The 279722-nt window shown below is 34.1% G+C and overlaps 2 protein-coding genes and 4 pseudogenes across 5 annotated transcripts in view; 3 read left to right on the forward strand and 3 right to left on the reverse strand.

The window, feature by feature from the left end:
* Nucleotides 1-101382: 101382 nt before the first annotated feature.
* Nucleotides 101383-101501, reverse strand: LOC120583582 (uncharacterized; annotated as a pseudogene).
* A 7562-nt stretch (nucleotides 101502-109063) lies between these two features.
* OTOGL (otogelin like) lies at nucleotides 109064-235859 on the forward strand. Of its 2 annotated transcripts, XM_039838918.1 has the most exons (59): nucleotides 109064-109081; nucleotides 109222-109319; nucleotides 110378-110417; nucleotides 111329-111377; nucleotides 114569-114635; nucleotides 116495-116593; nucleotides 118130-118284; nucleotides 122881-123002; nucleotides 126062-126267; nucleotides 131034-131161; nucleotides 131522-131628; nucleotides 136020-136126; nucleotides 136320-136445; nucleotides 137679-137787; nucleotides 138843-138889; nucleotides 139347-139492; nucleotides 140609-140732; nucleotides 142421-142598; nucleotides 145753-145877; nucleotides 148532-148741; nucleotides 150607-150772; nucleotides 151607-151681; nucleotides 153923-153975; nucleotides 155611-155773; nucleotides 159689-159796; nucleotides 160560-160698; nucleotides 171334-171468; nucleotides 176680-176829; nucleotides 178798-178917; nucleotides 184279-184395; nucleotides 185187-185343; nucleotides 185884-185910; nucleotides 190428-190595; nucleotides 192361-192639; nucleotides 194577-194694; nucleotides 198793-198872; nucleotides 199178-199219; nucleotides 201104-201177; nucleotides 203561-203738; nucleotides 204010-204152; nucleotides 204402-204425; nucleotides 204518-204610; nucleotides 206566-206755; nucleotides 209231-209445; nucleotides 212982-213123; nucleotides 214669-214854; nucleotides 216225-216437; nucleotides 216904-217008; nucleotides 217483-217590; nucleotides 218951-219052; nucleotides 219565-219669; nucleotides 219755-219795; nucleotides 224716-224779; nucleotides 225834-226012; nucleotides 226483-226587; nucleotides 228793-228912; nucleotides 230266-230311; nucleotides 233123-233202; nucleotides 233938-235859. In XM_039838918.1, exons 1-59 carry the CDS (start codon nucleotides 109077-109079, stop codon nucleotides 234136-234138), a joined length of 7059 nt encoding a protein of 2352 aa, XP_039694852.1. In that variant the 5' UTR covers nucleotides 109064-109076; the 3' UTR covers nucleotides 234139-235859. The 2 variants fall into 2 exon arrangements, with proteins under 2 accessions (XP_039694852.1, XP_039694853.1); XM_039838919.1 differs by lacking the exons at nucleotides 109064-109081; nucleotides 109222-109319; nucleotides 110378-110417; ... (1 more) ...; nucleotides 114569-114635; nucleotides 116495-116593 and adding an exon at nucleotides 117683-117776.
* LOC120583525 (uncharacterized) lies at nucleotides 212673-212789 on the forward strand (annotated as a pseudogene).
* Nucleotides 231056-231174, reverse strand: LOC120583517 (uncharacterized; annotated as a pseudogene).
* A 2999-nt stretch (nucleotides 235860-238858) lies between the features above and the next one.
* On the reverse strand, nucleotides 238859-238977 carry LOC120583599 (uncharacterized; annotated as a pseudogene).
* A 6221-nt stretch (nucleotides 238978-245198) lies between these two features.
* LOC120583380 (fibronectin-like) overlaps nucleotides 245199-279722 on the forward strand; it is a 44550-nt gene continuing 10026 nt past the window's right edge. Inside the window, exons 1-17 of one of the 3 annotated variants that reach the window (XM_039838922.1) lie at nucleotides 245201-245532; nucleotides 246278-246325; nucleotides 247158-247292; nucleotides 247707-247842; nucleotides 248309-248566; nucleotides 249943-250157; nucleotides 257544-257733; nucleotides 257836-258138; nucleotides 259657-259932; nucleotides 264386-264655; nucleotides 269968-270228; nucleotides 271840-271970; nucleotides 272159-272288; nucleotides 273359-273509; nucleotides 273955-274061; nucleotides 276401-276498; nucleotides 277420-278652. In XM_039838922.1, the coding sequence (XP_039694856.1) occupies nucleotides 246278-246325; nucleotides 247158-247292; nucleotides 247707-247842; nucleotides 248309-248566; nucleotides 249943-250157; nucleotides 257544-257733; nucleotides 257836-258138; nucleotides 259657-259932; nucleotides 264386-264655; nucleotides 269968-270228; nucleotides 271840-271970; nucleotides 272159-272288; nucleotides 273359-273509; nucleotides 273955-274061; nucleotides 276401-276498; nucleotides 277420-277434 (2724 nt within the window). In that variant the 5' untranslated portion in view covers nucleotides 245201-245532 and the 3' untranslated portion in view covers nucleotides 277435-278652. Of the gene's footprint in view, nucleotides 245533-246277; nucleotides 246326-247157; nucleotides 247293-247706; nucleotides 247843-248308; nucleotides 248567-249942; nucleotides 250158-257543; nucleotides 257734-257835; nucleotides 258139-259656; nucleotides 259933-264385; nucleotides 264656-269967; nucleotides 270229-271839; nucleotides 271971-272158; nucleotides 272289-273358; nucleotides 273510-273954; nucleotides 274062-276400; nucleotides 276499-277419; nucleotides 278653-279722 lie in introns of those variants that run through there. The other 2 variants (XM_039838920.1, XM_039838921.1) reach the window with 2 other exon arrangements.

Genomic DNA, 279722 nt, shown 5'->3' on the forward strand with positions numbered 1-279722 from the left:
TTTGTTTTTCTGAGTTGTTCTAACTGTTCTTTCATGTTTATTTTGTATTTAAACTTTGGAATTGGCTTGCCCAGTTAAGAAAACCTACAGTTATTTTAATGAGTATGTTAATTTTTACGTTAAAGTAGAGAAAATTGGTATTCTCATTATACTGCTGTGTGCTCTTATCTAAGACCATGATACGTCTTTCCAACTGTCCAAGTCTTCTTTGATGCCTTTTCTCAGCATTAAAAAAATTTCTTCATATAAAGTTTGCAATTTTTTGTTATGTTTATTCTTTAGAATTTTATCTTCTATTGTTGCTATTATAAATGCTATTATAATGATTTCTTTCATTGTATTTCCTAATGTTTTGTTGTGTGGATACATGAATCATTCTTTTAAAGAATGGCTTACACACATACATCCCAAACCCAAAATCATACATAAAACAAATAAGTTCTCTCCTTCCAAAAAACATAAAGTTGTTATTAAAGTTATTAGAGTATATATGTTTGAACACAGCATACGGACAACATATTATTCTGTGAACTTGCATATTCAGATAAACAAAAGTACGTAGGGATTCAATATGAACATTATGACAGTATATTACTGTTTGTACATTTCTTTAAGCTCTCACAGGGCTTTCCTTCCATTATAGCTAGACTGTGAATTATCTCCAATTTATTAGGAAGAATATTTTTTCAAGAGAATGCCAACTTAAATTGATTTCCTTGTCTTTTGTTTCTATCTTCTCTCCCTCAGGAGTATCAAGTTATGTCAGTGACATCAGCTAATACATTCCAGCTTCTTTCAGTAAAGAAATTCCTTGAGTCTCTGTAGTCCCAGAGGAAAATTTAGGGAATCGTTTCTTTCTGTGATATAATCTTGGATTCAGACATTGTTTACCCAATTTATTCTATAATTAAGAAAGAAGAAACACCTTCTCTTTTATTAACAATGTTTTTTTGCCTTACTGATTCTGTCGTTGCAGTGAAATAAAAACCTAATTTGTGATAAACCACAACAGCTCCTTACCCAAAGTTATCATGTTCACTGACACTGCTTTACGATTCTCTTCAGTCATCCAGGCTGGGCTCACATAGTTGAGATTTTCTTCTTTTGCCTTTCTTGGTGACTGAACCAACATTGCTACCAGAAAGAGAGGTGTTGACACATAAGTGAAGTGCTTAAGGCCGTCAGTCGAATATCGTTCATATGTCTTTTTCTTTTCTTTCTTTACTCCCTCCCTCCCTCCTTCCTGCCTTCTTTCTTTCTCTCCTTCCTTCTTTCCTTTCTTCTTTCCTTCTTTCCTTTTATTTTCTGGATGAGATTGGCTTTGGTTTGATTTCTTCCCCAAATGAAGTTTTTAGAATATGTGAGGGAAATCTCTTTAGTACAAGAAAACCAACAAAATAAATACAAAAGGCTTTTTCCCTGCGCCATCCAAAATCTTTATTATGATTTTATTCCTGAAGATAATTTTAGAAAATCATCTCTGTACCATGAGAGCAGAAATTTGTTCTTGTTCTTGATAGCCCAAAGTGTTCAAAATGAGGACTTCTCTAAATAAGTAGCTTAAAGTGAAGATGATTATGAATGTTTGGAAATTCCATGTTGGGTGTGTGGAGGGGAAAGTGTCACTATGTTAGGAGGTGAATGTTTCTGCTTGGCCTAAATGTACGATAAGGTCTTACAAAGGAAACATTAACTGTGCAGTAATTAGAGATGCAATTAGAATTTAATTTTCTAGCCAAATAGTGCTTTAAGGGAGCGTTAGAAATCCAAAGTCAGACAGACCTGGTTGGGAACTCTGGCTACACAACAAACAAAGGCCACTAGCTTGGATACATCTTTAATCACTCTAGACTACACTTTCTTCAATTATCTTAACTGTATTGCGTGTGTGTGTGTGTTTGTGTATAAATGCTAACTTTTTGTTTAATTAGCTAAGGTATACAAAACACCAAATCAAATGCTTAAAGAATAGTAGATGTTATTTTAAGTTTAAAAACTGGCTGTGATAAGACTGTAACATAAACATTAAAAATCTTGGAACATGTCAAGTAGCATGACAGAGTCAGAAATCAATGGGCATTTAATTCAACTACATTGAGCTATTAGTGACAGTGAGCTGTTAGTGCTATAAAGACAAAATGATGTGGGGATCAGCTCCTTGGGAACAAAAGCTTTGTGCCAGTTGTCAATCAAAGAGGAAGAATTTTGAATTTTAAACAACGACAGTATCCCTAAAACTGTTGCTACCGTAAACCAAAGACAGGTTTCCACATTTAGAGCATAGTAACAAAGGTTGGCTGGACATAATTTCAACAGGAATTTACTAAGTGTATGAAAATACCCAATATGAATTCAGTCCCCTTCCCCCAGGAGATTATTGTTTCATTAGGGAAGTCAAGGTATCTATGAATAAAGCAATGAAACCCAGCCTTGTGCTTAATTGAATTATGTACTGAATTCCAAAATGCGCTTCAAATGTAAGAGATGCCAAAGACAAATAGAAAGAGTCCCTGTTCAGATATTGTGAAGATCAATTGCTCCTGGTTGCCTGAGACCACTCACTGTCTCTGCTCTCTGCCTACTTCTTTTGGGAAATAGCTCTTCAACTACAATGACATAGTAGTAAAAGGGACTATCAATCAGTTTTCTGACTTGCTCTTTACCCACTTCCCAACCCTGCCCACTTCCAGGGATGAATAAGTGACTGGGTTTATTTTAGCATAGTACCCTATTGCTCACAAAGTGAGGGGATGACTCAAGTCAGATTAAACGAAGACCTTTCCTGTGTATTTTTTGAACTGAAATTGGGGAAAGTTTTTCTTTTTTTTTTTTCCTGTTTTTGGTGGTGAAGCTAGTCAGATGTGAGCCAGAAGATGATAATAGACATGGTTCTAGCTTCACAAAGAAAATCCGACTGTGAAAGTGAAGTCAATTGTCAGAAGCAGAGACACCAAAGAGAGAGAGAGAGAAAGAGAGAGAGTGAGGCCCTGGTTCCAGTTGTTGCTGACATTGAATTTTGAATTGTGTTCCTGTCACTCTCAGTCAGAGTCCTAAATTAGGTGATGCTGTTCTGCAAGAAGTTACTTGCCTCATTTACTTATTTTGGTCACCAGTACAATGACTGCAGTTCTCCTTTAAGTCTAAGTTAGGCCCCTCTCCATAACAATCTCCAAAGGAATCCTTTCAATTTGAACCACAAAAGGATTAGTTGAAAAGAACCAAAGTCTACAAATCGAATTTATATAATTGACTATGTAGCCTCCCTCTTTTTAAATTTAGCAGATTGCTTCTGGTTTTACCCTGTACTGGCTTTATGACTTTGGGCAGGAAACTTAATTTTGCTGCACTTTTTTAAGTAGTTGTAAAATGAGTATAATGATTGTATATGCCCTACCTAAGGGTAGTATAGGATAATGAATAAGAACATAATCTATGGCGGGACCTTGGGCAAGTTACCTAATCTTTAGATGCCTTTTTTTCCTTATTTGTAAAATGGTTGTATTAATAGTATCTACTATGTAAAGTTGTTATGTACTTTTAGTGAGTTCATGTATTTAAAGCTGTTCACATAGCAAGTATTATGTGTTAATATTTAGTATAATGACCCTATTCAGTTGTAACAGGGATTAAATAGAATTTGTATCACAATGCCTTCTTCATGATAAGTACTCAATAAATGTAACTGCTGTGGCTATTGATATTTGGGTTTAATTTCAGCTCTTCATTAGCAGTTTGCATACCACTGTCAGATTAATTTTATTAAAGTAACACTTTTGTCATGTTTTACTCACGTCAAAGACTTTCAGTGGTGGCCTTTTATGTGTAGATGGAGGCTTTTTAGACCATCTTTATTCTAATCATTTTAATCTATTCCCCGGGATTGCCTCACATGGTCACTTAGATTTTCTCATCACTCATTGTATGTCTAGGACTGTGAGGAATCTGAGATTTTACCTCACTTACAAGCTAACAAATTAGCCTGCCACAGTTTCATGGATGTTGGCAGAAGACATGAAATTCCTGGGTCATTACTCACAACACAGTGAGCAGCATGAGCCTCATATTTGCATTGGTTATCTTTGCTTCCTAGGTCTCCTGGATTTTTTTGGGAGGAGGGCAAGGAGAGGGGCCCAGGTGAATGCTGAGAGTGTGCACAGCATAGTGGCTTAGGGTATGGTCACTTTGGTTCAAATTCTAGTTTTGCCACTTTCTTAACCAGTCTGTGCCTTGGTATCTTCATCTGGAAAATGGGTAAAAGAATAGTGTCTACCTCAAGTGGTTGTTATGAGGAATACATGAATTAATATTTACAAAATGCTTAGAACAGAACTTGTCGTGTAGTAATATGCACACATATTAATTCATATATTTTAATCTATTTATATATAATCCATATGTGCACAGTCATTCATATATTATACAGTAATCCATATATATGATCGTGTTAAATAAATGAATCGGAGAAATGAAAGTATATTGAGATTGCTTTGGAAGAATATCGGGAGAGAAGAGGGCTGAGGATTGAGGGCAACCAATAAGAGAAAGAGCAAAAACAAAAGAGCCAGCAAAGGAAACAGAGTGATGAGGGAGGCAGAGGATAACTCTGAGAGTGGTGTCCTGAATGCCCAGGAAGAGTGTGAGACAATGTGAGCATAAGCCGGCAGGTGCTGCTTCTGCTTTGTTTCAGCTCAGTTCTCTGGGCGTAGCACAGTGCCTGAAATATAGGAGGTGCCCAATAAAGACGTGGTGAATGAAAATGTTATAAAGAAGTCAGAAAAAATAAGGGCTTGAAAATATTCATTTATGTTCAACCAAAAAGGGTCAGTTGGGGACTTAATTTCCTTTGTAAAATGCCAAACTAAGACCAGAATTTGATGTTAAAATCTTCTTAATTTGTGGTTTATCCTTAGAGCTATTGCCTTGTATTACCATGGTTTCATTACAATTTTATGAAACCAGCCCGAAGTCCCAGTTTTGTTTTTTTTAAATAAATGAATTCTGCTGATGATCACAGTTATATTTTTAGTCTTTTTTCTAGATGCCAAAATTAGTCATTAGATAGAAGACCTGGTGATCAACCAGGCCACTGAATGACTTAAGATTCTGTCATTTGACCTCATATTAAAAATATGAGGGCCAAACAGAGTTTGTCTAACATCCAGCACTGCAGCAGTGTTTTCTGCTTTTTAGTTTTACTGTATACAAAAACCTAGTCAGAGCTAAAATACTGCTTTTTCTTTTATTTGGGCCAGTGGCAGTACATTGCTCTTCACTGAGAACAGTCTGGTTGTGAAAAATCTCCACATGAGAAGGTGGTCATGACTAAATATCAGCACCACATTTTCAGGGCTGCTTAGACCAATAGATTCCATTTAGCTGGTGTCAGATTAAATTTCCCTAATTATTACTTTAATTTTGCCACTTCCTCAAAAACTTTATGTGGAATGTATATTCAAGCCTCTTTAATTTGACCAACTTCCCTTTTCTGAGCTCCCCCTGTAGAAACCTCATACTATAGTGACTCTAGTCTATTTTCTTTCCTCAAACATTTCATTTCCCCTACTCTTTTATCTTTTGTTAGATCTACTCCTAGATATCTTATAGTATTTGTTTTGAATGGAATTCTCTTGTTGTGTTATCTAATGAATTATTACTAGTGCTTAAGAATATGCTATTAATTTTTGTATGTAGCTCTTTTATCCATAAATCGGCTCTTTTTAAATTGTCATGGCTGAATATAGAGGCCTTTCAAATTTCTGTGTAGACAACCATATTTTCCACAAATAATGAGGTAAGTCTCTTTCTTTCCAATTATTATGCCAAAAAATTTTATTGGCTTCCATTTACTGAACCTACACTAAAATGTTCAGTAGAAGTAGTGATGCTGGCATCCTTGCCTTTTTCCTGACATTTATAAGAATGCTTCTCAAATTTCATCATTAAGCTACTTGCTGAATGACTATATATGTGAGTCAGCATTCCGAATGATTAAGAGCTAGGACTCTGAACAAATCTGCCTGGGGTTAAATTCCATGTCTGTCACTTACTGCTGTGTTATATTGGACAAATTAACTCTGGCTTGATTTCCTCATGTGTAATATTAAGGATGACAGCACCTAATCTTAGCATTGCTTTAAAGATCCAATGAGTTAATACATATAAAGTGCTTAAAACTATCTGGCATGAAGCAGTCATGATATAAATGTTCTTTACATAAATATATTGAGATGATCTTTGGAAACTTCTCATTCAGTATATTACTTTATGTTATTATATTAAATAGCCTTTAAGTTCCTGAGATGAGTCATATTTGATTAAAAAATGTATGGTTTACTTCAATTCAATATTGTATTACAGGTTTTAGCTAGAACAATTAAGCAAGAAAAAGAAATAAAAGACATCCAGCTTGGAAAGAAAGGTAAAACTATATTTGTAGATGACACAACATTGTATGCAGAAATCCTGAAGGATTCATGCACACACATGCACAAACAACAATTAGAGTTAATAAGCAAATTCAGCAAGGTTGCAAGTTACAAGATCAACACACAAAAATCAATTGTATTTTCTATATGCCAGCAATGAACAATTGAAAAGAAAATTAAAAAAAATAATTTCACTTATAATAGCATCAAAAAGAATAAAATATTTAGGAATAAATTTAGCAAAAAAAAAGTGCAATACTTATACACTGAAAAGTATAAAACATTTTTGAAAGAAACTAAGGAAGATCTAAAAGAAATGGAAAGATGTATCTTGCTCATGAATTAGAAGACTTATTATTCCGATGGAAATACTCCCTAAACTGATCCACAGATTCAATACAATCCCTATCAAAATTCCAGTTGCTTAAAAAAAAAAAATCGACAAACGAATCCTAAATTTTGTAAGTAAATGCAATAGTCCCAGACTAGTCAAAGTAATCTTCAAAAAGAACAAAGTTGGAGGACACACACTTCCTGATTTCAAAATTGACTACAAAGCTATTTGTAGCTAGAACCAGTCACCCTGCCTGAAGATGCAACTGGGTTAGGACTACCATAAACATGTAGGAGACTTAGGAAACATTTCGCTTGCTGCTAATCGAGGCAGTGTAGTACAGGCATAAGGATAGATATATAGATCAATGGAATAAAATATAATCTAGAAATAAACCTTTCCATTTAAGATCAATTGATTTTTTACAAAGGTGTCAAGTCGACTGAATAAAGAAAAAGTAGTCTTTTCAACACACACATACCACCTATTTGACCTCTAAAATTGGAATCCCCATGCTCCTTTCTTGGGTCTCTTTTCTTCTTTTATCTATTGTACTGAAGCTCTTGCATCTGCCTCTCCACGTTGCTTTCTTCCCTCTCTTTTTTGATTTGTCCCCTAAGAGGTGACAGTTTTCCTTACTCTTGACTTCTAGTTGGAGGTTGGGAAGAGAGTGGGTGTTAGGGAGTATTTATTCCGTTAGCCTCCCTTAACTAATGGGTACAGCTCTTGTCATAAGGTGATTTCCATTCAGCCACTTTGTCTGGGTTCCTAGTAACTTCTCCTTCTTCCCCCTTGAAGCTTCCAGCTGTTGAGATATCCCATATTCTTTACCCTAAACTCTGCCACACCATTTAAGTAGACCTTTTGTTAAACTCTCCTCTAGACTGTATGATTAGAATGTGTTATTTGGACTGACTAATAAATCTACATGCTTTTCTTTGCTGATCTCATCTAGTCTTAGGGATTTAAATTTCATGATTCCTCTGGTGGTGACTCCTAAATTTTTATCCATAGCCTAGACCTCTCGCTTGAGATTCTTGCTTAAAATTTCCACTTGGACATCTTCTATATACCACAAACTTAACATCCACACCTCCAGCTCTGATTCTCACCCAGCTTCCAACCTCAAACCTGACCTGTCTACATACTTCCCATTCTCAGTAAACGGCAATATCATTCCTTTAGCTATGGAGGCCAAAATGTCTGGAGTCATTTTTGACTTTTCTCTTTCTTTCACACATCCCATTTGTTTAACAGCAATCTCTTATCTCTGTTTTCAACATATATTCAGATTTTAACTACTTCTGATCACCTCCACTGCTTCTACCTTGGTTCAGGCCATCATCATATCTGGCCTGGATTATTATGCAGGTCTGTAGTTTGTTTCCTTGCCTCTTTTCATGCTCTTTGCATTTCACTCCAGTCTTCTCAACAAGGTTGACATGATGATCTTTTTAATATATAAGTCTCATCATGTCTTTCATCTCCTCAAAATCCCCCAGTGTCCTCTCATCCCTTTGGGAGTAAAACCCAAAGACCTTAAAATGACATAGAAGGATCTATATTATCTAGCCTTCTGCTACAATTCTGACTTTCGCTTTTACCACTTTTCTTGTTCACTCTACTGTCAAACTAGTCTCTTGCTGTTCCTTGGAAATATCATTTGTGCTCTTGCCTTAAAGCATTTCTATTTCCCATATTATCTGCCTGGGAGAGTTGTCCCCTACATATCTATGTACCTGGCTTCCTCAAATATCAATTTCTTTCTGGCACAGTCTATAAAATAACATCCTTCCTTCCACTCTGGTGCTCTTCTTCCCCCTTACATTAATTTATGTTTTTCTCTAGTACTTCGATCCCCCAGACATATATTCTCTTATTTATTTGTACTCTTTTCCCCATACTGCCCCTCTCCATGACTAGAATGTAACCTTAATATACAGGGACATTTTTTGTTCACTCATTTTTTTTTTCCAGAGCCTAGAATACTGTCTGGCATGTCATGCTTCACAATAATAGTTGTTAAATAAATAATTGAGTAGATTAATGAAAAAGTTTAGATGATTAAGGTATTATCATACTGGTTTGGTAGAAAACATAAAATCTCTAGAGTTGTTTTGTTTTGGGGCTCCTGATCATGGTAATATTGGGGATAGTGTAGCTATATTGGTTGAGGTAGGGTCTCTTTGGATCAGTTTTTTGTCTTAAGACTCTGTCTTTTTTCTCTTACTTTCTCAGGTCCAACACTGCCTTATATAAACCACAGTCCCTAGCAGCAAGCGAAATGTTTCTTAAGTCTTCTACATGTTTATGGTAGTCCTAACCCAGTTGCATCTTCAGGCAGGGTGACTGGTTCTAGCTACTCATCTGCCTGAGCCTTGCTCACTGCATTGACTTTATGATCTATTTCTGATCCACAGGGATATTTATCTTGATTTTGTACCCAGCTAATGTCATAATGCTTTTATCTTTTTATATATTTATAATCATGGTTGAAGGTTTGGAATGGACCATAGTAATTTATGAACTTACTAAGTAGTCTTGATTAGAAATCTCCACATATTTCCAGTCTTCAAATTGTTGACAAATAAGAAATCCAGGAGACAGCACAGAAAAATTCAGATTTACAGTTTATGTTGAAAATTCGTAACATCTGGCGACCGTCGGCCTTCATTTCTGCATGTAACAACTGATGGAGGTAAGTAAATAGTGAGACCCTTCAATGAGTCATGTACTCTACATATTCCTAAGTTCTCACCACTGCATATTTTCTTAAACTTGACAGAAATGACTTCACTCCTTTGCTTTATCTGTTTAACCCCTGTAGGTATTTTAAGTTGCGATCCCTCTTTTGGGTACATTATGAGCTAAAGCATTAGGTAATTCATTAAGAAGTTGAAAAATAAAAGCCTTCAAACAAAAGCAGTCCTTATTTTGAATAGTATGTAAGAAATGGGGTGGGGGGCGGAGAGAGAGAGAGCGAGAGTGAGAGAACGAGCTTTCTATGTTTTTTCTCTCTAGTGCAAGATTTTCCTCCTATCTCCTTGGGTCCCAAATTTCTAAACTTATTAAACTTTTAACTTTTCCCTTTAGGCCAGATTTTCAACCTTAAAATATATATATATATATATAATGATGCCATTACACAGTGAGAAACAGAGCATTGAGAATGTTACGTGTCTACTCTCCTGTTGAGGTAAGATTTCTCTAATTCATGAACTAACTCATTTGATGATACTAAAAAGCTTTTCTTCTTAAATTGAACTGAGTAGTTATAAGAATCAGATTTTTCATATCTGTAAGAATCGAGGTAATCAGCTCCTTTCCCCAACTACCACAAATAACTCTTCCCAGAAACTGTGGCCAGTTTCAAGCTAGCTTGAAGTATAAATTCCTGGTTTATATTAAATCGTGACTGTTAAAAAATGTACAGGTTTGGACAAGAGTAACCGTGGAATGAACATTTGCCTAGTTTAGTGATTTGTGGAATATCAGAAAAACCTGTTGCTCCGTCCCCATGTTTGCCCTGCTAGTGGATAAAGGTGTCAGAAATGACTATATTTCCTGTTTGTTCAGGTTGACACAATGAAGCTATTGTTAAATAGCAAATAAATCCTCTTATGTTTATGCCATTTGTCATCTCATTACAGATTTCAGATTTGCAAGGGCAGTTTACATAATGCTGCTTGCTATTTCCTGAGCACTCTGCCAGAAAACTTATGACATTATTATTTATTACTCATATACACTTATAACTTACCTGTGCCTAGGTAACAGGAATTGTTTATGGTCCTGAGAGTTTAATTTTTGAGTGATTTTGAAGTTATAGATGTAGCTTATTTTTCTGTTCAATTGTTTCTTTTTCATAAAAGTTAGAATTCCTTCTTCAAAACAAATGTTTACTAATATTTCATCACTGATTTCCAAGAAAGAGTTGTTATACAAGACAAATTTAAAGAAAATCAGGCATGAAGAACAATTAAAATTTAACAAAAAATTAGATATTTTTAATATTTGTTTTATCTGACCTTGTTTTGTCTCCTAAATTTGAGCTCGATCAATTTATTTTGAATCACAAACATTGTTTTCACTTATCATTTTTATTATTTTGTTGTTGTTTAAATACAAGTCATAATGGTTGATTCCCTTCAGCATTTGAAGAAATCTTTAGCTGCTTACTCAGGAACTAGAAGGCAAATTACAGTTTCGTGTGAAGGTTTGGTTCATGGAAAGGGATAGAAAAGTGGATTTTGTGGGCTCATGTGTACCACCTGAGCATAAGACTAGATAACCCCGTTTGAACCATCTCTTAAGTCAGAGTAGACTCTTTCTTTCTAGAAGTTCTAAAACTTTCCTTTCCCCTTCCCTACCATTCACATATGTTTAAAGCTTAAAACATTCCAATTTTTAAAAAAATCACCTTGTAGATTGGCCTACCTTGTTTTTTGGGGCTCCGGGATATGTTGGAAGTTAATCTTAAAATTCCAGTTGCAATAGAGTTATTCTTAAAAACTAGTCCTTCGTTTTCTACCTGCCTCATAATAGTGTGGGTGTCCCCTCACTACACTAAACTCTAACCTTGCTGACCAGGATCAGCAAGGTATCTTCTTTAGTTAGACTCACTCAGATGGCCAGGACAGAGTCACTCAGGTAACTTCACATGAATGGGGATATTTTGTAAAGGTGTGAAGGGATGAACAGCAACAAGGTGAACCTCTTTAGCAGCTGTACAGAGTGTCTTTCATGGAATTCCATTCATCAATTGTTCAGTGGTCAGCCTCTGAAGCCCTAGTAATATAATAACATTGTTGGTGACCTGGTTATTTGTCTGCCCTCAGAAGTGGGGATCCACTGCTCCTCTCAAATTTTAATGCCTCTGCTTTTCTTCATTTCTGCTTCTCTATTTTTCTGATTCTTTGTCTACTGCTTTTCTCTTATTGCTTCTGTCTTCTTCTTGTGATTTCTCTTTCTCTCTTTCACTTTCATTCTCAAATTCAAAACCACTTTTGATTTTATTTGAACTTCTAATTCCTTGCTACTCAAAGTCCAGTCCTCAGACCAGCAGATTCAGCATTAACTGGAAACTTGTTAGAAATGCAGAATTTCTAATGCCTTCCAGAACTGAATTATATTCTGCATATTAACAAGTACCCCAGGTCTGGAGAAGCATTGCTCTACTGTGCTAACCCCTTTACTTTTTCCAAGTCCATCAGCTCTCACCTTAATCATCTTTTTTCTTGTTTTCATTATCATCATTTAGTTTATATCTCACAGTCCATTATTTGAATAACACTTTCAGAAATACCCTTAACTCCCTTGTGTCTCTGTCTCTTAAACATTTTTTTCCCCTTTATCTGACAAAACCCCGACTCTGGATGAATGCATCTATTTGCCTTCTTTATGCTTACAACTAAACAGCCTGGCATTTCCACAAAGTTACCCATCAGGAAAGACTGGTGTCAATACATTGGGCCCTTTGAGTCTGCCAATTCTTCCATGTTTCCCTGGTAAATTCTCTCCTTCTATTTTCAACATTTGTTTTAAACATTCTATACTCTAAAACCTCAAATATTCTTAACTCCTCCTCATTCTCAACAGATGACTTCACCTCCTACTTCCTGAAGAAAATAGAAGGCATCAGATGGGAACTCCCTCAGCTTCCTGCTACCTAATTCATACATTTCCATCTGTATCCATGTTCTTCTCTTTTTTTTCTATTTTAGTATAGGATGTAGTCTTCTGATCATTTAAGGCCAATCTCTCCACCTGTGTTTTGGATCTCATCACTTCATGTCTTATCAGGAATCTTACATTATCAATTCCTCCTCTCCTCTTTCACTCTGCTATTTATTCAACATATCTTCTTAATTTGATTATTTTCTGTTTCTTCCATCTTAAAAGCAATAATGTTTTCTTGACTCTTGTGTCCCCTTCCAACTTCTTTCAATATTTCCCATTATTCAAATCTAAATTTTCTAAAGAGCTTTTGTTATTTGGTGAGTGAATTTTCTCACCTGTAACTCACTCCTTGACTCTTTTCATTATGATAGTTTTTTTTTCTAGCACTGCACCAAAACAACCATGTCTAAAGTTACCAATGACCTCCATGATTTAAATCCAATGAACATTTTCCAGTAATTTTTCTGATCTCCCAGTACTCTTGCCTGCTCTTTGTTAAAACATGTGTATATTTTGGCTCCCAGGACTCCATTCTATCCATATTTTCCTTCTTACTTTCTAGTATATTTTTCTCTGTTACTTTGCAGATTAACCCTTCTCCGATTGTTTGGTTGGTTCTAAGCACTTTCTCGTTTCCATTTTATACTCTTATAGGTTGATTTCTTTAGGTGTGTTGATAGCGTTTGGGGTACAAAATGTTCATTATGAATCAACACCTCTTGGAAGGAAAGCAAAGATGTAAGAAATAAGTTGAACTGGGATGCAGTCCCAGCAAAGCTTTGGCCAACCTAAAAGGGCTGGGGGTACATTTTAAATCATGAACTCATCCACCATGGGTTGATTAGGATTGAAGTGGTTAAACCTTTCTACTACCACTACTGCCTTACTCATTCAGCAGATGTGGGATGCCCAGAAAATGCATGAAGTCTTGCGAGGAGTTTCTCTCAGCTGAGGTAGAAGCTGAAGGAGCTGAGAGCCAGAGGATGTCTGTTGGGAGATGTGAGTGGTGCATCTTTGTGTCTGTCTATCACATATTCTCTCTCTAGATAGTGTGACTCAATTTTCATCAATTGGCTAATGAGTCCCAATTTATACCTCCGGACTAGACCTCTAATTCCTGACCCAAACTGCCTATTCAATATCTTTACTTGAAAGTCTCAAAGAGTTCTCGAGTTCAATGTGTCTAAACTCCATAAGAAATCTTGTCAAATTTATCTCCTAAGTATTCTGTAACTTCATTTATGTTTCTCCTTTTCTACTGCCACTACTTTAGCTCACGATACCATTTCCTTTGGCTTGAACTCCTGCAAAGTCTTTCAACTTGGTCTCCCCATATAAATTTCAACTCTCGTCAGTTTATTACATTGCAGCCAGAACAATATTTTCATCCAAAATTCCATCATGCAAAATTTTTATTCCATACTACCCAAGAGGCCCTTGGTTGAGCCTATCAATTGCTGCTGAGGAAGGAATTTGTTGAGGTCTGCATAGTCTAATCACATGCAACAAACCTCAGACAATCTTGCTTTAGGAGTTACATAAGGTTGCTTTCATAGAGAGTGCATATAGGTATAGCAGGTCTTGGAGAATGAGAGGCACTTCTCCAGTTCAGGCTTCTAGTTTATTTACACTAGAGATTAGATGACGTTAGATCAGAATCTTTGGTGGATATAAGAGGAGTAAAACCTACCCATACTTCCATTCCCTGACCTGCGTAGTGCCACTATAAGCAGAATCCTCAGTAGACAAGCCCTATTGAATGTGCTATTAACTCTGATTGAGTAGAGTTACCTTAAGAGATTGAGTAGGAAAGTAACCTTAGGAATGTTCATTGCAGCTAATTGACATTGCACAAAATCTAAACATTTGCTCATATAAGCACACAAATACTAATGGCTTTCCTTTGATTAGAAAATTCTCAGTATGATTTGCCAACACACAGGAAGTTCACCAACACCAGCCAGGTCTGAGACTGTGGCTGACAGCAGCTGTTTAACGCAGCACAATTAAGCCTTTTCAAAATGCAAATGCAAAAGAACACCTTATTCAACTGAAGCTACAGGGAAAATTTAGAAAAGTAAATGCAATTATGCAAATTGGACAGCTGCCAAAGAGGGAGTTGGCCAACATCTTTAATTTTGCAGAGAGCCATTATAAATTTTTATATATAATCTCTTTCTTCCTATGGAGAGATAATGAGTCCTCTAGGGTACAAAGCGAAGAGATGTTTTTCATGGAGAATCAGTAATATGTAGAGTCATTGTAAGAATAGCTCAGAGATGCAAAGTACTGCTGGAGATCCCATGAGCTTGTATGTTGGTGCCATGAAACTGTCAATGTAAGAAACGTCCAAACCTATAGAGAATCTTTATAAGAGTTTATTTGAGGCAAACTGATGACATATTCTGGGCAGCAAGATCTCAATTGCTCCCAGAGAATAACAGTTTTGCAGCTTCTTTTATGCATTTGAAATTAAGAAAGGAAATAAGGAAAATTACAAAGAGGTGGGAAAAAAACAACTCGGGGATTGGATTATGGGATATTTATGATTCTGTGCTCTCTTGGGGGTGGTTATAGCTTATTTCAAAGGTGTATTAACCTAGATATACAGAAACAATGAATGGAGCTTGCTTAAGGCAAAGATAAACCTTTTTTTTTTCTTCCTAATGCTTTTTTCTTTAAATATAGCTAACATACAATATTATATTAGTTTCAAGTATACACCATAGTTATTCAACATTTATATACCTAAAGAAGTGACACATGATAAATTAAGCAACCTTCTGACACTGTACTTTGCAATCACAATATTATTGACTATATTTACTATGCTGTACCTTACATCCCCATGACTTATTTGTTTAACACCTAGAAATTTGAACCTCTTATTCCCTTCCCCTTTCCTTAAAATTTTTTTCAATTATGGTTAACATTCAATATTATTTCCCTTTCCTTAAAATTTTTTTCAATTATGGTTGACATTCAATATTATTTTATATTAGTTTCAGGTTTACGACATAGGAATTAGATATTTATATAACTTACGAAGTAATCCCCCTGACTAGTTTAGTACTCACCTGGCACTGTACATAGTTATTGCCTTATTATTGACTATATTCCCTATGCTGTACTTTACATCCCCATGACTATTTCGTAATTACCAATTTGTACCTCTTAATCCTTTCACCTTTTTCACCCATCCCCTCAACTCTGCTCCTATCTGGCAACCATAAGCTTCTTCCCTGCATCTATGAGTCTGTTTCTGTTTTGTTTGTTCATTTATTTTGTTCTTTATTTTCTGTATATAAGTGAGATTACATGGTAATCTATGAGTCTGTTTCTGTTTTGTTTGTTCATTTATTTTGTTCTTTATTTTCTGTATATAAGTGAGATTACATGGTACTGTTTTCCTCTGTTTGACTTATTTCACTTAGCATAATATCCTCCAGGTCCATCCATGTTGTCACAAATGGTGAAATTTTATTTTATTTTTTTAATGACGAACTAATATTTCATTATATATATGTACCACAATTTCTTTATCCAATTGTCTTCTCATGGGCACTGAGGTTGCTTCCATATCTTGGCTATTGTAAATGATGCTGCAATAAATATAAACAGGGGTGCATATATCTTTTCGAATTAATGTTTTGGATTTCTTCAGATAAAAACCTAGAAGTGGAATTGCTTCGTCAAGGGTAGTTCTATTTTAAATTTTCTGGGGAACCTCTATATTGTTTTTTATCGTGATTGCACCAATTTGCAATCCCACTAAGAGTGCATGAAGGTTCTCATTTCTCCACATCATCACCAACTCTTGTCGTTTGTTGATTTATTGATTATGGTTATTCTGACAGGTGTGAGGAGATATCTCATTGTGGTTTTAATTTGCATTTCTCTAATTGGTGACGTTGAGCATCTTTTCATATGTCTATTGGCCATCCATATGTCCTCCTAAAGAAGTCTCTTTAGCATTTTTTGTAATACTGGTTTAGTGGTGATAAATTCCTTTATGTTTTTCTTGTCTGGGAAGCTTTTTATCTCTCCTTTAATTTTAAATGGTAGCCTTGCTGGGTTGAGTAGTCTTAGTTGCAGCTCCTTGCTTTTCATCATTTTGAATATTTCATGCCAATCCCTTCTGGCCTGCAAAGTTTCTGTTGAGAAATCAGTCGAAATTCTTATGGGAGCTCCCTTGTAGGTAACTAATTGCTTTTCTCTTGCTGCTTTTAAGAGTCTCTCTTTGTCATTAACTTTTGGCATTTTAATTATAATGTATCTTTGTGTGGGTCTATTTGAATTCATCCTCTCTGGGATTCTCTTCGCTTCCTTGACTTGCATACCTATTTCCTTCAGCAGGCTAGGGAAGTTTTCTGTCAAATAGGAGTACATAGGTACTCAATCCCTTGTTCTCGCTCTTCTCCTTCTGGTGCTCCTATCATGTATATGTTGGTACACTTGATGTTGTCCCAGAGGACCCTTAAATTGTCCTTATATTTTTGGAGTTTTTGTTCTTTTTGATGTTCTAATGGGGTGTTTTCTGCTACGTTACCTTCTAAAATCACTGATTCAATCCTCTACTTTATCTAATCTGTTGTTGATTCTTTCTAGAGTTATTTTTCATTTCAGTTATTACATTTTTCATTTCTGACTGGTTCTTTTTTATAGTTTCTATGTTTTTTATTATTTTTTTATGCTTACTATCTCTTTGTTGATGTCGTCACTAAGTTCCTTAAGCATCATTATAACCAGTGTTTTAAGTTCTGTATCTGGTAGATGGCCTGCCTTCATTTCATTTAGTTCTTTTTCTAGAGTTTTCTCTTGTTCTTTCATTTAGGACTTTTTTCGTTTCTTCATTTTGGCTGCCTCTCTGTGTTTGTTTCTATGTGTTAGGTAGGGCTGCTATGTCTCCTGTCTTAGTACAGTAGGTGTCCTGTGGGGCCCAGTGGTGCAGTTGTCCCTGATTATCTGAGCCAAGCGCTCCAGATGTGTCACTTATATGGGTTGTGTGTGCCCTTCTGTTATAGTTGATCATCCTGGGAGGGGCCTCACCATAGGCCAAGTTCAGCTGCAGCCTGGGCACTGCCTGGGGCCACCTGACGAGATTCACCAAGCAATTCACAGATGGCTGCCACCCATGCTGAGCTTAGAGGTGTCTCAAGAGGCAAAGCCAGAGGCTGGCTGATACTAGTGCCAGACTTGGGGTTGCTCAGAAAGAGGGATGGGGCACACCAAGGCTAGAGGCTGCTTGTTTGGGTTTTGTGAACATTTGAGGTATTGTAGAAAACTGCACAGCATGAGCCAAGATATGTCATTTGTATGGAAAAGGCACTGGAGGCAGCTTGGGCGGCCTACAAGTGTGAACGGACAGGGTCTCAGGGAATCACCTGGGCAGGGTGACCTGTGTTAGCCACATTGATGGATATGGTGGCCACCTGCATCTACAGGCTGGGAGGAGGGAGGGCTCAACAAAGGAACAATGGATTCTGCCAGTGCTTCTGTCTAGGAGAAAGCTGTCCCTTCAGCCCTTGACCTGAAACCAGACAACTCAGTTCCTCCTTGTATGTCCCTGGAGCCTTTCAAACATCTGCCTCAGTGCTGCAGTTCAGAGTGAATCTTTTGGGCAATAAGTCTGTGCACGGGTTCCTTTAAGAGGAATGTCTGTTCCTCCTGCAGCACAATCTCTGCTTGTTTACACAGTCAGAAGTTGTGAGTACTTCTCTTCCTGGCACTACAACCCTAAGCTGGGAAGCCCAGTGTAGGGATGGGACATCTCACTCCTCTGGAGGCACTTCTGCAGCCTCCAGATACAGTTGTGGTACCAGCCCGTTCCATGTGTCTGCCCCTCCTACCAGTTTTGAGGTGGCTTGTTACGTATGCCCCTGGTTGTAGGACTTCTGTTCAGCTAGACCTCAGGTGCCTGCCAATGATGATTATTCCGTAGTTTGGTTGTAATTTTGATGTGATTTTGAGAGGAGGCAAGCACAGCATCTACCTACTATGCTATCTTTACCAGAAGTTCCTGAAATGATTTTGTCTTAATAATTGATCAATTTAGATCCTATATGCCCCAAATTATCCCATTTTATTCCTAGTAGAATAGAAATATTTTCTGGTTTATTGATCATCTACTCTATGTGTACTCTTCACCTTGAATTTATTTTGTATTATAGAAGATATTTTTATTCATTCCAGGCTCAACATTTATTAGAATATTGATTAAATTCTTTATCTCCTTCATTCACCCCAAAAGTGGAATCTTGGTCTCAGTAAAAATTTTTTCAAATGTGCTTTGTTCTCTTTTCTCTTTATCCAAATGCCATGGGCACATCGGCTAGAAGTCAATACACTGTTGCTTGAAATGTGGCTACCTTTTATTTGACCATATTTAAACACTGTTAATGGAAATGGTACTCAAAGATATCATAGTTCCATCTTTTTTCTGAAAATTTTTTCCTGGGATGGGATGTAGGGTGGATTTTGCTTCAACTAGTGCCATAGCAAATGATTAGTGCCATAGCAAGCGATTATTGTTGTACAGTGCTCTAATTGTTATTCCTACTTGGACTGGCTGAATCAAACCCTAGAGAATCATGTGTGATGGAATACATACTGCCAGCCCAGTGATTTTCTGTAAAGGAAGCCCATTGTGAGGACTAATTTTCCACTGTACACTTTTGAATAGTCTCTCTTCATTCTTTGAGAGATTCCTCTAACCCACAGATATGCATAAGTTAAAGCCTAGCATTACCCAGCTAAAATGTTATGTGAACATATGCAAGCAAAAATGCCCCAAATAATGTCCTCATGTGTTTGGCTGACTTGTATTTACTTTTTGTTTGCATCACTCATACGTTCCAGCTGTTTTTTCTACCCATTGTATCAGGACTACACTTGACAGGGCATCTATTCTCACTATTGTGTTCATCAAGGCAGGGGGAAAAATATCTATATTTTGATCTCCTTCCATGGGATTCCCTATAAGTAAATAGATATATATGTAATCTTTAAATTAAAATGTATTAAACATATAACATGTGTAAGTTTAAAGTGTACAACATGTTGATTTGATACATTTATATATTATAATATATAATTATAATGATTGTTAGCACCTCTATCACATCATAAAATCATCGTTTTTTTCTGTGTGTGTGTGTGTGTGTGTGTGTGTGGTGGAAATAATTAGTATCTAGTCTCTTAGCAAGTTTGGTGATTATAAAATAATTTATCGCCTATATCCACTGTACCAGGTCCCCAAACCCCAGGCTGCAGACAAGTACTGGTCCCTGGCCTGTTAGGAACTGGGCCGCACAGCAGGAGGTGAGCTGCAGGCTAGCGAGCAAAGCTTCATCTGTATTTGCAGCCACTCCCCAGTGCTAGCATCACTGCCTCAGCTCCACCTCAGATCATGAGGCATTAGATTCTCATAGGAGCACTGGTCCCTGGTGCCAAAATGTTGGGGACCACTGCATTATACTGTACATTACATTTCCAGGACTTACTTAATAGATATGTACTATTAAGCAGTTTCTAAATCAGTACTCTAGAAATACATAGTTTATAATCTTCAAGCCCTTAGAAAAAAATAATCCTTTGTTGAGAATGAATGCTTTAACTTAATATAAAGGCATTGTGATGTAGCACGGTGGCAGCCAACATTCAGAGTTCCATGAATTATTTTTTATATGTAAATAATGTGGAAAAATATGTTTCTAGAAGTGAAGTCACTTTTCACCTTTAAAAACTAAGCTTAACATTCACATTTTCTGTGATTCCATAAACTTGTAAGAAGTAAGGAATTTCACAAATGGATTTAATATGTGACTGATTAGTTTTCTTTAAATGCTAAAATACTGGTTTCAGGCAGCCATACTGGTTACGCTTTGACTATGTTTGTTTTAGTCTAGATTAAATTACTTGTGTCTGATGATCAGTCCCATAAAGTTTGCTCTTTTCCTTTTTACATTATTGTGACAGATATCTAATATGACCTGTGTTTTGAGGAGTGAGAAAATGGCAAATAAAAGGAATTTCTTGCCACTATATTGTTCACTTCTGTTATAACTCTAAACGTTCTATTATTTTTATTTCCTCTCTGCCTTTCTATAAGTTATTCGAAAATCTTTAAAATCTCCCTCCACTATTGTACTTGAAAAAAAACTAAACTTTTTAGAAGAGCTTCTTTATATTATAATTCTCTTGAGAGGGCAAAATCTGTTGTAAATTGTTAGTTGGTATAGGTAAAACCTCACTTGGATATCCATGGAGTCAGGCCAGGGATTAGAGATCCTAGCTCAGTCTCTTGATTATGTTCAGGTAACTGAAATCTGTCAGATTCTTTATTGATAAAACAGTAACTATAATAATGGCTTGCATTTATTGAGCCAGGCACTATTCTATGCACTTTACATTATGTTAACTAATTTGATATTCACAAGAATTCCTTGTGCTAGGTACTATTATGATTTTGTATTTACAGATAAAGGGAAGGTACTATTATCATCCAAATTTTATCCCCCCTTCTCCTCCAAAATATTGAGACCTAGGTAAGTTGAGGTTAAGTTACTTGCCCAAGAAACATAGATTGTAAATGGCATAGCCAGAAGTTGGACTGAAATATGCTATACTGTGTCTTACCTACTAGGTCAGGTTGTGAGAATTAAATAGATAATTCTGTTAAAAATACATCACTTTGAACTTTACCTAAGAAGCACTCAGTAAGTGGGATTATTATTTTCATTGAGACATCAGGGAAGGAAGAAAGCATGATAGTGTTAATGGGGATAAAGTGTCTGCGTCTTCATTGTGGATACCTCATATCTAGAACAGTGCTTTGCAATGAATGAATGAATGCATAATGAGTGATTTTAAGGAAGGATTAAATAGATAATTGATAGAAACCCTATATAAGGGTACAAAGTGTTCTAAGTGTGTCATAAATGTTCCAATTCAATTAATGGTTCTTATAGTTTATTTATATAATGATAATAAAATTGAGAAAGGGTTCTAGGAATAGGAGAAATAAAAAGAAACTATATGAAAAAGTCCTTAAAAATGCTAATGTTATAATAATTTTATCAATTAGTTTTATTAATTGTAATTGTACTTAATTAGGTGTGTGTGTATATGAGAGAGAGAGAGAGAGAGAGAGAGAGAGAGAGAGAGAGAGAGAATCCATAATAAAATATCAGTTTATTGTAAAATTCTCATGGCCAAAGGAAAGAAAGAACATTCTGTGATTTACTGGAATTAAAAAGCAATGATTATTCAGTCTTTGGGAAATTTCGTGAATGCGTAACTACTTCAAATTACTTTTTTGAGTGAATACCAGAAATATATTAATGTAAAATTTTTGTTAATTCATCTCTCTATGAGGAGAAGGAACATATTTACTCTATTGAACTGTATATATTTACACAAATATTTCTAAGAACAATGGTGGTTTTTTTGTTAGCCTAGGCTGATAATACTCAAATATCTTATTTAATTTAAGAATGAATTTTATTTTCAATGAGTAGGAATAACAATTCAGCTTTTATAGATATATGTAATTTAGCACAAATAATTGACTCATTGAAAATAAGATAATTTGTGCTTTTCTTGTGTCATATGTGTTATTCAACTGTCATTCTTACTAAAGATAAAAAGGTAAGACCTTAGCATTAACATAAACATAGTCTCCATGTTAAATTTCTTATAACCCTTTGGTGGTTAAAATTTTAAATTCTTGAACATTAGACATACTGTATTAAGTTTGGTTAACATTAGTTTTGGCTGAGAAAACAGGCCATTAATTTTTTGCAAAACTGTACCTTTTTGAGTAGCATTCAGATTTTTATAGCTAGGTTTAATTCTAACAAGAATAAATTAAGAAAAATATATAACTGTATGGTCTTTATCCTTTATTTTTAAATGATGTGAGAGAACACAGTGAAAAGTCAAATTTGCTTCAATAAGATTGCTAGGGACAGATTCTACTTGGCAAATTTCTGCTTTCATTATACCTGTAGAAAAAAGAAGAAAGGAAGCATTCTCTCGTTTGCTTTATTTATTGGTTTCCTTCATGGCTAATAAAATACAAACTTGTATGCATATGGAAAAATGCAAGTTGAACACTCAGATTGATATACATGTTATGAATGCATCATTCATGTATTTTAACTTTAGATTCAACTAAAACATCAGGATGAAAATATTAGAGTTGATAAAATTTGTTTTTATTTTTTTGAGACAAATTAGGCTCTAGTACTTTTAAATATCCTAAAACATAAATAAAACATTTTAACTTAGTAGTTTTCCATAAAATAGTTGCTAACATTCATATGTTCATTATATGCCAGTCACTGTTCTACGCATTTCCCATATTTTAATTCATTTGATTCTAATCACAAACATAGGGGTAGTTATTTATTATCCTCTTTGTAAGATGAGAAAATTGATGCACAGAGAAGTTAGGCATTTTATTTAGGGTGGCACAGCTAGTAAACAATTACCTAATATGACATTTTAGGAAATTCTTTTGTTACAGGCACTACCTTAAGCACTAGGGATACAGAAGTGGATAAAATAGAAGGGAGTAAAAAATTTCGAGGTTTCGTAATTTTACATAGGGTGGCCTGAAAACCTTTTACTGAAAGGTTGACTTGAAGGAATTAATAAAAAAAAAATCTTTTTCTGCCGTATGAAATTAAGGAAAATTTTAAAGCCCTTTAGAGGAAAACTATTTAGAGATAAATCAACTTTAGTTAATGATAAAATATAAAATATTAACATCAACTGCAGTGTAGGTACTGGATATTTTCTGTTTGCCTCTCTAGAGCTGCCATCTACTATTTTCCAACCTCCTTTGTACCCTAGGAGCTGAGATTATGTACGTGCTCTTCAGGGTCCTCATCCTTCAGCATTTAGTTTGGTTTGGCCAGTGGGAGCCCCAGCAAGAGCTGAAGGGAGGGAAGAGAAAGAGAGGTCAGGTGATAATTCTCTTGCAGCCTCCCTGAGGTATTTGCATGGGCTGGGTGCTTTCCTCTATCAAAGGCTGTGATTCCTTCAGGTGTTTACTTCCACAAGACTCTATCCTTTTGGGTCTGGTAACTGCTACCTCCCCAAACCTTCAGGCTTAAGATGGTAAAGATGTTCTACTGTTACTAGCTGTAGGTACTGCACTGTAACTTGTGCTTTCCCTGGACCCCATCCACTCCTTTGGAAAAATTCACTTCATTAAACTCTCTAAAAATTGCTTAATTTGAGTGTGCTTTCTTCCTCCTGATGTGATCCTGACTGATAGTCACCATATTAGCTGCATTTATGGCACTCCAAATCTTCTTTGTAATGGTTCTGAATTTACTTCTCACCATAAATCACTCCATACCAATGAACATGTGTAAAAGTGTGTATTTATTGGGTATCTAATACACTCAGTGCTTGCACTTTTCCTCTATTCAATCCTACCTTTTAATTTAAGTATTATAATTGACTCTGAATTCCCTTCAACTTTAACCCTCTTTGTCTTCAGAATGTTTTGGGCTCAGCATCCCAGGACACTGAATGGACATTGTTGAAGCAAGGAAGTGCTGAAATAAGAGGTCATTTAAAAATAAGCAGTACTTTCACTTTCTAAAGAACAATTTTAGAAAATGCTAGAAAAATAGAGATAAATTATTCCTGAAAAGTAAGACTAATGGAATTTTTATAGAAATGATTAAACGTGTTGGTCCTACCTTAAATACTATTAAATGATACATTTGTGAGAACATAGTATTTAATATTTGAATAACTTCAGAGGAATCATATATTATAAATGATATATAAATATCCAATGCAGTAGAATTTAGTGGCTGAGCATATGAACCCTGTAGGCAGACTACCTGGGTTTGAATCCTCATTCTACCATTTAGTTTTCTTAACTTAACTCTACCCTAGTCTCTTCATCTAAGCAATGGAGTTAACCAATATCAATAATTGTGATAAATAAACAAGTTAATACATGAAAAGCAATTAGAACAGTGTTTAGCATATAATGAATAATGTGCATGTTAGTTATTATAAATAATGCTGGATATTTTCAGCATTTTATAAAAAAGTGTAAGTAGGAAAAACAAGTTTTTAAAAGAAATTTCAAAGATCAATACAAATGAAATTATGACAACATAAAAAGCTACAAATATTATTAAGTTTTATAATAGCATTCAAAATATATTCTAAGGACTGCCCAGTGTTGAAAATTTATTTTTATTGCGTTATTTAAATATGTATAAACATTAAGCTATGTTTAAACTCCCAATGTTTATGGATCTTAAATGACAACAAAACTAACATACATGTTCAAAACTACAAAACCAATAAAATACAAATTAGTGACATTAATTTAATATGATGAATGAGGTTTTACTGAAAGGAAATTGTCACTTGTTATGTGGATACTGACTATTGAAGATAGGATCTTTTGAGCTTGGTATGCCTATAATATAACACATTTTATGATGACTCAATTTTGCCACCGTTTTTTACAAGTTAAACTATAAAGAAATCTTTGTACAGCCTACCATGATGTCATTTGATCTTCACTTGACACGGATTCATCATTTAGGTATTAAGTCAATCTGTTCTTTTCTCATTAACTAGTGACAATTAAAGCAGTGCTTCTTGTTGACAATGTAGTTATAAATACAAGCATAAACATAGGCACTGAAATAGACTGACAGCATTCAGTTATAAGATCATTTGAATGCTCCACAATCTCTTTTTAATTGCACTATATTAACATCAAGCTTAACATATGACATTAAAGAAAAAATCCACAGAGCATTCTCAGATCCTTGAAAACACTAGCAAGGGTCAGTTTGAGAAACAATAATTTATAGAATTTTCCCCTCAGATACTGTAGATGTCCTTTAAACTCATTTTATTAAAATTTATGAAAACATATTTCAACATCATTAAGGTTTGATAGAGCAGGGAAAGAACGTATATTTTGAGGAGAAAATGTATAAAAATGTATTTCTTGGAAAGAATTCTACTTATTATGGACACCTTACAATTAATGTGATTTTCTAAATGACCACAAATTTATTAATGTAATTTATAGTAGCTTAAAAAGAGATGCTGGATATAAAAGAGTAAAGTCAAATTTACTAAGTAAAATGAATCTTTAGTACTATCTCTCAAACATTTAACAAGATATTAAAGTCTTGATTTTCTATTAGGATCATTGTAGATTTTATTTATCTAAGTGGAAAACCAAAAAATAAAAAATTAGATCAAAAATTAGATTTTTAAATGACATTTGAGTTTATTGCTAGATAAACACTACCACCAAGAGAAATGTTTCTGATAAGATCCAATTAAAAAAACCAACATATAAGAAAATAAAGTAGTAACAATTTTAATATCAATGTCATTATCAACCATACTAATTAACAGCACCAGCAGGTAACATTTATTGAGTTGTTGCCAAATAACAAGGCACTATGCTAACTACTTTATCTAGATTTTCTCATTTAATCTACACAGTAACCCTGGGATTAGGTACTATTAGTATTCCTGCTTCACAGATAAAGAGATAGAGTAGCTTGCCTGAGGTAACATGGTCAGTGGACAGCACAAATAAGAATTTGAATCCAGGCTGTCTGTTTATTGAGCCCGTTCTTGTGACTCTAAGCTGAGAAGCTTCCTGAAGTAGTTGACTGGTTGGATCAATATGGACAAGAAAATTTTTCTGTCCCATTTATGACCCCTTCTCAATTTGCATTTTTACATCTTCTGTAGCTTAAATAAGATTAGATTGAAGTACTGAAATATTGCTATCAATAAAGTACATAAAATGCCATTTATTCTTTTAGTAAATTTACAGTAATTGAGAATACTAATTCTTTCCATTTCTCTCTTTAGGCCCATTAATATTTGCTTTACATATATTTTGGTGCTCCTATGTTGGGTGCATGTACATTTATGTGTTATATCTTCTTGCTGGATTTAACCTTTTATGATTATGTAGAGTACTTCTTTGTCTTTTATTACAGTCTCTGTTTTAAAGTCTATTTGGTCTGATATGAGTATAGCTAATCCAACTATTTTTTCTTCATTTCCATTTACATTGAGTATCTTTTTCCATCCCTTCACTTTCAGTCTGTATGTGTCCTTAGTTCTGAAGGGAGTCTTTTGCAGGCTGCATATGTATGGGTCTTGTTTTTAATCCATTCGACTACTCTATGTCTTTTGTTGACGAATTTAGTATTTACATTTAAAGTAATTATTGATAAATATGTTCTTATTGACATTTTGTTAATTGTTTTCTGGATGTTTTTGTAGTTTTTTTTCTGTTTCTTCTTTTCTTTCTTCCCTTGTGGTTTGATAGTTTTCTTTAGTGTTATGTTTAGATTTCTCTCTTGTTATCTTTTGTGTATTTAAGTTTTTTCCTTATGGTTACCATGGGGTTTACACATAACATTCTATGTAAATAGCAGTCTGTTTTAAGTTGGTAGCAATTTAATTTCGAACACATTCCAAAGATTTACTTTTTACTCCCCTCTCCCCATATTATATTTTTGATGATACACTTTCTACCTTTTTACTTTATGTACTACTTAACTAATTGTTGTAATTTTAGTTAATTTTATTATTTTTATTTTTTAATCTTCTTGCTTGTTTTATATGTGATTGATCCACTATCTTTATTATATATTTACCTCTTTCAGTGAGGTTTTTATTTTTGTATGTTTTCTTCCTATTAATTAGTGCCATTTATTTTCATTTCAAAGAAGATCCTTTAACATTTCTTGTAGGGCTGGTTTAGTGGTGATGAATTCCTATAGCTTTTGCTTCTCTGGAAAAATGTTAATCTCTCCTTCAATTCTGTGTGATAACCTTTCTGGTATAGAATTCTGGTATAGAATTCTTGGTTGAAAGTTTTTTCCTTTCAGCACTTTAATATATCATGTCACTCTCTTTTGGCATGTAAAGTTTCTGCTGAAAAATCTGCTCATAGCCTTATGGGATTTCTCCTGTATGTAACAAGTTGTTTCTCTCTTGCTTCTTTTAGGATTCTATCTTTATTCTTAAATTTTACCATACTAATTATAAAGTGCCTTGGCGTGGGTCTCTGAGTTCAATTTATTTGGAACTGTCTGGGTTTCCTGGACCTGGATTTCTGCTTCCTTCCCAGATTTAGGAATTTTTCAGCCACTATTTCTTCAAATAATTTTATGGCCCTTTCTCTCTCTCTTCTCCTCCTGGAAACCCTATAATGTGAATGTTATTCTGTTCAATGTTGTTCCTAAGGTTTATTAAGTTATCCTCATTAAAAAATTAAAAAAAAAATTTTTGCTGCTCTGTCTGTGTGAGTTCCAATGCTTTGCCTTTCAGCTTATTAATTCATTCTTCTACTTCAGCCAGCTGATGTTGAATCCTTCCAGAGTATTTTATCCAGTTCTGTTATAACTTATGTTTGGTGCTTTCTTATATTTTCTATTTCTTTGTTGATGTTTTCACTATTCATCATTCTTCTCTTGAGTTTAGTAAGCATCTTTATGACTATTCCTTTGAATTCTTTTTCAGGTAGGTTGCTCATCTCCCTTTCATTTAGTTCTTTTCCTGAGGTTTTGTTTTATTCTTTTGTTTGGAACATATTCCTTTGTCTCCTCCCTTTGCCTAATTCTCTGTGCTTGTTTCTATGTATTAGGTAAATTAACTACTTCTCTAACTTGAAGAAGTGGATTTCTGTAGTATATAGATGATGGCCCATGGAGCCCAAAAGTGCATTATCCCCTGACCACCAGAGCCAGGTGCTCAAGGAATGTCTTCTATGTGGACTGCATGTGCCATCCTGTTGTGGCTAAGCCATGGCCATAGGGTGAGGATGAGCAAGGCTCTCATGTGGCTTGATTGTGATACATGACTTTGACTGCTGTGGTGTATTTGTGGAGGGGCTGGTGCCCGGCCTGGTGAAAATACTAATTCTTAATAAATTTGGCAAATCAAAGTTGCACAGGAAATTTAATGAAGCAATTGTTCTTTAATAAATCTGTTCTAATATTTTTTTAAAATTTTACATTTTGAACATGAACTTTGGACACAACAAACTATTCTTCCTCTGCCTGAAGTTATTGCCTACTTAAAATATTAACTAGAAGCATTGCAATGTTGGACGACAAAAGCACACATGGAATGTGTATATTTCATATAGTCTAGCAAAGAATTCTCAAGAAGACCAACCAAACAACTAAATAAGGTGGAATTGAAAGCACTGAATATAATATATCAACTAAGTAATTTTGAATTGTCTCATAGAATTCAGGGATGGAAATAAACAAGTAGAACAGCATGTTTGTTCTCTGCTGCTGCATATTTATTTTAAAACAAGTGGAACAAAAAGAAAAAAAAAACTAAACCAAAACATCATATGTTCTTATTTAGGTTTTTTTCTAAACCTTTGTGAAATGTGTTAATCCAATCTTGAAGGTGGTGAGATAAAAAGGAGGGCAAGACATAAACGTCATATTAAAAACATTATTTTTTTCTGTTTATAAAAGCAAACTAATTCTTACAAAAATTCCAACAATACAGAAACATATTAAAGAGCAAAAATGTCCTGTAATTCTATTTAGTTTGTAAAGTATTCTTACAGATTTTCCACTGCAAATAGAAATATGAATATAATATATTAATATCCATACTTACATAAACATTATATTTATATCTATATATGTATATACATTTTCTTTTTACAGAAATGCAATCACCTATATATGCTGCTTTGCAACTGACTTTTTTTATCTTAATAGTATATCTTGGATATTTTTCAATGTCATTTCCTGTTTCCTCCCAGTGACTAGTCAGTATTCCATCATATAATAATCTGTTTAACTAGTTATTTATTGATGATGCTGGAGTTGTCTCTAGTTTTTCATCATCATTAACACATGCAATAAATATATTTATGTATATTCAGTTAGATGGAACTTGGTGACTATTTCGGTTAAGGTAGACCAAGTTATGCTTTATGTTTGAATCACTTTTTTGGGGTTTAATGCAAAGAGAAGATGTATAATACATTTATTGGTTTAGAAATGTAAGGTCTTTGATTAATAAATTAATTATCCTTTAAAATTAATTAATCAATTTTGTTGAGATGATTTACATAATATAAAATTCACTCTTTCAAAGTGTAAAATTCAGTGGTTTTTAGTATTTTCAGTATTATGCAATCATTATCACAATCAATTTTAGAATATTTTCATGACCTCAAATAGAAACTCTGTATTGATTAGGTGTCACTCCCCATTTCCCTCTCCTACTAATACACTTCCTGTCTATAAATTTGCTGATTCTGAACATATTATGTAAATGGAAGCATAGTATACTTTTATGTCTGAGTTCTTTCATGTAAATTAATATTTTCAAGGTTCATCCATATTGTTGTATGTATTAGTACTTTATTCCTTTTTTTGGCTGGATAGTATTCCATTGTATGGATATATCACATGTTGTTTGTCCATTTTATCAGTTGATGAACATTTGAGTTGTTTTTAGTTATTGTGAATAATGTTTCTAAGAACAGACATGTACAAGTTTTTACATGAACATATGTGTTCATTTCTCTTGGTGTATACTTAGGAGTAGAATTGCTGGGTCATATGGTAACTCCATATTTAACATTTTTAGGAACTAACTGCCAACCTATTTTCCTAAGTGTCAGTGCCATTATGCAATCCTATTAGCAATACATAAGGGTTCTAATTTCTCTGCATCCTTGCCAACACATATAATTTTTTAATATTAGCCATCCCAGTGGGTATGAAGCAGCATCTCATTATGGCTTATATTAAGTATACGTATGAATAATAGGAACCCTAAAAGAACATATGCATACTTGTGTGAAGAACTTACGAATGAATAGAGGCTTTACTCATTTTCTACTCAGCTCTCCTTACCTTGATACTGTTCCTTTTTTTATGATTTCTATTTCAGTTAAGCTTATTAGTATCCACCAAATGCATTGTATATGTAGTCATATACCAAAAAATCTCAAGATAAAAGTTTTCATTATGTTTGACCTTTTCTGTGTGCTCATTCTAATGGTCTTCACAGAGTTCCCACCCCCCCCAAAAAAAAACTAGGAATTGGACTTCCTTTTTAGTGATAGGAAGTTCAGTTGTAATCATTTGTCCTTCACGTTGAAGGAGTTATCCCAGCATGACCCTGACTGCTAGATCTCTAAAAATTTAATTGATGTGGGAGCCCCCTGAATCTTTATAAATTGTACCTCTCAACCTCTGAAATTCATGAGTAGTATTACTAAGGCAACGAGTATCTTTATCACTTCTTGCCAATCCAGTCTACTTAGTTTGCTATATAACAAAGAGCTAAAGGGCGTCATACCAGCCGTTAGAGTCTAAAGCCATGTATAATAAGAGGCTAATAGGGAGGTAGAGATACATTTAAAATGAAAGCAGAATGAGTTTAAATTACAGTGAATTCTCATTATTTGTGGTAGTTCTATAAAGTTGCTGTGAATAATGAATTAGGGAATACTGAAGCTAATTGCTTCAGTAATTAAGTGTTGCTCCTAGGGGAATTACGGGGTTAGGTTTCTGTAAGCCTCTGGTCACGTCTCCATCAACCGATCAATACATAATCTTGTTCTATGTGTGTTTCTGTTTAAAGACACCTTATTTAGTATATATTGTTGACTCATTAACATGGACCTCACAGCCAAAAGCACTATAACTCATATCTGAATAAAGATTATCTAACGTGTATTTTCTCTGTAAGACATCACAGCTTTCTTATGTTTAGGAATAGTAGACAGCACTCAGCACTGTGTTTAGGGGCCATTTTAACAGTGAAATCACCAAGAAACACACAAACACTCACACACACACACACACACACACACACACACAAATTGGCATTAAAAAGATGATAAAAAGGACACTTGTTTATAGTGGGACAGCTGAAACAGAAGGTAAAGCATTGCTTTTTGTGATCTCAGCTGAGAATGTGCTACTCTGCACATGCTTAGGAATGAATGTGAAAGCATTGTAAGTATTGATTTTGGGGTTACAAATAACTCTTAGCAAGTAGACAAATTTGCAAATACTGAATCTGTGAATAATGTGTATTGTAAACCTGGAAGACTGGCTTCTTAGAAGTGAGTTGAGGTGGGCTTTGCAGGATGAATAAATAAAGATGCGAGAGTCTGGTGGGGTGAGATGCCAGTCCCTTTCAGGCTGTAGTTTTGGTCACACTCTTATCCTCCTGACCATAGATCATTTGCTTACTCTAGGATACCATAATGCCTCCAAAGCTGAATCTTTGAGCTTTACAATGTCTTTAATGTTTATTAAACTAGTAGGGAGGCATCTAATTTTCAAAATAAAGTATTGTTAGACATCTCTTCATATCTTTTGTCTGTGAATGAAAATAGTCTGGAGATTTCATACTTGGGGATAGATATCAATAAAAAACTCTGGGTTCAACATACAACTAAATCTGCGTCAGGACAGGTTATTATTATCTTGTTGTCATATACCTACATTAGGCAAAACAGAGATAAAAAATTGGGGGAATGACCAAAGAGAGCCTTTTAAATCTTATAATGTTTCCCAACTCCTACATTAGTTTATATTGTTTTTGATTGTCTTTAAGTGGAAAAAGGTGATTTCCCTTTAATCTATAATTCAAACATTACTTCTCAAAAGTGACAAAAATAGCATATAGGTATTGGTCAAAAATTCGCATATTCGAGATTTGGCTGAAAACCAAACTAAAACTTCCATGTGCTCCAATAAACCCAGTGTTTCTCATAGGTTGCTATTTCTAATTCCTGTTTCCATGGAAATGGATTTTACATCAGCAAAAAGGGGATAAGGTACTGAGTGATTTATACCCACTGTTTGATATTTTAAGTGATTCACCATTGCTCTTTTCCTTTTCTGTAGAAAGGATATTTTCTCTTGTAGGGCTCTAAGACCTTCTGATAAAGTAGCTCCAGAAATATAACCCTTAAGAGATAAAGCCAGCGCCCCATCATAAGACACAAGGGACAGAGGCTGAAGTGATTATAAGAGAACACACCTAGTTGGCTGCTCTACTTAAAATGGTTTAATAAAAACAGGAGATTTATGAAGCATTTATAATATATCCTTCAACACTAGCTAAGGAGTAGAAAACATTTAAAATTATTATTAAAATCAATAACTCAGGAATTATCTTTATTTTTCCGTCTGTAGGATAATTCAACTGTTGAAAAATCCAAGAACCCCTGGCTGCTCACTTAATCAGAAGGGTCAGTGATTTGGTTCCAATCACCTTCCAGAAAGGAAAATGGCAATTCTGATGGGTTTACTCATAAACCTGTGTGCTCTGTGGTCATTGCTGCTGTTGCTTCTACATTAATAGGAATAATCCACAAATTAAAAGTCAGTTCTGAAAGGGTCATTTACACACATGGCTCCTACCAACTTCCTTTTTCTCTTGAGCTAAGTTCCCCTGCTTCCCCAGATCCTGGAAAGTAGGGATCCCTTGCATCTATAATTGACAGGTTGACACGCTCAGAATTTATACAAGAACTCAGGACTTTTAGCTGCCCTATTGGGAGCAAGTATTATTTTAAAAATATAGTTTATAGGGAGTGGCTTCATAGTGTAGTGGTTAGCACGTCTGCTTTACATGCAGAAGGTCCTGGGTTTGCACCCCAGGTGGAGCCATGGACTATACCCGGGGGGGGGGGGGATACCAGGCTCCAGGTGCACCCTTTGAGTGTGTGGGAGGAGACGCCCCGCCTTCAGAGATCCAGTTCTTAAGGGGAAACTGCAACATTCATAGGTCAGGGGTGGAAGTGGGGGAGGGGGAAATAAAGAGGGGAAAAATATATATACATATAGTTTATACTAAGCTTATTTGTAGTGAAGGCCCCTATAGTCTCATATAGTTGATTTCAACTTTTAAAAACACATTGTTTTTCCAACTGTGAGAAAGTATTTGACTGAATTCATTATGTTAACCTGTGTTCAGGTGCTATGGAAAACTAGTAACCAGCTCATTATTTTACACAGGCTAACCCCTTTTCTTTTTTAAGCCAGGGTTGGGGGTGTGAGCCATTCTTACAACTCTAGATTGTTTATGCAAAGGAAGAATGATTCAGTCTGGCTGTAGTCATTGTGCTAAGATGAAAAAATCCTTTCCTACTTTTGTTTTTCCAGTTCCTCTGCTTTCACTTTTTTCCCTCTGTGGCTGTTTCCCATTTCAAATGGAGAAAATAATAATACATTAAATTTTTTTTTTTCAGTTACCAAGGCAATTTTTAAAAAACTCCCCTCTCTAGCATGAAAGCTTCTTGACATTCAGAAATTATTTGATTTTCTTTACATTTATATAACTATAGAAGTAGATTCACAGTTGGCACTGATCAAGAATTAAATAAGAGCTTGAAGAAAATTTTATATTTCCTGCATGCTTATGAATAAACATTCAATGAACAGTGAAATGGAAAGCCCCAATTTTAAAAAGTGAGTGTCTGTTGCTGTGATTCAAATGTTTGCTTTAAAAGCACTTAAGAAATTCCTGCAGAATCTCTTGCTCTCTCTTGTTAACAAATCCGACTTGCCCCTCCTACATGAAAGGTTGATGTTACCACAAGAGTTCAAATAGAATGGTGTGGTACAAGTCAGTGCAGGCCGAATGCCTGTAAGTTCTTTTTGTGGTGCTAAGTAGGTGGAATACATATTCAGTTTTCTTAACACAAAGAATTATAAGTACTTTGAATATTTTAGTGTACGAATCAAGGTAGTCACACACCTCCTCATTTGGAAACTTTTTTTCCTCACCACTCCTTTCTGACAATGTCTTTTTTCCTGAAGTTAAGGCTCTTGGATGCTTGCCAAAAATACAAGGCTGAGTGAAGACTGTTTTCACGCCTTTTTTTTTGTTTATGCTATCTTAAAATTGCATTATAATTCAATTAATGTAAAATAAGAAAAATTATTACATTATAGCCTAGCTGAAACATATTTACCAGGAAGCAGTGTAGAGAGTGAGTATAAGAGGAACAGTTATAAAAAATAATGCTGGTTCTGAATAAATGTTATGTCATTTAACTATTATAAGTGTGAAGGCAGATTTCAAAAAGATTAGATGAAGAAACTGAGTCTCATACGCATAAAACAGCTTTTCCAAGGGCACAGAATAAGTTATAAAGGACACCTGAGGTTGGGATCCATTTTTTATCTGAGTCCCACACCATGCATGTAAAGGGGGAAACTATTATAGGTAAAGTGGTATGGTATCGATGTCCTCAGTGTAATTAAATAGAAACTCCCTTGGAAAGGAATCCAAAATTAATCTGTTCCATTTCGAATTTTTTATTCTGGAGAAAGGGTATTTGGTCTGCAAAGATCAACTGAAATCAATGTTCTTAATTCTGCAGCACAGCATTATGTTCTCTTATATAGTAATGTATCCAATCCAGACTTGGATTAATTCCAGACCTATGAATCTGCTTGCTGGTTTGAAAACTGGTCCCCATGCACAGAGGGCAAGGAGAGACTGAATACAGAGGCAAGACCACTCCAGATTGGTAGGTGGCAGTTTTAATAAGCAAGAGAAGTTACACACAAGGTTTGTTTTGGGTGCTGCAAGACAGTAGATCTCTGCCTATGCCCTCTGGAATCTTAAAAGTTTATATAGTCATGCAACGCATAATGAGATTTTGATCAATGATGAACTGCATATATAATGGTGGTTCCATAGGATTGTAATGGATTATAACCAAAAAGTTTGTTTGCGATGTTGAAAGAAAAGGGTAGACCCTACTGTGATGTTGAATTACTGCTAGCTCTGGGTGGTTTAAATAGATGAGGAGGCTCAGCAAACTGTCTACCTGCCATGCAATGGTTCCAGCTGGGGTCTGGGGTTGGCGAGGTAGCAACCGGAGAGGGCTGGGGAGATGAGGCACCCAAGAGCCCACCTCTGCTCCTGCTGGTCCCTGCATGGACACGCATATGGGTATGCACGTGAACTCCTGTGCACAAACTTGCTTCCTCTTCCTCAGTTTCTCTTTATCTCTCCTTTTAGTCTCAGTCCCTCTTGCTCTCTTCACCCTCTCCCTTTTATTATTTCTTGTCTCAAGCTTTATCTTTCTGGGCATCTTTTGATCTCTGCTCTCCCTTTCTCTTCCCTTCCTCCTTCCCTGATGGTTACTCTCCCTCTCACAACACCTCCCTCCACAGCCAAGCACCCCTCACCCCGCCACCCCAATGCACAAGCACACCCACACACTTTATCTTTTACATGGTATTTTGACTGTACCTTTTCTATGTTTAGATACGCAAATATTTACCATTGTGTTATAATTGCCTATAGTATTTAGTACAGTAACATATGGGTTTGTAGGCTAGGAGCAATAGGCTGCACCACATAGCCTAGGTGTGTAGTAGGCTATACCATCTAGGTTTGTATGAGTGCACTCTATGATATTTGCACAATGACACATTTCTCAGAATGTATCCCCATCATTAAGTGACATGACCGTATAGAGGTCTTAGCTAGGTTTGGTCATGTTTTTAGTCCGGGTGATCTCAACAACACCTTACTCTCTCAAGGCTGCATCATTGAAATGGGAATGGTGAGCAGAAGTTACTTTCCAAGGACAGGTTTGGCTGTAAGTAGCCTCCAATTGCCCAGGTCCAGTTCATGAGTTAACCTGTGATTATATCATCTTTAGGATCTCCTCTAGTACTACTGGTTGATAAATCCATTCAGATGCCTCCCAGACACCTCAAACTCAAGACAAATAAGTTGCTGCATTAATAGTTGAAGGACTTGGCCACTTACTAATCGTGTGACTCAGCAGTTTAACTAGTCATCTGGTACCTCCGTTTCCTCATTGGTAAACAGGATTGTATAGAACCTAACTCATAGCCTTGCTAAGAGGCTTTGGAAAAATAATATAGGTACAGCACCTAGAATAGTGCCAGGTATAGAGCTATTGCTATATAATTGCTTGCTTTATTATTAACTGAATGGCCTTATTACAGCTTCTCCAAGGCCAGATCTCTTCTTCTATTCCTTGTGTGAACTGCTCTGGCATGTGGTTGCCCCGTGGTCTAAGCTAGGAGATTGAGGTCAGCTTTTATTCCTTCCCCTCATTCACCCTCATGTTTAATTAGTCACCAAGTCCTGTTGATTTTATCTTTCTTTCTTAAATCGACCTTCATCTTTTCACCTCTATTGTCACCTCTCTAGTTGGAGATATAATCTCTTTTACCTTGACTACTTAAATATCCTTCTTGATTTCCCTTTTCATTTCCCTCCATTCCTAATTGTACCCATTCTCCTCACTGCAGTTAGAGTGGTTTGAAAAATGCCAATACGACTGTGTGATTCCTCAACTTCAATCTTTTTATGGTTTCCTATTGTTCTTGAGGCAAATACTAAAATTTTTATTTTAATAGGGTTCAACTGACTCACTTCCTCACCAGAGCCATCTCTTACCACTCTCTCCTTGCTCTCTGAAATTCGGACACAAATGCTTTCTTCTGTTTTCTTGTTGGTTTCTAACTCCTTATGGCTGTACAGTCTTCTCATTTGCTTTTCCCCATGTCAGAATGTTTTCTTTTCTCTTTCCCTAGTTAAATTCTATTAATTCTTCAAAATCTTGTTTAAATGTTATTTCCTTGGCCATAAAACTGAATCAAGCCTACCTGTTAAATGTTCAAACTATTTCATATTTCTCTTTCATAGCATTCATTTAGAATGTAATCAAATAATTATCTTGTGTGCCAGAACATAGGCTGCATGAAAGTTGTCCAGTCACTGCAGAATATCTACTACCCAGCAGAATGCCTCGCATATATTTGGCATTCAATAAATATTTATTGAATCACTTTCTTTATTTAGAACTCAATAATGATTTAATAATACAGGAATACTGTTAGTATTTTTAAAATTCCCATACCTTTGCAAACTATCATATAATTCTTTGAAAAAAATGGGCCTATAGTTATATAATTGGTTTTAATATAATATAATATTCTGGGCACATGATAACTGATAACTTTGTTTTGCTTCTAAAGATTTCTTAGTATTCAAATGATTGACTCTTTCTGGTTAGAGGTTTTGAATTTGAATTTAGTTCATATATGAAATAATTTGATTCTTTCCATATCGATTTGCTCTAATCACCTACTAAAGTTGGGCTATAGAGGTAAGAATTCCCAGTATTCATATCTACTTTAATCTGAAAATTACTAATCACTATTAGGTATGAAGCATCGTGCTAGGTGCTGTGAAGGATATAGTGCTGCCTGTGTAAGACAATGAACCTACAGTGAAAGCACCTTACAAACTAGTAGAAGAGATAAAAGAAGCACTTGAATATCCAAATTCTGCAGATTTGTGGTGAAGCCAGGGTTTTGACTTTCTAAAAACCTCCCCACGAGACTTGCATAGTTACCCAGATGGTTTGGGGATCAGTGTCGTGTGGCTGACATTAATAATATTCTGAATCCTGCATACAATGTTCTGGCTGAAAGGGCACAATAAAATTATTATATAAGCAAAGCAGTTCCTATGTTAAGTGTGCATGCGATAAATACTTGTATGTTTATAATTCTATCCCTCTGATACCGTGATAACTAACTTCCTTTAAATGGGATGCAGCATCCATATATCATGTGGAAGCTCAAGGTGAACCCCTGCCCACCAAGAAATGTCCCTCCATCAGGACTCTGTAGAAGGTGCTTAGAAATGCCACAGTCTCAAGCTCTTCCATTTTTCAGTGCTTGCTGCTCATTAGAACCTACCTGGGAGCTCCAATGAATTGAGATTTGGGCCCCAGTTAAGACTGAATAAATCAGAAATGCCAAGAGGGGTGTTTTCTGTGCTTTCTGTGGCATTGGGCTCTTAACTAACTTGAGGAAAAATGTAACTCAGTTGGATAGTTAAGGCCAAGGATCATCTAATAATAAAGTGGACACAGCGTCTTAGTTCTTCTTCGCCTTTCTTATTCCTCAAGAAGGATTAGGGGCTTGAGAGTAGGGTTGTGTGTGGGGTGGTGGGAGGAGCTGCCTGGTTAAGCATGTCTAAAGTGCAAAGCATTGTTTTAGGTGTCTATAGATGTCACACGAAAGCTTTAGCCATGATTGTGCATTGTCAGTCTTTTAAAAAATCTGGTGAATTCATGAAACTTAAAATTATGAACCAAAAAATGTTAGAAAATAAAAACTAAAATTAAAAAAAATATGCCGAGAAAAAATTTTTGACTAAATTAGAAATTTCCTTTATTGGGTAAAATTTATTTAGAACTATTCTAAGAATATATGCAATAGAGGTAACCATGGGCTGAAAACATGTGGAGAGAGTCGCATCAAAATAAATTTAATTATCATTCAGTCATAAAATGCTAGAGGTAAAAGACGTCCTGGGTGTCAGCCTTAATTTTAAAGAGGAGTTAGGTTACTTGTCTAAGGTCACACAGCTAGCTATTTGAGGAAGGTTTTTCATATACTGGCTAAATTTCTAAAGGAAATAGAAATTGTGATATCAATTCAGAAGATGTTATTTCAACATATCCCATAGATTTTATCTTTGCATTACCTGTTATCATTGTTCTTAGTATCCAAATTGTTCTAATTAAGACTTTTGCCTTTGGAAAGTAAAAATATTAATGTTTTCAGTCCAGCCTGCATAACTATTTGAATATATATTAAGAATTGTATCATGAACCTCAATATTAATACAAAAAGTGAAAATTGATAATAATTTTCCTTCCTATTCCCTAAATCTTGTTTTTCCTTATCATGGCCCCTCTTTCCTACCCAGATTTTATAATTCTGAATAAGAGTAGTAAATTGATATTCCCAGCATGACTGTATTTAAATAACTATTTCTGTTGGTGGCATATGGAAAAGTTTTCAAAGCACTGGAACTTTGCTGTTGATACATGAGGGTGCACCCAATGGAAACCATGCATGGCTTGGTTCCAAATGGGACTGGGAAAAATAACACTAACTATTTGCAGATAAAAACATTTCCATCAAAACATGAGCAGACTATTCTTTTGGGTTTGTTCAGAGTTAATTATAAGATGAAATATCTTATCATATCATTAAAAAACAAGGGAATCATTCCAAGATCCACAAGGATGAGTGGATGCAAATTGTAACTGCTGGGGCGTATTGATGAAAACATTTGCTGGCTCCAAGGCCATGGTGCCTTGTCAGCTGTTATATTCAGATGTCATTAGTCAGTGTCTGTATGTGGCAAAATTTATGCATGAGACAATGAAGGAAGATTCTTCAGCTTATGAAAGCTTCGTCTCATGAAATCATCATTTGTCTTCATTTGGGACAAAATGGCCTTAACATTACCAAGAACCACCTCTTGCTGATGCCATTGCACCTTTATGCTCTTTGTAAACTATGTCCAGGGTCCCATGTCACTAAACTGGTAATCTGGTTTAGGTTTATTTTCCAATAGATGGGCATCCAAATTTGTGTTTGTTTTATCTCTCCAGAGATTTAGTGTTCACCTTCTCTATTTCCCTTTTATTTTTCCTTTTTTCTCCATATATTTTTTAGTAATTTTCCCCCTCTTTTTCTCCATATATTTCCTAAGCTGATTCACACTGTGAAATTTTTCAGGCAACTGGCACATATTCTACTGGACACGAAGATTTTTGCAGCCATCTTGTGATTACATACATGCACATGCATATGCGCCCGTGTGCATGTGCTCGCACACGCGTGCGCGCGCACACACGCGCACAAAACCCTATACTTGGTGACTCACTAGTACTCATGTATGACACTTTGGTTTGAATTATTCCACATTTTATAACTGCTTTGACTATATTTGATTATTACTGTACAGTAAAATGGGCATTAAATTCTTTTTATTTGCAGCATCTATCTTTCTACTTAGTTTGATTCCACAGTTAAGTGTATGACAATGTTTATTAGCACTATCATGAAAATAACTTGTTTTGAAGCATTTTGCCTTACTTCAGCGAATTCGCTAAAAATTGTGTTGAATTATCAAGTGTTTCAATTTATCAAAAATATGTCTTTTAATTGTTTACAAATTTTATAGCAATTTTTAATTGGCAGAATTTTTTATCATCTGGCTGATGTTGGCTGGGCTTGCTCAAGTGTTTGAGATCAGAGGCAGCTTGATACAGACTGTACAATATAGACTGTAGTATAGCTGTATTAGTTTTCTATTGTTGCTAAAAAATTACCTCAAATTCAGTGAAATATTATTCAAAAGAAGAACCAAAACTTTTGTAAATTGAGAATATTGGGAAGTTGCAGAATTGACTTTTTAAATTTAGTCTAATTGACTTTCAGTGAACTGGCTTTAGATAATTCATTTTTTGACATATTGACTTACTTTCCTTTCAGATACATAACATCATTTGAGCTTTACAGAAATTCTGATTTATTATTCTGCAATAATTCTGAGTAATTGTTCTTTTTGTAGTGGCAAATAGTGGGGCCATATCCAGTTTATTTAAACACATTTTTCTAAGCACAATGAATCATATCAAGATACATACATATTGTCAGTTTGACCCATAATTGGTGATCAAATTTGATCACTTGGCTAAAGTGGCATTGCTAGATTTTCCCATTTGTTAAATTATTTTTCTCTTTTTGTAATCCATAGCAATTTATGTCAGCAATACTATGAGAATACATAAATATACTGTATCAACAAAATTTTTCACCCAACGGTTTTAGCATATCTTGATGATTCTTGCTTAAATCATTTTTACCTTGATGGTTGCACAAAGATGGTTTTCTAACTCTAACATTTATTCTACATTTATTAGCTGGCACTTCCTTATAAAGTTCTCTCCCATCAGCTTTCCTTAGAATCGCTTTGAACACATTTTTTTTATACTGTTATTATTTCTGATGATGAAATTATGCCAAATTATGCCAGCTCTAGAATAGCTCTTGTATCCTTCTGACTTGTCTCTATCGGTTTTTGATCCCTCCTCTGCTTTATGACATAGTAAAATGCTCCAGGATCATCTTGTACTTGCTCTGCCCCAGATCTGGAACCATTAATTAATTGAAGACTGAGTGTGAAATGGTGTTGAGAAACAAAAATTTAACACTAAGTGTTTTTATTGTTTCTAGGCTGTTGTTGCTTCTAGATCCTCTACATTTGCATCTTCTTTCTTCATTAGTGAGAGTTCTGGTTCTCAAAACATTAATACATTTATTCATTTACTTTATCATGCAATTTTAAGTTCATAGTATTTTAATTTTTGTTCTAAGTTATACTGTAAATCTGCATTGTGCCATCCTTGTTGATCCATATAATTTTTTTAAAGGATGTTTAGACAAATTTGGATTTAAGAAGACTTCATTACTGTATCAGGACACAGAAAACTACATACTGCGTTTCCAAGCTCGAGTTGACCGACATCCTTTTAATTCATATTTCATTATTGACCAGAGAAACACTTGCTTGATCACACCTAATTTCAAGGGATGAGAGAAGTGCAAATCTACCACATTCCTAGAAGGATACCTAGAATATCACTGATGACCGCCACATCAATCTCAGTGATCAAAAATTCTTATAAAATATACAAGCAATAAATCTTTGTTAGGTCTTTAGTTATTCTCTTAAACTAGGTTGCCCAGAAAACAAAGCCTAAGGCAAAACTTTTTATTAAGGAATACAGGGAAGTTGATGTGAGTGAAAAGGAGAATGACACAAAGAAAAAGTGAGCGCCAAATGATATATTCTGAGCTGGCCTTGGGACTATCAGGTATTAAATACAACTGATTACTCACTCTTGAAGGGCTTCCTTCCAATACACCATACTAAATGACTGCATCTCTATATGGTCCATCTTGGGAAGAAGAAATTAACCATCGCCTCTTTTCTCCTATTGCAGAAAGGATTGCTCCATAAAGTGTTAGCTTTCCTGCACTTTGGTTGTGTATGTGTCTGTTCTGAACAAGTGAATCAGGGTCTTACACCTTGGTGCTAATAAGGAAGCCCTGGGATAGCAGATGAAAGATGTATCCATTGGTATGAAGGGTCAGGTACTACTGGGTAAACCTGTTGGAGCCCATATAAAGTTGGTCATCAAAGTGAAAGCTCAGGTGGACTATTTGGACAAGGACCCCAGAGACAAATGGGGCTGAGAGTATCTGGAGTGGCACATAAGAGATATCTGACATAATCACTTTACCTCTGTATCTTGGTTACCATCTTAGTTGCCATCTATAAAATCAAGGTAATAATAATCCTCCATGGGTGGCGTAAAAAAAAAAATATATATATGTAATAGAACTAATCATTTCTTCTCCGAAACAAGTCCCTTTTCTGACTCTGCTTTTTACATTAATGACATTTGAATTATTTAATTAATTTAGGTTTGAGACTTGGTGTTATCAATATTATAACTCCTGCTTATTCTCACTCTGTAATCACATTTAGAAACCTAGTCATGTAAAACCTAACTCCACAATGTCTCTTGAATCTGTTATGTCATTTCCATTACCAATGCGATCACTTTAACTCAGGCTTTGAGTAAATTTTGCCTGAAATAGCCACCTGATATTTTTCATACTTCCTGCCTCTTCTTTTTCTTATTCACTCTGAAAACTGCTTGCCAGGATAATCTTCCTAAAGCATCTGATAATGTTTTTTCTTCTTCATTAAATCAACTGTTTCTAAGGGTCTACTAAATTAAAATTAACCTTCTTTCCATAGCATCAAGAACAATCCACAAATTAATTAAACCTACCTTATCTGCCTGGTTCTGTTTTACTAGGATCCATGTACCAAAATGTAGCCAAATTGAATTTCACAGGTTTTCTTGGACAATTGTGCTTTCTTGATTTTATTTCTTGCTCATATTTCTCTCAATGTTAAATGCCCTTTCTACCACGTTTGTTTTTCAAAATATTCCCCTTCCTTCAAAGCACATGTTTAAAATAATCTTTTTCAGGAAGCCTGGGCAATCAAGCCTGTTATTTTTAATCACCGCCAGTAGCTGATCTCTTGCCTGGGTGTTCTTTACTTCTTATTCAGGCTATTTTTTATCTTCCTTTAAAGAGGGATATGTGTGTGGCGGTGGGGGGCGGGGGAGGCATTTGGCTGCTCTATTATCGGAGCCACTGAAAACCCTGAATTGCTGTCTAGTTTAAGTGCTTAGCCCAAGGAAGGAAAGAGGTGAACTTGGCAGGCCCAGATGAGAGAAATCGGAGATAATTACACTACAAAGATACCATGTTCTGTACTCCTAGATTAAGTTCCTTGATCATACAAATCTGTAGAAAGGTCTTTCTCAGCTGCCATCAGACTGTGAAGCATGACTGAGACAGATAGATGCTGACCAATTTTGCAAAAGCTGTAAACGATAGTATCTGCTGATTTGGACAATCTGACAGGACTGGGAGGGGGTCAGAAGGAATGAATGTTTTCTTCCTTCCCCTGATGGTTAAGGAAGGTGAAGGGGACATTGATTCTCATGTGCCAAAAGTGTTTATAATTAAAAACAAACTCTAAATTCAATTACATTCCCAAAATATAGTAAACAATAGTTCAACCAGTAAGTCTCTACCACGGCCATTTAAAGTAATATGAAATATTGTTTAATTGACACCATTTCAAACACTCAGATATCATGTGCTTTATTTGGGTGGAGTTATTAGTAACAAAATTGGGGAGAAATGACTCTTATTACATATAAGCTGACATTTTGTACTAGCGAGAACATATTTCTGGTAGGAAAAAAATGAAAGCTAAAAATAGTAACCTGGAAAAGTCATTTTTTTTCAGGCAGATTCTGACTGAGAGAGGTCCTAAAACTCTTGTTTTAAGAAATGTTTAATATTAGATTTGTTTTTTCGGTCGTCTTAAGAAAAGGAACAAGATTGCCTTTTGATATTGATATTGGATATTAAACAAGGTCTCTGGTTTCAAAGTAAATAGGATTTTATATATTAAGAAGAGGCCTGCTTATAAGGAGGAAGCTGGCTAATTTTGGCTCATTTCCCTGGAATCACAATTTCCTATCTGATGGGAATGTGAGAAGCAGGATTGTTTATACTCCAGAAAAGACAGTGGGAAGAAGAGAGGAAACAGCATTAAGGACCTAACCTTCTGACCCAGCTGACAGTCACAGAATCTAAGATTTTAGAATTAGGATCACAGGGCATCAGAAGTGCATCTTCCTAAAGCAAATGAAATATGATTCCGAGTTCTGTGAAGAATGCAGTACTCTCAACTGCCTCTTGACTGTATTCTCTTCTCTTCATCATTTCTCCTCAGGATAAATGCAACAGCTTCTTAGTTGGTCTCTGCCACCAGATTACCTGGCTTCAGTTCAACCTGCAGTCTGATACTAAATGTTAGAAACAGAATGACAGAGATGTCTATTTTGCTCACCAAGACAGTACCTTGTAATAACAGATTAATACAAACATTTAAAAATTAGTAAATGATTTTATTTCCCAAAATAATAAATTCAAATAATGCCACCTCTTTGCTTATAAACTTGTTTTGTTTTACTATTGATTATAGGAAAATGTCAAAACCCCTTAACTTGACGCTTCTCATCAGAGTTAGTGACCCTTCCCTGTACTCATGGTATTGTACTAATTTGTTGATATGTCACTCTTACACCTAAACAGTGAGCTCTGTGAAGATGGAAATTATAACTTACTTACCTTTATATATTCAAATCTTTAATATATTTTTTTGGTACATAGTAAATATTCATTAAAATTTTCCATTTAAAATGATATTTAGTAAGCAAGGTCATGTTCACTCTAATTACTTGATCCAATTTAATTCAAGGAATATGTATTGAATGCCTATTATGTGGCTAAAGTTCCCTGATTCATGATTTTTTTAGACTTAATATTTCTTTCTACCAGTTATCTTAGAGACTGAGGTTGATTTTGGTTTGTTGTCCTTTTAAAATACTTCAATTCTTTTAATCTTGTTAAATGAGGCCCTTCAGATTTTTACTTGCTCACTTTTTTTTTTTTTTTTTTGAGCAGCAGAGTTTGAAAATGCTGGGTATTTTTTTGAATTTGTGTCTTTGGTTTGATTACGTCACCACCACCTTTGGCCAGTCATAGGAAGAAATAGATACCTATGGCAATAAATTCTTAATTATCTTCTTCTTAACACCTATTTTTTTAGGTAGTGAAAAAAAATGTGTCAAGTTATATCAGAGTGACTAAGATTTAGTGACATAAATGACTATATATACCATTTATTTAGTGTTTCTAAGTATGGCAGGCACTATACTGAATCCTTGTTGGATTATTTTATTTAATTTCCACAGCAAACTTATGAGTAGGTACATTTTATAAATGAGAGCATAAAGGATTCAAAAAATTAAATTACTTCCCTAATGCCACACAGTTAGTAAGCAGCAGTATCTAAGGGGTTTGAACCGCACTCTCTCTGATTCTTGAGCCCAGAAAGTCCCACTACTTTCAGTGTTCTTTATACTTGAATAATGTACAAACTCCAGGCAAAAAACAACCTAAGGACACTCTCTCCTCTAAAGATCTCTTCAAAAATCCTAGTTTGAGAAATATGGATTTAAGAAACTAAGGTTTAGTCTATGTAAGTGTCCTTCAATATTAATTATTGCTGAAAAAGTTTTGGATTTTTATCGGGGTAAGGTGAATTGTTAAAAGATTTCCATCAACATAAAGACACAAACTAAAACTCTTTCATCTTCACAAATTTGTACTTAAACTCTGGAGTCTTTGGGCAGTGGTAGAACAAAAGATTTTTCAGGGTTAAGGAAAGGGGATGGCTTTGCACTCCCATACCCTCCCTTGTCCACCCCTGTAGTGGAGGCTGTGGTGTGTTCTTCAGCTCCTGCATTCAGCACCAAGACTCTTATTTCCCCAGGGACCAGAAATGTTGGCTGCTAAGGGTTCACAGCTGATTCCTTCCCTAGGAAATTCTTTCCGCTGCACAAGGCCACATCTCATCCCTGAGGCCAGTATATTTCCTACAACCAGTTGATGGGGGTAGGAAGGGTAAGAGGAGGTGTGTGGTGGGAGGGGCACAAAGGCCTAGCTCTTCATTTCAATTCATGTCAAATTTGAGGGGCCGTTCTAGCTCCAGAAAACTATGTGGGCTGGACTGAGGCCTCCACTGAAATAGCACTGAAGTTCATCTTTTCCCTCTACTGTGTCCTGCTTTCCTTACTCCTTTATAAGTGTTGAGAATACTCCACAATAAACCACTTCTATGCAAATCTTTGGCTTAGGAACCTATTCATGACAATTTCTAAAGCCACTTCAAGTAAACACTTAATCCAAACCAAACAGAATGATTTCTATGTGTATTCAGCTTTAAGATGAGATTCCTAGGTCTACCTTAAAATCAGACTGTTAAGTTCCTGCATCAGATATTCTGGAAGATAAACACTTGACTCTAACACACTACAGTTGTGGATATTAAGTATCTGCATCAACCTCCTTATATTTAGAAACCGTCTTATGGAAGAAGTCTCTAATTCCTCCCTAAAGTGGAGAATCTATACAACGTAAAGTGAATTCAACCGGTTAAAAAAATATATCATTGTAGCTGTTTGAATGATTTTGTTTTGTTCTCTACATTGACCAAGTAAATAGAATAATTGACATAAAAACTCTTTACTTTGTATTATGTAGATGGTCTAATACTGTAATACAATATTTAAGCTAAGAGAATTTAGCTGACATTATGAGGATGATAGGATAGTATATATCCATAGTAAAAGGTTCTCTATGGGTTTGTGTGGTACTAGTAACCAGTCCTTCTATCCCTCAGTAATCTTAAACAGGAATAATTTATATTGAATTCCAGTAGTTGGAGGTACGCCTGAGTTGCTGAGGAGTAAGAATGCAAGAATGCACAGGGAGTCTACGGGATGACACACACTTATAATTTGTACTTAGTTTCAGAACGTGATTTTATAAACATAAGAAAAAGATTAATGCAAAATTGTCATATAGTTTATGCAAATGAAATGAAACAGTTCATTTCAAATGAAAAAGTTCAGAACAAATGAAAAACTTCAAGCCAAAAATTCATCTGAGGTTCAAATAATCTTATTTGAATAATTTTAGGTTGATTAAAACAAACAAACAAACAAACAAATGAACAATTGTCAAAATAATTCTTTTCCTTTGAGTTGTGTAGGTAACTAAAAAGAAAAACAGTATTTGAGATCACATTTAAGACTGATATACAGACTCACTTCTAACTTATGAATATAGTTCTAAGGTAACAGGCCAGTGTATAAACAAAAGAAGAAATAAATGCACTGTCACCTAACACCAAAATAATTTTAAGTGTTTCTATGTTTCCTTTGTTTGTCCATCATAACATATCTTGGTAATCAATAAAAGGCAAAAATAATTGTCTTCATTCATTTTGCAGGGCTATGGCGAAGCTAAAGTGAGACTAGGAGGCAATGAGGAAGTTAGAAGTAAGGTACATTGCATTGCTAATTATTAACATTAATATTGAATGGAAGAGGGGAAAACTCTCCTAACTGGTCAAAACGTGACAGTGGAGAAAAAATCCAGATGAAGATTCAGAAGATAATTTCTTTGCATAGTCTTTGCTCACTATGTTTACAGAAGTAAATGTCAAGGTAAGCTTGGCAAGAAACAAAAGAGATGAGTCACATTTCTCCAGTCTCATTCTTGAGATGCTATCTTTTTCCTCTCTGAGTATGCACAAGTCTGACACTGGGTTTCTGCTCCTTTATGGGAAACAGTATGCAAACACTCAAATAAGAGCAGGATGGTCATTTCTCATACATACTTTGTTTTCATTTCTATGACTTAGCAAAACCAAGTTCCCAAATGCAGAAATCCATGTAGCTGCTCTGCAACTGGAGTCCTTGTTTGCACTCTGGACTTTAAAAAGCAATTCGTTTTAAACATGTTCTTGGAAGAGAAAATGTAAGCTTTAAATTAAAAACTCTTTTCTCTGTGTCTTGCTTTCACATCAGACAAAACCAAGTTCATTTATAGAGTAGAAAGGTGTGAATAAGATTTGTTAGTACCTTGGTCTTTTTGTGTTTTCAGTGTATTTTTCTCTGTTTCTGAGACAATGTCCAGGTAAGCAACTATTATGATGTAACCTGCCAAGCCAACAGGTGTTAACAGAAAGAAACTGTGACAATCTCTTTTAGAATACATTGACTTAAAAGGTTCAAAATCTTGACTCATAATATTAGTAGAAAAGACCATTTTACAGTTTCCTTATAGCTTCATAATGAGAGTGGTATGACTCTTCATCAACTTTGACCTCTTGAATCATTCTAATTTTTTTTTTTTTTTTTGCTTTTCTTTCACTTCCAAATTTCCCTAAAATATTTTATCCACCTAGTTATTTATTTCCTTGTGGTCTGAATTCAGCCTTACCACTCTCCTGAAATTTTATTCATATTCACCAGCCACTTTTTAGGAAACATAAAGACTTTTTAAAACTATTTATTTTTTTGATCTTCCATTTGCCTAGATGATTGACCTCACTGCCTTGAAACTCTTCCTTTGTTCTCTTAACTTCTGTGACACTATATAAAACTAATTCTCAAAACTAGCAAATACTCTCAATTTCTCTATTTTGGTCATGGCTTACAACCATAAAGTTATTTTTGATTTATCTCCAACCCTTTCCCATTAAGTCTTATCTATTTTTCCTTTGTACTATTATCTCTCTCTCTTTTTTTCCTTCCAAATCCCACTGTTATCACCCTTGTGCAAGTTCTATGTCATGCTTGTTCTTCTTAACTGGTCTCTTTGTATTTAGTTTTTTTTCTTATTCCAACTGTTATTAAGTTACTGCCAGATTTTATCCTCAAACATTTTTTTTTAACAAGTCACTCTGTCATCCTCTGTGCTTGGAAGTGGCTGGATTCAAGCCAGTTGGGAATGCATCTGTTCTGATGATATGTTTCCCTTAAGTAGACAAATATGTCCAGTGAAGATGCAGAGAAAACACATCAGCAGTTGTCTTGGATGTAGGTAGGCCAATTTAGTCTGAAGCTTGAACTTAGATTGCATGAGCTAGAGGTCAAGGCTCTCTAATCAAAGGCAATTTGAAGGGTTGGAAGTTGAAATTGAGCCAATGTAGCTACGTGTCGAAGAATACTAGGAGCTCTAAACAAGAAAGAAAAGGCCAGTATGAGAATAGATGAAGGTAGATGTTTTGGCAGGTAATTAAAGGAAATAGCCAATCAATGGACTAGGATTAGCAAATTTAGATTGTTATACTACTAGAGACAATGTGGGGATAAGGGTGGAATGGGCAAGCTGAACTCTATGGTTTCTGTTGTGATTTTTGCCTAAGGAGTTAAGTTGTGCTAAATGGGCGTAGGAAGAGTCTAAAGAGAGAGGTTAGGATTTCGTAGGCTGATGTGTTGAAGGATGAGTCTTCCATGAATTCCTTTTCATGTACCTATTGTTTTAACCTGGCACATTCCCTGTCTATCATTTCACAACTTCTCTGCTTTCATGAACTCTACCTTTCCTTGAAAATCTATGTTTTATCTGCTATCGGTTAGTTCTTGGTTCAAAGCAATAAAAGTGGACACCGGCTGACTTAAGCTCTATTTTTCCCTCCTCTCCAAAAAGGATGGGGAGTCAGAATTTAACAAAAGTACTCACAGAATCCATAGGAGGCTAGAAGATAAGAATTCAGACAGGTGGAACAAAGGAAGCTTTAGCAGGTCAACAAACAGTACATGAAGGGAGCGCTTCATGGCAAAAAGAGCCTGATAAGGACTCTGTCTTTGCCGCTGCTGCTGCCATAACCTTGATCTCCAACTATTTCTTATCTTTGTATCCTGCCACCATCCCCACTCCCACCCCCATTCCCCACCACCAGAATCCAAAGACCTGGCTTAGAGGATCCAGTTGGCCCAGACTAAGTCATATATCCATTTGTTTGGTTCAGTTTGAGGAAGGGATCTCTGTTTCCATAGAGTGTGGAGAACCAAGAGTATGCATATTGGAGGCTTTCCCAAAAAAGAGAGTTGAATATTGTTAGGAAAAAGAGGGTCAGGTGATGGAGAGTCCCTGATTGATGAATTCCCACTTTCTACCTTCTCCATGAATCATTTTTATGTACCCCAGCTCCTAAAGACTGTTTTTTCCCCTCAGCTACCAATTTGGAGAATAGTCCCTAATAGTTAATGCCTTTTCTATGTGCTTTTTTTCCCTCAAGAAGATGGAAAGATATTGAGAGCAGGAACCTTATCTTTCTATCCTAGAACTCAAAAAAAAAAAAGGAATTTGCACACAGCATGTATTAAACAATTTTTTTGAAGGATGATATTGATCAATTGTATCATTTCCAGTGGATGGTGTCATATGAGAGTTTTATGTTTTATTTAGTTTAATGCAGGGTGAACCAGGAGAGGGCAACTGGCATTTACTGCACACTTACTGTGTGTTAGGTACCATGCAAAGTATTTTCTCTTGGAATAATAATGATAACAATAACAGCTGCCATTTATTTAGCTTTATTATGTGCTATGCATGAGATGAGTGATTCACCTATATTATTTTATTTGATCCTCATTAATGACAGTGTGACATGGCTTATTATTTTTTGTCATTTTACAGATGATAATACTATTGGTTAGAGAAATTATGTAATTTTCTCAAAGTTTCACAGCAGATAAGTATAGAGTTGGAACTTGAAACTATTTCATTCTGATTCTAAAGACCTTTTAATATATTGCATTGTTTAAATAACAAGAATAAAGTTTGTAAGAACATACAATTTTAATATATATTTCATTTTCTTCATTATTAACTACTCCAGTTTCTCAATATCACCTGGGAACTTGTTTGAAATGTAAAATCTCAGCCCCTTCCATAGACCCGCTGAATCAGAAACTCTGGAGGTGGGACCCACAAATTTCTTTTAGCAAAAGAGATTCTGATAATTCTGATATACATTAAGCTTTGAGAACTGCTAACCTATATTCTCTCTCACTGTCTATATCTTTATGTGGCTCTGCACCTATGTAAGTCATGTTGAACCCCTACAGTCTGCTGCTTGTATTCTATTACATGCCATCATTTGTATTTTCTCTTATATTTTCTATTTTCTCTTTTTAATTTATTAATCTGGTGTATTCTTATAGGCTGCTCTTGCTGAATGAGGTCTCTCACAAATAAAAAAATAGAAAAAAAAATATATGGAGCACATCTCAGAATAGGCCTCATATCTACTTTCCCAGTGTTTTGGACATATTTTATCTACTGGGAAGGAAAAAGAATGAGAAACAAAACTTAGTTCACACAAGCAAGATTCATCTCCACCATTTCTTACTCTTCACCAGAGCAGCTAAATGTTTTAAGTCAGTGATTTTAATTACCTTTTCTTCCAGCTTTTGCCAGAGTATAAATAAGGATGTCACAATATCATTTATGATTCTACACCTCTCAGACTTACCTTGGATTTATTAAAAATCTACCCAGATGCTCAAGATTTGACTATGTACAAGTTAAATGTTCATCATCTCTGCTTTAAAACTTAAAGATTATCTACTGATCATTTCAGCCATCGTGCTTCCAGGACCAGGCATGTATTCCAGATGAATGAAGATTCCTTGCTCTGCTCCTTTACCCGCATATCAAGCAGATTGAATGCTATGGAGGTGGTTTTGAAGATAATATTAGGATTTATGAATGTTTTCTCCCATTTTCAGCAGGGAAATGAGTCAGAAAGGACGAGATGAATAGTTAATTTCCTTCTCTTTATGCATCTCTCCTGTTAGATTTATAATAAAAGTGCATTTTGCTTGACTCTTTAATCAGCTCATTTATTCTGATTTGTGAGTTTAAAATACAAATAAAGTTACTAAATTTATTTAAATTGCCAAGATTAGGTTTTACTTACTTCTATTACTTCTATCTTTGAGGAAAACAACCCTAAGGTTTATCATTAGGATCTTGCTTCTGTATTAAAAATTTGCTTGATGAAAAATGTTTCTTTCTTTCTTCTTTCTTCTTTCATCTCAACTTCTTTCTCTCTTTCTCCCCCTCATCTTTGATTCTCTCATCTCTTCCTTCTCTTCCACCTCCTTCTCTTCCACCTCCTTCTCTTCCTCCTCCTTTCCTTCTTCCCTCTCCGTCAACTCTCCCCGCAACCCCTCTCCATTTTGATCATAAAAAAAGACAAGAAAGGCCAACAGACATTTGTTAATATCTGGGCACTTACTATGTCCCAAGAACTGTACTAAGTCCTTTGGATATTTTTTCTCAATTTACTTTCTTCTCGATAATCTTTCCTATTCCCACTGATACAAGCATCATCTTTATAATGAAGTTTTGACCCCTTTTTCTCCATAATTTGTTACCTAGTTCTATTGGTTTAATTTCATAAACATCTCTTGAATCTATGCTTACTACCTCTAAGATCACTGACCTACTCATCTTTCAGCCTATCTAAATGACCTCTTAACTGGTTTCCCTGACCTATTTTTTTCTAGCCTCTAGTGCACATATATTTTTATTACTTTCGAAATAATCTTTCCAACATGCAAATCTAGACAATGATTTATTTATTCAATGAACATTTATTGAGTGCCTACGATTTTTCAGAAAATTTGTGCTGTGAATACTTATATGAATATGACAAGGTTTACAGACTCAAATGTTTCCTATTCAGCAAAAGAGACAGATGTATAATTGGAATAATTACAGAATCTGATATGTAAAATGATAAATATATATATATGTAGATAAATGCACAATATTAAGGAAGGACTAAAGAAAAGTGTAAGAGTCAGGGTAGGAGTTGGAAAAATTCAGAAAATACTTGCTGGGCAAAATAACTCCTGAAATGAATCTTGAAAGATTAGTAGAAGATAATTTAAGGAGGAAGATGAAAGATGGGCTGGGCACAGGTGTTAGAGGAAATGGACATTTCGAACAAATGGATAATCTTAAATAGAGGCAGCAAAGAGATAAATACCTTGATGTTTCCTGAACTAAAGACATTCTGTTTATTTCTCTTTTAAGCTTTTAAGTTTGGGGATAATTTATTATGCAACAATTGATAGCTAATGCAGCAACTGAAGGCCTATTTATAGAAATAGTACAGAGAATTTGAATTTGATAGTACAGAGTGTAAACTTAAGAAAACTATAGGAATTAAAATCTTTAGATTATGGTGATTGGATTGCCATGAGAATGAAGGAGAAGAGAGAATCAAGGATGACTTTCCGGATGACTTCCAACTTGAGCACGACATAGATATTACTCCCCTGCTTAAAACCCATTAATAATTCTTCATTATTTCCAGGATAAAAATCAAATATCAACAGAGGCTGCTCTGACCTCTACAAGCTGGCTCGCCTATCCTATCACCTTGATCACCTGTTACTTCACCCTTCAAGCTATTGATTTGCAAACATACTCTCTCATGTTTTTTTTTACTTTGCTTATGACAATTCCTCTTCTAGGAATGTCTTTGCTCTTCAACCCAACCTCAATCACATACCTAAATCACACAAAACACTTTTCTAAGAATTTCATGTCCCTCTCACCTCCACTCCTCTGCCCCAGTCAAAGTTAATATTCTGTCTTTCTTCTGTGTTACAGCAGTATTTTCTACTTATCTATACTGTCGCATTGCATTGTAATTGTTTATTTACATGTCTGCTTTTTCTTCTGGACTATGGACTCAAAAAAGGTCTATTATCTTACTTATTTTTGAGTAACTGCCTAGGCTAGCACCTGATACATAGGAAGGATTTAATACATGTTTATTAAGTATGCGAATAAAAGAATGTCTTCTAAATCAATGAAATATCATTATATCTCTCCTGAATGTTTAAATTCTTTATTTGGAGATTCTTACACATGAGTTTATTTGAAAATTAATGTAGCTTCACGGAATCTGTGATCACCTGTCCCTGGACTTTCTATAGCCTTATTAATCAATCAATTTTAACTGGTTTATTATTTTTCTTTATTTTCTGTTATTCAACATAAAATATTTTGCATTTCTGTCATTTCTTCACATCCCACTAATCCAAGGAAGATGAGAAACACATGGGACAGCACTGGATCCAGCTTACAGTTTGGATTTTAGTTCAGTTAAGCCCAGACTAGATCGGCCAATCTCTAACAAGGCACAGATGTGTTATCAAGAAAAAATATTGTTTTTTAGAGCCACTGAATTTCAACATTTTTTTTTTTTTGCTGTTAAATAGGATCATTACAACAACAGCTGACGCACTCAGGTTTCTATTTTTTTTTCTTTTCCATCCATTTTCCATGTTTTGCTACTATAGACCACTGAGAATCTGTAGTTTCTTCCAACCTTTTAGTTTCTCTTCCTTTCAACTCATTAAATGTACTACACCAGATTAATTTTCCTGCTCTAAAATGTTCAATAATTTCATATTATATCCCAAATAAAGTTCAGATAAATAAACTTATCTCCATTTATTGACATTTTATCCACACTTCAGTGTTCGACTCAAACGTGACCTTCTTTACAGACCTGCTATCATCCTCCCAACTGAAGAGCTCTTTTTCCTATGGACTTTAACATCTTTCCAATTCCCTCACCCTCAGCCCCTGGTAACCACCACTCCACCTTCTTTATCTATGAGTCTGGCTCTTTTAGATTTCACATATAAGTGATGTCATGCAATATTTGTCTGTCTCTGTCTGGCTAATCTCACTAAGCATAATACCCTCAAGGTCCATCCATGTTGCAAATAACAGAATTCCCTCTTTCTCCTGGCTAAATAATGCTCCATTATATATATAAACGACATCTCCTTTATCCATTCATCTCCTGATATCACCATCTTCTAAAAATTGATCTGCAGGGTTTATACAATAAAAATATTCTCTCTTTTTTTTTTTTTATTTTTCTGTTTAGAACTTATTGGTCATTTTGAATCTATGGATAGATATATTTTATTAGTTTTAGAAAATTATTAGTTATCTCTTCAAATATTGCTTCTGTCCCCTTGTTTTTGGAAATCTAATTATATATGTTAGACTTCACAGTATCCTCTGGCACTGTCACCACATACTTTGATTTTTGCTTTCTAGATTATTTTTTCCATCTTTTTCCAGTTTGCTACTTCTCTCTTAGCCAGATACAATTTGTTTTTAAATCCTTTCATGATTTCCTAATTTTGGTAATTATACTTTTAGCTCTTTTCAAATTTCCTGTGATTTCCTTTACAGCTTCCAGTTATTTTTTTCCATGAATAAAGTAAACATGGTTGTTTTAAAATCTAATCTTGGAAATTACAATATCCAGAGCCCCTGTGGATCTCCTCTTTTGTCTGCTGTTTCTGCTATATCTTCTTAATGGGTCTTGTTAACTTTTGTGTCAGATATTACATTTAGAAAATGATTGCAAAAAACTTTGAGACCTGTATATATATATTATACTCCTCAATAAAGAACTCTGATGGTTTTTACCAAGTTCCTGGAGTGACACTAGCCATCTATTGTCACTTGAATTCAGTATCAGCTTTGAGATTTTCTGGACAACTCAGGTGATTTGAAGCCTGAATGATTTTGATGCTTTTCAGAAGATATGTTTTTATATTTAGATAAGCACTAACTTTTTAGCAAAATAATTGTTCTGGGTTATCTTTTCTCCTTTTTCTTTCTTTTTTTTCTTCCTATTCTCATGCTCAGGCAATTTCATAGAGGCTCATGGCTTTAAACATTCTGTGTATATTGATGAGGCTTGAATCTGGTACTTTAACTTGGACTTCTCCCTTGGATTCTAATCTTGTATATCCAGTATCTATCCTATATCTCAATTTGGATGTTTAATAACATTTTCAAATTAAACCTGCCTGAAAATAAATTTTGTTCCCCCTCCGCGCCCCCCAGCCCCGCCCTCCGCCCCTGCCAAAGCAGCTCTTCTCGAAGTGTTCCCCATCTCTGTTAATGGCAATTCTATCCTGGACACTCAGTCTAAAAGTGTTAACACCATCCTTGATGTTTTCTTTTGCATTCTACATCAATGACTTTTTGGTAAATTCTTTTAGCTTTATAGTAAAAATATGTTGAGAATCTAATCACCTTCATCATAATTACTCTGGTTTCAGCCATCCTCTCCTTCATCTGGATTAGCATAATAGCCTTATAGCAGGTTTTCCTGCCAGGTAACCTACCAGGTTACCACTTTTGTCCTCATGCAATTTATTTTCCACATAGAGTATAATAATATACTTTTTGACTTTGTGGATCCCAGGCCTGGCTTGTCCCAGGTCTGGCTGTGATCCAGGCTTGCGGCTAGGAATAGAATCCGGATTTAGAATGTTACATTAGTGTAGTAGGTCACCTGTGCCTAAAATATGTAAACATAATTCAGCTTATTATATCATGCACGTGTGGCTAAATGTCATTATTGTACTCTGATGTATGTGGAACCATGTGATCCCCTGGGGAGCAGAAGGGTAGCAGAAGGGGAGCACAAGAAGTGTGCACAGTACCGTGCTCCCTGAAATAGAACTGCACTTCCTGCAACAGAAGTACGCTTCCTACAACAGAAGTATGCCTGCTGTTTCATTCTCATGTCGGCCTCTTGTGCATTCTTCCAATGGGGCATCTCATCACCAAAATCCTCTCTTCTCAATCAGCTCGGCGCTGACAGATCTCATGAAGTGTACCTCATGATACAATTTGGCCCTCTTCTACTACTCTGTTCCTAATTGTCTCTGCTTCTTCCATCCTAACTGCTTTATTTGTTTTCAAACATTTCAGGATGTCTCAGTCTTTTAGACTTGTTCTTCCCTCTACCTGGAATGTATTTTGTCCAGATGGTCACAGACAAACAAGGCTGTGGGTCTTTTTTCAAATATTCCCTGCCAGGGAGGCCTTGTCTTACCTCCCTGTTTGCATTTGCTGTTTTTATCTTACTCTAACTCTTCCAGATAGCTCATCATTTCCTGAAACTTTTCTCTTGTTTTATTTTTTAAATAGCATTTATCAGCATCTGACATATTAAGTATTTTGTTCATTTATGTTTATTTCTTATTTTTTCGTTCTCTCCTCCCATTCTACTAGAATGTAAGCTTCATGAGGCTAGGGATTTTGATCTGTTTTCTTTAATATTGTACTCCCAATAGCAGGAATATTGTTTAGCACGTGATGATGTTAAATAAATATTTGTTGTCTGGATTAAGTCTTCTGCTTAGAAAGAAAGTGCACATTTTGGTGGTTTCAGAATGAGATCTTATTACTACAAAAGGCTGTTTTTGTTTGCTTTTCTGTTTGGGGTTAGAAGACAGAATTGTCTAAAATGTAATCAACAGGAAATATTTAACCTCTCAAATTTTATTCTATTAAGTAAACTATTGTCAGCTATCTAAAACTCTGTGTGATATTTGTAATGAAATGTCAGTGGTTACTATAATTTTATGTTATAAAGAAATAAATTGCTAGACAGCAAAGAAAAAATGTCACTGAATAGATATTTCACTGAAAGTTCAGTTATCATCTATCTAGTTCTATATGTTTCTGGCACAATCAATTTGAATACTTATTTTTGTGTTTAAACAGTGAAAGACATTGATATGGTCTTTCAAATAGATGACTTTAACCTGTTTAGACAGTACTTTGATGAACTTGTGAGAAATGGAATTGACCAAAATCTCTCGCCAAATTAGATATTTGACCTAGGACACATCAGGGCACTGATTTGGATATTTTAACATTATTCTACTCTCCGCTCAGAGCTTAACATGCTTTCAAAACCCTAATTAATGCTGACCAAGTTCTGAGAATTTATTTTTAATCCTGATTTTACAGATGAAGAAGCAAATGGAGAAGAAGTTAAACAGCTTATTTAAAGCCACAATCACAAATTAACAGCAAGCTGAGGCTCTGTACCAGGCACTCTTTCTCATGTATTTAAGTTTATTAATGTCACGATCTGATGCCAGGTTAATCACTGGAATCTAAGCCTAAAGAACATAGTTTATCTTCTGGGGGTACTGCTGTGATGACTGTAGGCTTTCCCATTAAAATTTAGGGTCTAGAATGAAACCTGCTTCACGTTGATTAAATATGGAGCTCTGATCTGTGTTTCTGTTCTTTGGGAAGATTATGTTGTTTTGTTGTCTTCCACCTTTTAAATAGAGGGGCTAAAATAATAGGCTCAATGAAAAAAAGTTCCACAAGTTCTGATGTTAGTACAATGGTGTATTATGGTGTATAAATCAATTTAGAGTTCAAATTTTCTTCTTAAAAAGGGTAGAATTAAGTTAGATATCACTTTTTTAGACAACCGCATAGTCCATTATACAGATGTGGGGTAGCTTGTTGTGAATCAACATATAAGGTATAAGGGATTCTTACTGAATCTTGCCTTTGGGCAGGAGCTCATTTACGTTGAAAGAAGAGCTAAGTATAATCATACTTGATTAAAATTGCCAATTGGTCAATAAGATTATTTCTTATTCTTTCATATAAGTATTCTCATTTGTAAAATAGTGACCACCATAGAATCTCTCTAATAAAGTTATTATAAAAATTAAATGAAATCATCTAGGTTGAGTGTTTGGCATGGTGTTTGGCACATGTCAAGCACTGCATAATTGTTAATGTTATTCTTCTTCTCTTCCTCCTCCTTCTCATTATTATCATTATTAAATGATGATAATTATTAAATGAAGATGAGAACATATGTTCTCCAGATGAACATGGGGATAGTGAGGGATTTTTTTCATCTCTTGTATTTCAAAGACTAGCAATGAGAGCCTTTGCTACCAGATGTAAGAACATCAACTACTTTAATACTCAAATGATTCCAACATGAAGCTAGCAGCAAAATTCGCATTTTCAATCAGTAAAAGCAAATGTCAAGAAAATATAAAGACATTTTTTTTTAGATTAAAGAATGGCAAGAGTATAATAGCCGACTGTAGTCGAATGGTTAATTGATGGTTCTCAGAGAATAGAAGTTAGATGATGGTAGAAATGTGAAATTAATATTGATTATTGGCATATCAGTAACACCAAACCATTTTTGAGGGAGTGAATGAATGAATTTGTAGATGGATGGTTGGTTCATAGCCTAATTGCAAGTTTCTAAGTGTGTCCAGTGTGGCAGATATGTAGATTGTCTTATCGTCTTTTTAAACTTCCTTTTAGTATGTCTTTTTGTACCATTTGGACTATAAAGATAAGAACCACATCACCCAGACTCTCTTATAGCGAGGGTGCCAGATGTGGTTTAGGTTTGGTCAGTCAGGTAAACTCACATGACACTTGAATTTGGACATGAATTATGCAGTCAATGGAGGAAGGACAAGAAGTATCCATTTTGCTGTTGCAGATTGCTGTAGAGGTAGCTGGCACTGAGACTGGCGTTGAAAGTGACAGCTCCTTGATCGTGGCAGGTGAAGTTGTCTTGGAAGCCCATTTCTGTAGTGAGAGCTAGGGAGTTGTTCCCAGACACTCTGCCCAGAATTTATTTATTTAGTTCTCTCATTTGCTTTGTAAACCTTTTAATACCTGGGAATTATAGCAACACTTTTCTGTTAAAGAAACCTTTACTACTCAATTAAGTCTTTAACTAACACACTAGTTCCTCCTACCTCCATGCCACAACTTCATCCTTCTAATCTTCTTTTCTCTTGCTGTGGTCAAATGATACTTCCCTTCTTAAATATTCTCCAATCTCCCCAACTAATGTGCTTTATGTGATCCACTGGAGGGTTTTGTGTTTCTATTACGGTTTTTGTCATTATTCTGCTTTGGTTTTCAAATGCAAGTTCTTTGACAGAGTGTAAAATTAAAATATACTTAAAGGCCTTTTTGAATTCCCACAGCACTTTTCACAGAGCCATAGGTATAGTAGGCATAGGCACTTAATGAATGTTAAAAGAATTTAAATATATATCATTTTAAGAAGGTTGCCTTTTGAAACACTATGCCTAGGGGCAGTGTGCCTACAGTTTATAATGTTCACACTGATGGTCACTCGATCTTCAACTTAGACCTCTCACTCGATCTTCAACTTAGACAACTCAGACGCATCCTTCCAACCATTTCCAGGATATTTCTATCTGATGTTCCACTCACATTTTAAGCCAAACATTTCCCAAGCAGAATTCATTACTTCCACCCTCAAACCAGCCTTTCCTTCCCTGTCCCTTATGCTAATGAATGACAGGCATCATTTTACCATCATTCAGGCCAGGTCCCTGAGCAATAATGGAATGAGAGAATCAGTAACCAAGTCACATCCACACAAGTTCCATCTACCTCTTTTTTTCATTCTCCCTACTACTGATCTTTTGGGTCTGCATCATTTCTTACGTGGAACATAGCACTAATCTCCTTCATATCACCACAGACTAGTCTTTGTGTAGCAACTCTATCACATTTTTGAGTTTGTTTTTCAGCTTTACCAACTCTATTTTTTTCTACTCGAGGATCGATGTAGCTGCATATCATGTCCAGAGGTAAATTACTGGCTTATATGGATCATTTTGAGTGACTGCAACTGGAGTTTAGTTTGAGGCAAATTGATCTTGATGCCTGCTTTGTTGATCATTTGTGATCAGTTTTGTCAGAAGATGAATATTCAGGCAGTCTTACCATCATTAATTAAACAAATAACCACATTAAATGTTAATTATTATTGTTGTTATTTTATAAGGAAGTAGAGCACAGTGTCGAAAAGTGAGGACTCTGGAGTCCTACTAACTGGGTTGAGATCACCCAGGCTCTGCCATTAAAACTGATGAACTTGGGCAAGTTCCTTAATCTCTCTTTGCTTTAGTTTCGTTATTCGTAATATGTGGATAGTAATACTATTTACTTCTGAATGTTGTTGGGTAGATTGAATAACTCAATATATGTAAAGGGCTTTGAATTGTGCCTACTCACAGTAAATATATGGTGTCAGTTATTATTTTTACTATTTATTAAATGTGAATTTGGGCTTTTAAAGAATGTAAATGATGTGAAATTCCAACTAATTAGGAGAGAAGAACTGATATCTCTGAGAATATATATAGACTTCAGTGATTTTAGTAATTGAATGATTTTTCCACATTTATGAAATAAATATACATAAAATAACTTCTTAAAGTTCACCTAACTTACTAAATTTAACTTCAGAAAAATAGTATACAAAATTGTATTGCTCTGCTAATTGTTAATAAAAAAGTAGCTTGTTCCACAAGAGTCATTAAAAACCAGTGATATTTCTATCGCTCTTACAGATGTTTATTGGAACTTGATGATCTTTTTATTCTTGTACCTTCTTTTAAAAGGAAGAAGTAGATAATTATACTCTGTCACATTTCCTGAAATCTTAAATTGTATAAAGAAGAGTAGTGATTTCAAGGAAAAAAAGGCAAGATAATTTTTATTAGCTATAAAAAAAATAGACTGTGGAATGCTCTTTCTTTTTTCTTGTCTTTTAGCCTAATTAGTCTTTTAGACCAACTTAAGATCTGTAGTATCTCATCTTTTCTCCTCTAATGAAAAGGTGAATATTAGTGACTTCTTTTATTTTATTATTAGTTTCAAGTATACAGTACATTCGTTAGACATTTACATAGTTTATAAAATGATCCCTCTAATTGCTCTTTCTCTCCTCTGGCTCTCCACCTAGCTATTACATTAATGCTAACCGCATTCCCTATGCCATGCTCCCCATCCCTGTGACCATCTATCAACTCCTAATTTGTACCTCTTTAACCCTTCACCCCATTCTCCCAGCCCCTCAATCCCCCTTCTGTCTGTCCATCACCAGATTGTCTTCTATATTTGTGAGTCTGTTTTTGACTAGTTTGTTCTTTTTGTTTCTTAGATTCTTCATATAACTGAAGTCATATGATATCTTTGTCTGGCTTATTTCACTCAGCATAATAACCTCTAGGTGCATCCACGTCATTGCAAATGGTAAGGTTTTATTATTTTTTTAATAGCTGAATAATATTCCACTGTATATATGAACCATAACTTCTTTATCTGATTGTCTGTTGATGGGCATTTAGATTGTTTCCATATCTTGGCTATTGTAAATTGTGCTGCCATAAACATAGGGGTACATAGATCTTTACGAATTATTGTTTTGGTTTTCTTTGGATAAATACCCAGAAGTGCAATTGCTGGGTCAAAAGGTATATCCATTTTTAAATTTTTGAGAAACCTCCAGACTGTTTTCTGTAGTAGCTGAACCAATTTGCATTCTTACCAACAGTGTATGAGAGTTCGTTTTCTCTGCATCCTCACCAACACATGTTATTCTTTGATTTATTGATGATAGCATTCTAACAAGTGTGAGGTGATATCTCATTATGGTTTTAATTTGTATTTCTCTGATGATTAGTGACCTTGAGTATTGTTTCTATTGGCCATCTGTATTTCTCCTTTGGAGAAATATCTGTTCAGGTCTTCTGCCCATTTTTAATTGGCTTGTTTGATTTTTTTGTTGTTGAGTTGTATGAAGTCTTTATATATTTTGGATATTAACCTCTTATCAGATGTATCATAAGCAAATATCTTCTCTCATTCAGTCTATTGCCTTTTTGTTTTGTTGATAGTTTCCTTTGCTGTACAAAACCTTTTTAGTTTGATGTAATCTCATTTGTTTTTTTTTTCTTTTGTTTCTCTTGTCCAAAGAGATATATCTGAAAAGAAATTACTGTTAGCAATATCAGAGAGTTTACTGCCTATGTTTTCTTCTAGAAGTGTTATGGTTTCAAGTCTTACATTTAAGTCTTTAATCCATAATGACTCATTTTAATCATCAAGATGTATCATCAAAAGCTGACAATGTTCAGGTATGGAAATATGGCAATGATGCACTTATTTATTGGTACTTGGTGTCCCTGGGAGAACACTGCCTCCAGGGAACTTGAGTATTCTGAGCACTTACTGCTCAGCACTCACACACTCACACTGCTCAACCCCAGTAAAAGTTCAATGCATATTCTTTGAGTAAATAAAGAGTTGTTCTCTAAGAGCAGAAAGATTTGTTTCATCAAGTCTTGCTATGCCATAGATCAAATCTCCCTAAAGGGTGTTAATCTCCTTTTGCTTTTCTTCTCAATCCTATTCCTGAGATTTCTGAGACTCAAATAAAGAATCAGCCACTATTCAAGATTTTTTGTCAACATAGGGACATAAAGTCAAGAATTTCATGTCACTCGTATTCTACATATAGTCTTTAAAGTTGATGTCTGATATATATATGTATATATATTTATTATATTTATTATATATATGTATATATGTATATATATTTCTATGTATGTTTGTAGTAGAAAAAAAAGTTGTATTTTAGAGTCAGCAGAAGAATTATTTTTGGACCAGGATAGACTACATTTAATTACCCTAATAGCTACTCTGAGAATGAAATGGAAACTGCCCCCCATACTCCCTTCTTGCCTTCTCCTCCCTCAAACTCGTGTGGGCTTGGCCAAGATTCCATAGACAAATCAGGAGGGAGTGGTATTGCTTGCTTAATATAGTGAATGGGAGAAATTTTGAGTTTCTGAAAAAAGACTGAGGGAGGGAGAGAGAGACTCCTGAATGAGAGGAAGATACAAGAAAACTTAGATCAGTACTGTTCAATAAAAAACACAATGAGTCATATATATAATTTAAAATTTTCTAGTAGCTAGGTTAAAAAAGAAACAGGTGGAAATTAACGTTAGTAATATATTTTAAATTGACACATGTCCCAATTTGGACTAGCCAAATTTCAAGAGCTCAGTGACCCCAGGTGGTTAGTGATTACTGTATTAGGCATCACAGATAGAGTGAAAGGAACTCCAGCATCATGGCAGGAGTCTGGAATCTTGCAAAGAGACAGGCAGTTAAAGTTCTGAGTGGTGGGAATAGATGAAGATTCTTAAAATAAAAGTTTTAATTCATATACTATATTTTGCCAGAATATAACCTCCTCTCCATTATCCCTATATCTTCAATAAAATTCTGTTATTGACTGTAAGATAGTTTTAGTGAAACTTCTTTGTATCTATATTGGCAGGAAGCACTATTCCTTAAGCCTTCACCCAAGACAGTAACGTAATGTCTCTCCCTCATTTCTAGTAGTCTAGTAAAGCCAAGTCTCATCCACTCTGCAATCTTAACACCTTCTGTACCTGTCTCCTCCTCTCTATCTCCATTTTGCTGTGGTTTCATTGGACACTCAAAGGAAGAGAGACTGTATTCTGCAGTTGGGTCACAAAAAGAAGAGAAAATAAAACAGCCATCAAAATCCAGATGTGAGTGAGATGGGACTCCAGCAGAAAGGACAAATCAGAGAAATCTTGAAAATATGAGGAGTGGTGACAGAATAAGAGGTTTCCCACTTTATATTCGATGTGAACTTGACTAATTTTTATTCAAGTATTAAAATTAATATTGGAGAACTTGGGACCACTCAAACAATTGGTGATTCTCATGGGCAGGCACAAGTGTAAGAAGTGGGAAAGACTGTCTGGGATGAATTAACCTAACAATATTTCACCTTGAGAAAATAACTTGAGGACAAAGGCTGACCTGACCAAGTTGGGTATAAACCTGACTTGAATTGACATAAGGCTATTTATAGTCTTTGTTGTACATATATGAATATTCACACATTTTTCAGTAAAGTATTAACGTATTTGATGAGGAGGTGCTATCCCAGACCCCACTATAGGGTGTTACATAATATAAAGAATATACACTCTATTTACTTTCTGAATCCAAAATATTTGAATTGCAAATTCCATCTGGCTCCATGTATTTCAGTAAGAGAGAGTGGACCTGAATTTAGATAAGAGGTAGGTAGGGATGGGGTGAGGATGAATGGGAAAAGCTTTTATAACACACTTTAAATTACAGCCTAATTACAGCTTTATTTGTCTGTATTTAAAGTGGCCTTTGCTGATAGACAAACCCCTTTTCTCCCATTAATTGCATGAATATTTTTTCTCTCCTTCCCTTACTTATCTTTATTTCTTCCATTCTTCACTGTTGGTCCCATTTGGGGTCCTGTAGTGTTGTATAGAATTCACCACATAAAATTCTAACATTGTTGAGCAGGTGGGAGAAACTCTCAAGTCTCAAGATAAGGGTTCTTTTCATCAGAAGTTTACCTTAGAGTTTTGTTTTGTTTTGTTTTGTTTTGTTTTTGAGCAGAAGAGATTTATTTGACTTAGGTGATCATGTTTAATTGAGTGTGTTGCTTGCTCTTGAGAATGTGAAGAAGGCAGAACATGGACGGTAAATATGTGCTCTAAGTTACACATCAGTCACTATTTTATTTATAGCATAATGATTCTGATCTTATTGGAAGGGTAAGCTGCTCATGTAGTATGCTATTCGGCTGTATTATATCTATCTAGAGATTCTTTCATTTAAAATAATTAATGGTACTGTTGATGAAGCTAATTTACACTCAGAGAATAACTTAAGTGGCCAGAGAGAAGTGTATATTTCTTCTGTGTATTCAGAGGCATTCACAATGCTTTCGTATCTCTCAATATACGTCCATTAAAAAAAAAAAAAAAAAGTCAATAACTATAGAAAGAAATTTCTCTCTCAAATAGAAAGTCCTACATGACCCAAGGTTTTGTTCCCCTTAAGTATCTCCAGGATCATTTTTTTTTCTGTTTATTTTACTGAGCCAAACTTCTTTCAAGAATTATATTTCTCTTCTATGTGATATTCATTTTGAAAATGCTTCTCTTTCTATGCAGCTATGACAGAATAATGTGTTCCTGGCTGAACAGAATGCAGAGTAATTTCTAATGCAATAAAAATGAAAAAATGAAGCTGTTCAAAAGAAACTTCTAAATTGCCCTGTAAAGGAAACTCCAGAGAGATACCCCAGAAAGCTGGGAGATCAAAGGGTAACAACATTCAGAACTCATCCATTTGGAATTATCTTTCATCTGGGCAGTGAGTGATGTGCCAGTCATTGGTTTCTTGCTGTTTATAAGGCAACAAACAAATACTACAATTACTGGAGAAAAGACCTGCAGCCTGGTAGTAGATAAAAGAAAACTCCAAAGTAAGTATTAAGTTCACGGACACCCATAGTGATTGGGTTTTGGTCAGGGGCCATATAGAGCAGTCATTATTCACCTTGATTGATCACCAGTGAAGAGTGAGGACACTTTCTGCCAGAAATATGTGTGCACACACAACATTTTATGTTAAGGAAGTATGTAGATTCTCTGAAGTCCCTGACTGTACTTGAGGATAAGTCTAGAAAGAGAAATGTACAGAAAGCAAGTATAAATAAATGCTCTTTATTTTTTTACTTTTAAAAACTGTTTCTGGAATATTATGCTTTGTTTTGTACCTATACTTTTTAAAAGTTACAAAGAAAAAAAAGACAAAACAATGTTCAATTATTTAATTCTGGAATTGTACATGGCTAAAATAATAGGTGATAGGTATCACAACAAGATTAATTTTAAGATTCTGGTGAGAAAGGGTAGGCCAAAAAAAAAAAAAATCCTTCTTGAGATTTCTCTAAGGTCTAAAATGCCAGTTTATCTGGAGACATTAAAAGAAGGATTCTATTCCTCAAAAAATCTGTGGGAATAGGACCATCTTATTTGAACTTGATTTAGTTTTTTTCCAGAGCATGAACTTGTACCTTTAGATATTCATTATATCCTTTAAATGGACTTTTTGTGGATAATAAATGAGTGGAGGGAATAATGGGGGCCAGTAGTGGTGAACCAATTAACTAGTCACTAATATCATTGTGAATGGCTCTTCAACTTAAAAGACATCTAAAAATTATTGTTAACCTAAAGAGCATCTCGATTTCCATGTCTTATAGAATCCAATAATAGCTAAACAACAACTTTCTAGTGCCTTGAAATTAGCTTTATAGGCATTTTCACGGATATTATCATGTATATCTCTCTTTATAACCATATATAGTAGTTATTACCATTCTTATTTTTTAAATGAGGAAATTAAGGTCAGAGAGGTCAAATACTTTTACACCCCCCCCCCCCAAATCCCAGTTCTGATAGATGTGGGGCTTCCATCAAGGTTTCTGATTTTTCTCCTTTTTACTTAATTAAGAACAATGTAGTTCATATCAGAGTCACCTGGTACTTCAGAATCTTGATCTAGTTGCCACTATCAGTGAGCATTTGTAAAACTAAACTGGCTTCTTTTAGGGTAGGAGGGACTGGAGTCACCTGAGCTCCTTGTAAAAGAGGAGCATTGACAGTTGGAATGTGATAAAAGGTAGTGCCTCTTGAGAGTGTCAGGTAAAACGATAACAAAAAAAAGAAAAAGAAAAAGAAATAGATTTCCTTGCTTCTCAAAATCCAAATCCAACACATAAATAGTTTAATGTAGTGAAAGAAGTCTTTAGGAATGAGAGAAAAAAAAAAAAACAAAATAAAATACAACAACGAAACAAAACAAAAAACCGGAGGCCCAATCAACTTTGTGCTTCATTCTTTTCTAAGAAGATGCTAAGAATTTTGATCCCCAAATTCCAGCTTGAAGCTGAAAGGTCAGAGGTACTAGAACAAATAGTGACGAAGGCACAGTATGTTCTAAACCTAATGACAAAGTAGATGCAAATAAATGGCTGGAACCGAAGGGCACTCATCCAAAAGACCTGAAAGAATCCAAGAGAAAAATAGCCTGTGAGTCTAAGGCAATTTATTGTCACAGATGACTCTAGAATTTGAGGATAGGTAACAAATCCAATCCCCTGTTACAAAATGTCAATATTTTTCATTAATTCATTTTCATTTTTATTAAAGAAAATAACTCACAAATGTTAATTGAGTATCAAGTGTAAGACATTATGAGACTATGTTTTTGACTTCTCGAAATGTTTTTACTGGATTTCCAGAAAGCTCGACCAATATCCGGAGTCTCCACAGGAATCCTTAGAGGCCTAGCAGTCCGCCTATTCAGGATTTTCATATATTATAAGTTAACAACACTAGTTTAAGAAAATAAAGTCACAGACTAATACCCAAAACTCACAAAATGATTGACAAAAAATACAACTTAAAAAAATTAGTCAAACTTGAAAGCAAAAAAGCAGAAACACACGCTAGATTCCTAGCCCAACTGAGCCTACAACAAAAGGCTCTCGACAGGCTGAGATGGAGCTGCCAGAGGGCAGGCAAAGAAGTAATTTCTCATGCTACACTCCAAATTAGTCTAGTTTCTTCTTCCAGGTAGTTTAAGAGATAATGTTTTATTGACTTATTCTAAATAGGAATGATAGTTTTTGAATGAAGATTACAGGAAAGTATATGTTTATTTCTTTTCTTCCCTGCTAGACCAGAAATAGTTCCCTGGAATTTCTATAGAAGGATAGAATAGCTTTGAATTGAAAATCTAAAGTACACAGATTTAAGTTCTTTCATTTTATACTTTTCAGTCAACCTGAAAAACTACCAGAATTAGAAAAGAATTTTGAGAAAAAATTTTTAACAATAGGGACATTCCCTAAAAGAAAAGCAGTATGTAGATGAAAAGGAATTTTTTTTTTTTTGGCTGATAGTTTTTAAAATGCAACAATTAAGGTAATGTATTTTCACAAGTAAAGAAGTTACAAACTTTTTTTTTCTCTTTGAATAACATTGACTTGAAAAGGAAAGCTGGATTTCTGCTCCTGGCTTGACCTTTTCCATAAACATCAAGGGAAGACAAAAGACCTGTGGGGAAGAAGGAAGAACATAGATATTCTTACTATTAGTTGAATTAAGGCCCCCAACTGTTCCCGGCACCAGGATAACAGTCATAACAGACTTTCCACATATTTGTATATCTTTTAACTTTAGGACCATATGGTATGACTATACATTCTAGAAAACTCCATGTAATGGTGGGTCATGTAGAAATAAGGTTTATCTTTTCCATTATAGGTATTATCTAGTTCAAGAGGTGATTTTGCCTATTTTACTCTCAGCTCTTTTTTTGTCATTGGCATTCTTCCCCCGCCCCACCCAAACTTTTATTGTAAAACAAAGGAAATTCGACCTCAAGGGATTAGAGGAGGGCTTGTCTGACCCTCCTACATCCACCTATAAACTAATGCTGGCCTTTGAGTGAGAATTAATATTCTCCTTGGCAGTTGCTGCTACTTATCTGGCAGTTTTTCTCACATAGAATAAAGAATCGGCATTATGTCTAAAAGCAGTGTGAAGAGTTAATGAATGTGCTATTAATTGGAACTGCTGTCAAAATTATGGAGGGTCATCAGTTGTTCTTTTCTGCTCTCTGAAATATTGCTTTAGATGAATGGTGTTGAGGTGACTAGTGTCTTAATTTCTTCAGGTTTTCATTCATACTTGTATCTCCGGACTTTACTTAGCAAAGTGCTCAAAAGCAAACATCTACTAAGTTCCAGGACATCGTGATGTTTCAGAGGATACTCTCTGGACATAGAACTGAGTTGGCATTGTCTTTCCATGGCTAACTAGCTGTGCAAGCTGTTAACTTCTTTGTATCTCAGTTCCTTCATTTGTAAAAGATAATTATAGTGCCTTCCTCGTGGAGATGTAAGAGTTAAGGAAGATAATGTATCAGGCTATTCTTGGGATTGTTTGTGTTCGGATCCATTTCTTGCTCTTCCTCAGCTCAACTTTGTATCACAGAGGGGGCTGACCCCTCCAAACTTCATTCTCTAGGCTCCTGTGTCAACAGACTTGTAGAGGCTGAAGAAAGACTGAAGGGGTGGAAAGATGGAAGAAATCTGGGCCTTGTCCCCTCCCTCTTTGCTTCAGAGATATTCTCGTTAGCAGTTGCATCTCCCCCATGGCACCAACTCCTGCTGAGCAGACCCACCTTGCTTCCTACTTTCTTAAGGTGTCTCTAGCCCCTGGGTTTCTGCAACATCACCTCCTCCTGCAATATCAGCTCCTCCTTTCTTTTCTCCATCCTAGTGTGTTCTAGCTATTACTGCTCTCTGGCTTATCTCACTCTTCCCTGTTCGGCTCTCAGTTCCTCCAGTCAGCAGTATGACCAATTCTCTAAATTAATTTTTCTATTGTACATTCTTGTAGTGATTTTCTGTTTTCCTGGTAGGTTTCTTATCGATGCATGTATTTAAAATATTTAATATGGTACTTGGCCAATAATAAGTTCTCCTTATATGATTAATATAAACAAATATAAACCAAGTGGAAATTAGTATATCTGTAAGGATTTTAAGTATAAGAAAAAAAACCAAAGGCTCACAGAAACTTATCCACAATTCCAAAATCTATAAAGCTCTGAAAATTTGAGTTCTTCAGAAATAAATTTGCAGCAAACTCATTCGATTGCAAATCTAACTTGAACTGACATGAAGCTATTTAGAGTATTTATTTATCCACCTATTGTGATTTTATTTGTCTTATTGCATGAAAATTGATATGTTTGATCCTAAGAGACTGGTCAGGATCCACTGGGGATGTTAAGTAATAAATGGAATATGAACATATTTCCTGCATAAACTCCAAGAGATTCTGAATTCAGAAATCTATTAGATTCAAGGGTTTGGAACGGAGGGGGTTATGTGGCTGTATCAAGTTTCAGAAAAAGAAAAAAACGTCTCTGAAATGGGCCTTGAAAAATTGGTAAAATGGCAGAGACAGGAGGTAGAGGCATTCTGAGTAAAAAGGAAGTTACGAAGGAAAATATGGAAAAAGTGAAAAATGAGGTGAATGTGGAGAATAGTAAGTAGGAATAGGAGGGAGAAAGAAGAGAGAATGAGTAGGATTTAAATAATAAAAAGTCTTCAAATATGGCATTTTATTGTTAAGAAATGGAAAACCCTTGGATAATTTTGAGCAGAAGGGTAACTTACATAACGTTGTGCTTAAAGGAGCATTCAACTCAGTAGGCTGACGCAAAGAAAAAACTTTTGGAGACAGAGATACATTTAACAGGCTGCTTTAATAGGATAAGTAAGTGCAACTGAAGTGAGGTAATGGTGTGCCAAACTAAACACAAATATAAAAAAAGAGAAAGTGTAATGGTTAATTTTATATGTCAACTTGACTGGTGTAAGGGATGACTGGTAACACATTTTTGTATGTGCCCGTGAGGATGTTTCCAGAAGAGATTAGTATTTGAATCAATAGACTGAGTATAAAAGATTGTCCTCTGGGTGGGCTTCATCCAATCTATTGAGAGCTTGAATGTCGTCAAAAAGAAAAGCAAATTTGTTCTCTGCTTGGCCTGGAACATTCATCTTCTCCTGCCCTTGGACATTTGTGCTCGTGGTCCTAGGGTCTTCGAACTTGGGCTAAGATTCACCGCTCCATTGGTTCTCAGACCTTCAGGTTTGGATTAGAACTACATTACTGACTTTCCTGGGCTTCCACTTAGCAGACAGCAGACTGTGGAGTTTTTCAGTTTCTATAATTGCATGAGATAATCCCTCATAATAAATGTCTTGCTAAATATCTCTGTATATTCCATTTGTTGGTTTTCCCTGGCAAACCCTAATACAGAAGGATATCTAGAATAAATAAGTTCTTGCCTGGGCAATTGAAAGAATAGTGTTACCATTATCATAAATATGCAAGGCAGGAGGAGGAGCAAGTTTGAGGCTGAAGATGGTACATTTAAGCTATAACATCCTAAGAGACTCAAATATTAAAGCCATTTGCAAATGATGGAATGTTTATGAAGGTGATAAGTAAATATCAATTTTGCTGTAGTCATTTATACATTTATGAGGTTATGAGAAAAGAAATTTTAAGTATGTTCTTTATCTGAAATTAATATATAGAAATCTAACTTCAAAAATAATGGATTTGCTTTGGTAAAGCTCTTCAAACAGAAGCCTTGCCAATGCTAGATTTTAAATAAGCATTCTTTAACTAAAACCAGAAATTCCTATTTTCATGTTAACAATTCATTTCCCCAGCACATATACCACATTTCCAGAATTACAAATTCAATGAGTACATAATCACACACACACACACACAAAATACAGTGATTTTTCTGGTTTTGACTTCTTGTGAATTTTCAATTGCCATTTTAAGATGATACAAAAATTCTTATTCTTCACAAGTAGTTTATTAATAGACGTTTATCCCCTTCCCTTGTGAAATGTCAATCACAAAACCACAGTCATATTTTTGTCATTGCTCAAGTACCACTGAAACTGCAGTATCATAGAAACAGATGTACTTCTCTAATTATAAGGAAAGCCCTGTCCTTAAAGGCAAATGCATTTACAACTAGTTCCTTTTTATTAAGTGGGTCTCCTTGTGGTTAGAGTGGGATTGACTGTGGTCGGTGTATACGAAGACACCTGTATTAGTTTGCTAGAATTGCCATAACCAAATACCACAAACTGAGTGGCCTAAACAACAGAAATTTGTTTTCTCACGGTTTTGGAGGTTAGTGGTCCAAAATCAAAGTGTCAGCAGGGTTGGTTCATTTTGAATTTGCAAAAGATGTGATGGACCTCCTGGCTAGATGGCTGGCATAGACAGCTCTTTCAATGAGGAAATTAGTTGAAAGATTTGTCCACTGAGTCCTCTTTATTTTTAGAATAAAGATATTCTTTCCAAAAAATTCGAGCCTGGATATATCATAATCATCCACCTATAAGTAAAAGCAATAACTTTGTTATGGACAAATTTTCAAGAGAGGTGTTTTTACTTTGTTTAAGTATTTATTCTAATTAACTTTTATTTACTTTATTATGTTTTTTTGGACAGGGCTTTGTCTTATGCCCAACATCGTAAGCTTTTCAAATGAATGAATAAGCTAATGAACAAATGACTTTGTTATTGTTACATAACATTGCATTATCATTTGTGGAGAAGAATAAGAAGAGAAACAAACAATAGGATAATAGAATCTCCTATAAATAAAAGTAAAATAAAATATAGAACATTATAACTTAGAGACTTTGAAGACCCTTGTAAGAGAAGTTTAGTTCCTCCTTTCACACTGAAGAATTGAGATTCAAAGACATCAATGTTTCTGAGATCATCGGGTCAGTTTAGTATTAGGCCTATGAATAATGTGGTATAGTGGAAGAGAAAACATTTTGAAATCAGAGTTTTTGTTGTTTTTGCTGTTTTTTAAAACGGTTATTATTTATTCTTCAGATCTGCAAGTCAGGTGAGGATTGCTTGCTTTCAGCTCGTCTTGGCAGGTGGTTTTGTTGAGATTGTTTGGGCTCAATTCACATGTCTGGAAGTCAGGTGAGCTGGGTGGGGCTTTGATTTGACTTTTCTGTCTGTTTCTCATTCTCCTGGCACCAGTGGGCAAATTTCGGTATATTCTCATGGCAATGACAGAGGAGTAAGAGGGCTAGCCCAATTGTGCATGCTCTTTACAAGCTGTTGGTTATGTCATGTTGCTAATATTCTGCTAGTTAAGTCAAAAGGCTGAGCCTCAGGTAAAGGGTGGGCTATATTCTTACTCTTCAAGAAAAAGAGCAGTGAAGTTACATGGTAAAGTAACTTCACTGGGTATGGGGGCCGGGATTATGAAGATTTGAGGCAGTTAATCTACCACGGGTGAGGAATGCTGGGTTGTAAGGAACAGAGGGTGGGAATTTATGACTTTTTTTTTTCTTTTTGCCAAGAATATGATACATGACATCTTGATTAACTGCATAGCTTTGAGATATTGGCTGTCTTCAGTTTCTTCATCTATGAGCAGAGATTAATGATATCTGTATTGTTAGATATTTGTAAAGAATAGATGGCACTTATAAAACATTTGTCATATTGTATATTTCGAATATATGTTCAATTGCTTTCTTCTTAACCTTCAGAGCACTATTGCAGGGTGTATGTACCTAAAAAACAAGAAAATTCTTATAAAGCAAGAAACAAATAAATACATGATCATATGCACTAACGTAAGAGGAACAAAATAAGGGAAAATTTTCTTGCCTGAAGAGGTCCTTCAATAAAGATTAATGGAGAGAAATGAAGAGGGCATTCCAAGAGTAGAGTGGAATAAAATAAAATGTAAGGGGGAAGTCAAAATGAATAAATTTATAAGATCATTTCATAATACTGCTTTCCCCTTGTGTGGGAGACTAGAGAAAGAGTCCTGTACCAGGTGGGTCCTTAAAAATTACCCACCTTTTTATTGGTGATATTATTAAGACATATCTTTTCCCTCACTTCTACCTGTTACTTTTTCTTCTCCTAGGATTTTTTAGAGAGTTTCGATGATGGAGGGAAGGACCCAAGGAAACTGAGCTTAGAGGTGCTTTGTTTTTCTCCTGTCTTCTGATCTCTTCTCACTGCTTATTCTAATCTTGCTAAGAATGGATATGCCATTATTTTCTATTTATTAAGCATTTATTAAAGGCCAACTATGTGTACAGCACTATATCTGTTGCTGAATAGAGGTGATAGGTAGTGGTGCTGGGATGTGTGTACAGAGATGTATGACAAAGGGTTTCTGCCATTAAGGAGCTGGGTATTCTTCATTTGCCTCCATCTCCAATAATCTCCACTCTTTCCCCCTGCACTTTGTCTCAGGTTGGCCTCTATGACAATGTCAGCTGAGCTCTATTGCCTTCTGACTTCCAGTTGAGTTCACTCAGTGGGCCATACCAACAGGATGTGAGAGACTAGGAAGTGAGAAAGTTTGGTTCTTGCCCTGCAGGCTTGACAATAAACGATGACTACATTCCTAAAAGCATGCTCTTGTAGGCAGCCTTTTCCTAGAGCTACAGCTAAGCTTTTCCCAAGTTCTGATAACTGTTGCCTCTTTTGCCCCTTTAGTTCCAGAGCTGGTAATAACTTATCAGTGTTGCTAGTCCTGGGGTACTTCATCAATACTTGCTGGTTTCTCTTAGTCCACCCATACCTTTGTAGATAGCCGTTTCACTAAAACTTCTTCAGTTATTCCTTTCAATTATGCCATCTGTGTCTGTCAGGACCCTGACTGATACACCTTCCTATTATAAAGTCAATATGTAAATTGAGAGACAGGTGATCCTAATGTGCTTTCTTTCTAAATGTAAGCTTTGCTGGATTAGTGATATTCTGTTTTTTAAATATATGTTTTAGTACATTTGACTTTTTCGTTTAAAATGTTTTTATTAGAGCTATTTGTCTTCTCAGATACTGAAGACAGAATGTACTGTGTAAAAGAGCGGTTTTTTTCCTTCTCTCTCAATCCTGCTCTCTTTCTCTTTCCCTCCCTCTCTTTCTCTTTTTCCTTTATATTTATTTACTTGCTATGTGCAGGAAGACAAGAAAGACAACACCTGAAAGCTAAGCAATGTTTGGACAATATTATAGAACTGGTGTTTTAAGGAAAGACACTAGCACTAAGGCCAGATAATTTCGTGTTCATTTTCTATTAAAAAAATTTTAAATGCTAGTGTTTTTATTTATGCATTATACTTTCTCATGACTTATACTTCTAATCTAAATACCTCACTTTCAATAATTTCTCTGCTCCCTTTCAGTATGTTGACAAATCTTATATATTTTACTTCCCCAATATCTCAAGAATTTTTTTCTTTCCATCCCTATTACATATTCCTTTTAACATCTTATTCAATGATGCCTTTGAAATAGGCAAATAGTTCAAAAACTTCAATGTGTTATGACTTAATTTTTTCTTCATAGCCAGGCTCACTTTGTGAACCCTATTTACAATTTTGGCAGAAACTCATTCTTGTTAATTTAAGGCTAACTCAGTTATGACAAATATTCCCAGATGGACTATCAGACAAGAGCCTCACCCAGGATCTGAGCTCTGCCTACATTGTTTCCTGTCTCATCCTCTGATGTTCAGTCACTGTTTACATGAAGCCATGCTGAACTACTTGCAGTTCCCTAGACAGTGTACCTGATGCTTTTCCTGCCTCTGTTTTCAAACATGTAGTTCCTTCAGCTGAGTGAACCACATTCCCTTTTCTCTCTCTTAGTCATCTTCACTTAAAATATATGAGCAAATATCTATTCTCTTTATATGGCTTCTCTTTCAAAATATTTGATAAGTACTTAGTCCTATGGAAATAAGGTCATTCTCATTCCAATATAAGGAAACTAATGCTTAGAGATATACCAGCATCATCAAATTGATAAATATATGGAGGTAGAATTGAAATTTCTGTTTTTGATTCCAAATTTTGTGTCTTACTGTCCACTTACCTGCAAGCTATCTATTTATTCATACAACATACATTTGTGGAATTCCTCACATGTATTAATCACCGAGATACAGAGATGATTTAAAAGTTCTCACAGTTTACTTGAAAAGGTGTGTAAATGGAGAGATGAGTACAAGACCAATTGGAAAAGAGTTAAATGGAAATAGAGTTAGAGGCAGAGAAAATTGTTATCCTGGGGATAGCAATCTTCTCAGAGAGATAACATTTAAGTTAGTCTTTGAATATAAGTAAGACTTTTCCTAAGCAAAATGAAATTCAGGCAGGGATAACTGATACTATATTTAAAATTTTGATATGTTTATTATGAAATTTTTGCATTGATTTAGATTTTTAAAATATTGCATTAAAATATTTGTCTTGATTCCTGAGTTTTTTTGGTGCCTCTTTAAACTTTGTGCTTGAAGTGAGTGGCTTGCTCTCCTCATTCTAGTCTTTTTCCTGTAACAGTCATGAGTTGGAAAAGGTATAACTTTCCCATTGAAAGGTAACAATTTAGCCTTGATAGAGTGACGGTTATGAGTTTACGGCAGTAGTGGGGAGGTGGAGACTATCCAGAGAGAGGGCTAAAGCTAGATTGTGAAGTAGCTAATGTCAGGCTAGATATATTGGTTTTGATTTTTCAAAAGAGTCATTGGAATTATTTATTAAAAATCAAGAATAATAGAATCATATTTGATTTTTTAGAAGATCTCTTTACAGAGAACTGAGTGGAGGGGGCAAGACTTACCGCAGCAAGAAACTAAGAGTTGATTTTAACAAGCAAGATAAAAAATTTTGAAAATCTAAATAAAAGAAATAAAGATAGATATTGTTTTATATAAATTGATTTTATATACAATTTTTATATAAAAGTTTCTCTTGCTAATTGTAGAATTAATTTTCTTTTTCAAGGAATACTCGTTGGGACAAGATTTAAAAAATATCATCATCTGATCTCCTATTTTTTTAATATTTTACTTGTGTCTAGTTAAGCTATAAAAGATGGTAAAGTGCAACTTTAAATTTCCACCATATAATGCTTTATCTGACGAACATTGCTTTCCAGGAAACCTTAGCTGATTTTGTTAAATATGCCACCACCAAAAAAAAAAAAAAAAAAAAAAAAAATGCAAGTAAATGCAAAAAGCCTGAGTAATTGAAAGTATCTTCCAGTCACTTGAGAATTGCCTCTCATAATACTTTGCAAACTCTTTTCAACCCTAATAAGGAGAAAGCTTCTCCACTAAATAAATGTTCAACTCATTCTACTGTAGTTTTTTTATTTGTTGACTTAGCAACAGCCTTTTACTCTGAAAGTTTTTTTTAAAAAAATTATAGCCTATAAGGACTAAACATTAATTTACCTAGTGAAGTAAGCATCCTTGGAAGGCAATTTGTCCAAATATAGGTGGACCAGGGTTATGTCATGTTTCATCAATTAAATTGTGCTAATTTTTTTTTTTTGAGAAGGGTCTCAGAGGAACTGTACTGAGGAATTAAAATATGAAAATGATAAAGTTCAGCTGCTGATGGCATTTAATGTTCCTGATTACCAGTATGTACCATGTCATCAGCAAGAGTCATAGCTATAAAAGTGTGAAGTTAAAAGGCAGAGAGCAAAGGCTATAGTAAATTTGTCGTGGAAAAATGAGTTACTTTGGTAGGTAATAAATAACTTTATTTTGGTAATGATGCCTGGCTGACTTGGAGAATATCATTTAATAGATTTTTTTGAGTGTGTTCCTAATAAGGTATCTTGGTCATGAACCTTAATGTCAAGTGCCTTATCTTGGAAGTTATTATCTCTTCTTTCAGTGGACAGAAAGAGTCGTTGAGAAGCTCCTCTCAGTTTGGTGAATAGATACTTTTCCAAGCAATTAGGAAAATGAATATGTATCTGCAGCAGATGTTAATTAAGTTTCCGTCATAATTTTTCCTACCCCTCCTCCTCCCTCTTTTGTTTTCTTTTACAATTTTATAGTTTTATGTTTTACATTTAAGTCTATGATCTATTTTGAGTTATTTTTTTGTATAAAGTGTTAAGTATAGGTTAAGATTCTCTCTCTCTCTCTCTTTTTCTTTCTTCTTTTGCATGTGGATATCCAATTGTTCTTGCAGCATTTGTTGAAAAGAAATCCTTTCTCCATTGAATTGTTTTGCACCATTGTCAAATATCAACTACCTATATTTGTGTCTACATCCTCTTGGATTTTTTATTCTGTTCCACTGATATTTGTCTTTTCACTAATATCGACCTTTTTTTTTTTTTTTATCATTGTAGCTTTATACTAAGTCTGAAAATATCAAGTACTGTGAGTTCTCCAACTTTGGTCTTCCTTTGACTTTGAATTGTTTTGATTATTCTAGTTCTTTTACTTTTCCATATAAATTTTAGAATCAGTTTGTTTATATCTTTTGAAAAGAAGAATCATGTTTCTTCTGAGTTTTGATTTGGACTTCATTAAATTTGCAGATCAATTAGGGGAGAGTTCAGTTTTTCCTTTTATATTCATAGTATATAGAAACATGGATAACAAAGGATATTGTATCTTTTGACCCTGCTAAACTCAATTATTAGTTTCAGGAGCTTTTTTTTTTTAATATACCATGGGATTTTCTACATAGAAAATCATGTTGTCTGTGAATAGAGATGGTTTTATTCCTTCCTTTGCAAACGGAATGCATGCCTTTTACTTTTCATTCTCTTGCTTTATTGCTATGGCTATAATCTATAGGAATATTGAAAAGAAATGGTGAGAGCAGACATTCTTATCTCAATGATAACACATTCATATTTTCCGAATAAGTATTATATTATTTATTGGTAATTTGTAGACTCTCTTTATCAGGTAAAAGAAGTTTATATTTCTACTTTTTAAAGATTTTTTTATCATAAATTTTGAGTTTTATAGAAGACTATAATGACAGCCTCTCATTTATTATTTATATTAATTTATGTTTCTTTTATCTCAGTCACTTTAGCAAGTAGTTTATCAATTTTATTGATCTTCTCAAAAAAAGTCATTTGGTTCTATAAATGTCCTCTATCGTTTTTCTCTTTTCAATTTTATTACTTTCTGCTCATATCTTTATTAATTTTTTTATTGTTTGCTTTGGATTTAGTTTGCTTTTCTAGTCTCTTAAGGTAGAAATTAAACCTTTCCTTTTTTTCAACATAGATGTTTAATACTCTAGATTTTTCTCTAAGAATTGCTTTGATTGCATCTCATACACTTTAATGTTTTATTTTCATTTTTATTTAGTTCAAAATAATTTCTAATCCAACCTCCCTTTTCAGCCTCATCTTCTAAGACCTCTCATGTACCTTGTGTTCTAGCCATACTTGTATAATTATCTGCTTTTGCTTTTTTGCTTTTATTATTTCCTTTACTGGGAATGCCTTTTTTTCTTCATTCAAACTATCAATCTTCTCCTCAACTGTTGTATTCTCTATGAAGTTTTTCTTGATCCATGAAAAAAGCTGAAAGAAAAAGATATCACTTCCTATCTTCCATGATAGGAAGTGATATCTTTTTCTTTCAGCTTTTAAAATAGATTATGCTTCTCTCATGTCATTTAATAACTACTGCCTTATAGTTCTTTCCAACTGTAACCTCTTTTCCTTGGCCCCAAAGAAGCATTGGTAGCTTTACTCTAGAAAAGGCAAACCATGGTCAGAGGAGACAAATTTTCCAGATTCTTTGATTATGATATTTCTCTGAATGGTTTCTTTCTGTGCTCTGTTACAGGTACCCGATATACCTAGGTCAGTGGAAGTGGTGGAGGCGGCATCTACTGACTGTTCTTTTTCAGGTAACATACACACGGAATCCTGAAGAATGTTTGAACAGTTTTTCTCCTCAATGCTTCTAGTGATAAAAATCTAGAGCATACACACTGAGCATATTTGTGAAAAGTTATGTGTTACACCCTATAGACTAGCTCAACCCCATGTACCAAATAAGAATCTCTCTATATATTTTTCAATTCTCTTCCTTTTTCTTCCACTATCACTACCTTTCTCTCCAAGACATCATGCTTTGGTCCTTTTAATCCTTCCTTTGTCCAGTTTCAAGTCTTTGCCTTCCTTTCTATTCTGAGTCATAGTTGTTCTCTCAGCAATTAACAAGGTCCTTGCCTTATCTAATGTTTTTCAAATAATATGGATGAAGACTTGGCAATCTGAGTCACTGGTATTCTCATGGTCTGGCTCAAGTCAGGAGGTGAGGAGGGAAGGGCATTGGGACTGCCTTCTACATAGGCTTGCTTTCTTTTCCCTATCTTATTTTTCTGCCTTCCTTGAGTATTTAAAAAAAGTCAGTCATCTTTCAGTCAGATTATTAAGTTCTTATCAACATCTACCTTATAAAATTCATATGCTCTCTTTTATCTATCTCCCAACTCTATTAATTTAATCTTATCTAATTACCTTTGCCAAATTTCTGTTTCTTTTTCTCTCCCCACTGACTACCGTGAGCAGAGGAAAGGTACTTTATTATATATGATGTATACATATATGCACTAAATTAGAATATTCCTTGAGAGTGTGAGTTAATCGATTTATCATTACTTCCCATGATGCTGGACATTTAGTTTATCTTCAATTAATGCCCAAAATGAATAAAATTAAGACATGGTTAAAATAAGCAAGTAGAATACCTGGAAAAGTTTCAAAATGAAGAAAATGTGATTAGTATTTGCCAATCTGTTGAGGAAAAGAATGCAGGAAGACATCTTATTAAAAATGCAAATTTGGCTCCAAATGCAGAGAATGCATAAAAGAACAATGATATGGTTTTCCATAAAGTTGGTAAGTCTATTTCTATTCACCAAATACATTCTCAATGTAAATAAAAAGTGAGAAAACATCTGAGTCACCCACGTAGATCTATGTCATAGAATTGATATAGTGCTTAATTTATTACCCATTTATAAAAATTAAGGCTTCCAAAAAGACACCTATGATCAAAGTGTTAGATACAAATTTCTTATTCTTAGGTGTAATGCTCTTAGATGAATACAAGTTGAAAATAGTATTGACATATTAAAATGACTTGGAAAATATTACATAAAATAAAAGCTTCTTATGTAGGAAAATGTGCTGAACTATGTTTTTAAGGGTGAATCAGTGTTGGTCCAAGAGGACTTACTAAAGTCACCTTGAGCATTGCCTTGTTTTTTTTTTAGAAGCCTCTCAGATTAAGACTCTTTAGAGAGATTACAGAGCTGAAAGATATAAATATAATTCACATTTTTATACAAGGGAACTTGTATTCCTTCATCGAGGAAAGCAAATCCTTCTCTCCACGCATCCTTGGGTTCTGCCTCTAAGTTTTTTCCATACTGACTTTTTCTTTTGTAAGCTGTGTCAGATTGGGTGGCTTGGCAACTTCACTTTAGGTGTAGTCCTTGTCTGGGGGCTAGTGATGGAATCGATATCAGGTGACTGGTGTCCTGATATCGATTCCGCTCAGTTAGGAATAGCTATTGTGTATACCAAGATGAAGACTGAAGTTTCATTGGAACTACCCAGATATAGGTATCTGTTTTAATGATAACTGAATAGAATTCTTTAAAATAAGGCTCTGGAAGAATTGAAGTTGGTTTTAAAGGTGCAAAATAAAGGTATCAATGATGGATATTTGGGTTATTTTCAGTTTATGGCTATTATAAATAACATTGTATAGACATTCATGTATAAATTTTTGTGTAGATAGATACTTTCATATCTCTTAGGTAAAAACCTAAATGGAAGTGGAATTTTGGGGTGGAATCATAGGTGTATTTACCTTTTGAAGAAATTGTCAGACTGTTTTACAAAGTTACTACACTATTTTACATTTTGTATTTTTGAATTCATACATTTGTTATTTTGAAAGCTACTTTTCTGGACCTAGTATGGAGATCGTGACTCTTTTTACTTTCACTAGTCCTTTTGAAGTGGAAGTTTCAGGTAAGAGTACAATCTCAGTAGAAAACTGAGATATAACATAGAAACGGTTGTGGGTTTGAAAAAGTTTATTACTAACACAAATAGACTTTCCAAGGAAAGCAAGGCAGGCTCCCAAGCAGGTCTGAAAATAGCTTGAGAGAGCAGGGAAAAAGAGACTGGCTTGGCTTTTATTGTGATTAGGGGATGGGACTTGGGCAAAGTAACAACTCATTGGAGCAGGCTTACATGGCTTGAACTTCCTGCTGAGGCCAAAGGAGAAAGCTTCTTATCAGCTTGCCCACATGTGGGACTGAAGAGGAAGTGAGAGTGGTGAGGTTTGAAAGCTGTTAGCCGTCAGACATCATAATGAAGTCAGACTCTAATTACTACTCACCCCTGACATTTGATAATTGAATTAGGCCATGTTTCATTTAATAGAACTTGAGCTTAAATAAGTCATTATGGTACTCTATATGAAGTCTTATTTCCTGAGGTCAGTAAGAAAGGTGAAATCTCTATTAAATCATTTTTACAAGAGTTCAGCATTGTGTATTTTGAGTAAAATTCACTTTCAGTAAAATTTGAAACTCTGAGACGGATAGTATTGTCTTAGTGAGGCCTTATATTGTGGCTTTAGTATGTGAAGAGATGTATAAAATCTTCACCTTTATTTTGAGTATCTATGAAGCAAATGATTCCTAGAGTTCTTCACCCTAAAGAGATAACCTTGAATAAGGAATTGTTGCTGGACTAAATGGACAGACCAGTAACATTGGCTCAAGAGTCTCTAAAAATGTGCAAATGATGCCAGTTTTTGGTGAGGGCAACCAGTGTGTGGAGTTTGGCCAATTGTGCTGACCCTTGAGTCTCATCCATGATTTTGGATATCCTAATAAAAGCAACACATCTCTTGTGAGCATCCATCATATGTTAGTGGTGCTGCTGTCCATCAGATATATAAAATACCTTTGCTGTTCACTCGGTTGTTCTCAAGGGGCTCCCTAAGTAGCCAAGGAGTCAGTGAGAGGATTCCTCCAGAACTGTGGCATCTGGCAAAGGACTGAAGATAGGGGAGACCACCCCCTCCTTTAGGTGAGATATGCTAGAAGGTCCAGGTTTGGCTGCATCCTGTGTATATCGTTTCTGTTTAGCAAGGGGGGCTTGGTTGCATTGATGATCTTTCAGAGTACTGTTTTCATAACCCAAGGAACATTAGACAACTGGTACAGTTACACTCAAGGCATGCAGGAACCTTTGTTTCCAAGAGAACCCAGTATGCAGTCAGCAATTGCCCCTCTAATGGCATATAGTGTGTAGCTGAAAAGGGCAAATTTTTTCATCAAATGTCTATGGGCAAGTTATGGCCATCACAGATGGTCCACAGACTCGAACAAGCAGTAGAAGAGGTTGTTAAAGCCTCTACAATAAAGGAATTTCTGGGGAAACACTAAGAAAAATGCTATTGTATTGCAATTCGCCTTTTGTTGTGGGGAGTCCCATTCAAGGTAGGTCAATATGTGAGAAACAGCACAAATGAGCTTAAGAAAATTTAAAAATGAGGAATATGTTGTCTTCAGAATCCAAAAATGTCTAAAAGATGTTGAGCCTCTTTTAATGTTGTGAGTGCTTAGAGGGTCAATAGCTATTTCTTTATAGCATTGGAGATAGAATGGCCCTAGGCTTACTAACAAATTCTCAGGAATTTAACCAAGGTGCCATGACTTTCTACAATGTATGGGTCAATGACAAATCCTTTTTCGTGAGTGTCTTTGTTAGTATTTCTATGTCCTGATGAGTTCGTCAAGTGAATCTCCTTGGTGGACGATGTTATCAGTCTGTCATGACTATTGGGAGTTTAGACAAGGCAATTTTTCTGACGGTTAAAGTGAGTCATATGAATTTGCCTTTTATTTTATGTTCAGTATCTCTCCTGAGAGTATAGAGGGTACTTTGTTCAAATTTGGTGCTCTCCCCTGGTATAATTTATTTAAGCTCCAATAGTGATTACGATCACAAAAGTTTTCCAGTTGGTACATTTCAGCAGATGTTAAAGGTAATTTAGATCCTCTGTTGTAGAGATCAAAGCCAATTAACATCCTTTTATATTTTTGTTGTATAAATTCTTTTAGTTTTGGGTATTTTGGATTTCTAATTGGGCCAAATCATGGACCCCTGTTTCACTTTTTGTTTCCTCTCCTTCTGTATCTAAGGTTTGTGTGTGTATCTCTCTCTCTCTCTCTCTCTCTCTCTCTTTCTCTGTGTGTGTGCATATATTTGTTGCATATACTTCAGTGGGAGTAGAAAATTTTTTCTCTTTGCTACCCAGTTCATATTTAAAGTTTCTTCCTCTAGACAATGTCCAATCAGGCCATCAGGATTAGGAGCTCCCCTGTGATAATAATGGTTGCTTTATAGGGTTTAAGGACTCCAGGTATAAGTCTAGTTTGAATTAACACCCTCATCGTGTCATGGGGTGTCATGGGTGTTTCCTCTAAGACCCTGGGGATTGGGAATTTTTGACAATAGAGAAATAGGCAATAGCATCAGCAATGGCATTTTTAGGGTCCTAATGATCCATTTACTTAAGAGTATGACAGCAGTATGCCTCATGGTGATTACTCTTCCTTACATGAGTGACCAACCACAGATGATCTGTACACAATGTAAGTGGGCCTGTGTATTCCATGAGGTTTCTATAGAATTAGGGCCAATGCATTTTTGAGACATAAGACCAACGGTCACAGGGTAAGAGTAATTCTCCTGAGCTTAGAGTCAGCCAAAGCTTATACTAGAATTAGACACACGATTTAATCTGAAATACACAGCTAGGTCTGGTCCAAGACTCATGACCCAGGGCCACTTTATGTAGGGCTCCAATCCCATAATGTTAGTTATCAAGACTTCTTACCTTGGTCAGTTAAATCTATGACAGAAGCTCAGTAGGACTCAGCAAATGTACGATAAAGCAGCGCAGCTCAATGTGGAAGCTTGCCACATATGGAAGCAGGCAGCACCATTGCATGCTAGACAGCAGGCAATAGAAACAGTCAGTTGTTTGACCCAGAAAATTCTCTTTATGCCAGTTTGCATCACCACAGGAAAAGAAAAGCTAAATAGTAGTAAATCAAGAGCTCCTTGATTTAGTATGAGATCAGTAAAAATATAAATAATCGTATTACAGTGTGATCAGTCGACTTAGAAGTAGGTTGAAGGCACAAGTGAGTAGGTTCATCTTTTCTAGGAAATAGAAAAAGAGAGAAGAGGCTTCAAAGAGAAGGAAACACTTGAACTAGTTTGGAATGAAGATTAGAAGTTTTCCAAGTAAAATGGAATGGGTGAATTGGTATAACTGAAAGAATCGCATGTGTAAAGATGTGCAACAATGCATTTGAGTAATTCTAATAAAGCTCAGGATAGTTGAAACATAAGGATTACAGTGGCAGGTAGGTAGAAGCAGATGATGAAGACTTTGCATTCCACTGAAAGAAAATCATGGTAAAGTTTGCATTTAGAAAGAACACTATGCAGCAGTGCATGAATGGCTTGGAGGAAACATTAGAAGCAGGGAGACCCAAGCCTACTGTTAGCCCATGTGATACTTTTATGCAAATTAGAAAAAGGTACACTTTCTCAAGTATTTTATTTGTTGGAAAATATATTATTGGTTACCTTATAACACATTTTACTGTAAGAAAATTTTTCTAAAAAATATATGCATCTATAATGTTTATAATATACATGGTACTTTTATCAACAATCTCAAGTGTGGTGACTGTGCAAAGCACAAACTGTACAAACATGCAATGGTGGTCTTGGAGAGACCAATTAAATAATAAGCTCAAAGATTCGGATTGGAGATGACAGTCCTACTCAGGTAATAGCAAATACGTATATATGTATGCATCCCTCTGTCTCTCTCTCTCTTTGTCCTCTGTCCCTCTCCTCCATGTATATATATTTACTATTTGCCTCTTGCAACAATCTAAGATGGCATAATCTAAGGGCTTGGTGATCTATGGCTTTATGGTTGCTCAGACTTGAAATTCTAGATGTAAGATTTGAAGACATGGTAGGACCCTTAAGATGGCTCCAATTATTTTTTGGTCTTAGGAAACTGGGTGGATAATTATGTCATTCATTAACATGGGTAACAGAAAAAGAAACAGGATGGTGGTTGGAAGGGCATATTAAGAAATAATGAGTTTAGTTTTAGACATGAGAAACTTGTAGTGTTTGTGGACTTAACTATAGGCAATTAGGTATATTGATCTTTAAGTCAAGAAAAGTGAGTTGAAGCTGTAGATGTGGCAGTCACCGGCAGTTGTAAAAGACATGGGCATGTGTAATGCTTAATTACAGGTAAATTGGATGGCTGAAAGAGCCAAAAGTAAAGATGGCTCCTGGGCCTCCTCCTCTTATTTCTTCTGATATCTTGTAAATCCAAGATTCTTGTATGATTTCGTGGAGGGAGGAATTGAGCCTCCTGAATGACTGATATTGGACTGTCACTCATCTATTCCGATGTGTGGGGACTCAGAGGCAGATTATATTCAATTTTAGATTGAAATTTAGGAAAATTAAGTAATGTGCCTTTTCTTAAACCTGCTAATTCATGTTCTATACATGGAGGCAACAAAGCTTCCTGTTTGAAGACACTGGCTCTGGAGACCAATGTCCCTGCAACATGAGAAAGTGGCACCCTAAAGTGGGACACGTGACATATAGAGAAGAATCAGGAGAATGAGGATGGCATAATGATAAGGGCACTCCTGATGGGGAGCAGTAGGCGAAGTGATGAGGTACATTAACTCTGAGGTCAGACTGCCTGGATTGGAATGCAGCCTCTGCCTCTTCTTTGCTATGTCACAATTAACCTCATTATGTCAATTTCTTAGTGTAGTGTCTAGCACATTAGTTTTCAGTAAATGTGAGTGATATACATTTTACATTAGGAACCTATGTGCTTGCTCCAGATGGCTTTGTCTTTAGCCTGTCCTTAAAAATGTAATAATTAGGATTGATTAATTAACGTTTATCTCAATTTATTCACACAAGGATTTGAGGGAGCACAACCATACAGTACACATTTAAAGAGATTAGGGTGAAGAGACAAATAAGCTGGGTCATATAAAGCCAAGAAGACTTAGAAACACAAGCTTTAACATCCAACACTATATCTGCAAGTTGGCCATATATTCAGGTGAACAAAGCTAATGGGTGGAGTATACATTTTGGGCTCCTTCTTTCCAGGATAGTTCCTAGGGTCATGCCATTTCTGTACTTCCACCCTGCTGCCTTTGCATCTTGGTAACATAGCAGTTTCACTCTTCCTGAAGGAAAATGTTTTTAAAAAGTTCCTTTCCCCTGCCTTCCAGTTTTGGGTGCAGCTCCTACCATAGGTCCATTCTTACCACCATCCTCTGATTTAGATCTTCATCACTTCTTGGATGTCTCGTGTATTATTTTCCTACCTATTTTTTTCCTATGCTGCTGGGCCTCACCCTATTTCAATCTCTCCAGTACATCTTATTAGATATATCTTCTCCAAACAAAGTTCTAATCATAAGTTCTAATCAAAACCTTGGAGTTGCTCCACATTGCATTTCAAATAAAGGATAAATATCTGATATTCAAGCGACCCTCACAATCTAACCTCATTCTTTATTTCCAGGTTTATCTTTCACCACATCCCAATGCCTAGCTTTGTTCTGCTTTCTCCAATGCTTTATTCTTTCCTGGTACCTGCATGTCGAGAGGCGAGTCTTACTCATTGCTGCATGCTGTGCAACACAGGGTGCAGTGCTTTGCTTAAGGGAAAGAGTTCAATTAAAAACTGAAGAGTTTTGCTTCCTGTGAATTCAAAGTCCATGGAGTGCTGCCCTCTTTTGGTTACAACAGCCCCAAATCCAAACCACCAAATAGGGAATGATGCTGAATGACTCATCTTTTCCTTTCAGTTAGAACCCTCATAGAAACAAACAAGGCAGGGTGAAATAATTCCACCCTCTTTTCTCATTTTATCTAGCTTCAAAGATTGTTTGTTTAGAGAGATAGAAAGAAGATAAAATTCTGTATAGAAAACAGAACTCTACTGATTCAAATCATATATTATATATAAATTCAGAGCTGGAGTAAAGCCAATGATTACTTTGAACACTTCCAGAGCTCCAAGAATCTTCAGGTCTCAAAACAGAATTTTATGTAAAAGCTAGGGGATGAGCAAAGAGCAAGTATTCACTAAAAACCCTGGGATACTGAGGCAAGCAGCAAGGTTGTTTTTTTCACACTGATACTTGGTATTTGGTCAGGCAAAAAATAATGGGCCTGGCATAGAAGATAAAGTGTACTTCCGTAGACCTTACTGGGTTCCCAGGTTGTGACTCCACCTGAGCCAGTCTCGAAGATCCAGCAGAAGTTAGAGGAGAAGGGAGCCCAGGAAGGTTAACGGTCACATTTTTAAAAAAGGATGACAGGATGAGAAATGCACAGGAAAAGGATTCCAAGCTAATGAATGTCTAGGGGTGTTCATTTTAGAGCTATATAGCCAGTCTTTGTTATGAATCACATCGAACCTCACTAGGTATAAAGACGATGAATAGTAAATAGGTATGCAATGTTAATAACAGGAAACCTCAATTAAGTCAGGCCTGAGTTTTATCTCAAATGTCAGTAAAACCAAAGTTCCTTGGATCTAAAAAGGAAAGACATTCCAAAACTGAAACTCAGTGGGTGACAGGATGCTCCACACCTCTTGGAGGAGGTCCGAAAGGTTTGTGGGCTGGTGTCTGATGCAATCTTGGCACATCTTTGATTAGGAGCTAATGTTAGCAGAAAGATCAGGTGTCAGTCACGACCAGAGCTGTACTCTACTATCTTGAGAAGGTCACCGGATTTCTGCCCCGTCTTTTTTGAAACCTGATCTGGGGACCACAAACAACCACAATGAGTTGGATCACTGCCATGTGCTCTAAATTGGGCTGACAAGGCTGACTCAGTGCCAGGAGTTGACACAGGATGCAGCTTGAAATATTCAGATGGGGAGAGAGGGTCGGGGTTTCTTTTTCATTTTCAATAATGCTGTTTGAGGAGATACTATTGTACATAGACATCAAAGAGTAAATTAAATGAGATTTGTCCTGCATTTGGACAGAGGAAATCCACGAAACTCTGCAACTTTCCTGTGTTAAATTTCAGGTTCATGGAGTACTTCGCTATTTATGCTGGGAGACTGCTGTTCCTTTTCATTGTGGTGGGCCTTCTCTTTCATATTATAAATATAAAATTTATTCAAAGGTCCATAAGAAACAACGGAAAACCTTTCTCAAATGTCAGTAAAACCTAAGTGAGCAAGGATACATACACGTCCATAAATATGATTTCTTTAATTTGTGTGTGAATTTTTCGGCAGCACCTCACTAGAGCTGAACTTTTGCTATATAAATAAAACCATCTGGTGTATCCAGAGAATTCCAGTCTCTAGAGAACAGGATCATAAGCAATCGACCCTCCACAGACCTTTCAGTATTTTAGTTTGAGTAAAGCTTTCCCACAGTACTGCTTTAATTATTTTTTCTGTTTTTAATCTTCTAAGGATTTTATAATTTGGTCTCTCTAATTTAATGTCTTTATGTGACTACATAAAGCAAGAGTCTACTTTTTTTTGGTTTAAATTTATCTTTGTGCTTTTTAAAATTTTTATTTATCAAAGTAACATCAGTTAATAACATTAAATAAATTCACCACATTTTACAGTGTGAAGAACAATGCATCCTTTAAGGTATTTTGATGAATGAATCACAAATAGATACTCAGATTAATAGAGAGTTTGGAAGTAGGAAGTATATTATTCCATTTTTCTGGTGGGAAAATGAGACATACAGTGGTAAGTTCAAGGTCCCACATCCCACAACTATTAACTGCTAAACATGGTCCAGATTATGTGAATCCCAGTTGAATACTCATTTTAGTCAACACTGTCTTCAACTTAATGTTTATTTTCTTTGAAGCATGGATAGCAGGCGAGTTTCTTAGTAAAACAAAGAGAATCTAATCTTTGAGCAATTGACCAAACAAGACCCAGCAGCTGGGAAATTGGTTAAGTCTTGTAAGAATGAAATAGGCTTTCTCCTGATTTTCTTTTTTCTTTAACCTCTCCTGCCCCCTTTAGCAAAAATTGTTTAGTGTTAATTCATTTCTTGGAAGAAGCAAATTTCTAGGAGGCTTCTGAAACTACAATATGTTTGTCTGGAAAACCAAAAGGATTGATTGCAAAAGTTGTATCATTCTATGTTGGCCAGAGATTATCTCCATCCACAGAGCTGTGGTAGAATCATATGGAGAGCTTAAAAAACAAAATACTAATGCCTGGGTCCCACACACTGATGGTAGCATTTCATTGGTCTGGATGGGGCTCTCCAAGATAATTCTAAAATGTGCAGGCTGGGTTTGAGAGTCACTATTTGATGCACCTGGACCACATTATTCCACCAGGACAGTAAGCCTATGGATTCCCATCTTTCTCCTAGGGTGGTCTTCTTTGCTTAGAAATAATTTTAAGTGAAGCTAAGAAATTGGATAGCAATATGGGAGAAGACTTGGGAGGGATAGAAAACAGCTGAATGTAATGGAAAGAATCACTAAAAACTGACTCTACTTCTTCCTGAGGTTTGACTAGACCTCCAGTACAGCTTAGGTGATTGGATGTAGGAAACACAGGTCTACAGGGCCTCTTACCTGTGGCTTCTACCAGAGCTTGCTGCGGTTCCTCTGGCATCATTTTTATAGCAGGCTGAAATATTGTAGACCTTGCCTTTTAAATTTGGATGTATATCAATGCTGTTGTTTTTATGATTTATTTTGGCACATAATGGCATTCATAGCAACTATCTTCGTTGAAATTATTTTTGGATGTGACTTATTAGGCTGCTCTATGCATGCACTGATATTTGCCGAGCTATTTTGTTTGAGAACAGGATGTGCCCTGCATCTTAAGTGCCCACAAAAGAGCCTTCCCTGTCCGGTAAAATATATACTTCAACTAGTACAATTTTAAAATATTTTAATGCTTACAAGTAATAAAAAGAAATTCAAAGAAGCATAAAAATAATTAAAGCTGATGTCTATTTTTTCTTTTGAAATCAAGGTATCACGGGCATAAAATGAATCTTTGCAGTTTGAAAAGAATCTATTCACGAGATTATCTTTTTCCAAAATCATGGGCAAAGTGAACCCCTTCAGCCCAGTTTGTGAATTAATCCAAGTTTTATTTACTGTTAGTATTCTTAGTGGTTTCTTTTTAGAAATAGGTTGTTTTTGGTTTTTTTTTGTTTGTTTGTTTTGTTTTGTTTTTTACTGTGTAGTTCATGCTTTTCCCAGGCAAGTACCTTGGAGGAGCTTTGGTAAGGCTGCAGGGAACAGGGAAAGGCTAGCCTGCCACCAACTTCCATTAGCTCAAGGGGGTGGGTTGGGAAGAAACAGGAATAGTTTTATCTGTAAGCCCGAGGCCACTCTTTACCTTCTAGGATAGTCCCATCCTGGCTGTAAGACATATCTCAAGGTTTTTTTTATATTATAGCTTTAAAATTATTGGTTACTGTCCAGATACTGTTTTGGAACATGACAGGGAAGTGCTAAGTGAATTTTAAAAAAACCATTTAATGTTTCTTAATATATTCAAATTTACTCAAAAAAATGAAATATAACAGTTTATAAAATTTGGTTCCGTTTGTTATTTCTCCTTCAAAATACCACATCTAAACATCTAAATAGAAAGAGCTGACCTCTTTCTAATGTGAGATGTGAAGATTTTAATGACATCTGGTTCTGTAGAGGCTTTGGTGTTAAACTAGTTTTCTAACGATTAAGTTGTGATAAAAAGAGTAATGGCTCAGGATCAGCCATGTGAATGAATTCTAGTCTCAGCTCTGCCTCTCACTAGCTCTGTGACATGGAACAAATTATCTTGCTCTCTATTCACATGGCAAAAGAAGGTACAGGGACTGCTGTGCCAGTTTTAAATACTGTGGCGAACTTAAATAAGATTTACATTTCAATGAAGGAATTCTAAAATAAAATTTCATCCACATTTGTTTTCAAGAACTTATCTCTGTGTACAAATGATTTCATTAAACATCTCGTAGAAGAACCACAATTTATTCTCAGGAGTATGTAGGAAACTGTGAAAGAGGTATCAAGGCTGACCCATGGCAACTGCCTCTCTCCCCCAACTCCTTCTTTTTCCTTTTATGAGAAGAATCTACTCCCCTGGCCTGTATATCTTAGAAGTTCAGATACATTATTTTGTCATTCTTAGATACCCTCTGGACATGTGGTTAATTTTTGGATGAGACCTCACACCTCAGAGCAAAATTTTGTACTCAGTGATTACTTCTGTTTTCACAGGCCTTGCCGTGCAGTTAGTTTTTTATCTCCAACAAAACCAGTGCAGTAACATGAGGGCCCCAGCCTGTTTGTCCAGCCATCGTTGGCTGCACAGACCTCGCTGAGATGGCCACAGCTCAAGATCAACCAATCAACCCCCAACAGAATTCTCTCCCAGATCCTTATTTCTAGTCCTTCCTTTTTTGCTCCACCATATGACCTTTCTTTCTTACTAAATTTTATGGGAAAATAAGGGTTATGTATGGGCTCTATGTAGTTAAAAATAAATTTCTATGTTGGAAACATTGCTTTTGCTAAAATAAGGTCCTGGATTTTACATGAAAAGGGAGTTTCTCCAAGATTCTGTGAAGCATCACCTGACTGAAACTCTTGTCACTAGAAATAGAAATAGCATGTTCTCCTAACAGGCAGGTCTTTTTGAAGGAATGTGGTGCGCAATTCTGAATGAAGAAGAATGTGTATGTTTTTGTCCAATGTATTATTATATTTTAAATTCGAGGAAATAACTGTCAAACAAACAAAAAAAAACTTCTGATAATTGATGAAAATGACAAGAAACTATCAAGTGGTTGTTAGAAATTATATTTAAATTTTTTTAAAAACCCCAAAACTCCGCAAAGTAAGCACAGTGAGTACATAGTACATATCCAAATATTTCAGAAAAAGAAAATTATTACTTAGACAGTCAAAAGTTGAAATTGGAAGATGAGAAAATTGCCCTTTTTACTCTTACACAGTATGAGCTTATTCAAATGTTTCAAAAACACATTATGGAGTTTTAGAAAATTGGTAGAGGCATCACAGAAAGATCTGGAGGATTGGACATCTCTATTAGACCCTTTAACTCCTTTTATCTGGAAAAAAACACACAAACTGTCCTCTAGATGGAGCACCAGGCCTTTTCTTTGTAAAGATGCCTTACTTTTGTGAATTTAAGAACTTCATTTGAAACAGAAAATAATGTAAATAACCTTATTGTTAACCTTAACATATATTATCGGGACATCTATTATTTTATGAAGGAACTGTTATATTTCAGACTACATAACTTATCCTCATGTGTGCTGGAGTAAAATGTGTTTAATATTTAAGTTCTCCAAATGATATCCACTGAGTTCTGGAGACTTGGAAATATGCAAGAGCCAGAAAAGTTATAGATATTCTCTAAAGCAGGGGTCCTCAACCCCAGTACCAGTCTGTGGCCTTGGCCTATGAGAAACTGGGCTGCACAGCAGGAGGTGAGCAGCGTAGGGCTAGAGAGTGAAACTTCATCTATGTTTGCAGCCTCTCCCAATGCTAGCATCACTGCCTCAGCTCCACCTCACATCAGCAGGCGTTAGATTCTCATAGGAGCACGAACCTTACTGTGAATTACACATGCAAGGGATTTAGGTTGCACGCTCCTGATAAGAATCTAATGCCTGATGATCTGAGATGGAGCTGAGGTGGTGATGCTAGTGCTAGGATGAGGCTGCAAATACAAATTAACATTAGCAGAGAGGTTTGACTGCACAGAGACCACAATAAATCAATTGAAGACTCATATCGAAACCCTTTCAGTGAGTAGGAAGTGACAAGCTGCATCTAGTGGCAGGCTTTATAGTGGCAAGTGAGTTGATGTACTTCAACTGTACAGCTGCATCTGGTGGCAGGCTTTAGGTCAGAATCTGACACTTATTTTTATCTATACGTGGCCTGCCCATTATTTTATTTACCACTTCTGTCTGTACCTCTTTCCTGCACTGCACACTTGTCTCAGTCACAGTTCTGATAAGCCCACAAGCTAATCCCAGCCAAAATGAGTAGAAAACAAATGCCCCTGGAGAGCTTCTTTTAAAAGGGGAGAAGACCCAATGATGAGACAACAAAAAGAAAGCTGCATTTAAAATAAAATACCAAGAATCCTGCTTAAATTATGGGTTCATTGCAACAGGTGATTCACATTCTCCAAGGCTGCTTTGTATAATACGTGGTGACTGGCTGTCCAACGAAGCCATTCAAAACTGCTTCGTTATATGGAGACCAAGCACCCTGCATTAAAAGACAAGCCTTTGGAGTTTTTCAAAAGAGAAAAGCGTAAACACGAAGAACAGAAGCGATTATTGAAGGCCATCACTTCATCAAATATATCTGCACTGACAGCAACATGCTTAGCGGCTAATCGCATTTTTCTTTTTAATGTAATTTCTTTTGGTGCTCCCTGGAAGTAGACACTCCCTCCCTGTATCTCCTATATCTCAAAGTATAATTTTTAAAAAGGAGTTTGATGTTTATAAAAGTTGCTTTAGGCTATTACAACTAATCTTTGCGATAATGTAGTATATTAGTTATAAGCTGACAAGTCTCATGTTTTAACAATAAAATCTACTAGAAACAGTTAGGCCATTCTTACCTTAATGACATTTTAGGCAGAATTTGCAGCTTGATTCAGCTCAGCAAAGCAGGGGAAAAGAATGCTCCAAAGCCTGGGAGCATGCATATTGACTTTCAAAAGTGAACCAGCAGAGGGCTTTTCTGTGCCTTCTACAAGTATCTTATTATTGACAAACTTATAGCGTGATTGAAAAAAAATTACCTTATAAAATAAAAGCTTAAATTAAAGAGAAATCAATTTCTTAGATATGAGCTAGCTTAAGTAAAAGTAAAAGAGAAAGATTGGTTAGTAGAATAAAATTTTTATGATTTAATTCAATCTAATATTTGACTTGTTAATGTAACATCCTTTTGAAGGTCACCATGTATATTAATCAGGTAGAAGTGCAGGTAAAAATCCCCAGTTTGTGGGATCCACTCAAATTAGATTTTGATATAGACAATGCCAAATCATGGCTCTTTAACTGGGTCACAGTGGTACGGTAGAGCCTTTGCCCAGTATAACCACTACTGTCTCATGAAAGCCAATGATTAAATTTGCAGGAATTTTATGAGTCAGTTGAAATCGCATTGGTAGCTCAAAATTGACCATAGTGGGAGTATTTACACCACGAAATCTGCGAAGACTGTATATCTGGGCCCTCCCCTTTCCTCTGAGATGGTCTTAAACCATTTATCAGCACATCAGTGTATATAACAAAAAGGGGTTTTCTTGAGAATTGTGCCACCTCACACCATTTCATGATTATTTATGCCTGTTCTGTCCAGCCCAGCTAGGTGCACGAAGTCGTTCTTAAAGGTTTGGTTCCAGTCTCTTAAATATTGAAAGCTCAGTAGGGCTCTTTTTTCACTAAGAAGCAAGCTGCCCCTGCTGTTTGGTGTGCAGCAACGTGTGTGTGGATGAGATGGGAGTAGAGGCCTCGGCGTGACTGTGAGCATTGGGCTGCAATTCCTCTCCCCTTACTCACTGCTTATTTTCTCTCTTTTGGTCTTTCACAGGATATAGTATAGTAGTCTCCCTTATCTGTGGTTTCTTTTTTCTTTTTTAAATTAAATTTATTGGAGTGACATTGGTTAATAAAATTATATAGATTTCAAGTGTACAATTCAATAATACATCATGTATATTACATCGTGTATTCACACCCAAAGTCGAATTTCCTTCCATCACCATGTATTTGACCCTCTTTACTCGTATCTACTTCCCTACTCTCCCTTTTTCCTCTGGTAACCACTAAACTGCTGTCCATGTCTATGAGTTTTTGTTTGTCTTGTTCGTTTGTTGCTTTCAATGGTATGTAAATGAAATCATATGGTTCTCAACTTTTTCTGTCTGACTTATTTGCTTAGCATTCACAGTTTCATTTATCCACGGTCAACCAAGGTCTGAAAAATTACAAAAATAAACAATTCATAAATTTTAAATTGAGTCCCATTCTGCATAGCGTGATGAAATCTCTGCCTTCCTGAACTCTCCCACTGAAAAGGTGAATCATTCTTTTGTCCAGATATCCACTCTGTATATGCTTTCTGCCTGTTAGGCACTTTGGGCTATCAGATCAACTGTCACAGTATTGCAGTGCTTGTGTTCAAGTAACCCTTATTTTACTTAATAATGACCCCAGAGTGTAGGACTAGTGGTGCTGGCAATTCAGATATGCCATAAAGGAGCTGTAAAGTGATTCTTTATAAGCGAAAGGTGGGTACAGTACAATAAGATATTTTGAGAGAGACCACATGCACATCTTTTATTACAGTATATTGTTATATTTGTTCTATTAGTTATTGTTGTCACTCTCTTACTGTGCCTAATTTATAAATTAAACTTTATCATAGGTATGTATATATAGGAAAAAACACAGGATTTGGTATTGTTGGCAGTTTCAGGCTCCACTGGGGGTCTTGGAATGTATCCCCCTTGGATAAATGAAGACTATTGTAACAGTTGTCCCAGGCATGGCAAACTTGTGTCTCAGTTCTGTGTTCTAAAATGCTATCATCTTTCAACTCCACACCTCTCATGGCATCTATCATTGTCAATGTCATAATATTGTTATATATAAATGTAGTGGGGCCTCAGATTTACTAGCATCATGCTCTGATGTGCAATGAACCATTAGGTTCTTATTTTTTTTTTCTGTAGCTATCCTTATGACCACCATCCACTGCTCTATTTGGATGGCTTAGGTAAATGTCTTTCAGCATTTCGGTCCCTTTCGCGCTGACCTCTAGATGTGTGGGTGGAGAGTGGCTCACTCATCCTTGTCTGTTTTTGAGAGACTGGCTTTTAGTTCTGTACAGTGTTCTTGGAGGAGTACCGGTCTCTAGCCAGTGGCTGGTCCGGGCTTCTTCTCGACCTTGGCTATATGAATTGTCTTATCCCTAGTGTCTGCTGCTGCCTGCAACTGCTGATGGAAGCCTCTGTAACCCCTCTTTGTTCTTCTGGTTATTTTCTCTGATGATTCCGGGCTCTACTTTAGCATTCACTGGCTTTGTGTAACTGAAATCTGTCTGTGAATCCCTTGCCACATAGTCCAACCTGCAGACTTCTGCTACCAAGATGGTTCTTTCTTAAGACAGCAGCCCTCTTGTAAACTTGAAGCCAGACTCAACTTCCTTCTCTAGCAGTCCCATGGAGACATGTGGTTTCATCTGTCAACTGGCATCTGAAGGCTGCCCCAGAGAGCTGAACAAGGTCCCTGCCTGTGCTATTCCACACTTTGCTCCTACCTTTAGCATACCCTTTGTGGAGCCACCTTTTTCCTACTTCTGATTCCTTCTCTTTCCCACAGTCACTCTTGCTGGGAATGACAGACGTTAACTCCTTCTTCCTCTTATTTCATTGGGAATGCCATCATATAAAACTCCAAGATCCAGTCCTTCAGTCCTGCCTCTTATTGTGTAAATAGGGGGAAAAAATCACCTTTCTTGGAAAAAAACTTCACTTTTAAATTTATTGTCTTTTTGCAGACAAAAATCTTACTTTATATGTTTGAAGTCGAATATTATATTTTTCTTTTTCTTCTTTTTTTCTGGCTGAAATAGTCTGAATCCTCAAGGCAGATGCTAACCTCATTCTGACTTGAGGGAAGGTCAAGGGAAATTGCAAAAGAATAAAACATATTAATATATTTAAAACATTATCTTCGTTACATATACTTAACTTCTCTCATCTTCTGAGTTATAAGCTCCTCAAAAGAAGGATCTCCTACTGCTCAAGAACTATTCTCCTTTGGGCGTCCTCTTATGTCTGTGTTTTCGATATCCTCCTCTTCATAGTATCCTTCCTATTAGCTTTTAAGGAAGTACCTGTGTCCCTTTAAATAAACAAAACAACTCTCCATAGACTTTAGACGTGTGCAAACGCGCTCTTTCTCCAGTGTTTCTTCTCTCAATAAGTAACATCACCATCCACTTAATCATGCCAGGTAACATTATCCTTTATGTCTTCTTTGCTCACATGCCCCATGTCTGATTAACTAGTAAATTCTGTTACTCTTTTTACAAAACGTTTCTTGAATTTGTTTCTTTTCTCAACTCCCTCATCTTCCATCATAGTCCAAATTATTATATCTCTTAACTGGACTATCATGGTCTCCTTTGGCTGTTTTCCTGCCTCTACCTTTGTTCTCCTTGAACATAGAGTGATCTTAAAATAAACAAACAAATAGATAAGTAAAATACATATACTTTATAATATGCATACATTATATATATATATATAAGTTAATATATGTATACATTTATGTATACACATAATATGTACGTATTTAAACATACACACATATAAAATCCTGTTTATGGTACTACTTTGCTTCAAACTCTCCACTAGCTTTTATTTTTCTTTGGGTGAAGTCTAAAATTCTTACGATAGCCTAAAGCACTTAAATGACCTCACTTTGCTGCTCTCTCATCCCAGCCTTGTGCCATTCCCTTCTTAGCTCACTCTGCTCTATTACTAAGCCCTTTATTTCTTCAAATTTACCAAGCTCCGTCCTTTTTAAAGCATGTACATAACCTGTTTTCTCTGCTTGGTAAAATCTCAGTTCTCTCTGGCTAACTCTAGTTATCATATAAAAGCAAGTTTCTCTTAGAAGTCCTCCCTGACACTTCCCTCTCCTATGAGACTCTCTCAGGGCATCTTGTACTTTCTTTAAGGGCATATATCATAATTGTAATTAAATAATTAGTTTTATAAGTATTTTTAATGCCGTTTACCTTACTAGATTGTAATCTTTGAGGAGAGAAGCTAATATATTCATTTTTTCTATTTCTTCTTTATATGTTTTACCTTCATACTACCTAATATAGTGTTTTACCCACAGTAAGTGTCCTAGAACTTATATTAATAATTATTTAGAATTTTAATTATCCCTTAATTTTTTTCCCTTTCTCTGCTTCTGGAGATTTTTGTCTTGGCTATATCCAATATGAAGGAGGTGTGTGTGTGTGTGTGTGTGTGTGTGTGTGTGTGTGTGTGTGTGTGTGTGATAGAGAGAGAGAGAGGGGGAGAGAAAGAGAGAGAGAGATTTGTGTGAGGATAAAAGCAATCAAACTCAAACCAGGAGTAAGCCAGATATTAATTCTGCATTTAACTTCCTGTAGCATATTGCTATCAGGGAGCTTTTAAAAAACGGCAACTAGAACTTCTAAAGGAGCTCAGTTGCCTCCAGGAGCAAGTCCATACTATTTAGTAGAGAACATAAAGCTTTCCTTGATTGGAACTTTGTCTCCTTTCCAGCCTCATTTCTCATCACATGGCACTTGCCCTCCAATCCTGGCTGCTAAGCTCTATAAACATATCAGGAGAAGGAGATGATCATCTACATCATTATTACCATTACCACTAACAATATTTATTAAGCATTAGTCTCTATCCAGTGCTGCTTGAAGGCCTGTGGGGACATAAAAAGGCATATAAGTTAGGATCACAGCTCTCAATCACCTATTAATCTAGTAGAAGTGAAAGGTATACTCATAAAAGATGAATAGCAATATAAAGTAAATAATAAGTGCCAAATAATAGTTGAGAGCGGGAGTGCAATTCCCTGAGATGTGAGTAAGTGCTCTGCTTTAGTTTTATATTTTCACAGATAGATGTCACTCTTGGGAAACAAGGAAGAATAGGGAGGAGATACTTAATGTTCCACCTTTCTCTATGAAGGCATGTCTTGTGATTTATCCATTGCTTTGTGTAGTCCTTCTCTATCATCTTCAAAACTATGGTAATTGCAGCCTAAATCCAGAATACAAAAGAATGGACATTTGTCAATGACCAAGAGCCCTCATCCAAGTCTCCTTTGGCCCTTGACTCACTAACTCTACGAACAAACATATTAGCTTGATCTATGGAGGGCAAAACTTGGATTTGTCTACACTGAAGGGGTAGCCTGGTCCACTGGATGAGACCATGCAGCAAAATATCAAACAAGAAGAGGCTTTGAAAACTCTATTTCCCTTGTGGTCTTATAGCAGAGGCATATATTAATTTATTCAATTTACGAATATTTTTGAGACAATGAGGAAATGAAGAGATTAAAATGCATCCCATGCCCTCAAGAATCCACAGCAGATGAGAAAGACCCATAAAGAAATAAATACATAATACATTGTGCTGAGAGCAATGGCAATGGTATGAATGATACATCACATAGAAGGCTGAGCACCTTGATACAGGAGAAAAGGCTATAGAGCAGGGGTGATGTTTAAATTTAATCTTAGAAGATGCACAAGAATTTGCTTTGCTTACCAGAAAAGAGTGAGTATTAGTTCTCCTCTGTCTATAGAGATGCTATACTCCTGTGACTTTTCCCATCTATTTTCCAAGAAATAGTAGTCTTTGGCATAATTTGTGAGAGGAAGTTGAACTAGATGCTTTCCTCTAGGCCTGGTGAGAGATTGCCCTGAAGAGAAAGCCCACTCAAGTGTCAGCCAGGAAAGGGTCACACCACCACCCCTAACTGCTCCATCTGCTGAAGCGCTGAGCTTACGGACTCTTTAAGTGGTTAATGCTACAATAATGTTGTGTATAACTACCAACCCCAATTATTTATTTATTTATTTATTAGGCAAGGCAACCCTTGATTGACCTCACAGATTGCAAGGACCTTGTCTGCTTACAATCTCTTATTTTTTATTTTTTACGCCTATAGCACCTGGTCTTCCTAGGTGGTCTCCCATCCAAGTACTAACCAGGCCCAACCCTGCTTAGCTTCCGAGATCAGATGGGATTGGGCTTGTTCGGGGTGGCGTGACCGTAGACAACAACTCCAATTCTCAATGGTATACCACACATCTATTTTTCTGGCCCATGTGAGTCAGGTCTTTGAGGTTGTTTTAGGCTGGAGTTTTCTCCATATGTTTTCTCATCCTCCTTGGACTAGCAGCTACCCAGGATATATTATTCTTCAGGTGGTTAGCAGAAGTTCAAAAGAACAACCTAAAGCTCTGAAGCACATTTAAAGCCTCTTCTAGAGTTGTATTTCTTAACAATACATTGGAAAGAAAAAGTTATGTGACTAATTCAAACATCAATGGGAAGGTGAAATATCCTTGTACTTCCGTGAGAGACACTACAAAAGCACACAGAAAAGAGAAGACATATAATTCTATAACTAGGAGAATATGAATGAAGAACTGGGAACAATAATCTAATCCAGTGGTCCCCAACCTTTTTGGTAACAGGGACCAGTGCTCCTATGAGAATCTAATGCCTGATGATCTGAGGTGGAGCTGAGGCAGTGATGCTAGTGCTGGCGAGCAGCTGCAAATAAAGATGAAGTTTCACTCACTTGCCCGCCTCTCACATCCTTCTGTGCGGCCTAGTTCCCAACAGGCCACGGACCAGTACCAGTCTGCAGCTCAGGGGTTGGGAACCCTGATCTAATCCACCTAAGAGTGTACCTGCCTGCTGTTGTCTGCCTACTATCACCTGATTCTTAAATGAAAGTCTTCAACCTCAAGCACTCAGTGCCAAAAAGGTCTCTCAAATCCCCAGTTGTGTCACAACTTCCCTGTGTCATTGAAGTTGTCTTACTCCCACTAATGGAGAACTGTAATAGAAGTCTAACTTACAGGTTCTCCTGGATCTGACTACTGGGTAGCAGAAGAGTGAGCTGGACTCAACACAGTACTTGAAATTGCTTCATGGTGCCTCATTTCTGTTCCACTTGCAGTGATCACTCACAACTTTCACCTTCTCTCTTATCTAATACCTTTCGAGAAGATTTTTATGGGCAAATGTAACATCTTTTAGTATATGTACATCCCAGTTCTCCAGTTTTCTTATGTCTAAATGGATGATTTGGGGATCTTGGAGTAGTAGACCCCATCTTATGGTACACCTTAGTGGAAAGCTATTGTCCCAAAATCTGCAGTTGGCAAGCTGGAGACCCCATGGTATGTTTCTTGTCCAAGTCCCAGTCCAAAAGAAGGAAAAGATTGATGCTTCAGTTCAAAGAAGGTCACGCAGACATGGTGAATTCTTCCTTAATCATCTATTTGTTCTCCTCAGTCCTTCAATGAATTGGTTGAGGCCTGCACATATCAGGGAGGGCAATCTACTTTACTCAGCCTACCAATCCAAATTTTAATCTCATCCAGAAACACCTTCACAGATACACTCAGAACGATATTCAACCAAATGTCTTAGTACCCTGTGGTCCTGTGAAGTTGACACATAAAACCAACTCTCACAGTCATCCTCCTTCTTCTTAGTTCCTCTGTCTCAGTTATGCATCATTGCATGTGAAGGAATAAAATCGTAGTCGAGTTAAATCAGGTAAAAAGAAAGTTATTGGATAGATGTAGTCATGGAAACCCGAATGTAGTGAAGTGTTTTCTTCATCACTTTGCTTCCTTCTGAACATCTGCTCCATTCTCCTACTTCTCTTGCAGAATAGCTCTCTTTGCTTGCTTAACAACATGCACGTGACTGAAAAGTAGCTGCCATCTCTAATTTCGTGTGACCACAAAGCTCCATGGCTCACCACCTATGACTATGTGTGACTTTTATCTCTGATTTATATTTCAGTACCTGAGAAATTGAGTTGGATCGGTTGTAGGACCACCATGTATTATTTTGCTCAATGTCAAGTGCCTGTCCATGGTGTCCAGAAAATGTAAGCTCATCAGCTTCCTATTGCTGCTGTAATATATTACCACAAACTCAGTGGCTTAAAACAACAGAAATTTATTGTCTTATAATTCTGAAGATCAGTAGTCTGAAATGAGTTTCACTATATTAAAATCGGGAGGTTGGCATGACAGCATTCCTTCTGGAGGCTCTAGGAGAGAATTCACTCCATTGCCTTTTCTAGCTTCTAGAATTTCCTGCAATTTTTGGATTGTGGCTGCTTCTTTTATCTTCAAATCTCTCTTTCACTCTAACACTTCTGACTCTTTTCACTGATAAGGACTCTTCTGATTACATTGGTCCCACAAAAAATTAAGTTAAAGGAACTGTTAACTTAATTACACCTGTAAGTCTCTTTTGCCATGTAAGGCAAAATTCACAGGTTCTGGGAATTCTGACGTGGTTGTCTTTGGGGAGCCATAATTCAGCTTATGAGAGCAAGAGTTGTAAAGATGTGTTGCCAGTGGAACAGACACTCTGTCGCCTCTTTTAGGAGCTCTGGGAGGAATTTCTCTGCATAAGAAGTGTGGAAAGAGTGGACAATGTAAAACATACCAACTTCATCTTCCCAGACAAGGACCTGCACTTAATTTTTCCAGCCTCTGCTTCTTTTTCTTCTAATGAGATCTGTCAGTCCTCCTGTATTTGTGATTGACTTGCTTTTTTTTCTTACTAAAAATAACTCATTTGATATTAACTTCCACCAAAGCTAGATCTTCTATTACAATACAAATGCCTAATACCCTTAAACTCATGGATCAGAAAACACGGGATATAGTGGAAGTGGGCTTGGGAATCTGTGCTACTATGTAATTCTTGCATACACCAAAGTTTGAAAACCACCACTGTATTCTAAGGTAAAGCTGATAAACTTATCTTGTTAGAAGAGAAGCCTGAAGAAAACCTTCCAAGGAAACCAGTATGTTTTCACTGCAGCTTTTAGACTATAATGATAACAATTTTCCATGTAACTGAATAAGACGCTAACTCTTGGTGTTACATAAAGTCATCTTACCATATATTTAGAGATTTGAGGGTTTTAAAAAATACTTTAAATAATTTGATTCAAATGTGATATATTTTGATATGCTTTCTTTATAAATTCATAGTTTTGAATAATTGGGTAAAATTAATAGAAGAGTTAAATTAGATAAGTATTTACCTGTGAATCATAGATGGCTCCATATCACAAATTTGTAATTCAGCTGAGAGAGTGTGGGTCCCAAGCCTGGCTGCTCCCAGGTCTGGCTGTGATCCAGGCTCGTGGCTAGGAATAGGACCCTGGATTTAGAATATTACATTAGTGTAGTAGGGCGCCTGAGCCCATCTCATGTAAGCATGATTCAGCTTATTGTATCACATACATGTGGCAGAATGCCACTATTGTACTCTGATGTACGTGGAGCTCATGCGGTCTCCTAACAAAGCAGAAGCATGTTCCCCGCAATGGAACTGCACTCCCTGAAAAAGAAGCACGCTCCCTGCAATAAAGTTGGTGCCTGCTGTTTCATTCTCATGTCAGGCCCTTGTGCATTTTTCCAGCTGGGTGTCTCACCACTGAGACCTTCCATTCTGGATCAGTTCGGTGCTGACAGAGTAAATTGCAAAAATATAAAGTAGTACCTAGAAAATAAGAACATACAATTTTTGATAGTTGGTGGTTCTGTTTTTGGCAATATGGCAGATTAGACAACCTAAAAATGTGCCATCTATAAAATACTTGGACATACTGAATAAAATAAAATAGTCACCTATTTAAGTGGTTAAATGAGTTCATAAGGACGTAAGGGATATCATCAGAAGCCAAAAACAAAGCAGAAACTAGACTTGGCCTTCGATCCCTTTGTGCTTGTGGTTTGAATTTATACTCTGTAGTCTGGGAACCCTCAACCTGAGAAATTAACACAAAATTCCTCAGAGCAACTGGCAGAAGTCAATGCAAAATCTTTTTTTGGAGCAGTATATCCTTCAACCCTGGCAGTAAAGAATTCCCATGGAAAATATCCTACTAGACATGAATCCAAAAATCAAAATTACAAAATCCATGAGTAATTCACCCTAAATGCAAGAAGCAAACACAACAAACAACAGGGTTAGAAATCTCCTCCTCCTGAAAAATTTGAATAATATTATTCCTTATCAACTCTAAAATAAGTACACATAAAATAATCGAAGATATGAAATGAAATTGAAAACATGAGAAACCAGCTTCATATTGTTATATAAATATAGTGCACTATGCAGTATAAATGCGCAATGCTCTAGTACTTGAGAGGACGAAGAGAACTGCAGTAAACATTGGTATTATATGTTGAACCTGATGCTAAAATATTGATGAGAGGAAACTTAAGTTGTAGAACATTACTTCTTTCAAAATACCAGTTAGATACTGCAAACCAATGGCATCACAACGACTGAAAAATGAATGTCTCTATAAAACATAACAACATTAATCTCTGAGGATGAGCTTTAAATTGAAATCAACACAGATATCGCTTATGACATATAATTATGTCTTTATTCAAAAAAAAAGATAGATGTCATTTGTAAATTAAATTATATAAAACAACTGAGAAGTTGCCAAGCAACACACTTCCTGAAAGCATAAATAGACCACTGCAAAACTATCTTATAATAAGGCAGTTAAATTCATCATGATTAAAATCATGCCAAAGATATGGGATTCTTTTTGCTTGCTCAGAGATAACATAAATTCTGGATAAACTCACTGAAGGTGAAATGTGTTCTGTTTAGTAAAGCAAGTGAGGAATAATCGCATTTCACTAGTAGAATGTGATATGATGGGAATCAAATGTTACTTGCTATTTGATCTCAATTAATGAAAAATGAGTGTTATACAAATCACTAAAAAAAAAAAAAAAAAGAATTTTCCCAAAGATGATGGACTTCACTAAAAATACCCTCCTCATCGATGTATAAACTATAAGGCCAACATTTTCCCATTTTTGCCAACTGTTTTTAATGTGGTGTGCTGAGGCCAATAGGCTGTCAGGTGTCAACTTTCTAAAGATCATATTCCATGTGGGAAAATGTGCAGTGCTCTTGTAGCAGAAAGGGAACTGTTTACTCCCTGCATTATGTGGTCACTTCAGACTTTTTATGAACTTAATATCTCTTCATAAGCTGGTGGCTGACTCACTTTTTGCCAAAGTTCCTTTGTCAGGGTAGAATGAAATATAAAAGCTGCCAACTAAATTTTGACAGTAATAACTAAATGTAGCACAGTCATACATTCCTTTTTTGTGGCTCTGGATCTAATCCTTCATCTAAACTCTCTGTTCTATTGTAGCTATTCATGGAAGTCTATTTTGCCTATTTTTAAGCAGCTTGCCATTTAATGTAATGAGTTTATAATGTAGTTAGTTGAAAAAGGACTTAGGATTTCTGTTATCGTTTTCTTTGCATTACTCATTCTCTTTGACTAATCTCCTACCTACTATAAACTTGGGTGTAGGAGAAATAGATAGATAGCATACACTAAACCTCTATCTATGAAAGAATGGTCACTCTGAGAATTCCTGCTATAATTTCTACTATTTTCTTTTCCAGACAAAACAAATTATAGTTTTTTAATGCACATAGTTCAAAAGAGAAAAACAATAATAAAAATGCCAGATGACACAGCCTTGGAATTTCAACCATAACTGGTGAAAATGGCTGTAAAGATTTTGAATCAAAAGTTTAAAGATACTGTATAAAATTTGAGATAAAAAGTTTAGTTATTACATTTGAATTAAGTATACAACATATCAAAGTTTATAGTAGAAGTAAATACTTTTTACATGGCTTTAATCTTTAGAAATAATTATGAGTATTATCAAAATATTTTTGTAAACCATGAAATTTAACTTTGGTTTCCTTTTGGGATTTTTCCATATGGGTGTCACTTGTGAAAAATTTTAAGTTAAAAAACAAACAAACAGTCAAGCAGCTACCAGAGTGGGAAAAAATAAACCTAAAGTATGATTTATAGATTCTTCATATTTTAGGTTGACTTATATGGGAAACTATGAAGCCAAGATAAGCTGTTGTAAATTAAGGAGGGTACTTAATAATGTATATTAGTTATATACATTTCCACCATTTCCAGAGAGTCAGTGAGCATTCTGCTTAAACAAAATTGCTGCCCTTAATTTTAAAATTTCTTTGGAGGAAAATTATTGTTCTCTAAACAAATTTCAAGCTTAACTTTTTAATTTATTCAGTAGTCACATCTTCTTAAGTATCTAGAATATTTTCTAGTTTTTGATTATAGTTGGGTGGATACATATTTTTACATTAATATTTAGGATGTGACTATAGATAACTAAGCCTATCTATTTAGAATTATGTTGATTTATTGTGTAATTAGTTAAAGGTTAATTGTCTAATTAGTTTAAGAGTAATGACTAATAACCTTTCAATAAATAAGTATTTATTAAACACATACTATACCTAAATTATTTAAACTTATCCATCAGAATTTTAAAATGAGCGTACATGTGCAAGTGTGTGTGTGGGTTAGCACATAGCTACTTACAATTTTAGTGAAGTTTCTGTGTGTCTTCATACTAAAACATGCATTTGTAGGCAAACATCTTCTCTTGGCTCATGGAATTAGTAATCATTTAGGCAACAGAAAGTGATTAAAATCATGTAGAGCAAGAGAAAATGATCGTTGAATTTGGGACACAGACAAGAAAATGTTTGTGTAGTTAATACTGGACATGCAATAATTAGAATGTCAAGGACACTTCACAGAAAAGACTCAAGTCATTGCAGAAGAGGTGTCTCAGTATAAGAACTTGTGTGTCTCAGTATAAGAACTTGTGTGCTTTTTTGTCTCATAAGGTAATTCCTGTGTAACTAGACATTCCTTAATATTGTGCCCCAATTTATTAAATGAGTTTGATAATAGTGCAGATAACTCATGGGATCTGCTATAGGAAATATGCATCCATTATATAAGCATGGCTTTCCTTTATCTATGGGGCTTAGATCATCTCTATGGGATTCATTATAAAATATTCAAGCTGTTCTTTGATGCCAACCTAGGTAGTCAATCTCTTCCAGAGAAGAATGTTCTTACTGCTGGAATATGAAGTCCTCTTTTGTTTTCTAATTGAGTACTTGTGATAAAGAGTGAAAAATGGGGTGCAAAGGGAAGGTTTTCAGGGCCAGGTGAGTTACTTTATTTTCTTCCTAAAGTCAAATATTAGAATATCATCTTTATGTGTTATTTTCTACTTTTGTTGAAGAATGTTTAACAGAAACATCTGTGGGCACATGAATATATCAACTTAAACTATACTGTAATAAGACCTGAGTCAAAAATATATGCACATAATTTTAGTTTACTTTTCATTCTTAAAGCAAAATTTATAAGAACATTTAGGCATTCTAAGACCAATTAATAGGATTTTACTTCACCTTTTCCAAAGGACAGCAATTATTTTTGAATAAAACACAGAGAATAGATGGACAATTAGGAATAATGATCTCTTATGACATCAAGTGATAACAGATTTTTTTTTTTTGATACTGCTGTCTTCAGAAGTTATAAAAGGCTGATATAGACTAAAAAGGCATATGCTGTGCAAGAGCTGAGTAGGGTGTAATTAATACGGGCTCAGGTAAGAAGCTGCCATGCATTACTAATGAGAGACTCAGCCAAAGGGTTGCCTGCAAGTTCTAAAGCTTCGGATGCTGTATGTAGTTAGAAAGACAGGAATTCCTTTATGAATTATTTTATTACAAAGTTATATTTGTAAGAATCTGAGCACTGTACAAATACACATCCTTCTAAGATGCCATCATAGTAAAGACCAACAATTTGGTTACATTTCAGGGAGAAATTCTACACTGAAATGAACATTGTGAGAAAACTCAATTTAATGATACCTTGGAGTATATTCTTGCTTCAAATACTGCTGTTTTCATTACAAGGTAAGAATTCATATGCAGTCTTTACCTTATTTTATTGTATTTTAGTGTCTCTTGAAACTGATAGGAAGTTTCCCCTTATACTGTAAAGCACTTTGAAATCACTAGAATGGATATATATTGTATGACAGCCAGATTATCTTTTTGAAAATTCTTAATAATGTAGATAATTTGGGACTTTCAGCTTTTTAAAGTCTATTTTTAAATGTTAAAATTATGCTTTTATTATGATATTCAACTGTACTGAAAAAAGCTCTGATGCTAATTTTTTCTCTTCTAAAAGATGATTTCAAATAGTTGTCTGTGTAAACATATGACATTTTATAATAAATAAATTGAGAAATTGATTACTTAAACTTTCTTCATGCCAGTAACTCAAGGAATGGTTAAAAGATATTTTTAAGAAGTACTTTAACATTTGGTGCTAGGAATTGATTTTCAATTATTTGTGTGTAACAATTTTATTTATAAAATTATTTTTATAAGACAGTTTTATGGAGAAAACATTTATTTACATTTACTTGTTAGTTTCTAATCTATGAAAAAGGCTGATATTTTGGAGGTTATAGCAAAAGAGAGAAATTACTGAGGTATAAAAGACTAGAGAGGTCATAGACACTATCTTTTAATCCTAGTAGTGATTGAAACTCTAAGGAGTTTGTAATAGAGAGTTGAGAGCTGGAGTGGGCTGTGGAGATAAACACCATTATTTTGTGATGTGTATGGTAACTTGCTTGAATTTAGCATTTGCTAAGTGGTAAGACCAAGATTAAAACTGGATCTCTGACTCTAAGTTTAGTGCTCGTTCTACTGTAATATGTCTCTGTGTAAATCTAGGTACACTGCTCCTTCTTTCTGGATTACCAGTTACTCTGATATCTCACAGGGAATTTGCCAGTTAAAATTCTTGAGAAAATGCAAAATAACTAACAGCAAAACTCAGTCTAAGTTTTAGAATTTAGGTTAAAATTTAGGTTAAAATAATCTGTTTAATAATCAGAACATGTGACCAAGATGTTTGTATAATTTTTTTTATTCTTACATATATTTATCTTTGACAGGATATATTTGTGCATCATCCATCTTGACGGAAACATCAAAGTAAGAATTTCTTGTTTTTATGTCCTCTAAAACATAAATATGACATTGAGTAAATTTCAGCAAATAACTATATCTGTTTGTAAAAAAATAAAATAAAATATTTTACAAAATAAGAGCATGATATGTAGTTCTTTAAAAAGTTTCCACAAATTAATTATCAGGCATTCAGTTCCTTACTTATGAGCCAAAAATATTTCCTTTTATTTTAATTATAAGAGTTCTTGGTGATGTCCAAAGACTGTAGATACTAAAGGGATATTACTTTCACTTTCAGTAACTTACCCTTTTATATTGTTATTATCAATGTACACTGCTAATTACAAATGTGCTGTATTTTAACTCAGACTAAAACAATTTTTAATAACAAAACAAATAAAATTATTCTAGCAATAAATAATGAAAATCATTTTAGGACTAATGAAAAAGAGAATTCTATTCACCATTTGATTTTGATAAATCAAAGTATAATGTGCTTACATTAATATTAATCTTCCCTTTATAACATGGAAAAGGGGTGAATTAAATATTATGTTTGCCAAACATGGAATGTACTCTTGGCTAATACTCACCTCACTAGTTTTATGATGTGGAGAAAAAATGCTTGCTGGTGCTACAATATTACACTATTTTGTTTATTTTCTCTATCTCAAAGTTCCTTCCTACAATTCAGTTTACATCAGAGACTGGAGAGATTTGAGGACACTCCCAAATTTTGTAAAATGAGACGGCACCACCACCCAAATCTAACCCCTCCAAAAGGGGGAGGGGGACCTTTTAAATGTTAAACCAAGAAAGACCTCTTTGACAAAGTGATGGAAAGCTGGAGGAAAACACCAGCTCTCTCTTGGGAAAGGCTTGTTCAGGTTGCCTTGGGGCCTTTGACTATACAAGTTCTTTTTGTTTTCTTCCAGAAAGGGATTTAATGGAAATCGACAGAAAAGAGCTCTTTTAGCAGCACAGGTAGGTTATGCCTCAGATGGAGAGAGAGGCAGAGAAATAATACATTCTTTTTGGGACTCTGCTGTCACTTCAACAAAGAGACCTTTGTGGAAGGGAATGAAATACTAAAAACAAGACAGGAAAGAGGAGGAAGAGGCAAAGTAACTTCTCTACTGCTTTTCTACAATCTTCAAATTCATGTTTAGTTTACATTTACTTGTTTATTGTCAGCTTCATGCTTTTAAGCTATTCACCTCAGTTTCCTACAGATAGGCTCACATCATTTGTAGGCGATTTAATCCATCTACTTGCTAGAAAATTTTTGTGGGTTCAGAAATTAAGCACAATATTAGTTACGACAATGACAACAGAACAAACACAAATGAATGGGGCAGAGAAAGTTGTAAATGATCTGAGTTAAAAACTGCAAAAGAGCATCAGGGGTGTTCCGACAAACAGCTTTCATATTGTTTGATAAATCTAAATTACAGCTACTTCCGGAAAGGTACTTTTTTTTTTTTTTTTGAGTGGTAGGGTAGCCCTGAGCTTGAGGAGGTCTTTTTGCCTGGGTCCCTTTATATAAGGATATTGGACAACATAATTGCAATATCTCCAAACTGGTTAGAATGTCTAAATGGATAGGTTTAAGAAGTATTTCTCTACAAAAGATAGATGGTAAAACAGAGAATCCTAATTTAAAGGCATTTCTTTGGAAAGTAATATATTTGAGTATTTATATAGCAAACAGAATATATACTTAAGGAGGCCGTTGTCAAATGCTGAAATGCAGTTAATTTCTGCTAGATTTTTTTTTGTAAATGTCTGAATTTTTATGTGTTTTAATGTTAATTAAAGAGAATGGAACACATTTGATAGGTCATCGCGACAATTTAGAAGACAAAACTAATAGAAAATCCTTTTTCTTTCTTTTTTTTTTTTGAGAAAAGCTGCATTCTGGTGAACCTACTAGGTTGCAGAACCTGTGAGATATACCCTTAAGTTGTCACATACAGTGACCTATTAATGGGTTATCCTATTGTTCATGCAGATGTCTTTAGAATTTGCATAATTTATTACAAAGGAGTTAGTTATGTTAATCCCTCCCTTTTGTAAAGAAGTGGGGAATTCACTTACATTGACTTGATTTCTCTTTGAGAGAATGAAGAGCGAGACACTTGCCCTTTTATTTCCTGTAGAACATGCATCCAAATTATTTAATGTTTGAACAAATTTTAAAAGAAGAAATGTTAAAGAAGGACAATGAGGTCATAATCATTGTTTAGGTTTGAAATTTCATCTTTTATAAGGCCATTCTTGTACACAGATTCACTCCCCAGTTCTAGGAAGACAGAACACTGATGGATAGATATATGGGCAAGTAAGGATTCAGAAATATGTTGGCAATGTGATGAACAATGAACAAAGAAAAGGTAGATGCAGACTTTTCTCAATGGTGTATTTATTTGTGCCCTGCAGTGATCTCTTATCTAAAGACTGCCTTTCCTGGTGCTTCTCATCCTCTCCGGGAGATGTAATCAGCAAGGAGAACGAATGGGCTGTTCTTTTTTATCACTTATGTGAATATATGCATCCACTGCTTGGAAATTTTTTGTATTTGCATTACATTTCAAAATTCTTCTCTTGAAAGCAGGGGCTGAGATCTAGACTTTGGTGCAGATAATTTATTTAGGATGTTCAGTGAGGGAAAGAGAAAAGTGAGACTAGAAAGGGAGAACATCCAATACAGCTGTGTTAATGATAGGCTTTCTGCTTTGGGCATCTGGGGCTCAGTTTTGTTGGGGAATCCTCTAAGGAGCTATGTAGAATGTATTGTAGAGTTGTTTCTCCAAGGGATGAGGGAAGCTGGGGTACTCATCCACCAACTTCTCTCTCTGTTTGGTTAAGGGTGGCCTTAAATCCTCTGGAAGGCACTTTCTATGGTCTGTCCTGCTTGGATTCTATCCTCAGGCAGAGATAGAAAGAAGCCAGTGTTTGAAGTTGGAGGATTTCAATGTGCACAGAAACCCAGATGCAGGTGAAGTTGGAGGTGGTCTGAGAGGCGTCAACAGCATGTATACAGTCATGGTTCTAAACAGAATGAGATCATACCATTCTATTTTCAGTCAAGTTGGTATTTGTTGCTGACACACAAAGGATTACGCTAGAGACATAAACATAAATAGCAGTGTTTATTATGTAGAAATTCAATGTCTAGTGAGGTAGGCCTGTAAAGAAGTCATTTCTGTATAACACGTTTATTGAATCTAAGACACAATTAATTTTTGCCATTATTTATAAGATGTAAAAAATAAAAGTGTTCCCCATTTCAAGTGTAAGATGCCATTCTGAGTTCAGAACTGTAAAAAAAAAATCAAGAATTATGCATCATGTCTTAGCATTGGTGAAATGTAATATGAGGCATAGAGTGCTGTCTGAGGTCATTAGGATGCTGTGATAACTGGGAGACTGGCGTTCTAGGCAGTCATACTGAGCGATGCTAGGTAGTGAGAGAATATGGAGCAAAAGACAAGTTGTATACTCTTGCCTTAGTCTAATGTCGTCCAGTAAATTTGCCAAATAACAAAAATATGTAACATTTTATAACCCCTGTTATTGTGTGCCTGGCACTATTCTTGCTGCTTTACTTATCTCATCTAACTTAATCCTCACAATTCTGTGGAGCAGTTACTGTTATTCTATTTCATAGATTGGAAAACTGAGGCTGAGCAGGTTATATAATTTGTTCAAGGTTATAAACCTGTATGAGCATTGTTGAAGTTACTGTATACTTGTAGTGAGCATCAAAGATGATTCCTTGGAGCCAAAGTAAGAAGATTTTGGTGTCAGTAATGTTGGTGGTTGTGTTAGATTTTGGCAGTTGGAAATAATATGGCTGAAGAGAGAATAAAATTTGCTGTCTTGGGGGAATCAAGGTCACAGACTCTTGTGAATCTGAGTTAGTTTGAAGAGAGATAGGCAAGAAGGGGAGATTAAACAATGAGGATAAAACCTGGGAGGAATGAAAGCAGGAAACTATGAACTTGGAAATAATATGGCCTCACTGAGTTTGCCTCAATAACCCAAGAAAATAGAAAGTCAGTACCTTATAAAAATTTCTATATTTGTAGCTATTTTCCAGATTTTCTAATTTGCCTGCTTGACTTGAATTAAATAATCTAATTCTCCTGAATTCTTATTTCTTTCTTTCAAAGTCTGAAGCAACTTCTCCAAGATATTTCTTCCATGAAGCTATTAATTGGGGTGAGAGCAAAATAAAAGGTCAGTGCTACATCTATGTTTTTGTATTTGCTTTCTCAAAAGACTCCTCTGGGGTATATATCAAATCAATTCTTCATTACTTCCATATAATACATGAAGGAAAATGAGCCAGGGTGGTAATAACAGAAATCATTTAGGTTCACTTTGTATAGAAATTTGAATTATTTTTGAAAATAAGAGGATTAAAAACTTAGAGAAAACTGATAACTACATGACCAAAAGAGGTATCACTGGATATCAGAAACTTATTTTCTGAAGCAATTACTTGCTCTTTGCTCCTTGAAATATACAAGCTGCAGATAATTCCATTGATGGAGTTTGGCACTGTGGGGTTTTGCTCTCACATCCTGTTTTTGTTTACCAATTTTCCATTTCCATTAAGCAGAATGCTGCTGATAGTTACCAATCTAGGACAAGGTGCCAGATTGGTAAGTTTCAGGGATACTTATGAGAGAATTACAAGATGCCAAAGAAAACATTAAAGCATAATTTGCTGTCTTAGTGTTCATCCATTGGGAGTTGGAACAATCATATTGTATATTAACTCAAGGGCTCACAATTCAATTTGTGTTTTTCATTGAATTTAAAATAACAAGGATTTCTATTTTTGGCTTGATATATGTTTTCAAAAGAATAAAAAAGGCTATAAATAAACTTTTTAAGGACATACATTTGTTTAGCTAAATATTTAGACACATATTCATTGGAAAAATGCAAGATTGTTATATGATAAAATTTAAAGATAGTTTTTTCTTTTAGGAAAGAAAAACTGCATTTAAGCTTATGAAAAACACCCCCCCATATTTATAATGAATGTTGAAACAGCTCATTTTTCTTCGGTTAAGATATATTACTTAGAGAATTGTCCATTTTTAAATGTAATGACAAATTTTAGATCAATTGATCTTAAGTTAGAAGGATAATAGAGTTTCCTAATTCTTGCCTTTGGCACAACCTTGGTTAAATTATTGCAGTTAGATAAGTGCCCTCATGACCTTAACATATTCTAGAGAGGTCCAATTTTTAGTAATACTTTACAGTGTCTCAAAGATATCCTTTAGTCCTCTCGATGTGTTACTTAAATCCTTCTCGCTTCAGTTTTGTCAGTTGCCTCTTGTCCGCTTCTTATTAGAGAAAAAATTTTCACTATGACTCCTTTGCATTTTTAAAACTCACTCAGGAGCTCATAGTTTATTGCTTCCTCTTTTCAACATAACCCTTTGGGATTTTTTCCTTCTATGAAAGAAAGAATATTTTTGGTGACAGCCAGCAGTGATTCCGGCTTCTGCTACATTGGAATTAAGTATGGGTCAGAAAAAATTGATAACTGAGCCTGAGGATTAATATACAAACTTCAAATGAAATATTAAATCATTCTCTTAAAAAATGGGAATTTCCTTTTGAGTTTTATATTTTGCCTGATGCCTCGAGCTAATAATGGACACTACCCTTTAATACAGCACTTGCTCCCGAAGAAGGAGCCCATCGGACGTGCAGCCAGTGCCAAACTCCAGTGCCAAACTCCATCAACGGAATCATTTGCAGCTCTGGTGTATTTCTGGTTCTCATCATCTGGGACAAGGATTCCTTACATGGGAACTTGACCTTTCAATTGCTTGGAGGAGGCTAACCTTTGCTCTCAGAGTAGTTTGATGTGAAAGTCTGTCTTGCTTGTTTCACAGCCCACATAATGAAATGAACTAGATAAAGACTCGACGTACTTAATTCTTTAGCTCATCAAGGCAAGAGGCCCAAGGTTCTGTTTGAATTAACAATGGTAACAGTCCAAGCTAAATCTTGACATAATATGTTTATAAAAACTGATGCACTCCAGGAGATAACATTTTTTTGCCCCTCAGGTTCTTGTCCTCATGAATGCCTTAACGGAGCTTTCTGTTCTAAGACTGGTACATGTGACTGTCAGATATTTCAGGCGCTTGGGACAAGGTGCCAGATTGGTAAGTTTCAGGGATACTTATGAGAGAATTACAAGATGTCAAAGAAAACATTAAAGCATAATTTGCTGTCTTAGTGTTCATCCATTGGGAGTTGGAACAATCATATTGTATATTAACTCAAGGGCTCAGAATTCATTCTTAGTAATTTAGAAACAATGTAAAAGAAAATAGATATGCCCACTTTCCCTTCTTACTTATCTCTACTATTTCCTCAGATATTTTTTCTACTCTAGATGGAACTACCCATTAAAACCAGGTTCTCATTCATCTCTCTCTCTTTTGCTTGATAAATTAGATTTACTATTCAGGGCCATACATTCTTTTTGACTTTGAATTAATTGAATATTCTGTACATAAAATAGAAATAATATTGAGAGCTCTTCAAAGCAGAGGGTTCTTAAAAAATATTTTGATCCACAATTCTAGGTTAGGATCCTATATCAATAAAGATCAATAGATATTCATTTGTGGTATGAGTATTTACTGAGCATCTACTAAATCCCAGGCTAGGCACTGGGGATGCTACAGTGAATAATACAGACATGTTCCCATTCTCTTGGAAGTTACAATCTAAAGGAGAGGACTAACACACAGCAGATACACATTAATCACACTTATGACACTTACTGTAAAGAAAGTGTTAGATTCTGTGAAAATTTACAACAGAGATAAGGCAGAGAAGACTGCCTGATTAGTGAATCACTCCATGCTTTTTCCTGAAAAGGCCCAATTGGCCAAGGCTAAATTTAGGTAAAAATTATAAAAAGAAACACAACGACTGTGTTTTATCTTCATACTCTCTATAGAAGGTATTAGAATATTTTACACATATTGAATGCTCAACAAATGTCACAGATGTTCATATAATTCTGAAGGGAAAGGTCTAGAAAATCAAAGTAGAATAGAGAGCTATCCACAAGGGTGAGAAGGGAGGTAGGCACGAAGACAATAGGAGATGAAGTTGTATGATTTAAGACAAACATTGCCTAAAATTTGGCCAGTTTGAGGTCTTAAATTCCAGCGTACTTTGGATGACTAATGCTTCCAATCCCCAGACATATAAACATGATTTTCTCTGTCAGTGGTTATTTTTCTCTCTGGATTCTATTAAGATATTGTTGAAAGAATGACAGAGTCTGGAACACTCTCATGCTGCGTAAGCTAATTTTTAGGATGCTCAGTGGTGACGTTTTCTTTTCTGAGATTATATTGCTTTATTGCTGTCACCTTTATTTACTGTATTATCCTCCCTACTCTTCCTTTCTTTCAGAATCTTCCTTCGGAAGCAAAAATTACAGAATTTTCTAACATAAACTCTTCCTTCAAAACAACTTAGAGACCATGTTTTTCTTCAGGGGAGTTTATAGTTTTGAGAGCAACCAGTAATTTTATGTTTGTTATTTCTTCCTATGATATTGATGACTAAAGAAGAATATACCTATTTTAGTGAAATAGAAACACCTACCATGACTGAACCTTGCCAGAAACAGGTGTAATTTATTTAATTCTATTAAGTATTATCCTATTTCTTTTCAGTGCCAAATATGGGCAATGGCAGAGATGGGATTTGCAAAACCTGGGGACAGTACCACTTTGAAACTTTTGATGGCATCTACTATTACTTCCCAGGAAACTGTTCTTACATTTTTGCAAAGGACTGTGGTAATTTGGAGCCTCGGTACACTGTATGGGTAAGTGGTCTTAGGGTATAATTAACTTAAAATTTATTTTTGGTGATGTCTGTATTTCTAAAGTACTAAAAAAATGATGGAAATTATGTAATAATCATATCATGAATACTTAGGGCTCTGACTGGAGAAAGAGAGGGGTCGGTCTTAATGGAATGGATAAACTTTGCAACTGTATTGAGAATAGTTCTATCAAGATGATTTAGGGCTGGGAGAAGGAGGATTTGAATCCATGTAGGAGGGATATACTGGCAATGTAGAAATGTCCATATCATGGATATCATAATATCAACTCCAGTTCATATCCCTGTTCTTCAGGTTTTATTTGATCATTTTGAAGAAGGAGTGGGTCCAGGCACACACTACATTACTCATATATAGTTCCTTCTTGGCATTTTCAGTGTGATGCCACCTGGATAAATTTTTAAAAGAGCACCCTTCAGTATGAACCCGGGAATGCATTTATGAAATGGAGTGTATGAATTATGTAAGCACAGGCTAGAGGATAGATGGATTGACACAATATGACTGACCTCAGAGTTTGTTCTTACTTTCAGAATTCTTGCTTCAAATGTGTTCTTAAGAGACATCTCAAAAAGTAAGCTGCAGAGTGGCTCTTGCTAAAGTAAGGAAGTCAGGGCCCTCCTTCCCTGCCCACTATCCTCTCCTGGATTTCTAGATATCTTAAAGCACACCTAGGAAACTGCTATGCTGTCCTGTTCAAATGCAAAACTCTCCATAGCTATCATTTGTTTGAATCTCTGTTTTCTTTTTCCTTTCAACTTACATTGGAGTTGCCTAAATTTTTTTTCCTCTCCTAGGTGAGGCAAATATAAAAAGTAGGACTTGAGCTTTTCAAGAACCACAAATCCTTATGACCCAGAAAGAAAATGAGATCTATTGAAAGTTAACTTATGGGGCAGAAAAATAAAGAAATTAAAGGTCTCTTTAGACAGGAGTTAGTGAAATGCACCTTCAATACTTACAGGGCTCCTGTTCTCAGCCCCCGACTGTTATTTACTCATTCACTGTCTTGCTGGGTTTATCACTGAAACACCTTCTCATTCCCTCACTGAATTATTCTTGTCCAGTGTCTCATCCTTTTGATGACTAAGGTGTCAGCTAGATAATCTATCTTTTGATAATAACACACAATGCTGAACCATGCTTCCAGAGTTAATAGATATTGTTTCTACTTGGCTCTGTTTTAGTTGGTGGAATTTGCTTTCAAATCAATAAATCCTTTTATTTTAAATATTATCTTTTCCCTGATTATAGAAGTAGTTCACTTCATTTGTAGAAAATGTGAAACATTTAGAGAAGTCTAAAAAATAATACTAGAATTATCAGTCAAGAGTTACCATTGCTAATGGCTTCGTGTAGTTCCTTCTACACTTTTTCCTCTGGATTTTATACCCATTTATAATATTGAAATCATACTATATATAATTTTCTATTCTATGTTTTCACCTAATATTACATCAACAACTTTCTTCCATGTAAAATATCCTTGACAAACACAAACAAACTTTATAAGCTAGACAAATCTTGTCCCAACTTACGAAATACTCAAATTATTTATGCCCCATTTTAGAAATTTAGGTTTAAAAAATATTTTCAGTATTTTAAATATGTGTTGATAAATATCTTTATGCATATATTTTAATGCTTCTGATTCTTTTTTCTTTAAATTTGATTTTATTTTTATTAAAACAATATATGTACATAGTTTAAAAAATTTTATCAAGGAATAAGAAATAAAACAAAAAAATAGTGCCTGCCTTCCTTCACTCCCCACCCCCAGCAGAAGTGTGTCTCCTCAAAGGCAATTACTTCAACTCTTTTAGCTGTTTCTCCTGACTTTTATGTTACCTGTCTAAATATGCTATTTTTTCTTTATTTTTAAAAGTTAGGCCTTATTTGTTCACCTCCTACTGTGGAAAAGGAAGAATCATCTCTGTTACGTCACCCTTCCTGCCCTAACAGACACATACACTTTCCTTCCCTCTTCCTAATAGATTTTTAACACTATTTTTGGTTAAATAATATATGTTTTTTACATTTGTTGTCATTTACATATTATACCTATATGAATAATATTCATATAAGTATAGTTTAGAGCTAAGCCCAATAGGTTTATTATGATTTTATCTCTTTTCTTTGTACATTTTATCTCTTTGCTGCATTTTCTATACTGTCATCACTAATTTTTTCCCCTCTAAACTCTCTCTGTGAAACTCTTCTCAGTGAAACTCTTCTCAGTATGGTCAGATACTTTAGGCAGTCCCTCAGTTTCTCTTTCTCCCATGAGATGTCCATTCCTGTTCTTTGTTCTCGGCTCCAACTGAGACTGGTTGCTTTTGAGCTTACTGCACACACCTAGCACTTGAGATTTCTCTTCACCATTCTCCTGGAGGATTTCGTCCTTCTGTCTCTTGTACTGGTTTCCCTGTTTCTTGGATCTCGTGAAATGCCTAGTGATCCCTGAACTTTGTTCATACTTGAGAGAGAGTCTCTCAAAATCTTAATGGATGCTCTGAACATGTGAACAGTGCTTATTTGTAGTGATGATTAAGCAGAGACCCATATCCTCTTTTTTGTTTACTCATTTGTTTTAATTGGCTACATTTTCAAGTTGCTTTCTGGAAAGAAAAGATACTTCCCTGGAAAGTGTGCTTGAAAGTGAAGATTTTGGAACCTTGATTATAATTTGGAAATTACTTTCAGAATTTTGAAATTCAATCCATTCTAATTTTTAATTAGTTTTGGAATTGTATTTTTTTCCTCTTCTCTTTCAAAATTTTCTCTTGTCCTCTTTCAGAAATTCTGTTATTTGGCTATTGGATAGCCTGAACTGAGTGATCGATTCTTTAATTTTCTCACTATTTTTGATCCTTTTGTTTTTTTGGTTTACATTTTGGGAAATTTATTTCCAACTTTTAGATATGTATTTTCTAACCGTCATATTTCAGTTATATGTTTCTCTTAGGATATAGTCAATATCCAGTTTATTTTTTATTCTTTGAACTTCATTTTTAACAGAATTTCCTTTTTGCTTCCTGAGTGGCATATATTCACTTTTCTCTCTAAAGATATTATTAATATTAATAATATTAATCTACATTATTATGGATTTTTGGAAGTTTATTTTTCAGAATTATTTTTGATTCCTTTGATATTTCTTTTTAAAATTTATCTGTCTTTCTTGCTGCAAGCTTTTATCAAATGAATGTTTATTCACATTTGAGAATTAAGCTTTAAAAGCTGATTAGAAGCTCTGAATATATGGATAGAGGCTTGCTTACCTGGTGGGAGATTGAGCAGGGAGCATCTGGTTTCATTAGATAAGCCCCAGACATGAGTATTTGTATTTCTTTTTTCCATGTTGTTCTCAAAAAAAAAAAATTCTCCAGTATCCTGCCTGAGGTCAGATGCCTGGATTCCTTGATACTGCCAACATTTTACACATACTCCTCCTTCAATTTTTTGTACTTGTTATTCCCGTAACATAGAATGGTCTTCTAATTATCCATATGGTTTGCTCTTAATACTGCCTTCATCTTTACTAGAATTTCTTCCTATCATTGAGGCTTTCATTAACCGTTCAATCTAAAATTGCCCTCCAATCCTTGACACACTCTTGATCCCCTTTGTCTGCTTAATGTTTCTCCTCATGTCATCTAGCATAGCATATATTTTAATTATATTTAGTTATATTTTTTATTAACTGTTTTATAAGTTCCATGGGAGCAGGCATTTTTGTTTGTTTTGTTGACTGCTGTATCCCTAGAGTCTAAAATAGTGCCTGGTAGGGAAAAAAGGATCAATAAAAGTTGCTAATTATTCATTAAATTAATATATATATTATATTCTTATAATATTAAAGCTCTATCTTATCATTGGTGATTTTTCTTATCACTTTGGTGCTTAGAAACTTCTTTTCCATATATAGTTATTTATATTTCTGTTATTTTATAGTTTCATCATTATGCTTTACTTTTTGGACCTTCTGAAATTAATTTTGGAATGGGGTATTAGTCTCCTTTTTTCTTCTTTTCCTCCTCGTCTTCTTCTTTGCTTTCTTTTTTCTTTTTACTAGTAAACTAGTTTTCCCATCAAATTTTTGAGGAATAATCTCTCTTCCCTAAAGTGTCTGGGAAATTTTATCTTATTAGGTTATAGTCACTGTTGCAACCGTTACATATCACTTTATGTGGAGCTCTATTTGAAACTCTATTTTATGACTCTCTAACAGGTCAAAAAAACATGAGCATGAACATTACAATGTGTTTCTTTGTGGTGCTCTATAGTCTTCCTGTCAGAACTAATTTTTTCCAATATAGATCATGTTTTAAAATGTTGAATTAATTTGTATTATGAAGTTAATTCTGTTGTCCAGTTTTTGAGATGAATGTTTCTTTTCTCTTGAAAATCCTAAATGTAGTTATAATTTTGTAAACTGCCATAAGATAAATGATACTACAAAATTGTGGACATACAGTGTAATTTCAGTAACTCAAATATATATATAATATATATATAATGTATATAATATATATTTGTTTGTTCCTATCCTTTCTTTTGTTTTCTCCCTTTAAGGTTCATAATAGCCCTAAGTGCCTTGGTTCAGTGTATTATTGTTATCGGTCAATCAGCTTGTTCTTTTCTGACCAAGAGGAAATTCAAATTTATGGGCATAAAATAAAAAAGGATGGAATCAGGTAAGATATGATAAATAATATAATGAAAATAACATCATAAACTAATAGCCTTTCCAAACATCTCAACTGGAAAAGAATTGTGGAGAGTAGGAAGAGAGGATTTCTTTTCAACAATAAACTTAAAGTTCTATCATATAGATATTAAAACTTCAGTAGGTTTCAAGACCACCTAGGTGGCCAGAAATCTAACCAGTTTAACCTTCCTAATGCTTATGTAGGATACAAATATGTTTACATAGGTGGAGAAAAGATTTCATATCTTTTTCTAAGAGAAGTTTAGGAAATACCGTCAAAGTTTATTTTTTGCCCTCTTTCTTATATCTTTTTTTTCCTTTTTTTTTTTTTTAAGTAGAAACTTAAAACTAAACCTCTGCAAGTCTTTTTCAAATTTGTATGAACGAAGTTTGGGTGTCACTTGAGATTAGTGTTCTGAAAAAGATTCAGAGCCAATACGTAACAAGTCTTCTTGAATAGATCAGAGAGGAGGCCACTTCCGGTTTCCTGTCTGCTAAGAATAGGATTTCAGAGTTTTGCGAAAGGGGATATTTATTTATTTGGTGGAAGGTTTATACATTTTAAACTGGGAATACTGTGGAATAATCTGCCTTCCAATCTAAATAATTATAGAGATACTCAGCCTTAAATATTTCTTGGCTGAGTTATGCCAGAAAAAGTAAATTGCAGGATGGAACAATTCTAGTCATCATTCAGGATTCACTAGGAAGTGTTAGAACCATGAGGATTCTTTCCAGTGCGATGGCCCTACCAACTTTAGTGCTTCCCCCCGAACCCCCTCAGTTTAGATTCCTTAAGAGGCAGCAAGTGATAGAAGAATGGGCTTTGGTTGAAACATTGACCATAGTCAGGCAACCCAGAGTAGACCCTCTGTCTCTCTAGGATTTATTTTCTTTATCCCCTGGGTTCTGTACTTCTCATTTTCCTATAAAAGAAAGTTTAGCCATTTGAATGAGAAGATAATGCATTACATATGTATTTCTTGGCACTAAATTTAAATAATAGTTTAGGATTCCTTATATGGGATTTTGGGTAACACAATGGACACTTTAAAAATTATCGTTTTATGAAACAGAAATGCCATTGAAGTAGAATTTCAAGAACACTAACCCTTTGTTAAATCAAAGATATAATATTTAAATTTTAACTTAGAGTTGTCACATGATAGAAAATAGATGGTTTTCTTATTATTCAGTTAAATTGCTTATACTAATGCTGTACCTGGCCTAGGGCCCAACTCATAGCAGGTGCTAGAGAAATGTTTGCCAAAATAAAATCAAATGCGTGAGCTCTGGACTTCTGTTCTCTCACCTGTGAAATGAAGGGTTTTGGTACATATGAATCTGTGAGTAATTTTAGCATTAATCTGTGCTTTCACTTTATTTTTCATTGTTAATATTTCCTGCCTAGGTTGCATGGAGTTTTTCTTAGATTTATGGGAGATTATCTAATTTTTACTGTTATCCTTTATCTCAGCTAGCATCCTTTTTTTGTTATACACATCGGAATAATCAGAGTAATATTCCTTTTATTTTCAAAAACAGTTTATCTAATCAATTTGCTGTAAAAGAGATCGAATGACAAATGACCAAACCAAAAAATACCCACAACAAAACAACTATACCTCCATACAATTAACATCCTATTGCTATGAAATATTTTTATAGAACATGATTCACTTTCTCATGTATAGTTTTTATAAACTTGCAAACTTAAAGAATATTATTTATACTGACTTTCACTATGAATTTACTACAAATTCATCATGTTTATAATTTTTGATAATAATAGATTATGGCAGCAGTTAGCTAGAGTCTTATGTATTCTCCAGTGTAAATTTTTGGTTGTTTTCTCATTCTTATAACAAATTTTCTTTAAAAAATCATCTGAAAACATCTTTGAACAAATGATTACACCTATTTTGAATTGTATCTTTAGGGAATATCCTTTTGTTAATGAATATGTTTAGTTTTATAGTTTTTGTGCTATGTAGCCATGCTTTTCCCAGAAAGGAACTAATTTGAAGTAAGTGAATATTCCTATTAACCTCCAGCCTCACTCACATTATGGTTTATAATTTTTAGTTAGCATGGCTATCTTAATAAAGATGATTTTTTTCCTTCCATTTCTTTAATTGTTAGTACTTGCTCTTTTCTGTAATACTTGCAAATGGAAGAACAGTGTTCTTTCAAAAGTATTCTAGGCAAATTACTGTGCTTTGAAAATGTCCAATTGTTTATTTTTCTTTAGTTTTTATACATCTTCCACTTCTTTTGTATGTGCACATTCTTATGAAAAATGAAAAGACTAGACATTGGATTAGGAATTTAAATATTCAATGTGACCTTGTTTAAATAGACAACATATATCCAACTTAAAAATTATGAATATAACCCCTATGCAATACGTTAGGACAAAGTATTCCATTTTCCTAATTATGTACTTTGTAGCATTAAAAATGTAGATTATAGTTAATCATGCTTTGCCATTTTTCTTTTGGAAAATAATGACATACGAAGGTGACATTTGGGGGATAGAAGCTCCTATTTCTTTGCAGCCAAGTTTAAAATAAAAATTGAACAAAATCAGAGTTTATCATTGTGTTTACACATTTTGACCATTGTTTATACCTCACAATTTTGAGCATTTTTCGATATCTTGAATTCTTTAGATAAAAATAAATACATTTGAGCTCTGATTATTCAAAATAGACAAGGTTATTTTCCAGATTTTAAAAATCACTGATATTTATAGAAGTGTGTTTTTGGTTGGTTGAATCATTCAATTATAAATATGAAATCTAAATCAATGTGGAGAAGCAGATATAATTTTTGTTGTTCTTTTATTTCAATATTGTATTTTTCAAAAAATATTGAGATTTCCTATAGAATAGTTGCTTGGGAAATCTAATTGCATAGTTTATTCAATAATTTTGAATAAAAGTTATTTTTTATTAAATTGATCACTTATTCAAGAAATAAATAAATCATCTGTAATTGATCCTTTATCAAAGTTCTTTGATTGCCTTTGTCTTATTTTTCAAGTTTAACATTGCCTCAGACAATTGGACAAGTTTCTATTGAAAAACTAGCTGACTACATTCTGGTGAAAACAGCCTTTGGTTTTTCACTGGCTTGGGATGGAGTATCTGGAATTTACCTCAAAATATCTGAGGAGCATAAAGGGAAATCTTGTGGCCTATGTGGAAACTACAATGGCATTCAATCTGATGATTTCATCATTCAACAAGGTAAGGGGAGTGGAAGAAATGCATGGGTACTTCTGAGGTCTTTTTCCTTCACCAAAAAAATCTAAGTATTCAAAGGGTATAACTCATCTTAGGTTGGGTAAAATTGGTAGCTATCACTTGCTTCTTTAAGTGATCTTAAGTGAAGCTTATTAGGAAATATTTTTTTGTCATTCTTGAAAACCATGAGCTAGTTTACATTTGCTAAATTAAGATACAGGATGTACATATGTAACAAATATTAATTGAGCATTTACTTTGTGTTAGGCACTGTTGTAGGAGCTTGGGATACAAAACAAAGACTCTTCCCTCTTCGGGGCTTATATTTTAGTAATTCAAACTCATTTGGGTCAAAATTGTCCAGTTTGGGACAAAAGATATTTTTCATCCAGTATTGATAGAAATAAATTAAATGACTGCCAAAGGATAATTTTGTAAAGATAATGAAATGTGCACATTATTATAAAAGTTAAATAATAATTTAACTTTTATTACGTATAATAATGTACCTATCATCATTCACCTATTCAAAGTCATGAAACTAATTTCAGTCAACTATTAAAAATGTGTTCTGTTTCAAAATGGGTACTAGTGTGTATTGGCAACAGAATAAGAGAGTCACAGGACATAATCATGATTTAAGTCCACATAGAGAGGTGCAATAAAAAAGAATCCTGTTCTTAGTACCAGTAGATATGTTTTTAAAATCTTGTTCCAACTCTTATAAGCTCTGTGATTTGAGGCAACTCATTTAATCTCTCTGATGCTCTTCAGCTGAAAAATAGGAATTTTTCAGTTTCTTCAGCTGAAAAATAGGAATATAATAATTCTGACCTTTAAGAGTTATTGGCAATAATAAGAACATAACTCGATATTATTCGAAATAGTTAATATGAGCATATAACTATATTATTCCCAACTCATACAACAATCTGACAGTGGGTAGTATTTTCTTAATTTTATGACAAGTTAACATGTCCAATATAACACAGCTTGTAAATGCTGCTGTCAGGGTTGGATTACAAATCTGACTGGCTCTCAAACCTATGCTTAAATAAATGTGTGAGAAATTGACTTTTAATCTGTAAAGTGCTATATAATACTTTTTTATATTATAAAATTAATAGAGAAGAGTTGACCATATGTTGTGTTTTAAGGCACAGTGAAAATTCTATTTAGAGTGTGGGTTCCGGAGTCATATTCTGGGATTCAAATTCTGCTTTGCCACTTATTAAATTTCCTAAGTTTAATGATATAATCATAGTATATACTTTGTAGAGTTGCAAAGATTAAATGAGACAATCCATATAAAACACAGTACAGTGCCTGGCACATAATTAATGCTCAATACATTTTAGCTAACATAATCATCCCCAGTTGGTTTCAATAAAACTATAATGAAGCTGAAATGAAAATGTTTGGTTTAAGAGGCCCTTGTTAAAATGCAAACATTTTATCCAAGATGGACGATGCCTCATCAGGAAGAGACCACTGGTGGCTAAAGAGCAGGGCTCCAAAGAGTCAATTTCCTCATATGTAAAGTGGAGATAATAATGACCCTGAGAACTTCCAGCCTATGAGGATCAAATGAGAACATGTAAGAGATAATATTCAAATGTCTGTGAGCACAATACAAATGTACAATATTGAGATCATCAGGAAATGGCGTTTTGCCTCCAATTAGGTATTTAGAATGAGAGGGCTCACAAATTTAGAAGTAGGGTTTTTGACTCAGGCAGAATCAATCAGATGGTAATTATTATTATTATTATTATTGCTTCTGTATCAAAGCTTCATGAAAAAAAAAATAATTCAGTTCTCAGTGTTAAAGTTAGAAAAGACTGCTATGGGCAGTTCTCCTGGGACATCTGGGGAAAATGGTTGGAGGTCAGGATAGAAAATAGCATCTGTTTCTTTTAGAGGCACAGAGACTCAGATTAGGATTTGAATTAACAGTCAGAAAGACTTTGATAACCTGGAACATAAAATGGTTGCTCACAGCGAAATAACTGAGGCAGCATGCAAAGGGTGTCAGCAGATGATAAGTGGGAGAAGACTAGCAGGAGGTAAACGGACTGAATATGGCTGAACTGGCAAAAGGCAAGAAAGACCCTGAAAAGTATGTGGAAGGAGTCTAAAGAAAAATTTCAGCTTTTTCACAATTTTATTTGGTGCACACTTTAAAGCAGAGTAATAAAAACTAGTTTATAATAATTTATAGGCATGTGACAAGAACCTGCCCTCTGATTTTCTCTCATATTATAATAATACAAGAAAATGTATACAGATGAGCTATATTACCTTTAGCTTTAAGATGCCTAGTATTTTCTTGAAACTCAGCCTGCACTTTGCTGATTAGATAAATCTTTAGAAGCAATGAGGTAGTTTAATTGAATGCCATTGAATGCATAATTTCTTGACAGTGATTAAAATTGCATTTCTCTCTGCATTCCTACTCATTCTTCAGGAATGACTTCACAAAGAAATGAGGCTTTTCAGAATTTCTGTGGATATCGAAAGACTTTAATTGGCTCTTTAGTTGAAATTCTAGTTCCATAATTTATGTCTATAGCTAGCTATATATCAGTATAAGAACCTTGGCTTACTCGTAGAAACCATCATAATAATTGATAGTGATTTACTTTCATTCTTAGAAATGTCTCAATATGGACAATAAACCACACTATTTGTATTTTACATAAAACATTTTAATTTTAGTTTTGCAGGCTCTTAGACCACCAATTGATTTGGATTAAAGTCTCATAATAACCAACTTTTGTGACTCTTTTATTAATGCAATGTAGTAAAAGTAACTAAATATGTGGTTGAAAAGCTGGATATAAAGTGAACTCTAAGGGATTGCCCAGGTTGTTTAGTAGCATTAAAATTTGTGCATAAATATTAAAATAAGTGGGCCTTTAGGAAATATTTTTGTTTCTGCAAACTTTAAAAAATTGATGATTTTTAAATAAAACATGATGATAAATTTTCTTTAATAGAATATCAGTTTTTCCTTTTTAAAATAAGTATATTAGGCCCATATTTAGTGCAATGTGTAACATTTCCAACAGTAACAGAGATAATGAAATGGGCTAGACAAATTTGAAAGCTCTAGGATTCAATAATCTATGTAATAAATATTGCAAACTCCCTTTTATTGATTCATTCACTTATTTAGCAAATGTATTTTGAGCACTTACTATTTACCAGATACTAAACTAGGGATACAGCAAATGGACAGCTTATACAAACTCCCTTCCTTTCTGTAGTGGGTATTGTAGTGAAAGACAAAATAAATAAATAAAAAGAATTAAAATATAGTTGTTTTTGAGCAGTAGCAGCCATGCAAAATGGTGAAATAAGATTAAGAGTGATAGAACAGTAGCTGCTTGTGGTCTAAATCATGTGACAGAGAAAGCCTCTTTGAGGAGGTCATATTAAATAGATGCTTAAATGAAATAAGAGAGAGTAGAGAGAAGATTGGAGGGAAGAGTGATTTTGAAGGAGGAGGATCAAGAGCAAGGTGGGAATGAGGCTGAGTGAAGAACAATGTAAGCCAGTATGACAGGAGTTGGTTGAGCAAGAATAGGAGTAGAAGATATAGGAAGGGCAGGGGTGGTGTTAGGTGGATGGGAGAGGTTTCTAGTCAGGAGAGTGCAAGTGCCAGATCAAAAAGAGTCTTTAAGGACAAAGTACAGTTTGGGGTTTTACATTAAGAGAACAAAATGTTCTAATAGATGAACTCCCACATCTTCCAATGATTAGTAGTAGCACACGAACATTATCTTCCTATCTTGAAGATGTTGTTGACAGAGAGTTGTCAAACATTTGGCTTGAGATTTTTGATTCTAGCGGTAGCTCATCATCAGTGTTAGACCTGGGGCTATGTAAATATACGTGGTGGAGAACCTTAAACTCAAATCTGAAGACTGTCTTAGATGCGACTTAGGGATGTCATTTTGTTCGGTTCTGCCAAATCATTGAGATTTGAGATTCAGCCTTTGACTAGATGTGAGGGAAGATTAATTTTCATTAATTATGAAAGTTGTTCTCAGGCCAGGTGCTGAGACAATTTAAATTTGATTTGGGACAGAGTCCACGTTTGTTGCTGACGTGTATTAGCTCCTGAATCTTGCCTCTGAGTAATGCTGGGATAGTGGCAGGACGCTCAACAACCTGTTCTGAACATTTTTAGAAATACTTTTTATCATATTCGGATGAAATGAATTCATTTCTTAGTCTTCTCTTCTCCAGGTGTCTTTTTCAGTCTTATTGCTTTTGTGACTATCTAAAATCTCCACAAGAGCTCAACAATTGTATTTTTTTTTATTATTGATCCCCGAAATGGAATAACAATTTTAGTAAGTCTCTGAATGATGTCAAATATAATGGGAGGGCCTTCTGAAAATTTTCACGCCAAACTTTTCTTAAGATTTTTAGTTTTATGCATTTTTTCCCCTCTCTTTAGAGTAAACTGTATGCTAGTTAAGGCTTTACTGGTATGCAAATTTTACCACTCACTTTTTTCCTTCCCCATGTTGCTTCAATGAAATTTACTCTTTTTCTTCAATGATATTAACTTTTATTTGGTACTTACACTTTTTTCAATTTATTTTTGTTATGCTAAAGTATTGTTACAGTCTAATATCACTGATAATTATACAGTTTTGAGTTTAACTTTTCGAGCATAAGTTTATGTTGACAAACTGTGTGTTTGTGGAAAATGAAAGTATTACACATATTTTTGTGTGTGTGTTTGTGTGAAATAGAGGACTATACAGAAGACATTGCTATGTTTGCAAATAGTTGGTTGGTGCAAACTCCAGATGACAACAAATGTGTACCCACACCCTCAGATTTTCCAAATCCATGCTCCAGTGGAATGCCAGCATTTGAGGTAAATTTGATATAAAAATTTAGTCATGTTGGATATAATACACACATACCGTACTTGCATACTTAACATTAAGCATTTTTAGTCAAACTCTACATAATTGAACACAATTAAGTTTAAGAAATGCAACTGCAACAGAAATAACTTTAAGATTATTTCAGAAATAGTAAATGTAATAAGTTTCATGAAAGCAGTACTTATTACAAAAATATGTAGTTACAAAAATGTTGGTTAAAATTTATGAGAAGAAATTACCTTCTTTTTCCTGGTAAGAAGAATCTTGCAAAGAGATCAGTAGAAAACAATGAGAGTACATGCATATCATTAAATATGTCCTAGTGACTGCCATCTTTTTCTGCACAGGCAATATTCTTCAAGTGTCAGATACTGTTGCAGTTTCCTTTTTTGAGCTGCCATGAATATATTGACCCATATTTATATATTGCCAGCTGTGTTAATGATCTTTGCAAGTAAGTGAAATGATTAGTATTTGCAATAAAATTTTCTTTATCCAAAAAGAAGAGCAAAAACTACTTCTGTAACTTAGCCATCTCAGCAGGTCACAAAATGTAATGGGGAATGTAAAACAAAACTTATACAAACAGCTATTAAGAGCTTACTGGATAGCAAGTACATTCTAAGTGTTTTATATACACAGCATAAACAGAGTACAGCAATTCTTAAATATTTTTTATGCCATTAATCCCCTGGGGAGTCTTTTTCAAATTAATGTTTTGAAATGTACTAATAAAAGACATAAATTTACAAAGGAAACTATTGAAACAGAGTTATCAATATAGTTAAAGAAATAAATTTCTGATACATGTGCTTGGTTATATGCAGTTCAAGTCTAATAGCTACTGTAGTTTGACACAGCAATGAGTATAAATAATATTTTGAGATATCTGCAATAATTACAATGAGAAACAAAAACATGGAAAAATGAGACATAAGATATATTGATGACAAAGTCACAGATGCTGCTAAGAACATTGTCATGTTACCTACATGTATAATTGAAGGAAATGCTAAATTTCATTTGGAGATTAGTAAAATTAAACATGTAATATTTTTCCATTCTAGGTCAACAGACTCTTGCATTCTCTCCCAGGTTAAAATCACCTAGACTAAGTGGTTTCTAGGGAACAAATTTAGTGAGACCCATCATAACATGTTAATATAGAACTAATTATAAATTATCCATTATTGAAGTGAAATTTTTCTATTGTTTTTCCCAAAAATTTAGCAAGCAGATGTGATTAGCCATCTTGAATTTTCAAGAATATCTCAAAAAAATTTTTAAAATCTGCATTTTTTAAAGAATCCCAAGAAGGGTAAATGATACATGGAAACATTGTCGTAAGAGACCAGACTAATTTTTGGTTAAGTAAAACCACTTAAATAGCATCTTAGATAGCTTGTTAAGAGGTTTAGTTTATCAAAGATGAGAACAAAGAGGGAAAGTTAAGGTAGTATAAAACTGTCTTATTTATAATTACTCAGCTTTAATTAAATAAAGAGTATTATAAAATAATAAGTATAATGATATTTTCCAGATGTTAAATAAACTTTTTTGGGATATGTGTAAATTTTTATTAGAATGCAGTTATAGCTTTATTTATATGTATAGTCTCTAAATTTTAGGCATTTATGAACTAACACAGGAGCTTTGAAAGAGCTTCCTCTTTGCGTAAAATATTGGGTTCTAACTTTATATTTTACGATATTCTGTTCCCTATTTGGTTTTATTTTTTATTTAATCACTAGATTGTTATATCTCTGTTCTTCCATTCAGACTCCTTTTGAGGGTCCTTGTAGGTAGTCCATGATCTTTATTTAACCATGTATATGGAGTTAACAATTGTTCTTATTCCATGGGGACTCTTTCTTGGACAATTCTCCAGCAGTCTTTAACCTTGCCTTTATTGTTATCGCTAGCATCTACTTCTCAAGCAGACTGAGATGAAGTATCATTTGGCAGATCCGGGAAAGTTATTCTGTTTATGTTAGGATGTTGTTTGGCTGCTTCAACTGCCAAACTAGCAGTGACTTAAATTATATTGAATGCTTATATTTCTCTTATATAAAGCCCGAGCTGCTAAGTGGTCCTACTCTGAGTAATGTGCCCACTCTGAGTTTTCCAGTGACTCAGTGATGCTATTCCTACGTCATCCCCCAGGATCTAGAGTGATATTTATCAATTTCATGGCCCAAACTGGCTTATCACTACCATGTCCATATTTTAGTCCTTAGGTAGGGAGGAATGGAAGTAGAGGGCCAGCAGCTGTTTTTAAGGACGTGACCTGGAAGTCTTCCTCACACTTCAACTTTTAACCCTTTGGCCAGAACTCAGAACCATGGCCATACCTCGATATAAGAACTGCTGGGAAATGTTGTTTTAGCTGGGCAGCCATAGGTCTAGCAAAAACTTGGAGGTTCTAAGACTGAAAAGAAAGGGAACTAGGACAAAACAAAAACAAAAACAAAAACAAAAACAAAAACAAAACAAAAAACAGTTTCTGCTACATTCACTTTGTCTGAAATTCTATCATTGAGACATTAACATTTTTGTCTTTTGAGATGTTGATATCTTTAGGCTTTGGATTTTAAAACTTAATTGCTCCAGAGCAAATAAAAATAACATAATAGAGAAACATCTTTTCCTGGTTGGAATCATCTGATACCTTAAGACAGGGGTCCCCAACCCCTGGGCTGAGGACCAGTACGGGTCCGAAGCCTGTTAGGAACCGGCGGCACAGCAGGAGGTGAGTGACGGGCCAGCAAGCGAAGCTTCATCTATATTTGCAGCCACTCCCCAGTGCTAGCATCACCGCCCCAACTCCACCCCAGATCATCAGGTGTTAGATTCTCATAGAAGCACCGGTTCCTGGTGCCAAAAATGTTGGGGACCGCTGCCTTAAGAGGTATATTTGAGGTGGAGAGGATAGATTTCACTCCGCTTAGTGTATCACCCAGGACTAGAACTATCTATGTCCTTTCTCCCTAAAGGAAATAAGGAAATATTCTTCATTTCTTATATTAAGGGACTGCATTACAAGCATCCTATGCCATGAGAATAGCACGAATCTATTGAGATCAAGTTAATATCCTACTTGGATTATGATTGTATGTTGAATTTGATTCAACACACATTTTCTGAGCATTTACTCTGAGATGAGCATTGTGCCACACCTTGGAAAGACAGAAACAATTTAGACATGGTCCTTGTCCTAGGAACTCAGAGTCTAATGGGGTAGAGAAGAAACAGGTCTCCAACAATGAATGACATGTGCTCTAAATACAAAGTGCTGTGGAGGTGGAGGAAAGAACCACTGACTTTATCAGGGAGTACCTCTAAAGGCTCTCCAGAGCAGATGACGTCTGAGTTAGAGTTTAAAGGATGATAGAGTACCAATCCTTGAATTTAGGCCCTGTTTCTGCTTCTAAGAATGATAAACCTACTGGCAAGGAAATAATTTTAGTTTTGCCATACTGAAATCAATTGTTTTAAAAACAGCTATTCCTTAATGCTCATTTTCCTTCATAAGTTTACATCCAAAATAGAAAAATAAACTCATTTTTTCCTCAGTAATTGGGATAATAACTTCTTTCCTGCCCAGTTGTTGTGAGGTTTCATGTGATGCCATAGAGTAAGACAGACAATTAATAAATGGTGGCTATTTTAATAATGGTTACACTGGGTTGGAAAACTAATATTCAGTCACTTTGTTAACTGTCAAGCCTCTATTAATTGTAGGAAAATGCACATATTTTAAGGTAAATCGTAAACTTAACATCTTTCTAGGAATACAATAATTTTAGCCTATTCTGTTTTTTAGAGATTTTTTTTGTTTGTTTGTTTGTTTGAAGGTTTAGAATATTTTCTGAGCTCCTGAAGTTTACATGCTCAGTTCCTTTTTCCTCCTGAAGCTAAGTTAATTGGGCTAGATAAGCTGCATGACTCCAATTACAGTAGCACAGGATAAGCACAATTTGAGACAGGTGGCTTTTACAATAGAGATACTGAATATGCCAAGTTTCACAAAATACAACATTCTTAAGGTCATTATCTTGTAAGATATTTAACTATTTAATTTTAAGTTTGAGTTGGGTTGAAAAACAAGTCTACTATCTTATTATAAATCCTGCTTATTTTATAGGTAGCTCGTTAATCTATTTTGGGAATTGGCCGACCCCTTATCTTTGCTTGGGGGAGCTTCTAGAGTGATTGTAAGAAAATAATTAGAGATTATTTACTCTTGGCAATATTATAAAAGTAACCAGCTTTAGTAATTTAAATTTGAAAGAATTAAAAATCTTTTAAATCTTAAATGCTGTTTATTCAATCTTTCAAATGTACTGTATGTAGATTATTGGTATAGGTTTTATTCCAGCACATAGACTATCAAAAGCATGTTGTCTTTGAAATAAGTTTCATATTTGGTGCCTTTGTTGGGATAGAATTTTATCTGTTGTAATAAGCTTTATTAAATTCTTAAAGATCTAGGATGCTTTGTGTAGAAGCCAAAAAATACATACAAGGCTTCTAGAAAGAATGTCATAATCACAATAGAAATCTTTTTTAGTTTATGTACGCCCTTGAATCAAAAGAAAAGTAGTCAAATTATTGAAAAAGTTCAAAATTATTGAAGACAATTTATCTACATCTTTTTGCCAGGGTCTCATGTTTATTTGTTTTCTGCATTATTGTATGTAATGCATTATATTATGTACATGCTGACATCAGTTAATATTGGAATATTCACCACACCCTCAGCATTTTCTAGAGATCAGGAGCTCAAAGGCATGAATGCTGTCAACATTTCTGCCATGATTCTGGCTCTGTCTTTTCACTTTCTAGAACTGATGATGATGATACCTATTGTCGAGCAGCTACTGAGTACGCTAGAGCCTGTTCCCATGCTGGCTACCCTATTCAAGACTGGAGAGATGACTTTCCAGCATGCAGTATGTTTTCTTATTTTCTATGCCTTGTGTATTTTTGTTAATTTTAGGATTATCTTAGTACTCAGAATTTCCGCTAGTACTCATGTTATATTGCAATAACATTGGTAAACTTGCAAACTTTTCAAAATGCTAATTATTTTTGAAAGAGGGGTGAATAAAGTTGACTTACAGCTCCCCTGTTTGCCCATTGCAGCTGATAAATGTGATGATAGCTTCGTCCATCGGGATTGTATCAGCTGTTGCCCACCCACCTGCACATTTGAGAAACAGTGTCTTGGGAGCAATCTCCACTGTCTTGATGGATGTTACTGTCCAGATGGTAAGTGTTTCATGAAGGAAACAATATCTGCACTCATGGAAACTAGCATCCTGTGATCTGAGAATCATGTTGCAACAGTCTCTCCCAGCACATTAAGGGCTATTGTCATTTTCTACTGTTGCAGAATTTGGTTCTTGAAGTGACTAGGAGAAAAGTCTGCTTTTCTTTAATAAAGAAGTTTATTGCTTTGTAAATTTCCCAGGAAATTTGGAATCTGGAGTCTTGAAGTTATCCATGGCAAATTTTTTGTTCTCTTGAATATTTAAAAATATTTAATAATTTCTGAAAGCAATTTCAAGGGGGAAAAAAGCCTTCATTCTTGGCAGTACAAGATTTTAGTCCTGATGTAGTTTTAATATTGGAAATTAGAACTAATATACTAGTGACACAGGTGGGATCTAAACAGGAATGATTCCTATACCCACAGACCTTTTAAAGAACACTGAAGATTTGCTCACACCCTTTTTATTTTCACAGATTAAAAAAATAGAATCCCAGAGATGTTAATGTGATTTTACCATAGTCATATAATTAATATGAGTGAGGAGTATCTGGAACCAGATATGTTGACGTCAGTCCATTGTTCCATTAGTGTTACTCAAAATATGATCTTTGGACCAGTGCCAGGCCTGAACTCTTTGTTACCAGCCAATGATGCGATAAGGAATTTGTACCAGAATATAAATCAATGCCTCCTCATCTAGAAAGTCTTACTCAACTGAATGAAATAGTGTGCTTAGTAACAGTTGATTTATATTCTGGCTCGACTACCTTTATTCATTAGAGAGAATTAATAAACACAGTTCTCCTGTACTTGCCCTTTGAGTAGCACCACCTGGCTATTTGTTATATGTGTGATGATTGTGTAAATCTCTAATTTTGAGATGAACAGAGATTAAGCGAAGAATATATCTTTTTTCCCTCTCTCCCTTCCTTTTTCCTTCAAAAGCAAGGAAATACTGTCTAGTTGCTTTTATTCTGTATGATGAATCTTGAGCTTTTGATGATAAGTCATGGGATAAGAAAGTTGAAAACCACTGAAATAGACGTTTATAAGGCAGCTACTAATTGAGAATGAACCAAGATGTTGGTAACCTCTTGAAAGTAAAGACATTTGTATTTTATAACATAGAGTAAGCAAATGTTCAATAAAGGTTGCTCAAATTACTATATTCAAAGAATACAGTCTTTATTATTTCTTTTGAAATTTCATGTATATTTTTCTTTAACTAGGCCTCATAATGGACAACGGAACTTGCATCTCCTTGGAAAATTGCCCATGTAGTTTTCATGGATTAGCTTATTCAGTTGGTTCAAAAATTGAACAGGAATGCACTGAATGGTATGTGAACAATGCACAGCCAATTGTTTCTGGTTATCTGGCTAGTTGATAACTTTGCCATGATGTATGTTTAAGAGAATGTACTTATTACTGTTTTCTTTCCAAAAATTCCAAGACACAGTTTGTAGTTTATTTAAAGTCTGTACAGGGGTAGGGGCATCTACACCTTCTTTTATGATGTAATTCTTCTCACTTCCCTTGATAATTCTGAGAAATCTTTACCCATGTGAAGAGTCTATTACATTTTTTTATTATTTGTAATCACTAATTTGCACTTATTTTTATCCTTAGAACTTGATGGTGCTCCTGACCATTCTTTTTGAGTACTTTAAAAAATGACTCCCTATATTGTCAATTTTTGGCCATGAACTAAGACATTAAGGATTTTGTATTAAATTAGCTAACTAGTGTAGGTGAGTGTTAATCCCTCCAGGGCAGTCATAAAAAGAAACAGAGATCTAAATGTCATCAGGCTCTTTCCCCTTTGGTTGTCAGTTCATTTAATGGAAATGCAATTGGATAACTAATCCTATTCTTAGATTCTGATTTGAGTTTCTGCCTTTCAGAGACTGCTTCTGTTCTCCAAAATTCATATCTTTTTGATAGTAGAGGCAGAATTTATCTTACAATAGGTGACATTTTTTTCTCTCTTTAATATCTGAAGATCCTCAAAATCAATTTTCTTAATTTGTAAGTACATGAGTTAATTTTTAAAATATTTTTCTTCATATATATTTCTCTGATGATATAGGTAAATACTTTTTGTGTTTGACTTTTTTAGTTTAAGCAATGAGAAAAGGAAAAAAACCCAGAAGTTCTCTTCTTGGTACTCCCTTTGTATCATCTTCAATGATTTTTAAGTATGACAAACAATAAATAATTTAGGCCAGTTCAAATTTATCAGTTAATTGAACTTGTGCAGAAATGTGTTTCATTCAAATAAGATTATTCTGAGCCTATAAACATGATATGTTTTAATACATTAATCAATACATTGATGCAAACAATGCAATTTCTCTATACCAGTAGATTAATATTTTTACCATTTTATTTAGTGTATGTGTTGGTGGAGTTTGGAACTGCACTGAGCATGACTGTCCAGGTAATCGTTTAAAATATTTTTAAAGAAAATGTATCCATTTTTTTTTAATTGAGGAAGAAAATAGCAATAATTTTTATGAGGTCATCTCATACACAATAAGATGTAATGATCTATAAATCCAGATATTCAGACGATAAATGGAAAATTTGAATAAATGATAATGTTGAGGCAAACTTGGTAAAAATATATTAAAATAGTAAAAATATTACAGAAGCTAAAACATATTTGGAAGAGCTATCATTTAGTAAACTTCAAATCAAATTGAATAACGTGATTTAGTAAGTTTGCCAAACTAATACATTTTAAACATTTTAGCTGTTCTTTTTTGCTGCATGATTATTTCCCCTAAGTTGAGCTCCTGCTTCTAAGAATAAATAATTTCTTTCTCTTTCTTTTTCTTTCTTTCTCTCTCCCTCCTTTCATCCTTTTTTTTGTTTGTTTGTTTTTGTTTTTGTAGTTCAATGCTCCGTTGTGGGTGATTCTCATTTTACAACTTTTGATGGTCGACATTATTCTTTCATTGGAATGTGCCAATACATCCTTGTGAAAGGAACGGGAAAAGATAAATTCACAATTACTTTACAGAAAGCTCACTGTGAGCAGGTAAGACTATCTCAAAATTACTAGAAAAATGTTAATTGTTTTTTGACTCAAACTTTGTCTAGATTCAGAATTGTAGCACCAATGGGTAGTTATTTTCTTCAAAAATAAGACATCAATGATGTTAGATGCATCATTGCCCTATATACTATTAAAGAGAGAAAAAATGTTGATGATCTGTTATACTACCGATTATATGATACATCCTGATTTCAGAGATGTTAAAATATGAGAACAAATATGTCTTAGATTAAATACTATATGTATAAGTGCATTTTCTTTCTTAAAAATGCTATTCATATGTATAGTTTTTCAACATTTCATGCATAATTACACAATGGACCTAAGTTTTTGGTTACTTCAAAAACCACAATTTTAAAGAGATGATTCTTCACAGGATTAAACATGTTTAATATTGTTCAAAATAGATATGATAAATTTTTAGCATACTTAAATATTTTAGATATTTTTTCAAATGAACATACCAATAATTTGTAAATAAAGACATTCAGATCTTTCGTCTCTCTAAATCATAGTCAAAATTTTGCAGAAATCTTTAATTTTATGGTTTTATTCCAATATGAAATGGTTCTTTCCAATAAAAATTCTGAATTACTTTATTGGCTTTTTTCCAGTTTTGTTTTTTTTTTCCTTTGCAATATGTCAGAGTCTGAATAAGCTTTTTATATAGAATTCTAATTTTTTTGTTCTTTTCTTTATTGATTTTTTAAATGTCTAATATCCTACTTAAATGAATTTAGAGAGGTACTTTAACTTATTCTATGAAAAACATAGTTATTGGTACTTTATTGAAAACATTTTTGCTTAATGTTCTGTGTAAAAAATATATATGTATACAGTATATTTAATGTACTATATAAAGATATGTTTTATTAGTAATGGGGCTACATAAGATAGGTTATGCAGTAATTACTTTATAATATTATTTATACTCAAGCCTTCTCTATACTAGAAATTCTTATCTATGTGTACTCTTTTTTTCCTTTCTTTTCTCCTTTTGCTCCCTCACCTCCTGTTTTTCTCTTCCATTGTTCCTTCCTCTTTCTATGTCTTTTTATCAGTCTCCTTCCTTTAATTGGTGATTTGATTTTTATGCAGAATCTTGGCTTGGTCTGCCTTCAGTCTATAACTCTAATCCTGGAGGATGATTTTAACAAACAAGTGACCCTTAGTAGGGGAGGACAAATCCTTACCAGTCCTAACCAAGGCTTCAATCTGAATGGTAAGAAGCACTGCCAATGGTGTACTTTTTTTACATTAAAAGAAGAGAAGTAACAAAACAACCTAAATGGAGTCTTCTCCCATTAGCTGACTCTCCTAACATTTGAATGCGTATATGTTGCCAGTCCTCAGCTAAACATAGTGGAGACCACAATGTTTATGGGACCTAGTGTTTACCTCAAGTGGCCTACATTTGAAAGGGGAGAGACACAAGCAAACAGCCACTTGCATAAAGTGTGCTAAACTCACAGATATGCATAGGGACTTTGGGTGTCCAACTGAGCGCAGCTCTCCTGGCCTTCAGGAGGGGTGTGCAGGAATCGTCAGGAAGGTTTTCTGAAGGAAGTGAGCATTTAAGGATAAGGGTTGTTGGGATGAAAGAGATGATGAAAGTGTTCCATGCACAGAAAGAGGTATAGAACTCTGCAGTATGTTTAGGGAGAACTACAGCTAGTTTGACATTCCTGAAGCTTGAAGAGGGTAAACGGAGAATATCCAGAGACGAGAATAGGAAAATAGGTGGGGATGAGACTAGGGAAGGCCTCACATACAGGGCATCATACATTGTGATTTTCCTTGGACAGGCCCTGTACATGTCTGTGTTCCAGCGAAGTTAGTAATAACACTCTCTTTCACTCTCAGAAATGTCCCAATTCATATTAGAAATTACACGACTGTGCTACTCATTATCATGTTAAGGAAGCTGAATTTGATATGAAATTGAATATAAAATTATCACATTTTACCATTTTTATGTACAAAGATGCAAATCTCATGTGGTTCAATTAAATAAACAATAAGTTTAATGAGAAGACTGATCTTTTTTTTGGTAGAATACTATGACAACAGTGTAGAAGTGGCTTTGAGAGATGTTAGACAGGTAACATGGAGAACAGTTAAGATGTTATTAAAGTAAGGCATACAAGGAATGAAGGGTAACTAATCTAAAGCAGTGACAGTAGAAATGGAAAGAAGAAGATTGAAAAATTATTTAGAAAAAAAATGGTTTGAACTTGGTGATAGATTGAATTATGGTTAGTTGGGGAAGAGCAACAAATAAAGTGATCAAAGAATGATTCTCGGCTTTCTGGGTTTGGTGACCGGATGAATGCAAAAATTGTGATAGAAGTCCAGGGACAATTCTTCTGGTGTCAAAAGCCGTCAGTTCAATCTTGAACACAAGCTTCTTGTCTCTACAGGTGTCTCATAAAATAGTGTTTCTTAATTGCTGTGCTCCTCCTTTTGCTGTTAATCTCAAGGGAATGGGGAATTTTTGAGAAAAGTACCACTTTCTTTTTAAATCATGACTAGTTTTTGGAAAAATTCTCTCTCTTTCTCTCTCTCTCTCTCTCTCTCTCTCTCTTTCTCACACACACACACACACACACACACAAGTTGAGGGAAAGAGATCAGATTTTAAATGTCTAAGGACTGCTTGCCAACTGAACTTACGTGTGGACCTGACAATTTATTAAAAATATTTGTTTAAGATCCAGAAAGAAAGGATGGAAGGGACATGAGAGGAAAGAAAGCAGGCACAAAGTGGCAGAAGCAGTCCCTGGAGCACAGGGGCAGGAACTGGGACCCGCCTCCCTCAAAGCCCAGGCTCTTATAAGAGCTGAGTCTTGATGTGTATGCTAGCATTTCAGAATGCTGCCTATGAATCTCAAAACTGTTCTTTTCCTGCAGGAATTGTTGAAATTCAAACTCTGTCATCCTTATTTATTCTTCTAAAAACCACATTTGGTTTAAAGATTCTGTTTGCTATAGACGGGGAAAGAATTTATATTCAGCTCACCAGTGCATGGAAAAGAAGAACACTAGGTCTGTGTGGCACTTTTAATGGGAATATAAGGGATGATTTTCTGTAAGTATGATTTCTGTATAGCTAACATGATTTAATGACTAGTAATTTAGAGAATATAAATTCTTTCATCGAAAATGTTTACTTTAATTATATAGCTTAGTCATCATTGTTCCAAGAGCTTCACATGGATCATCCTATTTAAATTTTGGCAATCCCCCTGATTAGCATCTATGTTTTACAGATACAAAAACTAACTGAGGCCCCAAAATGGCAGATAAATAGCTCAAAGTCAGCTAGTTCAAATACAGTAGAACTGGATTTTAAATTTAGGGAGCATGACTCAGAGTCTGTGGACTAATTGGTGAAATAACTACCTTTTATCCTCTTCCTTGCCACTTATCAAGCTTAACAGTATTTTAAAAAATCTTAATATTATTTGGTATTAATGATAGTAAGTTATACTTTTAAAATATTGATATCATTTTCTATGAATTATACCTCTAAAGCAGCATTTCGACATCCAGGTTAATTGGATTTTGTGATAGTTTGATGTTTCATCAGAAGAAAAGCAATAATATATGTTTGTACCCCTTGTATTGACAAAGCACTTTCACCTACATGTGAAAAGACACAGTGTAAAATGCTTTGAGCACCTGTTATTGTACTAAGCATGGTAGGATAATTTAAGCAGTGTGATGTGGTTCCCATCTTCAAGGAGCTTATTATTGCAAATTGGGAGGGGATAATAACCTTTAGGAAATAATTAGTTCAAGGCAAGGTATTAAACAACAATGCATACATAAATACTGAGGTAATTTCAACAAGTTAAATGTTGAATTGTGTGGCTGTGGCTAGAAGCACAATAGGAATTAGAAGTAGGTCAGAGTGAGCTGAGTAGCTAGGGAATGTTTCTTGAAGAAGACATTTCTTCCAATAACATTAAAAAAAAAAAACTCTTCTGTATATTCCTCCTGCTTGGGGTTCTTTCCATCTCCTAATCTTTTATGAACTCCTATTTATAGTTCAATCCATCTCAGACATTATTTGCTTTAAAAAGTGAGTTCATACCACACCAGACAGTTAATTTGGGCTCTGTTATCTATGAAAATTCATCATTTATCTGTCTGATTGTCACTTAAAATTGTGATGGCTTTGAGAATAAGGATCAGATCCTCGGTCTTTGTATTATTAGGAACAAGTGTAGAACATGAGAAGTAGATCGTTGAACTGCACAGAGGTAAGACTTTTAATGGGTCACCAAGAAGAGAATTAGGATGGGCAAGGAGAACTGGCATTTAACAATATAAATTTCAAAAGATTTATTTTATCTTGTCTCCTTTGTGATTATTTTTTTTAGATTATTTCGTGTTTTTGTTTCATTTATTTGTAGATCAGGATCTTGATCACATTTGTGAAACAGAAACTACATTAAGTGGATTGGCTAAGATGTGCAGAAAAGATGTTAAGCCTTCTTTTTCTTCTTTGTTTATTAAACTGGGTTAGCAGTCAGTGTTTAACAGATGGCAGATCTGTTTGCCTCTTCCTAAGGCATCAGTCTCCTCCATATATAAACATTCAGGCGTGATAACAGTGCAGGATAATATTTCAGAGTTAGAGATAACTTTCTAACATTGCTTGGCTTTCCAGCATAGCAGTTAAAATTCTTTACTTCACAAAGGTTATTGTGAATCTGCAAACATAGTGGAATGGAAAATATTAATTACTTGAAAATTTATTTTGCATGCCTTGTTACAGTAAGATAACTGTGGTGAACCAAAAGGTTATTTTAAAAATGAAATTCAATAAATAGATGGGTCTACATTTTAACTCCTATTTTTTTTATTGTTTTAAGTGAACTAACTGAAATAAGAGAGCTAAGCTCTGTGTCAGTTCCTCCTGGAACCCTGACTACACCCATCACCTTGACCTATTTTATTGTCCTTTGTAAGAAATAAGAGGGAAGAAGGAAAGAATGAGAAGAGCTAGCACAAGTCATTCAATTTCTTTGAGTTTCAGTGTTCTCATTTGAACAAGATGAGATTTTGGATTAGATGACTGTTATAATTCTTTGTATAGTTCTAGAGTGGTTTAATTTTGAGGAGTAGAAAAAAAAGAAAAAGAGAAAGGGTGAGAACAAAGGGTGGGCATTATGGAATGGCTTATACAGCTCCTTTTCTTTTTTCTACTCTCTCAGTCATTGTGGTGAGAAGTTCCATATAATTAATGGTGACTGAGCTAAATGCTAACAAGGACGCTACAAAGAACCGAGATAAAGCCCACTCTATCATTTAGTCATGTTGTAGCAATGAACATAGTTAGGGCTTATATTAGTCAACTTTTGCTTGCTCAAAGCTTTCTACAGGAGAGCTAGTCTAACTTGATTCTCTAAGAAGTTTTGACAGTGTCTGGCACAGTGTCCAATAGGGACTGTCACCTACTAAATATTAGCTGATAAGTTACTAAATTTTGATGGCTGCTAGAGGGGGCATTTTAGTGTTTGGCTAGTAAACATTGTTGTGGTTTAAAAGCCTGACTTCAGAAGGGTAAATGTGTCTCTTTCATTTTGGTTTGCTGAGGGAACTGAAGAAATGAGTGAACTCGGATGAAGGGTGCCTTTTATATAACTTCCCCTCAATTTTCAATTATTTCATTTGCCCAACTTCTCAATGGAACCTCAGTATTTCAGGCCTCATAATGGAAATTGAAATATTGAACCAGAATTATAGACTATTTATTCTTTGAGACATTCGTCTTTACCTTGAAAAGAATCGTGTGAGCTACCTACCTCTTCTTTTCATGCACTCTAAACCACACATACATCAATATTTTGGTTGTATGATGTCCCATTAAATCAGTATAAACTAGATTTGAATCTTGGCCCTGACACTTATCAGCTGAGTGAACATTAATATTTATCTGAGCTTCTGCTCTGCTTTCTCTCTAAATGGGGTTAATAATGTTTTCTTCACAAGGCTAAGATTGTTATTAAATAAAACCATATATGTCCAGAATTTGACACATTGTAAAGTCATAATAACAGGAAGCTAACACCAAGTATATTTAAAAAAAATAATAGAACATTTCAAACTCTAAGATTCTCTGTAAGTTAAAAAAAATAGTATTCTCTCTCTCTTTTTTTTTTTCAATATTTAAAGTCTATGAACAAATTAAAGAAATGGGAGAGACTAAGATGAACATTATCCTTGCTTTCTAGTTCTCCATCAGGCATGATAGAAGGTACACCGCAACTTCATGCAAATGCATGGAGAGTTTCCTCCACCTGTTTTGCACCTGTTCATGTGCCTATGGTGGACCCCTGTAACATTAATCAACAAAACAGTAAGTCTTTCTTTCTGCTTGTAACTTAGGGTAAACTTCTATGTATTACTGTAATCTTGTAAAATTAGACAGTTTTTAAATTCTGATTTTCTTCATTATGATAAAATCGATATTATTCCTTATATATTTTTGTTTAATATTATGTCTTTACATATGCCTTCCTGTTTTTTTTTAAAAGATCTCCAGAAAATGACTCTTTTATTTTCTATTTTGCATTCATAAATTTACTTATTTTATGTGTTTAGAAGTCCCCAAATTCTTTCCAAATGTATTTTGAAGAGTTCAGATTATTTGAATGCTAAAGGAAAATCTCTGGAAAAACTCTAATAATGCTGTTATAGTCTTCGGACGTTTGACTTCAGTTCCGTAGTATGACAGTTCATGCGAATTCTCCTGTTTATTACTATCACATTACTTGCAGAATATATTATGGCTTCATAAGTATGAAGCCAGTGATCCAAAGAAACTTTGTGCCATCAAGCGTGCAACAATTTGAGATGGTCATGCTCCAGAGTTGCAATTTGCAGTGACATTGCAACTCACATGCCAAGAATTTTTGGCTGTATTTTTTTTTTTTTATTAAAGCCATAGCAAACTGTGTGAAAGGCTATTTCACTGTTCAATAAACAAGACATATTATTATTAACTTTTTTCTGTAAAGTCACTGTGAAAAAAGTATGCATGCTTAATTAGATTTAAATATGTTAATTTGTTTCTTTATTTTGTCTACTATACTGTCTTTACGTAGTTTAAAAAAATACATTTTTAATATTGGTTGAGTACCTATGAGATGCCAGTACAATTTTATGGATTTTGTACTGGTTGTTTGGGAGAATTCTGTTGGTTGTTGTGTAGTTCTTATTATTAATTTATAGTTTTGGTGTACTGAAAAAAACATAAGATAATGCTGCTTTTAGTGCTGTATTTTTATTTAAGCCAACTTCTAAACTTGAAGAAGATTGTTAATCTCTTTTCTCATTTTTCCTATCTATAGTAAGAGGACTAGACTAAAGTCTATTGTTCTCCATGATTAAATACTTTTATCTCATTCTCATTTAACGCTTTCTCTCATTCTGTCCTTAACTTTCTATCAATAGATCTACTCCTTCCCTTCAGTTAGTCTTGCTTAGTTTGTTTCTTACTTTCTCAGTTTCTTCCTTGATATTGCAGCAACTTTATTTTTAATTTCTTTAATAACATGTTAAGAGTTGAGTAGAGTTCAATTGATAAATTCAGTTTTCCTCAGGTGTTTGCTTTACCTCCTTTATTACATACAATTTTATTATATATATGTTTATCAATTGTACCCCTATATGTTATGTCTTCTCTGATACATATTTTAGACATTATCTTTCTTCATCTTTCACCTATTTTTAAAAAATTCAAATAGGTAAATTCAGAAAAATCTCCAAAGAAAGAAAAATAGATGAAAGTCAATAATTGTGATGTAGATTCTCAGAGATACTTTTTTCACAAGGATATTCTTGAGTCATCCTTTTACTTAATGTCAATAGGAATGTTATTTGACCTACAAATCCTTCAGGCATACAATAAAAGCCCCATTGTTGTGTTGTTCTGGTTTGGAGCTCCTGGGGATTAAGATTATGCATGCCAAGAGTCTGCTGTTAGAGTCTGTCATTCGTTTTCATATACATATATAGAACAATACAAAAATATAATACTCAGATAATTACCATGTACTTATCTACCAATAATAAACATATTTAAAATGCTCAATAAAATAAATTTAGTGTAATTCCTTAGTAGTGAAAACATTCTGATCTCTGACAGCTCATCTGGTCTCTCAAAGACAATGACAACTCAAAGACTGATTAATTTTAGCTGTGAGAGAATTAATGCAACTTAGGTCCACTACATAAAGGAATCACATAGCCTGTTTTTCAGAAAGGTGGGATCTAGGTTGTTTTGTCAAACTTTGTTATTCCCATAAAGAAATACATCTGATCAATCATTCTCAAGGGAAAAGTCTGTGATTACATAGACCCCAACAAAAGGCTCAGTAGTTATATCTCATGGCCTTTAGCGTATATTCTAATCCCTAATTTTAACCATTATTCATTTATTCATACATTTGTTTCTCAAACGAATTGTGCATTGTGCAGACACTATGTGCGATGATTTTGCGGCCACATTACCATTCACCTCAGAGACACCATTGGAATGAGATGATTCCCAAACCTTCCTGAATAATTGTGTATTCCAAGGAGTTGCCATAACATCCATAATCTGGCTCATTTCTATTGTGCATGGATGTCTGGAGAAAAGCCCCCCACAACTCATCAATTTTTTTTATAGCAGAATTAGGGTAATTTTTTCAGATGATCCTCAGGCAATGGGGTGATTGAGGCCCTTCCTGTTACTCATACTATTCAGGTAAAATGCAATATTTCTTTTTGCTAAAGTATTATTGAATATAGATAGAAGTGCTGTCACAATATTACCCAAAGTAAAAGCAAGCAATAATAACATAAAAAACAAAACAAAACAAAAAACAGTGTAAGTTGAAAATACTGGCTCTTATTAAAAGTAATATGCAATACAATGTATTTTTAGGAAAGCAGCATGCTTGGATAGTTCTGGAACTTGATACTTTGGGTTAAGATCTGGTACTAATGGGGTTCTTTGTCTGTTAGTTGGATATGCAGCACACTGTGATGTCATCCACCAAGAGCTCTTTGCTCCTTGTCACTTCTACATTAGCCCTGGGCTGTACTATCAGTTATGCCGCCATGATGCGTGCAAGTGTGGAAGTGCCTGCTTGTGCAATGCTCTTGCCCACTATGCCTACCTTTGTGGCCAGCGTGGTGTTCCCATTGATTTCAGAGCTCACGTTTCATTCTGTGGTGAGTATGATGGTGCTAGCACAGATAAAGACAATAAGATAACACTTTAAAGATTTTTGCATTTGTAATTACTGCTTTTGTTTTTTAAATGAAAGGTCAATATTGCTTATATTGTTTGAAATATTATTATAGTGTACAAATGTGAGAAACAAATGAAGTACTTTGCTTCTTAAAATTGGAGATATATTGGATAAGATCAATAACTTTTGACTATTTTTGTTATAAGCAGACTTACAGTGTAACTGTATGGTTTGAAATATGTAATTGAAATAATTTTAAAATTTTGAAAAAATTCTTATGAAAATGCAATATCTAAATATTGGAAAGTATGGAAAAGCATTATGTGTTATAGTGAGACAGTTGATTTGTAGTTAAAAAGGCAAGTTATACAAAACCAAGTATTATCTTGAGTTCATGTCCTTATAGTTATGATGTCTGCTGTTCTCATTCATGGTAGATTGTTTCTTTCCTCATGTATTCTATAAGTTTTATAAGCTAATATTTGTTAGGTTTCCTCCTCTTCCAATTAATATCCCCTATAACCTGGGTTTCAAAAGCATCACTCTTTCTACCTCTCCATCTCCGGTGGTTTCACAGAGCTTTTCCCTGTTACTCCAGAGGCCTCACAGGCCAGTTTTGATGTTAATATCCCAGCTTGGGCTTTCTAAGACAATGATAATGTAAATTCATATAACAAACCTGTACAGGATGTAAATCTGGGATTTTGATTTTTCAGAGGATACTTTATTTCATCACAGACCCCACAGAGTTAGAGAGGCTTTCCTAGCATCCTCCTGTAGTATGAGCAAGTTTCTTCTAGTCTAGGAGTTGGCAAACTACACCCTTGGGCTTTCTGTGTTTTTGTAAATAAAGTTTATTGCCCATTTGTTTACATATTGTCTGTGGCTGCTTTGAGCTACAAGAGCAGAGCTGAGTAGTTGTGACAGAGTCTGTACGTTCTGCAAAGCTGAAACTACTTATCATTTGGCTTTTTACAGAGTTTGCTGACCTCTGCTGTAATCCATCCTTGCAACTGAGGATGGAGTTTTTTTGAGGGACCAAGTCAAGGGTGCTCCAATTTCTTGCCTTATAGAGGACCAAGTTTCATTTTCCATTCCTACATGAGTTAAATCTAAAGTCCAACAGATCGATCCTCCTTTCCTCTATTCAAATTTCTGCATTTTATTTCCCTCTTTAATTCTGGCATCTGGGGATGTTATTCACACACTCCCCCTCCTCATTGTTTTCCCCATGAGACCAATTATACATTCAACATAATTCCAGCATTTTCTGGGTGTTTGTACGAGTGTGTTTTGGGGTTATTTTAGTTTGCCTACTGTAATCAGTTCAGTCTGGGCTAAAAAGAAATTAGAAGGGTTTAGAAAAAAAGTATAAACATGATTAAAATGGCAAAAAATATGAACTAAGATTATGTATCAATAAAGCCAAGTTTTTCTTATTTGTAGAAGATTAAAAGTTTACTTAGGTTTAAATAACGCCATAAAGAAGATGATGTCGGCATGGCAGTAAATAGATATGAGGACAGGAAGTTTATTCACACATGTAAAAAGCCTTAAATATTTTTAAAAATTGTGGTACAGGCTATTAAAGAGTGTTATAGAATGTAACACTTAGAAATATTTCAACATGGAAAATTAATTTTTCTGTTATATTTCTATTAAAGTAACGATTGTTTAATTAATTGGCAAATTTCTTTTATGGGATTCTATAATGTTCTAGGTTTCTTGACGTATGATATCTTCTCTTTTTCTCATGATTTATGTCTATCTTAGGCCTATCGCCCAGCATAAAATGCTTCTCTACTCTGTGGAAATCTTTCTCAACTGATGCTCTTTTGTCCCCAGGGGTGGTGTGCCAGAAAGGTATGCTGTACCATCACTGCTCCTCCTTTTGTCTCCGTTCCTGCATTTCTCTCTCCTCCCCAGAGCAGTGTAATGATGATTGTGCTGAAGGCTGCAACTGTCCTGAAGGCAAATACTATGAAGACACACTTAACTTTTGTGTGCCCATGTAAGTCACCAAAATGGGTTGATTGCATCTAGTTTTTCTCTCTTTTTTATTCTTATAGGTAAAATGGGCTTTCATGCTCGTTTCTTTTCTTTCTTAATCTGATGAACTCAGCACCATTTATGGAAAAAAGTAATTTTCTCCACCATTGAACAGACACTTTTTCCATAAAATAGGTGTGCGTATATGCAAAGATCTACTTGTGATTCATTTCTTTAATATTTCTTAATGTCTTTACCTTATTTATTTTTTAATCCTGTACATGTTCACAAATAGCTACAGAAAGAGTTAGGGAATCTGATGGTTAATCCTGGAGTATATTTATAATTGTTTTTACCATATCAAAATTAATAACAAGGTTTATGTTTCACTGGCATATGGCAAATTTTAGTAGCAGCATTACAATATCTGTCAGCACTCAGAAATTTCTCTAACATCACGTGAGATAGACTTTTGTCTTACACATAGGGTTAAATGATATATCAGTTATATTTCTCTGAGGTGTATTCAGGAACTTTTTTGGAACTAAAAGAACACATTCTGAATTGTGACTAAGACAATACAGATATTCTGTTTTAGAAAACAAAATTTGAAGTTACATAAGACAAATTTAAATTGTTTCTGCCATTTGTATAACAGAATTGCATGTAGTCTTGCATTGCATCTCTAGCATATGCCTTAAAATTACCAATACATAGTCTAGGATCTACTTGAATTTTAGTGTTTTTTAAATATATATATATTTAAATACACACACACACACATATATATATATGTATATATATATATACACATTAATATATTCTATTTTATTAATTTAATTTTCTTTTCTTTTAGATTTCATTGCCGGTGTCATTTTAGGGGCAGTGTTTATCAACCTGGAGAGCTCATCCCAACACCCTCAGGCTTATGGTAGATTTCAATGATGGTGATTGTATCTGACAAATAACATATACTAATATAATTTCTTAACCAAATCCATGTTAAAATATGACTCCTATAATTTAAAAAATACAGATAATCTTAAGGTAACCCTTTAAAACTATATAAATACATATGTGTATATATATGTATGTGTATATATATACATACATATATGTATATATTAAACATTTAAACATGGAATGCCTAAGTCTTGTGTTCATAACTGTAGAAAATAATTATGAATTGAAATATCATGCAATGAAATGGAAGCCCTTTGATCAGTTTGATTCTTAGATAGAATTTAGGAGTGACATGAGTGTTGAAATAATGCAAGTTACTAAAGAGTTTTAGTTTTATGCTTCATCCACTGGCTTAGGAAGAAAAAGCAATTCCAAAATGAATTTAACTGTGTTGCACACTGGAGTCAGAGTATTACCTTCCTTGGGACGTCAATCCTAGTGAGATGACACTTATTCCTAAAATAACACTCATTCGGTTTGCAACCTGTCCGTTAAAAATATGGACATGTCCATGAAGCAGTCCACATCGATCTACATCCAACTCCCAATATCCCTCTTTTAGTTGCACCACGGATGCCTACTGATGATAAGACTATAGATAATAAAAATAATGATAATAATAATGATATCTCATCATTTACTGTGTACCTTCATAGTCCTGACACCATTCTAAGTGTTTTATATCTATTATTAAAATACTCATGACTGTAACCCTAAAAATTAGGTACAGTTACTGTATCCCCAGTTTACAGGTGAGGATTCAATCCCAGGCAGCTTGGCTCTGCAGGTATTGTTCCGTTGCTTACTTTGCTCTACAGCTTATTTCATATTCACAGCAGAATATTGTTTATGTTGAATTTACTTTTATTGTTATCGCCATCTCCCTTCCTTCCACCCGTGAATCAAAATACAAAGGCAACCAGCCCTTGGATCTTTTTCTAGTAGTTTACACCACTAGCTATAGTTTCACAAGCCAGAAGTGAGAATCATTTTTGACTCTTTCCTTCTGTTCAACACCCCTGGCCAATAAACCCCAATGATTGGATTTTTCTTTCTACATATAGTTGAAATCCCCCACCTTTCCATTGCTACTGCCTTAACAATGTCTCTTTATTGTCTCTTCCCTGGACTTTTCTTCCTGGTCTTCTTGCCTCTAGTCTTGTCCTCTTCCATTTTGCAAGGTATTATATCTCTCTTGAATTTAACACAATTGAATTTATTTAAGTTGGCAAAAATGAAGGAATCATTCTGCTTTGATGAGGAAAAAAAAATCCCATTAGCGTAGTGACCTTATTTGTCATTCCTCTCAAAAAGCCTGTGTCCCAAAATGAGTATGATAGGGAAGAACTGTCTGCAATCTGAGATCTGTCTGTTTCAGTCCCTCTGTTCCATTCACAGTATGAATGAATCACACCTCTGAGTGTCATCCTAGAGTTAGATGATATATAAGCATATATTTCATGTGACATGCCCCTTATATATTAGTTAGCTTCTTCATCTGGGCTCAAATGTAGGACACATGATTTGGTCCAAAGCTGGAAGAAAACTGTTTATTTTGGAGTTATTGAGAACTGGTGTGTTGTTCCCTATCATGACATCTTCTTAAGGAATTTTCAAGATTAATTTTTTCTGTGTTTGGTTTTTGTATTATGCCCTGACTTTAGAAATTAAGTTGCAAGGAAGATATAACTCTATTTTATCTTTGATGTTGCTGCCAGAATATTTTTTCTAGAATTCAAACAAACTATATCACTTCTCTGGTTAAAGTCAGTGGCTCACCTCAGGAATTGAGTCTTAGTGTCTTAATAGGAGCTGGCTTTTGCCTCAGTGCCATCTGCAACCTCCCATCACTTCCTGCATTGTTCTTCGTTATATAGAATACTGCTCTACCCCTGCATGGCTTTGTACTACGTTTCCACCGAGTATTATAGCCTTCCTATTCGAGTAAAGACTATGAATTTTGGATTTGTATCCCCCGTGCCTATCACAGTGCCCCACACATATAAGTGTTTGATAAAAATGTGTTGAACTGAAATAGCTCTCCTCAAATTGGACCTACGCCAATAACTTATTTGTAAAAAATTCCGTGGTGAAAACATAAAATTTTTATATGTATTCAATAAATTCTTCCACAATATATTCTTTTTGATATACAGGGAAAAAAACTCCTGAGGTTTGGATTTATTAATTTTTTGTTTACCTTCACTAGCCAATGTTCAAATGGAACTGTGAAATGTGATGAACCAGCAACGCCCTCTACTGGTGAGATATAGATGGGTATTTTTCTTAAGGCGAATGCAGCTCTAATACTGCCTTCATTTTTCTGGCGGTCTTTAATCCATCATAGCCTTCCTTGCCAATGTGCATGAATAGAGCATTGGAAATGTTTCTTAACATGGTGCTCCAGTGCTTTCTAACTTTCTTCACATTGGGAATTATAACATTTGTAGAACAGTCTTAGGTGAACATATGAGGCTGCTTAGAGGCAGAGGTCATCAACCCGGGGATGCTGCCTAGATTCGGCCTACCCTGGAACCTACCCAGGTGCCCCAAGGGCTTTAGGGATATATATCCAGGCACCTGTTGTAACTCATTTGTGCGACAGTGGGTGAGAAACTATTTTAGACCAGCACTTCTCAGATTTTAATGTGCACACAATCACCTGGGGATCTTGTTAAAATGCTGATTCTGATTCAGCAGGTCAGACGTGATGCCTGAGATTCTGCCTTTCTGTCAAAGGTCAAGATGATGCCAATAACACTGGTTTCTGAGCTACATTACAAGTAGCAAGGCTCTAGGACTAGCAGCCATCTCTTTAAAAATGGAATTTAAATGACATCTACTGCCATCTCTCTTAAAATATCATTTTACACTTGCATTCATTCCTGAAGATCCTATGTATTAGGAGATACTATATTATTTATTTTCACCATATAACAGCCTCAAAGTCTTAATCACTGTGGAGAAATTCTAGGAAAATAATAACACTACTTTCATTGATTTTAATGGACAGGAAGAGTGTAGGCTGATAACACTAATTGTGAGCTATTATTTTGTTATTTATTGCATGGTAGCAGATAAATTATTATAAATTAGCTTTGAATTATATGCCCTGGATTTACATTATGAGAATTCAGGCTATCTAGAGCTTCTTACAGGGTATGTACATTGACTGCACACATATTCATTGGCTACTGGGCCATCCCTGCCTTGCCCCATTTGCCTCAGGGGGGCTCAGAGTTAAAGAAGGGGCAATTCAGGTGGCCAGATTTCTTATAGAAGAATCCACAAGACTTGATACTTTTGTCCCCGAGTAAGGGACTTTATGTAATCCCTCTGAGCCCAGAAGTTTTCTGGAGGAATATATGGTTCCTACCTGACCTATAATTATGTCCACTTCTGCACTTCTGCAGTACAGTGTGGACCGATGTCAATAATGACGCAGAGGTGAAGCAAGATCTACAAGGGTCATGTGTTCATTGTAAATACATGGATTTGTAAAGTTTAAATATACTAATTGTCATGTTTGGATTAATCCAAATACAGTATTTCTTTTCTTTTTTTTTTTATATTTGCACAGCCTTTTTTGAGGTTTTATAAAATACCCTGTTTCTTGACCTCAGAAAATTATATACTAGTCATTTAATTATCAACTTATGAAAGACAGCTAAAGTTTTGAAACTCAAAACAGGTTTAGAAATGTAGATGACTAAAGGGAATCTGACTAGAGAATGTAAGCAGATCAGCTAAATATCACAGAGTAAGAGAATCATCTAATAACTGGTAAAATATTCTATGGTGACTTGTGTTTTAATGGCAAATGCACTTCAATATGATTATCTGTCTATGGAGTGAACATAAAGTTAAGAATACTTTGTCTGTGCCTTGTCCCTGAAGTTCATGCCTGCTCCGCGGGAAAGGTGTATTTCGACTGCAGGTTTCCTGATCCTGAATTACCAGCTGGCGGTGTAAACTGTGAGATTACATGCACAAACCTGGCCATGAACTTCACTTGTGCCCCATCCTCACCCTGCATAAGTGGCTGTGTTTGCGCTCCGGGGTAAGCCCTTTTTTTTTATTATTATATTGAACATTCAAGATTTAATAGAAAACACAAGAGCACTTAAAAACATTATAGAAATAACTAAACTTGTTCTTACTGGTGGTTCACCACCAGTCAGCTAGAACAACCACTGGTGACTGGAAGGCTATTATAACAATTGTTTTATGTTCATGTAACATACCGCATATGGTATTTGTGAGATATTACATATCACATATAATGTGTGATTAAATAATGACACATACATTATATATGAAATGTTATTACAGTAATATAGTATGTGCAATATTATTAAGGTACTATAGTATTGAAGTATTAAAACAGTATTAATTAATTGATATAGGATTAAAGTAATACAGACTTGGCATTTACTTCCTAATTCAACTGCAATTTTGGGAAAGTGATAGTGGGTCATTCTTCATTCGCGACATCGGAAGTGTTGTGTTACTATTGATGTTCAGTTATAATGGCGATGCCAACTGCTTTATCTAATGGGTGTTACAGAAAATGGTGCATCGAGGCTACACGGAGCAGTGGGTAACATTGGAAGCTCTGGCTCAGACACACCAGAGTTTAAATTCTAGTTCTGCTGATGTTAGCTGAGTGATTTTTCTGCAAGTTCCTTTAAAACCTCAATTAGACATTATAAGATGTGGTGTGTGTGTGTGTTTGCGTGCATTTGTGTGTGTATTACAGTCAATAAATATGGGTCACTATTTTATGGCAGCATAATCTACTCTTTGTAAATTTCCTTTAATAGCAGGAACACCTAGCACACATGAAGGCAAATTCAGAATCCAATCGCTTCTTGCAGGCACACATATAATCTGGCCTCACTGGGCCTCTCTCTTCAGGTAATGAATAGAGGTAGTGCTCAGCGGTAGGGTCACCTAAGGCAAATAGGTCACCCATTCTTCCTCGATTAACATATTCACACAAAGAGATTCCTGGGCTCAGTTCATATAAACCATGAGCAAAAATGAGAGAGGTTTTGTGGTCTTTTTCCCAGGAGAGTTGCATTTGTTTAAATGATCCCCATCTAGAGTAGGTTGAAGAGCCAAGTAACTTGGGACTGTACCAATCTCTTTAGAATGGAAGGACACAGGAGGAAGCTGAAGGAACAAGCCAAAGCATGGGAAAATAAAGGCAGGTAGAAATCAGGCCGTAGAGCAGATGAGTAAGAAAGACATTTTAATTAAAAGGATGAGGGAAATAAAACATTTATTATGATTAAATAATTGAAACCCACAACATTGCTTGATTTATTTGATTGGATTATGACTCATGGATGCACTGCTGATTAGATAAAGCTACATTCTAATTTCGTTTCATATGCTTGTGGTTAATGCCATTATTTAAAAAAACCTATTTGTGGTCACCTATGGCTTTCAGTTTGACAAAGATATATTTATTTACTGGTCAAATCTCATTACAAAAATGTAAAGAAGTTCTCTCCTACGTTCTAGTACTGTATTAAATAAATGTAGTTGGAATTGACTAAGAGGCCTCTGACTGATTTCAACATAATTTTGTTATACAGAACTTTCTATTATAAAGTTGTTTATGGTAATATGATTTGGGTTGTTTTCCATGTGATCTTGGCTGGCTTATTTTAGGATAAGCTTTGTATAACTTGTTTTTAAGAGGGTCCTAAAGTGCCAATGTTTCATCACCTATAAAAGGATTACATACCTGAGTTTAGAAATCCCTGTGGATTAAAGAAATGGAAAGTAATATAGTGGAAAGAGTCATATAGTATTGGGTTCAAATACTGGTTCTTCTTATTAACTGAAGTACGTTGGGTCAAGTTACTTAACCACTTGGAGTCTCAATTTCCTCTTTTTAAATGAGTGTAATGATATCTACTTCATGGATGCAGCACACCAGTCATATGGTAGGTGCTCAGTAAATATTTATTTTATTACTTACCCCACTACCTAAGCCTGCTTAATGTAGATAACTTACAAGTGAATTATAGCTTTCTTATTCCAGTTTTGATTGGTTATAAAAAACTTATCAGTCATTAGAATAACCATTTAAAGCCACTAGTTAGTCTGGTATATAGGGATTGTGTGTTCATGCAGATGAGGCATCCCTTGTCTAAAAATTGGACCGCCAATATTTATGAAACACCTCATGTTTGAGACATTGTGTTAAGCTACAGGGATGGTGGGTACAGAAATACGTGTATAAGATGACAAGAGAATCTACCTTATGTCACTAGTAATGTATTTAAAGGGGTTAGAACAGTGGCTGGGCCATAATAAGCTCTAAAAAATATTAGTTTTTATTGTTGCTTTTATGGTTTCTGTAAGACATTTAATGAAGTATTTGCCATTCATTGTGATTAATCTTCTAATAAACATTTGTACAAATTGCTATGTATAGATTTGTACAAATCTAAATAAAAGATTGTACTGAAAAGTTTGCTCTTAATTGAATCTTAAATGATGAGAAGAGATCTTTCAGACAAAGTAGGGAGGAGATGGATTTTTCAGGTAGAGGAGACATACACCGTTCAGGGAAAGTGGCTCAAAGTTTGGGAGGATCGAGGTGATAAATTATGGACTCTAGGGCATTATTTTCTGAAAGAAAGAAATTTAAATGATAATGCACCATTTATATAGATAGGTTCATTTATTTACCTTTACTCAACAATTGAATGTCTGCTATGTAATAGATATTAGGATACAGCCATTAACAAGATATTCACGATCTTCCCAAGTAGAACTTAAAAGTCAAGTGACATGTACATTGGATTAGAATTATAGTACTATGTTAGATAAGCTATGAGAGGGAAAGCAGAGCACTAAAAATATATATGCGATTATTTCTATTAAGAGAAGAGTCAAGAACTTAGGATTCCCTACTTCTATGTTAATTTTTACAGCATTGAATTATAACATTTTAAAACAAATTCAGAAAAAACTATATATTTTATCTATTTTAATAGCTATTTATTTTTTATTTTACTATTCCTTTATCTGTCATTTATTTTGAATTATTTTATCATTATGTCATGTTATTAAATATTTAAATTATTATAGTTATTTATTATTAACATTTTATTATTTATGAAAGTAATTTTTGAAAAAAGATTTTAATAATATTGAAAAATATAAGTATATATTTATGTTAAAGATATTACATATGTTATATATAATGTATTTATTTAATATTCATGCCAAAATATTTTATAACATACCAAAATTATTTTTTTTGATATTATGAGTAATTATTTTGTTTTAATTTTTATATTCATAGATGTATTAAGATACTTTTTTCATGGGGTGATCTTTCAAGAAAACACTAACACTTAAAAGAAAACCAACATTCAGGACTAGATATGTTAATAATAAAGAATGTAAAACACACGATTTAATGTTTTTTTATGCAAAACAAACTGAACTAAACTCTCATGGTTTTAACTTTAAGCAGTCACAAATGAAGGTTTTCATTCCTCTCTCTGTCCAGTAATAGAAAATGTTATTCATCTCTTAATTCACTATTTTATCAAAAAATTGTTATACTCACAGACTCTTTTCTCTTAAGTAGTAAATATTGAAGCAAAGGGCCCTCACTTCGTCTTTAAATTTTTTTTTTTTTTTGGAATAGCTCACTTTACCCGAGAATTTATGATTTTCTTTCCCTTTTATTGTATTAAGTGATAATAAAAAGTTAAAATATTGCATCTAGTCATTTCTCAGGCATTTGCTTACTACTGTGATGTGCAAGGTACTGTGTGAAAAAGGGGGGATAAAGACTGGATTCAACCCCTCAATAGGCCAGATAAAACATGCTTACAACAGCTGTAATAAATATTGATGGTTTTGAACATGACAAGATTACTGATTTCTTTTAAAACTGAAATTAGTAGTTTACATTAACTAGCATTTACTCTTCATTTGGAAGAATGGCAGAGCACAAAGGAAAGTGTTATGTTCCTGAAAGCTGTCCGTGTATCTGGAAAGATTGGGAGTACCTCTCAGGAGAAGTGATTGCTACACCGTGTTATACCTGGTAATGAGATTTAGTTATTTTACAAAAATTTTCCTAAGCAATTGTATTAGTTTTGATCATTTTGTATTTACTTAATGTGACTGATTTCAGCAAAAAACAAAAACAAAAGCAAAAACAAATCAAGCCTGAGTAAATAAGATTTTAAAGGCATTCAGGCATTATTGGAGAGCTAGTATCTATAGGAGGATCATGTTATTATTTTTATGTGTATTTGTTCAACCCGGAAAAAAGTGTGAAATATGACAGTTTGCAAATTTGATAAGAAAAAATATCTCAAGTTTAGAAAGTGATAAATATTCCAAAGAAAAGTTCACATTTAAAGGAAGATTTTCTGTTTGGAAATAGGCCAAAAAATAACATAAAATAAAATTGAAATATAATTTCTTTAAAAAATGTGAATAAAGATTCTAAGCTTGTGAATAAAATTATGTCTAATGTATTTAAATTGACTCAAGTACAGGAGATGACATTGTGGCCTTTTGACAACCAGCATGCCTATGTTTAAATTTTCATTCCGTCATCTGTTTTCGGTGTGACCCAGGCACAATTTCTAGCCTTGGTTGTGGTGTCTGATAATTTATTTAAACAAAGTGATAAATATATGCCGAATTTGTCAATTGTAATAAATGTTATCAGAATGAATTGGCAAGGACTATTGGCTCAGTGAATACTTTTGAATACAAGCTTTCCAATGCTTGTCACTCAAAAAACACTAATTAGAGCCAAATTTCTTAAAAAGGTAACTGATGTCATTTTCTAATAGTGTTTGTCGACGAGGAATGTTTAATTGCACATATTATCCATGCCCAGCAGTGTGCACAATATATGGAGACCGGCATTATCATTCTTTTGATGGACTAGAATATGACTATATCAGTGATTGCCAGGTATTTTTGATAAAGGTATGTCACAATTACTTATACTTTTATTTGCAATTATGTAAATATAATGTAAAAAAACAAATATGATAGGCCATGGTATCTCAAATCCATATGCCATTAATAAAGCCTATAAAGTTAAACAATTTTAAACTAATTTCCTTGACTCATTCTAAAGTTTTATTATTTATAAGTGATGGGCCAATTCCGAAATGTTCTTTGCCTCTCTTTCCTGATTTCTAAAATTAAGACAATAATTATACCTATCTCCATAGGTAGTTTTTAGGATTTAAAGAGATAAATACATGTAAAACTCTCGGATAGTATTTGATATATGATTATTGCTCAATAAATGTCAACCATTTTTATTTTAATTGGCATAGTTTGGTGAATACAAATGTAAGACATTAAATCATGTATTGTACTATGTATTGTTTATGGTTATAGCAATCAAAATACATTATTCTCAATTCTAGACATGCTATTTTGATGATATGTTTTGATAAACCCCGGATTGTGTATATCTGATGAAATCCTTAAAATTTCTCATATTTAATGCATTTAGATTTTCCGTATACCTAAATTTTATTTAGAGATCCCTGATCCCAGAATTAAATTTCTAAATGAAAAATGCAGGCTTTACAAAGAAATAGCACAAAAATAAACAACACAACAGCTTTTCCTCCAGCAAGGTAAGTTGTGAATTATCTTGAAAGCATGTCTCTTTTTTCCTGACTCTTATGTTATTAGAAGTTTATGTGTGATTCTGTTCTTTAACCATATGTCAAGAAAGTAGACACATTCTCATTTTGTATTTGATTAAATAAGAAAATGAACAGTAACATCTATAGCCTTCCAAACTTAAACAAATCTCCTACTTATGCTTTAAACCATTAAATTTCTCTTTTGGTACTATTCTAAGCCTCCTTTGTGAACAATTTTAAGTTTCTTAAGAAATAAATCTCTGGGAATGGATTTGGCAGTCAGATGATTACAGATGACAACTTGCCTTTAGGGTTTTTGTTTTATTTTGTTTTGTGTAGTTTTGAAGGGCATCATGATACGTATACATTCTATAAGTATTTATTCTCTTAGGGCAAGCTTTGTTTATCAAACAATTTTACACTAGAATTTTCTCATCCCTTGAAATTTAGGGTGTAAACTGAGAAACTTGGAAATGTACATAACAACTTAGAGATCTTTAATATATAAACTGATACCTCTTTCTCAAAATGTGTCAGACTGATTTTGTACCAAATCCTCATTCCTCTTGATATTTAGGTGCCTCTGACATTCCTTTAAGTTCTCTCCTCCTTTGACTTTCTAGACATTATGCCGTTTGAGCCCTTCAGTGTCTCTTCTGGTCTTTTATTTGTCCTTTTGCTGCTTTTTTTTTCTTCCATAAACCCTGACCCTAGATGACTCAGCTGGCTTCTTTAGGGCAAAGATCAAGGCTTAGTCATCATCTTACCAGCACTGAGCACTGTGCTGGGAACGAAGTAGCTCAATAAATGTCGACTGAACTAGATGTCTGTTCTTGGCTTTTTGCCCTTTTCTTCTAATGCTGGGTATATTAATCCACAGCCTTAACCTATTTATAGGCTGATGAATTCCAGATTGACATGTACAGCTCTGACCCTCAACTTCTACGCTGTCTTTCTGACTCAAGTACATCCCCATAATAATACATTTTTTTTATTCTGTTAACCTTTCTAAGACTCAAATTGTTATCATGCCATTGCTTTTTAAGAACTACAACGATTCACAATTCCTGTCTCAATAAAGTCAAAATTCCTATGATAGTCTTTCAATGGTCTCTGTTAGCTTCATCCCTCCTCTATGTGTTTTCTCAGGGTTATTTTCTGTATCTGATTGCCTCTGCTCCCTCAAAATGATGTTTCTTTCCATTTTTCATTTATCCATCTTGTTTTTACATTCTATTATACTTACAGTCATTGCTTCAAAAATAAGCAGCTCATTATTTTCTGATTATTTTATATATGCTCAAATATCGTGTATCATTTTATGTTAAAACTATGTGTTACAATTTTTTTGGCTCCTCTTAGGGACCAGCACAATTACGGTGGCATTGCAAGAGCTGAAAAATTACGTGTTCCATTTTTTTTAATGGTCTCTGCTAGAGAGTAGAAACTACAAGCTTATACTTAATTAGTAATCTAATATTTGCTGTCAGTGGATATACATGCCTTCAACATGAAGTAGGTAGAGGAATGCTTTTTAACCCTTTCCCATTTAGAAAAAAAAGTGTAGCTCACTGTCTGTGTTAATTTAACATCACGCATAGAATGCTATGTTTTCTAGGATTTGATATTTTCAGCAATCGAGAATTACTATATTTTATAAATAGAAATACCACTACTAAAAACAGAATGCAATAAATAGAATGATGTCATTTATTTCTAAAGACTATCGCTATCCTAGAGCGATGTAAAAATAACAATAAAAGTGAGATATTCCACAGCAAATGTTGGGGGTAAGATTAGGACTGTAATTCATGAATTATTTGGGGGTAAATACTGCAGCTGCAAGGGCCACCGGCAAGTTTTCTAGGGTCAAATGGGAAATGGGTTAAATTTTGGTGTGCATGCACATCATCTAAAGATTTTGTAAAATACAGATTCTGATTCCATGGGTTTGGAGCAGGATCTTGGATTCTGAAATTTTTAACAAGCTATCCCGATGCTTCATGTCCAGAGCCCACTCTTTGAGTAGCAAGAATGTAGAGCATTTTCTTCTTTAAAAAACTGATTTTAATTATTTCTGAAATTTTCCTCTTATTCTGAACAGTAAACTTTGTCACATACAGGAAAAAGGAAGTGTTGTGGACAATATTGTGTCAAACATGACATGTTTCCATTGGATATATCATTAATGTTAATTAAAAGTGTTTTTTATGGTATCATGTTAGGTAGTAAAATAAAAATTCTGCCAAACTTTATTTTCATTTTATATATGGAAAAAGTTGTTTAAAAATATTTACTAAAAGTATTTAAAACCTGTCCACATATCACTGCCTGCAAACATTTTCCATTGTATGATAATGATCTGAGTCTATGCATTATCATTTCATTCATTTAATAAACAAATTTTTATGGCCTATTAAATGTTAAACAAAGACAGGTTTATTCTATATACTCTATATTACAACAGATTTTCCCAGGAAAATTCTAAAGTTTTAAAGTTTTACATTAAAATTCTAAAGTTTTACATTAAAAAATGTAAATACCTTACATTTTTTTCCTCCTCCCAAATTTAGCAAAATGCTGGATACTTGGCAAACTCTTAAAAATGACTTATTTGATCTGTATTTCTGCCTGAGTTTTCCTTAACCCCTTGTTTGCTTTCACAGTAAAGAAATCATAGCATTTACCACTGTATTTTTAAGTGATGAATGTTCATAGAGTATTTCAAGTAAAATATTTGTCTCAACTCTGGTTCCTGGCAAAAGAAAGTATATTCTTGTGTTTGATGCTGAAAGATTGTAGCAGTCTGTTTTTATTAGTGCTGCAATGACACAATACCATTCCATTTAGGAGTCAAGAGCCATTAAGGTTTGGCTTTTAGGTTTTATAAGCTCGATTTCCTATCATCACTTCAACTTACCACTATATCTTTCTGTTAAAGTGACTATGGCATGTTCAATTTGAAATTTTAATAAGGTATGCCTACTTGTATATAAGAAGACATGTCACAGGAAATATTCTTCCTGTGAATAAAATGAATCTTTTAGTAAGCAATGAAATTTTATCTCTAATTTAATATCTGAAATAAAATTTATTATTATGGTTCATATAGTGAGAGTAAGACATGAAGAATATTAAAACTCTAAATTTTCAAGTTCTAAAATTATTTGTGCCTTTTTGTCTGCCAAAGCAGAGTCTTCTTTTTTTTTCTTTAATAATGTTCTTTAAGAAAGAAAGTATATTTACAAACAATAGACTTCCAAACTTAATTTTTACTTAATTTGGTAATTAAGAGAAAGAAAACTTTCTATTAATAATTACTTAGAATTATACTAGTGAATTATTACTTTTATTATAATGAGCATTTTTACTAAAATTAATAAAATCAGAACCAGGTCCAAAAATTGGTTGAGATAGTTTGACCAACAGATACTTGATAAGTTAAGAAGTATTTTATTTGACTATGGAGCAGATAATTATTTCATATCAAAGGTAAATTAGTGATTAACCAATGCAATCTAATTTTCATGTTTTGAAATATCATACCAGATAGTAAATTTCTTGGTGTTTGGATTTTTTCTGTTTCGATTTTTCTTCAGTAATGTATTTTTTTTTTAATTACTTCAGCTGTTTAGCTTTCCCATGGCAAGGTCTTCTTTTTTTTTCTGGAAGAATTCACATTTCCTTTCAGAAGAATAGAATGGCTGCCAGCACCATTTATTTACTTGCTGCTTTTGCAGCGACAGGAATTACTTCTGTGAATAGCAGATTTAATTCTTTCTTGTCAAGCCCCTCTCTTTCCTGCTTGTCTTTGATTATAAATTCCAGGCTTTATCTTTGTTATTTGTAACACATTTTTATCTAGTGAAACTCATTATTTATTTCTTTGAGCCCTATGAAGGATCTAGTGGTCTAATTCATAAAAATTTCCCTTTTATTTGCCAGTTGGACTTTTATAAAGTAATACTCAACTTTATTTTAGAAGTGTAATGTTACTTGATACTCACATTTGAAGAGATAGTAAAGTCCTTTTTCTTTTTTTTAAATCTCTGGATCGTGGAGTTTTAAATGTAACCTAGTTCTAGGTACAGGGTAAGTACCTAGAACTTATACCTTTGTTGATGCCTGTCAAGCTTTTAAAATTTTCTGGTTCTCTGATATTTTATTCATTTGGAAGCTATTTACCCTATACTATAAATAGTGCATGCAGTATAATATATTATCTTTTAAGTGTGTTGAAGCAAATTTTAGATAAAGGTCATAATTGTGTTTCCTGGTTGACTTTTGTAAGAGAAAAAATGAGATGAGAAACCAAACAGTACCTTGACCTGCTCTATAAACTCAGAGGAAGAGAGAACACTGAATGTTGTCAGCAACAATGAGAAATATAACATTCCAACTCCAGCGCCAAGTTCTACTTTTTTGCTCTATGACAAACTGCAGTCACTGCTAGAATTTTTCTTATAATTTGTTCTAGATTACGTTTTTCAACATTTTCTTTAGGTGGCAACTCAAATATTCAATGCTTTCCATAAGCCTTTGAAAACATCTAATTTCATTGCTCTCAAATTCCTATACCTTGCATCATTTTCACACCAGCATTTCTTGATGAGAAGTGGAGGTAGAATGATGAGCAAAAATAGATATTGGCTTTGCCTCCTGTGAATCTTAGGCTGGTGAGGAAGAGTTATTAATTACCTAATAAAAAAATTCATAAAAAATACAACTGTAAGTCAATGATCATCTAAATGCAAAATTAGATTAAACCTTTTTAATGTTTATCTTTTTTTTTTTCTTTCTTGAAGTGACTCTTGCTGGTCTTTGAGGTAATTCTACTGCTTCTACTGGTTCACTGTCTCTAATTTCCCCTCAATCTCCTCTGGTGTCTTCTTTCTCCAAGACACTAAAATTTTCTCATCAATTTTAGTTTCCTAAAATGCCAGGGTTTAAGTTTCTGAATTCCCACATCTGTCTCCATGAAACTCTTGGTTGCTTGTGATCTCATAATACCTTGAAAGTACAGATCCTGTTTTATTTATTTATTTATTTATCCATGGAAAATGAAAAGAGATCGTGAGGAAAAGAAGTCAGGAGAAATCCATTGTACTCTATTTAGGCAAATATAAAGATCCAGATAGAATTGGCTAGAAGTGCCTCTGTCAAATAAGAGTGAAATACAAATTATACGACAGTGAGGTACTCAGGCAAAAAGAAAAAAAAAAAAACTAGCATATGAAAATCAGATGAAAATTACATTCTGAATAAAAGTCACTCCCCATAAAATAAAAAATATTTTCTATCTTCTAGAAGTTATAAAGAAGATGATGGAATTAATAAAATAAAATAAATTAAACATGTGCTAAGGGAATATAAGTAAATGAAAAAGAAAATTGTGGAATTAAGGAACAAATTGAGGCCCTAAAAACATTATACAATTAATAATAAATATTTCTTTTAAAAATGATAAATATGCTTTTTCTTGCCTTCCCTTCCTTGAACCATCCTAAAGGTGACAGACAAAGCCATTCATCCTTAAAAAAATCTTTTTATATTTTTGACTGACTTTCTGTTTACCAGCTGATTGTCTCCAAATCTTTATTTTCTAGCTTAGTCTTATAAAAGAAAAACTACTTTAAAACTATCTTAAAGTTTTAGACTAAGAGATAGACGGTCAATTTAAAATTTTCTCCAAATAGGAATCATTTGTATATTAACCATCTTTAAACCAATCATCTTTGTTCCCTAAAATGAGATTTTTAAAGTGGTTTGTCTTCCCTGTGCGTGTTTGTTAGCAAACTCGGGAGCTTCCCAGGTGAAATCCGAAACTGCCCCCTCTACACAGAAGGCAAGGAGAGATCAAAGAAACAAGTAGGCCATGCCAGACTGATTTTTAATAAGCAAGGTAGCTTACACATGAGGCTTGTCTTGGGTGACCATAAAACAAATCGATCTCTATAACTTCCTGCCAGAATCTTAAAAGTTTATATAGAGGCCTTAATTGGATTCAGTCACATATACCATCCAGATGGTCTCAACAACACATTTTTCTCTCAAGGCCGAGTCCTTGAAAACTGCTTCCATTGTGGGAACTGTGGTACATTCTAAGGACAAGGGAAGCGGGTGAGGAGCCTCTATTGTCGGGGTTCAGCTCATGGGTAAATGGCTCATCAAGTTCTCTCCATGACCTCTTTTAACAGTGCAGTTTTTACTTATATTGTTTATCTGACAAACATGCTGAAGACAAAGGGGGCAGAACCAGAAAGACAACATCTTGAATCTTATCAATATTTAGTGTAATATATGTTGTCTGTATTATAGTGGATATTTTCAACCCAAATCAGTTCTTTATAGTTTTCTAAACATTTCTATATCATGAAAACCAGAAATATTTAAGATTAAATTAAATTAAATGATAAAATCTAGAATACTTTCCAATTCTGATATGTTAATGTTTTCAAAGTTGAAATGTAAATGAATCTGTATTAATTTTATTCAATTTTTAGAATTATATAAACCAAACTTTGTAGAAGGCTTTGACATATTTTTAAATCTATTTGAGTAAGAAGATAAAAATCTTGGCATTTATTGAATTAATTCTTTAAGTGGCCTTCTGGGAAATTAATGTTTAAATAATTTTCTACTTTATTCATGTAAACTAATTCTTAAATATATCTTTGTTGGAAAATTTAGGCAAATGGTTGTAATCTTTTATCCATAAGACTCATCTCCATTATTAATCTTAGATATTAAGGTTCAGTATTTACTTTACATTATAGTAATTTACACATTTAGATAGTAAACACTATGTATTAAAACCTAAAACATTTCAATAGAACTTTAGCATAGGTTTTCTACTAATTATTTTTCTACTTTTCTATTTTGTAAAATTAGTTAATTAATTAAATATTTAAGTCTGCCCTCTATGTCTCTATGCTAAGAGCTCTTACAGGAACAATAATGAAAACATCAGCCTTACTCCCATTGTTTTACATTGGGGGAGTCATCAATAAACAAGAAATTGGAAGACTGGGCCAAATGAAAGCTCTGCTGTGGGAATGTAACTGATTTTGACTAAAGAAACAGTTCACAGAAAAGTTTCATAGAGGGGAGAGGAACTGGTACTGGCATATTTCACTCCATTGTAACTTATTTCTTGATCAACATATTTTCAAGTAGATTTCCTTTGCAGTGAAGCACCTCAGGGTGGTTTTCCTTCTCAGAGACATTCTGGTTAAGTGTTTGCTATTTCAGGAAAGGAACAGTAGGGGGTGGGTGCTTTGGTAAGTTGTGTATAAAACCCTAAGGGAAATAACACCCCAAGGAAATCCTTAAACAGGACAATTACAAAAGTAACAGCTGAACGGTGGGTTTGCCTCCTGGGTATCAGGAATTCAAGGATGCTCTGATGTCATTCGCGCAGCTCAGACAATCTATGTGTGAATGCTCTACTCTCTGCTTACTCTGCCTTGCTCGTGTAATCCTCTTTTCTTTATTTTGTTCTCTTATCTTCAGTTCATTATTTCTGCTTCCTCATATCTTAAACTTGCTCTCACCTGTCGAGCTCCCACTTTACCTTCTATTCTCTCTATGTCCATTCATCCTAGGATCTTACTACAAAAAACTTTTTTTTTTAACTACTATTTTCTGGTTTAAATGTGAGAGATAATCTAATTTGCTAAAGTTGTCTTTTTTCTTGCCAGCATTAAAGTCCATTGGCTCATAAATGAATGTAATTCTTTGGGTTTAGTCAGCTGTAGGACATAAAACATGGCTACCTGAGGCTACAGTATCAGCAGAGATTTGCATGGGGTAGTTACTCTTAGAAGGCTGGGGCTCTGACAGGTACCTAGACTGAGATGTCATGTAAAATAATATACTACCTTGAGAGGTGCCGACATTTTCTTTCAGAATCACTTGGGAGAATAGTCTCTTTCAATGTTTTCAGTACCTGAGAATAAAGGGTTTGAGGAGTCCGTGTAGCACATTGATGTTGACCTTTTTCCTCTAGCTTTGTAATCCTACTCACTACATTGCTTAGCAACTCTGTAGCATTATCTCCAAACCTGATATAACTTGAAATACATTAAAAATAGAAATTATAGAAATGTGATTCTTAGAAATTGATGTTATTTCAAGTTACTGTCAATTTAACATGCTATTACAAGACAGACTATACAATGTAGAATTTTTTGGCTTTTCTGAATTAATACAAAGAATACAGCTAACATTGAGGCACTTTAATTAATAGTAATGGAAATATAAAGGCAATAGAAAGACTTTCAGCCAGTTTTTCACATCCCTTAACCTAAACTCTTCCCAAGAGGAAGATCAAAACAAAACCCTAAATTATATATTATTTCTTCTTTGAAAGTCATTCGTAAAGGCAGAAAAGTGTGGCATTATTATTATTTTTTGAGTGGTACAATGCCACAATCATCTTAATGACCCTTATTATTCTCCTTTTCAAATTTTAGGAAATGCATTGCAAAAGTTATGAGGAAGCAAAAGCTTTCAGTTTCTGTGAAGAAAAGAAAAATGGGTCACAGAGGGACACATTCATTACTCTATCAAACCCATTCATTGAAAACCTATCTTCTAGGCACTATGCTATAGTAATTACTAATAAGACAGGAAGAACTTAAATAAACCAAAAGATAATATTGAGTTAGTATTCCTATTGATGATGATATGAAAACTAAATGTAGAAAATTCGCATCAAGACATGTATGATTTCCAAACACGTAAAGACTTTTCTCACTTTGAAAAAAAAAACAAAGAAAACAAAAAACTGACTCATATGTCTAGAAAGAAAAAGGATTCAGGAAATGTGTGTGGGTCCTTGAAAAGTGGATATGGAGTCGAAGGAAGAATGTCATTTTCCTTCTGGTGAAATCTCTACCTTCCCCAAATTAGTGGAAGGACTCTTAGAGCTGTGTGGTTTTTGACTTTTGACAGGAGAAGGACCGCTTGAAAAATTTGATGCAAACCATGGACTTTCTAGAAAAATATTGATATTCAAAAACAGCATTTTACAAATAATTTCCAGGGTCTTCAGAATAACAGAAGCCCATTCATGAAAGTGGGATACAGAATTAGAAACCCTGGTTCTAGAGAGCATGTTCTTAGTAGACGAAGTAGGTAGTGGCTGAAGGAAAGTGTAGATGAGGTGAGAGGTGAGGGAATTAGCTTTAGAGTGTGTGGGCCTAAGTAATGTTCTCTCAAACATTAAGGATTCTCTGTAACCTACAACTGACTTGTCTCAACTACTGCTAGACTTTCCTAGTTTTTCTACAAAAGTTTTTCTAAAACAAAAATTAGAACTCTGTCTCTGCCCTTATTTAGCTAAGTGACCTTGGATAATCAGTTAATCCTTCTTAACCTCTGTTTCCTGATCTGTTAAATGGAGATAATACTTAATTCAAAAAGTATCATAAGAATTAAATGAAATAACGTATGCAAAGTTCAAAGGAAGCTCTCAAATGATATGCATTATTTTATTTACCAACACGTATCAAAGTTTTGTATCTATTTTAATTTTAACTTGTAGGCAAAATAATTATATAGCCAGAAAACTCCTTAAGATAAAAGATGTTGTCTAAAATGAAAATATTTCTTTTAAAATTCCCCTAAGTGACATGTCTTTTTGGGTACTTATTGAGAGGAAACTGGTTGGTAAACTTGACCTATAATAATAAAATGGAAAAAAGCTTCACAAGAAAAAAATTAACAGAAGATATTAGAGATAATGTTTAAAGATTGAGCTATATTGGTATATTTTCATAAAATTCTTCATATTATTAGACCAAAATGATCTTTATTTTAGAGGTAAGTTGTATTTCAGTTTCTGTATACACCATTGTAAATCTTGGACTTCTTTAAGATTTTGTTAATAAAAAATAGCTAAAAATTATATATAGTACACATTTATATTAATATAATATTATTGACATTTCAGAGTGCAGATGATTCAGATATATCTATCATTGCCCAGAACAAGAAATGCTTTGACAACGATATTGTTTGTTCTAAAAGTGTTTTGATTTCAGTTGGGGACACTGAAATTTACCTGAATGATACTCCTTACAAACAGGTTAGTGAATTACTTATTTTAGGATCATTTTAACTTGCCTTGAGGATACTGAAAATAAAATAAAAACTTTATTTTTAAAATTTTATTTTCTCTATAAGTGGTACTTTTCTCTATAAGTAGGTACTAGATTTAAGTATTTTTTTCTTTATCATTTTGTATGGCTGACAAATCACACTTGACTTGTCTCTTTTGTTTTACCCTAAAATTCTCCATATTCTAATTCTTTCATCTATTCTTCATTACTGTGGTTGTCATTTAGGCCCTAACAACAGTTCACCTATTATCTGGAGTATACTTCAACACCCTCCATACTAGACTCCTGGATTCCAGTCCTCACCAATCTGGCCCTTGCTAACTGTCCTGCCTCATCTGTCATTACTTTCTGCTTCAAGCCCATGTTTTAGAAGTTGGAAATTTTATCAGTTCTATAAGTACTCTATGTTTTTTTCCTTACCTCTGATTCTTCATGAATATCATTACTCCTACCTGGATCAACTTTTCTATTTAACTTATTCTTAAGTGAGAAGTCTCATTTTATCTCTTCCTCATGCTCTCAAGTACCCTGTTAGGACATGCATCACATTTTAGTGAAATTATTTTTGTGGCTGCCTATCTTCTCCATTTGTCTATGAGCTATGTGAGAATTGGAACTACTTGTCTGCCTTGTTTATTCTTGTATTTGTGGAGCCTGCCCAATTTGAAAGAGTGAAGAAATTTCATTCATTCATCATTCATTCATTCATTCATTCATGCAAAGTGTCTAGCATGTACCAAAATTATGCTAATTATTGAGACCACATGGTGAAAAGATACCATGCTTATCTTTAAGGAACTTACTCCAATGAAAAATATGTTCAAGTAAATAGGGATGTATAGTGCGATGTGCTGTGACAAGAGCAGGTACAGGATAGTGTGGGAACCCCTGGGAAGAAGACCTAAACCAACTGAGTTGTTAAGAGCATAGACTTTGGGATCAGTCAGTACTCACTTGGAGGCCCTATTCTATCACTTACTGGCTGTGTCACCCTGGGCGAGGTGCAGCTTTCCCATTTGTAAATTTGGGATGATTATAGAATCTACTTCTTAAGTTCACAAGAGGATTAAATAAAATAATGGATTTCAAGAAATGGCTCTCCTCCTCTCCTTCACCCTCCTTATTTTTGAAGACTCAGAAGACATGCTCTGGGTGAAATGATTTGCACTAAGTCTTAAAGATGAGTAGGTATTAGCCAGGTGAGGAGAGAGAGTAGAAAGGCAATCAGTACAAAGGAATGATCATGTTGAAAGAAATAAAGTTGAAAAATAAAATGTATATTTGAAGAACTCCAAGAACTTCAACTTTGGTTGAAGTAAATGGGAATTGTGGAAGGAGGGCAAAGAAAGTCAGGGAGACATGTTCAGAGTGACTTTAATGCAGGAGGAGCAGGAGCAGTAAACAAGGAGACTGGTTCCAAACCACGGAGACTCTTGAATTGTGTGAGATATCTGAACTTACTTTACAAGTAAGAAATTTTGAAGTTGAGAAGTGACATATGGCCTTTAAAAAATAGCCTCTCTGAGATTTAAGAACAGTGTTCCTCAAAGTTTGGTCTGCAAAATTTCTGCGTTAAAATCATCTGAAATATTTGTTATAAAAGCTAGTTCCTGGACTCCATCTCAATAATTAGAATAGTCAAGGTTGAGAAAGAAAATTAATATTTTTAATGGTACCCTAAATTCCTTTGCACTTTAAACTTTGAGAAACAGTGCCCTAGAATATAGCTTACATCTCAGTCAGAAACACTGAAACACCGAGACTGACTAGGCAACAATCAAGCTTTGGACAAAGCAGAGTTTCTATAGTCATGCTGACATCCTTTTGAAGTAATTACTGCAGTTTGGTATAACCATTAACTCATATTCATCTATAGATAAAGGTTCTACCTAAAACAAGGATGTGTTAAAAAAAAGAAACTAAAGAGAAAATAGTAAATGCTCTTATAAAGACAGTTTAACACATTTTTGAAGTGTTAATTACAGCTCTCTGTAACTTTCAAATCCAATTTTCACCTGTATGCAGGTGTTGAATCTCCTTCATAAGGTCAATGAAAAAAAGCCATAAAAATAATTGATCATAACAAATCCCCCACTGATATTTGTTCTCAGACATCAAAAGTGAAAATAAGTACCATTTATTTTATGACAAATGGATTGCTCATCCAGCAGAAGAAAATAACCTCTTATTATTTTTCAATAAATGCACAATTCTAATTTTATTTAATATGTATGATATAAACATTTAATGAATCTATTTAAGCTGTACTTTAAATGTTTTATTTCTCCACATTTACAATGTATCTTTCTAACATCATTAGAGTTTGTAGAAAGTGCTGTAATTCTCATTTAAATTGGAGTTCTCTACTTTGGGCAAATTGTAACGAGTAGCAGCATTCTTACTACTTAAACTGAAATGAAAGGAGTATGGTATCTCCTTTTGATCAAAGAGAATTGCCTTGTAGTAAACTGCCCTGTCTAATAAAAATGAAAGATTTTTACCTCTGCAGCTAAATAGAAAAGATATGCTTTTGTATCAAGCTAACCGATGCAAAACCAACTGGAAGGGATTCTAATAACAAGCTGCCTTATTCAAAAATTTATTTTATGTTCTAAAGATATGTCAACCAGTCTGAGGGAACTTTAATACAGAGTACATGAAAGAGTATTTCATGGATCGAAAAGGAGCTATAAGCCACAAATATCCCATTTACCTCCTTTAATTTTTGCTGATCAGGCAGGAAGGTGAGACCTGCAAACAGGCCAGTACAGGAAGGTATTAAAAATTTATAAGTCGAGCCTTAATCTAGAAGCTGAAGATTCCGCCATAAACCTGACAAAGTACATCTTTCATGGAGCTAACATTCAAGTTGCGGGAAGACAGATAATAAAGCCAAAGACAAGTCAGATAATAGAAAGGTACTGCGAAGTAGAATCAAAACAATAGAAATATGTTCCATGGCAGAGAGTGACTTGTGCGTAGGGCAGGCTACACATTTTATGGGCCTAGTGGAAAATAAAAATGCAGGCCTCTTGTTCAAAACAGGAAAAAAAAAATTCTCTTTGTTTTATAGTCTCTTTTTAACTGTCATGGTAGTTTTTCTCTATTACTTAATGGCTTGCTCACTGGGCACAAGGGTACTCCCAAGCTGCATGCTTCACAGGTGCCCAAGGGTCTTGCCCTGTATGTAACTCCAGCTTGGCACTTGGGAGTAGAAGGAAAAGAGGTTAGGTAGAGTTCATTAACAGTATATAGGTTACACAACACATACTTTTCTATGCAATACACTGAGCACTTGTAAGTATGACCTTGGTCTAGGAGACCGAAAACTCCTTACGGATATGACTAAGTTTATTTAACTTGTGTTATGGAATATTTATAAATGTGTCTACTATAGTATAACCAAAAGATTCTATATCTCCTTCACAATTTTTATTTTGCCTCTGGATATATTTGTTTTACTTAATTTGATTTAACCATGCAATTTTGAAGTTATTATATGAGTTAATTTCAGTGTCAGATTCAATGTCATTTTTTATGAGGAATAGGCCCTGCTCATAAAAATCATTGCATATTCTCATTTTAGGCTAGAGACAATAAATTTTCCCAATAAGTTCCATCTCTAGTATCTTCCTTCTATTATCCTTTCTAGCACATAAGTTATTTTCTTTTAATATACAAACATGGTCTGTTATGTTCCTATTCAAAAGACTTTATTAAGTACATTTTGCATATGAAGTAACAGCCCTTGCCTGTGTAGGTAGCATATTTGCAAAAGGTCTCAGACTATACCTGTCAGAGAATTCATGTTTTAGTCCTTTGGTGCTCTCCTTAGTCCTGATCAGATCTTGAACTTTCGTGCCCCTAATCCTCTATTCTGATGGTTCCTTTTTTGCTTGGAATGATTTTTTCTCCATTCTCATTCCCAGCTCTCTATACCTTCCTACGTGTGGCCTCTTATAGAATAGTTCATACCACACCTCTCTCTCTCTTTCTCTCTCTCATTCTCATACACACACACACACACACACACACACGCGCGCGCGCGCGCACACGCACTTTGTGCTTTTGTTTTCCAATTATATATATATATGTAGGTAAAGGCGTACATTTTTTAAATTTTCATTGGCTCTTTCTTTTTTCTTTTTCTTTTATTTTTAAATTTAGTTTCAAGTATACAGTACATTGGTTAGACATCTATATAGTTCATAAAATGATCCCACCAATTGCACCCTCCCTCCCCTTGCCTTCCACCTAGACAACATATTAATGCTAACTGCATTCCCCATGCCATGCTCCCCATCCCCATGACCATCCATCAGAAACTAATTTGTACTTCTTTAGCCCTTCACCCCATTCTCCCAGCCACCCAAACCTCCCTCCCCTCTGTCTGATACCAAATTGTCCACTATATTTTTGAGTCTGTTTTTGATTAGTTTGTTCTTTTTATTCCTTAGATTTCGCATATAAGTGAAATCATATAGTGTTTATCTTTCTCTGTCTGACTTAAATACCTTCTGGGTCCATCATAACAATAACTTTTTCCATCCCCTTCCTTTTAGCCTGTGTGTGTCTTTTAATCTTAAGTTAGTTTCTTATAGGCGACATGTAGGGGTCTTGCTTTCCTTTCCAATAATCCACTTTATCTTTTAGTTGGAGCACTTACTACTTTTCCAATTGAGGTACTTATTGATAGGAATGTAGTTGTTACCATTTTTTATTCCTGTTTTTGATACATGTTTTTTCTTCTTAAAGAAATCTTTCCAACATTTCCTGTAATACTGGCTTGGTGATGATAATAAAGGCATACATTTTTAGTACTCAATTATATTTATTCATTACCAGTATAGAATATCTGAGTCAGTAGGTATGTCTCCTTAATTTATTCTATGTCCATGCTCTTGTTTATGCTCTTATCTAGAACTGAAATACCTTTTCCTTTTGTTCATTTATCCATGTTGAGCCCATCTACCAGTTTGTGTCTCATTACCAATTTAATGCATTTCCTATTTAATGCATTTGTTTTGTCTTTTGTTACAAAATTCAGAAAGACAGGACTAAGTAAAAATACTGGTACATAGATACTTATTGGTGGATAGTAATTTAATGTTTACATTTTGGTTGGAGAAAAAGGGATTCACTTTTTTCTTTATTATTATTATTATTATTCTTTAAAGAAGCGATCAGGTTTTTTTCTGGAAAATAAACCTACATACCAGCTTTGGAAGGCAGGGTACTACATGGTAATATACTTTCCAGAGAAAGATATCACTCTTCTTTGGGATAAAAAGACAACCATTCATATCAAAGTTGGACCACAGTGGAAGGTAAGTCAACCTATTTGGTAGGTCAATCCAAATGAGATGTAAGATATGAAATTAAATTTACCTTTCAATGTTTTGTGGAAATAAAATGATTGATATTTTTCTTTAAGAAATAGGTTGTATTTTTCAGAATTACTAACTCATACCCAGTGAAGAGCCACTTTACCAACTAGAGTACAGTGTTCTGTACAGTTTTTTTTTTTACTTTAACTTTACAGTATCCAGTTTCCCTAAGTTTCTTAGATCAGCTTCACGCTTCTGATCCCTTTCAGTGTGGTTATGTGATATGTTTATAATACAGTTACATTTATTTATTACAATATGCATTCCATCTTTTCCTCCATATTCTGGATATATTTTTAAATTTATATATAGTAAAATTATTAAAAATATATAAGAAAAATTACTCTTACAGTCTACAGTTCTACATATTTTAACAAATACATGAAGTTATGTATCCACCACCACTGTTCTATGTAAAACAGATCTATCAACTCCCCAATTTCTTCCATGTTGGCCCTTTTCTGTCAACTCCTACCTTTATTCCCCAATCCTTTGACAACCATTGATTTATTTTCCATCCCAATAGTTTTGCTTTTCCCAGATACAATATAAGTAAAATCATACAGTATTAAGTCTTTGGGTCTGGCTTCTTTGACCTGGCAAAATACATTTAAGATTCACCCATATTGTCAAATGAATTAATAGTTTGTTCCTTTACACTGCTGAGTAATATTCTGTTGTGTGGATGTACTGATTTGTTTCATCCATTCATGGTTGGAGATTCAATCTGGGCTGTTTACAATTTTGGCAATTTATACTTTTAATTGTTGTAATATTGTTTTCCGTTAAATATTTTATTAAATGATTTTAATATGCTGTAAATTTAAGATATGATTGTATATTGAAGTCATTTTCTTTTCCCTAAGTGTTTGCTCATGTCTTTGATGAAGATGAAATAATTTAGTCATTGACATGTTTCTTCAGCTATTTTTCTCTGCCATTCTTTATCATGTATCCTCTCTTCCCTACTTTTTGGAAACAAATTAACTATTCATTTTGCTGCATCTCTCCTACCGCTGCCTTAATTTGGGGTGACCAACGGTGGAGTGACCATGTATTTGGATAAACATTGTGCCTTCTGAGAGCAGAGTCACTGTATTAAGCAGTGACTCTGGCAGCTGTAATCCTAGGGTTATTGTCAGGTTTGCTGGTGACACTGGCAGTCTACTTCACCATTAACGAATGGCTACATTACATTCTTCAGTATGTCAAAAAGGAGTTCAATTTGTTTAATTTCAAAGTTTTGAGGAGAATTTTCATTGTTTTTGGAATATTCCTCCTTGTCTTCTTAGTCTACCTCCTTTCCTTAAGAGTCAAGTTTTTCACATTATTTGAGAAAATGCAGTGGGTATTGTTGATGTGAATAAACCATATGGCACTTGCTGTAACTACTTCACAACCCATAATAACCTTTATAAAAATTAAGTAAAATTTGGATACAGAAGTGTTAGTTAATTTTTTTCTTTAAAAGTTATATTTTGAATGTTTTGTTTTTCAGTCTGACCTAGGGAAAAATAAATTATTTTATTGTTTCAACATTTATAGTGTTACAAAACTTTAAAAACATCAGGAGGTGGGGCTTTCATCATTCAAAAAATATACACACATGTACTGTAATGTTTGTATTATACTTTCCAAGTTATTTATGTTTTCAGTTGTATCAACGCTAAGACATTGGTAAGTGTGGAAAGATTAAATTTGGGAAATGGTAAACTTTTGAGAATTTAAAGTAATTGTTAAATATAATTCAATATATATGAAATTTTACCTTCTTGAAACATTTTAAGTGGTTGTGAAAATTTTATAAATGTCTTTTAAATATTTAAAAATTTTAGTGCATATGAATCCTCAATCCTTAAATGTTGAAGTGAATACAGAGTATTTCATGATAATTTTCTTTTACTTTAGAACAAACTATCAGGATTATGTGGAAACTTTGACAAATGTACTTCAAATGATATGACCACATCAAATAACTTAGAAGTGAGAAATGCCCAGGTGTTTGGTGATAGCTGGGCACTAGGACTGGTAAGTTGAATATATACATTTTAAAACTAAACAAATATCTTTTGATATGTTTATTCACTGGAACATTTTATTCTTTTAGAACAATTTATTTAGGTAATACTATTTTATGTAATATGTTTATAGTGATTCACATTTGACAAACTACTTTCACATTTATTGTCTCATAATTCTCGTGACAACTTTGCAATGTAAAAGGTGTTGTCTTAATATTATAAATGGAGAAATTTGTTTAATTTCAAAGTTTTGAGGAGAATTTTCATTGTTTCTTTTAACCTTTCAGAAAGGTTAAAAGATTTGTCTAATATTATATATCCATAAAGAAACAGGGATGGCATTCAAATTCACATCATCTAATCTAATCTGCTTTTTCTTCCATAGCAAAATGCTTTATCTATGTAATTATGTTTCTAATATTATAACATTTGCCATCTCAAAGCTTATTTGCCATCTCAAAGCTTACTCTTATTTAAAGTAATAAATAAATGAAGGCAGAATTTCTTAACATTTGTTTTCCAAACCATGTCTGTGTGTGAGGGCATAGAGGCAGTGGGAGTGAATTCGTGGTCAACTATCTTTGGGAGCAGTTTGAATAAATTGTTAGACATATATATTTTCATTTTTGAAGGATTCCTTGAGATGTTATAAGTCTCCAAGGGATAAATGTATTCAAAGTATTTCCCAAACTTACTGACACAGAAACTATGTTTTTACGTGTTAGTTCTTAAGGAAGGTGTGTTCTATGGGACATGCTTTGAGAAATGCTGAACTCAGAAAACAGTCATATTGAAAACTGGTTCTACTCTTTTCTTCCTACTTTTTTGAGGCCTCGTTTTCATTCTAACTGAAAGAAGTGTCCGCTGCTACAATTTCCTGGTTGTTTACTGTTGCATTATTTGCTTTACCACTTTGCCTAATTTACCTAATATGTCTAACTCTCTCCAAAAAAATAAATAAATAAATAAAAGAGGACTGGGATAAAATATTTACACTGTTCAGTAAAATTTCTGATGTATATTTCATTGTGGTCTTAGCAGAAGAGTATAAAGATTTTATCCTTTTAATACATAAAAAGCCTACCATATAGAGAACACAAAATCCTTTTTATTAGGGCTATCATATATCTTGTGACGTTTAGAAGTTTTTAAAGAGAAATTTGCCCTTTTCAAAATAAATTAATTACTAATTTATAATAATACTAATATTTGAGCTAATCAAAGAATTTTAAACTCACTAAAATATGTTTTCTTATTAATATCTAATGGACAAAGCTGAAAATCAAAAATTCTTTTTCACTCTATTAAGTTTTATTTAGCAATTAATGTTTTATAGGTTGTACAAATACATAGTATGATTAAAACACACCTTCTGCCCTAGGTTAGTAGATGAAGTAGAAAAATTAAGAATGAAAATTTGATATAGTCGCTTTGATAAAGTTGCACATAATGTGGGGTTGGTGATGGACAAAGGAAGGTTCTTGGAGAAGGTGCCATCGAGCTGAATCCTACAAGACTTCTGGGAGCTAAAAAAGTGCCGATGATTTTTTAAAAAGAAATAGAATAAAAAATCATCAGATTTGTATGGAAACACAAAAGACCCCAAGTTGCCAAAGCCATCTTGAGAAAAAAGAATGAGGCTGGAGACATCACTCTGCCTGACTTCAAATTATACTACAAAGCAACAGTAATCAAAATGGCATGGTTTTGGCAGCAAAACAGACACATGGACCAGTGGAATAGAATTGAGAGTCCAAAAGTAAACTCATATTTATATGGGCAAATTATTTTTGACAAAAATGCCAGAAACATACAGTGGAGAAAGGAAAGCCTCTTCAATAAATAGTGCTGGGAAAACTGGAAAGCCATCTGCAAAAGAATGAAACTAGACTGTCGTCTATCACCACACACCAAAATTAACTCAAATGGGTTAAGGACCTGAATATAACACCTGAAACAATAAAATGCATAGAAGAAAACTTAGGAACTAAACTCAAGGACCTTGGGCTTAAAGAAGATTTTATGAATTTGACCTCAAAGGCAAAGGAAGTAAAAGCTAAAATAAATGAATAAGACTATATCAAACTAAAAAGTTTCTGCTCAGCTAAAGAAATCATCAACAAGCTAAAGAGACAACCATCCGAATGGGAAAATATATTTTCAAGTAACGTCTCCAATAAGGGCCTAATATCCAAAATATACAAAGAACTCATACAACTCAATAACAACAAAAAAGCAAATGATCCAATCAAAAAATTGGCAAGGGACCTGAACAGACAATTCTCCCTGGAGGATATACAATTGGCCAACGAATATTTGAAAAGATGCTCAACATGGCTAGCTAGTAAGGAAATGCAAATCAAAACTATAATGAGATACCATCTCACATCTATTAGAATAGCTATTATCAGGAGGACAAATATTAACAAATTTTGGAGAGGATGCGAAAAAATGGGAACCCTCATACATTGCTGGTGGGACTGCAAATTGGTACAACCACTATGGAAAACAGTATGGAGGTTCCTCAAAAAACTAAGAATAGATCTACCATATGATCTAGCAATCTCTTTACTGAGTATTTACCCCAAAGACTTGAAAACTCGTATCTGAAAAGATATTTGCACACCGATGTTCATAGCAGCATTATTCACAGTGTCCAGGACATGGAAGCAACTGAAGTGTCCTACGATAGATGACTGGCTAAAGAAGCTGTGGGACATATATACAATAGAATATTACTCAGCCATAAGAAAAGATGGAATGCTACCATTTGTGACAACATGGATGGACCTCGAGATAATCATGCTAAGCAAAATAAGCCAGACAGAAAAAGTTGAAAAATCACATGATATCATTTATATGTGGGATATAAACATAAAAGCAACAAATGAACAGGACAAACAAACAGAGACTCATGGACATGAGTCTCTATAGACTGGTGTTTACCAGAGGGTAGAGGGTGGGGGACAGTGGGGAGGTAGATGGGGTAAAGGGGGTCAAATATGTGGGGACAGAAAGAAATCTAACTAGAGAGGTGAATACACAGTGCAAATATATATGTGCCTTATTGTTAAAGTGTACAGCTGAAACTTATTGTATTTAGTTAACTAATGTTATCATAAAAATTAATTAATTAATTAAAAAAGAAAACTAATTCACGGACTAGTTTTAAAATTAACGTGATGTGACTGAAATGACAGTATTTTTGAGAAATATGAAAAATAGTTTAACATACTGGTATTTTGCCATATTAAATAGAGACCCCAGATAATCCTGTTTTAAGGCTGTTACCTAAAATTTAGGTTATTTTTGAGAGCACAGAAAAAAAGATTGTAATAACCCTCAGATTCTGCCAAAATCAGTTTTGCCATGGTCTTAATTCTTTAGGAGACTTAAAAAGTGCTTTGTAGCTGCAATATTCACGGTGGCCAAGACATGGTTCTGGGAAAATTGGAAAGCCCATGCAAAAAAATAAAACTACTATCTGTTACCATACACAAAATTAATTCAAAATGTATCAAAGACCTAAATATAAGACCTGAAACAATAAAATGCATAGTAGAAAACATAGGTACTAAACTCATGGACCTTGGTTTTAAAGAGGATTTTATGAATTTAACCTCAAAGTCAAGGGAAGTAAGAGCAAAATTAAATAAGTAGGACTATATCAAGCTAAAAAGCTTCTGCACAGCAAAAGAAACTGTTAACTAGACAAAAAGGCAACCAACTGAATGGGAGAAGAGATTTGGAAACAACACTTCTGATAAGCGGTTAATATCTAAAATATACAAAGAACTTATATAACCAAACAACAGAAAAACAAACAATCCAACTAAAAAAGAGGCAGAGGACCTGAAAAGACACTTTTCTCAAGAAGACATACAAAGAGCCAACAGACATATGAAAAAATGCTCAACTTCACTGGTTGTAAGGGAAATGCAAATCAAAACCTCAATGAGATACCATCTTACACCTGTTAGAATGGCTATCATCAACAGGACAAGTAATATCAAGTGTCAGAGAGCTTGTGGGGAAATAGGAATCCTCATACATTGCTGGTGGGAATGTAAATTGGTACAACCACTATGGAAAAAAGTATGGAGATTCCTCGAAAAATTAAGAATAGAATTATCATATGACCCAGGAATCCCTTTTTTGGGTATCTATCCTCCAAAATGGAAAACATTTATTCATAAAGATATATGCACCCCATGTTCATAGCAGCATTATTCACAGTGTCCAGGACATGGAAGCAACCGAAGTGTCCTACGATAGATGATTAGCTAAAGAAGCTGTGGTACATATATACAGTGGAATATTACTCAGTCATAAGAAGAGATGAAATACTGCCATTTGTGACAACATGGATGAACCTCAAGATAATCAAGCTAAGAGAAATAAGTCAGACAGAAAAAGTTGAGAACCATATGATTTCACTCATATGTCGGATATAAAACTGAAAGCAACAAATAAACATGACAAACAGACTCATAGATATGGACAATGGTTCAGTGATTACCAGAAGGAAGGAGGGGAGAAGGGGAGTAGATAAGGTAAAGGGGGTCAAATATATGCTGACAGAATGAAATTTAACTTTGAGTGGTGAAAACACAATGCAATATATCCGATGATGTATTATTGAATTGTATACTTGAAACCTATATGATTTTATTGTCATCTCAATAATTATCTGAATATATGTCATCTCAATAATTTTAATAAATGAATAAACAAATAAACAAACAAATAAGTAAATAAGTGCCGATTGTGAGAAGGAGTGTAACGGGGAAGAAGAGAAGCCCTTTAGAAGGTATCAGGAAGACCGGAGAGACAGAATCAAAAGTAGTGAAAGGTCAAGTGAGATGAAGACTGAAAAGCTGCCTTTAGATTTAGTAATGAAGAGATCATCGTTGACCTTTGCCAGGGCGTTTCAGGGAGTTGGATTAGAAGAGTCAGACAACAAATTGCTGAGTATATGGAGGTGAGCCTGTAGACACTTGAGTATATACAACTCCTCAGAGGGTGGCTTTTGAAAGAAATGAAAGAGGTGAAAATTAAAGAGAATCATTTGCTCATGTAATTATTTTAGTCATGTAAATTCTACATTTAAGAAAATTTTTAAAATATTTACCTCTACTCTTTTTAATATTGCCGTGATTTTAACAGTATGTTTAGTTGTTTTCAAAAATAATATATGTTATTAACATTGAGTTGGCTGAGCACGGGTGCTTTAGGTAAAGCTTGTCTAATAAAATGAGAGTATATTAGATGCGATTACAGTGGATGGAGTCAGAATTGTTTACTCTGGGTTTAGCTTCAGAAATCACCCCTTTAAAGGCTTTCTTTTCTCCCTTAACTTTTCCGACAGTGTGAAAGCTCATATGAATTATTTAAACCCTGTGAGGCACATCAAAACAAATTTCCTTATGCCAAGAAGGAATGCTCCATTTTGTACAGCGATGTTTTTGCTCCTTGTCGCAATGTGGTAAATGAATACTTTATTAAACTTTCAAATGTAAACAGGTACTGTTCTAACTATAATATTAGGATGAACAGGACAAATAATTTATCTACCTATCATTATAAAAACAAATTTGGTAGTTTATTTTCCTGTAGAAATGGTGCACGTAGTTGATTTACTTTCTCCCTCACTCTATCTTATTTAACATCATACATTTGTATCTAATATTTACAATAATCTGTTCTAGTTTATGATGCACTTTTGCATACATCATCAAAGCCATAAATAATTGATCAAAGCTATAAATATCTGTTTTTCTTCGGAAAAATTGCCAAATAAGCATTTGTCTCCTTAACCCAAAGCATAGTTTTAAAGTATTTCTAGTGGCACATTTAAAATGGTCTTAGGAGCACATCACAAGGTGAAATGTAACTTATTTAGACATTTAATAGTTTAAGATTTTCATAAAAGTCAAGTAAAATTACAATTGGTAACAGAACATTCCTTTAATGTTGTGTGAATATTCCAATAATGAAACAATGAACTTCTATAAAATATTAATCTGTTATATTGCAGAGGTTGAAATTATATTTGTATATTAACCCCATTACCTGTTTTGCTAGTTCTTCATCCTACATTTGCCTAATAAATTCATTTCTCTTTTGGGCAATATAGAGGTTTGAGATATTGAGAACATTGTAGGTGTCAGTGTTAAGCCGATATCAAAATTTGAAAATCTGTTCGTGTTTCTTTAGAAGGTTGAATTTTAATCAGGTAGTACTTATTGAATTAATTCTTTCTTATCCTATTTTCAGATTGATGTTACTTCTTTTGCCAAAAATTGCCATGAAGACACATGTAACTGTAATCTTGGTGGGGACTGTGAATGCTTATGCACAAGCATAGCAGCGTATGCGTACAAGTGTTGTCAGGAAGGGGTATCGGTTCACTGGAGGTCATCCACTATTTGCTGTGAGTAACTTACTTAGAATGTTATCATTAGGTGGGAACCTTCTCAGGATATCTATATTGTCTTATCTTAGAATAAAAACCATAGAACTCAGAAATAGAATTTCTTTAAGATGACTAAATTTTATATTCCTTTGACAATACAGATATATTGTAGTATAGCTAAAGAATTTATAGAAAGAAAAATTTGAGATAACTTTTTCTGTTCTATGTTTGAGTATTGTCACTAACATTTGAACTATAATTTATTTATATACCATCCTCAGAGAAATTGTTTATGATTCTATTCTTATGGCTATGAAGTTTCTCTGTTCTGATTACAAAAAACTTATTTTTAAAAACATCATTTTGAATTTGATTTCAGATTTGACTCTTTAAACTTTTTATTTACTTGTGTAGATGGTAAGTTACCTGAAGACTTTATAATGATGTCACTCTATGTTCTTTCACTTGGTCATTAATAAACATGTGGCCATATCTTGCATGCATTCAGATAAGTAGTCAGATTCTTATATGGTTTAATATTTCTTTTTTTTCTTTTAGCACTTGATTGTGAATATTACAATGAAGGTACGTGACATTTAAGGAATATCACTATAGTATCCTATTAAATGTATCTTCAAATTAAAAGGTTTTAAATAACATTGCTGTGAATAAATTATGAATACTTCATAATTTGGCATAATGTCATTGCCTTCCAAAATGTATCTAAATTTCTAAGTATTTGTGTTAAAATTTATTCGCTGGAAAATAAAAAGAGTATATAACTAAGTTCTCAGTACCTAGGAGGCCCTCAGTAGTTTCTGAATGACATACATAAATGAATGAATGAGTGAAATTATCTAATTTTTTTAGGTAAAAGGAAAGAAAGATATATACCAAATGCATACCTTTTACCATTATATATAAATATGGACATTATTCAAACTTTTATTATGTTGTAGAAAAAAGAAATGAACTATAAATGTAATGATAATAATATAAAGAATTTATATAGCTATCACTGTAGGCAAAAATAATTATTTACATATTATAAGAATGAGACTATATTAATTTAATAATAATAATGAAAATCTCCTAGCCCCACCAAGCATCCAGATTTACAATGAGAAGTCTAACAGGAGGTTCTGGCTAAAGCCAAGGCATAGACATAACAGAGAACTATATTCTCAGTGAAAATGCCAGAAGTTGGCTGAATTGCAGCCTGCTTTTTGTCAAACCTATTTAATGAGAAAGGAATAGCCATTTGAACCTAATTTCAGACAAGTAAAATAATCCAGGGAGGTGTCCATTAGTCAGTGACTGGACAAGGTCTGCACCCATGATCGATAAGTTAGAGTAATAGTTGTAGAAAAGCTAAGCTGTAAAAAAACCAAAACCAAAGCAAACAAACAAAAAGGCAACCTAAGCAACCAATCCAAGGCATTTTTGTGCTTTAAGGAGCCAGGGAGCAATTCAGGTATAAGCCAAAGGAGGCCTAAAAATTTTAGAGAAATAGACATGATGAGTTAAAAAGAAAAGAATATTTTAGTTTTTGGTTGTTTTATTACATTTATGGAACTTTGATGAAAAAAATCTGACATTAAAAAATCCAACATTAAAAAATTCTGTGGTAGTTAAAGAAAATCTAAATCAAAAATATTTCCTGTTCAGGATTTAAAACACACTCACATCCACACATACTCCACATCAAACCTTTGGATTCTATACTTAAAATGAGACCAGTTGCCTAATATTTATAACAGTAATAATAACAATAGTTTTTATTGTGTTAACTACTTGGCTATTTCATATTATTTAAGCTTCAAAATATGCCTGTAAGACAGGTATTATTATTAACACTTTATAGAGGAGGAAATTGAAGTACAGAGGAGTTAAATAAGCTGGACGAAGTCACTTAGCAAATGTGTGGTGAACTGAGATTTGTAAACAATCTGAGTGCAGAATCAAGGAGCTTGACTTCTGTATTACACTGCCTACACTTCTGGTTAACACATCCTAGTCTAAGAATGATCACTACACATCATTATCATATGCTCCACACCATGTACACAGATATCAATTTGAGAAAGTACTCCAGTAACTTCCTTGCTTAAGAATTTCTGCCTCACACAGTTCTGCTGTGAAAATCTCCATCTGTACCTTTGTACTTCCTTCTGCAGGCACTTGGATCCAGAAACAGAATTTTCTAAGAGTATTGCATTTCTACTACTTGCTACTTGGTACATTTTCCTTTCTGTCAACAAGTCTGCTGCACTTCTAGTGATGGTTCTTTTCACTAATGTGTTACAGGATTCTTCAAACTAGTTCTCCTAGTTTTCTTTTTTAAGACTATAATGGTCATATTCAGAGAGTAAACATGGGGCATTTGGCCTTCATAAGGCACTGTTGGGCTCGGTAGAGTGATGGGGAATCTATTTCCTATGATCAAAGTAGAAAGGAAAAGCGTCAACCTGCTAAAGAACGTAAGAATTTGTGAAAATAATGCAATAAAGATAGATGATTGAAGGAGAACACAGAACTGTGAAGGTTGTTGATAACAGTAATGAAAAGAAAATCATTTTAAATGATTATTCTTAATTTGTTTCATCCCAAATAATTTCACAGCTATTGTAAATTTAACAAGTTTTCTTTGGATATTCGCAGCTGACATATTTCTCCCTTTATTTACCAAGTACTAGACACTATATTATTAAGGTACTTATTTATGATTTAAAGCTAATGCAGAAATAAATTATGATTCTGTTGGAGGAAATTTAAAAAAGGATAGAATTCAGAGGTTACACCTGATATCATCTCAATAATCCTTAATGCAAAGACTGTGAATATTATTTTTATGTTCATTTTATGGCATTTACTAAAAATATAAAGATTTTATTGTTGTTATTGCTGTAGATGAGTAAAGACTTCAATACTCGCTAGAAATTGTTATGTGAGTTTTATGTTCAGTGTTTTCTTAGATAGGATATGCTTAATACTGTGTTTAAATAATCACTGCAGGAAATGATAGCTTTTAGTAAATGGTAGAATTATACTTCTCCCTGCAGAAAATTAATGATAAAGTCAATGACTTTTGTGTCTCAGTTACTGGTGAAAATGTATGAAAACAATTCAGACACAAGATATCAATCAACTGTGAGACAATTTAGAAGAGTTCAGTTTTTATACAAACATTTCTTAGTTGACAATTGTCTCTTCAGGTTGCCATAGTAAATGACTTGTGTAATAGGGTAGAGAAGATTTTGTTTAGTTGTCTATTTCCTTTCCCTTGTTCTTATGTTGAATATCTGTGAGGGTGCTTCAAAACTCTAAGTTGTAAATGTGTATGTTTTCTTTGTTTTAAATTGTAGCTCACTATAATTTACATATTTATCTACTCATTTGTATATTATTTACATATTTATACAAATTGACATATTTATAAATTGAAGTATATTGCATCTTGAAAGTTTATGTTGCTCTTGTCTTTCCTAGAACAAGCCAGGAGATGTCAGCGAGTAATGATACAATTTTCTTTGGTTGTTTTAGATTTGGGCTCATAAGAAACACTTAATGTGCATTGTATATATTTGTTAACAGTGGTGGGGTGTCCACTGCAGCCAGGCTCATAGAGAAACTCTCCACTATACCTGCTCAGTTCCATCTTGGTGTGGGGCAAAGTTCTTTCAAGTCTTCATCTCTGCTCAAGGTGTCCAAGTCTCTAATAAAGCTCTTTTCCTCAAGGCTTATAAGTGTCCCAGGCTGTTCAATGGTGAGGTGTCCCAGCTGATGAGTCAGTGGAGGAGACAACGCTTGAAGAAAACTTATCCTACAAGTCTCTGTCTCTTATCCTGATCCTCGTGATGAAAATTTTGGTTCTTGTTCTCCTCTCTATTCGAAAAACTTTGACCCTCTAATCCAACAATCTCTTCTCTCAGGCCTGGTCTTCCTCCTGAAAGAGGAAAAACTAGTCCTTGGATTTCCTTGAATCTTTTTTCCCTCTCCATCTTAATAGTGGGCTGGGAAAGAAAAAATGTCCTTGAGATAAAAATTAGAAAAAAGAAAGAAAGTGAAATTCACTGAACTCAGTAAGATTAGTCTTTTACAATACTAATTACGTATATTAGCATTATACTCAGTCTACAACATAAAATATACATATATCCATAAAAAGTACATAGTTGGTTATTATAATCTTAAATTGTGATGATTTAGAAGTAACTTCAAAGTTGTATAGTATCTCAGTAATATTAAGAAGATTAAATGACATAGAGAATGAGTAGAACGTAAATTGACATTATCATAATACCTAACTCATAATTTTTAAAAATATTAGTGAACTTATTTATATACTTCTATTTATAGATAAAATTTGCAAAAACATTATTCTGATTTTCAGATTTGGTTTTATACTAACCAGTTCTTTACTATAATACATATTTTGTACTTTATTTGGAAACATTTAAGTGTTTGGGAAATGATAGAGTCAGTAAAAAGATCTTTGAATTCTCTGTTGAGCTTCATTGTATTATTATTATTATTATTATTATTATTATTATTATTTTATAGACATGCCTCACTGGTGAAATTCAGTAATTCCCACAACAGTAAAACACGGTATATCGTATCTGCGAATTCTATTTTTATGCAATGGAAATTACTGGGGAGAGATGATTTTTAGACTATCAGAATACTGGCCATTGATAGAGCTAAACTTATGTTTATTGAGAGTAGATTAGAATCTTGTAATATTAGAGTGGAAGGTTACCTAGACAAACTCTTCATATAAGTGATAAAATCTGAGGTCCAGAAAGCTTAAGTCAATCTCATATCCAGCACTGTTATATGATACATACACATAAATGTATACATATGCACATTCATGTGTATATATATTCTAAATTACATAATTTCAACATGTATATATACCAAATCATTACAATGCATATTTTCAAAAAGAGTTCAGTTATTTTATTAGTGACAAATGTTTAAATGTTTAATAATTTTTTGGAATATCTTTTGTTATTAAAGCTTGTCCCATTGAAATGACAGCTTGAAATGTAAAAATCCTATGCCAATGTATAATTCTCATATTTGTATTTAAATAGGGCTTGGAGAAGGTCCATATATGCTGGCAAGTTATGGGCAGAGTGGCCTTGTTCTGGGGGCCAATTTAACCAGTAGAAACATTTTCTCTTTGCCAAGAAGTGGTACTCATGGCGATTTATATTTTAATTTTATGATCACTCCAGGTCTTTTCAAAGAGAAGGCATCATGTAAGTATAATTTCCAATCAAAAATAAGATGTTAGCTTTCCATTTACATTTTTTCATTTATTCGTTCATTTAATATTAATTTGGGATCTAATATACTTATGGTATTTTTCTAGGTACCCTAGAGTGTACAAAATAAGATACTGATACATGAACCAGTATCTCTTTTGTATATGAAATTATTTTTTGTTTATCTATAGCCATTTATATTAGAATTTCAAAGATTTGATTGCGTTTTTGGCCCTAAATAAAGCACGGTTTAAATTTCATAGTATTAATCGCAGAATTTATGAAATTTTTGAAAAATAGTCCAGTAATAACTAATAAATGAAGGATTGTAATGCTAGATTAAAGTAAAAGAGAAAATTGTGATTTGATGTCAAAGTTGTTAAATAGCAAGAGCATAAAGCAGAGTCAAGACAGTCATCTAGAGAGTCTGTTATCCTTACAGACACATGGCCTTGTGTATCTTTTTGTACCTGGACCCGTATTAACTGGTTTGCACTTGCAGATCTATCTTATCCACTTGGCACCTGTTCTGACTGGTGATTATTGTCCTCTTCTGATATTTGTTGCTCAGGCTACATTGTTAATATGCTAGCCCTACTTAGAAACGTGCATGGTGTGTGGTATAAGCTTAGGAAATATTTATTGAATGAATAAATCCAACTTAGCTTTCACTTATTCTGAGAAATCTCTTGATTCTTCACTTAGAATAAATTGCTTCTTTCTTGTAAAAAGAGTTTTTTAGTTTTTTTTTAATCTATGAAAACACCTATCACAGTCTGAAGTTCTGTTAGTTATATATTTTATATGTTAGTTACATATTTTATATGTTATAAAGATTTTTTATTTGCATCCTTCAGTGCTCAACAGAGGTACTTGCAAGTTTTAGGACACGGTAAATGTCTTGGGAATCATATACTGACTTTGAGAGAGCTTTTCTTTATATGATTTACGATAACCGATGTTTTTAATAGAAAAATTCTAATGGATTTAAATTAAGACCCCTTATCAGATATACGATTTGCAAATATCTTCTCCCATTCTGTAGGTTTCCTAAAGAAATTAAATGTAAAATCTTAATTAAAGAATGCTTGTATCATGGGTTTTGCAAATGTAAGGGAAACTTTTAAAGTATGTAATAAAAAAGGACAATACTTCTCAAATGTTTTGTAGCTGTTCATTAGTGATTCGATTATGTATTGGGGAATAGACAATAATATTGAGCAAATAGTCTCTTATTAATGCAGTAAAATCACTTGCAAGGATATTTGCTCATTAAGAACCCAATGATACTGAAATGCAGTGATATGCCTAAATCAATCTCTCTATTCTCTTATTCTTTACTGTCATCCAATTTGACCATTTGTAGATTTCATGCACTTAAAAATGTTAAGACTTACAAGTACAAATATGTGTCTAATTAATCATTTAATTATTTATATGATGTTGTATATTCCGAAGTCCTAAGATGATATATCTTTTTTTCTCCCAAAGACATGATAAATTGTTTTTAAAAATAGAACTCATCAAAGGCTGACTTTTTTTGGAGTTGTTACTGTTATCCAATGCTTTAAAATACTATTTCTTTTAGAAATCTTATAATTTGTTTCTAAAATCTTTGAGATTGGCATTAATTATATATGGCAATTGTGCAACTCTATTTTTGTCAACTTTACAGTGTATTTTATAATGCCAGTGTTGATGATTTGCTTTCTCCAGAGAACCCAGGGAGTTGTCAAACACATTGCTCTATGTTTTACAGCATTGGCACTTGTTTCCTTAGAATCTGCTGAAAGGCCAAACTACTTTCTCTATGTCCATGATGATGACACTCTTAGTTTGAAACTGTGGGAAGCAAATTCAGCCTTTCATCGTAGAGCCACATTTTTCCACCATCAGGACCTCTGGATTCCTGGTTACAGTGCATTTGAGTTATACAGCAAGAAAGGCTTTTTCATCACACTCACAGATTTTAGTGTCAAAGCATCAAAATATGATGATTCTGAAGAATTTAAACATTTGAGTAGCTTCGGCATAGAAGGTATGTTTCCTGAGAGCTTCAAAAGGAAAATAAATAGATAATTTACATAATGGAAGAATATTTATCAGGTTTTAATTTTTAAATCATTCTTAATGAGTATAAGTAGATAGTTATATGACCTTGAATAAATTTGTTGATCTCTCTGTCCCTCAGTCTATGCATCTCTAATGTGGGAGACATAATAATAGCTACTTTATAGGGTTATTGTATAAGTTACTTGGTAAATTGCTTAGAATAGTCTTGAATAATGTTATTTTTAATTATTGACCCAATTGTTTCTGTCAGTACTGTCTGGTTTTCGGAAATAGAGCTCACCTATGTCTCATGGTTGTCTAGTATTTGTATCTACTTTTTGTTTCCTAGAAGACAACTTCTCAATAATCTGATTCTTAATGATAAAGACATCATGGTTATCTCCGTCATTTGAATACTAGGGTGTCTGGCTCCACAGACCTCTGGAAGATTTCCCTGGTTCGGCAGACACCAAATCTTATTTCTAGAGATTCTTATAGTTCTATGGCTATTGAAATTTCTGAATTTCAGAGAGAAATCCTCACTGCCTCATCCAATGTTTTAAAATCATGCTTTATTTTAAAAAACCTAGAGTTTCATATCCATCTTGGGTCTCCCAAACACGTTGTTGCATTCTAAGCAATCCTTCTAAATCAGACTAAGGGAACTAATTATTTGCCTTTTTTTGTTGTAGATAAATTTCCACAAACCTTGATAGTCTTTGGATTTTAGATCATTCAAATTGAACTTTAAATTTTTGCCTATTGAAAAAGGTTTCTGTATTCATGATAAAAAGAGTCACTGACATACTTGTACAACATTCTATAAAATAGATGTGATATGTGATATTTTTACTTGAATTTATTTAAAAATTGAACTTTACAATTCCCCTCCAATCTAGAAATTTGCTGCATTAGAACCAAACTCAGCAGCTCCACCTAAGCTATGGACAACTGCTGCCGATGGCATCATCAAATTCTCAGAAACTCATCTTTGTGAGCTTCTTAAACCTAAGAAACTCTAAGGGTCAACTCTAGGCTTAGAACCAATTTTCTTCCAAAACCCAGGTCTAACAGTTACTCTAATCTTCACATGCATAGATGCCTCCCAGAAAGTCTTATTTTCCTTCCCATACCTTGGGATTGAATTCTGTAATGAGAGTCCAAGAAATATAACCTGTTTCCTGAACTTTCTCTCTTGTGGAGCTCTCCGGAGGTAATTTTGGACTGCTGTAGAAAGACTGGTCTGTGATGCGGGGCAAGGGAGAGTATTAGCAGAATTTTCCGCAGAAAAATTCTTCAGTCAAGGGAGGTTTTTTAACTATAAGCATGTGTTATTAAAATTAGTATATTTTTCAGTTATTAGATACGTCAACACCATGTCATGTACTAGTTCTGTGAAAAGAACAAAGATGGAATATTCTCTCTAGGCAATATGTCTTTGGTCTTGCCATTTTCCTAACTGAACTTGGCAAGTCACTTGGTTTCTCTGAGCCTCAATTTCTTCATTTATAAAACAGAATAATACCTACTCAACAGGGTTGTTACAAGGATGAAATGTAATAATGAAAAAATTACTTTGCAAAAAATAAAGTTCTAAAAAAGAGTTTGGTATTATTTTGATATGTCAATCAATGAGAACCCACTAAACATAAAGAAAAGAAGAAGATTTAGAATTTCCTTAGTCTCTTCCAACCCCTTGCTTTTTAAAATATTTGAGAGATAGACTAATATTTAGATATTCAACCTGAGCATGAAATGCTTTAATCACCAAGAAATTACAATGCTTTTTCCCCTAGCCCTGTCTTTTCCACAGTATTGTGGTCAAAGAGGGGTCAATCCCTGGAAGGATTACTATCACAAATGATTATTTTTCAGTGTGTACATAAAAAATATTAACAATCTAAACTTTATTTTTTTCACTAGAAATCCAAGCAGCGGTGCCTTACAGGAGGATGTGTGAATGGAGATATGAACCTTGTGCCACTCCCTGTTTTAAAAAGTGTAGTGACCCTGAAGCAGAAGCATGTAAATTTCTTCCACCGTAAGTCATGTTTAACCATTAAATAAGCAAGTTCCAGCATTAGCAGATTCTGATTGCAATGTCTTTTTACATTAGAAAAAGAGTTCTTAAGAATAATTTGTACATGCTATAAACTCATTCGTGAATTTTATTTTATTCAAGCAGGAATTCTTCTAGCTGCTAAGGGTACAGTACTGAGCAAAACAGATGAAGCATCTGCCCTTATGCAGCTAAATTTTGTTGGGGTGAGGCAAGGAATAAACAAATAAAAATGTAAACGTATAATGTAATATATTGTTAGATGGTGATATGCATTGTAGAGAAAAATAAAGGAATGTAAGGGAGACAGGGAACATATGGCATGTGTGTGTATTTGCCACATAGGATGGTCAGGGAGGAACATGCCGACTAGGTGGCATCTGCTCGGAGATGAAAGAAATGCAGGGACTGGCCATGTGGATATCTGAGGAAGGAGCTTTTCAATCTGAGAACAGTGCAAAGGTCCTAGAGTAGGAATGCGTTTGAGGATTAACAAGGAACCTAGCTAATTGGAGCAAGGTGAACACAATTGAGAGAGGTAGGAGATAAGACTAGAGAATCATAGTGGTGGGCAAATAATATAGGGCCTTGGAGACTGTAGGAGAATTTGTCTTTTTCTCTGAGTAATGCCTTGGTTTAATTTGGGCAGAGGAATGACATGATCGGATTTATGTTTTTAAAAACTTATTTTGGTTGTTGTATTGAGAATGGATGTTGGGGGATGGGAAGGACAAAAACAGAACTGGTGGTCAGTAATACAAACAAGACATGAAGAGGGGGGTGATTAAGTTGATAGTTCTAGAGATTATGAGAAGATTCTGAATGTATTTTAAATTTAAGGTCATATAGTAAGCTGATGGATTTAATATCAATTATGAGACAAATAGAAGTTAAGAACTCAAGTTTAGTCTCAGCAATTTTTAGGTGGAACCATCTGAAATTGCCATTTTCATAATCAAAATTGGTGAAATATTAGCAAAGTCAAATGATTCAAATTAATGGAAAGACTGAGTTGCCATTTACTGAGGTGAGGAAATGCTGGGAAGAACAGCATGGAAGAGAAATCAGGAATTTGGTTTTGAGGGCTTTAAGTTTGACACTGAAAATTCTTTATTGTATTTGGCAATCTGGAGAATAGGAAGAGGCAAAATGGAGACAAGTGTAAACATTTTTGTTTATAAAGAGTTTTTCTGTAAAGAACAAAGAAATGGAACGATAGTAAGAGGGAATATTTTCAAAAGAATCATTTTACTTTATACATTTATGAACTTCTATTCTATGACAAACATCAGCACTACAAAAGATCCTGGGCATGTGAATGAATGAGATATAGTCCCTCTTTCAAGAAGCTCCGAATCTTTTGGAAGGAGACAGAAGCAAAAGCTGATAATGACAATACAGTGGAAAGAGGGCTGGAAGAATGACAACTAGGACATTTAAGTCTTTACAGCATAAGGCACACTGCTAAATGCTGTTAAATGGGTAATCTCATTGTTTGCATTTTCCTAGGAGAAAATCAACTGAGACACAAAGAAGTTAAACAATTTATCACGAGTCTCACTGTAGTCAGGAGAGCCAGGGTTTGAACCACTGCACCCTGTTGTGTATCAAGTGTTATGGGAACAGAGAGAAGGAAATGATATTTCTATTTACTTTCTTAAATAGAAAAACAACCTCTTTTTTTTTTCTGAAAAAGAGTTGTCTTCATTCACTTGGACACAATCACAAACCTATTTTCTACCTCTCTTCGTAGCCATCTATCTAGAGGTGAGAAAACAACAGGGGTCCCACAATGAGCTGGGTGCTAGGGAAGGAGGGAAAGAAGGATAGAAGGAGAGAAGAAAAGAAGAAAGGAAGGAGGGAAGGAGGAAAGTAGAGAGGGAGAGAAGGAGGGAGGGAGGATCGGACATTGCTGTCGGCATTTGGGAGGAAATGGAGCTGTGTATTTTGAGGTGACATTTGGCTAGTGTGTTTCTTCTTGCACCATAACCAGTCTCTAAAGTGTTTGACCCCAAATCCTCAATGCTTGCACTGTTTGGTCTGCAGCTATCTTGAAGTGTCTCTTTTGGTGTGGTTAGAATGCAGAGAAGAGACTCAGGAGGAAACTTCACCCCTGCTGAGTTGTTTCTCATCTCTGTCTTCATCTTTATCTCTACCTCTTCCCTCCCCACACTGAGCCGCCTGATTACTGCTCCTCCCTGTACTTGCAGCCCTGAAGGGAGAGGCAAGTAGTGAGCTGGGGCTCTAGTATAGCCCTGCACCCCTCCTTCGATTCCTCAATAGAACCACCGTACTTGTTCTTGATAATTGCAGTTTCTGGCACATAACAAGTGTTAAAAATAAAAATATCTAGTGGAAATGAGAACTTTTATGAGAAAAGATGCCAACTAGCATACCATAGAGCCTATATGTAAAAACATTTATTTCTATTATGTAATATACCTATTAAAAGAAACTTTCTTCATCTGAGACATTCTATTTATCAGTCAGAAATTGAGTAGATCGTCAGTTGTATAATAAAATAGACGGGAACCTGCTATGAAGACATTTTAAAGGAGTAAGTTACTGGTTTTTGGAAAATATTTTAAGAGGATGGCTGTGGTTTTGTATAAAACAATTGCAAAATAATTGAGTTGCATAAAAAAATAATGTTTATTTAATTTAATAATAACCAACTGACCCAGTCTTTTCAGCTTATCTAATATCTTTAATTTTTCTTTTTTGCTTGACAAAGTTTAGAGTTGAATAGGAATATCATATACTGGCTAAAATTTTATTATTCATGTTCATTTTATGAAATAAACAATGGGTCATATGAGCTAAACTGTTTGTTTTTAAAAATCATTTGTGAAGGAGGTATCCAAGAGATGGCTGAATGTGTTTTATGTTAAAAGACAAATTACCCTTTTTTTTGGTTTTTAGTATCTGGATTTTCTTCCATGAACAAGTGCCCCCTAGTGGCAACACTTACCCCTAGTCTCAAATTCATTCATTTCCATTCTGAATTTGAAAGAGGCCTTGAGTATTTTTGGTTCAAGTTCTTTGCTTTACAGATGAGGCAATTGGAAATATTTGGAAATATTTTTTTAAAAAAAAAATCTTCTAGTGTATTCGGGAGGCAGATATGCCATCCTTTTGATAACAATATTTGCATTAATTCTCTCTAGCATATATGAATCTAATTGATTATACACAAAGGATTACATTTCATGTGAATCAGAATAAATTGGACTCTGAACCCCAATAGAATGAGAAGGAAAATGTAATCTCAGTCATTATCTTGGCCATATTCCCTTAGAGGAAAAACATTCCAGGTGGTCCCTCCTGTCTTTGGCCCACCATGCCCAAGCCCATCTTAGTTTGCTTCTGTGCCATGCACAAAAACTCAGCGTCCTTACAAAGACCAGATACCCTGGGGCTTGAAATTTTGTCTCTTTAGGCTGGTATATATGACCAACTTCTCCCAGGGCATCCTGCTCCAAATTTGGGCACAGGGCTTGATGCTCTTGAAAAACACAGTCTCTGCCCCTCTCTCTCTTTTGATTCAAAAAACTGCAACCATGTCCTACTCCATCCCTTCCACTCAGAGATTCTTAATATCTTTTCAGTGAGTTTAGGTCTTAATAATAGGAATGGCAAGCCACTGATTTCTACTTTTGTTCTACCAACATCCTTAAGGCATATTCAGAGTATATCTATCTCCTTGGATGTGAGGGGGATGTGGGCTATAGGAGTCGAAAGTAATAGTAGAATGAATATAGACCAAAATCATAATAAATGATTCTTCGGCATTTCTACTGATTTATAGAACATGGCCTTAATGTGTTCCAAACCTGAGTGTACATTTTGAGTGTTTTGTGTTCCAATTCTGCCTTATTCATGATTGATAACCCTTTGTGATCCACAAGCTTGTGATTTCACGAAATGCGGTACGACAGAGTGGTAGCAAACAGAGCACTCCTTAGTACTTGACAAGGAGAATAGAAGAATTTTATGAAAAATGTAACTTGATTGCATATATTAAATGCAGTATTTTTAAAAATATTTTAAAATTTTATTTTGATTTTTTTTCATGTAAAGGGTTGAAGGATGCTTGCCTTACTGCCCTAGAAATATGATCCTTGATGAAGTCACCCTCAAATGTGTTCATCCAGAAGATTGTAAGTGTGAAAAATTTATTCTGAAAAATGAAACACTTGAATATTTTTTTCTCTATAATGGCAAGTCATTGTAAACACAAGTTTTAGACAGATAATACACTTTCATAAGATTCTTGTTCAATATCTCTTCCATTATTTGTCTTATTTCTAATTACTTTTTAAAGCATGTAAATCTTCCATCTAACATTCTTTCTGCATTCTGTCTTCCAAAACATTTTCCTTGAAGCTAAAGATCTCTATATGAATTGCGTGGGTTTCACTTTAAGCAAAACAGACTAAGGAAGAATATCTTTGTTTCTTTGTAGGCATACCTCTGATTCCCACAGAACCTGCATTAATGACACCAGGTAAGCCATCTCTACCCATATTTATAGGTATTGTTACAATATTAGGCACTAAAATTGGCATTATGTAATTTAAGTCTTGGCACACTTATAACAGCTCCTGGTATTAGTACTACTCTATTGACTGGAAAATTTAGCTGTCACTTTTATTTTGTTAACTTGCTTGTTGCTGGGTCAGTATGCCACAATTTCTAAATGTCTTCTGTATTCGGGTCACCTCTTTTTCTTTTTCTGTTAGTATAAATAACAAGGATTTCCCTCACACTTTTGCTGAGAATTTAGGTTTTACTAAATCTTGCTTAAATTTTCACAGTGATTCAGTTGGTTCTAAAGAAATGATGAGAAAGAAATTATCTTTTAAGCACTTCTATTCCTGTTCCTGTGTTCTTCCCAGCTCCTGGAGAGGAATTCTGGGCTCACACTCTTGCTTCTCTCCCTCACTATGAAACTTGCCTCAGGAAAAGATTTTATGCATTTACTCACAGTGAGGCTTGACAAACTTAATGTATTATTTAACCCAGGATTATAATTTAGAAAAGCTCGGATATTTATTTTTTAATTTATTTGACCAGCTTAATTGAGTGCCTACTCTGCCACGTGCTGTCCTGGCACTGCGGGGAGGAAGGGAGTAAGGTGATCAAGGTGTAGCTATTAGTTCATAAGTTATTATGATAGTACAATAGGGATAAGTACAGCCATAAACATGAGGGCTCTTGTGCTTATTTTGGAGATATGGTCTTAGAAGTGTAACAAAACGTGAGAGTTGGATAGGCTAGTGGAAGGAGGAAGGGTGTTCTAGCTAGAAAAGGAAGCATGTTCAGAGGCCTGGAACTGAGAAAGAGCATGTCACACAGAGGGATCTGCTACCCTAAAAATAAAAGAGCTTCAAAGGGAGAGGCAGCAAGCATTTATTGAAATCAGTTAAGAATAGCTATTCTGGAGACACTGTTTCAGGCAGAAGCCAAATAGTGTTCCGATTTGAAGACAAAGGCAGTGAGTATTTATGAGAAAGATAAAGGGAACAATTACATCAGTAAAAGAAAGGCATTTCTATTGGTGCAGATGACATAACATAGTGATGCGAATTCTAAATAATGTTTTTAATTTTCAGTCCGGTAATGATCAGTTTAGTAGTTATAATAATTGTTTTCTTGTTATCTTTGCAAATGGTATTTTGGAACATGATGTTGCCCTAGGCCCAGTCCAAAGCTTATTTTTGCCCAGTTTTAACATTCCAAAGATTTGAGGCAAAAGACGTGCAAAACAATTCCTATTGCAGTTCCAGATCCATTTTAAAGTGGCTCCATTTACATTATTGATTACAGACTTCAAGCAGGTCAGTGTATCTTGAGCATGTAGTGTGAGGGAAATTATGCCAAGAGATGGCATGGAAAAGATCATCGGGGCCAGGTCACAATGAGTCCATGGTAAGAAACTTAGATTTTTTTTCCTGAAGGCAATGGCGAATCATTGAGGGATTTTAATGAGTCCTGTGACACATTCAGAATAATAACCACACTACAACCATCACTATTATCACTATTCTAATTAGCTACCATTTAGTGAGTACTTATTATGTGCCAGGAATTAGATTAAGCACTTTGCACATATATTTAATCTTTATAAGAACTCTATGGTTAAAAGCCAAGGCTCTGGAATCAAAATTCCTGAGTTTGAATTCTACCTCTAACACCAGCTTACCTTTCTATCCCTTAGTTTCTCTCTCTCTAAAATGATAAGAGTACTGTGATGTACTCTACAGGGTTCTCGTGAGGAGTAAATGAAATAATCTATGTAAAATTTCTTAGCGCAGTTTCTACCACATATGAATTCCACACATGATGGATACCATGACACTAACAAAGACGACATCTTCATTTCTAACAGGTCCAGAAATGATTACTCCATCAGACTTCACTGTGTTTGACATGCTAACACCCACGACAGGTTTGGACTGTGAGGTATGATTGGGTAACATTTTTAGCTATATTGTCCTTTCCTTATAGCATCTGTTCAAGTGTCTGTATTAGTATCCAAAGTCTGTTATACTTCTTTTGGTGTGATCTCTAGTGTTTCTTTGCTAAAAGATAGCAAGAAATATGTATTACGTTTTAACAGTTGTATTTTTTAAACTTAATCAGATGTTTCTTGTTAGTTAGATTCTGGTCTCATAAAAAAAAAACAAAAACAAAATTCAAATGAGGCCTTAAGTGTTATTTTTTAATAAAGAATTATCTAGTGTGGGCTTCTTTGTAAGTCAGGCATTTGGAAATATTTATTAAGTGGCTACTACATGCCAGGCACTGTGCAAGATGACAAAAGTACAACTGTAGGCAAAGAAAGATAAGGTCATTGAACCCCAGAGCTGGTAATTGTCTTGGCTGAGACTTGAGCAGTTATACTCTTACTCCAAATGTGCCCCTTGTTCTGATAAAATAATTATTTATTCAACCAATTATTTATTTAGCACTATTTCTGGCCAGGTAACATCCAGGTGTCATGGATAAAACAATGTAAAAGCAGATGAAAATTTCTGTGCTTATGGAGTTTACACTCTGTTGGAGCTTCTGAGACAATCGATAAGCAAAATAAATCTTTAAGTTATATGTAATGTTAGAAGGTGTTGCTCAGGATAAAAATAAAACTGTTTTCAGTGAGATGGTCAGAAATCCTCACCGATAAGGTATCTTAGAAATAAAAGAACGGAAGAAGTTGAGAGTGAGACATACAGAGAACCAGAATACCAGTGTTCCAGGCAGAAGGACATACATGTGCAAAGCCCCTGAGATGAGAATGTACCCAAAATATTAAAAGAAAAAAAAGAATAACAAGGAGACCATTAAGTAAGGAAGGAATAAAATAGTAGGAAGCAAATTAGATTATGTAAGGCCTTATAGATAATTATAAAGACTGTGGCCTTTTTTTCTAAATGATGGGATCTGGCAAGGGAGATTTTTGAGAAGAGGAATTACATGATATAATTTGTTTCAAGATTATTTTAGCTACTGTGTTGAGAGAAGGATGAAAGGAGGCAATAGAACAAGTTAGAAGGCTGTTGCAGAAATTTAGGCAAGAGATAATGGTGGCCTGGATGAGGTAATAGCAGTAGAGATGATAAGAAATGCCTGCATTATGTATATATTTTGAAGATAGAGGCAACAGAATTTGCTAAAGGAGTAGATGTGAGTAAAAGAGAGGCATCAAGGATTCTGAGATTTTTACCTTGAGCAACTGATGGATAAAGTTGGCATTAATCAAGAGGAAATTGTGGGAAGCAAAAGTCTGGGGTGGGTATAACCAAGAATTCAGTTTTGCCATGTAAAGATTGAGATTCTTGTTAGACATCAAAAAGTTGTGGATGTATAGATCTGGTGAACATAAAGAGAGTTTACCTGAGAGGGTTGTTGTTGTGGGATGAAATGGGTTAATTAGAACAATGGGATATATAATAAATGCTATAAATGTTTATCATCACACTAATTATTACCATAATTTAAATAGAAAGTGATTCATAAACTTTAGAGAATCTACCACTTATTTCACCCTTATTTGTTTGTCTAGAGGTCTGTCTGTAAACTATATGTAAAAATTAATGTATTATGATTCTCTCCAACAGTCAAATTGATCTGACATATGAACTTTTAATAAAATATTAGGATAGTATTAAGTTGTAATTTTTTAAAACTGACTTTAACAGAAGTTATAATCATATATTAGCTTTACACAGCATAATATGACAGGTTGATTGGCACTGTATAAGTCTGCTTGCAGAACACTAACCTAGACAATTTAGGACAAGACTTTAATTTGCTCAGACATCTGAGTATATGGACAATTCTGAAATCTAAATGAAGTCCATACTGAGTGTTTTAGAAACATTATATCAACAAAAAATTGTAGTGAAATTTTAATTGTTTATCTTTCAAAAGCTTTCATATTTAGGAAATATACACTATAGGCAATGTGAATAGGAAATTCGAAAAATATATCCATGCAATGGAATATTGCTTAGCAATAAAAAAAGAATGAAATCTCACCATTTGCAAGAACATGGATAGACCTAGAGGGTGTTATTCTATAAGTGAAATAAGTCATACAGAGAAAGACAAATGCCATATGATTTTACTTATGTGTGGAATCTAAAAAGGAACAAATAAATAAATAAACAAAACAAAACAGAAATAGACCCATAGATACAGAAAACAGGCTGATGGTAGCCTAAGAGGAGGCAGTTGGGGATGGGTGGAAAAATGAATTGAAAACATTAGTTGAAAATGGTAAAAAACAAAAACAAACAAACAAAAAACCTCACCAGGTTTTTTTATTTTTTATTTTTATTAACAGCCTCAACAATTTGATCCTGTTTATAATTGTAGCCAATACATATGTCTTAATATGGAATGGAAGTTGTACAACTGGTCTCTGAATTGCCCAAAGGACTTGGAAATGCCTGACTGTGGTTTCCGAGGAAGGCCTGTTCAAGTGAACAGAGATATCTGCTGCCCTGAGTGGGAATGTCCTTGTAGGTTTGCCTTTATTACTTGGCAATCAATTTTTAATCAGGGGGAAATTGTTATTTTTTTTTGAACCAATCATCTCATCAAACCAAATTTATTGTTGAGCTGTCTTCATTCGATTTATGATTTTGGTTCCTGGTTTGTAACTTTTAGAGTTGCCTCTTGTCAAACATAATATTAATTTAAGAGATTTTTATTAAAGGAGTAATTATTACTACAAATACAAATAATTAGTTCATAGACTAACTCCACTCTCCAACTGCAACATTTTTTTAGGTCGATGTTCCATGTTGTCAGAACTGAGCATTATTACATTCGATGGAAACAATGCAGCACTATATAGTATGGCTTCTTATATTTTAGTAAGAATTCCTGGGGAAATTATAGTTGCTCATATTGAAAAATGTTCCATGAATCAGGTAGGTCATAATGCATTCTTTTGTTATTTCTTCCTAAATCTATAGCTGAATGAAGTACACTACAACTTTAGGTATTCTCAGAGTAAGAAAGGATTCAAAAACTCATTGAGATTTATCTTCTGGTACTAAAACAAAAAAATGTTTCATGTGAATATATTTAGAGGCATGTGACATTAATCTAAATAATGTTTTTAAAAGTTAAGTAGTACTTTTCTTTTAAAGTGACTTTTCTTTATACTTTTTTTTCAGAATGGAAACTCATTTAAAAAGCTAGTGAGTATTTGCAAAGTACTTAGTAACTTCCTTGTTTATTGATAAAATTCTGTTAAACTCCATAAAGTTTTATTTTTTCTTTTCAAATCAAGGCTTCCTCTGAAAGAATCTCTGGACTTTGTTTTAAGAAGTTAAATTTGACAACATCTATACATAAAATACTTGTCAATCGGGTAGCAAGAAAGGTAAACATACAATGTTAAAAAATATACTATTAGATGAAATTAGGAAATTAAACACAGTTCCAAAAAGAGGGGAAATTAAACATATCAGTGGAGTTGCATTGCTATTACGTCTAACCATTCTTTTTATGGACAATCTAAAAATGTTTCTCAATATTATATTTCTCCTATAATGTGTTGGCTGTTGCAAATATTTCTTCCTTTGTGAGGTTATCTGAAACAGCTATGTTAAATATGCTAAAGGCTTCTTGGATAAGGTGAATAGCCAAGTTTCTTAGTGTCAGAGTTAATGTTAGTGTTTCAAAGTAGACAAAATGAAAATGATATGAAAAAGAGGGATCATAAAACTGAAAAGAGTAGTTGCCACAGATACCAGAATGAAGATCACCAAAAGAAGAACAGATGAAAGTGGTTTTGCAATTTTGATGCCATTAATTTTTTTCAATGAATAAATGATAACTAAAGTAAGAATAAATGAAGAAATATTTAACTTTATTAAAATAAACAGAAGAATAGCAATGCATTATAAAAAAGTTAGAAGGGAACAATTTAATTTTACAGGAAAAACCTTTATCTCAAGGACTATAGGAGTGAGTTATAAGCTGAATGGTTCACTCAGATCGAAATGGTTCTCTCAAAAATATAAGAAAATAATCTGTACACATTTTGCTCGAAATGGCTGAGATGTTATATGCTTTCTGGAAATAATTTCATTAGCGCAGGTCCATAGATTCCAGGCTAGAAACAATATTAAAATAGGCCTAAAATATACTAAAGTGTAAGAAAATTTAATTTTAAGTAAAACAAAATAATGAATGAGGTACTTTTTTGCATGTAACATTTGTATATACCATCGATTCTGATGAGGTTGATGTAGTAACAGGAAGTGTGTGGGAAATAAACTGCATTTGGGCAAGAGTTTATTTTTGACATCAGCTGGACTTGTCACTGATCATGTATTCAGTTAAAAACTAACCAATGTCATTTAATTTAAAAAAAGAAAAAAACTAATTAATTAAAAAAATCATTTAGTGAGAGTTTACAAAATAAAATGACACAGATCCTGATCTCAAGTAACTTGTAGTTCTGTGGGGAGTGCATAAATGTAATTATCTGCCAATTAGAAATCAGCAGGAAGTATAGTGATAGAGTTATGACCAAGATATCACAGAAACAAAAAGAAGGGTCATTTAGTGCAGTTTATAGGAGGTCAAATAAGTATTTTTGGAAGAGGTAACACCTAAAATAAATCTTAAAAAATGAGTAGAAATTAAGCAGACAAGTGGAAGGATGTCATAGCCTAAGGGTGGCAGTAAGAGGAAGATATAAAGATGAGAAATTGAATGGTTGGTCAGGTATAACTGACAAATTTACTGCTCGTTACGGCTCATGGTTCTATGTCATTGCCATTATTCAAAGTATAATCCTTAGACTGCCTACATTTGTATTACCAAGAGTAAATGCTAAAAATACAGACTCTGGAATCCCATGCAAACCTAAGAAGTAGAATACCTGGGAATTCTAATTTTTACCAATGTTGACAGATGACTATTATGAACATTATAATTAAACACTGATTAGAAGAGCAAAGAAAGAACCCAGATTAAAGAAAACATCCTAAAAGTAGCTTTATTATCTTAAATTCATATTAGTAGGTAATGGTGTAATCAACATATATTGAGGGAAACAGAAAAAAGTTATGTTTTGGAGAAAATAAAGGGCAATGAGGTTAAAACAAATACTGAATATAGCAAGATACAGTAAAAGAACAATAAAGGAACTTGGAAGTTATGGGAAGCTGTGGCAGCAGCAGAGATATATTTTTAAAAACTTAAAAAATAGTTTATATTAAATCAGAAGAAACAGAATAATCTGAATTTTCCTAATTTTAATAAGTGAATATTTAAAAATAAACATTTTTCTAACATTATGTTATGAAATGCATTATGTAATTTTAGGTGGAAGTGGATTCTATGGTTGTGCCTTTACCCTTTTCAAATCGAGAACTGTTCATAGAGGATTCTGGTAATATGTACATGATTACTACTCCCGCTGGACTAATCGTAAAGTGGGCTCATCTTACAGGAATCTTAGACATTCATTTTGGCTCTCAATTTAACTTGTCATCCTCCACAGAAGGACTTTGTGGTGAGCATTGCTCTTCAAGTCTCAATTTCTTCTTACTTTTTTTTTCCTGTTCATATTATACTGTTTTGGACCCTGTTGCCACAATTTTCTGATTTGAGATGTGATGTTAACTTTCAGTTCCCCATGTAAATACTGAAGGAAGTAATGGTTTTCACTAAGTGGGCTAAGAAGCAAGAAATAATTGCTTCAATTATTCAATGTGGGTATTTTATGGAACTATATACTTACCACTATTACTACAATATTGTTTATTTTTTTATTAGCTCATCTTTATTAAGCATTAATGAAATGTCAGGAATTATTTTATATACTTTAGCTCATTTAATTCTAATAGTAGACCTAACAAGCAGGCACTAGTATTAATTCATAAGTGATAAAAATGAGGCATAAAAAGGTTAAAGGCTTAAATAACTTTTGTTTATTCCTTATTTTTTAAAAGTTTGAAATTGGGGAAAACTCAGTTGTTTAAGTCATCTTGAAAGTTATCTAGAGTTATCCCCTTTACATCTCTGTGTTCAACATCAGTTTTCCCATCTTTAAATGGGAATAATAATATCTACCTCAAGATCGTTGTTAAAATTGTATGTGAAAGTTATTGTTAAAACACAACACATTGCTTAATATACATGGTCAACAAATATTAGTACAAATAGTGAGATTTATTTTAATCTCATTAAATACTAATTGAATAAAAGTTTATGAATTATCTTCTAAATGTCTGACACTATATGAAACACCTATATTTCTTCTTTAAAAATGTAAAAGCATTAGTGTAAAAATTGGCTAAAATGGTCTACTACCTATTTCCTTGCCTATTTAGAGTATTTTACACATAGCATAAACTTCTATGGTGACTAAAAGTTATCAGTTTGGAAATAGTTGTTATTGAGTATATAGAATTGATTATAAAATCAACTAAATAGTAATTATGAGTAATGACTCAGAGACTTTGAGAATGCATATTGTCTACTATGATTTGTCACTTCCATATGCTATGATTTCTGTTTGTTTCATGTTTGTTTGTTCTTTTCTCCTTCTTTACTGTCTGCTCATGCTTTTATAGAGATTGAGACTATGCTAAATAGATTCTTAACTAATTATTGTGGAGAAGGGGCTAAGTCATGTTTTTGCTAACCAAGGGTCACACTAGAAATTCATGACCTCCACAGTGGGAGAGCAGTGGTTTGTTAAAGGGAAATCTGGGTGCTGTTGGGACTAATACGTTGAATGCTGACTAATAAAATTGTAGTGAACCGAGAGTGTGACCCAAATTGAACATGGACACTACAATTGGAGGTCTATACTGACACCCTGTTTTAAATAGCATTGAAGTCTGCAGGAGTGGTGGCTGGAATTGCAGTGAAAATGTATTTTTACTATTAATTACCTTTCTCCAGAAGAGTTTAGACTTTAAAAAGTTGTAGCTGCTTTATAGTTTAGTTCACTCAAGGTTTGTTTTTTTTTGTTTTTTGTTTTTTGTTTTTTTGGCATTGCACTCAGTCCCCTTGTATATTTACAAGGGTGGGGCAGATATGGAAGCAGCAACCTTTATTGATAATAATATTTTACACTTGCAAAAATATTTAACATATCTTTTATAGCTATGAGCCTTGAGAATCAAGAAAAATTATGTCTTAAGGTAAGGTTCCATTCAGACAAGTTATAATCAGGGTTCCAGGCCCATTTCTCTCTACTTCCCTTAGCTCTGCACTCCACTGGATGAAGGGTAAGCTCTATCTTCAGTCTGACCTATCTTAAGGAAGCTAGGCTGTAGGAGGTCAAATCATCATAGCCATCAATAGGCCATGTCATCCCAAGGAAAAGAAATTGTCTATGTTCTAGAATTCCCAGGTCAAATTCTAAGCTTGACAATGGTGGTTCTAATGTTGAACAAATCTGTGTGTCTGGTGACTACTGTGAGCTGACTCGTTTATGCTTAGCCTTATAACAGTTTGTAAGGCCAGGTGCAAGGATTACCTTTATGCCAATCAAGTGCCTCTCCTGGGGTGGTGTCGTGCTCTAGGTGTTGGGGCAGGGATAGTTCCTGAAAGAAATAATTTAATGTTTCAGGCAGGGTTTTCTTGGGGGACTGGATGCCTGAGAGGCAATCACCAAACATTCACTATTCTGGGAAATATTTGACAGATTTAAGAACTAGTTATTAAATTAGGAGATAGTGGTAATAGTGAAAGAGTATAAGAACAGAATTAATCTCCTCTCTTCATCTTTGATTTTCCCATATATCTTGACTTCTAGGATCATGGTTTCTTTCTTATCTGGTTAAGTCAGTTCTACGCTATCTTATTAAAGAATATATATTTAAAAATTCATCAATGTTAAAGTCAAAGGACATAAATTTGGCACCTCATTCAGTAAATGATTTATTTTAAATCAATTACTAAGATGATTTATTTCTGTTGCCTAATTTAGTTTAAGTAAAAAAGATTTCCTTCTAAATGTCACATATCTTTCTAGGGATTTGCAATGAAGACCCGGATGATGATCTAAGGATGCAAAATGGCACAATTATTACAAATATGGAAGACATAGAATTATTTATTGAGAGCTGGGAAATTGAGAAATTATTTAAAGTGACAACAAGAAGACCTGTTAGAAATTGTACTGAGCATGATTGCAGTCACTGCATTGAGTTATTAAATAGAAAGGTTTTCATTCCATGCCATGATAAAGTAAGTTGAAAGCAACCATAAATAAGAAATGTCATGTTAAACATGTTGAGATTAAACCCAATAAATTCCTATTCTTGCTATGATGTTCTTCTACAGAGAATAGTTTATCCCCAAACTTTCTGTTAGTATACTTTGGAATTCAGAATCATATGTTGTTTATAGATTTATAGAGACAGGAATGAGAATTATTTTTTTCTCCCTATGTTTTTTCAGAACTATATCTACAGCTTTCAAGAAAAATGAAATGCCATCCTATGAATAAATGCCTTTAAGAGAAATAGATCAATGTCACCTGATAACCCAGTATAGAAATCAAGAAAGTGAAGATTTAATCAATTCGCTATGATCCTGGCTTCTTAGGTGTATACTTATAATAGAACTAATCACACATTCAATTCAATTATTCTTTAATACCCTCTAATTTTCTGCATTTAGGTCACTAGTAGATATATTTTTTTCAACAGCAGAAAAGAATAGCTTTATTAGAAGGGAAAGTAAAGCAACAGTACACTTCTAGACGTGGAAGCGAGCCCGAGCAAGAATGGCTCAAAAACTCAAGAGCTCAAAGGCCACTAGTAGATATTTTAAATAATCAGTATCATTTAAAAAAATCCATTATAGAAACAAAGACCAGACAAATATAGCATTTCATGAATCATTTAATGAAAATTTAGTGATCATCTAGCACCTACGAGGCATTATGTTAAACTCCTGTGATCCAAAGATAAATAAGTCCCTCTCCTTTCCCTCGGCAGTCTAGTGGGAAGGCAAGCCTGTGAACAGATACATTGTAAGATACACTATGGAAGTGCATAGAAGCCTAGATTTGGAGAAAACTTCCCAGAGTTTTAGACGTCTGAATTATTTAGAAGAATGAGTTTGCCAGGAGAGAAGAAGGAAGAATGAAAACCTAGGCAAATAAAACAATATATGCAAGAGCAAGTTTGGTGGGAAAACCTATTTTAGGAAAATATTGAAAGTTTAGTGCAAGACCTATGGATGGGAGGGGTCTGGGAAGAAGAGTGAGGGAATTTGTTAAAGCAGGAAGGAGCTCACTGTGAAGCACCTTCCGTACTAGACAATGAAGTGCAGAATCCATAGTTCCCAGCCTGCCCTATGACTTTCCCTGAGGGCATGAGATAAAAATGACATATTTTTCTGGAACTTCAGCTTTACTTAGGAATTTGTATGCAAATAAGTTCTAAATGTTTACATTTTTAAATACGTGCACATAAAAATGGGAAAAAAACCCAGCAAATACTTTTAAATTAATTTTATCATTTTAATCTGTCCTTTCAAAGCATAATGAACATTGCATTTTTAGCTAGGAACTTGGAAGACTGATTAAATCAGGAAACTTTCAGCTTGACTATTAAAGGCAAAGTGAGGCAACACAGGACATCATTTAGTCTGTGATAGCCTCCCCTGTTCCCTTATGATCCTCTCAGTGAATTTGATAACAAAAGAAAGGGAGGCTCATAATCTGGTTTTCCCACTTCTAATCTTCATCCTTATTTGCTAATAGCAACATAGCAGGCAAATGATCTTTTTAAATAGACAGGATTGTATCATTTCTCTACCTAACACCCTTCAGTGTCTTCTACTTATGCTTAGAGTACATTCCACACTTCTTAACAGAGCTTACCAGGTCCACTATGCTCTGGCCTGCCTGCTTCTCCAGCTTCCTTATGCATTGCACTCTTCTTGCCTGATAAACTCCTGGCTTTCTCCTTTCAACTCTTTGAATATTCCAAGGTTTTTTTTCCTGCCAGTGGGCTTTTATGCCTGCAGAGTCTCCAGCTGGAATACTTCTCTTCTTCAATCTATTTTAGTAGGTGACTCCTCTTGATTCGCTAAAAGGTTTTCCTAAATTATGAGATTCACAAGGCAGAGAACAGATCTGTTTTATTCACCTTTATATTCCTCACGTATAATATAGTGCCTAATATGTAGTTAGGTGCTCAATAAATTATGGATGTATGCATTAATGAATGTATAAATGAAGGATACAGGAGAATCAGCTTTCATGGGTTAAGTGGAGAAAGAATAGGATTTTTTATTTTGAACAAATTAAGTCCCTTTTAAGGGACTTCAAAGCAAAAATATCCAAGAAAAAAAATTTAGAAACATAATTCTGGAGCTCAGTTGAGATAAGTCGAGGCCAGCCATCATGTTTGGGGAGTTATTAGTATATAATTTTTAAAAAATAATAATGTACAATATGCTAGAATCTGTTCTGTATGCCTTATGATTAGCTGACAGCAGTCATAAACAGTAGTAAGTTTACTTCTAACTCTATTAAACTTAGGAAGAAATCGAGGCAAAGATTTAAATAACCAATATGATGGTAGAAACTGTGAGAATGAGTGAGCCCAGAAAGATCATTTGTAGTGAGTAAGCATGACCAGTGAGGATGAGATCTAGAGAAACATTCAGAATGAGAGGCAGAAGAGCCGACAATAAACAGATTAACAGTCAATTTCAAAGTCAAAGGAGAGAGTTCTAAGAAACAGGAAGTATTCATGGCATCATGGGCCTCTGAGAGGTTGGGAAATTTTTATATCAGTGTTTCCTGGATTTGACAATTAGGAGGCCCTTAATGACCATTGCAAATATTCAGTGCAAAGTGAACTGGTTGAAAACTGAGGAAATTCAAAAAGAAGGCTAAAAAGAAAGTTAGACTCTTGATTTTTTAAAGATATGGATTTTGAAGGAAAAAAGATGGCATATGAAAAGTATTCAGTATTTTACCTGACACTTTGACCTGTGTCAGAATTTCGTATCTGAATATAGATGCTTATAGTATGTTTGCTAAATGAATGAGTAGAAAGAAAAATTGGAATAAATGTTGTTACAAGTTTTCAGGTATCTCTAGATCAAAATGAAACATAATCTGTATAAAACAGTGAGTCTCTAATTAAATTTAGGTATGTCGAATTATACAAATTATTCAAGTAATGTACAATATTAATATACATTTTTTAAGAAACATTTATAACTTCATTTCATGAGCAATGCCATGTATCATTACAGTATGCTTCAGGAGCTTCCAGTTTTATCTGTAATAGATCAAAGTCTTAATATATAGAAAAGTATGATATCAAAAATGGAATTTTGCTATGTCCACATATTATGTTTCTTTTCTATCTTTATATGACAGATTTATGTAGATTTATGCAGACAATATTTATCTTCTCTAAAATGTGTTCTAAAATATTGTAAATTTGGTCTATGGCCATGCTACCCTGAACATGCTCGATCTCGTCTGATCTCAGAAGCTAAGCGGGGTCGGGCCGGTTAGTACTTAGATGGAGACCACCTAGGAATACCAGGTACTGTAGGTGTTTATTTAAACAAACAAACAAATAAAATATTGTAAATTCGGAGGTGAAATCTAATACTATGAAGTTTTGAAAATCTAAGGTCAAGGAAGAACCTTAAAGAATATAAACTTTCTACTCTTTGATTCTCCAAATACTTTTTGTCTAGCTTAGTGTCTTTAGAGAAATAAAACGATATAACTTATCCCACTCTAGGTTTCACCACAGAACTTTTGTGAAAAGATGTGGATCAATTATACCAATTCTTGGAACTATGAATGTGATGCGCTTTCTGCATATGTGGCTCTGTGCAACAAGTTCGACATCTGTATTCAATGGAGAACACCTGATTACTGCTGTAAGTAGTACAGTTCAAACACTATTTTTCCATCAACCAAATAACGGTCCTTTTTGTTTGCATTTGCTTCTTTCTCTTTTCCTTTTTCATCACAAAATAACTTCATATAAATAAAATGCATGTAAATCTAATCTAGAAGTTAAAGGTAAACTCTCCCACATAGGCAACATCTGTTTTCATCCTGATCTAAATGTAAAGTAGGCCTCAATTCTCCTAAAAGGAAACCTATTTATAAAATATTAGGTAGCAAAGTAGTTTGACATAAAGAGGAAACCACAGAGAATTGGAGAGGGATTTTAATTCTGTATCCTACAGCACATTTTGTTGATTCCCATTTAACCTGCCTCATTTCCTCCAGCTTGTTCTTACTCATTTATTATGTGGAAAGGATAAAGATTTTTCTGCCCCATTTTCTCCTTTCCTTACATAGTATCCAATTCCTAGCAACCAGTCTTTCCAGCTTTCTTTGCTATCTGAGTTCAATATTTTTACAGTTACATGTTTGTGTTTCCTTTTTTTTTAGATCCATTCTTTGCATATTTTTATCTATAGGACTCATGCTTTTTCATCAAGTTATGATGCTTTTCATAAAAAATGTATTAAACTTTATACCAAGTCTGGCATATTTTACATAAAATATTGTTAATTTAATTTAAGATATAACGATTAAATAGATTAAATGGTAAAAGATTTTTAAAATTAATATTACTCAAATGTTTCAAAATAAAATAAAAGTTTTCATTTTCCCCAGGGACAAAAAGTATAAATTACATAGAGAAAGAATAATACATCACAAAACACCAGTTACATGACTCCGCTTCAGAAATAAAACAGCTTCTGGTGTGCCCTTCTATCTCCTGTCTCTGCCCTCCTAGATATCATCACTATTTAATAGTTGGGTTGTTTGATTCATAGGGAATGTATAATATTACCAGTTTTATAAGATACTGTCAAATTGTTCTGAGATTTTACCAATTTATACCCCCACCAGTTGTGAGTTTATTTTTTTTTAACAGCATCACTTTTTAAGATCACTGAAAATAAACAAGAATTTTCTAAAACATCATGTAGAAGCTGCACGGCAATGGTGGTTCCTTTTGACACTGAAGGGTTAAACTTAAAGATGCAGCATTTTTCATTTTTATGGCTTAGTTGAGTTACATATTTAAAGTGTATTTCTTTGCTTATTCTGAGTAGATTTGTATATCTTCTCACTGCAGAGAGTAGTAACTTCATATTAGTTGACTCTATATTTATGCTAACCAGATTTGGCTGCCTATTGGTCATATTTATTTGATAAAAATAAGATGAAGTTTTCTGACCATAATATAACATAATACTAACTGGACACCTGGAAAATATTGAAAAATACCCATCGATTGTTTTGTTTCTGATTTATGATAACATAATAAATGAAAAAATAAACTTTGAAGAGACTGAAATGTGAAAAATCATATTCAGAAAGAAATCTGATATTTCTTTCTTTTACTAGAATTTAATAGTTTACGTTTATCGTTAGCAAATTCTGTCCTTTATCATTCATAGCTCTGAGTTGCCCAGAGGGAAAGGATTATCAGCCCTGTGTACGACCCTGTGAAGCAAGAACATGTCTTAACAGATGGTTCTATGGACACTCTTCTTGTTTGTATTTAAGAGAAGACTGTGTGTGCAAAAATGGAACCATTCTTCACAGGCCACATTCAACGCAGTGCATTCCAGAGAAAGAATGTGGTAAGCAAAGTACAAAATGACCTCTTAGGGGTCCAGCAAACAAATAAAACATTTTAGATCACGAAGAGATGTGCTGAGAAAAATTGATCAAAGGTAACCTAGATGTTGGAAAAGAAATTAGTTTGTTTATAGTTTCATTTTATTAAGATTTCAACTGAAGTTATCAAAATCAAGAGCTTTGGTGGTATGTTTAATCTCTACCTATGTCTGTAATAACTGGGAAAGAGTATGGCAGATTAAGAAGAGTGCAGGATGTGGACTGAATTCAAATTCCAATTATTTCGTGTATTAATAATTCAGTTTGAGCCTGAATTATACATCTATAAAATGAAGAAAATAATAGCTCCATCCTATAAGGTTAGTGTGGGAATGCAAAAAATAATACAAAGTATTTTGCAACATTGCTTGGGAAAATAACACTCAAAAATGCCATATAGTGTTATTATCTGGAAGAAAAGATTTAATATGTCTACTTTTATTTTCAAACCATTTTATTCTAACACATTATCTCCTTGGTGGTTTCAGAAGAAAAAAGAGAAAAATTGAGAAAATTGCAGTTTTAGTAGTTCATCAGTCACAGGGCTCATCATTATAGTCAGAAGGAAAGCGATTTAGCTAATAATTAAAGGAAAAGGCAAGTAGGAGTAAATGCACATTTTCAGAAACAAGTTTGTATTTTCCATTGAAAAAAGTATTTGTAGAAGACTTTGAGAATATGTAGGCATGCTTACGTTTGTTTTAAGGAACCTGTCAGCTTGGTAAATAGAATAATATAAAAGTTCATTGGAGGCTGGGGATATGGTTGGTCACTACATTTATTTTTATTATTACTTAAATGAACTACTAGGGGGCTATATTTATCAATAATAAAACTAGTCAATAATAAAACTAATAGTCACTAAATAATATTTCCACATTTAGATTGGAAAGCTGAAATGTTCTGAGTTTTCATATGACAAAAGTGTTAATGTGAGGTAGGAACTACCTTGTCTTCTAATACCACTCATTTTGACAATTATTATTTTTAAACATTTAAATTTATGTTACTGAGTTTGTTCAAGCTAAATAAATTGTACTAACAAGACTTAAAATGAAAAAAAATAATTAAATTATGTTATTTATAGAAGAGGATATGCAAATTTACAGAGTTGTAGAAGGGAGATTTATTTTCTATGAGTTACATCAAAAATTTTATTAAAGAAAAATATAAGCTAGTAGCTTATGAATGAAAAGAGAAATCTGGGAAAGAATAGATATGTGACATGTTTTCTATGTCACTGGGCCAAGACACAGTCTGAAATCAAAACATCACAGCTTGATTGATTTTAGTGTCCAGATTATAAGTGATATAACATTGTCATTTTTTTAAGCATGTACTGATAGTGAAGATCAACCCCGCACTGCTGGGGAGATTTGGAATGGAGGCATTGATGAATGTGCCCTATACAAATGTTTAGAGAATGGAAGCATTATTCCTATAGAACCTGATTGTGATGAGGAGCCCTCACCAGTTTGTGAACGAGAAGCTGAAGTTGTCTTGAGTATCATTGATAAGTGGTCTTGCTGTTCAAAGGAAGTTTGTGGTATGTATTCCAGCTGAAGCCTTAAAGTTGGTCAATGCCAGAAAATATTTTATAGGAAAAAAAAAAAAAGCAGGGTGTGCATGGTGTTTGGCATAAAAGAAAATGTAAGGGTTGAGGTAATGGAAGTATTTCCATAAATATCACTTATACTTTCTCAAAGCAAGTTTTGCCTCATTATGGCTTTGTTGATTTTGCAAATACACATGTGAAACTCTGGCTATTAGCAACTAATAATATTCAGTAGTTCATGACAACATAAAGGATCTGAGAATCTTTGACTTAGGGTGAAAGACAATAACAAATAAATCTTAAATTTGCTCCCTTTTCATATATGACCCATCTTGTGAGCTGAATGGATTTGACTGGAGTATAAAAACATGCATAGTGAGAATCAATTCCCTGCTTTGAGTTATAAGCACAAGATTTTAGTTATGTTCGCTAATATTTTAATGCTTCTTATTTACAGGATGTGACATGACCTTGTGTGAAACTACCATTCCAACATGTACAAATAGTCAAAAATTGACCATTGGTTATAGTCCTCTTTCTTGCTGTCCACAGTACCAATGTGGTGAGTAGTTAATTAGGAAAAATAAGAGTGAGGGTCATTGTTTATTTAGAATAGTGGATTAGATTCTCATTCTTTGTATTTACAAGGAAGTGATCTATTATTAAACATTGTGGAATTGTCTTTTTAAAGATAGTTTTTTAACCTGCAATTTAAATTTTTACATTATATAAATATATGTATATAGTAATTAACTCATTTTTAAAATCTTTATTTTATTTATTTTTATTAAATTTATTGGGGTGACATTGGTTAATAAAATCATATAGGTTTCAAGTGTACAATTCAATAATATGTCATATGTATACTGAATTGTGTGTTCATCACCTAAAGTCAAATATCTCTTAAAAAATCTTAATCAGTGAAAATATATAGGAAATAGAAGGTTATACATATATATAGATATAACTAAACCACACTATTTTATTTTATCATTTCTCTCTATACAGATTTTCAAATATTTTTGTGTTTCTGCAGAATGTGACCCATTGAAATGCCCCAGTATTTCAATACCAGAATGCAGAGAAGACCAATTCATGATTCAAGTTCAACAGGATGAGCCTTGCTGTTTTGCTCCTCTTTGCGGTCAGTGTTATGTGCAATAATTTTTTGGAAGAAGATGGGGGATGTGGGAAAAACATCTTATTTGATGTGAATTTCATGGGACTGATGAAAACCAGGATTTTACTGTTATAGAAATTCAACTAAAAAAGAACAATAGAAAAGAAAGTCTAGCATTTTAAATGACTCTTGACAATTATAGTTAATACCACTTTCCCCTATCAACAAAGACTATATATATATATCAGTCAAAACATAACCAAGATAATATGATCAAGCTTTTTTTTTCTTTCTTTCTTTCTTTTTTTTTTTTTTTAATAAGGCCAGCACCTAGGTTTTTTTTTTGGAGAAGAATTTAGCTTTGGCTTTCCTTCAAGAACCAAATAGACTAATGAACTCTGTTAAGACTCTATAAGACCTTTCTAAAACTTTATCTCCTATATATAATATATGACATCTATGATGATCTTAAAAGAGAATAGTATAAAGGGAGTCTGGGAAGTGACTGTATATAGGGCTATGTATTTTGTCTGATGAACTGGATATTGAAAAATAAAGAATTCTCTATTTTCAGTTTCAAGTGAATTATCTTATAAAAGATTGGTGATTAATGTAGGTTTTAGATGTCCTTAAAATCAAAACACGTTATTTGTACCAGTTAAGGTTCGACTTCAGTGACAAAAACTGATTCATTCTAGCTAGCTGGAGCACACCAATCATTGGAAGGATTTGGGGATCAGGATTTTTCAGAATCAAGATGAAACAGATCAAGTCCTGTTGCTCTATGTCAGTTACCAATCACTGAGTCAGCAACATCTATCTCCATTCCTGGTGTGTTTTTATTTGTGATTCAAGTGTTGTAGAAAGAGATTCTGATTCAACTAATGTGGATCATTCCCACTAAGGTCTAATGCGAGGGAAGCACCTTTATAACAGTCACTCTAAGTCTACATTGGTAGAGCATTTCCTCAAGGTCATCTAGAGAGTTGTTATCAAAGTTAGGAGAGGGGTGCTGAATAGCTAAAGAGGAAAAATGCCTACTACATCATTTGTCCATAAATTGGAGTAATCATGAGTAACGAATTAAGAAAACTTAAATAAATCAATCAATGATGTTTTGATCCTAGTAAGAACAAGTTATTCCAGAAATCTTGATGCCTTATACTTCTGGTAAGATGGTGTTCTATGTCACTATACTTGGAAAGCATATATACACAGGCAATATTATTGTTTTTACGACCAAACAATAAAGCTTCCTCTTTATTGTTTCTTATTTTATAAAACATATTTCATGTTGATTTTATATGCATATAATAATCTGAATTAATAATTAGATTTTTTTTTAGCTCAGCTGTAACTTCTAGTTTTTTTGTTTCTTCTTTAGTTTGTGAATCTTGCACTGAACCTATTCCACTCTGTACTGATGGGGAATTTCTCACTGTGGACCTTAATACCACACACTTCTGTTGTCCTCTGTATTACTGTGGTAAGTATATGTTAACTAGTTTAAAATATTTAGATGTGTCAGATGTTTAAGAAGCCCAGTGCATTTTAGTTATACTGTTATAGCAGACCTTAGTTGAATTTCGGCATATAAAAATACATGTTGAATATATGTAATGTTTTCATATATCTAAGAGCTCTTCTTAGATAATATCATTACCTCCCTAAAATAGATTACACAGGACTTGTCTCATCATCCTAGAATTTCTAGATATCCAGGTGATACCATACTCTCTTCACTTCATCTTCTTGTACCTCTGCTGTTTCTCAAGGTTCTTCACCTGATGAGCTGTTCTAGTTTTACTGCTGTTGCTGCATGTCTTTTGAATCATTTGTTTGTCCTCACCAACACATGGCAATTGGGCAGTGGAGAAGCGATACTGGGTACATATGAGTTCATGCACTGCATCAGCAATAGTAGTGAACTAAATGGTAGGTAGAGAAAACTAGTGATTACGTGAAGTTAATCTTTACCCGTGTAATTTTTCTATTTAGTTTGTGAGCCAAGTCTTTGTCCTACACCTCTACTCAACTGTGCAGAAGATATGAAACTTGTGAAAGAAAATGTATCTGACCAATGTTGTCCAACATGGCATTGTGGTAATTAATCTTCATATTTTAAAGTTTTATAACAAAACAATAATATATTCTGATCAATTTAAATATGTTAATTTTTACCTTTTAGAATGTAGCTGTGAAAACCTTGTTATGCCAACTTGTGAAGTGGTAAGAACACATATTTTGATTGACTTGTCATATAATTTAAATCAGTTTATTATTCCTTTATCTCTCTTATTTCTGAATTCTTCTTAGAGTTTATGAAATTATCCAAGTTGTAATGTGCTCTAATATTAGGGAGCAGTCGACATTTTATATTTTGCTTGAGATAGAAAGTATAATATGTTATTTTTTCACTGGTGACTGTATTTGCTAGTTTCATATCTACCTAGGTTCACTAGTCTTAAAAACACTGAAAAAATATTATCTCAGTATTAGCATAGGTTGTGGTGATAGTTTCATGGATGTATGCTTATTTCCAAATTCGTCATTTACATTAATTATGTATGTCAAATAAATAAATTGTACTTTACAAAAGTATTAATCTAACATTTGCTGCAATGATGAGTTGTCATCTTTTATTTGCATAGAATCTTTAAATAACTTTCATAAAAATTTTCTCATTATTTTGCATGCACTGTATACACACCTACAGAAAAGAGTAGCATTATGTTATTGCATTTTTCTCGTCCTTCATTGTTTACATAACATGTTTAGTATATTATCTCATTGAATCTTCACAAAGTAGGTATTTTTAGTTCATTTTATAAATGAGGAAATTGAGGTTTAGAGAAAATAAAGGATTGACCACGATCTTTAGGATTCAAACTAGAGGTTGTTTTGTGTATGTGTATGTGTGTGTTTATGTATGTTCCTTCATTCTTTCTATTCCACCTTAATTCTTTGATTCTCTTTACAAAGTGTAATTAAGACATGGCACAAGAACAAAAGCAATGGAGACTGTCTTGTTTCTATTAGTGACTTTGACTTTCTTTAGCCGTGACTCACTTTCCTTATCTATACTATAAAAATAATAATATCTATGTCATGTGAATAACATAAATTAATATAAATTAGATAGTACGTGACACATAGAAAAGGCTCAATAAGTTTTAGCTATAATTATTACAACACTCCACAATACTCAGAATGTTAACCACAATGTGTAGATTATCATGAAGAACTTTCCACAGAAGGTTACCATCAAAAAGTTTGGAAGAAACTGATAGTCAGGTTAGGAATAATGGTTGAAAAGAAGTGAACTATTCTAGACAGTGGCTAGTATGACCATGAGTAGATGCACAAAGTAACGAGGTAAGATGTGTATGCTGAAAGATCACAACCTCTTTCTTTCCTTGATAAAGAGCTAACTGGAAGAGGAACAATGAGAGATGAAGAACATTCCAAATTGGTGAATTGGGGAGGGCTCTAAAGGCAAGGCTATAGAATTTAAATTTGGTTTATTCTTTTCAGTTAGTCGTTCAATTAACATTTGTTGAAAACCGGTTATGTGTGGTCATGGTACCAGCCACTTGAAAATGCACAGTTCTACCCTGAGGCGCTCAATGTAGTTTTAATAAGATAGGAGATGGAAAGGGTCCTGTATCGGATAGGAATTATTATAAAAATGGTGTTTGAGGGAGCAGAGATTGATAGTCTTGTGTAGCATGACTGAAACATTAGAGGGCAGGAGATCAGCAAGAGACCAGTATAGCCATTCATGAATGAGGACCTTGAGTGTAGTTAGATTTATGAAGAACAGGGTTGCGGGGGAGGGGATTGAATTTAGGAGGGCAAAATGAAAGACTCTGGTTTTTGTAACATTTTGTAACATATTTGATAAAGAGAGAGGAGAAGGAGGGGCAGAGGGAGACAGGGAGAGAGAGAGGAGAAAATGAAGAAAGAGAAAGCAGGAGGAGGAGGAGGAAGAAAAGAGATAGTGAGAAAGAGGGAAAGCTAGCTCTAAAAATCCTTTAAGTTTACAAGGTTTGCATACTAAGGGTCCAGGTGTAGTGGATACTTGGACAAACACTCTAATGGCCAAAGGAGCAGCTCAGAGTAGAGACTCTGAGATTCTACTAGTACCCAGCCTCCTTCAGAGCTCTCCTGCAGGGCTGAAAGAGGTAACATAACATCATTTCAATAAATTTCAACATGATAGTATAAATTATGGAATATACTAAAGCGTATCCTTCTTCTTATGGGATTTTGTGCCTCCTGTGTTCTGAGTTCTTTGAAGTTTCTTTGGGTAGGAGCCTCTCTGTTCATTATTTAACCTGGGTGTGGTTGTTACTTTAATTCTTACTTTTGCGGGGGCGGGGCGCGGTGTGCCTTTATGGTGCTCTTAACCTAACCATCAACTGAACAAACACATTCCTGTCTGCCCTCCCTTTTCCTATTTTTTTCTCTTCTAGTGTGTTTCTACCATTCTCCACTTACACTTTTCCTGTGTTCTTCTCCCTCCCCAACATTTATACTAGCTGCTGGTCCATCTAGTTTATTACCAGTTCAGCTTCCAATGTCTGAATATTTTTTATGAATCAAACTTTGACATTACTCGATGTTATAAGTATTTATTGAATGACTATTATATTATTTATTAGCATTGTTCTGGGCACGCACAACATAAAAGTAACTTCAGTGTCCTTAAACATCTTACCCGAATATACATAACCATCCATGCGTGATAATTTAGTTTTAATATTTGTGGTTCTACACAACCATTGACCTGATCCATTATTCCTGAGTACTCATTCCGAATGATGGCTGTTTCAGTGCCTAAGATGATTTTTTAATATTGCATTAATTTTTCACATAGAAAACAGATGCATTTCAATAGAAAGAGTCTACGTGAGGCCTTTGCAGTATTTTTTTTTTATATATAACAGCTTTATTGAAATAGAATTCAAATTACCAATAAGATTTAGCCATTTAAAGTACACAATTCGATGGTTTTTAGTATATCCATAGAATTGTGCAATCATCAACATAATCAATTTTAGAACAATTTTATCGCCCCCAAAAGAAACCCTGTGTCTATTTGCAGTCACTCATTTCCTTCCAAACTCCCCAGTTATAGGAAATCACTAATTTAGTTTTCATTTCTATAGATTTGCCTAATCTAGGTATTTTATACAAATAGAATCATATACTATGTGGTCTTTTGTAATTCATTTCACTTAGTATGAGATTTTAAGGCTTATTCTTGTTGTACCATGTATTAGTACTTCATTCCTTTCTACTGTTAAATAATATTTCATTGTATGAATATACCTAGACATTTATCCAAATAAAAGTATACAATGGCCAATAGCACATGAAAAGATCCTTTAATTGACATCATTAGCTATTAGTTAAATGCAAATAAAAACTACATCAATGTATCACTTCATATCAATTAAGAGGACAGATAATAATACATGTTTAGGATATGGAGAAATTGGAACCCTCAAATGCTGCTGGTGAGATTGTAATGGTAGCACTGCTTTGGAAAAGAGCTTGGTTGTTACTCAGAAGTTTCAATAAAGAGTTACCATATGACCCACCAATTCCACTCCTAGGTATACACCCAAGAGAAATGAAAATGTATATCCACACAAAAGCTCATATCTGAATGTTCATAGCAGCACTATCATAATAGCCAGAAGATGGAAACAGCTTAAGGTGATTTTGCTAACTTTAAAGGAAAGGGGTGCTTGCTTGAAAGTTAAAAAAACCAAAACAACTGTAATATTAAGTATTGGTAGGAAAAGCTCACTCAGAGGAAATATCTCTTGGGTACTTATGAGAATAAAAATGTAACTAAATATGTGGATAAGATCTCAAAGGAAATAAGAATAGAAGATTTAAGTTGAGAGGGTTCAGTGGGCATTGTGATTTAACTATAAAAAATAAGTGGTAAGTAACTTAAGTGTTAGTTTGAATCCAATACCTCCTATTAGTCTTTTGGAGTAGCTAATGCAGTGGGAGAATTCAATCTATTACTTTTTTAACTCTATATTTCCAACATTTTTATTTCTAATTCATTGGAATTGTGTGATGACTAAAAGTCATAAAACATCATATGAGTTAATGTTTATGCAACTATTTTACAAGTTATAAAGCACTGAGAAAAGTAAAATATTATTAGTTTATGGGGAAGTGGTTTTTATATATTACTATGAATTTATTTGAATCATTTATTGTGTCAAGAATCAAATTCATTTTAATACTGATAGCATATGAAAATTAAATGCACCCAGGAACAGATGATGTTTAAAATGAAATTTTTGAAACTTAAAGCCTGGTCCTACACTTGAGAGGAACCTATACCATTCCTCTAATATGGCAAAATTTGAATGTTGATCATGACAAAAATTTACTAACAGCTAAAAGCTATACGTCACTTTCTGAGTGTCAGCACTATTTTAAACTTTTTACACATATTAACCCATTTATTTCTCTTAACAATCCTAAGAGACAGGCAGTATTATTATTCCCATTTTACAAATGAAAGGAGTGAGGAGCAGACTGGCTAAATAACCTGCCCTATATCACACAGCTAGTAAGTAGAAGAGCAGGATTAGCACAAGAATATTCTTGTTCCTGAGTCTGTGCTGTTAATCACTGTGCTATCCTATTCTGCTCCCACCTTATATGCTGTGGCAGCCTTACTCAGATACAGATATCAGAGCCTCTGACCACATCAGTACAATAGATCAAAAATATTTCCACTAAGCAAAGTTTCCAGGATTACCAAGCATTTTCTTGTCTCCATTTGCCCACTAGAAGCTCTGAATCAAACAATGTTTAAAAGTTAGGACGGATCATAAAGGTCATCTTATCCACCTTCGCTCATTTAACAGATAAGAGAATTAAAGTTTAGAGTGATTAAGTGACCTATGATCTCATTGTTTTTTGTGAATTTTGTCCATGGACTATGAATTAAATGACCATTGGGTTAATCCAAGCCTGTTCACTATCAAGTATTAATTAAGCACCAGCTAATTGTCTAGCTGTGTGGTAAGGAACTTATTAGATATTATATTGTATATTTTTTATAATTGTCATATAATTAGTCACATAATAATAATAATCTCTTTCTAATAGGGAGAATTTATTACAGTAGACCATAACTTTCAGAGTGACTGTGGATGTGTACAGTATCTCTGTGGTAACTATGTTTTTTGTAACTTTTAAATGATAATGAATATTATTGATATCTGTTGTTTACTATTAATAAATTAAAAATAATTTTCTTTGAGATGTATTATACATTTTAAGCCATTTGTCAGCTTTTGAGTATAAAAATGTACTGTTATTTTTATTTCCTTTTTTGTAATATCTCTAAATGCTCTAAGAAATTTGATAACAGGACAGAAAAAAATTTTTTCAGAATCTTCATAGTATTTAAAGTTAATGCTAGGGTTCATATACATATTTAACTTTAAAAATATACATCTGCAAGGAAGAGATTTTTTCTTCACTGTTTTATTATTTTTGATGTTAATATTGCAAAGCAGAATTAATTTTTTCTATGAAATAACAAATCTTCATATTATTAGTAGGTTAATAGAAAATAAAATTTCTATTCAATATCTTAAAACATTTGCTTAAGTTTAGTGTTGGTGAGACAAAAAGTTTGTGAGCTGATTTCTTCACTATTTTAGTCTATCCTACCTAACATGCCATTTTTAAAGATATGATAGCACATTATATCAGCTGCTTTCATCACGAAGTATGATTTCCATGACTTTATTTGGTAACAATAAAATTGATAATTTCCTCTCAAAATAATAATTAAAAACCGTGAATGTTACACAACCCCATCATGAAGAGACCTACTATTATTAATTTAGATTTTGCCTCCATCTATATCCACTCCCCAAAATTATCATATTATGTTTCTGCAAGAAAAAACAGCAAGTAGCTTGACAATCTCTGATTTAAAATTCTGGAAGCTGCTATAAAGTACAGCTTTTGGAGGAAGTTCAAACAGTAAACAGCAATTGAGTTTACAGATCAATTTCTTATTATATGTTTAAGAATAAATGTGCTATATTCATTATTAGGTAAACTCTTGAGTTATGAACGAAGTATAAAGGTAAAGATCTTTATAGGTTTGAAAAACACTGCACCATAATGAAAACATAGATTTAAATAAAAATTCCATTGATTAATTAAAAACTCAGTATAGTACTTTTTGTTGACTATTTTTCTTTTCTTAGAAAAAGATGATGTGTGTGTATTTCAAGCAGTATCAGTATTGAATCTTGGCCAATCTATGATAAAGTACTTGGAAGGAGACTTTTGTTATACTTTAGAATGTCTGGAAGAAAAAGATAATCATACAGGCTTTCACACTTTGAATTTTACAATGGTGAATTGTTCAAAAGAATGTGACGTTGTAAGTATTCCTTATAAGTCAGTCCAGTGAGAGTTAATCAGCCTTAAAATAGCAACTGTAGAATTTAAACTACTGAATACCTGTAAGTTAAAAATATACACTTGACTGCTACTTCAGTAATCTTTTAATGTGTAACATATTTATATAATGCAGATTTTCCTTTTGCTATGGATGATCTTGAGCTTCGTGAGTCTTACTATTTATAGCTTGCTTGACCTGAGGTTGTTACATCTGCTTAATGAATCTTGGCTGATAGATGTAAAGGTTAACATCTACTTCAATTCTAAAATAACTGTATAAAGTCAATTATTATATGAAGTCCTTCAAATTCAACCTTAGAAATGCTTACACTTGTTCTAAGAGAGCATATATTTATGTTGGGAAGCACTTTCAGAACTAATTGAAAATATTGCTATTGTTGTGGGACTAATTCTATGTATTATTATCATATGTATTATTATCATATACAGCACCAGGTATATACTCCATCTCCAAGTGATTATGATTGTTGTGGTGCCTGCAAAAATGTATCCTGCAAATTTCAAATGGAAAATGGAACATCAGTTATATATGAGGTATGAATTCCCTAATTCCTAAAATATGTTTCTTGGAGGGTAGCTTTCTATGCTACTTTCTTGAAGAAGACATTCTTAAGTCAAATAGGTTTGAAAAATGTCACACACACACAGAATTCTACATACAATAGACACAGCAATACACAGCACATTCACAATGGACAAGGTACAGTTACATTCTAAAGTAGCTGATAATTTCTGTTGTAAAGGAACGTGTTTAATCCATTTCTCAAACTTATTTTATCATAGATCTTCACTTTTATTTTAAATGTGAGGACTGGGCTGGAGAAATGCTGATTTTTAATCATTGAGAAGGAAAAGAGCAATAATATTTTATTTACTCATTTGAAATGAAGCATTTTGATAGAAACCTGAAACTCAAGATGTTAGCACTTTACTATTTCAGGAATTGACGATTTCAGTAGGCACATAGAGAAAAGATTTAGAATATTTGACAAATTTTTAAAAAGATGATTCCAAGAGACATTAATGCTATATCCTATATCTTTCTACTGAAAACAGTAAAATAATTATTCCAAATTCTCCCATTACCTCATAATAACTCTATGTAGATTTGCAGACTGAACTACTTCTTCCCTAGAATTTTTTATGAAACTCTGTAATCTTGTTAGTGTTGTATCAGATTTAGGAAGGTCACAAATCATGTTTATAATTTACATTACTTAAAGGTAGTTGCGATTTATTATTGTTATCCTTTCTTTTTTTCATTAATAATTTGATTATCTGGAGATCTTATTTCTAGTGTTCTTAATTACACAGGATTACTCACATACCCAAAAGAAAAAGAGATTGTCCTTTTCCTTTACATTTTATTAAATAAGAAAAATGAACAATTATCTTTTTGTACCATAGTTTATTATTTTACGATTATGTAAAAAATAGTGTTAGTGATTTACATAGTGTCGTTGATATTGTTGATCTGTTTATCCTAGCAGTATTTCTGTTTTCCAATATATATTTTTTAAAGTGAGAGTCTTAAAAAAGGAAGCTTAAAGATGATGAGAAGACATAGAGGTCAGTGAGAGAAAAGGAATTAGAGACTACTTGAAAAACTACAATAATCTGGAGATTTTAGTAAAAGGGCAATGTAAACTCTATAGATATCAATAATCCAGAAATTATTGGTGTATATAATTAATATGCATGTTGCTATCCCTGAAATTTAAATAAAAGATTAAATTATGTTCAGAATTTTTTTAGAACAGAAGAAATGTACTATAGGTAAATTATATATTAAGATAATTAACTTTTGGCTCTTTCAAAGATAAACTTTAGTTATCTTGAAATCTAATTTTTATGGAACTAAATTTTTTTATTTTAGATAAATTAGATATTAGTGTTTCCAGAATTTTAATATTTTATCTTCTTTTGCATCTAGACTTGTAGATCTCTTCTAATTCAGGTTCATAGAAGACCTGAAGCTATTCATAATCTAAAATAAAATTTAGAGAAAAGAAAGCTAGTTAAAATTCTTTACTGGTCCACAAGGAACCTTCAAGGCAAAGTTTGATGTGCATTTTAAAATGTGGTTTACAAAAAACCAAAAATATAGATCAATAATTATAGCCCAATATTTATGTAATAATTATGTTTATCTGACTTTATTTCTAAACAGAAATTCTGAAATCAGGAATGAAATAAATAGTTATTATGTTTAAAAATTTGTTAAAAGCATAGAAATAGGTTTTAAAATAACCATAATGTATACAAAACTAGAATCATAAGTCAATAATAAATATCACCCGAAGATTTTTAAACTTTCTGGTGATAAGGGAGTGGAAGGAGGAATAAACAAATCTCAAGAAAGGAGGTGTATTATGTAATATGATTTGTTGTTTTATAATTAATGAGGGAAATAGTAGAGCAAGACCTTTGGCACTTGACCAAATTAGATAATTAATTTTGTAGTAGAAACAGATACCTTTTGCTTCTTTCTTCTCTATTGCTTTACTTCACACTTACATCTAAGTTCTAGTATGAGACCAAACCCAAACACACTACATATATGTAATTTTAATTATTTTAATAAAATAAATTTGTGGACATTTCCAGATGGACATTTTATGCAACAGGAAGCTTTTTGCATCTTGACTTGACTTTTGATTTAGTGAGATAGGAAGTATTCTACTTAAGAAATGTAGCAGATTTTAGTAGAAAAACAATAACTTTCTCTTTTATTTGTAGGAGGGGAATATGTGGCACTATAATTGTACCACATATGAATGTGTTAAGACTGATGAAGGGACAATGATTCTAAACTACAGTATGGTCTGTCCCCCTTTTAATGAGAGTGAATGCAAAATGGTTTGTACTTTGTTTTATCTAAGAAAATTTATTATTAAATATAATTTAGAAAATAATATGTTTTCCAAGGTGATACATACATACATTGTGTCTTATTTATTTTGGTGAATGTTTTATTTTCTTGTATACATAAGAGCTCTATATTTCCTCAGTTTGTCATTTTGAGTTACATATGGTGTTCCAAATAATTTTAACTCTCCCTGAATAGACATTATGCTGTCCCTGGGTTTTTAATATGTAAATCAAAAGATTATTGAAAAATCATTTGATCAGCAGACCTAGACTCTCTTTCAATACAGATCGATAAACTAATCAAGCAGAGTTGACCAATTTTCTCTTTCTTAAACGTACAGCCAGATTTATGATGTCATTCACTTTTTAATGCAATGCTGGCCTAAGTGAAATTTATCTTAGCTTCTCTGAGCCCAGACAACTGTGGAACTTAGCATCTGTCACAGCATTGCTGATCTTTTGGTTTTGTTCTTCCAATTACCTGTTCTCTCAAAGAAGAATCCATTGGAAAAGTAGATTTTTGAAAGTGATATGAGTTTTTAAAAAGATTCTTTGTAGCTTTAATTATTTAGTAGAAAATAATTCCTAATGAAAAGTGAGCTTTGTTCTGTTGTGTGAGGCAATATTTTTCTTAAGTGTAAAGAAATAGCATAATCTCATTGATTTTTTTTTTCAAGATGCCTCCATTTAGTGATGATTGCTAGGTTATTGGATGGCTAGCAATTGTATGTACTAAAGTAATAGATTTTCAGCTCTGGAAAGAATCTTAAGCACCATCTTATTTCATAGATTCTTTTTTAGAGTAAATTATTCTTTAGTTTGAATTGCAATTAGCAAGTTACTAATAGCAATTAGCAACTTACTGTAAGTGTTCTTAATTTAACCTTGGGTGGGAGCCATCCTGAAATGGGAAATTTTTTTTAATAATAAAATATGAAAGAAAAAGATACATCATTTTAACATTTGATTATATTCAGGAGCTCAGTTTCATGGAGTAGCTTATATTATTTTGAGGAGCTGAAAAAATATCATGGCGTCTATTTAGAGTACCTGTTAGTACTTTGCTTTTGTAAGTTTTTTGTGGTATTTAAAATGTGTTCTTTTAAGTAAGTTAATCTAGTCACACTCTTTCATATTACTAATGAAGAAACAAAATTTTAAACAAAATATCTGCTCCTAATTTTAAAATCGAAGGAATTTTTTTAAAAAATAATTAAATCCCAATTATTTTTCTATAAAGGCTTTGTGATATTTAATAAAAATATTGAGAAAATTTTCTATTTCTAGTCTAAGAGAAATAAAACACTGTGAGTTTTGACTTTATTCCTTCTCTCCTCCTAGAATGAAGGGATTATAAAGCTTTATAATGAAGGCTGTTGCAAGATCTGTAAGTGAGGACATATTATATCTATTAATTTGATAGATTAGTTTTACTTATTCATGGTGATCGTGATTTTTTTTATAAAATTCAGTTCCTGTGATGTAAAGAGGGAAACAAATTTTATAATGTATATTATTTAAATGTTTTTATGCCATGCGGATGATTATTATGTAATTTAGTCTCTATCTTCTGGAATATAAGTAGAGTGTTTTTAATTTAGATGAATTTTAATTTAAATATTAAAAATTTTTTATTGTTGCATTTTACAAAAGGGTCTAGTAGGTTTAATAGGTTTTAATAGGTTTTAAGTTTAAGTTTAGTAGGTATAATAGGTTTTAACAGGTTTTAAGTTTAAGTTTAGTAGGTATAATAGGTTTTAATAGGTTTTAAGTTTAAAAATACTCTATGGTTAAATTTACTTGGAACATGCTGAACTACACAAAGTTAAGTAGGTTATGATGAGAATGGCATTGTGACTCAAATAAGGACACACAGTGCAGTATTTCTAAATCTATTAGAACAAATCTGTGGTTCTGTATGATGTTTCTGAGAAATGCCCATCTAGTGAATATATTTAAATCTTATATATAAAACTTCACATGATTATTTTGATAATTAAAGTTATGTGCATGCAATATATTTTGTTTTATTTTATTATTTTATTTTATTTTTGGGCAAAGCAATCCTTGGTTGACCTCACAGATTGCAAGAACCTTGTCTGCTTACAATCCCTTATATTTTTATTTTTTACGCCTACAGCACCTGGTCTTCCTAGATGATCTCCCACCCAAGTACTAACCAGGACTGACCCTGCTTAGCTTCCGAGATTAGACAGGATTGGGATTGTTCAGAGTAACATGGCTGTAGACATAATATATTTTATATTAATTTAAATCATAAGGTTTATTTCATAGTGATTGCTAATGATTTTAAAGCTAGAAATAAAATAGATGGGTATTCATGCAGCTACCTTTATTTTTCCCTTTTTGAAGTGTTTATGAATTTATATCAAAATAGAATAGGGGTTTTAGAAACCCTAGCATAGACAATAATTTTTTAATTGTGTAGAAAAGCTTACAGGAAAAATGTTATAACACAGTTTAGTTTAACAATGCCATGATGTGGGATTGGAATATTACAAATTATCATGCTTCTCAGGTGAGATTTCTGAACTTCTTTCATGAAGGGCTAAATCCCAAAAATAAGTAAGAAAATTCTTGTCTATTTAGAGCTGTATTGTCATATTGAACAGAATATTAAAATGTATTAACATTTGATACACCAAAATTATTATATATACTACTGACCATAATAACAGCTTATAAATCAGGAACTCTCCTAAATTTTCTACATAGTATTTATTCCTCACAAAATTCCAATGAATTTATCCTGATTGCAACAAATTTATCCTGATTTTCAGCTTAGAGAGGTTAGGTTACTCATCCAACTCATACTTCTTGTGAGCTATGGGGATTCTACTCCAGAAGTGATTTCACTGCTTGCATCTTAACTACTTGTAATATTCTGGAACATCACCAAAATAAGTTTTAGGAGAGAGCAGAGAGAAGCTGACTGATGATATATGTTGACCAGTGGCAGGACTAGAATGACTGAGTTTTTATTTACATAATGTATGAAAAGCCAAATCTAACATACAAACCTACCAACAACAAGCAAAAAAGTTCAGCATAAGATGGCCTGACATCTAATTTGGTATTGTATTAGTTTGATGGGGCTGCTGTAACAAAGTAGTACAAACTGAGTGACTTAGAAATTTGTCGTCTCACAGTTCTGGAGGTATACAGGAATATTTGGAAGACACATTCAACCCATAACAATTTTTATTGCCGGGACTTTGTGGATAATATAATGCCACTTATGCATTTTTAATTACTCAGGCTCTTAGACACACACTAATTGACAATTTTCTACTATTAAGAATAAGTAATTTTTAATTTAGTATTCTCTGAATCAAATGTAAACTAATGTGTATCCAATAGTATTTGTATCAGGAACCCAAAGAATGAAATTAAGCTCCAGAATCTGAGGAAGTTTATATTTTTATGATCTCACTTCTTTTTCCCTGCTTCCTCAGAAGCTAGACTCTTCTGTAGGTATGAGATACAGGAATAGAATAGATACAAAAGGAATAGAATCATATTGCCATGTTAAGATCTTGGATTCTGTAACCCCATGTTAATTAATAGAGAAGTGAATACAGTTATGTTAACTGAGGGTGGATGGAAGAAGATTTTTGTGACTGACCGTATTACTACCATTTATTGCCTGTCACACAGCAACACTTTATTAAGCTTATTACAGACAGTACTATGACTAATCTCCACAAGTTCTAGGAGCTAGGTGAAGAGGTAGGTATGGTTTCCACTATAGATGAAGAAATGGTGGTTCAAAAAAGTTGATTACAGTAATCAGTAATAGATTTAGGCCTGTCCAATGCCTGGGCCCAGGGTCTTTTTTAGAATTTTAAATATGTATTTTATCTATTTTTACATCACACACAGGTTGATGTGAGCATTACTATACATGCAGAATATTTTTGATTTGTAATTATAATAATTATTTTAGGATATTAAGATAAAGAGATAAGTATAAAACTAGAAAATATGAGAACACCTATTTAGAAGATGAAAATAAATATTGAACATCAAATATATGAGTGAAATTTTAAATATTTCTTAATTTAGGAATACATTTTATATGAACATATTAATTTTCAATATATTCATATGTTAATTGAATTAAGAAACAATTTGACATGGGCCTTTTAATGCATAAATACATTCTATATTTTATCAGGTAAACGAGAAGAAAGAATATGCCAGAAAGTGATTATTAAATCAGTCATAAGGAAACAGGACTGTATAAGTCAAAGCTCTGTAAGTGTAAAAATATTTGTTACATAAAGGGCATGTGTCTTTCCAAATGTATATGTGTCACAGCACTGTTTGTAAGCCAATAAAATGTCAACGCTTACAATATTTAACTTGAGATTATTCCTAAATTATAATATTAAAATAGTTTGTGAAGAAGTGTGAATTATTCTTAGCATAAATAATCAAAAGTTTTGAATGATAACTGCAATTCTTTAAGAGAGGTGGAAGTTAAACCTAAATATAGTTGACCACATATTTTCTTAACTATGCAATTTTACTCAGCAAAAATAGTCCTAGTTCTAACTTTATCTCCTTTAATATGATTTATTGTCTAGTTCTAACTATATCTCCTTTAATATGATTTATCTTCTAGTTCTAACTATATCTCCTTTAATATGATTTATCTCCTTTAATATGATTTATTGAGTCATGAGATAATATAGGTTGCAATAGACTCATTAGATTGTTATTAATATATTGCAGATACTTCTCTAGTTACATGAGCACATTTCATACTTTGAGTTATTAGCATTGTTGTCTTTGGCATTCCCATCTCTTTGACTTATCTGAGTTACTAAATTTCAACCTAATATGTTTTACAATTTTTTAATGTACTGAATGAAGCTTGAGAGTTATAGTGATAAAGAAGAAAGCTTTGCTTTTATTTGACTTCTTAGTAGAATCAAGTAACAAGTTTTTAAATTTTTAAGACTTTTTTTTCATTGTCTCTCCTTATAGATAAATGTTGCATCCTGTGATGGAAAATGCCCATCGGCTACCATATATAACATCAATATTGAGAGCCATCTAAGATTCTGCAAGTGCTGTCGTGAAAATGGGGTTCGAAACTTGACTGTGCCTCTGTATTGTTCAGGAAATGGCACTGAAATCATGTACACTCTCCAGGAACCTATAGACTGCACGTGCCAGTGGAATTAAACTTTTGGATTCCAAGAACTCTATGCAACATCATAATGTCAAATGGTGTTGACTTTTATTGCTATTATTTAGGCATTGGGCAGATTTATACTGTTGAACAATAATGTATTTTTTAAACTATTAGGATATAGCAATTTAACATTATACAAAATATGCACAATTTCCATAGAAAAATTAGATTTAGTGATTTACTCTATTTTAGAGAATCAAGTGATTTTTAAGTTGTTGAGCTGAAATGCTATTATGTATATAACTGCAACATGCAGCAGACCTGGAACATGCTCATTAATTAGAAAGTTATTTTGCAGAAGTCTTAAAGTTTCACTTAATAGTTATTTTTTGATTCACATAGCTATCCAAATTAAGGTACTCTTTTATCCTTACTTTTTAGTCTGGTAAATGTAATCAGTTAGAATTGGCATCTGGAGAGTCATAAAAAGTTCTGTCAGATACAGGTCCTAGAACTACAGGGTTTTAGGTTATTTAAAGCCTCCTTGGATATTAGGGATATTACTATTGCAAATTCCTCATTTTTCAGGTGTAGCAGATAACCAGAGAAGCTGTGTGACTTGTGCAAATTAATTTACTATAACAACGTAGTGAATTCATGTTAGCAGTTGGGTTAAGTCTAGGTCTTTTATATTCTAGTCTTATGTTCTTTTCTTTTGAACAGTATAGTAAAGTGTCTATTACAAAATCTTTTATTCTTAAAAAGTTTACTTTGCACAGAATTAAGAATTTTAAATTCAATGGCTTTATAAAAAAGGAAAATAATCCCACACATACATATGTATATACATATATATATATAGTAGTTATCCAAATAATAAGGAATGGGGAAATGTAGCATCAGTTACTAAATAGAGGTGAGATATTTGGGGCTTTTATTTTTTATACCATTAAAATATGTTGTTACTATTTAACATTTATTTAGCTATTTACTGTCTCACACACATCTGATTCCTGAGATGTATTTGCATGCTATTGAAGTTGTGCTATTTTGCTTTTCATGCTGCTGCTTTGCCAATGAAGAATGAAATAAAATTATTTGAATGTATTAATAATTCTATAGTGGAATGCTGTACTTTTTACATACAGTAGATTATTGATATTTGCAAGGAATATATTCTGAGATCCTCACAAATTCCCAAGTTGTTTGACACTTAGAGTGTGTAATTATCTGTGTTTCCTCATTTATAAAAGGAGAGAATGCCCTATTTGGTATTATTGTGGGGACCAAATGAAATCAAACATCAATAAGAGAGCAGTAAACTTGCATTGAAAAGCAGATGCAAGGGCCTGGTGGTCTAGGCTCAGATTTGAGTTAGGTGATTTGCTTCTGTATCAAAATCAAAAATTGCAACTTATTAGATATCTTGGATCACCAGGGTTACCTAGCAATAGTTGAAAGAATGAAATGATTATTGCATCTGCAAAGTTCCAGTGTCTACTGCATATAAATATTGATTTTATCTTATTTGTGCTTAATATAAGTATTTCATCTAGGTATTTCATTTCAGTATTCTTTGACTCCTGTTAACAAATAGATTGAATCAAATGTTTTTTTGTTAGACTAAATTAACATTTTGCTTAAGAGAAACTGTTATGTACCTTAAATGAGGCACATCATATTATATATTGTCTACCACCCATTTCTTTATTTTCATGCTCTGTAAAATATTTGTTATTAAATTAAAAATATTAAATCATCTTTAAACCTATTTGTGGAGAAAAGGGAAACATTTTCTTAGAACTTCATAAACATTCTCAAATACAGCAAATATGTATTGAGCACCTGCTATGTTCCAGGCACTGTTCTGAGGACACAGGCAAAACAAAACAGACACGGTGCTCATGCTAATGCAACTTAGAGTCAAGTGAGAAAGTAGGCATTAGGTAAATAAACAAAGTTATAAGAAAGTCCAGAGGAGAGACCAAAACTTTTTAGAATTTAGTGTATAATAAAGGTGGCCCTCAAATCAGCAAAGGGCTATAAATAGACTTTCCATTTTAAATAGAGTTGGGACAACTGGATAGTAACTTGGACAAAGAGAAATTTGGATTCATACATCCATTGATATCAGGATAAATTCTAAATGTATCAGATTTAAATGTTAAAAATACAAACAAAAAAAAGATGTAGAAATTCTAAAAGAAAATATGAGAAAAATTCATTACAATCTTAGAGTGGGGAAAGCTATTCTAATTCTGACTCAATATCCAGAAGCCTAAAAAAGATTGATAAATTTAACAAAAAAACTGAAGACAAATTTTCCAAGACCAAAAATGTCAGTCAAAAAAAAAATATATAAAACCAAAGAACAATATTTGCAATGAAACACTGCTAAAGACTAATTTCATCCTAAAAAATTCAACAATCTAATAGAAAAATGCACCAACAACTTGTATTGACAGTTTAAAAAAAAAGAAATAATACTAGTGGACTCTTTAACAATGAAAAGATAAAGAATAACTTAATAAAAGCATTTCAAATTTAATCTACACTGAAATGCAATTTCTTACCTACCAGACTGGTAGCAATTCAGAAGTCTAATTATATTTTTATATTTTTAAGGCTCTGGGTAAACAAGCACTTCCAAATGTCATTGGTGATGACACGAAACTGTAGAAATCCTGAGGTGTTCTCAATTAAATACCTATTAAAATTTAGAGGTGTTTTTTGGTTTGACCCAAGTTATCGAGAATATCCTGCACTAACAACTGTGCAAACACAAAATAGCATTTGTACACATTTATCTATTGCAGCATGGTTTCTAATATAAAAGACTAGAACCAACGAGACTTGAATAAATTATATTAATCCATATAATGTAATACTATGCAACTGTAAAAAAATTTTCTATACTGCTGTGGAATGATTCTAGAGTATATTTTTAAGTGAAATAAAGTATAGAACAGCATATGTAGAATGCTAGATTTTGTATGAAATTGATCAAAATAAGAAAATATAATCGTATTTACTTATATTTTTATAGGAAGGCTAAACAATATAGTAGTAAAATGGCATAAATAAATGGTGGGGGTGGATTAGGATAGATGGAGACTGAAATAGGAAAAAATTTCTCAATGTACAACTTAATAATTCTTTTGATTTTTGAACTGTGTCTGTTTCACATATTCCACATATTTTAATTAGTTATAAAATAAGTATATACTAATATAAATAAATAAACAATTTTGACTGATAAATGTTATAAAGGCAAAGTAGAGGTTGCTACGAGGAAGTGATGCAGAAAATCTAATTTGGTTAGGTGGAAATAAGGGGAGACCTCTGAAGTAAGTGATGTGTCAGTTGAGACCTGAGGTCGAGTGTAAGTTAATGAAACATTTCCAAGCAAAGCAAATAGTATGTACTAAGGTCTTGTGGGAGGGAAGGACCAGGACAAGTCAAGGAATGTTTTTTGTGCATTTTGAAAAATGAGGAGTGTGGTGCAGGATGATGCTGATGAGATGGGCTGGAGAGCCAAAAAATAGAGACCAGTTAGATGCTATTGCTGTGGAACAGGTGAGAAATGGCAGTGACAGTACAGACAGAGGAAGTTGTAGTACACAAGATATATTTCAACATAAAGTCAAGAGGATTTGCTAATCATTATGGTACAAAAAAAGTGTATTGAGAAAGCCTCTGAGATTGTGAGCAATTAGGTGGATGGAGGAGCATTTTGGGGGTGATTGGGAAGATTTAGAATCCTATGCTGAGAATGCTGACACAATTAGACAACTGAGTGAAATTATTAGTACATGGCTGTTTTTATTGGTCTGGTTCCAAGATGAGAAATCTCTGCTGGAAATTAGGATTTGTTAACATATAAATACCATAAAGCTATGCTAATGAATTAAATTAGCTAAGGGGAGAGCATAGTGAAAGGAAAATAGGGTTCCAAGATCGTCTAACATTTAGGGATCATACAGTAAAAGAACGATCAAAGAAGGAGGAGGCTGAGAAAAAATAGCCATAGAGTTTGGATTAAAGCCTGGAGCCTTAACGGGGGTCATAGAGGCCAAGGGAATAGAAGATTATACAAAGAATAATGTTAGGAAAATAAATGCTTAACCAAACATATGAGAATTATTTGATATCAAGACAGTACATTAAAATCAACATTTAGAAAATGATTATTTCTTAGAGTCATGAGATATAAATATATTAGATTTTATGTTAAAAGTAGTACCTGGATACTTGTACTTTTTCTACCTGTATTCATTTCTTTGATCTAGCTGCAGCTGCTCTAAATTATATCAGGTTAAACAAAATAAATTATTTAATTAATGACAAGGAGATTCTACAGGTCTTCATGTGATTAATGGCTAGGCAAACAGACTCTGGAACTAGACTATTTAGGTTCAAATCTCAATGATGTTACTTACTAATCTGGGGGTGGAGCTAGAGGATGCCAAAGGATGTCCTTTAAAGAATTTGAGAAATTGAGATAACCAAATTTTGATATGTACAAGAGAGAATGATATGCCTGAACTTAAGTGTCTTAATCTCTGCTTCCCTTGCGGTGTCAGCTTCATTCTGTCCCACTGCACTCTGGGTTGCTCCATCTGCAACTTTGGCCACTGCATCTTTGCACATGGCCTTAGCAGTTTTTTTTATTTTTATTATTTTTACTTTTTTTAGGCAAGGCAACCCTTGGTTGACCTCACAGATTGCAAGGACCTTGTCAGTTTACAATCCCTTATTTTTTATTTTTTATGCCTACAGCACCTGGTCTTCCTAGGTGGTCTCCCATCCAAGTATTAATCAGGCCTGACCCTGCTTAGCCTCCAAGATCAGATGGGATTGGGCTTGTTCAGGGTGGCATGGCCGTAGATTGGCCATAGCAGTTTTGATGAAACAACCTTTATTATATTTGTCAACAAAAACGGACAGTTATCTCTGAGCTCTAGTTAGAAAATTCTATGCAATGATTGGCCAGGCTTACTTATCAACTGACAAATCACATTGACTGTGGGTGTGCATAGGTTTTCTATTGCTATGAAACAAATTACCGTATATTTATTGGCTCAAAACAAAATATTTTTATCTGACAGTTTCTGTAAGTGAGGAGTCTGGATAGCGGGTAGGTGGGCTCTTTGCTCAGGATTTCACAAGGCTGAAATTAATTTGTTGGTTAGGACTGTGTTCTCATTTGAGGTTTGAAGTCCTCTTCTTCCAGGCTCATTCAGATTGTTGACACAATTAAGCTTCTTCTAATTGAAGGATTGAGTTCTGTGTTTTCCTGCTGGCTGTGGAATGGGACACACCCTCAGTTCCTAGAAGCTATACTCATGTTCTAACCACTTGGCCCTCCCACATCATGACAGCTTACTTCTTCAAAGCCAACAGGGGAATCCCTCCATTGTTCTGCTATAATGAAGTCTTATATAAAGTAACATAATCATAGAAGTGATGATCTAACCATTTTCACAGGTCCACTAACCCTCAGGTAGAGGTGATTACATAAGGCATGAATACCAGGGGATGGGAATTTTAGCTGTCATCCTAGAATTCTGCCTAGAGAAAGGGTTAGAGTGTTAAGGTTGGATGGGCTGGGATCATTGGCCATCCCTGTGAGCTCACAGAGCTCCGTAGTCTCCTGTAAAGAGAGACATGACAGTACCACTAATTTATCCAAGTGAGAAGATTTAAGGAGGAATGTTTTTGTGTTGGTCTTTAATTATTTCTCCAATTTTTCAAGGTATAAAGATAACAGATCTTCTTCTCTGGATATAGAGCCCTTGTAGTCGCTCAAATTTTTGCTCTGTCTCTCCATCTAAGATACTTTCTTCATCACTTTCTCAGTAAATATGTTAAATGTGAAAAGTCACATCTGTCTCGGCATACTTGCTAACAAATCTAGCAGGAAAGCCATAAACTTAATGGACCAAATCTCTGAATGACTTCAGAACTACCCCTATCCCAGGGATGAATTTCCTTTTTCTTTGGTTCTATTCCCAACATGACATTTGCATTTTAGTCCACATCAATGGATATAGAAAAATGCAAACCTTAATCTTGGATCCTGAAGCTCAGCCAGTAATACTTTATTAAACATACCATTTTCATTCAAAGCAAATTAATTTGGATTAATTTGGATGATTGAATCTTTTTATAAAAGATCTATTGCAATAACTACTTTTCATATTGTATAAATTAATACGCTAAAAAGATAATATCACAAGTTTTTAGGAATTTTTACATTGTAGAAAAGACCAATTTTAATTATAGAAAAAAAAAACAATCTTTTTGGCATCATCACATTTAAGAAACTGAATACAGATAAAAAAATGCTGCTAATTCATCTTTTATTTTCTTTCTCTTATAATTCATGCCAACAAAATAAAGCTTTGGAATTCTATAGCAACAATGTCTATTAAATAGTGTTAGAAATCTGACTCACTTTGATTACATATCATTTTATGAAAGTGTTATTTTTGTGTGAAAATTTTGAGCAAAATTCTCTGAAAGAGGACATTAAAAAAAACCCTGTAAGAACAGGAAACATGACACAAGAAAACACAAAAACAATACCACTAATTTATCCAGGTTAGAAGATTTAAAGAAAAATATTTTTATGTTGGTCTTTAATTTTGAAGTACTGTTTCATTGTGACCTTAAAACAGTACACATTTCCACATTCTGGAATATAATAGATCTGGCTACTCTAACGAGTAAAGCATGAAGAAACAAAGATTCTCATGTGCATTGCAAAGGACTCTCAAAAAAGCTCTTGGAATTTAAAGCAGAACCAGAAGATGTTTTTATCATAATCAATCGTGCATGAGTTTTTCTAGAGTGACTTAACTCATGTTAAAATTTATATTTGCTATTTCCAAAAACATTTTTAAATCTTTACAAATTTATAAGCCCCAAGTGTCATCTAGAAAATGGAAATGACAGAGTTTTATAATATTCCTTAAACAAGTGTTTATTCAAAAAAGTATTTGAGTGCCTACTATGTAAGGTATCACTACTGGCTTCATGGGTAATATGAAGATCAATAGGACATAAGTTTTACTTTCAGGGAGATTACAGTCTGGCAGAGATACTAAGGTGTCCACAGATAATGCTATTAAAAATAGAATTTAATGAACTATCCATTAGAAGTATTAAATGACATAGAAGCACAGAGGAGAGAGATGTGACTCTTGTTAGGGGTACCCAGGAAAAGCTTCATGGGAAAGGTGAGATAAGAGGAAACTATTAAGGATAAAAACAGTGAACTGAACATGTTTGAGGTAAACTGAAATGTATGAAGTGAACTGAAATGTGCTGAAGGACTTCAATAAACAGGGTATAGAATTCGGGAGGTTGAAGAGCCATTGAAGACATTTTAAGTAGGAGAGTAATATTATCAGAACTGACCTTTAGGAAGATTAATCTGAAGACAGTGGAAAATGGATTAAAGTAGGGGAAAACTAGAGATAGGGAGATCTGTTTTAGATCAATCTAATAAGAGGGGATGAAGGGATGTCAGGTATCTAGACATTGTACAGCGATTTATAATAAATGTATATTTGGTCTTCTCTGTTTTGGGCACAGAGCTCCTAAGTGATGAGAGCAATAAAGTTGTCTTTTATGTTAATGAGGTGACTTTCTGACCACACTTAAGGATGGGGGCTGGTTGCCAATAGTACCACCCTGTGATTAGAGGGTCAGAACTTTCCCACACCTGACCTTCAAGGAGAGGAGAGAGGCTGCAGGTTGAATCAATCTCCAATGGCCAATGATTTAATCTATCGTGACTATGTAATGAAGCCTATATAAGATCCCAAATGGGCAGGGTTTGGAACCTTGTAGGTTGGTGAACACATGAAGATTTGGGGAGAATGGCCCACTTGGAGAGGACACAGAAGCTCTGTACCCCTTACCACTACCTTGCCCTATGTATCCCTTCCATCTGGCTGTTCCTGAGTTATGTTCTTTTATAATAAACCAATAAACAGACTTTCTGAATTCTGTGAGCCTCTCTAGAAAATTAATTGAACCCAAGGATGGGGTCATAGGAACCTCTAATCTGTAGCCAATTGGGCTTGTGACTGGCATCTAAAGCGGGTATAGGGGATAGTCTTATAGGCCTAACCCTTAACCTGTGGAATGTGATGCTCTTTCTAGGTAGATATCAGAATTGAGTTGAATTGTAGGACACTCAGCTGGTGACCCGAGCATCGCCTGATGATGTGGGGAACTCCCCTCCCCTCTCCACCACCACTACCACCACCACCACCACCACCACCTCACCACCACCTACACACACACATTTAAACCGCGTGAAGGGGAGAACTGATCACATTCGTTGTACTCAATATTTTGATTGAATAAATGACTGGAAGTTGAAGGTGAGGAAGGGTTGAGTATTGTGATTACTTGTATATTTGTCACACTTCATAACCACATCAGGGATGTGGTTATGCAAATACGTCGACCCAATCTCAAACAATGTATTTCCTATTAGGAAATTCATGTTATAAGATATTGAAGATCTCCATGATTGCTTAAATGGCTTTTATCTGAAAAATCAATTATTTTTCTTAAGAACAAATGCCTCGAAATAATACTAGATCTACACCTTCCCTTTTCTCAGAAGAAATGACCCACGATTTTCTTGAATCTTTACGTAGTTTCTCTATACCTAAGTTCCTAGGCCAAAAAAAAAAAGGGCAAGGCAGAAACAAGGCCACACTATATTTCATAGGATATTTTCTCAGGAAGGAGAGCTTTTTAAGGAAACCATATTGATTGACGTGCTACCAAGTTTACTGTGCTAGTAGAGAGATTGACGTAAATTACAGAAAGTGGTAGTGTTACAATGGCTGCTTACTTAAAATGCCACTCTGCAAAACAATGCATGATTTAAAAAAGCCATATTGAAATATGTATACTTTACTCAATTCATTTAATGGATTATTTGTTTATTATGACCAGTTTCTTGATTTTTCTTTTTTCCCCAGTTTTACTGAGATATAATTGACATATAACATAATAAAAATTTAAAGCATACAGCATAATGATTTGATATATGCACATATTGCGAAGTGATTACCACAGTAAGTTTTGTTAACATTCTTGATGGATTTTTAATTTGATCATATTTCCCAAAGCCTAAAAGCTAATTCACTGGCAATGAAATCATTTTGCGATACAGTGCCTTGACACTTTCCGCTTTTAAAGATAAAAGATATGTAGAACCTTCAAGAATTGAAACAACGTAAATCTAGTTCATATCTATAACTGTGCTGAATTAAGACATAGTCTGTGCCATCACAGAGTTCCTGATTTGTCTGAGAACATAAATACTACAAAAGTAAACTTGTACGCTACAATATAAACAAAGTTCTATAGGAAAAGAGAGGTGCAAACATATATGGCCTGTTACTTCATTGAGAGTATAAGATAGGGTGCCAGGGGAAAGGAGAAGAGTGATATTGAAAAGTGAATTTGTTCAGAGGTACACTGTAAGCAACCAAGAGTCAGAATAGGCTTTTAAATAAGCACCCCAGGCATGATCATATGTGTATTTCAGAAAGATCACAGTAGCTACTCTTATCACTCTTACCCTCCCCAACTAGCTAACAATATTTAGGAGAGACTGGGTTGTCAGACAAGAAGGCATAGTCCAAGTGTGGGTTTTATTGGCAGTAATCCCAGTGAACCAATATTAGTTGTCACTCAATATTAAGTATTTATACTTACTTAAGTAAAAGCACTCTGCAATCTCACTCTTGACCACAATCAACTTTTCAGAGTAAATGGAGCAATAGGATCTGAACTGAGGTTCCAACTCAAACGTGGCACATAATTTCCAGAGAGAGAGAGAGATAATAAAGGTTTTCAATTAAGCCCATGGTTGTGGGAATACAGAGCAAGAAATCCCCTTAAGAGATGTTTTAGAATATCTTCATACATAGTCATATAGACTCAAAGGGATTTTTGAGGACAAGTTGGCTTTGAGTAGTGAGGTAAAGGATTTGAGAATGCAGAGTTGGTGACTTTTTTGTTCGGTTGGCTGACCCTCTTCTCAGGAAGGGCTGGGAGAGAAAAGATCATGAATATAGTTTTGGAAAAATGGTTTTGAGTTGCTTGGGGGGAACACCCAGGTGGAGATGGCCAGTGGAGCTGTAAATACCACTCTGAAGCCCTGGAAAGAAATGAGATCTAAGTCGAAATGAGCGAGAGTCTGGAATGTGAATGAAATAACCCAGACTGAAAGAATGTACCATAGGTAAGCCAGTTTTCAATTAGAAATGTCAGAGTATGAAGTGGAGTAAGAAGATGGAAGAACCAGGTGAGGGTGATGTCAGGGAAACTAACTGAGAAGTGCTCAGGAAGAAGGGTTTTATCAATACAGTCAAATGCTGCAGGAAACAAAGCACACAACATTTGAACAATGTAAGAATGTGCCTTTATACATAGCCACGTGGTTGAACTTAAAACTCTGCCGGACTAGGGCGAGTTACAGCCACATGATCGACTTCTGTTTCTTTTTCATGAGAAGCCAGCTTCCCACTCGCGTTCTTCTTCAACGCTCTACCCTTTCCTCCCTTCTTCCATGTGGAGTGTAATTCTCCTCCACATTTCAATGTTTTGGGACTCGCCTCCCACTTCTCTCCTTCCCGCTGCATACCGTTGCCATGGAGACCCTCACTTAATTAACCGGATGGAGGGAGAGGGCACCGCTGTGGCGGGGGAAACACCCGGCAGAGCAGCGGCGGGAGGAGCGGAGCAGAGCGAGGGCTCTCGGGGAGGAGCGGGGAAGAGGAAGCACGCCGGCAGGCCGCGAGGTGGACTGCGACCTCCTGCTCCTGCGCGGTCCCCGCCTTTGCGCCTCCAGGACCCGGTCACCGCGCGCCTGCAAAGGGTCGTGTCCTGACGGGTTGCACGGGCGCCCGGCACCCGCAGTCTTCTCCGGGAACCCCTGCGCTGTGGCTTCCAGGTCTCTGCTCTTTCCTCTTTCCCCCACTAGTCTAACCACTCTTACCGCCCCCCCACCCCTTGGCCCCCCTTCAAATATTATCACACACGCACATTATAGTTCTTTCCTTTATACTGTTCTCTCAACGCCGGTTAAAAATTAGCTCCTCTGGACTCTAAAACGGTGCGTCTCAGGGCAGCTGCTCTCTTTCTCCTCGCCTGGGCGCAAGCACGGTGACTCACCACTGAATTTGAGCGGGGACTTTTGGACTTGCAGAACACGCAGCGGGGGCGATCTTTCCACGTCGGCGTTATTATTATACACAAGCCTTTGAAATTCTACATTACACTTAGATTCGGCGTGCGGCGGGGGAGGAGGGGGTGATGGTTAGTACTACAGCCCCGTGGACAGAACACTTTCGAACAAGGTTAAAGCTTTGCAGTTTTGTGGAGGAGTCTGCGGATTGAGTGATTAGGTATTTCTTTTTAAATGGGTATATTTTGGACACTTGCTTAATTAGAACTAAAAAAGATTTTGTAGGATGAAATCTGCTTTAGAGTGAGCTTTAGAGAATTTTGAAATTGGTCCTGGGTACCTGTTCACTATTAAAATCCCGTTTTTCAGTTTTAGAAATATGTATATTTTAAATACAGGGTATTTTTTTTTCTTTTTATATCTTAAAATGAATGTAAAAGTTCTTAGGTCCCCAGGGACTCTAGGTTCCTAGGAAACTTTACAAAGCTTTTTAGATGAATACATTTAAAAAATAAATTGAAACAGATTTTAATGTCTTTCCCATCATCAACAGTATATTGAAATACTTTTTATGATGATAAAATGTGAGGAATTACTTCCAATGGAATAGCAGTGTGTAGGTGTTCTAGATTTCCACCAATTAAGGTTAAATAGTTTCACATAATGCAATGTAATTTCGTGTAATTGCCTGATAATTCTTTTTATTTCTGATACGTTTGTATATAATTATAGAAGCTTTTAGAAGCAAATTATTTTGTTATTGGAAAGCACTAATATTTCCAATTTTATTAGGCAGAAAGTATCATGAAGCACCTACTTATTAATGCCTTAACATTCAGTTAGATGAGCAGTCAGGCTAAGTTGAAGACATGATATTAAAGTGATACACACACACCACATAATATCGAATAGTTTAGCATTGAATCTAAAAATATACATGTTTAATTGAACCGAATATTTTCCAGATGGAGAAATTAATTATTCTGCTGCTCTGGATACTGTATGCTATAAAGGTAAGACATTTTGAATATGCCCTATTTGGAATAATTAGTTAATGGGCAGGATGCTATTGCATTGAGTCTATCCATTTTGAAAAACAAGGGGTATGTTGGGAGAAATAATACTAAATATTAGGTTTATTACCTAAAAATATTTTCTTTGCTAGGTGCTGGACAAATTTGTACATATAGATGGCATCTGTTTTCACTGCTTACAAAATGTGTGGGGATAATCATTGGAGCGAGAGATGGGAATTTGGTAAAAGACATGGCATGGTGACTCATTTTAAGGTTGTTTTTGGTAGGAATTTTGATAAATATATCGTTCTGAGAGTTGAACACTTTTTTTGTCATCTGGAAAAGGTAAAGGGCCTCTGATCTTAAGGTCTATTTTGCCTCAATTGGTAATAAACTAAGGCTCTAAAATGACTCAAACATTTTGCACTCAAACTTATTTTAATCGCAAACGTATTGTCAATAATGTCTGTGAAATAATTTGGTTTTGTAGTCATTATCATCAAGGTACACAGTTCACATGCCAGGAGGGTGTACTGTGTTGTTCCTGTCTCTTCCTTACCTTTGACACTGGGAATACAGTGTTTCCTAGTTTGAAAAACATGGATCTTAAATTTCCCTGCTCTTATTTTACTTCCCTTTTGTAAGTTATTTTCAAAATTATGTTTACAAATACAGTATCCAATGGATGTTATTTAATTCATGTGTAGAAATCAATATTGCTGAAATATTTTCCAATTATTTGGCATATTATAGGTTTCATTTTTATAAATTAATAACCAAGACTGCATTTTTATTATTTTTTTATCATTACTTTTCTTTTTCATTTCAGATCTCAAAAAGTTTTTATTATATGCCAGTAAATAGACAAACAACAATTTTTATTGAATGGGAAGAATTTCCTAAGGGAGGATGTCCTGAATTTTATTTTTTAAAATACCAACTTCTTAATAATTTTGCCCAAAAAGTAAGACATCATTTTTTTTTGACTTTGATGAACAGTAAGCACAGTGTAAATTCGTTGTCACTAAATGTTATATCAGAAATAGGAACTTAATAGTTACTGTGATTTCTTACTTTTATTTTATTAACACATAAAATGTTAGAATTTATGAAGTATCTTCAATAAATAGTCGATCAAAATAATATTCAACTTTTTCAAAGGAACTGATGATATATTTCCCATTTTAGAATTTCCGTATTACAGAGAATAGCTATTTAAAAAGTAACATTTTATGTAAAAATAGATATTTTATGTGTATGTTTATATTCCATATTGGAAAAACTGTTTCTTATGAAGATGTACAAAAGTCAAACTTTTAGTGTATCTGACACAGATTTAGTAAACATTTCTTAAGGAAATGTGTCTTGTTATTTACAGAATGTCAAAAGCATTCCAACAGACCCACAAAAACCTCCAAAATCAATAATAACACTAGAAGAAAATGAAGACTATCATATCATTATACAATCCATAAAATATGGACAAATTTTAAGTGAAAAGTCATTTCAAACTCGTAAGTAATATATATATGTTGTTCAGCTATATTACCTAATTATAAAAGGGAAAATATCAGATAATTTGAATTTTACAATGATTAACAGGTATGTAATGGTAGTTGAAAATCACATTATGATAGTAGTCTTTTGTTCTTTAAATATAATATAAATTTCAATATTTAAAATAAATTTTAAGCTAAAAATAACATTTTTAGTTTTGACATTTAATATGTGATAATATAAATAAGTAGGTATAGTGGAAATGTTAAGTGTAATCCAGATTATTCTAAAAAATATTATAATGAGGATTTGTAATCTAATTCATTCACTCTAAATAGGGTACGAGAAACTCCCGTATAGTCTAGAAAATATTTTATAGTTAGTAATATTTTTCTACCATGGAAATCTTTTGTAATTCAATATCCTTGTGTTTCATTCAGTTTTATTTGACAGCATACTAATTATTCTTTCTGATTTTTTTAGGTGGAATCTCAACTAGAAATATTAAAACAATAGCAACAAGTACAAGTGTTTCTTTTAACTGGAGTGTGCTATCTTCCAATGACATTTCAGTGTCAATATCTCTTAATAATTCTTCACAAATTATGCAAAATAATGTCAATGTCTATGAGTGGGATGATTTGAAGCCTGCCACCTTATATGCTTTTACTTTTGAATTTAAACAGTTACATTTGGATTCTATAAATATACTTCAGAGACTGGATGTTCAAGTTGAAACAGGTATATGGATATTTAGTTTGTTATTAATTAATATATTTATTATACATTTTGTAGATAACTTGGCAGTTGCATTGTTCTATCAAGAAGTGATCCAGCCAAGTATTAACCACTGTAAATTACTTATAAATGAATTAGCATAGTCCCCTTTTTCTAACTATATCATTCTGGTATTTGACTAATTTAGTCAAGGTAGATTTAGCAGTATAAAGGAAAGAACCAACTGTATTTTCCTTCCACCACTTTTAAACCGAACCAGGTGGGTCCTCTTTTCTTGAACTCCGAATAGTTCATATAAATTCTATAGCTTTTTAGGTGACTCTAAAGTATCAGTGAATAGTCTCATTTTTAGATACTAAAAGGTCCATTCGAATCTAATAAAATAAGTCTGTCATCCTATTTAAAGCCTCTCCATTACTCATCCCTGATCAGATGTGACCAAAATTTAGAATATTATAAGCAGAAAGGGAATGTGTTAAATTTTTTGTTTTCCTAGTTCCACTTTCTTCCCCCACATGGTGGGAAAAGATACAAGAAGAGGAAAGAGTCATATATACTAATGAGGTCAATACACTCTTGTGATGGGCAAAGAGTCCCATTTTAATACCCTCTAAAAGAATAATCAATGAACCACAATGTCTGTTTACAAGTGAAGTGGAAAGATACTTGAATAGTAAGAACAAGACAGTAAGGTAATTAAAGCTTTCCTTTTCCCCATCTTCCTTCTTCCCCTGTGAAAAAATAAGACAACAGTTCTTTCAAAAGATTCTTCTCATAGCTTCCTAATATTGTGGGTGGACGTGCTGACAAAGCGCGAACAAGAGTTAAAGTACAACACCTCCTCCAAACAGGATGATGTTTTCCTTAGTCTTTCTGTGATATGCAGTCTCGGAGAAAAAGTCTCAGCAGCCATTCCATTTTATTTTATTTTTTTCTGGAAGGTGAACCCATTTGAAGTCAAGTGGCAGAGAACAGAATTCTTAGCAAGCATCATGTATAGTTCTCTAAAATAAAAAGAAAACTAAAATATATTTTAAAAATTTTCTTCCAGCACAGGAGTAAGGGACAGGAAGGCAACCTAAAGTACCTTAAAAAAAGAAAAACATCTGTCTTTTGTTTTAATTAAGTTATAATGGGACAATAATTCTGCATAATTAATTCTTATGGCTTCTTAAAAAGCTATTTTAATTGGTAGTAATTCATTTACTACTTGAATAATAACAGCTTTAGCACTTTTATTGGTTTGAGAGAAACATAGGGCAAGTGCACAATTAATGCTATGAGGTTTTCACAATTAACTTCTAGAGATGTTAAGAAATATAATTATGAAATGTTATATTACTGAATTCATCTTTAACGGAGCATTTTTCTTTTGGTAGGTTCTTGCTCACAAGGATGGGTAGCATTAAAGAGTAGCTGTTACAGAATTAGCAAAGAGAGTAAGGCATGGAATACAGCCCAGCAACATTGTAAATTATCCTTCAATTCTGCACACCTTGTGGATATAAAAAGTGAAGAGGAAAAAAAATTTTTATTCTCATATCTCAGGTCAAAGAATCAAATAATAATATGGACTGGTCTTAACGATTTGAAGGTCAGTAACTGTAAAGAAATGCGTATAACATGATAAACAAAACTGTATTATCTATATTCATCCATTCACTAATTTATTTATTCATTCATTTCTTCCTTTGTTCATTCAATGAATATTTATTGAGTACTTGTTTTAAGCCAGATGCTGTTTCTCTTTTTATTTTCCTATCTCTCTGTTCTCTCTCTCTTTTGGAGAGCAGTTGTAGGTTCACAGCAAAATTGAGGGGGAAGGTACAGTGAATACCCTTATAGTCCTGCCTCCACACATACATAGCGTCCCCCATTATCAACTCCAATGTGGTACATTTGTTACAACTGAAGAACCTACACATCATGATCACCCAAAGTTCATAGTTTACATTATAGTTCACTTTTGGTGTTTTATATTCTATAAGTTTGGACAAATATGTAATGTCATGTATCCATCATTTCGGTATCATGCAGAGTATTTTCACTGCCCTGAAGATCCTCTGTATTCTGCCTATTCATTGCTTCCTCACCTCTTTCAATCTCGTTTGTAGGTATCTGTTTCTTTACCTAATTATGCTTTAATTTTGGCCTTCCCCAGATCTCTCGAATTCATTTGAGTGATCTCATCCATTTCTTCACTTAATTTATTATGTAAACCAATGATTCTCAAATATTTATCTTGTGCACTTTCTTCTTTTATATATATATATATATATATATATATATATATATACACATACATATATATACACATACATATATATATAAAAGAAGAAAGTGCACAAGATAAATATTTGAGAATATTTTATATATATATTTTATATGTATAAAATATATATATTATATATATAAATGTATATATATATAAAATATTTTATATATATATATAAATTTTTAATTAAGCTTGTTGGGGTAACATTGGTTAATACAATTATATAATTTTCAGGTGTACATTATCATTTGACATCTGTATATTCTAGTGTGTGTTTACCACCCAAAGTCCAGTTTCCTTCAGCTACCATATATTTGATCCCCTTTACCCACTTTACCCTCTGCCTAAACACTATATTGGACCCCTTTTACCCTGTCTATCTCTCCCCTCCTCCACCATCCCACAGGTAACCACTAGTCTGTAGTCCATGCCCATGAGTCTGTTTGTTTGTCCTGCTCATTTTTTGCTCTTAGGTTTATATCCCACATATAAGTGATATCATGTGATTTTTCAACTTTTTCTGTCTGGCTTATTTCACTTAGCGTTATTATCTCGATGTCCATCCATGTTGTCGCGAAGGGCAGTATTTCATCTCTTCTTATGGCTGAATAATATTCCATTGTATATGACTGAGTAATATTCCACAGCTTCTTTAGCCAATCATCTATCGTAGGACACTTCAGTTGCTTCCATGTCCTGGCCACTGTGAATAATGCTGCTATGAACATCAGTGTGCAAATATCTTTTCAGGTATGGGTTTTCAAGTCTTTGGGGTAAATACCCAGTAGAGGGATTGCTGGATCATATGGTAGATCCATTCTTAGTTTTTTGAAGAACCTCCATACTGTTTTCCATAGTGGCTGTACCAATTTGCAGTCCCACCAGCAGTGTATGAGGGTTCCTTTTTCTCCACATCCTCTCCAGCATTTGTTATTATTTGTCTTGTTGATTATAGCTATTCTAACAGATGTGAGGTGCTATTTCATTGTGATTTAGATTTGCATTTCCCTAATAGCTAGCGATGTTGAGCATCTTTTCATATAGTTGTTGGCCATTTGTATGTCCTCTAGGGAGAAGTGTCTGTTCAGATTCTCTGCCTATTTTTTGATTGGATTATTTGTTTTTTTGTTGTTATTGAGTTGTATGAGCTCTTTGTATATTTTGGATATTAGGCCCTTATCAGAGGTGTTGCTTGCAAATATATTTTCCCATTCAGACGGTTGTTTCTTTAGCTTGTTGATGGTTTCTTTTGCTGAGCAGAAGCTTTTTGGTTTGATGTAGTCCCATTTATTTATTTTTGCTTTTACTTCCCTTGCTTTTGAGGTCAAATTTATAAAATCTTCTTTAAGCCCAAGGTCCTTGAGTTTAATTCCTGTGTTTTCTTCTATGCATTTTATTGTTTCAGGTCTTATATTCAGGTCCTTAATCCATTTTGAGTTAATTTTGGTGTGTGGTGATAGACAACAATCTAGTTTCATTGTTTTGCGGATGGCTTTCCAGTTTTCCCAACACCATTTATTGAAGAGGCTTTCCTTTCTCCACTGTATGTTTGTGGCTTCTTTGTTGAAAATTATTTGCCCATATAAATATGGGTTTACTTCTAGACTCTCAATTCTGTTCCACTGGTCTGTGTGTCTGCTTTCCTGCCAATACCATGCTGTTTTGATTACTGTTTCTTTGTAGTATAATTTGAAGTTTGGCAGAATGATTTCTCCAGCCTTGTTCTTTTTTCTCAGGATGGCTTTGGCAATTCAGTCTTTCATGCTTCCACACAAATCTGATGATTTTTTGTTCTATTTCTTTAAAAAATGCCGATGGGATTTTGATGGGGATTGCATTAAATCTGTATAATGCTTTAGGTAATGTGGTCATTTTAACTATGTTGATTCTTCCAATCCAAGAACATGGAATATCTTTCTATTTCTTTATAACTTCTTAGATTTCTTTTAGTAGAGTCTTATAGTTTTCATTATATAGGTCTTTCACTTGTTTTGTTAAATTTATTCCTAGGTATTTTATTCTTTTTGTTACAATTGCAAAAGAAATTATTTTTTCCACTCTTTTTTTCTGACACTTCATTATTAGAGTATAGGAAAGCTATGGATTTTTGAACGTTGATTTTTTATCCAGAGACTTTACTGTATTTGCTTATTGTTTCTAGTGTTCTTGTGGAGTCTTTAGGGTTTCTATATAGAGAATCATGTCATCTGCAAATAGTGACAGTTTGATTTCTTCATTTCCTATTTGGATACCTTTTATGTCTTTCTGTTGTCTGATTCCACTTGCTAGGACCACCAATGTTATATTGAATAACAGTGGTGATAGTGGACAGCCTTGCCTTGTTCCTGATCTTAGAGGGAAGGTTTTTAGTTTTTCACCATTAAGTATAATGTTGGCTGAGAGTTTGTCATATATGGCCTTTATGATGTTAACGTATTTTCCTTCTATTCTAATTTCATGAAGTGTTTTGATCATCAATGGTTGCTGTATCTTGTTGAAGGCTTTTTCTGCATCTATCGATATGATCATATGATTATTATTTTTTAATTTGTTTATGTTGTGTATCACATTAATTGATTTGCGTATGTTGAATCATCCCTGTGCCTCTGGGATGAAGCCCACTTGATCGTGGTGTATAATCTTTTTAATATTTTGCTGTATTCAGTTTGCTAGTTTCTTATTTAGGATTTTTGCATCTGTGTTCATGAGAGATATTGGTCTGTAGTTTTTGTGTGTGTGTGTTATCTTTACCAGGTTTTGGTATCAGGGTGACATTGGCCTCATAAAATGAGTTGGCAAGTATTGCCTCTTCTTCATTTTTTGGAAGAGTTTGAGGAGAATAGGTATTAAATCTTTGGTAGCATTCACTAGTAAAGTCATCTGGTCCTAGACTTTTACTTTTTGGTAGGTTTTTGATGACTGTTTCAGTTTTCATACTACTGATTGGTCTGTTTAGATTTTCCAGTTCTTCTTGATTCAGTCTAGGAAGGTTGTATTTTTCTAAGTACTGGTCCATTTCTTCTAGGTTATTAAATTTGGTGTTATATATTTTTTCATAGTATTCTTGTGTGATCCTTTGTATTTCTGTGATATCAGTCATAATTTCCCCTCTTTCATCCCTGACTTTATTTGTGTCCTTTCTCTTTTTTCTTTGGTGAGTCTAACCAGCCAGGGGTTTGTCAATTTTATTAACCTTCTCAAAGAACCAGATCTTTGTTGCATTATTTTTTCTATTTTGTTTTGTTTGTTGCTCCTTTTCTAGTTTTTTTAAGATGAAGCATTCGGTTGTTTATTTGGGCTCATTCTCGTTTTTGGAGATAGGCCTGTAATGATATGAACTTTCCTCTTATGACCGCTTTTGCCATGTTCCAAAAATTATGATATGATGTACTATCATTATCATTCATTTCTATGTATCTCTTGATCTCTCTTTTTTATTTATTTCTTCTCTGACCCAGTTATTCTTCAGCCGCGTGTTGTTTAATCTCCATGTATTTGTGATTCTTTCTGATTTCTTTTTGCATTTGATCTCTAGTTTAAAAGCATTATGATCAGAGAATATGGTTGGTATGATTTCAACCGTCTTATATTTGTTGGGCTATCTCTGTGTCCCAGCTTGTGTTCAATTCTTGAGAATGTTCCATGTGCACTAGAGAAGAATGTATAAGCACTGTTTTGGGATGGAAGGCTCTGTAAATGTCAATTATGTTCAGTTGGTCTAATGTGTCATTTAAGGATGTTATTTCCTTATTGATTTTCTGTTTGGATGGTCCGTCTATATCTGACAGTGAGGTATTTAGTGTTTCGGTCTGTTTCTCACTTTAGTTCTGTTAGTAATTACTTTACATATTTTGGGGCTCCCTGATTGGGAGCATAGATATTAATAAGTGCTATGTCTTCTTGGTGCATGATTCCCTTTATCATTATGAAGTGTCCCTCAGTATCTTTCTTTACCTTTTTTATTTTGAAGTCTATTTCGTCTAATATTAGTACCGCTACTCCCGCTTTTCTGTGAATGCCATTTGCTTGAAATATTTTCCACCCTTTCACTTTGAGTCTAGATTTGTCTTTGGAGCTGAGATGTGTCTCCTGAAGGTGGCATATGGTTGAGTTTTGTTTTTTGATCCATTCTGCAACTCTGGCACACTTTCTTCTTATGAGCTCCAGATATCTATCTCATTTTATTATGATTATCATTTTGAGAATTTTCTACAGATACATCAACATTGCTTAGACTGATGTATCATCTCCTTCCCACCAAACCTGCTCTACTTCCTCTATTTCTCACTTCTGAGAACAATACAATAATATCAACCTGAAAACATGGATGTCTTCTCCATTTTATTCCTTTCACTCCACACATCTAGGTTTTTGAAGTTCAGTTTTACTAAATACATACAGGAAGATCTGATGATTTTATTCCATACCAGTGAAAAGGAGTGTGTGATATTTTTCTCCAATATCCCTAACACTAATGGGATATCTCATGAAATTTCATTTTGGTCAACATTTTGTAGGAAAACCCAAGACTTAACACAATTATTTCTGTCTAGTCTGTGTTTTCTTCCTGATGAGCCATTTAATTTTATTTCCTGTTACTCAAAGATACATCTGTTCTCCATAGGATGTCCTGATCTGTGATGACTCAAGGCAAATTCTATCAGTTTGACACCAATCTTTCTGTAGAACTTTACATAAGCTTGGGCAAAACTACTGGCAATCTTTAAATGTATTTTCATAATTCTCTTTTTGAGCTTCCTTTATCTTTTAATAAGCAGAGAATGAAGTTCTAATAAAGGTTCCTCAAATCACAGTTCATTTCAGACACCTCAGAAGCCCCCGTCCCAGAATGCCAGGGTCTTTCAAAGTTTACAAGTCAGTGTAGATGTAGTTGTTTCCTATGTTAGTGTGATTGTTATAAACTGTTTAAACTGTTATGGTTACCAATCTCTGTTAAAAGGTTCAGGTAATATGGTCATGAGAGCCAAAGAGGCTCTCAAAGCATCCTTGTGGTTGCTATAAATTTTTCTAAGTATCTGAGATACAGTCTCTGCTTTCAAGATACTTAAAAATAACTTTGGAGGTACATGAAATATAAAAGTAACTATATAAATTTTATTTATAATAATGACTAAGTCCTATCGTGTCTCCTAAGTGCTAAACACCATCTATGTGCTTTACTTGTATGAACTTGGAGCAAAGGTAGGTTAACTTGTCCAAATGGACAAGCATCAGAGTCTGCTCTTAACCACTGTCCTCTATAATCTCTGCATTAACCTGATCTCTTAAGGTTGATATCAAAGTCTCCTGCTGGGTTATAATCCCTGTGGTAGGTTGAGGAAGTCATCACCTCTTCCAGCCATGCTAAATAAGTGTGAGTTTGTTACTGGACTTCAAGGATAGGCTGTCTTATTCATCATTATGTTCCTAACTTCACTGCGGGCCTGACACTCAGCAAGAACTTAATGAATAAAAGGTTAACAGTCACTATATTCTACTTTGTGAGAATTATATAGGTTACTCTCATTTAGTTCCCACAACAACCTTATGAGGTATGCACTATTATTATTCTCATGTTATAGATACAGAAGATGAAGCTCAAAAAATCCTGGGTCACATCGCTAATAAATGGCCATGGCAGACCTTGAACCTGTACCTGTCTGACCAATACTCATGCCCTAACCATTTGAATATATTCCCCTTGAGCCTCTGACTATTTTCAAAAATGGTAGCTCCAATGCAATAAAGCAAACCCTTTGAAGAAACAATATTCCTCCATTCTGTTAGGTGGAATTAGTATTTATTTTTTAAAATCTGTTTAGAATGTCTCGAAGGAGCAATTCTCTTTAATCTTCATCTATGCCGCTAGCTTTGAACTATGCTTGGTGCTGTGATAACATGATAATCAATATAGACATGGTCTCTGTTTTCATAGTGCTCATTATCTCTATAAGAATTTTATGAGGAGCTATTATGTGCCTGGTGTTTTGCATGCATACTCTCTAAACCTGTTGGCAACCATGTAAACTAGTTTTGTCTATCTCCATTGTACAGGTGAAAAAGTTTAGTTCCTAAGAGGTTAGTAGTTGTCCAAGAAAGACAGTAAGTAGCAGAAACATTGATTAGGATACAGGTATATCTTTGTCAAAGCTTGTACTTTCTCTACTACCCCATTCAGGGAGGGTAGCCACGTGATTATCTAGAGATACGTTCATTACTTATGAGAATTGAGGTTGGTGATATTCACTAGTGACATCCTATAGCAGAAAGGTACCAACAACCTCCCCTGATGCATATGACTTAGTTGATGACTTGAAGTAAAATAACTACCATCGAATGAATAATAAGTCTGTACCTGGCATTGTATTGAGCCCATCCCATGCACTGCCTCTTTAATCCTCACAAGTCAAAGTACAGATTCTAATATTAATACCCATTTTACAGATGAGAAGATAGAGGCTTAGTGTGAGATTTAGCAAGTTGCCTGAAGATGTATAGCTGGTGAGTGAATGAAAGTAAATCTGTCCCCAACTCAGAATCTTTATCATGAAGGAAATCTACATAAATATTTTAAACTGTTTGTTGATTTAACAATCTTAGAAAATTTTATAATATAGGCGTGACCAATAAAAATCTTCAAATATACCTATTTGAAGATATGACAGGTTTTCTTTATATTGGCTTAATTTGTGCATCTTATTACAGAAAGAAGGTCATCTCACATGGACAGATGGATCATCTTTTGACCTTAAGAAAAATGAGATCTTTTCTTTTCCACTACTACCCAAGAATGAAACACATTGCTACATTTTACAGCAAAATGCAACTGGCTCAAACTATTTTTTTGCAAGATTTTTCTGTTATGTTCCATTGCCATATATTTGCAAATATGAAAGTAATTATTTTTTAGTATTCTTATGTTTATGCATCTCACTTTTATAATTTTAAAAATAGAATTATAATTTATAATTAAAATAATTCTTTTTTTGTATTTCAGCACCTTTTCTGCAGGAAAACTTTTCAATTTATATAAAGGATGTTGGAACAACTGAAGTTGTATTAAGTTGGAATAATTTGAATGGGTGGAATAATTTGAATAAGTGGCTGAAACTAGGATATAAAATTATCATTAAATATTATTTAAATTATACAGAACAACATTTTGAGAGCATGCCTCCAAATACTACAGAAAAATCAATTACCCAACTGTCTCCTGGCCAAGTATACAAATTTTTACTCTTTGCAATAAATGAATGGGAGGCGAAAACTACGTTAAGTCCAGTATTCATTGTTGAAACACGTAAGTTACAAGTCATCTGAAATTATAAAATTTCAAGTATTTAATATCATCAATAGTAGATATTTCCTGGGGATCTGGTATTTTCTCATAACACTTAGGGCATACCTGCAACTTTGTCAGTTTTAAATTACAATGAATCTGTTTATATGTTTGACTTATCTTAAACTAGAAGCTTGTAAGAAACTATATCTTATTTGTTTTATAGCACCAGCTAGACTGGTGCCTAGTCTATGGCAGATAATAAATTTCTGTGGAAATGAATTTGCGATATATGTTAATAGCAAGAGATATGTGTGTTTCTGGACTTTAAGAGGATTACAATTAGAGAAAATTAGTGAGGGATAAAAGTAAATGCAAACAAAACTATATAGCAAAATATAACCTAAATTTCCACTAGGTGGTGCATGAAATAAGTGCTTTCCAGAATTCAGAGGGTAGGTGACAGGGGAAGACTTGAGGAAAGGAAAGGCTTAGACTCAAACTTGAAGGAAGAAAAAATACATGTGAGATATGTATTTTAAATGTCTGAAGATATGAATTTGTGAGCAAAGAAAAATGCAGACTGACTGGAGAAGATTTCCTTGGGCATGAGGGTAAAATCAGTTTGAGAGGAGATGGTGCCAGATTTGGGACTATGAGGAATCTCTGTTTCAGATGATTGAACTTGACCTTAGAAGCAGTGGAAATCCATTAAGGCTATAGTTTTAAGACTTGCTTAACCTTCCAATAAGCACTCTTAATGCATTACTCACTCAGTCCTTACCTCAGCTCTGGGAGTAGCTATATAGAAATGAGAAAACTGAGCTTCAGAAAGGTTAAGTAAACTGACTAGAGTAGCATGCTTTGTTAAGTAGTAGAGCCAGACAGGAACTCAGATGGTTTTATTTTAACTCTTGAGATATTGCATCTAAAGAAAGAAGGGAGGGCAGGGAACGGATATGGCTTTGTGGCTGTAATGTGCAAGGTGCTGTTTTAAGAAAAGTAATCTTCAGGGATTAACCAGGAAAATCACTGGCACTGGATGAAATGGTTTGTAGTGGGTAAATATTTCTGTAAGGGGATGAATGCCCCAGTTCCGGTGATGATGAGAATCAAGAGTGATTAATATGAAGTCCCTGCCCTCTAGTCTGACATGATCAGACTAGACGTGATTCAGTGATCACCGAATGCCTTATTAAGTGCCACTTTGGTGCTGCTTGTAATAAAAATAATGATTGAATAATAATATGTGTTGAACACTGTGCCAAGTGTTTTACATTCCTTATCTTATTTGATCTTCACAATAATTTTAGAAGGCATTACTACTACAATTCCCATTTTATAGTCAAGAAAGTGAGGCTCAAAGAGAGTAAGTAATTTACTCAGGAAGGGGAGCTAGAAGGTGGAAGAGCTATGACTCATACCCAGTGTTTCTTTTCTCTTCAAACCAGAATATTATGGAAGTACAGAGAAGTGAGAGATTATTCAACCAAACCACATCACTAATATCATGTATTTTCTTATATTTTTATCTCATAGGCCCATTATCACCTCAAAATTTCACAGTTACTCATGTGACTCCAACGGAAATATTTTTACGCTGGGATCCTCCAGATCTTGTATCTTTTCACCATTACCTTGTGACTATTTTGGATCTTGAAAACAATAAATCAGAGGAGGTATTTGTTGCAAAACTCAACACATCAGCAACAATTAGAGATCTTAAATCTTTCCATCATTATCTGATATATCTATTCAGTGTAGCAGAAAGAGGAACTCTAAGCCGCTTTGAGAAACCTATTTCAGTCATTACAGGTAAGTGTGGACATATTTTGCTTTTTAATCCAAAATATAAATTACACATGTTGTAATATTATTTTGTTGAAATTTAGTGATGTCGATTCTTTATAGGTACAAATAGGTACAGTTGAATATTTGTTGAAATGTTAAATCACAACTTTATGCATGGATTATAAATACTAAATTCATTTAGATATAAACATCTGAATTGTTCCTACCAGAGTTCCTAGAAGACATCTTCCTTATCATAACCTTGGCTAGAAAATAAATTATCATAAAATATGAAGATTAGTTTACTCAATTTTCTTAACAACACTAGATCCATCAAATAGGTCTGTGCAGTTACTTTATTTTCTCTCGCAGTGTGATGAGTTGACCTCAAGGGGGCAGTCTCATCCCAGGACTCTGGCCCATGCATTTCTAATCAATCCACAGGGCAGTTTTTGAATCCTTGTCTGCAGAACGAAATCATTAATCTTTCTTTTATTTAAGCATTCTATTCACCCTCTTAAGTATAAATCATTCTTTTTTGAAAAGGTAAAACACTATTATATGAAACAATGCATAACTAAGCACATTTTGGCAGCATATCCCTGTGTGTGTGATACGTGTATTGTTTGTGTGTGTGTGTGTGTGTGTGTGTGTGTGTATTTAGCATGCCTACATGCAAAGTTCTTTGAAATTTCATCAACTGAAATTTAAACACCCTAGAACTGAGGTAAAAAACCTGCACAAGCACAGCCATAGATTAATTAACCCCACACTTACTAGAAATACTTGAGATTCTTTGAAAATAATAACAATAAGAAAAGATATTATTTAATGCTTATTAAATGCAAATGCCTAACATGTATTCAGTGTTGCAAATCTTAACTAAAAATGTTTTTCCAATTGTACACTAGATAATAGATGTTTTTTCTTGCCTGAGCTCAGACAAAGCATCCTTTAATTGATAAATACTTGATTGAATCCCTTACACTTTAAGAAGATGCTTCCATTTTTAACTGACAGGTGGACTTGGAGGATTTCTCACAAGTCTATTAATTTTGAAGTCATATTAAAATCTCCCATAGTATGTACCTATTTGTTTAATCGAGGAACAAGAGGAAGGTACTTGTCAGCCTGTACATTTAATTTTAGGTCATTTGCTATGTAAATTAACTATAAGCTGACACAGCAGTGCATATCAAGGATTTAGTAATTCAATGCTCTTTTAGTCTCCTAAGGTCGAGGTGATTTTCTTTTTTTTTTTCCTTTATTATTTACTCAAATTATTTTTTCAGTATCTGGAACTGCAATGACACTAGCGATAAAGATGAATAAGACCTGCTGTCTGCCTTCCAAGTGCTGACATACTAATGGAGTGAGATGAACATGTTAAAAAGCAGTGATAATGCTGTGTTGTAATTGTTATTATAGGGATTATGCTCTGGATTTTATGGAAGCATAGAGAGGAATCCACCCAGACTCAGGGTACAGGGATAGTCACAGAAGTCTTCTTGTGGAAGAATGGTACTCTTAGTCATAAAGGAAGAGAAGGTATTCACCAGGTGGGAGTAGGGAGGCAGAAGGATGTTGCAAATAGAGCAAATAGCATGTACGTAGGTAAAGAGGACCAAAGAGGTATCTATCTAGTTATACCTGGAAAAGCCAGAGAAGGCTTTTTGAAAACACTGACATTTAAACATTAGAAAATTGGAAGTAGATTAACATGACTGGAAAGGGGCATGACAGTGGTCCTCAACCTTTTTTGCACCAGTGACCAGTGCTCCTATGAGAATCTAATGCCCGATGATCTGAGGTGGAGCTGAGGCAGTGATGCTAGTGCTGGGGAGCAGCTGCAGATATAGATGAAGCTTTGCTTGCTTGCCCACCGCTCACCTGCTGCTGTGTGGCCCGGTTCCTAATAGGCCACGGACTGGTACCAGTTTGCAGCCTGGGTGTTGGGGACCCTCAATGTAGAGAGAGTTTAGAAAATATAAGCTAGACACAGAATGTAAAGGACTTTGATACATAACAAGGAGTATATTTTTATTCAGTAAAATTTAACTTCTTTGGGATCATGGAACCTCTTGAGAATGTGGAAAATGAATGGACCTTCTCCCGTAAGAATGCACATGCATGCACAGAAAATTTTGTAATTATAGGCCTATCACAAACTTAGCAGATATCATCATTTTCTCGATCACTGCTTATATGCGACATTCAGTAGATTTCATTTAATTCCTCCACTGAAGTAAAGGTTTATAACAGTTTGTAAGTTTTACAAGTACATAAAAACAAAGATCTGAAGTTGTTTCACTCTGAAATCTTGTGGACAGTTTTTCTAATTGGATTATGCTGGCATTTTTTTAAAAATAATTTTACATAACCAATCAATTTCAACTCTTAAAGTCAGGCCAACTGCAATTCTGTGAAATTAAGGTATAGGATGAACACACTGTGGATTTGGCTGAGAATATTTTCCTGGAAAATTAAAATGTGGCATGTGTGTTGATAAAGGAGTAACAGATTAAAAAGAAATTATAATTTCTGCTAAGAAAGTAATTATGAAAATCATAAATCTTTAAGGATTATTTAAAGTAAAACTACTGAACAGTTTAAAATTCTACAAATCATTCTTATAGTAATGAACTAATGATTCATCTTGTGCTTGGGAACTATTAAAAGTTCAGGGGAAGTATATAACACAGAACAAACAATTAAGGCTAAAAGGAAGGCATTACAATGTCCAGAGAATTGCATAAAAGTAAAAACCATAATGCTTGATGTTTGAATAAATTGTGTGAGGAGATAAACCAAAGTATTGTCTTTGGTTTTTATAATAGACTATCAAGAAAATTCTCCGATTGTGTTCTCCATGAATTGTAAACACAATAATTTCCTTTCTTTCTAAATGAGTGTCATAGCTTTCAGAAATTAGAAAGATAATGTAATTTAAAGTTGCAACTATCTTTATGATAAATACCAGTCCCAAAGCTTTAAAAATCATCTACATGTTAGTGATGACTAAATTTATATCTCTAGTTCAGACCTTTCTCCTGAACTAAAGAGTTAAATATTTAACTGCCTGCTCATTCTATCTCATTTGGCTAAGAGACATCTTAAATTGAATATGACCAAAACTGAACTACAGATGTTTCCACCCAAATCTGCATTACCCATAGCCCTTTTCCATGTGAATTCACAGCCATTTAATTCATCCAATTGTTTAGGTCAAAAACCTTGAAAGTATCTTTGACCCTTGTGTTTCTCTTACAGCCTGCACCCAAACGGTCAGGAAATCCTGTTGATTCTGTTGTTGAAAATCCAGAATCGTAATACTTGTCCCAACTTCACTTATGGCTATTGTCATCCAGGCCACCACTCTCTCTCACCTAGATTACTGGCTTTGCTCCCTTGTTTTTACCATTTGTCCTCTTTATAGTCTGTCATTAATATAATAGCCCAAGTGATTTTTTTAAAATTTAGGAAAGATTATACCTCTGCATATAGCCCTGTAGTTGCTACCTGTTTTATTCAAAGTAAAAGCCTATGAAGCCTTGCATGACCTGGCTTCCTATTAACTCCGGCCTCATCCTATGACTTTTTCCTTCACTCTGGCTTACTTTCTGTGTTTGAAGATGCCGGGTAAACTCTTATCGTAGGACTTTTATTTTAGCTGTTTTTTTCCTGCCTGGAATTCTCTTCTTCCAGAAATCTGCATACTTAAATTCCTCCCCTCCTTTAAGTATTTTGTTCAAAATCTTACCTTTTCAAGGACCCTTACGCTTGCCCTGAATTCTCTATTTAATACCACAACTTCCTGCCTATATCCACCACACTCCTGAGCTCCCTAACTCTGGTTTAGATTTTTTTTTTTCTTAGCATTTATCTAAAGTACTATGTAATGTACACATTTGTTATATGTATTGTTTATTGTTTATTTCTATCCATAGAATATAAAATCCATAAGACAGTAATCTTTGTTATTTCTTCCTGATGCACTCAGCGTGCCTGGGAGGATGACTGATGCGTAGTAGGTGCCCATGTATATTTGATAAAAGACTGAATAATCTCAATAATGGGAACATTACTCTGATGGAACCCTTAAAAATCTGAAGAAATTGCTAAATAGTTTCTGTTTTCCCTTGGTGTGCAATACATGTGCTTAATTATATTGATAAATCTTGCCTAGTAATAGCAAGACATATTTTTTTCCAAAATTGAGTCCTTTTCAGGATGGGGCAACATAAGGATTTGATTGGTTTTTTAATTTTATTTTATTAGTTTCAAGTATACAGTACATTGGTATATTTTACAGTACATTTATATAGTTTATAAGATGATCCCCCTAATTTCTCTCCTCTGACTTTGTTAAATTTACTTTAAGTACTAATTAATATTGACTGGGATATTTTTACTCAATAGAGTGAGTACTGCTAACAGTAAACTAAGATATGGGCATCTATTTCTCTGTTTCTTTAAGGTATCAATCCACCTCAGAAAGTTTATGTTACATCTGAGGATGTGGGAGAGGACAGTATAGTGCTTCAATGGGAATCCCCACCAGATGGCCACGAGGTCTACATTCAAATCAAATCCATACCAGATACAAAACAAGTCATGAATCTTTTTGTAAAGGATGCTAATAGATTCAAGATTGATAATTTAACCCCCGGAATGACATATGACATTGGAATGGCAATGGTGATTAACGGGAACTTGAGTGAACTGGTAACTATTCAACAGACTTCAAGTGAGAATCAAATACTTTTTGTTTTTAACATATATTTGCTGATCTCAGGGTACTGTAAAATATTCTCTATAGACTCACCTTATAGTGGTTTTTACCTTTTTAAGCAGCTTGTTGGCGTACTTCATATAATAGTAGCCTCGAGACCTGAGTAATTCTTATCCCTTTTATCCTGGCAATGCTCCCTGATTGTAGAAAGGCAGTATTGTTTATGATTAAGAACTTGACCCTAAAGCCATACTGCTGAGGTTTTAACCTGGGTTCAACTATTTGAATAACCGTAGGCAATGTACTCAACCTGTTTATGCCTCAGTTTCCACACTTATAAAATGGGAGAAAATAATAGTATGTATTTCATAGTATTCTCTGAGAATAGCTGATTGAATAAATGTAAGTGCTTAGCACACTCCCTGATATATAGCTACATAAATACTTATGATTATTATTATATCAACAAAGGCATGCTACTAGCACATTGGAAGGAAAATTTGATGGTGTATAAAAGGTTTAGGACCAAACCAACAAAAAATTTCTATGTCTTTTCTCAAATAAGATTAATTCACTCAATACGTAGTCATTGAAAATCTATTAATGAGGGAGAAAGGCAATTAAAAAAGTGAAAAGCAAAATAAATGAAACAATGTTTATACGTGTTTATAAATTGTGATAAACATTAGGAGGGGGAAAAAAGCAAAGTTCTGTGGTCGACAGTAATTGAAGAGGAATGGAAGGTTCTACTGCAAATAAATTGTAATAGAGGGAGTTACATTTGAATGGAGGCTTAAAGGATAAGAAGGAGCCAGAGTAGAATGAAGTGGTGGAAGGGTACATCAGGCATGAAGGCTGTAAAACAGGAAAAAGCTTGGTGTATCTGAGAACAAAAAGCCCAGAACATATGGTATCTAATTAAGAGGGAGAAGGGCAGTAGGAAATGATATTGGAGAAGTTTTCAGGGGTGAGATCATGAAGAGATTGTAGCCTATGCTTTTGAGTTTCTTTTCAGGGTAGTGGGAAGCCACTGAGAGTTTTATGTGGGTGAGTGACAATGTGACCTATGTTACAAAAATTTACCTATGGCTATGTGCAAAGAAGGATTTGTAAAGGGGCAAGGAAACTGGGTAAGAGGGTATTGGAGAATCTAGGCAAAAGATTATGGTGGACAAGATGGGGAAATGCAAATGGATAGTAATAGATACATTTTATATTATGGAAATAGGTGGTCCCAGCTTTAAAGCTGGAGTGCTTGTGATGAATAAATGAAAAGAGAAACAGGATTTTGACTTGAGCAATTCGGGTAGGTAGTGATGACTGTGAAGAAGGAAAGATTATTGGACCTCACCAGCCTTTTGGCTAACAATAAGGGCAGCCTGGTGGGGAAAAATGGATTGGTCTAAAAAATTCTTTATCAATAGTTTCCACACTCAACCAACATTGAATCTTCCCATTTTATCCTCCAATTCATGTATGGCACTTTCATACTTAAATTTCTGAGAAAATCTACCTAAACATAATTATCATAGGAAACAGTTATTCAAAAGAAGACTACTATTAAAGATATTGCTGAAAGAGTGTGAGGTTAGAGTGTCCCTATATTGTCTCGGTGCCTAAGTTTACTCTCTAAAAAAGTTAGATCCTATTCTTCTTTGACTCTAGACAACTTAGCATATTTCAACCAATCTGCCATCTAATAGAAAATTTTTGCCTCCCTTCCTAGATAGTGATCTCTTTCACAATTTTTTTTTTTCAGCTTTGTACCTTCAGTTGTAAGCACAGTTCTTGGCTTTATTTAATTCAAGCACTTATTTGTAAAACTGCTATCCAACATGGAGGCTGAAACATGAGTAAACATACGTAAATTTTAGGAAGAATGATAGAATATTGGTGTTTGAATGTAGGACAGAGATCTTGCCCATCTGATATGTAATTCCTGCATAGTGCCTGTGATCATTTTGGAAAGTTACATCCTTGTCACTTTCCTCTGTTATGCAGTCTGTTCTCCAGAGCATCACAGAGCAAATCTACTCCTGGATTCACATGAAAGGCCATCAAATATTTGTTTGGAAACAGACATTTTGTGATCCTGGTATTTATAGTTTCTTTCTGGTGAATTATCTCTAGTTCCTTCAAGCATTCCACTATTTCTTATAATCCTATTGGCTTTTCTAGTCATTTTTAAAGCTTAACAATCATCTTTGGCATCACCAGATTATTTATCATTCATCATTTGTACTTGTCTCAAGATAATAAAGCAAATATTAATTTATCCCAAGGTGCAGAGGTAGAAGTTAATGCTTTCTGTGCATTCATTCAACAAATATTTGCTGATTATTATTGTACTATTTTTCTCTTTCCTACACACTTTGAGGCAGTTACCCATAGAGGGGCATTTTCTTTTTAATGAGCTTTTGCAGACATGTAGAAGAAAATAAAATTTATATATTCATTTGTTTCTCTTTCCCCTTTGAAACACATGTTTTTCTTTCTCTCTAAATTATTCTGAACATAACTAGCAAAACTTGATTTCCAGTTATTGTTGTGTACCTTGAACCATAAAATGTGCCTTTCAGGAGAAGGTGGTGCTTACAAGCACAGACCTTGGAATTGGATTGCCCAAGTTAGAATGCTAGCTTCACAATTATTAATTTACATCCGTTGAGAAGTCATTCAACTTTTTTGGTGCTCAGTTTCCTTCTCTCTAAAATGGGAAAGGTAATTAATCTTATCTACCTTATGAAGTTAATATAATTTAAGAACTTTGACACCAAGCAAGCAGTTGGAGAGTGTCTATTGTTAGGATTTTTATTTCTCAACAGGAGTGGAGTGGTGGCATTGAGGAGCAGTGGTCCACTTAGCAGGAAGTAAAGCCATTCCAGTGTCTATGTGGTCTCCCTTTGTTGGAGGAATTTAACTATATCCAAGTTTTCTTGATGGAAGAAGAGCTCTAGGAGAGCTCGCGTTTGTGTTTTCTTTATTCTTTTTGCTGTAGAATAAATTTCAAGATAGACTGGGCATCCCTGACATCTCATTCTACCTTGTCTGTAACAAAAGACTTTGAATTTGGGCCAATTCAGTTTATCTCATATTGAAAAAACCTCACACAGCCCCCAGGGCTACCATTTCTTTTGAAAGAGGTTTTGCAGGAAAATGGGTAAGGATAGAGTTCACAGTCACAGTGGCAGAGACCCATCAGAAGTCTCCAAAATGTGGTGAGAACTTTCTTTTTTTTTTTTTTTGAAGCGAAATCTACTCCACCTTGAGTTTCCAGAGGTTCAGGAGATAGTTTTGAAGAGAGGAAGAACTTTGTCCCATTCTACACCTTTCCGGCCTTGGTGACCCTTCACTTTACCATGTCATGCATTAACGCCATTTGGCACCATTTCCTTGGACACGTGGAATTGATGGGAAGCCCCACATTTACCACCAGAGAGAACATCACCGACTCTAAATACTTTTATGACTTACATCAGACTATGCCTATTTAAAGCCTTGTCTCTCCTTAGAAGATGTCTTTGGCACCCAAGAACATGGAAGCGAATTGTTTCCATGACTACACCGGGTCACTCCTTTCCAATCGCCAGATCTTTAATTCCTGCTCGAGGAATTAAAGCTTTCACAGATTATTACCCACAGATTTAGATGGGTTGGATGCTTTTGGGATGTCACCCTAGCCTTGGAAAAGCCATATTTACTGTAAGAGCTTTGTTACTAAAGACAGCTGGAAGGAATTTAAAGCGGAAACTTACAAAAAAAATTAGTGGTGGACAGAAAAAGAAAAGATAATATAACTGGAAAAGGAAAAACATGGTAAAAGTGCCTTGAAACCCAGTAGTATACCATATGGAATTTTTTATGGTTAGTATATTGAACAATTTCTCATAAGCACCCAGAATAGAAGAGGCAAGAAAGTTATATGTAACAGCTGATGAATTAGTGGAGATATTGCACAGGTTTTTATGGTTTAGAATGCTAAATATGGGTGTGTGTTTAAATCCTGACTCTGGAGAAAGTAGCAGAATCACATTATCAAATATTTAACAGTAACTTAGAACGAGTTCCATTGCATAAAACGAGATGTCACTAATAAAACTGAAAAGGCCATCTAATTATTCTCTGAAGGAAAAAGTACTTTTCAGAATATATTTTTTAGAAGAAAATATCTTCTTACAAGAAAGACAGATATAAGGATATACTGGGTGGTATCTCAATAATCTACAGATAGAATTGAAATTAAAATTGACCTCAGGAAAAGTAATGTGAATAGAAATTGTCTGAAATTTCAAATCTGCTCTAAATAGCACAGTAGAGGACTAAGGTACAATAAAGCTCTTTAATAGAGGTCAGAGAGAGTGTAAAATGTAAATGAATCCTTCCTCCAAGCTGTTGCCAGAACTGTGTTCCTAAAAATGAAATGAAATGTCTGCTGAAAATCCCTGTGCCTACAGGATAAAGTCTGACGTCCATAGCATGGCATGCAAAGCCTCTCACAGACAGAATTCAGCCTCAGAGGTGGCCCTTCCATGCTCTGTCCCCTTTCCTCAGATACACCCCATAATTTAACCATCCTGAGTGTGTACAGATACAATCTTGCATTTAATCATCACAATGATCCTGTAAAGTAGGTACTAGTCTCTTTCCCACTTTAGGAACGGGGAATCCAAAGCACAGAGCAACTAAGTCACTTGCCAAAGACCCCCTACTAGTAAAGAGCAAAAGAACTTGATATTCTCATACACATGTCGATGCCCTTTTTGCTTTCCATGCCTTGATCATGCATTTTCTTTGCCAGAAATTCCCTTCTCACTACCTTTTCTGTCTCACACACACTCCTTTTGGTAAACTTGTACTATCCCTTAAGACTCACTGACTTCTGAAAGCCTTCCCCAATTATCTCTGTTAGAACTGTCATTTCTTGCTCACTTCTTAACAGCTTTTTGCCCATGTCACCAGCTCAGCTCTAATCATTTGGGTTTCTAGTTAGTGATCAGTGAATCTCTTCCATGAGATTGAGAACTCTTTGAAAGCAGGAGCCTGGCCTTATTTATTTCATTTGAGTACCCATTCTGGGATATAGGTTCTCAAAAGAATTCGTTTAATAAATAAATAAAAAGGTAAAATATTGGAAACTCTCAAGTTATGTTTTTGAGACTGTTACTGAGAATCAAAAAATAAGTTAATTATGTATTTTTAACATAATAAACATAAGTTTAATGCATAGACACTGAATATCTCCACAAATTCTAGAATATGCTAGACAAAATACAGAGAAATCGCTAAAATTAAAAAAGTAATTATAAATCTTCCTTTTTATCTTTCAGAGCCCAAACCAGTCCAAATTGTTATCCCTTATGAAAGTCATAGTACCTCTGTAATCTTATTTGTTCAAACTCCTGATATTGGAGTGTTTGATGGCATACATGTTGTAACTGAAGGAGGGCCAAATGTAACTATGCCTTTAAAACATGACAGTAAAATAACTGTTGACAACTTAACCCCAGGCACAGAATATAATTTCTTTGTTTCCATCATCAGTGGGACTAAATTAAGTAATATGTATTATGTGCCTGCAGTAAAAACATGTAAGTATTTTAGGACTTGCATAAGCTTTTTCTTGATTTTGATTTTGTGTATCATTTCAAGTTAGTAGGATACATTCACTTTAATACAATTGTTCTGAAAGATCTATTAAAATAATTGCTGAAGCTGATCTTTTATTGCCCAAGTATACAGATTGAGCTAACCCTGTGAGATATTGAGAAATCATGGATTTTTAAAATAAAAATCTGTGTTAATGTCTTTAACAAAAAATATCTTTGTATATTAGTTAGAAATTTCAATGACTTAATCCAAGGGTGAGGAATGTGATTAATTTTAGGCAGATTATGAGAACTAGATTATATTTTTTGAAAGTATCGCTTAAAGCATGTAATCTAAGTGTGTGTGTGCTCTCCCCACGCTGCCATTTGGGAAGAACTATTGCATATGTTCCTTACCTCTTTGAATATTTACAATTAATATATATTATATTTGTTTATACCAATACTTACATTTTGAGATTCATATTGATTTTGATTTATCTTTTTTAAAGTTCCTCAAAAATTCTACAAATACTAATTTTGAACATTTAAGATGTGTGTAATTTATCTAAGCTATTCATCCAGTAGATGTAGCAATCAATGAATGGCGTAGAGTAATAAATGCCATGGAAAACCACATGGGGTCCTAAAAACATTAACATTTCCACTATAACATGTCCAGGTTCTTTGTGAATTGCTCTTTCTGTCTATAAATCTTTACATATATTATTATACCATCGTCTTCTTCCTCCCAAATTGTAATCCTTCCATGACTGTTTAAATTTAACTTTTCCATAAAATACTCCCAAACTGATGTTACGAATCACATTATTCCAATAACATTTTAACATATTTATAATCATCTCAGTATATGTTCATATTTTCTTTTGGCTTATGATTTTCATATACTTCTTATATCTATATTCTCTGCCTCTCTTCCTTATATTATAAATCATTATGGGAAACATTCTCTTTGACAGTTCTTGTCTTTCAAAATAATTTCAAAATAGTATTTGGTCATCTAACTATATCAATGTTGTGATATCGATCACCAAAATATATCGATATGTAAGAGTCTAAAGCTGCCATTTTTTCAGTTTTTCTGAAATTTTTTTTTCTTTATGCTAAATGAGATCTTTAAATTTTGAAAACTAACTATTAAAACTCATCGAATAAAAATTTATTTTTAGCTTCAGCCAATATTTAATACCAGAAGGATTCTTGTACTTTGTCTAGACTTCATATTTTTCTCTCTGTTGTGTTTTCAGCTTATGCTAGTAGTTTCAGAAAGCTTTAATTTCTTTTTCCTCTTTTGTATATTATGCATTTGCTCCTGTGAATTTGCTCCTATGTGGTTTTTAGTGCAACATTAAACTTAGCTACTTGTAATGGTATTTACAATGACTCTGAGTATTGGCACTGATTATCATATTTTTATACTATTATCGTATGTGTAAGCAACTACTTTTAATTAGGATAGAGAGATTGTTGATTAATATACTTTATTGTCCTTTTTTCACATTGTGCTTTTTTTTGTCTCCCTTTAAAGAGATAAATTAAAAGAAAAACTCAGCAAACATCCAAGAATTTAAGCATGTTGTGTGTTTTGGATAGGTTTGGAAGCACCATCAAATATCCATGAGGGCAAAGTTACAGACTCCTCCATAGAAATTCTCTGGAATCCAGCTGATGGAAATTTTCAGCATTATGAAATCACATGCATAAACTGTGCCACTGCTTTCATGGTATGTTAAGAGGGGCTCTTGGAGGAATTAAACTTGAATCTCTCATGCTGAATCCAATATTACCACATTCTTACATTAGATAATAATGAAACTAAATAACCTCTAAATTTTTTTTTTTTTTGGCCTGTGTTCGATTGTGGAGCATTTCTTAAATGAAAGCTTGCTAATTTATTCTTTTGGATTGGTAGGTCCAGAAGGTAGTGCAAGAAGCAGCAACATTCTCTAACCTGGATCCTGCCACAGTGTACACTTTTTCAATTCGCACTGAAAAAGAAGGTTTTAAAGACAGTACACCTAACATAAAAGAAATACAGACAGGTACAGTCTGTGTAAACACTTTAGTTATTTTTCAGTGTTCAAATACTTATTTGGTTCTTTTAGGAGAGATTTAATAAATAGTACATTCTTCCCAGATTTTCTTTACGGGCTAGCGGTATCATTTCATCTTTTTTTGTGTTTCCCCTTCCTTATATGGTTAGCATAACGTCTCTTGTGTATGGATTGCCAGACAATAGAGTGGCTAATTGCCTGGGATCTAGCCAGATGCTCCATTTGAGATTTAATTTCTCCACTGTTCAGTTAAGCAGACAATGAAGTGCCATTTACCCAATGTTAGTAACTTACTCCCAATGGCAGATGGTGATTTATTCTGTGGTAGTCATATGAAATAAAGGGTGATTGAGAAGGATGTATACAAAATGTATATTTTCACATCCAGGTGAAGTAAAATTGTCAACTTTTATTTTATTCTACTAAAATAACTTTCAGTTATTCTTGACACTGATGCTATGGGAACATTAATTTATATATTTAGAAAGTGGTCGTGTCTGGCATTCTTTTGCTGTAATATCAACGAATGGCATTGGGAAAAATACCTTGGCAATTTTGTTTCTTTCTCAAACTGTGGAAGAATTTTAGAGAGGAAACAAAATGCCTATCATACACTATTTAACTTTTTTTCCTCAGGAAAAAAGAAATCATTTCATATTCAGATTGTAGCTAACTTTCCTACTGATTATCCTTGTCATAATTTGGTATTTAATTAGAATGAGTCCTTAAAATCATTAAATATTTCTAAGAGTGGTGGTTGTATAAGACCAAGATATAATCTCTTCCTACATTTTAGAGACAAGGGAAATATTGAGTACAAGACCACTGGGATACACACTGGCTTTATTTCAAAGTTTAAAAAGGTTCTTGCTGTTTTTTTTTTTTCCTCTTTTGACTTAACTTCTCATATCTACAAAGGAGAATAAAAAGATATCTTGGTTACCCTCAGAGTTTGAAAGAAGTCAAAGCTATCCTGAGAATGTTTCAGGGTTGTTTTAAAGTAGGTGCTTAGTGTGGTAGAAAACGTTATTTTATGTGTTATGTTTTCAATGATATAGCCCCAAGTGCAATTGAATTTGTGAACCATAGTAGAAACTCAAATGCAATAACTGTTAGCTGGCCTTCACCTAGAAGTCTTCTGGATGGATACATTATTTCAATATCCAGTGAAAACTTCATGAAAGAAGAAATCTTGCCTTCCACAGAAAGGTATGAAAGTATTAAAAAAATTATGTTGAGTTGCATGGAGCATAAGATTAACATTTTATATATAATTTTAGAAAGCTATGTTAGTGTTTTACTATAAATAGTAATTAGAAAACTTTGCAAGATAACTTTTGGACAATAATATCATTAGGATAATTCTGATGTACAGTATGAAATTTATTCCTGCAAATAGATAATAATGAATTATTTCAGGATATCATCAGGCTTTTGTGCATGATATACACCTTTTGATTTAAATGAAATTTCTACATATGAGAAGCTATGATTTCTAATTAACCATTTGTGCTTACGTATAACAAATTATTTTCATAATAGATAATAAAAACAAAACATATATAAAGTTCTTTTTGCTGGTAGTACAAGCAAATAGACTTTCCAGATGTTTCTGATCTAATATCTTAACATTTGACTTCTCTTTACTGTGTAGGACATTCACATTTGATAGACTTTCTCCAGGAACTGACTTTTTAATTAGTGTTATAACTATCAAGGGACTAAAGAGAGGTCATCCTACTGTCCTCACGGTTAGCACTTGTAAGTTCAAATTTATATTTAACTTCTCATGGGTAAAAATAAGGGAAATAGTTGTGTTGAAAACCAATATATGATTAAAATGAAATAACTATGAAAATGGCTTATGGCATACTTAAAGAGAAGGAGCACTGTATTTATGTGGAGAATGTCTGAGTTATATTCCTGCCTCTATCACTTAGTAGTTATGTGACCTTGGGAAAAATTGTTACATTCTCACTTAGAAAACGAGAATAATTATTCCTGCCTAGATATAAAATCTTATAACTAATCTCAAATGCAAAGCTCTTTGTGAAAGTAAAATGTTCTCTAAAACCCTGAGGTACCATCATTATGAAAAAGTTAATATTTTTCTAATATTTTGGCTATATCTATAACACTTTATGAAAAACAAAACAAAACCTTGGAATATGACCAAAACATAGGTGGCACTGTGCTTTCAATTGCATTATTTGGGTTCAGTTTGTCTCTTCTGTCCTATTAGCATCATTTCCATGTATACCCACCCTGAACATATGCAGACATTCCAAAGAGCCCTGTTACTTGTGGGTCATAGCTGTATGAACAAATGCTCAAGCGTCAATGTCCTAGCACTATGAAAGCAGGCTTACTCACAGAATTTACAATGTGGATAAAGAGAGAACACCGAAAAATATAGCAACAGTCAAATCAATTTCTAGAAAATAAACTAAAAAAATCGAGCACTTATTATACACTAGCATGGTACTTACAATGTGCTTAAGTTACCACACTGAGTCTCCCCAGATGACCAAAAATGTAGGTTAAGGCTAGAGGTGTTCATAACTCATTATGGAAGATGAGATTTAATCCAGGTATCTAACTCTACGACTGATGTGGCACTGTTGCTGCTTATAAAGACTTTCCTAAGAAATATGAGATATCATTTTAAAAAATGATAGCTCATTATTTTGTATCAGTGAAAGCTTCTTGGGTTGCTGCTTAAATTTGGGTTATGTCATCATCATCGCCATCATTGTCGTCAGTGTTGTTGTCATCACCACACTGAGTGCTTGTTCTGTGTCAGGTACTTTGCTGTGCCTTTTTCTGTGCTTTATATCACTTAATTTTCAATGATAACCTTTATTCTATCAATTATAATAAGATGCTTTTTTTTTTTTTTACTTTTTTTACAAATGAGGAAACTGAGGCTTGGAGAATTTCATTAGCTTATACAAGGTAGCAGAGATTTCAACCCATGTTTCCCTGACATCACATTTGGTCTTTGTAACCACTGTGCTTCAGTAGAAGGGCCACTGTGTTATAGTGAAGGCTGGCTCTATCAATTCTTGGCTTTGTGACTTTATATGAATAATGATTCTATTTAGACCTTAAGTTCCTGGGTTTAATAATACTTTCTATCTTAATAATGCTTTAACTGTTTTCTCACACAAGGCTGGTAACATTTTTTTTTTCACCCTTTACACTTTATAATTTGATTTTTGTGTTCTCCTGTATATTAATAATTTTTGGTCTTTTTGTACCTTCCTTTCTTTTCAAACTACCTCAAATCCAATTAGAAGTTGATGGTATATTAATAAATGTACTAAATAGAGCTGAAATATATTATGGGTATATGGAGAATAATAAATTAATTGCAGTTGGATGGGAATATCGGTCACAAAAAATAGAATAAAAAGGATTGTGAATCAGTGATACAAGTTTCAACCTACTGCTGAGATGAATTCTAATAAAATTAAATCAATATGTAGGTAGGGACAAAAAAAAATCTCATGCAAAATTTGAATTTCAGAGATGAAATTATTCCAATAAAATGTTAATGTTACATTTCTTCCAGTTAAGGAAAGTAACATGAAGTTTTAATCTGAAATATAAATTAGAAATAGAAATATGTTACTGATTGAAAAATAAGTTTCTGTAACCTTCTCAGATAACACATTTAAAGGGAAAAGGAATTTGTGAACTTAAGGGGGATAGATATATCTCTCACTTTATGCAGTGTATAAAATTATAAGTTAAAAATCTCAATTATAATAACTTTATACTAAATTCTGCTGTAAGAAAAATAAATTTATAGTTAATGTAATTTTATTGTGGAAAAAGGCTTTCTAGAAATTTTTTTCCCTTCCGTTTTAGAAATGAGGAAACTGAGATTGAGGGTAAATAGCTTGAGTAAGATCATATAGTGCTAAAATTGACTTGAAAAACCTAGGAATCTTGTCCTCTTTTCCACAGCATGACAGTCCAAGGTTATCAGTCCAGTGTAGATAGCAGTAATGGTAAACATTTTCTTTCTTTCTTTGTTTCTTTCTCTTTTTTTAAAAAAAGAAACTTAATTTCTGTGTCTTATTTCATTGCCTTAGACCCAGACCCACCATCAGATTTGCTGATTTTGGGGCAGGAAGAAAACACAATATATTTGTCTTGGAAATTCCCACAAGGAGGTTTTGAAAAGTTTCAGGTAAAAAAAAAAACAGTGCTATCATACGACTTTTCTGTTTACTGAGGTCTTCATCTCACTCTTTCTTTTTGTCCTTCATGTTACATGAATGGCTTTTGAAATCATGGTACCACTCTTTTAATGTAAAATTTTTCTCCACAGTAATTTTTTTGTTGACTACTTTAAAAGTACAAAGCTGACATGGAAGGTGTTCAAATTTAAGTAAAATCTGATACTTGATGTAAATAAGTTTGAATTTTCAATGGAGATAGATATGTACATACATAGAACAAAGAAGTGAATAAAAGAATGACAGTGCTGAAGGATAATGCTTCTGTGACAGCACTGGCCAAAACAACAATTTCAGAAGTTAGAGCTGAGTGATGTGCCACAGACTCCCTTTCAGCTCCAACTTATAGATTTAATTAAGCGTGGAGACTTCCAGCCCAGAGGGTAGGAGAGTAAGATATATAGAGGAGCCACTTTTCAACTGTCTTTATGGTAAATTTGTACGTTTCCATTGCTGTTTGTTGCTAATAATTGTAATTTGGCATCAGATGAGGACATATTTTATACAACCTACATCCTACATTGTGTTGGTTTGTGAAGAGAATAAGCTTCTGGGGACAATACTGTTGTTTTGTATACTATGGGGGCAAACAACTTTTCCATAATTTTATTGTGGTAGGAGATGATAATTTTAGTTGTAAATAACAGAAGGAAACCTGAAATCATTTAAATAATAAAGAAAAATGTATTAATATAAGTGTGCCTCATGGAGACTAAGGAAAAGAATATAACTTTAATGTTAGAAAGAATTGGAATCAGATATTTTAAGCCCATTGAAAATTTAGGGTTTACTTTCTTCCATCTATTTCTTTCTGTTTATTTGCCGTAATTTTTTTCTTTTTTTTTTCCTAATGACCAACTTTCTCTGTTAAGCAATCCATTTGGTGAGTGGAAGAATGCCATACACAACTTCCAAGTACAGAGGAAGACAGATTCTCCCTAAATTCCCAAGGAAGAGACTGTGATTATTTCAAATTGGGTTAGACACCCAGTCCAGTTCTGGTCAACAATGGTTGTAGGTCCCACGTCATTGAAAAATGGTGGCCACAGGTCTGTGGCTGATGGGGTTGTAAAGAGAGATGTTAGAAACTGGGCAGATTTAACAAAAGATGTTTCCTATAAATATATAACATAATATAAAATTCAATGATTTATAGAACTGGTACAGTCTAAAAGGACTCAGCAATAAAATTACCAGACATTTGAAATGAACTAGTTAGTATATATGGGTTTTATATGAATTTCTTAAGGGAATCAAAGTAATAGTAGTTATGTTACAGACATAGAAAGAATCCACATCTATTTATAGTACCTGCTACTAAAGACAAAGAGGGGTGTGGTAGGCAGTATAATAGCCTTCCACAGATCCACAGCCTAATTCCTGGAATCTGGAACATACTATATTATGTGACAAAGGAGAATTAAGGTAGCAGCCCAAATTAAGTTTGCTAATTAGCGGGTTTTAAAATAGGAAAATTATAGTTTATCTGGGTGGCTACAGTATAATCACAAGGATCCTTTAATATGGAATAAAGAGGCAGAAGAGAAAGTATCAGATATGCCATGTGACAAAGATGAAAGGAAGCCATAAGCCAAAGAACGTGGGCGGTATCTAGAAGCTGAGAAAGGTTTTTATTTTTGTGGGTATGGTGTTGAGATATTATTGTCAAAGTGTTCTGATTAACTTATTAAAAGGCTAGATTTTAGGAATTTGGATAGATGAAAATGTAAGGACTTTGAATGTTTCTCTGATAATTTTAGTATTCTGGGCCAGCTCTTGACTATAATTTGATAATAGTCAATTAATGATTGAATTCTAAAGCAAGTGACTATCAAGGAAAAAGTTCATGCTGCTGAATAAAGTAAGTCAATTTGATTAAGTTATAATTTTTAAGGGAATCAAATATATCATTCAGCTTTCTTTAGAGACTAGATTCCTTTGATCTAAAAATCAACCCTTACTTGAAAATTTCCTGTCTGCTTGAACAAGAGTGTATGCCATCAAGATTATCCATGTTTTACAGTTTCCTTGGTGTTTAAACAATGATAGTTGTAACACATATGACTACAGTACTTTGAATATATTAAAATTCTATATTAAAATAATCATGGGCTAAGCCTTTTGGTTTGTTCAGTTAAAATATTTTTAACCTACTTAGACCATCTGACTTTAGCTTCCACTTGTTAGCTTTACAACGGAAATAAACTGTCTACCAATATGTTTATATAAGGCATTTGCATGTATGTATGTAACTCAGTAGTTGACTTATGTTGAAAATATTTAAAATAATATTATAATATATTAATTACATTAATAATTAATATAATTGATATTAATTATTAAATATTATTATATAGAGAGATTATTATAAATCTATCTTTAAGGCTTGTGTAAAGTAAAAAGCCTTCTGTGGCTCCCCACTGTCTATCTAACGTTATATATATTGCTTAGTGCGATCCTCAGTGCCGAAGAAGGACTCAATATGCTCTCTACTCTTTTATTTTCCTTACACCTCAGATCTCAACACTAAATTGTGTTGCCCACCGTTATCCATATGTTTTATGTTTTCCTGACTCTATTCTTTGGTCATATTGTTCTTTCAACCGATACATTTTTTCCCTTTTTTTTTTTGACAATTCTTCAAGACCTTTCATGAAAGTTCCCTTGAACACCATTTATCGATTTCCTGTACTAGAAATTTTAGCGTTGCCTCTTGACTCCTCTCTTTCTGTCATGTCTATATGTACTCGTTCACTGAATTGTAGTGATTCTACCTCAGAATTATTGCAAAAATCCTTCCCTTCCTTTCTATCCCCATTTTCTCTGCCTCAGTTCAGGCCCTTACCAGCGTTGCTGGCTCTTTCTTACTCCTAGGACCAAACTGACCTTCAGAACACATCTAAATCTGTTGAACCATTCTCTTATTACCTTTCCCTACACTCATTTGAATTCCAAACTCATATTGTAAATATCTTAGACGTCTTATTCTTTCTTTCTTTGATAATACACACCCCTTCGAGGATTCATCTGTGCAGGTTATTTTTTTGTGTGTATTCTTAACTCTCATCATTTTTTTGGGAGGAGGGGGTGGCTTCCCCAGCTGTTTCTAAAAATAGTTACTTTCTCTCTTCTCCAACTTTATTTTCATGTCTTTGTTATAGCATTTACACAATAC

The sequence above is a fragment of the Pteropus medius genome, unplaced genomic scaffold (genome assembly GCF_902729225.1).
Source record: "Pteropus medius unplaced genomic scaffold, Ma_sr-lr_union100, whole genome shotgun sequence".
NCBI classification, from domain to species: Eukaryota; Metazoa; Chordata; class Mammalia; order Chiroptera; family Pteropodidae; genus Pteropus; species Pteropus medius.

What these genes read in the sequence shown, in the direction of transcription:
- OTOGL (XM_039838918.1), top strand. An exon ending in TTTCAAAGAGAAGGCATCAT is followed by an intron (nt 190,596 to 192,360) that starts GTAAGTATAATT and finishes TATGTTTTACAG; the next exon opens with CATTGGCACTTGTTTCCTTA. An exon ending in ATGTGTACAGTATCTCTGTG is followed by an intron (nt 224,780 to 225,833) that starts GTAACTATGTTT and finishes TTCTTTTCTTAG; the next exon opens with AAAAAGATGATGTGTGTGTA.